We start from the raw sequence: 288358 nt of genomic DNA, 5'->3' as shown, positions 1-288358 counted from the left end.
CAGACAATTGGCTAGTGCAATCAATCATAAGGCAGCCAAATTTTCAGACACCCAAAATTACCCACTCCAGAAAGTCCTATTGAGTGACGACAGTTGCTCCTCAATTATTGCAACAAGTCTGACAGTTGCTAATATGATGGAATTTGAATTTCCTTGCATACATCTCAACCATACTAGGTGACGTTCAAACAGGGACTCGGAGGTAAGATATGCGTCTAAGCAACATTGCCTATGCTTGAAGAAGAAATTGCAGTACATGAAAAGATGTTCCAGAGTTTCGGGCTCAGATGTATTTAGGCAAAATCTGCATCCCTCCCATTTTGCCAAAGCCCTATAACAGTCCCAGTTCCTAATACGAGCACCCGTCTGGATGAGGTCCAGGCGGAAGCGCATATAGGACCTTCTTACTGCTTTGTCTGGGAAGCATAAGATATATGGCAGCCGCGGTGTAACTGCATGCCTAAAAGTGGCATAATTGGAAAAGGAAGAGTAGCCTCCAATCTGATCGGAAACATGAGCCCAGGAATTTTTGAAGAAGCGCCTTTTAACTTTGGCAGGGGTGTTAATCAAATCCTCCTGCGTCATATTCAATGAGGTTAAGATCGCATGTGTCATCTCTTTCACTTTGGTGATCGAAATAGGACAATTTCCAGCAAGCATTTCCTGGAAGTCCTCGTAGAGTGAGTTTGGGGGAGGAGAAATCATTTTAGAGAATGCAATTACAGTCCGCCAAAGATATTTGTCTTTTAGTGGATATAAACCCAATTCATGTATAATGATAGCGTTCGATAGATATCCAGGAAGCCCCAAAATCTTCTTCCAAAGTTTACCTTGTAGGAGATTTAGGAGAGGCCCCAAATTCAGAAGGCACATGTCAACTGCATACAGGAGGAGGGGCTCTATTTTCATGGTATAATATTGTATAAGCGGCAGGAGGGAATAACGACAGCATTTGACAAAAATAATTCTCATTTGGGCCAATAGTGGGTTAAACTTGGCATTCAACACTATGCGCCACTCTCTGATAGACGTCCCATTCCATAGATGATAGCCCAAATACGTATTCTCTTCTTTTCTCAAAATCGGCTGGGCATTTATTGTAAAGTTAAATCTCTGAAGCTTTTTTTTGGCGGTGAAGACCAATATGTGTGTTTTGGCTGAATTAATGGTCATGTTATTCAGTGAACAATATTCACAAAACAGATTTAATTTATTTTGGAGTCCGAACGGCACTCTATCGAATATTATGACGTCATCAGCAAATGCTAGCGAGTTGAGACTCATGGAACCCAGTATTGCCGGGAAAGAATTGGAACCGTGCCAGATCTTGTCAATATCGGCGAGGTAAAGATTGAATAGGACCGCAGCCAAATTGCAGCCCTGTTTGACACCTATGTACGTAGGTATATTGTCAGTTAATAACCCTTCCGCATTGATACGGACCCGGTAGGAAGTATTCTGGTGTAATGCTGCAATTAGCGCTACTAATGTGGATGGTATACCATATGCCAGCATCTTTTGCCAAAGCTGAGTGCGAAGTACATTGTCAAATGCAGCCGAAAGATCCAGTGCTGCCATATATATGGTGCCATTTGACTTGGAGTGTGCATTCCGAAGGAGATGGGCTAAAATTGAAGCATTTAGTTGAGTACCCATTGCTCTCCGAAAGCCGACCTGGGCTTTTGAGAGAATTTTTAGGTCGTGTATATGGACTTCCAATTCTGACAGGATCAATCGTGCAAAGATTTTCCCAGCTGTATCTATAAGGGCAATAGGCCTAAAATTTAAAGGATTGCTTAAGGCACCCTTTTTGTGTATTGGAATAATTATGGCTGTCAGCCAAGATTTCGGAATATTGCCACTTTTATAGATCAGCTGGTAGCAAGGAAGGAGGTACCTGGCCCAGAAATGAGGATCATCTTTTAGGACGCAAGGGGGCAACCCATCTGGACCAGCGGCTTTGGACAACTTCAATTGGGAGATTGCCCATATAATATCTTTTATGTCCCAGGGACAAACCCGAGGAAAGGACAATTGCATATTACTACTTTCTATTTTGGAATGCATAGTTGGCAGAGCATATTTTTGAGAAAAAAACTTCTCCCATTCCGGTCCCGAGATGGTCGCCACAGAGCGGATATCCGCCTTACCTGACGGGTTTCTTAAAATTGCCCATATCTCTTGGATTTTTTTTTTTACAGAGCAGGTTAATCATGCGTTGGTTGGCAAAGGTGTAGACAGCCTGCCGAAGAAGCTTTATTTGGTGCTTAAATCGCCCAGTGATGTAATTTTTTTCACGATGAAAGATAAGAGGGCTGAGTGACTTTTTTCTTAGGTTAACCAATTCACGATTTTTTTGCTTTTTTAAGATTGAAATCTGATTAAGGTTTAGATGGGCATCCGGGGGGATACCTTTACACAAGGCATCCTTCACTAAAGATAAGAGGTGTGTCTGAATCATATTGAAATTTATTTAATTAATTTTTTCGATATTTGCCAGCGATATGGAGTCATCGTGACATAGGATGAGATCTCTATTCACCAGGAACACCAGTTTCCTACACACAATAGTATTCCAATTGACCGAGATGGTATTTCTGTCAGGGACCGCCAAACAGGCAGGAGCTGAAGGCATATAGGCGTCACACCCCATCTGGAGTCGCGAGCACAGCATGTGATGGTCGCTCAGACCCAGGTCTAGAATTAAGACTGGTTCAAGCAGCCCAGAACACACTTTGGATGCAAGGACATAGTCGATGAGGGATGAGGCATTGCCCCGAGACCATGAAGTATGTAGAGAATGAGGTGCCAAGTGAATTGGGTAAATACCCCATTTTTCAAAGAAACTTATCAGTTGTTGCCCTCTATAAGAGGCTTGTTGTGCGTAAGACGAGGAAGAAGTAGAAGAACATAGTGTGTTAGAAAACTGGAGATATGAGTTGAGGTCGCCTCCGATCACAATTTCATGATTGGGGCACGAGACAGAAGCATGGCCCAAAATCCTGTCCAGATCCTCCAGAAGAAGAGTAAGAGAAACTGACTTAGGATTCCAATACAGCGACATTAGAAGCAAGGGCGAAGAGTTAGAGTGTTCAAACGACAACTCCACTAAGATGCATGATATCGAGGTATCCAGTATAGAGGCCACTGCTTTTAGACCATTTTTAATAAGAACGGCAATACCCCCGGAAGGTCGGCCTGCAAGTATGCGGCTTGCTGGAACAGAAAAGCTAGAATAACCATCGAGAGCAATCTCGTTTAGGGTCATAGTTTCCTGAAGGAATAAGATATCTGGTTTCTTATCAGGGACAGCGCGCTTGTGCCATCCTACCAGGTTGCCCAGGCCACAACAATTCCAGGATGAAATAGTCAAACTGGCCAATTATGAGCCCGGAGTAGGCCCTTTGATGGCTGCAGCTGTTTTTATCAAGGGTTCCAGCCAAGCCAGCCCACACAGTGCTTGGGTTAGCGATGCTAGTTGGAGTGAGAGTTGAGTAACCTGGGAGTCGGACAAATCTAAACCTGGACCCACTGGACATACTGGCAAAGTGGGAGGCGCCCAGTCAAGAAAAGCCCATGCGCTATCCATATCTGAAAATAGGCATGGGGTGAGTCCAATAGAGTGAAAGTCCTCAGCAAACTCCAATAGCATTTTAGTTATAATCTGCGATTGGACTCTGCAGAGGGCTCTATGGTTGTTATGCGTTGCCAATTTGACCCAGTCGAGGTCCTTAGATGAAAGATTCCTAAGAGCTGGAATCTGGAAAAACGAATTCATCAAAAATGACCTATTTATGCGAGCAGGGCCATTTATCTCTGAATTACTAGTCCAACCAAGAATTAGTTTCATGTCCTTTGGTGTATGCGTGAAGGACAAGGCGTCAGGAATGGATTTTCCAACAAATGTTTGCGGGAGGTGCACAACCTCCACATTAGGAGGCCGTACCGGAGACGCCAAAGACTCGGGCGCTTCTGGTTGGAGAGTAGGACGAACGCAATCTTCAACTACCCCAGAGGGAGGTGCTGAAGGAACAGCAGCTACTGCCGTACCATCCAAAGTCCCTTCCAACTGTAAGGGGGCGCTACTTGGGCTCACACCAGGTATCACTAAAGCGTCAGCTGGGATCGTAGTGCTTGCCTTTCTAGGTTGGATGTTGGGAAAGAAGGAATGAAGCTGAGATTGCAGCTTGACCGTGGGAATTCCTTGGGGGCCACGAGGGGCGATCAGAGTGTTACCATTTTTCAAAGCTGCAATCTGTAGGTGTCTCCTACTTTCCTCATCAAGATCGCATAGAACCAAGCCAAGGTCGTCATGGCTAGTCCCAATACCCGAGTTTGCTTTAGCTTCAGAAAGGAGTTGGGCACAAACGGGAGTTGGTGTTTTAAAGATAGATTTCTTCTGGCTAGCCTTGGTAAGGTTTAAGCGTTTTTGAGCTCTTAGGAAGGACTTCCTTGCTTTACGCGAGACAAAATGTCTACCTTCGTGCACCACAGGTCCTTCCTCCAAGTCCGGGAAAAAGTCCGCCATCGTCGATATAGGACTAGGCAGGGCCTCAATAATATCAGTCAGGGGAGAGGGGCTGTCCGGAGGAGCAACAACCCCTTGAGTAACTTGGGGTCCCTCACTTGGAGAATCTATAGGAGCCAAGTGATTCTGGGTTATGGCCAGCTTGTAAAGAAGCTGCTCCACCTGTAATAGACGTTCGTGCTGGAGTTTGAGAATCTCCACCGTGTCTATGGCCTCCGATTTTGCATGCTCCAACATGACCGGCTTTTCCCCTGTCACAACCTGAAAATGAGAACTCTGTGGAGAAATTATAGGACAAAGTCCCAGATCAGTTTGGGAACCTTGGGTGGAAGTCAAAGTGGTAGTAGGGAGGTGGATTGCTCTAGCTGGGACATTCTCCAGCATTTTTTCAAAGTGGGCCAGGTAGAAGGATCTGGAGTGTTCTTCTGCTAGAATAAAGCCTTCCAGTCTGGCCATCTTGTCTTTCATAAAAGATAATGAAGACTGCATCTCCCTTATGGAGTAGTGTGTGAGCTCGTGCCCCTTATCCAGCAAATTGAGAATGCGTGAGATGACGGGAAAGTTGAACGGTTCATTGTGCTGAGTGTGTGAACAGAAATCCTCTGGGGTAGAAGCCGATCCAACTTCTCCCTTTAGGGCTGCAAGATCTGCCTCTTCGTTCGCCAAAGAAAAAGGGTCCTCACCTCTTGAAAGAAAAGGCCCTATCGGCAACTCTTCACCAGCCTGAATGTTGTCGTAAGGAGAGGGGGCTCCCCCTTCCAAGCCCCTATTAAGGGAGGTCAATGGGACAGTCTCGTGGCCGCCATCTTTTTCATTGGTAGATTCTGAGGGGAGATGAAAGTGAACTTGTTCACGAAAGGGAAAGGCAGACGACGCAGGAGACGAGGGGCCCAGAGAAAGCCGCACTCTTTTGCTTAATTCGCTTACAATGGTAGGTGCCAGAATAGATGTGTCGGCAATACACAGAAGGCCTCAAAGGCCTTGCCTAGGAGAACAATCTGATTCATAACCATAACTAATCACGTCACCCTCGTCCCCAACATACTCATTGGCTTCTTGGACTGAGAAGGTTGACACAGCCAGAGACGGGGGCAGACCATGTGGAGATAAGGGGGTGACCAATGGTGGTATGGCCATTGTAACAGTCTCATGATACCCCTCTTTGCCCAGCCCAACCCCCCTCTCTATTGGTAAGCTAGACATAGGTAGTAAAGGTTCATATGGTGCCGAAGACTGAGGGAGGGGAGTGAATTGGCTGTTAGTAACAGACTCTTGAGCGGGTTCCTGCGGAGGAGAGCCGGTTTTACAGCCACTTCTTAGAATCGGGCTCATGCTCAACAGCTGTACACACCCCAAAGCCAAACAGTGAAAGCCACCCCTTTTTTATCCAAGGACAAGGGTAGTAACAAAACAGCAATGGGCCAGATAATGCAATAACACAAGCCCACACTCCTAGAAATACCCTCCGTTAATTCACTAAAAGATTTACCAAAGGGTATGCATAAACGCTAAACACATGAGAAGAGCATATTAGAATTATGCCAGGGAAGGTACACCTATATCTAGCCTTGGACGCAATGAAAAAGGCGCCCCACTCAAGGAGATTCCCAAGGACCTGACCCCCCGGTTCACAGACTGGAGGGCCGCCAACTCCCAATGCAAGAATTAACAACAAAAATATCAGATGGATTGCACTTTGACTGTGGTAAGGGAATACCTGAGCACTCGCAGTCCTAAACCATGCGGGACGCAACAGGAAGCCCGAAGTCCGCCTCCGCACTCCACGCAAACCGCGAACAGCCAACAGTACTTAGACGGTACTTGGCAGGTGCGCGGCGCGGGTGCGCAAGGAGGCTGGACTTTAAAGAGGCTTCCTGGGCGTCACACGGCACAAGGGGACGGGGCCTCCTCTGAGAAGGAAACCTAGGGGGAAGGAACAACAGAGGAAAAAAACGTTAGCCACACCTCCAAGGTAACGCTATCAAAGTACACAATTGGAGCAGTAGGGCAGCAAGAGATAGTATGACGAATCAGGTTCCCTTCCCGGGGAACAAATCAAGTGGGCAGGAGTAAGTCAAATGATAGAGAACAGTCACCTCCTTTCCTCGTTCGAGGGCCAGGCAAACTGTGTGTCACACAGTGAGACGTCCTCCCAGCTTTCAGGGAGTCCAAGCCGTACACACGGCAACAAGAAAAAGAAGCGCGGTGCAGCGCAGGACAAAAATGGCGCTGCTGAAATGATCCAAGAGACAGGGCAGTCCAATCCACAGCCAACAGTACTTAGATGGTACTTGGCAGGTGCGCGGCGCGGGTGCGCAAGGAGGCTGGACTTTAAAGAGGCTTCCTGGGCGTCACACGGCACAAGGGGGCGGGGCCTCCTCTGAGAAGGAAACCTCCTTTCCTCGTTCGAGGGCCAGGCAAACTGTGTGTCACACAGTGAGACGTCCTCCCAGCTTTCAGGGAGTCCAAGCCATACACACGGCAGCAAGAAAAAGAAGCGCGGTGCAGCGCAGGACAAAGACGGCGCTGCTGAAATGATCCAAGAGACAGGGCAGTCCAATCCACAGCCAACAGTACTTAGATGGTACTTTTACAGGCATTACCTGCTGCAGAATCCCTCTCTTTCTGCTCTTTCCTGCTCCCGATGCCTTTTTATGTTCTTTCCCTATCCGTGTCCCGTGTCCCACAGCTGCCACGTCCATAATAATCCTCCCCATCTCCATCAACGACACAGCTTCTGATGTTCTGTCTACCTTCAGCACATTTTTCAGCTCTCTGCAGAGATCTCGGCCCATGTGCGCCATGCGGCCCCGCCCCTAATTACCAGTACTCCTTGAGGGTCAGGTGCTTCTCCAAGTAACGAGTTGGGGGAAGATCCCTCTCTTGGGCTGGCGCTTCCTTCTGTAACAAGCTCCCTGCCTTTCTGAAACTTGAACAGAACCATCTCCGGTTCCGGAAGCATCTCAAGACGTTTCTCTTTGCTTCTGCCTTCTCTCTTCCTCTTCCCTGCTAATCTGCTGTCTAGTACTGCACTGGTCACCTGGCTACCCTCTGAAATTCGGGCCCAGGTCCCTGCCCGCCCAGTTGCACACCTGCACTGCCTCCTGGCAACCCTTTCACTTGGGTCTGTATCTGCAACCCTACATTCCCCTTACCTGCACTTATTAGACACTTGTCTGCACTTAACACTTGCACTGCCACCTGCTGGCAGCACTACTTTGTTTTGATATTGTGTCCTGCACTTGCCCTTCCTCCCCTTCCCCTGGCAATTTTCGCTTCCCCTCTCACATTCCAGCAGCTACGTTTGTCAGTCTAAGTATGACATTTGCTTCTGGAGCACTTCAATAGTCACTAAAATATTTCAGTGAGAGGGGAGGTTGATGACGGGTGATGTTTGACTGCTGGATCATTTGACTTAGGGGTTGTAGGCATTGATGTTAGGAGTAATTGAAGGCACTACCGAGCACATGCAATTATATTTATTGTTATATTTGGAAGCATCTTTAACATGAATTAACCCTACTTCGTAGTAAGGCTGGCTAGGCAAGCCATGGTAGCACTTTGGATTTTGTTTGAGATAGATTTTCCTTTTTCGGATGGAGTGGCTTCATTCAACGTCTGCTCACATACTAAGTGTTGCACTTTGAGGGAAGGAGAACATGGTGTATGGTAGGAATAACACGTTGGCAGGGTCCTGCTGATCTCTCAAGCAATGTCATTGTTGGGAGTAGGAGTGTGTTTTAGCCACCCATAAGGAGCCTCTGGGAGATATGTTGGGCGCCATGGGCATCTTAATCTACCACTGTGCTGTTGACAAAGTGGTGGACGGAGTGTCCTTTATGATGGGTGCTATTCCTCCTGCCTCATATCACCTGCCTGCGGTATTGTCTCATGGTATTGATGTTACATCATTCCTGAAAACACTGCCCAGCACTCACAGTGGTGATACCCCCCAACTCAAAATTCCAAGGTTGAAGCACACTGCCTTTTCTCAATAAGTTTTATCAGCATCAGCCCTTCACACAGGAATGCTCTTCTAGTTCCCATTAAATGTACGAAAATGAACTTACCCATCGGCATACTTTGAAAACGTATTATATTCAGAGCATCATACTCGCAGTGTAGTCATATAAATCTCATATTAAGTGTTGGTTTTGTTTTTACCGTTTAAAACTTTGTTTTACAATTCTCTTTTGTGAAATGTCCTCTGTGTCTCCTCACACTGCCTTGTAACTCTTCAAGGTAAATGTAGCAAATGAAAATGAAATAATAAAAATCATGTTGCATAAAAACGCATGTGTCTGCCAAATTCATGTTTATGAACCGAAATATCAGCACGCAGCAAAGTGCAATTTATAAAAGAAGTACATAACACATGCTGGCTAGTGGCTCTGAAAGCAGTGGGATAGGAGGAAAGGTGCTGCTGATGATGGTGAGAAGTGGTTGTGTGAGTCTAGAAATTACCCTCCCATAGCATAGGCGATGTATTTTGTTGTTGGAAAACCAACCACATCATGTATTCAGCATCAGTAGTACAGACTCATGAGCATGACCAAAGTGCGTCCATTTTGATGGAATAGAATTCGCCATTTTGTCAAATTTTCGCTTCTTACTTCATGCTTTCTGTTCAAAATGCTTTGCTGTAAGCTAATTCTATTCCGCTATTTCATTGTTGCTCATGCATAGAGCAAGGCCACAAGATACATGTTGAAACACAACGCAGGCAATCCAGACAGCAATGCCCGGTCTCCTCCCTCACAAGTCCTTGGAAGTAAGCAATAAGGCATTTAATCACTACGCAGGTGCCAGCTAGTCTCACTGATGTGGTAGAAATGGTAGGAACGAACAATTAATGTCTTGAATTATGCTCTCTTTTATGACCCCCCTTCACTGAGCCCTGTAGAGCGAGTTGACCCCTAGCACACAAATAGAAACTAGAAGATAGAAAGGCCAGGAATGTGTCTCTCCCCTGCACACAGCTTGCTTGAAAGAACAAGAGCAGTGTGTTCCCTAAAACAAAGAATCATGTCTGCAAGTCCGCAGATTGCAAACTGTTGCTAAATGAATGTCTGAAGGTGTCATATTTGTCACAAATGTCAATCATCAAATCCATTTCAAAGAAAATACATTATGGGCTGTATTGAACATGTCATTACTGATAGTGAGATGTTTGTTTTGTATATATGTAACTGTTATATAATGCTCGCTCTCTTGCGGCCCTCTGGGTCTGGAGACACATGTTGTGGGACGTGAGACCCAGTTGGCCATCTGAGACTATTACCTTTGCAATAAACCCTAGCTTTTGGGAAGTGAACCTTGTGTCTGGTGTATCAGTTCGTGTGTGGTGATTGTGCCTTGTTTCCATACTCGAGAGTCCCCTAGGGGCCCCATCAGTTGTGAGCTCCCTGGTGACTATTTGTGTGCAAGTGCTTCTTAACTCCACTGAACTGAGGGGGGTGCTGTTGAGCAGCCCGAAAATGACTGCCTAACCTCTGAGCTCCGTGAGGCATAGACACAAATCGGGCCACATCAGCGGACCGCGTTGTTCCCATCTCTTCAAACTGGCCCAGATTGCTGCGAATATCCTGCTCTCTGCCCCGATCTAATTTAGTCAAGAACCGAGCCTTGGGAGACCAGCTATTGTGCACTGCTGTTCGGGACCTGACTGCGTGGGCGGACCCCAGCATTGCCTGCGACCTGGCTGAGGGCCTCCTCCGTGACTGCGGCGGGAGACTCGCCTGTCACTGCCGGCGCACTTGGACCCTGCCTACCCGCGCCCTACTGTGGACTTTTGTGTGCGTCTGAGACTGTGCCCCCCCCAGTGCCGCGGGGGCCCCACCAGCTGGCCGCGTTGTGCTGGGGGATTAAGGCCATGCTTGGACCTATATTCGTGGCCGCCCCTCCCTCCCATCCTGCAGCGCTGCAGCCCGGCCCTGCCGCATGTGTGGTGGCGGACGATTGCGGGGCGGAGGACTGCCTGTGAGGCTGGCGTGCCTGCTGGGCCCTCACTCTTTGAACGCCGTCTGCACATACGCTCTGCGGCAGTGGCTGGATCAGGAAATTACACACCGTGGGCTAGAGCTCGCGCTTGTAGGGCAAGTAAAGAGTGGGGGGATTGCCCCCTGTGGGAGTCTCCCACACTGGCCCTTCACGCGCCATTACTCCCCCACTGGTGCTTTCACTGGTGCAGCTGCGGCTATGCTGCTGAGAGGTGCGTGGGCTGTGGGGGGACTGGGCCTACCCTGTTGACTTTTCCCCTCACCAGCTGGACTGGGTCGTGGGGAACCCCACGCCTTGCCCCCGGGTCCCGGCGGTGACTGAGGCCTGACTAGGTCCACGGGCCTGCGGGCCCGATTTGCTCCATTTACCGTATCACTGGGCTGCCTGGGGGCCTACAACAACACCGCCTCACTTTTGCTATACTCCTGACCTGCCGGATGTCACGCCTCTCCCCCTGCCAACTGGACTGGGCCATGGGGTCCTGCTGCATCTGGCCCCAGGGGCCCAATAACATTTGAAGTCTCACTGTGATTGCAGGGCCACAGGCCCCATCTACCTTCTCATTACCAGCCTGGGGGCCCAAAATAATGGTGCCCCACTAATACTGTGGTGCTGGCCTGCAGGCACCACACCTCTGTCACCACACCCATTATCACTCCAGCAGCACGGCAACGCAACTCATCATTGGCTTGGCATCTCCAATGCTGGAGGGCTGAATGAGCTACTGGCCCCACTGTGTCCTCACTGCAGTCTAACTATTACATAAACTCCAGGTACGTCCGCTGCTGCCACTGGCTGCCCCCCTGCTGCTTTTCTATCGAGTCCGGTGGCCACTGGACACTGTGACATGGTGTTGCACCCCTGCTTTCCACGTTGCGCCAGGGTGCACCTGCTGGGACATCCAGGCACCCCTTACTACACTTGTAATGTCTAACAGAGCCAGAGGGGCCAATAAGGTGGATGCCATAGACAATTTCCCGAAGGCAAACCCGCGGGCGGAGCTGGGGGCAGTGTCGTCTGCCCAGGAGGAACCTGAATCCGAACCTCACCCCAGTGCACTGACCCCCGATCTCACTGCGATGATGGAATCAATGGCCAAGAATATTGCCTCTTTCCATGAGAAATTAGACGATATTAACGCCACCGTTGCATCACTCAAATCACGGGTTGATCAAGCCGGGACCAGGATCACTGAAGCAGAAAGTAGAATTGGTGCAAATGAGGATGGGCTGCACGCCCTGCAGGACACAGTGGCCACTCTATCCCGAGACATGAAAACCGTGAAGGCGAAGTGCGATGACCTAGAGTCCCGCTCGCGAAGGAATAACCTATGCATCATTGGGGTCCGGAAAAATGCCCTTAAGGAGTGCATGGAGATGACAGTCGAGAACTTGCTTAAAGATCTTCTGGGCAAGCCTACCTTGTCCCCATACTGCACAGTCGAGCAAGCTCACCGGGCCCTGTCTCCGCGCCCCAAACCAGGAGGCTTCCCCCGGCCTATCATCGCCAGAATTCTCAACTACAGAGATAGGGACCTCATCCTTCGCCTGTCACGCGAGAAGGGTGACCTGTGCCTCGACTCACACACCATCTGTATATTCCCTGACTTCTCTGTTGGCGTGCAGCAGGAGAGGCGTCAGTTCCCAGGCGTCAAGAAACTGTTACGAGAGCACAATGTCCCTTTACGCAATTTTGTTCCCGGCCCGGCTTATGATCACCTTGAAGGAAAACTGTACTTTTTCAATGTCCCGGAGGAAGCAGTGAAGTTTATAGAGTCCCATATACCACTTCACAATCCAATAGAGGACCCCATGGACAATGATTGACCTCCAAGCTATCTAGAGGATATGTAATCTGGTCACTACTTTTTGCTTTCCAATGTGCTGATGGTAACAACGACTTATTGATCCAACTATTCATACGCATTTTTCACTTGAGACGGTCGCACTTGGGCGGCTCCCTACCAGAGGCTATTAACTGTAGTGCACCATATGCTGCCTATTTTTGACACTGGCCTATACTTGTTTTACCCAATTGTTCTCATGTGCCCGGGCGCTGACCACTCATGGTTGGGGTGCTCCACCCCCTGACCATGCTTGTCCCTTCATGCTCATGGTGTGGTGGAAAATGCGATCACTATGCCTTCCACTGCTTTAAGTAGGTACTTTATGTTTCTTGCATTAGTTTAGGTCTCAACCACACAGCAACAGCGCACCCTGCTGCGATTGCAATGTTCACTCCTGTAAGGTTATTGTTGGATGTTGGCCCCGGTCGGGCCAGTAGCGTGGTGGATTCATGTTGGGAGTCACCCGCTAATCCCAGTTTCGTGGGGAGTTTTGGTTCTGTAAGGAGGGGGGAGGTCGGGAACACTACCTATCAGGAAGAGGTGGTGGGGGAGGGGGGCGGGTATGGGTTGAGAAGTTATATTGGAAATGGCAGAGGCAGACTGGTGGACCACATTGCATCGGGGTGCCTACAGAGTGGCGGACACCGTGGTAAACACATTCTACGACAATGGATTTGGGATGCACCTTAGTGGAATGCACCTGGAATGCCTACTACGGTGATGTCCTGGAATATCCGGGGCTTGAGTAATTATACTAAGGCCCGTAAAATCATGGCCTACGTTCACAAACATGAGTGCAAAATATTATTCTTACAGGAACACACTCCACAGGCCCTCTGACAAAATGTATGGCGCCATCATGGGGTCCCAACAGGTATTATACCTCCTATTCACTCGGGCCAGAGGGGTGTTGACAATGATTCACAAATCACTCAAATTTGTACTTCACAGGAGCTACATTGACCCGGAGGGCAGGCATATTATATTACACTGCACAATTACTAACAGAGAATATCTCCTAGTGGACACTTATGGTCCTAACGTAGACTCCCCGACCTTGTGGACTTGGTGGCATTTATATTGCTGGGCTATGTGGGGGTGCAGATCATTTGGGGAGGGGATATGAACTTCATATTGGATACTATGTTGGACAGGACAGGAACAGCTCCCAGACTACTGTTGGGTGCAGCACGCAGACTGCTGGCGCATAGCGCAGCGCTTGACATCCGTGATGTATGGAGGTCACTACATCCGCAAACACGGGAATATACCCATTACTCATCAGTGCATGATAGTTCCTCTAGAATTGCCCTGTTCCTGTTGTGAAGCGGAATGTTGGGCAGAGTGGTGGAAACACAGATACTCGCTCGTACTTTGTCGGATCATGCCCCAGTTACTTTATCCCTGGAACTGGGAGTGCCTGCCCCGAGCATTAACACATGGCGATTCAAGTCCACCACCCTGCGAGATATTGTCTTTAAGGCAGGCATCCTAGCGGACATCCATCGTATTTTGAACATAACACACCCCAATCCACTACCATTGGAGTCCGGTGGGACGCCTTCAAAGACTTCATCAGGGGAATGTCCATATCTAGGGAGGCGGGAGTACTCAAGACAATAAGAGCAGCCCTCGACTGCTCCGAGTCCAAACTAAACAAACTGGAGCGGGCACACCCAACATCAGTTGACCCTGCTACCCTCGCCCTAATCAGCAAAGAACTTCAAACATTCAATGAACACGCCACTAGGGAAGTCCAATATTTTAGCCACCCACAAGCTGCGCGGAAATATGGAGAGGGTGATAGACTCAGCAGAACATTGGCTGCCCTGACCAGGAGAGAGTGGGGTCAGACTCAGATTACTTATGTCAAGGATGGCTAGGGCGCTGTACAGTGGTCCGACAAGCAGATTTTGGAAGTCACAGACTTTTACACGGAATTGTATTCCCAACCCCCCAGAACATATTGAGCCCCATATGAGGCATCTCATTGAACAGATACCTACGACTTGCATTTCTCTCGCAACCAGAAACCAGCTAGATTCCCCAGTCCTGTTGGGTGAAATAGTTGAGGCCATATCCAGTCTGCCTAAGGGTAAGGCGCCGGGCCCCGATGGGCTTATGGCAGAATTCTATCAGGAGCACATAGCCATACTGGCCCCTAAACTACTTGAGGTATGGGACGAGTCACTCCGGTTAGCTACCCTCACCCAAACACTACGCGAGGCCGTCATAACAGTGCTAATTAAACCCGGCAAACCCAGTGATGAGTGCGGCTCCTACAGGCCCCTCTTGCTAATGAATCTAGACACTAAGATCTTCGTCAAAGTAATAGCGATCCGCTTCCTCCCAGTCATGACATAGATGGTCCATGATGATCAGTCAGGATTTGTACCCGAGAGGTCCACCTCCCACAATATCAGGAGGCTGCTGAACGTCATGGCGCGGATCGATCAGGGTGCGAATGCGGGTGCGGTCACACTTGACGCACAGAAAGCATTTGATATGGTGTCTTGGAAGTACATGTGGCTGGTACTGGAGGCTATGGGCATTGGGCCTAACATGATTAGATACATTAAGTTACTGTATACCTCACCAGTGGCCAGTGTCCGAGTTAACTCCCTGACGTCAGCTCTGATCCCACACCACAGAGGCACCCGACAGGGCTGCCCATTCTCTCCGATTCTCTTCGCTCTAGCAATAGAGCCGATGGCTGATCATATCAGAGCACGCCACTCGCACAGGGGGATATGACTGAAAGATACTCCTGAGATTATATCCCTTTATGTGGATGATGTGTTGTTGTTTATCAGAGACCCCACCATCCACCTTGACCCAATTCTACGTGACATCACTCGTATAGGTACACACTCCGGATTGACCATCAACTACACCAAGCCTCAGCTTTTTCCCCTCACTAGTTCCTTTCAACAACCTACCACCGAGTATCTACCCCGCTGTTCGCCTGATGGGATTAAGTACCTGGGGGTCCAAGTGTCCCTGGCCAAAGACACATTGCTAGCAGACAACTACCTGGCAGTGGCACAGCAGGCTGAGGCCAAAATGATGCGATGGTGCTCCCTTCCACTGTCACTTGCTTGGAAACTCTCACTTATTAAGATGGTACTGCTCCCCAAGCTGTTGTACATATTTAGTAATGTGCCCGTCTGGCCAGGGGGCGAATACTTCACAAGATTGCACAAATTTTGCGCACAGTTCTTATGGCATTCTGGCGCTGTGTGCAAAAAATGGTCTGACATGACGCTCCTCTATGATAGAGGGGGGGTTTACCGCCCCTGACCTGATGCTGTACTGGCTTGCGGCACAAGCGCAATTCACTTCCTATTGGTATCCTGGGCCCCATCCTCGCCCCCATGTTAAGCTGGAAATTCTGGCGGCAGCAGGCACTAATGTAATATCACTAATACTACACCAGCAGTATGTACTGGACTCGCCTATCGACCCGGTCGGAACCACTGTGCATGCCTGGAGTCGAATATTTGAAGTTGGTGCAGAACAGCAGCCTTACTACAAGTGGCTCCCTGCCTGGAGATTTCCCGGGCTGGAACCCACACATGACATATCCTTGGCGCGGCACTGGGAGTCCCTGGGGTACCTCGCTCTAATGGACTTCTATCCTGGTGGGCAGTTTATAACTCCACAGACATGGAGGCCGGGCCATTCAGGTTCGGCATTGGAATATCTTCAGTTCTATAGGCTCTGTGCAGCCTTCCGGACTGCTTGGCATGGTTTCCCTAACAAACCCCCGGAATACCCAGGGATTACAAACATTGCTAACTCGGGTGGTGCCTGTGGGGTGGTATCTTCACTTCCGACCGTCCAGGGCCCATGATGACTGGGCGACCAAGCTGGGTGTGGAGCTCACCGACCATCTATGGGGGAAAATGTGCTCACACACTAACAGAGTCTCCCTCAACTTTCGCTATCGAACCATACAATACAAACTGTTACATAGGCTGTACTATACTCCGCACAGGATCTCTAAGTTTGCTCAAACCACCCTGCAATCCTGCCCTCGCTGTGGAGCAGAGGGCGCTGATCATCAACACATGTTCTGGAATTGCCCAAGGCTGGTGGAATTCTGGGTAAGATCCTAGGGACACTATCTGCTATCAGTGACACTGTTATTGATCTAGACCCGATGGGAGTCATGTTTGGGATGTGGCAGGCTGAGGGGGCTAAACATATGGCCAAATTCCTGAACGTGGGCTGTGTAGTGGCCAAGAAGTGCGTTCTGCTGAACTGGAAGAGCTCTTCTCCCCCCTCATTTCAGAAGTGGTTAAATCTACTCACTTGGTCTCGTAATTGTGAAGAGGAGTACCTTAGTATGATCCCAACCCGCTCCCACCCTAAAAACATTTGGACTGCTTTTAATAGTTACCTTCATAGCCTAGATGGGACCTCTTCCGTAAGTGGTTCCCCCCAGACCTCTCCTTAATATGCTGACACATTGTGGTACATCGTGATGTCTTAATCCCCACCTTGTGTTGTTTCATTGTCTTTTCCTGCTACTGTACTCATTTACGCATGTATTGAACCCACTGGTTGCTCTGATGTATGTGTATGCTATATGTCTCTGCCAAAAAAAAAAAAACTCCACTGAACTGAGTATTAACGACATTTTAAAATCGCCCTAATTGATGTGTCTTGTGAATGGGGGAAAATGCAGGTGCAGCTGGATCCACAGAACGTCTCTGCTGGGATTTTGGCAGAGATCTGGGAGACTTTTCTACAAGATGGATGGCAAATATAATGATGCGGGCATCATCAGCTATGGGTGGGTAGCAGTTTCCCTGCAACAAATCGCTCAATGGGAGAGTATGAAACCTCACCTGTGCAGTACAGCAGCGATATAATCATCTGTGAGACTGCACTGTACTCTACATTTTACATAAGCAGGTTGTGGACGAGCAATTCCAACCAAAGAACCAACAGCCTTCCAAAGTGTTCTTTGAGACAGCACACAATACAAGTAAAGCAGCATGGCAGTTAGTGGGCACATTGAGCAAGGATGTGAGAAGTCAGTGACGAATAATTGGGACAAATGAATTTCAGAAACAAAAACAAATAAACAAAACCTCTTGTTTTTTCAAACGGTCCTTCCGGGAAGTTAGGGGGCAGATGGCAAATGGAAACAATGCACAGTAAATACACGAACGTGAAATGATCAGTGAACACAATTAAATGAAACTGCAATCTATCGTAACACTCCCACACATATTTATGTTTAAAACATTTCCAATTGGATTTCTTCTTTCCACTTTGCACAATACATTTTAATACATTCAGCAGAAGTGTGGACAATCAATGGTATCTTTGTGCTTTCGAACACTGATCTCTATATAGCTTAATGACCTTACATTTAAACGGATAAAATGAGTTTCTTAATAGATGAATTTAATCTGTTAAATATTTCAGTAACATAAATATTAATTTGGACATAACGTTAGAAAGTGCTCTGTAGAATCGTTTTCTGACTTTAGATGTCCTCCAGTGTTAAAACGAACATTCATTTTACAGGGAAACCCACCCTTAAAACTATATCTGATTCAAATAGCCTAAAATGGGTCATTGATGTACATTGCTTAAAAGATTGTTTACATCCTGTGCTTTTATTTTTTATCTCCTTTCCACCAGGGTTGTTTATGAGATCTCAGTAATCAGAGTGTTCATTTTTGTCAGAGTAACACATCATTTACTGTTTCATCCTCACTTCCATTTTGATGAAGAAAGGAGTCTACAAGTCAGTCTTAACAGCCACATTCATTCCATGTTTTTAGACACTACACATACAATACATCTGTGTTCATTACATCTAAAAGAGAATTGCTCTCATAGTAGCTGTCTTTAAATGTGGTAATGCTGTGGTTGTGGGGTTGGACACCACTGTGTTGCTGGATTCGTACGTAGTTGATACATTGTGCCTCATTGCAAGTTGGGCCGTGACATGAAATAGGCAGCATTTCAATTTAATGGCAGTGTTTACCAACTACAGCATTGTGAGTGTGGAGTGGGTGTGTGGACAAAAGTCCGGTTGTTGGGTGGTTCACAACAGGGCATGCAGTGTACTTGCCAATTTGTATCCGATTATTACTTGGTGCAGATAATGAGAACATATACAAGCAGCAAGTTCTGTTTCATTATGAGTTAAAAAATGACACAATACCATTACAAATACCTGCAGCATTTATCTCCAGATAAAGGAATGCAGTAATCACCCTTAGGGAATTCCAAATGATACACAGATGTGACACATTAACACACACAAGATAAAAAGACCCACTCAAACTTCAATCACATTGCTGAGATTGTGTTTCCATTTGGGGAAAGATACAAGGCAGAACTTGTCTGAGAGATGTTTTTTTTTACAAGAAGAAGGAAGTGATGTGGAGGCCACCCTGCCCCATGGTCAGAACACCAACATGGGCACTGAAAGACCAACCATTTATCACCCTGTGCGAACTTGACATGAAACAAAAAACATTTTATATAGTGCAGCTGTAAGAGGTGCCCGACAGAGTCAAGTCAACATCTGCAGACACATGCCCTCTACTCAATGAGGTGTCTGTACTACATATCTGTGCCTTTGACACTTTCCAGCACTCAATCCATGTATGTTGGAGCTCACTTTCGCTTGTGTACTGGCGCAGGCCTTACAGGCCCTACTTAATGCATCTGACAATATGTACTACCTACCATGCTCGATGTCATTAATGCCGAAGATTATAAGACATAGCTACCTTCTTGAACATGAAAGGTGTTCTGGGTGGCACACATGTCCCAATGGTAAAAGCTCATGCATCAGAGTAGTTGTACAAAAGATGGAAGTAGTCATGACCCTCTGGAGAAGCACGCGGCCAGCCTGCACAGCCACCACAGGGCCCAACATATGTGATAACTAGGTACACAATTAACCCATTTGTTGCAGTTTCAGGGCTAACTATTGAAGAAGCAGGGAATGGGTAAAGTGTTGGAGTATGGTGAGCGGAAGGATTGTGTAAGATAAATGGAACCCAAAGTATTCAACTAAAGTATGAGATGCTAAATAGCTGCATTGCTTCCTTGGAATGTGATGCATATGGTTCAACCGTAAGGAGAAATGGTGTGCTAACAAAGCAAGCTGATGTTGACGCCTCATGTAATGGACAGCACCCAACAAGAAACATGGCGATTGCCTCAATTTAAAATGAAGAGGTGGCAGAATAATGCCTTACTTCATTTGCATATGTGCATACTTTTTTCAATTACCACAAATAGGGCATACCTACAGGATGCAGTTAGTTAATTGCTTCTATGAGAAGCAGCACCCAACAAATGGCACAAAATTTTAAACACCAGGAACATTTTTAACTTAATACTAAATCCTCAATCAGAACATCTGAAAACCTTGGTAAAGTTAAATTGTCTCAAATTATTTAAAGGGGTGCCTTGTCACAAGGGAACAAGGTACTCAACACTAGAAGAAAGAGACGCTTGTCTTTAGGAGAGCCTTCTTTATGAAATACCGGAACAAGAGGTTTCCATGGGATGCTATGTCCGTTGAGTTATGAGAGCCTAATGTCGTTTGTATTCAGCTAACATGTGGGCTCTGGGAGGGGCTAGAGAGAGTCATGCAGTATAAGCCAGATTCCATTCAATCTCATTTGCTGGCTCCTGCCAATCAGCCAGGTCTGAAGTGAATATGTAGGAAAGCTGATGGGCTGTTTAGATTGTGGGGAGGTGGGATGCTGAGAATGTGTAGGGTGGAAGGGTTCATGAGTGGGATGTTTGTCATGTTGGGCAAGTGGCTCAGATTAAGTATGTGTGGGTGCAGGAAGGAAGATTGATGTGTAGGGATGCGTGGGCTGCATGAAAGCGAGAGGTATGGGGTGCTGAGAATTCAAAGGGTGAATGAAGCTGGTGAGAGGGTTCTTGAGGATTTGGGTAAATAGAACAGGATTATGTATGCAAGAGTGCAGAGGGGAAGAGTCAAGTTTTGAGTGTTTTCCGGAAGGCCAAGGTGTCCTTTATGCAACAGCTGGTTACTGGGAGAGGGTTCCAGATTGTGGGTGCTTGTACTGAGAATAACACCAGTATGTGTATTCACCTGTAATTTCATAAAGCTAAATGGAGGTATTTGTTGAAAATAAAGTATCACAGTGTACAATCATTCGATTGTATTGGCAGTGTTTAAATGGAAATATGATTCTAGTTTTGGATATAAAAAGAGGTCAGGGAGCCCCCTCTGCAAGAAAGAAAATGCATGATCAACTGTTCTGTGGGAATGTGCCCACTTAGAATCCACAGCCACATGCTTTAGCTCACTGTACCTTTCACAAAGGAGGAATATACATTTGCATATCAGTCTTTGTCCTGCCCACTTGAGTGGTCCAGCACCAAAATGATATGGCAATCCTCCTTTAAACAAGCGTACCAACATCAACCCCAGAAACAAGTTTCCGCCTAGTCGGGCCTCATCAGTGAGGTGGAGCTGTGCCTCTCTGAGAACAGTGAGCAAGGGGTCCACGTCTGGATAATCCTAAGTAATTTAGGGTGACCAACCCCAAGTTCCTTTTTACATACAAAGAGAAGTCAGGGTGCCCCTCTGCAGTTTTGGCAATGTTGAACACAAATGAGTGAAGTAATTGAAATGTTTTTGATATTAAAGTCTTATAGAAGGCAATGGGCCTTCCAAGCATACACAAAAATATGATGTTCTGTGTTGGCTTCGCCACTTCTTGCATTGCTGTTCACTGGCTGAATTGACCATTCCACTTCATCCATGCATACATAGCCAATTGTGGGATAGGTTAAGTGTCAGAGGAGATCCCATCTGCAATGAATAAGGGTTGCTTCCTTGTATTCATGAATCCCAGAACAAATGGACATCTGCAAGAGGAGTTAATGAGCAGTCCCCTCCCTTCTGAGACCCTTTCAAGGAAATATTTGTAGAAAAAGTATTTGAAATTCAGGGCTGAAATGTGGTATCCTAAGTGATAGAAATCTGAGATGACCTCATGGTCAGAGCTCTGTTCTAGCTTCAAAGAAATATTAATGCACTTTAAGTGTCAATTTTGTCATCAATTAAGGCAATAAAGCTGACCAAATTGTCAGCCTAATGGAAACTAAACCAAAAGAAGGAATTTTCAGCAGATAAAGGAAAATGATTAACTGAAAGGTCTTCAAGCATCAGGGTTTTACAATCCAATGAATCAAAACTCAAAGCTAAAGTCTTGCCTTGGAAATAATTGGCCTTTCAATCAGCATTATTTATGCATTAAAATTGAGTTTTGCTTATAAAATTGCAACCACATAATTAGATTTGTTTACATTCCTCTTAGCCCCTGGAATACAAACGGCCACAAATGCGAAATGGTTCCAGATAGTCTGCTGGAACTTGATGGAACTGTCAAACATCACTGAACAAGAACCTAATGCATTCCATGAAGACTGTGTGCACTACGACCTATGACGCTCCAAAATCAAATGGTACTAGATTTACTAACAGCGATGGAAGGAAAATTGGCAGCACATGCTGGCCAACTTGCCTTCAAATGATGCAGATAACGTCACACTAACAATCACAATTTAACCAATGGGGGAACTTAAAATGGGTATGGAAGAACCTGGAGGAATCGATAAAGATGAGAGTTGGTTGTCAGTCATTACCTCACTTTCTTGATAATAATCTGGAGTGTTTACCAAATAGCCATAACATGATGTGTGTCATGTGGAAATAAAGTTCACCTCCTTTCAGTTATGGTAGGTGGTGGTACTCCTCCTTGGAAAGATGAAAGCTGTCAAACTGATAAAAGGAGGGGAAATAGGCATGGTTTCAATAGACCACCCCATAGGTGCAGAAGGTACCCTCTGGTTACCACTCCCTGATCCAGGAAATTATCTGGAATGCTATGTAGACCCAACTACAGACACATACTGCAATGTTGTAGGATGAAACCCATAGGATTATGCCAAGGGGGTAGGGAACCTCAGGAATTTATGCAAGATATGGGTGGTCAAAACTATATATGACTGGCAACAAAAAGAGGACAGAAAAGATAAAGAATATATAGAAAGATTTGTCCCTAGTGGGACGAAAGGGGAGAATGTTGGGGAGTACATCCAACGCCCCGACGTGCACGGAAATACAAGTTTCAGAAGTCTCTTTGAAGAAAAAGAATGTTATATGGAAAGCAGGCCCATTCATTTAGAAGTCCCTTTGAAGGCCCAACATGTGCTAGTAACCATGCTTGAGCAAGCAGTGTACCTGAGAGACAAGTAAGCTATACGTTGTAGACCATATTCATTAGTATAACCATATATCCCTAACAAATATAGTAGCATTTAATATTGGTCAAGGAACACGTAGGGTCACCCATAATCATAGCATATGAAGGGGAGTTTTTACACCAATTGAATAGATGACACATAAGTATGCCTCAAGACAAACTCTGCCATCCCTGAAGCTTAACTATCCTCATGAAGTAGTAGACACTATCAGCCAGGCTCTTGCAAAGAAGCACACATATACTAAGCTGTAACTTCCCACAGCAAGACTGAATGCTGCACAGTGATTGGTCAAGGCAGGAAGGCAAGCACATTCTTAAGCCTGTATTTCAGTAGTGAGGTCAAGCAAAAGCAACAAAGAAGTAACAGGCCATAGAGTTAATGGACAAACACTGCACACGGATTGGGTGAGACACATCAGTTTAGCTGAGTTCCCAATCCTGAGTTCAAAATATACATACCAAATTATATTCCTAGCCAGTGAAGGTCACACTTTGGTAAGGACAGATAATGTGCAGTAAACAGCATGCATGTTAAAGAAGAACAACCAAGGAGCAACACTGCCCTCTCTAGTTAAAATCTCACTGAAAGAGATTCAATCACAATGATAGAAACTATCAGACGCTAATCTAAGCAGAGACTGAGGGGGTAGATCTTTCCCCTCAGCAGGAGCCTCCCTCTGGAATGATCTCCCTGCTCCTCTCAGGCTTGAGCCAGATTTCCTTAAGTCCTGGAAGCTCCCCAAGACCCTCCATTTCTCTTCTCTCTCTCTCCCCCTCCCCTGCTAACACCCTGTTCTGCCTCAGTGACTGGCTTCCTGGTTCCCTCTGAGTTCTACAGGGCACCAGGACCCCCTGACCCCCTCCTTGCGCTGAGCATGTGGACCCTCACCCCTTGCACCCTATGCATTTCCTGGCACATGCCCTCCTGGCCTCCCTGTAGTACTTGCCTAGACTCTGTAGCCCTCTCCCCACCTCCTGCTCTCCCTTTTTACTGCACTCTCCCCTCTTCACCCTGCACTTCCCTTCCCAACCTAGCACTTCACATTTGTGCAGTCTGGCAGTCCCACCTCTTCCGCACATTTCTTGTTACTGCACTTGCCCAATGCAAATGTCACAAGGCCTAGTACCATTATTTTTGTCATTCTCCATTGTTCCCACCCCACTTTTTTGTCTTGTTACACCTTGAAACACCATTTGTTGTGTAGGAGCCTTACACACATCATAAAAATAAGTAAATAAAATACTTGCCACCATTACTAAGAGAATAGAATCAATTAGGTATTCATGATTTCTTTTAAGGAAAATTGTGAACACATCTAAAACACATGTTGTTCTTCTCACATCTCGTGCATCTTTTCGATGGATTTTTATTATTGGATTTGGGACTTGCCATACAATCCCATTTATTAAAGCTGTATCATGTGTCTTAAAACTTCCATTTCCCATAAACAAATTATTTATGTTTTCTACTTCCCCTCTGTCTTCCTCTTCTTCTTCCCATTCATCTTCTATCATATTCCCAATCTCCATAGTTTCTTTTTTTTTTATTGGAGGGACAGTGGCTGGTTAAATGACCTGGCTGTTCACATGAAAAGCACAATACAATAGGTGATTTTTGACCTCAGGTTTCCTCGAGATTTTGTACACCCCTTTCTTTAGAGAAAACCGTTCTCCTATCTGTGCCAGTATTTTCTTTAGTTATTAATTTGGGCAAATTTCCATAATTCTTGGACTTAATATATCACATGAGGAGAATGATAGACTCTCTCTTTATCTCTTCACGTTTTTGTAGATTTCTCACATATTGGTTAGGCTCCATAAAGTTCCGGGTGGTCTCTACTAAAAAGGCTAGATTAGGTTTGTTTAGTTGAAATATAGCTGTTTCTAAATAAGGGGGGACCGAATTAATACATTGTTCTATGGTTAAAATTCCAGACTTTTTCTAAGGGTATTTTCACTAGCCATGAAATAAACAGTTTTGAATTCTGACAGATAATTATACTGGTGTTTCTTCAGAGTACAATGTAATATTTCTAAGTTTTTGCTAACAGACGTTTTCCATTTAACCACATTTTTCAATAGTCTTTCTTGGAAAAAAACGTGTTATGTTTGCAGGGTTTAGAAGATGATGTGAAGTCTGAAGTTCTCCTTTTAGCAGCGTAGCCAAACAACAGGTTTTTAGTTCTAGCTGCAGTTTAATTGATGGGCTAACCGTTCAAAGTTAAGAAAAACATGTCCCAGATCCTCCACTCCTTATAAGGATGAAATATTACCTGAAGTATTATAGGTGTTTGAGTGGTAGCAGCTATCCTATCCAACCCTTCTTGAAATAAAAGGAATCTGTCACTCACACTTATACATACAACAAACTTAAATAGGGAATATTTGGCAATTCAAATAAAACTGAAATAACAGAAAAAAAACAGTTATATTCAACGTAAACCTTGTAACTTTCTCCTTGCAAACTGAGTTCCATTCTACAACAATGTTCAGGTGATGAGATTCTTCTTGCTGCAAAAGTCTCTCACTTGGACTTTCCAACAGATACAAATAAATGAGAACTCTTTGTTTCTCCACTTGTATTACAGAGTTCCACACAAATTCTTCTTAGGAAACAAAACACATATATCTACAGTTCATCTGTAACAACAATGCTTTGACAAGATGAATTCACAGCAGTTTAAAAGAAATAACAATTCTTTGTCTCTTCACTTGTAACAACAAGTTCAACACAACTTCTTCAACAACAATGTTTTGTCCGGATGAATTCACAGTAGTTCAATAGAAGTAGCAACTCATTGTCTCTCCATGTGTAATAAAGAGTTCAAGACAACTTCTTCATAGCATTTAACCACACCAAAGTAAGTCAATGGCCCTCATTACGACCCTGGCGGAAATCGAAAAACGATGGCGGAAATGCAATACCGCCATCGAATAGCGCTCGGTGCGATTATGACCCGTCACCGTAAAGTACGATGCCATTAGCGACACCGTAGTGAACGCCAACGCTAACTGCACCAAGTACGCGCGCCATGCCAAACCGTAATTACCACCATGGCGCAACGGTACGCGAATTCTGACCCTAGCGGACATGCACCTAACGCCATCAAGCATGGCGGAAAGTACCATTCCGCCATGGTGAGAAGTACGGCATCGCGAATCAACCGTAAACGGCCCTACTGAGTGCCTGCACACCACTCCCTGGCCACATTGCACAACTCCTCGTAGGTGCAATGAAGTCACACAATGCAACCAGTGAAATGTACATCTCACCCATGCCTGCCAACGAACAAATGAACCTCAAGAGGGGCCAACGGGAGCTGCAGGGCACAGATGGCACGAATACAGAAGCTACACAAATGGACATGACCTCAGTCTCCCTCCAAGAAACGCACGCAAACACAGGCACCTGTGACCAGCCATATTCTGATAATCACATCATTCCACCAATCCACCTGGCTGACCGGCATCTGTCACACAAAAGCTAATCCCCCGCCCCTGAGCATGACATCATTAAAACAGTCATAATGGCAGCCCTAATCCCTGACCTCACTGGGCTCCGTAGGCAAACGCGCCCAGCACAGTACCACGCAACTATACTCCGAAGCTGGAACCCAATGCAGATCTCCTCACAATACATCGCTCCCCAAATAGGAATATGCCACATCACTTGCAAAGAAGAACGCTACACGGTTCATATCAGAATAGAAATTTAATGCACAACAAATTCACCAAGACCATACAGCCATTAGGCCATGAACCCCAAAATATAATTCACCATTGTGGGCTGCATCCGCAATAAATGACCAGCTACTTCTTGTGTGACGCCCTGTTCCCTCATGGTACACAGGGCCTACATTCTCGTACGAAAAGGCAACATGGAAGCGCCTCGAACCGCAGGGCCGTCCCATTAGGGAGGCACTAGTCAAGCTGAAAGGCTGAAATGTTGCTCCTAGCCACTAGTACTGCGTAAGGGCATGTGGCCCATTGGCGATCGTCCCATAAGATCGTAATGGTGCTCCACTGATTAACACGAAGCAGCAGGTGTCGGGAGTAAAATCCATCTGCAGGAGTGGCATACAGATGGCAGTGGCAAAAGGGGAGGAGATACCTGTCACCCAAATGAAATGAAAAAGAATAGTATGGGCATCAGAACTGCATTTGAATTACTCACTTCAATGATCACACAAAATCCACAGCCATATGCATGCTAGCCCACTCCAAGGGATCATCACCACCCAAAAACCACTTGCGAATCATAACTACCTATATCGAGGTGAAAACACTATTACAAACGAGTGTTACTGTGCATGCGTCTGTCAAAACAGAATCCATCAGATGGGATTAGTAACGTGCATTGACACAAGTGTCTGAAGGCGCGTCGAGACAGGGAGGGTTCAACAAGGCCAGATAGACGATGGTCCCACTATGGCAGCCCTGCATCACATAGCGCAGGGGAGGTGGATAGATTCCAAGAAGCCCCGTACATGGCAAACTCTGTATGAAATCATCTGTCCATGCATCCATACATCATTCCCTCATCCCGTAATGAAAACGCCTGATTTCATACTCACATAACATGTGAAATTTCCATTGAGTCTGTGCGTTATGCAGCCTGCAAAATCCACTGTGCTCCAGCCCGTAATTCCAGTGTTGTGAAGTAACATGTATTTGGGAACGTCCGGCCTCATCGTCCACTACGCTATTGCGCATCCCATACCATTCATATCAATCATTGCATTCTCGCCATGGCCCCTGTCCCAAGGACATTGAACAATAGAACGTTATATTTGCAGTCAGACCTGTGGGCGTCTCCTCGCCGCTAGCTGAAAACCGAAAGCGCTGTCCTTCGAATTCCTCATTTGCAACATCACGTCGAAAAGGCATCTGTGGCCGCTTGAAATCACAAATTAATCCATCTAGTGCGGCTGTGTGTGAAAATGGCAACTGGCTTCACTCACAAATGGGACGCCCCGACCGTCGGTGAACCTCGGTACAGTGTTGCATGAGGGTCCACCGTAACTCGAGTACTACGTTCCACTGACCCTTCACAAGTCTGTTCGCGACTGCAAAGATAGTATGTGAACCAATGGGACCATAGCAGAATGAACATATCAACCAATATTACACTGCCATCGGGAACAAATACATGATTGTAATAGCAAGATGCCATTCGTCGAATTGCAGCGTTGTGTGCGGGACGTGCTCGCCCAAAGGGGATTGCAGCTTGCACAGGTGGAATGAATCACCACAGGTGGAGGCTATACAGCCTGAAAACACATAAATTGCACACCCAACCCCCTCACACAACCACACCCACTCCGAAATGCTACCGGCAGGACTAGCGATGTTGGCCCTGGGGGACCTGATAGCACTGCAAGTACTCCAACTTCAAGAAGAAGACAAACCCCAACTACTACAACAACCGGCCGCACGGAGGAGACGCAGGAGGAGGAGGAGGGCAAGGCAGGGCCAGCAAGGGCCGCCAGCACAGCCACTACCACCACGCAGGCAGCCCGCAATCCCACGCCTCCGAGCACATCCGTTCGACCTCACTGATGAGCAGATCCACACCCTCTACCGTTTGGACCGGGACACCATAACCGCCATTGTGGACATGACACAGGCTGACCTTGCCAGCATGATAGATAGCCCAACCGCCATCCCACCCCTACTGAAGGTGGTGTCTGTACTCCACTTCCTGGCCACAGGCACCTACCAGCACACAGTCGGACAGTTGCATGGCATTTCACAGCCACTGTTCTCACGGACACTATTGCAAGTGCTCGATGCCCTACTGAAGCACGCAGACGACTACATCTCTCTACCGCGCTCGGAGCAGGAAATTACGAACACAAAAGTGGGATTCCATGCACTTGGCGGCATACCGGGTTGCATTGGTGCCATCGACTGCACCCATGTGGAATTGGTCGTCCCACATGCCATGGAGGCCCAGTACCGCAACCGAAAACAATTTCATTCTCTGAATGTACAAATGGTGTGTGACTCCAACAGGATCATTACACATTGTTGTGCCCGATTCCCTGGATCAACCCATGATTCCATGGTCTTGAGGAACTCTACAATACCACGCTACATGGAGCGACATGCAGGGAACAGATCCTGGCTACTCGGTGAGTCTCATTTCAAGCATGATAATGTGGTGTATGTGATGCGCCAATGACCTAGCAGGAAGGGGGGGGGGGTGCGTACGTAGCAATGGCATTCCTCAAACATCCTTTATTGTCCACATACAGGTGATGCCGGGTATCCACTGAAGAGATGGCTCCTTACACCACTCCGGAACCCACGGGACCTGCATGAGGAGGACTACAACCATGCCCACTCACGTACCCGTGTAGTCATAGAACAGGCATTCGGCCTACTGAAGACTCGTTTCCGCTGCCTCAGCAGGTCTGGCGGGGCACTCCTGTACCGCCATGAGAAGGTTGCAAAGATGGTCATGGCATGTGTCATGCTACACAACATGTGCGTACGTAGAAATGTGCCCATGCCCCCTGACGCAGAACTGCAAGCACCTGAAGATGGCCATGATGAGGGTGGGGATGTGGCAGCACCTCAAGGAGTCTGCGAGGCACAGGAGGGCCGTGACATTCGTCAGCATATCATAGATGCATGCTTCTAGCACTCACGCCTGGTGGCTGATACATGGACACGGGACTTATGGCACTGTGTGTGTCCGGAACATGCACAATATGGACCGTACGCCTATAATGGCCTCGTACACAAAGATCAATGTCCACACATCTCATTGGATAATCGTGCATTGTTTATGGCATATGTGAAATCATGTTACACACCCCATCGACCCGCCACCCAAGTGAGCCCAACACACCCCCTCCACCCTCCTACCTCCCCCCCGAACACCAGTGTCCAGAGATGCTCATTGTCAGTGGGCAGTCGCTATTGCAAGCCCCCTCTCCGGGTATCAGGGGCACCCCTGCCTGTGGAGCGCAGGTTCCTCCCTGATCTACGTTGGGGGCTGCCCTGGACGGAACTTGCAACGGATGATGTCTCTGCCTGCTCACGTCCATGCATGTCCCTAAGGGTTTGTGAGAGCTCAGTGAGCTCACGGCGCACAGCGGCAAGTTCGGCACATACGTCTTTGGACGTCGCATGCAGTTCCCCCCTCAGGCTCTCGGTGCTTCTCTCCATTTGTACTCTCAGGCTCTCGGTGCTTCTCTCCATTTCTACTCTCAGGCTCTCGGTGCTACTCTCCATTTGTGCCCTTAGTGTCTCTGTACTTCGCTCCATTTCTGCCCTAAGTGTGTCAGTTGATGTTTCTATGGCTGCCTTAGTGCCCCCACATTCATCGGCATGGTCCTTGAGGAGCGTGGCCAGTTGCTGCTGTTGCACGATTACCTGGTCGAGGGACTGTTGCCTCTGCTGTGCCATGGCCATTTGCAGTGGTGTCACAGAGGGGCTGGTCACCTCATGTTGCCTTGCCACAGGGCTTGTGGGGGATGGCCAGTCGTCGTCTTGTGGGTGCCCCTGCGTGGTATCCTCATGGTGTACGGGATGGAACAGACAGGGGGATTGAGACAGGTCATGGATGGATCTGACTTCGACATCCCCGTTTTCTGTGTCGGAGCATGCTGCCATTAATGCAGTGTCACCTATGGTGCTGCTGCCACCAGAAGCAGTGCCTACTGTGGCATCCATTGGGGGGACCTGTGGTGGTGCTGTTGTGGGCATGCTGGGTGCTGGGGTGCCTGTTGGAGTTCCCTCCTGTGTGCTGCCACTTGATTTGTCCTGCTGCCGTGTCTTGATGCGTGCAGCTGAGGTGGAGGGTCTTTGGCCGTTGGTCTTGGCCCTCTTTGCAGGTGTGCTGGTAGGGGTGTCCTGGAGCTCGTCGTTTGAATCGGACCCTGTGGTGGAGTAGAAGAGGGCGAGCGTTATTGATGGGTCTGTGGGAATTGGAATGGCAATGTATCACATGCATTGGGGTGGTACCTGAGGGTGATTTGGGTTGGGGCCTTGGAGGTGGGTTCTTTTTTGTGTGGAGTGAGGGTGCAGTTGTTTTGCAGCCTGCAGTTAGGGTGTGCCTGCTGCAGGTGTAGAGGGTGTTTTTAGGATTTTTAATTATTTATGTATTTAATGTGAGTTTTAAAGTGTGCTATCGGGCCTATGTATGTGGACGTTCTCCTGGACATGTGTTACTGTTGCACTATGTGGACACGTGGTACTTCACATGATTGGACATTGTGGTTTTAGCATTGTTTTATTTGGGACACCTACCTGATTCTTCGGATGTCTGCACTCCTTTCTCCATCCCTCCGACTCCCTCTATGCTCTCCATTCCAATAGTGGAGGCACAGATTTCTTCCCAGGGGGTCAGCTTGATGGGTGATTCCGATCCTCCCCCGGTAGCTGTGGCAATGTTGCGGTTGGCAGAAAGTATGCTACGGACGCGGATCCGCAGGTCGTCCCATCGCTTTCGGCATTGCTGTGGGTTGCGGGGTGCGGTCCCCACCGCACTTACCCGCTGTGCCACCAGGGCCCATATGGCCTTCTTGTTCGCAAGTGCCGTCCTGGTCATTTGCGTGGAGAAGACGACGGCAGCATTCTCCTGGAGGGTCTCTTTGAGCACGGTGAGTTCCTCACGGGAGAAGTGGACCTGCCGCTTGCGGTCGCACGCTTTCTTCGCTACTTTTCCCATTTCTCTTGGTTTCACTAGGGTGGATGTCGGGTTGGGATGTGACTCAGGGTAGTATTTTTGATGGTTGTGTGGAAATAGTGTTTTTATAGGTGTACGGCGTGATGTTTCCCATTCCGGGACCATGTTTTTACTTCCGTTTCCGTATATTTACGGTCACCGTACTTTCCGATTGCCGCTCATTGCGGTGACCGCTAAGAGGGGTGGCGGAATTGCACCTAGGGCGCCGTACGGCGGCGGTGTGGGCCGTTTTGGGGTCATTTCCGCCATCGCGGACTTTGCACTTTCCCCATGGCGTGGTGCTCGTGCCCGATGGGTCGGAATGAGCCGCACTTTGCTCCGTCGTGCAATGGCGGAAACGCTATTTACGCTATGGCGGTCCGGTCGGTTGCTTTCCGCCAGGGTCGTAATGAGGGCCAATGTCTTTTACCTGTTCCACTCATCTGACAGGTCTACCACTACAAGGCTGCTGCCCTAGTATACTCACCTGCCAGGACTAAATAAACCCCTAACACTACTACATGTACTTCTGTGGTTAAATTGGCTTCAAACAACTTTGTAAAGCCTGTTAACGTCCAACTACTTCAGTATTGACTGTTTCTTTTGGGAAGAAAAGAAACACACTGGCGCTGTTTCTTCCACATTTGTGATTGCCATATGCAATGCTGGTTGTGCTCCTCTCTGTCTGAGTGTTTTCTATCAGAAGGGCGGTTCTCCAGCCACTCTTGAATTCCCACTCTTACATCAACCAAATGCTGAAAATGGCTTTTTCTCAAACTTGCTCATCTTGGGCTTAGCCAATGCTTGTTTGGTTCTTTTTGAATTATTGCCCCTTTCCATTTTGGCCACAATGTTCGCAATCAGCTTGCTTATTTACTGCCATCTCTTGACTTTGGTAATGATGATTCTTATCAGCTTGTTTTAGTATGGCCCTCTTTTGGCTTTGGCAATATGGGTTATTGTTAACTGGCATTAGTATTGCCCCTTCATGGCTTTGCAAATGACTCAGCCCTTTATTAGTATAATTGAAATCTTCTTGCCTGCCCCCAGAGTTTTTAATCTGCCACTTTAGCTTCTTTGTATCAGTTTGGAATGTAAAGTGAGTATGATTCTGCCCCTTTTACTTCTTATCTTCAGTTCAGTATTCAAAACAGTTGTTTTTGGCTAGTGGGTGATTACAGAGCGTTCCTGGGTCACATAACAACATTGAACTCACTGGGTGCTGCATAAGCCTCTGCATGCTCTGCAGCCACTGTGCCTACTGCTTCTTCTGCCTTCCTCTAGATGGTAAACTGCTTGTCTTCAGCTCCTGTGGTCTACACCGGTTCGGATAGGAGCTTCCCTCAGTCCATGTAAGTGATTTCAACCCAGCACTTCACCTAAGTCAATGCCTAGCATGGGATGCACAATTGAAACCCTTCATTATTTATTTATGTCTATAAGTTCTTTTATTTCTGAATGATGTACCCTTATATCACACCCCTCTCTTTGAATCCCCCCCCGGTCACACTGAAACAGGAAGCAGGGTTTTTTGCAAAGTTAAAAATATTTATTTTATGTATTGCACACTATATATATCAGACTATTTTAATGGTTATTCAATGATCACCAATGGGGTGATGTCACCATAAATCTCTTTAATCAAGCGGAGTAATGATAGGAAAAACAATGCAGCATAGAATAATACTTTGGTGTGGTTCAATCAAAATGCAATGTGATTACTCTTTCCCCCTGCACACTGCTCAATCCCCCCAATAGGCAAGATAAAGAGATGGAAGGGGAGAAACCAGGTTTCAGGAATACAGAATTCAACACAGGAGTATCAATCCCAATTTCCCCCGAGAAAAACAAAGAGAAAAATAGGAATGATTGCAAACTTGTCAAAAATGGTTTAAAGTTGGCTTTGCATGAATGGTAAAAACACTGAAAATTGATATAATTCATTAAATGGTTTCAATACTAGTGGGAGCCGCTTTGTATAGTTTCAGAAAAACACTAGCAATGATTATTGACTAACTAGCAAATTGAAAACTTAATTCTGAGGTCGGATGCAATGAACTGCTGTTTCACACGTGATAGATATGAGCCAAATGAAACATTTGCGGCAAACGTTTCCATGCGCAGTAAGCGCAATTGTGGAAAACTATAAGGTTGTGGGTTCTCTGGAAAGCTGAAGATGTTAGCTTCAAGTAGACACTTGAATTTTGTTTCTAGCAAACACAGTGAAGAATTTAAGAAGGTTTTTGTGGAGGTTGTCTTTTTCAGAAAGAGTTAAAATAGCAAAACAAAAATGCGCTTTTTAAAATCACAAACAAGGTTTCTTTACACTAGGGGAGACTATGAAGATGCAAACTACACGACAGTGCAGCCACCAGCCCCCGATATCACTGGTTGGTTTGGCCTGCCGAGACGCTCGCCTTTCTTCATAAGATATATCAGCACAAAGATGATTTTAACACCACTAGTACAAAGGACTATAGGGTGAGAGAAAGAGTTCAGGCAAGACAAAAGATTCTAACAATGCAGTTCTGGATATAAGAGGATGGGTTTGGATAGGGATGACTTATGAACAATACATATGCTAGTGACAATGCTATGCTATGGATACTCACTACCAATGTTGGAATGGACCCGTCAGGGATCTGGTCAGGGATCTTTCTGGACAGGAATTCAGCTAGCACACCGGACTGGACTCAAGGCGCTCTGGTTCTGTAATCAGCAAGGCACTCTGGACACCGCACGGTGGTACTGGACTGGATATGATGGGTTCTGGTTCTGGTTCGCAGCTATCTGGTCACAGCTTTGCGCTACTGGGTTGGATCTTTGGATTCTGGCAGGAATTCTTAGCAAGAAAGCAGCTACAGCACAGCCAGGATATTCTTTGGTTCCCCTTAGAGGTCTGGGGTAAAATCTGGTTTCTGGATTTTTAAAGGCCAAGCTGAGAATGGTTCAGCTTTGGAAATGGGCCTTTCTGCTTTCAAAGTTCTGGAGTCTGGACTCTGGATTATGGATTTCTCTTGCAATGTGCTCCGCCAGCAATCGGTTGGTGGGTGAATGTGTGTGTCTTTTTCTAGGTCCTAAGCTGTCTCTATTTATGTATTTCCTAAAGGGTGGGTATGATGAATTCTACTAGGCACACCCCTAGGTATTCTATTGGTTAGGGTCTTTCCTCTCCCTTGATTTGAGAAGAAAACAGAGTGTCATCATGACAATGTGTTTTATGATCCAGGGAAACCCTCCCCTTTTTCTTTGCACATGAAATCTACGTTTACTATAATGCATATTTACAATTTTACAAACTTGATAGCAATAGCATATCTATATTACAGATTTTGTGGAGCAATTATTCATCCAAGCCCCGCCGCGGTGAGAGCTTGGGTCTAGATTTGGCAATTCTTCGCACTTTTGGTCTGGTACCCAATGTCAGAATTGTCCACAATTTTACACATATGTGCGCATGATATCTGGGCATAATCATATGAAGTTTAATGTTTCTGGCATCAAGACAATTGCTACAAAACCACAATTTCTGCAGTCACGTCCCTGAACATAGCACAGAGTTCTGAGTACTTTTAAAACGTGACAAAACATTTCAACTTAACAATACTGTAATTATCCAATTTTTACAAAGTCGCACAGTCCTGCGTCAGTCCTTTAAACAAATATGCTTTTCTGTGCTTTAAGAATAAACAGAACTATCTGCTAACCCCCCCAAAGTTTCGGTGGTTCAAGAGCACTCCCCACCTCTTTCCTCTGGCAGGGGCTTCTTTTGACACTTGCATCTGCATATCTTTTCAATGAAGGAAGTCCTTTGTCTCTCCCCGGAGCAGCAGCGCAAATCCCCTCCCCTCTTCATTAACACTTGAATGTGAGTTCCTGTGACACAGAGCAGAAGGGAGGTACCTTTTGTTGGGGCAAGCTGTGGAATTTGCTTTGTAGTTTTGGCTGGCATCAGTTACTTTAAAAATCACTTTATTTAAATTGTTCTTTGATTAAAATAAACTTATAATTTCAAAACAGGCAAACAGAACTCTAATTCCAGTCTTTTAAAACATAGAGATTAAATAGTTGCAACCTATAATTCCCTGTATTACCTATATTACTTTTGTTGGCAAGTCACTTAATTCCAACCATTTGATTTTAACTGCACAAGTTTAAGCTTCTAATACAATTAAATGACAGCTGTCAAACAGGCAGCCAGTGGTACTGCGCCCATATTTTGACAGATTTTCCCAGGCAAGCACATTTTTTTAATGTGGATATTCTGCTGATAGCTTCTGTTTTTCCTGACATTGTGTGCTCATGTGGATTCCTTAAATAAGGTGACGGGTAACACCCAGCAAGGATGTTGGATATTTTCTGATGTTTGGAACCATTATTTCAGCAACCAAGGAAAAAAAAGGGATTCCAGAGCACTTCTGGGTTTCCTTGCAATAAAGCACTGCATTTCATGTAGTTTCCATTTTCACTCTGTGGGCAGCCCAGTGACAGGTTTCAGCAGAGTGGTCTTCTGTTCCAGCATTGACACAGGCAAAGAAGATTGGCAGCCATCTTTTCCGGTTTCACAGCGCATTTTTCATAAGTTTAGTGTGCATAGGGTTTTTTCGGTTATTTTGCTGTTTCTGGTGCCACCAGCACACAGTGATGTCGCAGGGCAGAGCCTAGTAGGTCAGTACATCCCACATCCACAAACACTCCGGTGCTCCCCTGCCACTGAAGCACAAATTACACAGGGAAAACTTTTTAAATTCAAGCTGTGCAACCTCTGCATCAGGGCCCTCAAAAGTGAGACAGCTTTCCACAGCAAAGTTTCCCACTGCGCAACCTCTGCATACCAAGTTTCTAAGTTTGGAGACACTCTCAGGACACTGCTCTGACAATAGCAGTGGCTCCAGCATCTCTGCTTTTTACCTTCCCCTGCTGTCACTGCAATGCGGAGTCAATGAAGACACTCCACCTTCTACAACTCATAATGGCCTGCACCTGAGGGAGCCCTTTATACTTACCAGACCCTCTCAGGTGTGGGTCATTAGAATCACTATTCTGCACCTTGCAGTCTCATGCCTCCACAACCCTATTCCTGGTCCCATTAATCTGGGAATTGTGGGACTTGAAGCCCAATGTGAAAATTACTTTTTTTTTCTTTCTGCACCTTGTTTTTCTTTTTGTGTAAATTGAAGTTCATTGATTTTGAACACAGTCAAGCATTGAATAAAACATAACCGCATGAGGAACGCATCCTCTACAAACCATCCAGATGACTCGACTTGCCCCCATTCTCTCCCCACCCCCCTTCTTTATTACAATTAACCTCTCCTTTCGGGAATTAAATATAACAAACTGTGCACTTATTGTTTGATCAGTGTCAAGTGGTCCTTAAACACCGAGGTCACATCATATTGTAGCCTGTGGTGTACCCCTAGAGTTTAATGTCTCTTCGGGCTTGGCTGGAACTCTCTCTGAAAACTCTCTGCCCTCTTCCACCTCACCCAAATGCATTGCAAAATTGCAGCCATTGCATTTTTATGGATGGACTTCCCCCATGAATCACCGCCGTGATATTTTCCATTGAGTATATGTCTTTTGCTGTGTTGGACCACTCATTAACTGTGGGAAGAGTCATCCTTTTCAAGTATCTAGCAGGCCAAGCCTGCCTCACCAGAAGGAGAAAATGCACCAGCTGTGAGTGTGCATGCCACTGATTTCCAAGGCTCTCCAACCCAAAAAATACAATATAGGATCAAGCTTGCATCCCCTCCGCCTTAATCCAGCCCAGGACCTGCATCCAGTACATCTGTATCCTGGGTCAGCCCCAACACATGTGCCAGTAATCGTCCCTGGCTCTGCAAGCATGCCAACAATGAGGGTCAACCATGGTGAATATTTTAGACAAGCGCATTGGATTGTATTGCTAGAGATGTAACAACTTCATGGTTTGCAACTTGTACTGGCACGCTACAGAGGTTTTGAAGGCCCTCCTATATATCAGCTGCCAAAGGTACTCTCCCACCTCCATCCCCAGGTCCCTTTTCCACCTTGCTGGGAGCCCCTGTATGGCACCCTCCTTTGGTTCCAGGAGGGACCCGTAGAGACGTGAGATGAGGCCCTTCATTTCTGTATGCCCATCAAGAACCTTTTTGACAGGTGTTAGCTCCCTCTGGATATGCCCCTTCCACTTTTCTGCAGTGAATATACCTTTTAGCCTGAGGTACTGTAGTACTGACAGTTTGCCTACCTGCAACGCCTCTTCCATGTCCTGGATACTTATGAAGTCCCCTCCCTTCCATAACTGACCTACCCTGGCAAGCCCTCCTTCAAACCATGACTGATACCTTTCGACCTCTGGTATAACTTCTCTTACCGGTGAGGCCAAAATATGGCTCTTCGGGGAAGGCCAAGTAATAATCCTTTCCCTATTTCCTCCCATGCTCAGCACCTCTCATTGGACTCCCAGGATTGAATGATCACGGATTTGCTTCGGAAGTCTACCTCTCGGAACCCAGAGCCATTCCTCCACCATTAATGGAGCATGTGCTGGTTCTCCAAGAATACCCATTGCATCCCTGGGTCTTCCCTCAAGTGTGGGACCAATGCCCTAAGTTTCGCTGTCCTCTAATATGTTAACAGGTCCGGGTGCCCACTGCATCCCCTGTCCTTTTGCAATATTAATATCCCATATCATACGCTTTGTGTCTGACGCTGCCAGAGGAACTTCAAAATGCTCAGCTTAGCTTCTTTCAGGAGTGCTTCCGGGGCACAAATTGGTAACATTTGTAACAAATGTAGTACCCTCGAGAGGAGGTTCATTTTTATTGCGTTGAGCCTCCCAATCCAGGAGAGCTGTTTTTCACAGTTGAGCTCAATAAAATAAAAGAAAAATAGAACTACAGCGGGCAGGCAGAAGGAAAAAAAATGCACGAGAAAATGGATAAATACAAAAATAAAAGAATACAAAAAGAACCCAGGGACAACCAAGCGGACCAATCGCATCATGGCAATGCTCTTTCTGGGGGCAAATTGTTTCCTTTTATGATAGAAAAGAGCATTTTTCCATGACTTCTACTATTGTTGCTGTCAACATGGTCTCCTGGCCGACAATAAGCCTGTCCCAGAAAAAAGCTGATGTTAGACTCTCTTCCTTAGCCACAAATCTGCTATGCAACAGCAGTCTTGTTTCCCAAGTTCCTTCGCAGTCTAATAGAAGGTGTCTTAGGGATTGTTGGCTTGGAGAGTCGCATTGTCTACAGAGTTTTTTTGATTGGTCCCCCAAGTTTCTCCTAGCCAAAATTTCTGCAGTGTGGGCTAGGTTTAGAGTGAGTCTTAAGAAGTTATTTCTTATTCCCTTATTTGGAAACATTTGAACGTAGCGAGGAAGAGAACCACGTTTTGCATCCACCTTTAAAAAATGGTTAGGGGGATTGAGATTCCTCACTCTGTCAATGGTGTCGATCCAATCACTTATTTCTAGGGTCTTTTTCACTTTCAAGGGATTGGATATTAAAGTTTCTAATGCCATGTTGAGCCTAAGCAGGATGCCTCTGACTATCTTCTCTAAATCAAGAAGTAACTGGGATCTTGAATTTTTGAGATGTTCATTCATGCCGGAGTAGAGAGAGGTCTTGCTTGCGATCGTTATTTCACAGAATAATGAAATAGTTTTCCAGTCTGCTCGACATCCAAGAGAAGCTAGACCAAGTTCGAATCGTAGGCTCACTAGAAGGGTGCACATTGGAAGAGCCAAATATTTTTTCCATAAAAGACCCTCTAATTTGTTCCAATTAGTGTGCCATAGCAAGGGTTTAGCTTCCAGGCCATAGAGAAGGACTGGAACTGCTTTGGCCACGTAGAACTTAATAAGTGGGAGAATAGAAAATTTACAAAATTTTACATTCAGTTTTTTCATTTGAGGAATGATCTTTTTGGCTTTTTCCAAGATTGCCTTGTTCAACTTGTAGATATCGGGAGAGGCAAAGATTTCGTAGCCCAGATAGGTGAGTCTTCGACGCTGGGGACTGCTTTACCCTCCAAAACCCAGTTTCAGTAACCTATTTTCTTATTTGGATATTTAAATATGAGTATCTTGGATTTCAGAGGGTTGATTGAAAGCACGTTTAGGGTGGCATAGTCCCCAAGTTTATTTAAAAGGCGCTGAAGACCAATCGCCGATCTATCCATTAGGACTAAATCTACATCCTTGCCTCACCCCTTTGAAGACCTGTATTAGATCTGACAGGTGACCCTGGTCGTCCAGCCTCAGTCTTATGGTGGTATTTTTATGACGTTCAATAAGCATTGCTAACAGAGAGGCTGGAATCCCCCAACTATGTAGTTTGCACCAGCGTAGAGATCTCTCCACGTGATCGAATGCCTTGGAAAGGTCTACCCATGCCCCATAGAGGGGGCTGCCCCCTTTCTCATTTGTCTTTTCACTAGGAACGTTCAAAATGAGCCCATTGAGACTTGTGAAGAGACCTTTTCTAAAGCCTGTTTGATGGTCTGAGAGTATCTGACTGAGTACACCCAATATGAAAGTTCTCTTAATAGAAGCTGCATAAAAAGTTTACTATCTATATTGAGGAGGGCGATTGGGCGATAGTTTGCCAGGCATAGCCAATCGCCCCGTTGAAAAATGGGATGACTAAAGTGTTCTTCCATGATGGAGGAAAAACCCTGGTCTTTATGATTTCTTGGAAGAGATGGTTTAGAAACTTGGCCCAAAGTTTTGGGTTGTCTTTTAGGACCTGATAAGTGAGGCCATTTGGGCCTGCAGCTTTTGATGAAGAAGAATTAGATATTAGTTCCAAGATGTCATGTTCATCAAACGTGAGAGACCAGGGGGAATCCATAGGCATGTTGAAATCTGTGGACCCTGCTGTGGACCCTGCTGGTCTGACATTTTTACCCATTTTTGTTCAGGGACTAGGTTACACAGGGAGCTGTTAAACCCAGTCTCTAGTTGACCTAGCACTGCCCAGAAATGTCTGGAATTATTTGCATTTAATAAATAGAGCATTTGCTCACCATCTTCTTGTAGTCTTTGATGTTTTTGACTTTTAGAACAATTACTTTAGGTCTGTTTAGCTTTTTTTAGTTCATGCAGAAGAGTGATGGGGTCATAGTGCCTATTTTTTATATGGCGCAGAGTTTGTCGGAGATTTCTCTTTTTCCTTTGTGTTTCTTCGTCGAAGGAATGAAGATGTTGTTGTTTGCCAAAGGCACCTATTTCACTTGGTGGGTGTATGGACCAAATGAAGTTTCCGAATGTTTACGGATTGGATTCATTGCTCCAAGTTGAGGACGGAACTTCTTCTAGTCGTTTGTTCAACCTATTTCTCCCTTGCTTGTATTTTATGACTCTCAATTTTCCCTTGAGACCCTCGATTTCTTGGGTAGTCTTGATGTGCCGATATTTATGCAAATCAGAAAACGAGAGTTCCAGGCTTGCATGGTCGCTACCCCCCTCCCAATTTATTATTAGGCTGGAGCAGAGACCAAGAAGTCCAGAGGAAACAAAGATATAATCTAAGGTGGACACTAGGTTCCCTTTATGCCAAGTTACTCCTGCCTTTTCAGTTGAAGCAGGCTTTTCTTTTAACATCTTGAGATCCCAAGAGGTCAGGAAGTCCCTCCACAATTTTCTTTTTTGCAATGAACTCCTTTTTATTTGCTTGGTCTTATCACAGCAGGTAGTGATATCTGCATTAAGGTCCCCTGCTAGTAGGATATTTGCTCCATCATGCTCTGTCGTCACCACTGTTAAAAAGGAATCCAAAGCTTCTAAGAAGTGCTAATGTTTTGAGCGGCCCGGATTTCAGTATATAATGATAATAACCATGATGGAATGTGGACAATCCATTTTCATTTCTAATTTGCAAGCTTGAATTCCCAAATCGTTGTTACATAGTGGTGAGATCGTTTTGATAATAGAGTTTTTCAGGAAAATTAACAACCCTCACGCTGGTCTCCCTTTGGCTTTCTGGGAGGCCCGAAGATTTTGAATTGTGAAGCCCTCTATCTCAATTGGGTTGACTAGCCACGCTTCCTGGAATAACAGAATGTCATTTTGCCCTAGAAGAACTTCTTTCAATCCTTTCTTTTTCAGAAAACTGGGACCACGGGTATTCCAGGATACTAGTTTCAGGCTCCTTTGCCTAAATACAGTTTTCCTCCACTCCTAATTTTAGGATGATTTGGGAGATGATCTCTGGAAGCTTTGCTATAAGATTACCACTTATACTTGAACCTGAAGCCAGGCTTGTGTCTGTCACTTTTGGTTCTTCAGCTTTGCCATCTTTCTTAGAGCCTTCTCCTGCCCCGGAGCGTTTCGTATTAGAGAGGACTTTAGGCCTGCCCTCCTCTCCAGTGTTGTAAACCATGAGTCCGCCTCGAACCAGATCATTTTTGTTGTTGAGTAATGCCTGCTGCGCTCTCCGCGATTGAAGTCCAATTTCCATGAAGAACTTATCCCCTTTAAGAGGGAATTTCACATAGTCGATGTCCTCTGAAGCAAAAAGAAACAGGTTTTGGATTTTTTTAACCTGGGACAATATCACTGATCTACAAAGTGAATTGTTGTTGTTGTGTCTGACAAGCCTTAGCCATACTTTTCGGATTATGTAATCAGACACTTACAGGTCTTTTTTTTCTGCTGGCGTTCTTGGTGCATTTTCATCTTGCTCCTACGAAAGAAAACATTATTGACTTCTCTCTATTAACCCTGAAACCAGAAAACCTCCCATACTCCTCAATTATTGCCAGGGCTGCGGGGACATATCCCCTGGGATTCACCAAGTGCAGCTGTAGAGGAGGTCCCAAATAATGCCTGCACTCCAATCACCCATTTTGAAGTACCAGGAACGTTCAGACCAAAATATGTGATGTATGATGAGCAAATAAACCAGCAGAGAGCCTCAATAGGGCTCTGCCCAGTACCCATAAGAAGGGCAACACCTATTGAAGTACCAATACGCAGACAACCATGGACAGTAAGGTATCCATTGAGAAAACCCTACCAACAAATAAGACGAAATGAAGATTGCCTAAGTACCGTCCCAGAAGAAATCAAATAGGCCTTAATGGAAGATGAATGGTGACATCACAAGAGCCCGGACAGACTCACAGATAGAAGAAATGACAACCAAAAAATGACACACAGAGACAAAAACCATGAATAAAGATATTGTGAACCCAAAGGAAGAGAACAATGTTGAAACACAAAGAAGCTTAAGCTGTAAGCAGGATGAAGATATTTAACTAGCTAATGCCTGTACATATGCTTGGAACCACAAGAAAGCTAAGAAAACAGTGCAGTTTGCTATGCTAAGTAGAAGAATAGCACGGCAAGCGCTATTATCCATAATCTACCTCAAAACGAAGCACATTATTATAAGTGTGATTCCACTTTGCACGAAAAGCAGAATCAACTCAGGTTACTAGAGACCAAACAAGACAAGATTCATATTCTAGCAAAATGAGAAGAGACGGCTGAATCAAAACTCAGCAGATGCAACTCATGCCAGGAGAGCCAAGGTCATACCAATAGAAGGAACGAACAGTAGCAACATCTAATTGAAACTTAAGAACAGAATATCCTTTCTTTGAAAGGTCAAGATAAGGAAGCGTAGGCAGGCGGCAAGCCGAATAAGAATTAAATGCACAAATTGAGAGAAACTAGGCAAATTCACGGTGTCTGTATCACATGACCATCCGAGCGAGGAGAAGCACGATTTCACACCTACGCTTGGCATCCGCCCAGGAAGAGATATTGGAACTTTCCCAGACAGAAGATTCAGTTTTGAGGCCAACCACAGTAACATAATTGACACATAGTTATTGAAGTGATGATTGATTGTAACCTTAATTGGAGGAAGGCCGGGTAGCTGAGGGGGCACCCTGCACCTGACTGACCATTCTGCGTGCTGCTAAGTAAAGTGGAAATTTATGCATGGGGTTGGTGCCAACCCAATCACAATGGACCAAATAATCTAGGGTTCTATAGTTAGAAGAACCAATGCGATGTCGTACTTTTAGTGACGTCTAAAATAGTCATTTTTGAAGGAAGGGCTTAGACGCCCACCTGACAGTATTTACCCAATCCCCTCACTTGTTACCATTTACAGATATAGTACCTATACTAAAGTTACCTTTTCCTAGCCAATAGAATTGTATGTTAACTTTTAAGTGTAACACATCAATTATGACAAGTTTTGAGCATAAATGTCACTGTTTGTATGAAGTTTGTTGGAGTTGAAGCGAGACAAACTATTGCATCACTGCTGATTGCCATGACTCCCCGTTTTTTGTACTTGCCATTAAACGGACTCCCTTTGCCAAACCATTGAGTTGTCCTTATCGATTGGTGTTAGAGTAATACATCTGCACCCCCATCCATCTCAAGGTGCAGCTATCTCGTCTTAAAGTACTTTGGAGCAAACATTGGCTCAATGGACCAGCCGGGGATCTCCTGAGTACACTTGGTAGCAGAGATTTGATGGTTATCGATAATCGATTATTGATTTGAATAAGACACCTATTGACCATCTGCATAAAGTAATTCTAGGTCTTCAGCAATATCACAAGTCCTTTGCCATTCGGCTGAGTAGACCGTGAAGCTCCCCATAGACAGTGGTAGTGTAAAGAGACTGCAGATAGGGCCTGAAGGAACCGGAGTTCCCCACTCATCCCTTCCCATTCCTATGGGCAACTGAACGGGTGAAAAACCGAAGAAGGCGGTAAGAAAGGTGGTGATCCCGAGGGTCCAGAGAGGAACCATGCGAACTGTGAGTGAAGAAGACTAATATTCTGGCAAAAGTGCATGCTCTATAAAAAGTAACGGGAAAAGGTAACGGAGAGATGCAGTAAAAGACTAAAAATAGTTAGAAGTTAGAAGTAGAGAAGACTGAATATATATAAGGGGATAAAGACTCAGGAATAATTAAATAAATAACGGTTACCGGGAAGGACACCCGAGAAGAGAAAGGTTACCAGGGCAGACAACCGAGAAGTGAGAGGATTCGCCTTATTCATACGCTTTTAATACAAGCGGCTAGAAGAAATGTGTACCCAGAGTCCCAGCTAAATGGGGAACGATTATACTACCATGACGGTTAAAAACGTCATGAAAGAGGTACGTTTAGACTCTATGAAGGGGTAATGATTAGAGGCATAGATAACTGTGACCAGATGGTGTCCGTCTAGTCTGTCAAGCGTCTGTCTTACATGTTTTTTGTTGTGACGTGATATGTAAAAAGAATTCTTAGAGAAGACTGATTTAAATTTTATGCGATTTAATAGCTGAGATTAAATCGCATATGAATTGATGTTTTTGAGTAAATCAGAAGGTATAACATTTTGTGAAAATTTGGATTGGAGCTTGCAGTGTTTGGTGCTCGCTCATATTGTTGGAACTGTTTAAGACATACAAAAGTGTTGACCAGTGTTATATAAGGGGAAAGGGAACAGATTTAAAGAATGAAGGATATACCTCCATTGACACACTAATGCAAACAGTTGCTGAAACAGGCACCTTAAAGGGACTGCCCACAATATGTTTATGCCATGGCCACAGGGTGGGTCCTTATCTAAAGCGTCTTACAACATATGACGACATATTTGCATGCCACATACACAATCAAAAAGCTAAAAAAATGCCTTGCTTCCCTGGAGCTTTGGAAAATGTATGAGCAGGGAAAGGAGGAAGAGTCGCCAACAGATTGGATACTTAATGTATGCACAGAGATGGATGAGACGCCTACCGCGCCACCTTCCCCATTCGAAACGAAAGTTGAAGAAAGTAAGAATGAGGAATTATACCCACTAAGAGAACTCAAAGCAGCCACGGGGTATAGCAACCCTGCATATGAGTCACCTACGCAAAGTAGTGATGAAAATCAAGGGAAGATAAGGATATTACCTCTATAGTCCCACGGGACAAGGGTACATGCGATATTGAAAGAAGAGATCAGGCACAGACAAGTGCATCTCTCAACAAAGAGAGAGAAGGGAAGAGATGGAAGGGAAACGAAGATAGAACTGATGAGATAGCATTTGTAAAAGACAAATGGATGGGAGGGCAAATTTTATTGGAACTTGATGGAAAAGGCATTGATGATGCAAAACCAACGGAAAGGATAGAGGATGTACAGGGAAAGGGAAAAGAGAAGAGGTTAAGAGTTAAAAGAATAAGAAAGAAAGACAGTCAAAGGTGAGAACAGCTATATCGTAATGAGCAAGAGAGACAGCTCAATCGCAACCCAAGGGCAGCCAATGATCAAGACAGACAGAAAAAGCAGAGGTTAGAGGAAGAGCAAAGGATACGTAAGAAAAGAATAAAGAGACAAATAGATGAGGAAATTCGAAGGGCAGATGAACGTAAAAATGAAAAGAGAAAGGAAGAAAATAGGGTCAGAGAAGAGACGAGGAAACGCAAATAATTTGATGACAATATAGAACGGAAGCGAAAACAGAGATCACGCAATCTTGGATATCTGGGGAGAGATGTTAAAAAACCTGATCCAGTAGTAGATTGGGAAGATATAGAAGAATTATTTCCTGCGCACGATTCAGTACCAGGCATGTCTAAGGCAAATATGGAAGATGACTTCGACACCAGAAGCATTGAAGAAACGATTGATAGAATATATGATGAGATGGGGTTACAACAAACACCCCAAGGGGTGGGGGAAGACGAGCGACTAGAGAGCACTCAGCTGTACGACACTGAGGATGTCTCCCAAAGTAGTGGGAATAGATACCTATCCCTGGATAGATTAGAAATAAGTAGGATTAAGGAGGAAACAAGGAGAGACACTAGTTGGGAACAGACAATGTCCGACTCAGAAAGGGAAGAGCATGAGAAAAATGAGGAAGAGAGACAGAGCGTAAGATGAATCCCAAGGGAAAAAGGAATAGGATGGTCAGACACTAGCGGGTCTGCACCGAGCGTATCAGAGTCAGCAACAGAGTCTGACCGACATGAAGAAGTATCTCATGGTCAGAGGTGGGTGTCATCAGCGCCCTATGTAGACAGGCTCAGGACATTGCCAGGCAGACGGCGATGCAGGAATATTACCCCTGCAATAGACAGAAGAACTATGAGAGAAGAGAGAGAGGGCTATGCATCCCAATTTCCGTTGCTCGAGAAGGGGGAGTAAGACCGCAATATATTCCATGGCCACACATGGATCCAGAAAATTTGAAAAACAAGCTGCCCATGCTGACATCGGGAGCCAGAAAGTGGATACATGAGTTAGAAAAAATAACAGGAAGAAACATGTTAGCTGTAGGGGACATTAAGGGTCTCTTAATCACCATACTTGGTGAGAGAGCAGACAATGTGTGGGCACGAGCAGGCTACCCTGGCATAACCACAATTAATACCACGCATGATGGAGCTCCATTTAACAACTGTAGAGCTGCAGTATGGAAAGCGCTACGAGTACTATACCCAGATACTTCAGATATGGGCGCTATAATGATGCGAAAAATGAAGGAGTCTGAAGATCCGTTAATTTACATGCAGAATTTTGAAGACGCATGCGTGCTCGAGACTCATGAATCTTGGACGTAATCTATACCTGTGTTTGACCATATATTGTGCCAACGGCTGCCCGAGCCGGCGCAGAAACAACTCAAGAAATTGGTGGGAATTGAAGCCAACCCTTGGGCTGAAATACAGTTGACCATTGCACATTATTGTAGACTGCAGCAGGAAAAGAATCACAAAAAAGAAGCTGCTCGAAAGGGTGAGGAAGCGAAATAGGTGCAAAAGAAATTGTCAAAATATGCTCTTGAGGGAGCCATGATAACTAGCACAGCTGAATCAAGCATGCAGCAGATGACTAATTCACAGCAGAATAATCAGGGCAATATGTGTTTTTACGCAAGGGGAAGAGGATTTAGGGGAAGAGGATGGCAGAGTAATCAGGGAGGTTTTCTAAAATAACCAAGAAGGTTTTCAAAATATGCAAAATGCTAATCAAGATATGTCAAACAGGCAAATTATCTGACCACAGCCAGTATGTTGGCTGTGTGGAATGACAGGGCATTTGGCACGCACATGCAGAAATCAAGGCATGATTTAGAACGGCCAAGGAACAGGAGCAGGCATGGCAAATCCACCTGCAGTTTTACAGCAGGGTGGTACACAGAATCACACGATGCAACAACAAGTGCCAGGAGCGCAACAAGGGGTGCAACCGCAAAGCATGGGGAATTTTTCACAAGGACAATCCCAACAGGCACCACTGCAACTATCGCAGACGATGAGCACAGGGCAGACCATGAACCCTGGAATGGGAAGTAACAAAGGGAATGGGGGAAATTCACCAGCACACAGTGGGCCAAATTGTTATATAAACTAGAACAGCTCACTGGGAACCCTGATGTGTTCTATCCTATCAGTGACACCAGACCCTCACAGGGAACCTAGGGTGGATGTCGTTATAGGGGATAAGGAATATTCCTTCTTAGTTGACATGGGTGCAACAGGCTCGTGCATACGTGAAGGCAAGTTTTCCTTGTCCGGCGAGGCCATAGATACTCAGAGTTTTATAGGAGCTACCAGTCATGTTCCCTTCACAAATGCACTTCCAGTCTCCATAGGAGAATGTGAAATGAATGCGCCTTTACTATATTCTCGCCAGACCCCAGTAAACATTTTGGGTCGAGATTTAATGACAAAATTAAACATGACAATCTCGTTCACGGTGGAGGGCATAGTATGTTCCACTCCAGGAATGCACTGCTCAAATATATGCAAAATGATTAGAGCATACTCAGGACAAATAGCCATGAGGGCCATACCAATAGAGCCAGAAATGTTTGCATATGGTATGCGTGTGTTTATGGCAGGATTGCCAGGCCTTGCAGGCAAAGTCATGAGGACCCCTGATAAGTTCTTATTCAGACCCAGAATACCGATGCATGAGGAGAAGGGACAAGTATTTCCCTTGATGATATACACAGCTGCAGTGCGAGGGAGAGTGGCCTTTTTTGATGGTTATGATGACGAGAGCCGACAATGGTGCGCAGTAATCACCATTGAAGAAGGATATCGAGTGACCGACATCACCGATGATGATCTGTTTGAAGAGCAAACAGATATGGGAGAGACAATGGTGGAAGTGAATCTCACCTTTTGGGTAAAAATGATTAAAAGAGAAATACCTCAGAGAATGATGATGGCACTAAATCATCCTGAATATTTTGATGGCGACATAGCCAAGGTGCTTGTCTCAGTATGGACTACCGGCCCCTATGACGTAGGCCTCTTGAAGGGGGTTGAAGAAGTGAAGATTAAACTGAAAACAGGAGCAATTCTACCAAAAGCCCAAAAATATCACATGTCCAGAGAGGCAGATGAGGGGATTTCTAAGACAATTTCTGCTATGATAGAGGAAGGCATCTTAGTGACGTCAGAGTCGTCATGTAATACGTCAGTTTACCCTGTGAAAAAAAGTAAAGGGGGGTCGTGGAGGATAATTCAAGACCTAAGGCCAATAAATGATATTTTTGAGGCTGAGTTCCCTTTAGTCCCTAACCTGGCTACAATTCTGTGTAATATACCTGTTGAGGCAAAATATTTCACGGTGATTGACCTGAAAAATGCATTTTTCTAAATCCTGTTGCATCATGACTCACAAGATCTGACGTCATTCACGTTCAGACAAATGCGTATGAAAAGCACGAGGCTGCCACAGGAGTACTGTGAGTCTCCTTCTATTTTAAACAGAATCCTGCAGATGGATTTCAGCAATATCGCACTAGAAAGTGTCGTCCGGCAATACGTGGATGACATCTTAATTTGTAGCACAACAGAAGAAAAATGCAGGCACAATTCTGTTCAGCTATTGACTATACTGGCTGAGAAAGTATATAAGGTTGACAAAGAAAAGTTACAATATTGTCAACAAGAAGTGCTGTACATAGGCTTGCTGTTCTCGCATGAGGGAAAGCAAGTGACCCAGGAAAGGCCTGAAGCCATACTGAACACAGCTAAATAAAACAGATGCAGAGCTTTCTAGGCCTATGCAACTACATCAGGGCATGGGTCTTCGACTATAGCTCTTACACTAAGCCTTTATTTCAGGCTCTAAAGAAGGCCCAAGTGACAAGAGAAAAGATTGAATGGTCTGAGACCATGGATAAAGGATTTGCTGAACTCAAAAGAGCCATTTGCACAGCACCAGTTCTAGGGATCCCCAATTATGCAGAGGAATTGTATCTGTTTTCACACACAAATGGCAGCATTATGACGGCAGTACTCACACAGAGAACAACGTTGGGGTACAAGCCCCTGGCATAATACAGTGGGAATTTGGACCCAGTGATGAGGGGTCATTTCCTGTGTGAACAAAGTTTAGCTGCCGCAGCGTTCGCCATAGAGAAGGCTACAACCATTGTGATGGGTTGCTCCATGACGTTGTACGTTGAACACTCACTATTTGCCATTCTAAATAAACCAAAGGGCACATTGACATCTCAGAAAGCTTCTGCTTTTGAAGTGATCATATAAAATCCATCGATTAAAATAGTCTGATGTAAGATGGTAAACCCAGCTATGTTCATAGCAGAGCCAGTCACTGAAGGAGAGCCCATACATGACTGTGCAAATTATGAAGAATTCTATGAAGAGATCCCCAGGGTGAAAGAAAATGCCTTGGCAGAAGGAGAGGTTGTCTTTATTGACGCTTCATTGAGGATCGACCAAAATGATGGGCAAAGATACACAGGCGTTGTTGTGATGAAGCACACAATGACTGGAGAGTTTCGAGTACCTCTTAGTGCACGAATACCATCTCATTATTCATCACAGTCTGCAGAATTATTGGCGTTAATACTCGACATTGAGAATCACGCAGACCAGCAAGTAACGGTGTACAGTGACTCCGCCTATGTGAAGTCAACAGTACATGCAGGCTTAGCACGCTGGATAAGGAGGGGCTACCTACGAGCAGAAGGCACGCCAGTGCAGCACGCAGCCTTATTGGACAGGCTGATCAAGGCACTACAGCTCCCAGTGGGCATAGCAGTCATGAAATGCGCCGCCCACACGAAGGGGACAGATTTTTTCTCACATGGGAATCAAGCAGCAGACACGGAAGCCAAGCGTATGGCATCCAAAAGCGAAACAATCATGGAAGTGGAAGTTATCCATGCCAATGAGCGAAAAGGTTACACGAACTGCACCTGAAAGTTACAGTAATTTGGAGCAAACACAGCTAATGCAACTCCAAGGGGAGGTGCCACGGGAAGAGATGAACCTGTGGAAACGTCAAGGGTGTTCTTTACACCCCACTGACAGCTTGTGGCAACAATAAGGCACTGGTAAATCAGTAATGCCTGTAGCCCTATTAAAAATAGCACTGGAGCAGTTACATTACCCGGCGCACATGACAAAAGAGAACCTAGCAGCAACACTCTCAGAAGACTGGTTCATACCGAATTTAGTGGAGCACACTGCATTCTTTATGGGAATCTGTATAATTTGTCAGCAAATCACGGCTGGGCACACATTAAAAGTAATGATAGCAGTCATCCCAAGGAGAAATGGGTCTTTTCAACACTTGCATGTCGATTACGTCAACATGATTCAAGTATGTAACGGGTACAGATAATTAATTGTTGTGGTGTGTCCATTCTCTGGATGGATTGAGGCAGGTCCATGTACACACCCAGACTCTACCTGTGCGGCCACATTTTTTGTGAGAGAAGTGTTCCCCAGGTGGGGTGTGTGCAAGGTCATGAGGTCAGATAATGGCCCTCACTTTGTCAATGCAGTGTTCGAGCAGATTAGCTTACTGGTTGGTATAAAGCACAAGTTCACGTCGGCGTAACGCCCACAAGGTAATGGAATCTGTGAGAAGCTCAACGGCTTGTTAAAGGAAAGGATAGACAAGTTGAAGCTTACACTAAAGAAGGGATGGTTGCACTGCCTTCCACTGGCAATGTACGCACTTCGGAACCAACCCGGGTCCAGATATCATCTTACACCACATGAGATAGCCACAGGAAGAAGATGAAAACTCCTCTGACACCCCAAGACAGAGCTAGATGTGATGCCCATTCAACAGGAAGGGTTTTTGGGTCTGAAATGCAAAACTATCTGAACTGCATGACATCTTGCCTTACTTTAATTTCAGACCAGCTGCAGCGACCACGAAAAGGGTTCAGAGTTTTACAGAACACATAAGGAGATACTACAACAGACCAAGTTCAAGGTTTATGTGTTCCATCCATCTTCCCTGTAGACGCCGTCTTTGTGAAGAATCATACAAGGAAAAAGTGGGACGAGCCAAGATTCAACGGTCCTTTTACAGTGGAGGACTGCACTCCATCTGCAGTGAAATTACAAGGCAGGAGAGCTTGGATTTTTCTCGGCGATATAATTCCCTACATCGGAGAAGGCCCCCTGCCTGCATCCCCACGAGAGGAATCGATGAGCGACGGGGAAGAACCACAGAACGTGCAGACGAGATCCATGACGCAGAAGAAGGACGCATGACCAGCCAGACAAAGACAAAGAACTTTTGCAAATTGTGGCTTAAATTGGACACTTCCTCTAAACAAAAATGGGGATAAGGACATAAAAAACAGACTCTGTGCATCCTAGTTGCACAGTGAAGAAGAAAAGTGCACGTGTAAGTCACAACACAGGCTGATGACTATTGAACCTTGGAATGAGGCACACTTAAGCTTTGATGAGAAAAGAATATGCCAAATTTTGACCGAGGACACTTACATTGGAAGCAAACACAGTATCCCAACTCGTTCCACACTGAGACCCTATTTGGAATCACTTAGGGTGTCCCGCAGTATCGACATCACCACGGATGTAGTCACCTATTTTGATCTAGTGCTAAGATCATATCCGTAGGGAGGCTCACCAGTGTCACTGACTTTCTACAAGATCCTGAAAACAAAAATACAATAAGACAACTCCTCACTGTCATTGCCGAACAATTTATCCTATTCCTTGAGTACAGTGAGAAAGAATCAAATGTTCCCAACACAGGCGGAAATAGATGAGCTCATCAACACACTGTTCTTTCGCATAATCAAAGACGGTCCAGCTCTTATCGGGAGAACAACAGATACACTAACATTCCTTCGAGACCCAGCAAATACAGAACATTTAAGCCATCTTTTAAAGAAAATCATAAATCTAGTTGCACTCCACGTGACCGGACAGTGCAGACATTGTTCACATTTAGGAGAAAACATATAATCCCGAACCTCAGCAAGACAGGACAAATGTCCCTGTCACCAGAAGACACCAGGTTGGCCCATAATGTCCTCTTTCGCCTAGTCACTGACTTTCCAGAGCTAGTGGGTAGACCAATCGATTTTGACGTCCTCACTTTCATCAGAGACCCAGCTAATATTGCACAGATGGGAATGCTCCTACACAGAATTGTGCTCCAAGTGGAAGTATCTAACCATCATCAGAGCTATCTGAGGAGATTCTAAAAGCCTTCCACCGAGACACAGATCAAGGAAGCAGTGTCAAGAACTCCCTGTGTCCTATTTGTTGCTATTTTTTCCCTAGTCCTCTGCACTGATCAACATACACTATGTCCTCAGGACTGAAGAAAATCCTAAGAGTGGATTGGGAGCTTACCCATTTTGAACATGCACAGTAAAGGGACTCACTAAAGTGTTATTTTGTTTTGATTTTTCCCATAGTCTAGCAAAGGACTGTATCCTGACATAAGAGACAATTTGTCAAGAAGGGGGACACTTTTGGAACACCTGACACTCTTAAACTCAGAACGCAGAAGACAATAGTGGTTAAAGGGCTAATAACATTGACATTTGGCGAATGATCGAGATGGGGGTCCAGAGCAGCAATCTGGTCCTCCCACAAGAAAAGAGGCAGCCCCGCTTCTCTGGAAGAAAATGCTCCCGCCTGACTTACAGGGGCATAATGTACCTATGCATCATATTCATTATTGTTTTACTGTCATTAACATCAGAACTGGATTCTTTATTGGTGCACAAGCACTCCAATTTCAGTGCATTCACCTAATGATGCACACATAAAACCTGCAAAAGTACCCAAACCTTATATAGTCATTCCAGTCCCTAGAAGATCTGACAATGGAGTGAATGAACTTGAAATGGATGTGATTAGCAATGATACACACACACTTGTGTCACAAACAGACAAAAAGGCCAGAGACAGGGTCGGCAAGGAATGAATTAAGTAATATCACTGACAACTACACGCATGCAAACACTGAATGCACACAAAACAGGCCTAGTGTCAATGACTGCAGAACCACAAACCAAAGCAGTAGAGAAGAAGAGACTGCCTGCCATAAGAAACTCCACAGCAGATGTTGTGAGAAAACAAGAAGAGTTAAACCAAAAACCAAGAGAGGCAGTTATATCAGAAACTCTTAAGAAAACAAGAGCCAACTCTGAGAATCTCTCTGCACGGACACAACTTATAGTAGACTCATTAGTTCCGTACATAGCCAGAGCAAGGGAACTGCAAGAGGAACTGAAGAACAAAACTGCAGAGACTGTATTACCAAACAAATATGTTGCAAAGCAAGGGACAACTACCAGTTCTACAATACAACCATACACTGGACCAGTGTCATTTGTAACCAGCAGGAGAAAGATGTATGAGGAGAGGGAGAGAGCTGCCAGACTCTTGTCCACTCAAATAGTGCAGATGAGGAGGCCTGCACCATGGACCAGGATACCTGAGAATCCTCCAGCAAGAAAAAGCCATACAGATGCATTCAGGGATGTAGTCATAGCCAACTACAGGAAAACATCAAGAATAAAGAGAATATGCATGGAGATGACAATGAAGTGAACGACTACCTGGACAGCACAGTACATCTGGGAAACAACATTTGGTACCAGCACATGAAAGAAGTTGGAAGACGAAATTCAGAAGGGGAATGCTTTGTTTATGCAATCCTACCATACAGCATGGGGAAGTCCAAGATTTTTGTAGCTGGAGAAATTGATGTCCAGACAGCACATTGTCTGTCACACGTAGCAATGTTCAAGACCAGAGGCCAGTTCATGAGTAGTGATGCCTCATTAATATGGGCAACTGAAACAGCTTGTCCTGACAAAGATTATTATGTTCAAGACATTAAGACAAGAAACAGAGCACAGACTAGGAATCATGTGATCAGGTACGAGAAGCCTGGAGTTAAAGGAGCAGGAATAAGATGGGAAGTGACCCTGATACTAAATATCCAAGGAAAAAATCCAGAGGAAGCTCAAACGTGGAAGAATAGAGCCCAAATGCAGATTTGGGGAACAGTGCTTTCACCGGATGGGTGGGAAAAAGGAGTGGTGATTTGCAGAGCCTGGGTGATCACTGGACTCTACAAAGAAACTTTTGACATCGTGCAGAATGGCTGGAAGACATTATGGCTGAAACCTGCAAAACTATTGACATAGGTCAAAGACAGAGGAGGACCTTTGCAGATAGTGCCACTAGAAAGCCCAAAATTCTGCTTCAAGAATAATGCCACAAGAAAGATGGGAGAGAATCAGAACTGTGGACAAGCTTTTGACGCTCCAGGAATGGTGCATGGAACTGCTGTAATTATGGATCATTATTAGGCATCGAGATCCAAGGCATACATCAGACTGCCAAGAGACTGGGTAGGTATATGAACAATAGTGAATGTCCATGTTCCAGCATTGGTGATCCCGAAAGTGACCTGAATATTGACAGTATCCCGAAAGCAGATGCTCACCTGAGGAAGAAGAGATCTGTGGAACTGATAACTCGGATGACGAGAGAGAATTAATTATCTGCTAAATCAGAAGAAGCTTTTCATGCAATCCCATATGAACACAGGCTGTTCAGCCTCACCACATCAGTGTTCACAACGATTTTTATGCCAAGAATCCAAGTTGGAGTAAATACTAAATGGTTGCAGATAAACAGATGGGAGTTACTACAGACCATCAACACGACCATAAAAGGATTCAATGCAATCAAGGAAGAGCTAAGAGCCATCCGACTGATGACTCTCCAGAACAGATATGTCCTTGACATGATCACAGCTATGGGTGGAGTAGTTTGTGCAAAAATAGGAGAATCATGTTGCACATTTTATACCTTCTCACGACGAGGAAAATTGAACTTTAACAGAAGCCATATGTATGCTGATGAAGCTACAAAACCAGATGATTGACGAAACTGACAAAGTTGATGATGACAGTTGGTTTGGATCACTATTCTCTTGGATCCCACAATGGATGGCAGACATATTCAAGTTCCTAGTAGCCCTGCTAGTGATGATATTACTAGGATTTTGTGTTATCAAGATGGTAATCTCACAATGCCAGAAAATTGCGAAGAAAGCCATAGGGATGAAGATCATGAATGAAATCAAGCCAGGATGGAAGCCCAAAGACCTGACTGATCAAGAAATAAGAGACTTTATGAAGGCCAGCAGGCACGCGTCAGAAGGTACAAAGTTTCTCTATCCCAGGAAGCACAGAAACTATGTGCGAAGATGGGTTTACTGTAGCCCAAATGGACAATGTCAATTCATGACATGGAATGAAGATGAACATGTAAGAACAGCAGGAAGCCGGAAGGGAGTCATAAAGATATGATGGACTCCAAAGAGACACTTTTTCAAACCATCTTGTATAGATCCAGAAGATGATGAAGGAATGAACCCAGGCGATGGAGTGAAGATAAATATAGAAGAATTGAGTGAATTGAATCCAAGGAAGGAGGTGAAAGTGGTCGATGAATTGCCCAGAGGGGGGAGTGTAGAGGAGGTCCCAAATAACTCCTGAACTCCAATCGCCCCTTTTGAAGTACCAGGAACGTTCACACCAAAATATGTGACACTTCATGAGCAAATAAACCAGCAGAGAGCCGCAGTAGGGCTCTGCCCAGTACCCATCAGAAGAGCAACACCAATTGAAGTATCAATACCCATACAACCATGGACAGTAAGGTATCCATTGAGAAAACCCTACCAACAAATAAGACGAAATGAAGATTGCCTAAGTACCGTCCCGGAAGAAACCAAAAAGGCCTTAATGGAAGACGAATAGTGACGTCACAAGAGCCCGGACAGACTCACCAATAGAGGAAATGACAACAAACAATGACACACAGTGACGAAACACCATGAATAAAGATATTGTGAACCCAAAGGAAGAGAACAATGTCAAAACACAATGAAGATTAAGCTGTAAGCAGGATGGAGATATTTAACCAGCTAACGCCTGTGCATATGCTTGGAACTGCAAGAAAGCTAAGAAAACAGTGCAGCTTGCTACGCTAAGTAGAAAAATAGCGTGGCAAGCCCCATTATACATAATTTACCTCAAAACGAAGCACATTATTATAAGTGCGATTCCACTTTGCACGAAAAGCGAATCAACTCAGGTTACTAGAGGCCAAACAAGACAAGATTCATATTCTAGCAAAATGAGAAGAGACGGCTGAATCGAAACTCAGCAGATGCAACTCGTGCCAGGAGAGCCAAGGTTATACCAATAGAAGGAACGAACAGTAGCTACATCTAATTGAAACTTAAGAACAGAATATCCTGTCTTTGAAAGGTCAAGATATGGAAGCTTAGGCAGGCAACAGGCCGAATTAGAATTAAATGCACAAATTGAGAGAAAATAGGCAAATTCACAGTGTCTGCATCACAAGACCATCCGAGTGAGGAGAAGCACGAGTTCACACCTACGCTTGGCATCCGCCCAGGATGAGATATTGGAACTTTCCCATACAGAAGATGCAGCTTCGAGGCCAACCACAGTAACATAATTGACACATAGTTGTTGAAGTGATGATTGATTGTAACTTTAATTGGAGGAAGGCCGGGTAGCTGAGGGGGCACCCTGCACCTGACTGACCATTCTGCATGCTGCTAAGTAAAGTGGAAATGTATGCATGGGGTTGGTGCCAACCCAATCACAATGGACCAAATAATCTAGGGTCCTATAGTTAGTAGAACCAATGGGACGTCATACTTTTAGTGATGTCTACAGTAGTCATTTTTGAAGAAAAGGCTTAGATGCCCACTTGATAGTATTTACCCAATCGCCTCACTCCGTAACCATATGCAGATATAGTACCTATATTAACGTTTCATTTTCCTAGCCAATAGAATTGCATGTTAACTTTTAAGTGTAACACGTAAATTATGATGAATTTTGAGTATAAATGTCACTGCTTCTACGAAGTTCGTTGGAGTTCAAGCGAGACGAACTATCGCATCACTGCTGATTGCCATGACTCCCTGTTTTTTTGTACTTGTCATTAAACGGACTCCCTTTGCCAAACCATTGAGTTTTCCTTATTGATTGGTGATGGAGTAATACATCTGCACCCCATCCATCTCAAGGTGCAGCTATCTCGTCTTAAAGTACTTGGGTTCAAATCTCGGCTCTATGGGCCGGCCGGGGGTCTCCTAAGTACACAGTATTATGTCATCCACATAAAGTCCCAGTTTGAACTCTCTACCGCCCAACTTGATGCCCTCAACCTGTGGAGCCAGTATCAGGTACTCTGCCAATACCTCCATCCTTAACTCGTACAGGAGGGGGGACAGGGGCAACCCTGCCTCGTTCCCCTTCGAGTGCGTTGGACTGTGAGCCGGGCCAACAGGGCTGCATAGAGTGCCCGTATACTCCTCTGGATCCCTTCACCAAACCCACATTTTTTCAATACCCCATAAAGAAAGTTCCAGTCCACAAGGTTGGTTCCCTTCCTTCCTCACTGCAGCCCCCATTAAGTGTAGCGTTTTGCGTAGGGTGTCAGCTGCCTGCCTAACTTGGATGAATTCCACTTGGTCTGAGTAAATTAATTTAGGCATGAGGCCCTCCATGCACGTGGTGAGGACTCTGGTGAAAAAATCTTTGCGTCAACATTGAGTAAGGAGATGGGGCGGTCTGACATACAGCTCCACGGGACTCTGCCTGCTTTCGATATGACAGTGATCAATGCCTTCCCAAAAGATGGGGGAGCCCTGCCTGTAGCTATGTTATTAAGTAGGCCAGCTAGATTCCTTGAAAGTGGCCCAGCAAAGGTCTTGTAAAACCCAACTGTGTACCCGTCCTCGCCCGGAGCCTTCCCCAGCGTAAGCCCACCAATTGCTTTCAGCACTTCCTCTTGAGTCATTTACTTTTCCAATTCGCTGCTCTCACTGCTTTGAAGGCTCAGCAGGGGTACCCCTGCAAGGTATTTATCTAATTCCTCTTCACCTGCCCCTCCCTCTTCCCCATAGAGATGCACATTGAACATGGTAAATTCTTGGGTCAACTCTCCCGCTTAAGTGCAAAGTTGTCCATCCCCGTCTCTGACTCCCTTCACCAATCTCTCAGCCCTCTGGCCCAAAAGTCTGGCCACCAACAATGCATTTACCTTGTCCCATTCTCGTAATATCTTTGTTTCGGGTACTGCAAACTAGCCAGCAACTTGCCCATCTCAAAATCTCTCAATTCTCTGTGCTTCTCCCTTGTCAACTTAAAGTCTTCTTCGTTCTCTCTTTCCCCCTACCCTCTGTCAACTCTAAGTGGCATATTTCCCACCTGAGTTTTCTGGCTAACAGGGTCCTAACTCTCTTTTTGGAGGCACCCTCTCGAATGAGGAGGCTCCTCCATATCGCCTTTTCTGCGTCCCACACCATCCCCTTTCTCTACCTCCACTGTATCATTAAGTTGGAAGAGTTCCTCAATCGCTGTGTTCATCTGTTCTGCAAACACAGTGTCCTTCAAAAGGTTATCATTACACCACCATAGGGTTACCCAGGGCCTCAATCCTGCAAAAGTTAGGCCAATATCAACGATATCATGGTATGACCAGCTAATCGGGACATGGTCACATGTAATGACCCTACTGACATGCTGCTGGTGTGTGAACCAGTAATCAATCCTCATATAGGATCCATGAGCGGGGGAGAAAAAAGTAAAGCCCCTCTCTGTCGGGTGACATTCCTGCCACATATCCACCAACCCCCAATCCGACATTTAATCCATAAATCTGCTCTCCGGCTGCCTTTCCCCACTTCCAGTAGGTAGCTGCCCACTACCATGATCCATTCCCCTATTTGCCCACATGTTGAAGTCTGCCCCTACCAGGAATATGCCCTCCACTCTATCAAGTATCTCCCCCATGGCTTCTCGCAGGAATTGTATTTTGTCCATGTTTGGGCAATACATAGATGTAAAGGTCAACCTCGAGCCCTCAACAGACCCCGAAACCACCAGAGCCCTCCCGTCTGCTCTTTTCCAGACCACTGGTTCCACCACTCCCATTCCTGATTGAAAATAATACCTACCCCTCCTTTCTTGGAGGGCCCTGAGGCCCAAAAGCTCTGCCCATCGTGGGCCTCTGAGATGCGTCTTTCTTCCCCTTGGATCATTTCCGTCTCCTGCACCAGCAGTATATCAAGATCTCGATTTTGCATTTCCCTTCCCAGCAGTGAATGTTTGGTGGGTGAGTTCAGGCGCTTAATATTCAAAGACCCCATCTTGAGAACATCCGCCCGGCCCCCTTTCTCAGATTGCACCATCTAGGGACATGAATCTCCTTTCTGACCACTTGACTTCACCTGGTACTGAACTCTCTATGTGAGCTTTGGTTTTCAGTTGTACTTCTTTACCTCCCTCCAGGGCAAACAGCTGGTTGATCAGCCCTTGTACTTTCCATCCCACCTCTGCCACCGACTCATCCTTCCTCTCTCTGACTCTGAAGACCAGCAAATTGTTACGTCACTCTCTCTACTCCAAGTCATCCAATTTCAGGAGCGTCTCCTCTTCCCGCATTTCCAGGTCTGCCAAGTGTGCCTCATATTTAATGTTGAGGATATCCACCTATAGATGATTGTTCTCCATCTCTTCCATCTTGTCCTCGAGTTTATCCATCATGCTTCAGATGGTCGCAGATGGATGTCTGGATATCTGTTCTGATTGCTTTGATCTCTTAGAAAATGTCTCGAAGGTCCTCGCTGGTCAGGACTGGTGGGGGCGTTGCCTCCCCAGCCACCATTCTGCCCTGCTCGGGGTAGGTTCCCTCCTGCTCGCTTTGCGATCCTCTGCGAAAGTGTTGAAGGGACAAGACTCCTGTGCGGGCCTGTCCAGACTGTCCAGATCGTACTCGGGGCCCCTCCAGGGTGGCCGCTAGATCAGTCAGATGGGTGTGGCCCACCACTGGTCTTCGTGGGTGCCACGCACCTACACCTCGAGTTTGGGAGTGAGGTGGTCTCTCCGTGCCTCCTCACCATCCTCTGGTTATCAGTTCCTCAATTTGCTTCTCTACTCACTCCAGCCGTGTCAGGTCAGCCCACCCTCCACTCACGGTGTCACTCTGCTTCTGGGGTTGACCCTTGCACCGGGTTAAATATCCCCCCTTCGTTGACGCTGCTTAGCAAGCTCCAGTGGCCCCTCAGGCCTCAGTTCAGGGGCTCTGGGGTCCCTGGGTGTCAGTGGGGTCTCTTCCTTTTTCTGGTCGGGGGAGGCCTGTCCTGCTCTCCCAAACTGGTGTGGTCCTGGTTCTGAACAATGTCCCTACACTTCCCATGCAGGTCAAAATTGCACTCGGTGGGAAGTTTCAGCTCTATGGCCCAGGTTGCAATAGTTTTGGCTCCTTCTTTCGTCCGCCCCGGCCTGGGGCCTTTATATGCAGCTTAATGGTCCTGGTGTAGTCCCACTGGGTGGAAAGACCCATAGGAATGTGCCTCAATACATTCCCAGGCAGGGGTTTCACCTCCGAGGCGCGGGTTGTGACAAGGGAGCAGCCTATCTTCAACCGGGGACTCTGTTTGCCTTTACTTGATCCCGGGGGTCCCTCACCTTCTGGTGCCATGTGGGGTGGCACGCGGATCGCTCCTGTCCAAGTGCTCTGCCTCTCCACCCAGATTCCTCAGTCTCCTGCCTCCTCACTCCTCCTCGGACCTTGGAGCTATCCGGGGTGGCTTTCAGCTGCTCCCGGTCCTCCACACCTCTGGATCTTGATGACGGGTCTGGATGCGGTCTCTCTGCCTCCTGGACTCCCACCGGCTTGTGGGAATTCACACCTGTCCCAGTGGGCTAGCACGGCCGGGCCACACAAGTCCATCGGCCAGGGCAAGCACATCCCAGCCCGTATCCTCGTCTCCCTCAGCAGGCCACCTGAAGTTCCGGAAGCTGCTCGAGACCCTCATATTCTCCTCTGCCTTCTCTCTCTTGCTCCCTTGCTACCATACCTGTCTGCTGCACCGACTGTTTGCCTGGTTCCCTTAGAGTCTCACTGGGTATCCGGCTCCTCCACAATCAGTCTTCCCTTGCTCTGCCTCTTGGCCTACTGCACACTTAAGGGCTGTAACTGTAACCGGTACAGCCCCCCTGCCTCCTGGTACTTACCCAGACCCACACTGCCCTGGCTACACTCATTCAGAGCAATGCTTCCCTCATTGCACTTCCCGATTTCCTCTCACTTGTACTTCCCCCTTTGCTTCCCCTTTTACTTCTATAGTCACACTTGCACGATCAAAATGACACAACCCCTAGTAGGATCGCTTGTCTTGTCCTTCCTATCTCTTCCCTCCCTTATCTTGTGGCACCCAGAAACACTTGTGCATAGGCACATTATGTATGCCATGTCATATCATTTTATTTATTTATTTATTTATTTATTTATTTATTTGTTTGTTTTTGCATTCATAAGGCATCAAGGAGCTGGTTACATACCTTGGTTAGCTTGATGAATTTTGTAATAGCATCATGTCAAAGCATTGGTTATGTTAGATGAGCGGGAAGTGTCTCACACTAAGTTTCTTGGGATAAGAGTAGTGTGTTGAGCTGCTTGCGGAAGGCTGAGTGGGAGTGTTCCCGTCTCAAGACTGGTGGTAGTGTGTTCCAATTCTTGGCAGCGATTGCTGGGAAGCTGGCCCCACCTGCTCTTTTTAGTCGAAATCTCAGGGTGATGAGGCGATTTGTGTGGGATGATCGAGTGAGTCTGGTGGCAGATTATTTGGTGAATTTGTCCACAAGGTATCTTGAAGCAGAGTTTGAGATGTGGGTTATGGTCAGTGTTTTTAAGCAAATACGCTCTTCGATAGGCAGCCAATGTGCATCTCTTCTGGCTTGGGAGATTTGCTTTTTTTGCTATGTTGAGGGCACCACTTAGAGCATTGTTTTGCATAATTTGAAGTTTGTTGATATTGCCAGCAGAGGTGCCTGCAAATAGGATATTGCAATAGTCCAACCTGGAGCCTATCAAGGCTCTTGCAATAGCGAGACAGCTTTCTCTGGAGAGGAAAGGTCTGCAAATATAGATGAGTTATTTGTGGTGTATGCTGCTGAAGAGGCAATGGCGTTGACTTGCTTGGACAGTGAGAGGCTGGAGTCGAGATACACTCCAAATATTTTGACATTGCTGGAGACTTGGATTGTGATGCTATCAATCTTGAAGGATTTGTATTCTGTGTCTAGGTCGTTTAGAAGGGTTTGAGAGGCAACAAAGAGCAGCTCAGTTTTCTTATTGTTGAGGCAAAGCATGTGAATCGCCATCCAAGCTTGGATAGTTTGGTGCACTGATGTCAATGAATCAGCTTCAGTGGGTTAGGCGCCTGTTATGGGAAGGAGTAGCTGAGTATCATCAGCAAAGTTTGTGTAGGAGTTTCCTTGCTGGTTGAGTAGGTCAAAAAGAGGTTGGGTAAAAATGTTGTATAATATGGGAGACATGCATTATCCTTGGGGGGCGCCTCAAGTGATATGGGTAGAAGAAGCAGAGGCGGAAGTGGAAAAAACTCTCATAGTTCTGTTGGAGAAGAAGGAGGAGATCCAGGTAGTAGTCACGGGGGAGAAGTGGGCTGCTGAGTGAAGGTGCTGGCAGAGTTTTTGGTAGTCCACCAATTCAAAGGCGGCTGAGAGATCCAGTAGTATGAGGAGGGCTAATTTGCCAGTGTCTTTGGATTTGTCAAGTTGATTTTTTAAATCGAGGAGGTCTAATTCCATTCCATGACCTGGTCTGAAGCCAGATTGACATAGGCCTAGAAGGTTGTGGAATTCAAGGTGCTGTTGGATTTGGAGATATGCTGCTCTGTCCAGTATTTTCAGCAGGAGAGGTACTGTTGTGAAAGGATAGTAATTGATAGGGATATCAGGATCTAGTGTGGGCTTTTTTAGAAGCAGTAGTACTCAGGCATCATTTAGATTAGTTGGCACAATCTCTGATGAAAAGGAGGCATTGATAAGGGAGGATATGAATGGTGCTAGGGCTTCATCACAGTCTTTGAGGATTGGTGCAGGGTAGATGTCACCTTGACATCTTGATGACTTGAGACTCTTTATTATTGTGATGACATTACATTTGGAGAAAGGCTTAAACTCAAAGAGAAGGATGTTGAACCACTTGATTGGGGGGTGGTGATTCCATTGTAGGTGGGTAGTTTATTTTTCTTTTGCAGGATCTTTTCATGGAGCATGGATATTTTGCTCACAATGTATGTTGTATCGTAGTGCACCAAGTGATATCTTTGGTGCAGTTGGAATTGGGGATGGGGATTCTAGTTCCCGTAATATGGAGAAGAGCTCACGTGTGCTGGAGTTAGCTTTAGAACATTTTATTGTTGTAGGTGGTACTTTTAGCTTGGCGGATAGCCTGTTTGTTTGCCTTTGTTGTGGCAAAGAATTGGATTTTGTTCAGCTGAGTGGGATTGTTTTTCCATGATGTTTTTGCTGTGCATTCTGAGGTGCAGCATATTTTCAGATCTAGGGAAAACCAGCTGTTGATGTGTGTGATGGGTTTGTATTTGTGATTAGTAAGTGGGGATACTGTGTCCAAGGCTAGTGTGAGGGTTTGATTGTAGTTTTTTCTGGTGTGGCAGGCAGCATGGGAGGCTTGGTGTGCTGTGCTTGTGGTCTAGGTAGCTGGAAGGTGACAATGTTGTTGTCTGACCATAGGCAGGGCATGTTGGATAGGATTGAGATGCCACAGTTAAGGTTGGCAAGGCAGTCTAGGGTCCGGCCTTTGTTATGGGTGGGAGTTGTAATGCGTTGTGTGAAGACTGCAATAACAAGGGCATTTGCTAAGGTGGAGGCGTTGGCCTCAGTGTGATCGTTGAAGCCTAGAGGTAGGTCGTCAAGGATTATGATTTTTGAAGTGGGCTTAGTGTAAAGACTAGGGAGGTGTCTGAACACCAATACATTGTATATGGTAGAGGAGAGGCACAGAGGACCCCAGCCAAGAATCTCTATTACGGTAGCTACGGTCGAGCAATCCAGGCCTAGCTTCTGAGGAGGTGATGCAGGCTGGTTATAAGTACAGTGTAGTCTCCAAGCACCCACAAAGGATGTCCACACACTATGTCAGTTAAAACACAGCTCTTTATATACATAAGGTTCATGTTATATACACAATCACAATAACACACTTTGTGCTCCAACAATTTGAAAATGGTAAATATATACAGTTCTAGGTGGTACCACTATTACTCTGATTCCATTAAAATGCATCAACTGTGCTCAGTTCAAATAGCATACAAATCATCACAGCAAAACACTATCAACCATAGACTTAGGAGGAAGTAGAGTTGGTTAGACAATTGGCAGAATACTAGCCCGATGCCTAGACACAGTTCTGTATGATGAGCCACCCACCTGGGCAACATGTAAATGAAGATGCACTACAAGCCCAGTCCATATATTGTCTATTAGAGTCTTATCTTATCTCTTCTATAAAAGTTCTAGTGCCCCAAATACCTGGTTTCGTAGATTGCAACGTCGGGTCATCGACGTATCCTTCTTGAGCAGCTCCCTTTAATGCAGGAGCCACGGATCGTCGATATCGCTCGAGGAAAAAGGGTGAACACTGTCCTTGTGGCATTTCTTGCGGTGCTCGTTGCCGATCGGTCGAAACGTCCTGCAAGCTGAGTCATGTGGTGCACCTCAATGATGAGTGTTTGTTGCTGCAAAGAATTAATGAAGAACTTTCACCCAGCAAGGGCGTCGAGTCATTCGGCGTCTCTACGTTCTTTGGGTGGCAGGACACCCACTGGCGGATTCTCCTTGGTCATCAATGGCCTTGACTTTCACCGGCAGGACGAAAGCGGTCGATGATGGTGAACAAGGGAGTCCTTGGATCAATATGTTCTTAGGGAAAGGGAGCACTGGGCTCCTGTCAGCGATGGTGGTTGTCGACGGTGATAGACTTCAATGTCCAGGCACTTCTCTTCATTCTCCTCGGTTGTTCCCTTCTCCGGTCGGCAGTCTTTCATAGGTCTGTCTACTAGGGAGCTTTGGAAAAGATCAGCTGGTGCACAATGGTCCCTCATAGCTCAGAAAGAGGTCTCCTAGCCAGGTCCTCTCTTGGATCAGTTCGTTGAAGGCACAGCAGCTTTCAGATTAGTGAAGGACAGCAGCAACAGTTCTTCTTCTTCCAGTGGGCTTCAAAGTTAAGCATCAGTTTTAACTTCAGCTTCGGAACGATTTCTAGCAGTAAGAGGCCCCCAAATATACTGTTGATCTCCCATTCACTCTGCTGGGACACACTCAGGCAACCAATCATTCAGAAGGGCATTCAGGCAGTCAAGCAGCCAATCAGGCGCAAGGTACATTCAGGCCATTCTTCTCCATCCAGACACTCACAACACAGAATGTGAATTCGGACAAGCACTCTGACATTCAGCACTACACACTGCATTCATACCAGTTTCGGGCAGGGCTGTCTCAGTCATTGTGTCAAACACCAGATACTAGACACCCATAACACAGAATGCATATTTGTCACGCACTCCATTCACCCAGGTCCCATCCCACAGGCGTACCCACAACACACAGTCATTGGGAAGGCTCCAGCCAATCTGGCCTGGACTTCCCCACAACACTGTATATGGAACTTCCACCTAACAGCAAGTCAGGGGGAAGGGACAGAGTCAGGACTTCCCGGGAATTCAGGAAAAGTAAGGTAACAGGCGATAGAAAACAAGAGGCCATGGCGGCCAACTTGTCTCCATCAGGAATCCACCGATTCCAATGACAGCGCCTGGGCATCCCAAAATGGAAGATGCTCAGGGCACCTTGTCAATTCAGCACGGAGCAGCCACCAGCCCGTACCCTGCTTGTGGGCCACACACAGGTGCCCAAAAACATAGACTAGGAGTACAGGGTCATACTCTCACCCATGGGTGCCATAAGGGTATCTCAAGGGTCTATTCACCAAACCAAATACAGGAAGAGCCACACTGCCAGGAGTCCCATGTGAACTCCTGCACAGAAAACAAGTCAGAACACATGATGAAAAGCAGTAAAGGACAAGGATTCGGAGGCCTTGTCCCTCTGATGCATTTCCAGCATCACACTTAGAATTAGCAGAGAGGACAGGTGCAATGTCGTCCTCGAAGGAGTGGTGGAGGTGTGGGGGTCAGTAAATGAGTTGGATATTTGCTGTGGCTGTAGGAGTACATTTGATTGTTAATATTTCTTCTGAGGGGATGGTGCGGGATGGTGCAGGTGTTAGTTTCTCTGATGATAAGGGTGTCTTTGGCTGTGATGGCAACTCCACCCCCATTTCTATCAGATCTATCTTTGCAGAAGATAGAGTAGTCTTGGGGCAATGCTAGCCAAAGGGTTGGGCCTGAGGCTGCGAGCAGCCAGGTTTTGGAAATTGCTAGAAGATCTAGGTTGTTGGCTGCGAGCAGATCTGCAATGTTAAGAGTGTGGGCTACCACTGATATGGCATTGATAAGTGCTCCTCTTATGCTGTGTAGGTCTGGGTTTGGTGTTCAAGTTGAGGATTGGTAGTGGTGGTCTGCGTTTGAAAGAAGGTGGGCCAACCCTTATAGGGTGGGCCAGGCCTAGTAGTAGGTGTGGGGAGGTTGTGTGGGATGTGGGTTTCTTGTGGGGTTATTGGGGTACTGGCTGGTGGCGAGGTGTACTGTGGGTGAAGCATTTTTGTGGAACTGTGCTGGCAGGGCACCAATGGTAAAAGGTAAGTGGGTACACCAGGACAAGTGACTTGCTTCAGATGAGCTTTGCGATGGTAATGGTGGTGGGGAGGTGGAATCTACCGTTCTAATTGTGTAAACAGGTTTGCGCTGAGGTGAACCTCTGACAGGAGTGCGGATATGCTTGGGCATTTTGTGGCCATGGCGCAGTCTAATAGTATGAATGTGTTTCTGAGTGAGATTTTCTTTTTCTGCAGTCACTTAAAAAGCAGGAGAGTGGTGGGTGCAAGCAAGCAGCTGCGCTTTTGAGGATCTGTGTGTTGTGGGGTGGAGTTACGTATGGTAGCTGGGTCAGTACACAAGGAGGGTAGGCTGTTGTATTTGGACTGAATGGAGCATGGTATGTCTGTGTAGATAGATGGAGGTGCCTGTTATTTCCCATACATGGGGCAGTCAGCATATAAAGGGTGTGTGCCTGCTTTCAGGCATCTTGGCTTGTTTTTTGGGATAGGGGGCTGCCAGTAGGTTGAAGCCTTGATCTGTAGAGCAAAGGTGTTTACCTTTACGTTGGTCTGAGTGGGCAGAGGGGGTCTCGGTGCATGGCAGGCAGAGCGTGCCTTGATGTTAGTGTCTGGAGACCGAGGTGTGAGGTGATGGCTGTTTGTAGGTGTGGGTTTGGTCCCTTGACTGGTTGGGTCATGAACCTTGTGGTATTCATGTATTTTTCAGGGTGTTTCGGGTGTGCGGCTCTCGGCCTTGGGTTGGCATTGAGGGGGTGGTGTTTTCGATAGGGAGGGTTGAAAAATCACCAGCTGTGTGGCGGTTTGAATCAGAGGGTCCGGTGCTTCCACATTTTAAACTCCAAATAAACAACTCCCAATCACTAACCATCCATCTAATTTACAGACCACCTGGCCCACTTGGGACGTTTGAGGAGGATCTGCACAATTTACTTTCCAATAATGCCAAAACTACCTCACAACTGCTGGTACTAGGGGACTTTAACCTAGGATTCAATGACCAAGCAGACGTGAACGCCTTGACCATTGCCAACCCGCTTAACTCATTAGGACTGTCCCAAAAAGTTAACACCCCTACTCATCTGAAGGGCATAATATTAGATTGGGTCGCTGATTCCAACTGCACAGCTGCTATCTCGTCTATCTCTCCAGTACCCTGGACCGACCACTAATTGGTGTCCTTCAACCTCCTAACCACCCGTCCATCTACCATAGCCTCACCCACGGCACCACCCTGCCCTACCAGAAACTAAAAGTGTATGACAGATGGAAAGTGCCATGAACACAGCCTAACATCCATAATCTAACTTCCACCATGTTCAATATGGAACGCTCCAATGGATCCATTTGGTAACATGTGACTATGGGAGGAATCTGAGATGAATGTCCTAAGCTCTAGCTGCAACACGGCATCCAGCACGTTATCTTCCTCTGAGCTCCGTTAACCATTTTCTCTTCTGTATTTTCCTGAATGGCTCTGTTAATGCACCTCTACCAGCAATGACTGGTATTCTAGGAAATTGACAGTGAACTCTGGGGAATACGTCAATGCCTTACGTTATCTGGACTCTAGCTGCCTTTCATGTACTGTGCAGACTCAAGCTCCTCCCGCTCATATGGACCAACAAATCCAACATGTATTCAACAGTCCCCTTTCTACCAGCCACAGTCTGACATGTTTTGCGCCAGGTAAAACACACGGGGCTACACTAGTGATACTTTGCTTGGGTTCAGTTTCATTTTGGGCTGCATTACAAGTGAGGCAAACATTTTCTTGGTGCAGAAATGAATTGAACAAATCCATAAATTTTATTTCCCCGTGTGCAATCTGCAAAATGAACTTGCATCGGTACAAAGTTTCTGTAATGTGGCCCCCGAGATGAACAAAAAAATATATTGAGCTCGCCTAAAAAAGCGAACACATATCTTTTTTTTAAATTTATTTATATGGTTAATAAAATCAACCTTTCAAATATCACGAGATATCACAATATCAAAACACTACAATTCATAAAAGCAAATTTGCAGTTTGTTCATTCACCACAGTTAAGAATTCAAAATGAGTTTAACTCAATTACGCTAATTATGAGTATACACTAAATATTTAATCCAAAAATCGTACAATTGCTATTTTGGTCCTTAAGGCAGTTGATGAAAAGATACAATGCCACAAGTTCTTATTAATATGTGCAATTTGGTCTTCAAAAAAATTTCCAAAGCATTTTTGTCGAATAGTGGTTAAATTTGTAAAAAACACTAAACAATGCTCCAACGTTTCTTTTTTGTCAACATTCTTACAAAAGCGACATACATTTTCTGATTGCATAATTTGATTTCTGCGAGCCTGAACATCTAATGTCGGCCAAAGGTTCAACCGAAAACGGAGAAACTTCTGACGAGTCTTTGAACAAGGAAATTTGGCCAAATAATCAGACATTGTTCTACATTGCTTGTGCCCAAATAGCGCTCGATCAAAATCCTTGTAATTGAGACATTTATTTTGGGTCAGAATCCAATCGTGTTGCTGGACTTTCATTTTGGCACGAGCTTCATGGTTCAAAAGTAACTCTAAATCAACTGAGGCATCAGACATTGCATTCATAGTAAAAATACACCATTGTTTTGAAAAAGCCTGATTTTGCTCTAAAAGATGACAGGTCACCTTTCCCAAAATGTCTGATCGCTCTAAAGACAATAGACATTTACGGAAAAAGGCACAATATTTCCAAATTACAAATGAGAACATTGAGAGTGAACCCAATTCAAATCGAATCAATGGTAAAGGTGTGCAAGCGGGCAAATGTAGTACTTGTTTCCAAAACAAGGATTCAATTCTATCCCACCACTCCACAGGTTTAGGCCTGCGAGCCTCAGACCCATAGGTCAAGATTGGCATCACCTTCTGAAGAAAGAAGGTGAGAATATGTTTACACGTAAATTTGCCAAATTTGGCCATACGTATCTTTGCTTGCGCAATTAAGGACCGTAATTTGCCCTGGATCTCTATGTCAGGGTCAATGCTTGGTAAAGTATCCACTATAAGAGTGCCCAAATACTTATAGTTGGCTACCTGTTCTAATGGAACATTGTGTAATCGCCAACAAAAAGTTTTAACTTTACAACTTTCATTCCTCTTACAAACCATTATTTGGGTTTTATTAATATTAATTGTCAAATGGTTCGTATCTACGTATGTTTCAAGGCCATGCAAAAGTTTCTGAAGACCAGTATAGGTTTTTGAAAAAAGAATCAAATCTTTGGCATAAAACAAATAAGGCCTAATCGAGGAGAGTCACTCACAATTTGACTCAGAGTTACGCCCAAGTCGTAAATGAAAAAATTAAAAATGGAAGACGCCAAGATACAACCTTGTTTCAGCCCTCTAAATGTTTGAAATTTCGAGGGAAGATCACCACTCAAATTAAGTCGAACCTGCATGGTAGTATTGGAGTGTAGTAGAATGATTAAGGATACTAGAGAGGATGGACAATTATGTTTGATCAACTTATGCTGTAACAGTGATCGATCAATTGAGTCAAACGCGACCTGGAAATCTACAAATGCTAGATACATGGTCTGCCTTTGGGCTGCGTGATCAGAAAGGAGCATTTGTAGCGTGATGATGTTAGGGATGATACCTAGTCCAGTCACAAAGCCTGATTGAAATGGGTCATTAAGGTGGACCTGCGAAGTCCACTTCTTGAAGTCTCTTAAAATCAGTCGAGAAAAGATCTTTCCTGGCGCATCTAATAGTGCAATAGGTCGATAACTGCACGGCTCTTTCCTATCTCCTTTTTTATAAATAGGAACAATAATAGAATGAGTCCAGGACGACGGTAATTTTTGAGACTTCAAGATGAGTCTAAAGATGGTGAACAGAATACGGCTCCACACTTGTGGATAGGCTTTGAACATCTTGTTGGACAAACCATCTGGACCACACGCGCCTGAATTGCTCGCTTTCTTGATATACAAAAGAATGTCTTCAAGATCAAATTCTAAATGGAATCTAGGCAAAGAATGAGAACTGTCTAGAAATGCGTCATTAACAGGCAGTTTGTAAAGATTAGAGAAATAAGCAATCCAGGCATGCTCTGAGACTTCATTTGCTTGGATTATTGCTTGAGAGCCAGTAGTTACTTGGTTAAGATAAGACCAGGTTTTAGAGATATTCTTACATTGGACAGCAGCCAAACGTAGCTGACTATCAGTGTGGTAAAGCTTCGCACGCCTTGCCTTCACCCAATTTCTATACTTTGCTTTAAGGTTGGAAAGATGTTAATGTCGAATATTAGCTGGAAGCTTCAGTACATTTGTCTTCTGTTGTCGGAACAGGCGCTTGCTATCTCTAATTTCTAAATCAAAGACGTGCGAAAATTGAACACAGATAGAATCCGAAACACTTGTAGCATATCAGAGTAGCAATCATTTGGGGAGTCAGCAGTGAGGGCTGTAGCAGCTACTGCCTGTGTCAAATAGAAATGAAAAACCTCAACTGACTTCTCAGTCCATCGCAGTCTATTACCAGCATTGTTAACACAAAATTGACTTTGAAAAATTCTGTCTCTATGCATATTACAACTGCTACTATACTGCCAGACAGCTGTAAGTTGTTTGTGATCACTCAGCTCTGAATGCACAATTTTGAAATCCACAACATCATGGAACAGGGACACATTCGTATACATATAATCAATGATAGATGCCGATGAGCCCCGGGACCATGTTGAGGATGGAGGGATGTCGGAATGGAAAGCTCCGTTCAGCCTTGTGAGATTGTGATGATTACTAAATTGTTCCCATTGTTTTATACAAATGGAATTACTTTGTTTAGTTGAATTAATGCAATCCAGATTAAAGTCTCCTGCAATAAAAAGTTTTTGAGCCGATCCATCCAATAGGATTACGTTCAGCATATCATTTAAGGCCTTCAAGAAGCATTCAACCGTAATCCCCACTGGATTCCAGTAAAGGTTAATAATGGCATATAATGTCGTGGATAATTTAAGTCTTGTCATTTGAATAAAGGCATTAGGTGAGGCCCACGGATAGATACTAGCATTATTATCTGCCTGTATTGCAGTTAGAAGCCCAACAAATGGTCTGCCACTCAAACCTTTATTGGCTGCTAGAGAGATCACATCATGAGCGTCCCAAATGGGATCAGTGGTCAACCAAGTTTCCTGAAGTAAAACTAGCTTATAGTTAGCTAGAGAACTGAGATCATTATTCAAGAGCTTAGAGTGACCCCTCGTATTCCAACTAATAATAGAAAAATTACATAGCTCAGCAGCTTGACCTAGCTAATACTGTTTTAGAGGAATCTGACAAGATCTTTCACCTCGCAGCTCATAAACATGATTTTTATGGGACTAATTGCTGCTGATTTGGAGCGCCTAGGTCAGTAACTTCCAATGAGACCTCAAATCCTAGATCATGCAATTGTTTTTGAGCCGCCCAAATAGCGTTCTGGACGATACGTGAATCCATCCAAATTCGCACAACATTCGTTTTCGAAGTGGTACAAAAGTCAACCAGAGCCAAGTCGTAAGAGCTAATGGGGGTCATTACGACCCAGGCGGTAAGTACACCAACTTTACCACCATGGTGTAAACTATGTTTACACCATGGTGGATGGCGGATTTACCGCCCCATTCCAAGGTGAGTGGGGCGGTAAATCCCCATTTCCCATTTACCCTTCCCCATTCCCATTTTTGCCCCATAGGGCATAATGGGAGTGAGGAAGGCGCTAATTACGGCACCGTAAATTACGGTGCCGTAATTAGCACCAAGGCGGTTTAGCGCCATGGATTTTAACAGCTGCTAAAAGCAGCCGTTCAAATTGGAATCAGGCGTTAAGGGTTAACGACGGCGTTGACCCTTAATGCCTGAGTTGTAATGAGGCCCAATGTCTTCTAAAGATGGCACATCGGAAAAAATCCTCAGAATGGAATTACGATTTAGGACATATTGAGGGTTCGGATATGGCCTACAACTGAGCAATAAGCTAAAATTAGCAGGACGCTTGGCCATAGGCTTAGTTGCAGGCTTGTGGGCCGCAGGCTCTGAGCCCCTATTTATTAGAGCCATTGCAGGCGCCACACTGGACTTGGACTCTTTTTGGCAAACATCCTGTAGCAATTCAAGAAGTTCAGGGGCAATTTCAGCCAGGAGTGACCGTCCAACAGCACTGGTAGTACCCCGTAATTCAGTTTGAGGCATCAGTTTTGCACCTGACACCAATGGGCAAACTATGGGGGTAACTGCTTTAGTTAAACTCAAACCAGTATTAGGTACAGATGGGTTGTTTACACTTAGGGGATGCTTAGATGACAGAGCCTCAGTTGGAGTGGCGATTTTTTGGGCCATACCAACCTGGCCAGACATATACGCATCAACAGCACAACGAATCTCCTGTCGATGGAAATCCAAAGGCAGGCTCGCAGCTAAACCGCTTGAGGCATCATCAGCTCTAGGCATGGGTGTGGGCATGAGTGTGGCAGCCTCGGCTTGACAGTCCAAGCCTTCTGCCAGTTCAGCCAATGCATCAAGTGGAGCGTACGGAGGCATGGTATTTAATTCTTGTAATGTGGAGGCGGGAGTGCGTATCAAGGCCATTTGATGGTACTTTTTTGCAACTGCAGATGATGCAATGAGCGCACTTTTTTTGGGTAGAGCAACCCGGCGGAGAAAGCTCTTTGTTTGGGCTGTGCCATTTTTCTTAGCAGCTGGAAGATTTTTGTATTTTTTGCACTGGGGAGTTTGAATGGATTTCACACCAGTGATAAGTATTTTAGGGGTAAAGATGGTATAAGGCACACTTGGGGCTCCTTTAGCACTGTTACAGGGTATGGAAACCATTGGTTCAGCTGGACTCAAATTTGCCTGAACCATGGAATCCACAATAATACCTGCAATACAAGGCACTGCTGACGATGTAGGTAAATTTGCCACAGACGTGGCAACATTATTTACCCGAGGTACTGAAAGTGCTTCAAAAGAGGTTTGAGTACCTAAAGATACTTTAGTGACTACCGGCTTATCACTAATGTCAGTTGAGGCAAAGGTTGAGTTTTTTTTTGCTGTAAAAGCATGGAAGCACTCTCTTGCGATGTTAGAATTTGACGTAGTTTACACGAATGATCACCCATCTTTGAGATTACTGAATCAAAGAGTCTGGACAGAGATTGTAGGGAAACATGCATTGCCGATAGTGTAAGTGCCACCAAATTTCACGGATCCACTACCGCCTCCACTTTACCAGTTGCTACTGCTGGCATAGGAATTCGACGTGGAGTCGGTGCATGATACGAGTCTTCAATTTCTGAACACTCGGAATTATGATCAGATAACATAACAGGAGACTGCGACAAGTTCATCATGGCTCTCTCAGGTAGCAATTGTTGAGAGAGTCTCGAGGGATCCATATCTAAATTGACCACTACAGCATCATTGGTCACACAGGTAGGCGAAACAGCCTTTGCTACAACAGGAGCTGTTAGTGGTAGGTTATGAAGTATCATACTGTCGGATAAAGATACTCGAGATGAAGAGCTTTCACAGGGTGTGTTACTAGTGTACACTAAGCAAGTGCCATCTGTGGAAGTCACTTTTTTTGAGGCAGGCGGGCGAAGCACACCCTTTAGGTCGTGACCAGGAGTAGAGCACACTTGTAAATTGGCGGGAGCTCTCATATCAATAGGTGCAGAAATTGCAAGTTTTTCTTTACAGAATAACCTAATATCAGGCAGTGGAGGCCTTCTAGAACCAGCTTTCATGCTGTTTCGACCACGAGCAACGACTGGAGTCGAACAGCGAAAAGGGACAATTTTATTATTTGAATGTTGTTTGGGCTTAGTTAGCAAGGTGTTAAGAGGACCCTTATGACATCCAAGATGCATAACTGGAGGCATCCCCATTGTCAACGTAGGGAATCTCGCTTGCATATTCCAACCACCTGTAATTACTGATATATACAAAATAGTCTACAACCGAACAATAACTTCAATAAAAGGCGCAATTGCGCTAAAACCAATATTCCTTGAATGACTTTTTACACTAAGTCCATGAACCCAAAGACAGGCTTACTAAATAACTGCAGTCCGTATTGTATTCATAGGGATCTTCACTGACAGACCCGATCTTACCAAATCCAACACTTGCGCCTCAGCGCCAAACAGCCGCACAACAGCACAGCTAGCGGCCTTGCCACCGCCAGGCTTAACAGCGCAAGGGTGACTCGAGCCGGAGTTTATTCAGGGTCCATGTCACGTGATGAGTCACATGATGCAGAAGGATCCGCCTCCACCAGGAAGCCGTCGAGTTAACAGCAAGAGCTACGACCAGCTCGCAGTGCTGTTAAAAAACCACAATGAATTCTGTTCAGGATAAGCGCGCAATCCACAGCAAGGACCTTTTCCTTGTAACAATGCACGCCGCTCGGGCGACTCGAGCCGGAGTTTACTCAGGCCCAAGTCACGTGATGAGTCACGTGATGTGGAAGGATCCGCCTCCACCAGGAAGCCGTCGAGTTAACAGCAAGAGCTACGACCAGCTCGTAGTGCTGTTACAAATCCACAATCGAACACATATCCATTTTTTTGCGTCATGTTTCTTAGGCTTTTGGTAATGAAGACAGCTGCCTTGCCTTCAAAGATGTCTACCACTGCAGAGAGATAGCAGCATTCCAATTCAAGGGAACCTATTTGAAATCCGTGTTTATTCATTTGGTTGGTTTATGCTTATGTATGGAACTACCATTCTCCTCCCCAGGCTCACGGTTCTGGTCGTTTTGTGTCGTGTCCTTCCTTTGGTGATGAGATGACAATAATAATTGTAATGATATATTATTCACCTCCATCTCTTTTCTCCATTCAAGAACAGTAATGTCTCCAGTCATGATCTGTATCGCCATCATTAACATGTCTATTGTTAGCCCAGTGGTGACAAATCCTATCCTGCACCTTAAAATAAACAACTAAAATGTTCTTAAATGTTGTACTTTCCCTTACATGATCAAAGCTCTGGGAGCTGTTCTTGCCTGAACAAGTTGCTGACAGAGAATTACTGACAGGGCAGATATCAGTTAATCTTTCCTGTTGGGTTTATTGTGCAAATGATTTTAGGAGAATGATGGATTATTGGCCCTGCACACAAGATAAGGGCAATGTATCAATGCGGACACAACGGGATTTAAAGCTGTGCCGGAAACGACTGATCAACACGTGTGTGGGCCCTATTATAAAATGAACAAAGGGTTTAAATGGCACAAGACTGAATTGGCTTATTTCAACACAGCTAGAGAGACAACAAATGGCAGTCATGGGAAATTGTACATGGGAAATAAACTGCACACCATGCAAATTACCGCGGAGATCAATGGTCTCCCCTAACGCCTAGACAACCATTTGTAGCCGTTCGGGCATTTTATAAGGAGACATGACAGATTGCTTCAGCATCATGTCGATGATGCAGACTTACACCGCACTGTTATTTCCGAGAAAAGGAGTGAAAACTCAATTTTCATTTGTCCGGCAGTAAAAAGGAAACTTGAGAACAATCACTGCCTGACACTGTACTGCGTGACACATACACTGTGTGAGACTAGGAAGAAAAATGCAATCCTGAGATTCATTTTTCATAAATTCCATTATTAGCTCAAAATATTTTTTTTTAAATAGGGATATTGTGCACATTGTGTCTACTCTTTTCAGTTTGATTGCACCGAATAAAAGATTGCACAGACATCTATTAAAATGTGTATTCGAAAATCATAATTAACATCATACATACATTAATAGCAAGCTAATTTTACTCGTAATCGTTAAATGACCTAAGTGTAAAAAAATCAAAAGATTTAATGTAAAATTAAATACTAATGACGAGTTTAAATCTCTGAAAAGGCATCAGCTTTTTCTCTAAAGGACCTTTATATCATTGATCATACTCTTATGAAAGATGACTGCCCAGAAAACACATTTTAACATCACTTAACATTATTGGTGAAATATATTGGTTTAACACCTTCAAACATACACGCTCAAAATGTCAGAGAGCAATGTCTAAAAACCAAACATCTGGGAAACTAATTTCCAATAATCAGCTTTTAATGCAGTCTTTCTTCTTTTGAAATGTGTACCTTTCAAGTTAAGCGTATCAAAGATGTGTTGTTTCAAAAAACGAAGTGCCCCTGGCTTGCTAGTAATTCCACATCGTTATTATTCCTGTGGCCTTCAAGTATTTTGGTTTCTCTATCCACAACCTGGGCAAGCCTAGAATGAAATGTGTGCCAGTTTCCAGGGAGCATTCGTGACATACACAGGCAAACGACAGCATGAACCCCTTCTGCACCTATCAATGTGCTAGGCCAACAGGCACTTGGCAAATTTCCCCCAGAAATATCACCTGCAGTATGTACCATGACTGCTGGTATAAATCCGAGTAGCCTGACTGAATAATAGCATTATCAGAAGAAGACTGGTAGTGGCAATTTGGTTACAGCGGTGAACGTAAAGTAATACCTCTAAAAATACAGGTACGCACGTTGGGCTTCTGAAAAAACATTACTGAAGCCACATGGACTGCACCCATGTCTTCCACTCTCAGTTGCCATTTTGAAAATACAGATTTGAACCAAATAAGAAACTATTTGGGCATAAAAAGGCTTAATTTCCTTGACTGGTTTGAGGTAAATTCAGCCAGTATTTTTTAAAATAGTTGACAGAGAACAAGGTGCCCCCTGCTCAATAAAGCCTTTATATCGTCTCGGTGCTTTGCAGCAACAGAGAGGCTGATAACTTTTGACTTGCTGGATGGATTTGGATGACATTTTCCAGAGAAAAGGTTTGTCAATGCTGCCCCTCCACCCAATCTGTTACCAAAAGAAAAAGTGATTAAGAAAACATACAGACGCAGTTAAGGCTTTTAAACAGCCATAGCGCAAAAACCTCTTGGCAGATTGGGACCAAATAAGAAAACATTTGGGAACAAAGCAATGACTTAATTTCCTTGACTGGACTGGGGTAAATCCATCCACTAGTTTTTAAATTATTCAACAGAGACATGCAGGGGGGCTGTTCCTTAAAACCTTGATTTATAATGGTCTTGGTGCTTTGCAGAAATAAAAAGCAACCATTTGTTTTTTTGCTCGATGTGAGTGATTCCCGCAATATTACTATTTGGAGGAGGGAAAAGGATTCCATCAAACTTTGGAATGAACTCCCCTATGACCTTACAGTTCTCAACATCAGAAAGAGACTTAAAATTCTTCTGTTATGTAGTCACTCCAAGGAGAACACTGATTGTTTTGAAAAACAGCGCTTAAAAGGCCTGGCCGTAGGTGCTATATAAAAAAACAGTACTGATAGATAGCAATAGCAATAGCAATGACATCAGGCTAGAGGTGAGTAGTTGGATAGATGACAACATGTGAAGTTTGGAATTTTGGGTGGGTTGGGGAGCCAGTTACGGGTAGATCATTTTTGGGCTATCAGGGGAAGACTGCATGAATCTCACGAGATTACAGCGGCAACACCACAAGACACATTCAGAAAAAAATGTCAGTCACTCAAAGTGATAATTTATCGCCGGTAATAGGGGAGAGTTGGGGGAAAAGCCATTGATTGTAGTGAGGGGACCTGTAAAAAAGAAGGGGGGACACATGTTGAGTGCCAGTGCAGGCATGAAAGACTTTTTTAAATCAAAGTAGATTTTCCCGTTATCACGGGAATCGGCAAACCACCACTCTACTACAGGTATTTCGGGTATTGGAAATGATTACTGTGAATTAATTGAGGGAATAAGGAGTTAGAAAAAAGGTTTTACCATCAGCAGTGGCTGACTTTACTGGGCAGGAAGCAATGGGTGTTTGGTAATAAATTAATGGTGTGACATGGGTAGTGGCCATGGCTTTGGGACCCAAAATAAAGATATTGGTGCAACACGTACAGAGGCCACAGCCAAAGGCCATAGCTAGTGAGACCTCAAGAAACTGTGCCACATGTTCTGCTGTGGCGACTGGTTATGGCTGAAAGTCATGGCAAGTGGGCCCAAAAGAGAACAATTGGTACAATATGTACAGTGGCAACGGCAGGAGGCCATGGCTATTGGGCCCTGAGGAAACTATGGTATAGCAAAACCCTTGAAATTCAGTGAAAAAAACATTTGTTAAATGAGAGTTAAGGTGATCAGATTTAATGCAACAAAACCCTTGAAATTAGGCACTCGTGTAGAGGAGGTGACAAATAAAACCTGCACTCCAGTAGCCCATTTTGAAGTACCAGGAACGCTCACACCAAAATATGTGATGTATGATGAGCAAATAAACCAGCAGAGAGCCGTAGTAGGGCTCTGCCCAGTACCTATGAGAAGAGCAGCACCTATTGAAGTACCAATACCAAGAAAACCATGGACAGTTAGGTATCCATTAAGAAAACCCTACCAACAAATGAAACTAAATGAAGATTGCCTGAGTACAGTCCCGGAAGAAACCAAAAAGGTCTTGATGGAAGACGAATGGTGATGTCACAAGGACCCAGATAGACTCACAGATAGAAGAAATGATGACCTGAGGAATGACACACAGAGATGAAACGACAGGAGAAAAGAGATTGTGAACTTCAAGTGAAAGAATGATATCAAAACGTAAGAGAATTAAGCTGTAAGCAAAATTAAGATAGTCCAACAGTTTACACCTGTAATTATGCTTGGAACCGCAAGAAAGCTAAAAAAAACGTGTGGATTGCTATGCTTTGTAGAAGAATAGCGCGGCAAGCAACATTAAACATAATCTACCTCAAAATGAAGCACAGTATTATAAGTATATTTCTACTTTGCACAAGAAGCAGAATCAACCCAGGTTACTAGAGGGCAAATGAGAAAAGATTCATATTCTAGCAAAACGAGAAGAGACGGCTGAATCGAAACTCGGCAGAGGCAACTCATGCCAGGAAGGCCAAGGTCATACCAATAGAAGAGGCAAACAGTAGCTACATTTAATTTAAACTAAGAACTGAATATCCTGCCTCTGAAAGGTTGAGATAAAAAGACGTAGGCAGGTGGCGGGCTAAATAAGAATCAAATACACAAATTGAGAGAAACAAGACAAATTCACTGTGTAGGAAGCACATGACCAGCTGAGCGAGAAGAAGTGATAGTTCACACCTTTGCTTGCCGCCTGACCAGGCAGAGATATCAGAACTTTTCCAGACGGAAGATGGAGCCCCGAGGCCAACCACATTGAACTAATTGACACAAGGCAACTAAAGTTATGATTGCTTGTAACTATAATTGGAGGAAGCCTGGGTAACTAAGGGGCACCTGAGACCTGGCCGAACATTGCGCATGCTGCTAAGCAAAGTGGAAAAGTATGCATGGGGTTGGTGCCAAACCAATTACAATGGACCAAATAATCTAGGGTCCTATAGTTAGTAGAACCAATGCGTCGTACTTTTAGTGACGTCTACAGTAGTCATTTTCAAGGAAGGGCTTAGACGCCCACCTTACAGTGTTTACCCAATCCCCTCACTCCGTTTCCATATACAGATATAGTACCTATAGTAAAGTTACCTTTTCCTAACCAATAGAATTGCATGTTAACATTTGGGTGTTACACGTCAATGATATTGAGTTTTAAGTATAAATGTTACAACTTGTATGAAGTTTGTTGGAGTTGAAGCGAGAAGGACAATCGCATCACTGCTGATATCCATAACTCCTCGTTTTTTGTACTTGTCATTAAACTGACTCCATTTATCAAACCATTGAGTTGTCCTTATTGATTGGTGTTGGAGTAATGAATCTGCACCCCCATCCATCTCAAGGGTGCAGCTATCTTGTCCTAAAGTACTTCTGAGCAAACCTTGGGTCCATGGGCTGGCTGGGGGTCTCGGAGTACACTTGGTAGGAGAGGATGGTTATCGATTATCGATTAGAATAAGACCCTCGTTGACCGTCGACATAAAGTAACTCTAGGGACCTCATTACACGGACGGCGGTAAGGGTTATGGTCACCGTTAATGGTACCGGTGACCGTTAACCCTTACCGCCTTACTAAGAGGAACCCTTTGCGGGTTGGAGAATTTAACGCCTTCTTTTTGCAGTCGTTAAAAACCAACCCGCAAAGGGACCAGGGAGCTAATTATGGTACCGCAATTTGCGGTGCTGTAATTAGCACCTTCCACATTCCCATTATGCCCTATGGGGCAAAAATGGGAATGGGGAAGGGCAATGGGGGAAGGGGGAATTACTGCCCCACCAACCTTGGAATGGGGCGGTAATTCCCCTTTCCACCAAGGCGGTGCCGGTATTTTACCAGCATGGACCAAGGTGCTAATAGCACCTTGGTCCACCGCCGTCCGTGTAATGAGGCCCTAGGTCTTCGGCAATATCACAAGTCCTTTGCCATTCAGCCGAGTAGACCGTGAAGCTCCCCGTAGACAGTGGTAGTGTAAGAAAACAAAACCTGCAGGACAAGGAATGATGGGACCTGTGTTTCCCCACGTAAACCCTTCCCATGCCTACGGGCAGCTGAGCGGGAGAAAAGCCAAAGAAGGCGGTGACAAAGGCGGAAATCCTGAGGGTCCAGAGAGGAAACATGTGAACGGTGAGTGAAAAAGACTGACAGGGTAATTCATAGAATTTCGCACAAAAGTGGCGCACGCGGCTGGTGCACAGTGTGCGCGTGCGAATGTCTGCGCCAGCCGCGTGCGCTAAAATCGATATCCGCGCACAGCGTATTCATGGATTTTAGCCACCAAAACCAGCCATGGCGCAGAGTGGCGCAGCGACCCTGCGGCAGCGCCAGTTACGCCACCAAGAACGCCCTTGCGCAAGGAAAAGCCATCAAAATTCCCAATTCAGCGCAAAGGGCTGCACTGACCCTAGACTAGTATACAGGGCTGCCAAACAGCAAACGCCGAGCGGGGAACGTGTATTACTGGGGTGCGCGGGAAGTGCCACATGCGATTTCAGCAGGGTACGTGTATTACTGGGGTGCGGGTAAGTTTAACACGCGATTTCAGCAGGGTGTGTGTATTACAGATGTGCGCGGGAAGTGCCACATGCGATTTCAGCAGGGTACGTGTATTACTGGGGTGCAGGGAAGTTTAACATGCGATTACAGCAGGGTACGTGTATTACTGGGGTGTGCGGGAAGTGCCACACGCGATTTCAGCAGGGTACGTGTATTACTGGGTGCGCGGGAAGTTCCACACACGATTTCAGCAGGGTACGTGTATTTCTGGGGTGCGGGTAAGTTTAACACGCAATTTCAGCAGGGTATGTGTATTACTGGGGTGCGCGGGAAGTTCCACACACAATTTCAGCATAGTACGTGAATTACTGGGGTACAGGGAAGTTTAACATGCGATTTCAGCAGGGTATGTGTATTACTGGGGTGCGTGGGAAGTTCCACACGCGATTTCAGCAGGGTACGTGTATTACTGGGGTGCGGGGAAGTTTAACATGCGATTTCAGTAGGGTACGTGTATTACTTGGGTGCGCGGGAAGTTCCACACGCGATTTCAGCAGGGTACGTCTATTTCTGGGGTGCGGGCAAGTTTAACACGCGATTATAGCAGGGTATGTGTATTACAGGTGTGCGTGGGAAGTGCCACACGCGATTTCAGCAGTGTACATGTAGTTCTGGGGTGCGGGGAAGTTTAACATGCGATTACAGCAGGGTACGTGTATCACAGGGGTGCGCGGGAATTTCCGCACGCGGTATCAGCAGGGTACGTGTATTACTGGGGTGCGCAGGAAGTTCCACATGCAATTTCAGCAGGGTATGTGTATTTCCGGGGTGCAGGGAAGTTTAACACGCGATTTCAGCAGGGTACGTGTATTACTGGAGTGCGCGGGAAGTGCCACACGCGATTTCAGCAGGGTACGTGTATTTCTGTGGTGCGGGGAAGTTTAACACGCAATTTCAGCAGGGTACGTGTATTACTGGGGTGCACGGGAAGTTCCACATGCGATTTCAGCAGGGTGCGTGTATTACTGGGGTGCGCGAGAAGTTCCACACGTGATTTCAGCAGGGTACGTGTATTTCTGGGGTGCAGGCAAGTTTAACACGCGATTTCAGCAGGGTACGTGTATTACTGGAGTGCGTGGGAAATTTCACACGCGATAGGCCCTGTGCGAGTGGGGTACGTGTATTTCGGGGGTGCAGGGTAGTCCTACATGTGAATTGGCAGTGTGGGTCCCCCCAGATGTTCCCTCTACACCCTTCACGGCCCCTGCAGGCAGACCACACCACAGGGGACTACCCTGCACCCCTGGTCATATCCCGCAGGCAGCCCATCCACCATGGTCATGCCCCCCCAGCCAAGCCACATGTAACCTTGCACTAGTGATCACCAACGCATTACCCCCTTGCACCCCCACCCCCCAGCAGTGCAGGGCACCTGCTAGCAGGCCCCCACTCATGTCCCCCAGCACCGCCAAACAGTGCAGGGCACCTGCCAGCAGGCCCTGACTCATGTCCCCCTGCACCCCCACCCCTCAAGCAGTGCAGGGCACCTGCCAGCAGGCCCCCACTCATGTCCCCCAGAACCCCCACCCCCCAGCAGTGCAGGGCACCTGCCTGCAGGCCCCAACTCATGTCCCCCAGCACCCCCATCCCCCCAGCAGTCAGGGGCACCTGCCAGCAGGCACCCACTCATGTCCCACTCATGTCCCCTTGGACCCACACCCCCCAGCACTGCGGGGCACCTGCCAGCAGGCCCCCACTCATGTCCCCATGCACCCCCAGCAGTGCAGGGCACCTGCCAGCAGGCCCCCACTCATGTCCCACTCATGTCCCCTTGCACCCCCACCCCCCAGCAGTGCATCGCACATGCCAGCAGGCCCCCACTCATGTCCCCTTGTACACCCCCCCAAGCAGTGCAGGGCACCTGCCAGCAGGCCCCCAATCATGTCCCACTAATGTCCCCTTGCTCCCCCACCCCCCAGCACTGAGGGGCACCTGCCATCAGGCCCCCACTCATGTCCCCTTGCACCCCCACTCCCCAGAAGTGCAGGGCACCTGCCAGCAGGCCCCCACTCATGTGCCACTCATGTCCCCTTGCACCACCACCCCCCAGCAGTGCAGGGCAGCTGCGAGCAGGCCCCCACTCATGTCCCCTTGCACACCCACCCCCCAAGCAGTGCAGGGCACCTGCCAGCAGGCCCCCACTCATGTCCCCCAGCACCCCCACCCCCCAGCAGTGCAGGGCACTTGCCAGCAGGCCCCCACTCATGTCCCCCAGCACCCCCACCCCCCAGAAGTGTAGGGCACCTGCCTGCAGGCCCCACTCATGTCCACTTGCACCCCCACCCCCCAGCAGTGCAGGACACCTGCCAGCAGGCCCCCACACATGTCCCCTGCACCCCCAACCCCCAGCAGTGCGGGGCACCTGCCATCAGGCCCCCACACATGTCCCCTGCACCCCCACCCCCAGAAGTGCAGGGCACCTGTCAGCAGGTCCCCACACATGTCCCCTTGCACCCCCACCCCCCCAAGCAGTGCAGTGTACCTGCCAGCAGGCCCCCACTCATGTCCCCAGCACCCCCACACCCCAACAGTGCAGGGCACCTGCCTGCAGGCCCCCACTCATGTCCCACTCATGTCCCCTTGCACCCCCACCCCCCAGCACTGAGGGGCACCTGCTAGCAGGCCCCCACTCATGTCCCCTTGCACCCCCACCCCCCAGCAGTGCAGGGCACCTGCCAGCAGGTCCCCCACTCATGTCCCACTCATGTCCTCTTGCATCCCCACCCCCCAGCAGTGCAGGACACCTGCCAGCAGGCCCCCACTCATATCCCACTCATGTCCCCTTGCAAGACCACCCCCCAGCAGTGCAGGGCACCTGCCAGCAGGCCCCCACTCATGTCCCCTTGCACACCCACCCCCCCAAGCAGAGCAGGGAACCTGCCAGCAGGCCCCCACTCATGTCCCACTCATGTCCCCTTGCACCCCCACCCCCCAGCACTGAGGGGCACTGGCCATCAGGCCCCCACTCATGTCCCCTTGTACCCCCAACCCCCAGCAGTACAGGGCAGCTGCGAGCAGGCCCCCACTCATGTCCCCTTGCACACCCACCCCCCAAGCAGTGCAGGGCACCTGCCAGCAGGCCCCCACTCATGTCCCCCAGCACCCCCACCCCCCAGCAGTGCAGGGCACCTGCCAGCAGGCCCCCACTCATGTCCCCTTGCACACCCACCCCCCAGCAGTCAGGGGCCCCTGCCAGCAGGCCCCCACTCATGTCCCCTTGCACCACCACCCCCCAGCAGTGCAGGGCAGCTGCGAGCAGGCCCCCACTCATGTCCCCTTGCACACCCAACCCCCAAGCAGTGCAGGGCACCTGCCAGCAGGCCCCCACTCATGTCCCCCAGCACCCCCACCCCCCAGCAGTCAGGGGCACCTGCCAACAGGCCCCCAGTCATGTCCCACTCATGTCCCCTTGCACCCCCACCCCCAGCACTAAGGGGCACCTGCCAGCAGGCCCCACTCATGTCCCCTTGCACCCCCACCCCCCAGCAGTGCAGGGCACCTGCCAGCAGGCCCCCACTCATGTCCCACTCATGTCCCATTGGACCCCCACCCCCCAGCAGTGCAGGACACCTGCCAGCTGGCCCCCACACATGTCCCCTGCACCCCCACCCCCCAGCAGTGCGGGGCACCTGCCAGCAGGCCCGCCCACATGTCCTCTGCACCCCCACCCCCAGAAGTGCAGGGCACCTGCCAGCAGGCCCCACACATGTACCCTTGCACCCTCACCCCCCAAGCAGTGCAGGGCACCTGCCAGCAGGCCCCCATTTATGTCCCACTCATGTCCCCTTGCACCCCCACCCCCCAGAAGTGCAGGGCACCTGCCAGCAGGCCCCACACATGTCCCCTTGCATCCTCACCCCCCAAGCAGTGCATGGCACCTGCCAGCAGGCCCCCACTCATGTCCACAGCACCCCTACCCCCCAGCAGTGCAGGGCACCTGCCAGCAGGCCCACACTCATGTCCCCTTTCACCCCCAGCAGTGCAGGGCACCTGCCAGCAGGCCCCCACTCATGTCCCACTCATGTCCCCTTGCACCCCCACCCCCCATCAGTGCATGGCACCTGCCAGCAGGCCCCCACTCATGTCCTCTTGCACACCCACCCCCCAAGCAGTGCAGGGCACCTGCCAGCAGGCCCCCACTCATGTCCCACTCATGTCCCCTTGCTCCCCCACCCCCCAGCACTGAGGGACACCTGCCATCAGGCCCCCACTCATGTCCCCTTGCACCCCCACTCCCCAGCAGTGCAGGGCACCTGCCAGCAGGCCCCCACTCATGTGCCACTCATGTCCCCTTGCACCACCACCCCCAGCAGTGCAGGGCAGCTGCGAGCAGGCCCCCACTCATGTCCCCTTGCACACCCACCCCCCAAGCAGTGCAGGGCACCTGCCAGCAGGCCCCCACTCATGTCCTCTTGCACACCCACCCCCCCAAGCAGTGCAGGGCAACTGCCTGCAGGCCCCACTCATGTCCCACTCATGTCCCCTTGCGCCCCCACCCCCCAGCAGTGCGGGTCACCTGCCAGCAGGCCCCCACACATGTCCCCTGCACCCCCACCCCCAGAAATGCAGGGCACCTGCCAGCAGGCCCCCACACATGTCCCCTTGTACCCCCACCCCCCAAGCAGTGCAGTGCACCTGCCAGCAGGCCCCCACTCATGTCCTCAGCACCCCCACGCCCCAGCAGTGCAGGGTACCTGCCTGCAGGCCCCCACTCATGTCCCCCAACACCCCCACCCCCCAGCAGTGCAGGACACCTGCCAGCAGGCCCCCACACAAGTCCCTGCACCCCCACCCCCCAGCAGTGCGGGGCACCTGCCAGCAGGCCCCCACACATGTCCCCTGCACCCCCACCCCCAGAAGTGCAGGGCACCTGCCAGCAGGCCCCCACACATGTCCCCTTGCACCCTCACCCCCAAAGCAGTGCATGGCACCTGCCAGCAGGCCCCCACTCATGTCCCCCAGCACGCCCACCCCCCAGCAGTGCAGGACACCTGCCAGCAGGCCCCCACACATGTCCCCTGCACCCCCACCCCCCAGCAGTGCGGGGCACCTGCCAGCAGGCCCCCACACATGTCCCCTGCACCCCCACCCCCAGAAGTGCAGGGCACCTGCCAGCAGGCCCCCACACATGTCCCCTTGAACCCCCACCCCCCAAGCAGTGCAGTGCATCTGCCAGCAGGCCCCCACTCATGTCCCCAGCACCCCCACGCCCCAGCAGTGCAGGGCACCGGTCTGCAGGCCCCCACTCATGTCCCCCAGCACCCCCACACCCCCAGCAGTCAGGGGCAACTGCCAGCAGGCCCCCACTCATGTTCGACTCATGTCCCCTTGCAACCCCACCCTACAGCACTAAGGGGCACCTGTTAGCAGGCCCCCACTCATGTCCCCTTGCACCCCCACACCCCAGCAGTGCAGGGCACCTGCCAGCAGGCCCCCACTCATGTCCCACTCATGTCCCCTTGCACCCCCACCCCCCAGCAGTGCAGGACACCTGCCAGCAGGCCCCCACACATGTCCCCTGCACCCTCACCCCCAGCAGTGCGGGGCATCTGCCAGCAGGCCCCCACACATGTCCCCTGCACCCCCACCCCCAGAAGTGCAGGGCACCTGCCAGCCGGCCCCCACACATGTCCCCTTGCACCCTCATCCCCCAAGCAGTGCATGGCACCTGCCAGCAGGCCCCCACTCATGTCCCCCAGCAGTGCAGGACACCTGCCTGCAGGCCCCCACTCATGTACCCCAGCACCCCCACCCCCCCAGCAGTCAGGGGCACCTGCCAGCAGGCCCCCACTCATGTCCCACTCATGTCCCCTTGCACCCTCACCCCCCAGCACTGAGGGGCACCTGCCAGCAGGCCCCCACTCATGTCCCCTTGCACCGCCACCCCCCAGCAGTGCAGGGCACCTGCCAGCAGGCCCCCACTCATGTCCCACTCATGTCCCCTTGCACCCCCATCCCCCAGCAGTGCAGGTACCTGCCAGCAGGCCCCCACTCATGTCCCATTCATGTCCCCTTGCACCACCACCCCCCAGCAGTGCAGGGCACCTGCCAGCAGGCCCCCACTCATGTCCCCCAGCACCCCCACCCCCAAACAGTGCAGGGCACCTGCCAGCAGGCCCTGACTCATGTCCCCTTGCACCCCCACCCCCCAAGCAGTACGGGGCACCTGCCAGCAGGCCCCCACTCATGTCCCCCAGCACCCCCACCCCCCAGCAGTGCAGGGCACCTGCATGCAGGCCCCCACTCATGTCCCCCAGCACCCCTACCCCCCAGCAGTCAGGGGCACCTGCCAGCAGGCCCCCACTCATGTCCCACTCATGTCCCCTTGCACCCCCATCCCCCAGCACTGAGGGGCACCTGCCAGCAGGCCCCCATTCATGTCCCCTTGCACCCCCAGCAGTGCAGGGCACCAGCCAGCAGGCCCCCACTCATATCCCACTCATGTCCCCTTGCAAGACCACCCCCAGCAGTGCAGGGCACCTGCCAGCAGGCCCCCACTCATGTCCCCTTGCACACCCACCCCCCCAAGCAGTTCAAGGCACCTGACAGCAGGCCCCCACTCATGTCCCACTCATGTCCCCTTGCACCCCACCCCCCAGCAGTGCAGGACACCTGCCAGCAGGTCTCCACTCATGTCCCACGCATGTCCCATTGCACCCCCACCCACCAGCAGTGCAGGGCACCTGCCAGCAGGCCCCCACTCATGTCCCACTCATGTCCCCTTGCACCACCACCCCCCAGCAGTGCAGGGCAGCTGTGAGCAGGCCCCCACTCATGTCCCCTTGCACACCCACCCCCCAAGCAGTGCAGGGCACCTGCCAGCAGGCCCCCACTCATGTCCCCCAGCACCCCCACTGCCCAGCAGTGCAGGGCACCTGCCAGCAGGCCCCCACTAATGTCCCCTTGCACACCCACCCCCAGCAGTGCAGGGCACCTGCCAGCAGGCCCCCACTCATGTCCCCCAGCACCCCCACCCCCCCAGCAGTCAGGGGCACCTGCCAGAAGGCCCCCAGTCATGTCCCACTCATGTCCCCTTGCACCCCCACCCCCCAGCACTGAGGGGCACCTGCCAGCAGGCCCCCACTCATGTCCCCTTGCACTCCCACCCCCCAGCAGTGCAGGGCACCTGCCAGCAGGCCCCTACTCATGTCCCACTCATGTCCCCTTGCACCCCCACCCCCCAGCAGTGCAGGACACCTGCCAGCAGGCCCCCACACATGTCCCCTGCACCCCCACCCCCCAGCAGTGCGGGGCACCTGCCAGCAGGCCCCCACACATGTCCTCTGCACCCCACCCCCAGAAGTGCAGGGCACCTGCCAGCAGGCCCCACACATGTCCCCTTGCACCCCACCCCCCAAGCAGTGCATGGCACCTGCCAGCAGGCCCCCACTCATGCCCCCAGCACCCCCACCCCCCAGCAGTGCAGGGCACCTGCCTGCAGGCCCCCACTCATGTCCCCCAGCACCCCCACACCCCCAGCAGTCAGGGGCACCTGCCAGCAGGCCCCCACTCATGTCCCCTTGCACCCCCACCCCCCAGCAGTGCAGGGCACCTGCCAGCAGGCCCCCACTCATGTCCCCCAGCACCCCCACCCCCCAAACAGTGCAGGGCACCTGCCAGCAGGCCCCGACTCATGTCGCCTTGCACCCCCACCCCCCAAGCAGTGCAGGGCACCTGCCAGCAGGCCCCCACTCATGTCCCCCAGCACCCCCACCCCCCAGCAGTGCAGGGTACCTGCCTGCAGGCCCCCACTCATGTCCCCAGCACCCCCACCCCCCCAGCAGTCAGGGGCACCTGCCAGCAGGCCCCCACTCATGTCCCACTCATGTCCCCTTGCACCCCCACCCCCCAGCACTGAGGGGCACCTGCCAGCAGGCCCCCACTCATGTCCCCTTGCACCCCCAGCAGTGCAGGGCACCTGCCAGCAGGCCCCCACTCATATCCCACTCATATCCCCTTGCACGACCACCCCCCAGCAGGGCACCTGCCAGCAGGCCCACACTCATGTCCCCTTGCACACACACCCCCCAAGCAGTGCAGGGCACCTGCCAGCAGGCCCCCACTCATGTCCCACTCATGTCCCCTTGCACCCCCACCCCGCAGCACTGAGGGGCACCTGCCATCAGGCCCCCACTCATGTTCCCTTGCACCTCCACCCCCCAGCAGTGCAGGGCACCTGCCAGCAGGCCCCCACTCATGTCCCACTCATGTCCCCTTGCACCACCACCCCCCCCAGCAGTGCAGGGCAGCTGCGAGCAGGCCCCCACTCATGTCCCCTTGCACACCCACCCCCCAAGCAGTGCAGGGCACCTGCCAGCAGGCCCCCACTCATGTCCCCCAGCACCCCCACCCCCCAGCAGTGCAGGGCACCTGCCAGCAGGTCCCCACTCATGTCCCCTTGCACACCCACCCCCCAAGCAGTGGAGGGCACCTGCCAGCAGGCCCCCACTCATGTCCCCCAGCACCCCCACGCCCCAGAAGTGTAGGGCACCTGCCTGCAGGCCCCCACTCATGTCCCACTCATGTCCCCTTGCACCCCCACCCCCCAGCAGTGCAGGACACCTGCCAGCAGGCCCCCACACATTTCCCCTGCACCCCCACCCCTAGCAGTGTGGGGCACCTGCCAGCAGGCCCCCACACATGTCCCCTGCACCCCCACCCCCAGAAGTGCAGGGCACCTGCCAGCAGGCCCCCACACATGTCCCCTTGCACCCCCACCCCCCAAGCAGTGCAGGGCACCTGCCAGCAGGCCCTCACTCATGTCCCCCAGCACCCCACCCCCCAGCAGTGCAGGGTACCTGCCTGCAGGCCCCCACTCATGTCCCCCAGCACCCCCACCCCCCAGCAGTCAGGGGCACCTGCCAGCAGGCCCCCACTCATGTCCCCTTGCACCCCCACCCCCCAGCAGTGAGGGGCACCTGCCAGCAGGCCCCCACTCATGTCCCCTTGCACCCCCACTCCCCAGCAGTGCAGGGCACCTGCCAGCAGGCCCCCACTCATGTCCCACTCATGTCCCCTTGTACCCCCACCCCCCAGCAGTGCAGGGCACCTGCCAGCAGGCCCCCACTCATGTCCCCTTGCACCCCCACCCCCCAGCAGTGCAGGGCACCTGCCAGCAGGCCCCCACTCATGTCCCACTCATGTCCCCTTGCACCCCCACCGCCCAGCAGTGCAGGGCAGCTGCAAGCAGGCCCCCACTCATGTCCCCTTGCACACCCACCCCCCAAGCAGTGCAGGGCACCTGCCAGCAGGCCTCCACTCATGTCCCCCAGCACCTCCACCCCCCAGCAGTGCAGGGCACCTGCCAGCAGGCCCCCACTCATGTCCCCTTGCACCCCCACCCCCAGAAGTGCAGGGCACCTGCCTGCCGGCCCCCACTCATGTCCCACTTATGTCCCCTTGCACCCCCACCCCCCAGCAGTGCGGGGCACCTGCCAGCAGGCCCCCACACATGTCCCCTGCACCCCCACACCCCAGCAGTGCAGGGCACCTGCTAGCAGGCCCCAACACATGTCCCCCAGCCAACATGTCATCACAATCTAGATCCCTGGCCCTTATGGCCAGCATCCACATGCCAAAGACCCACCCAAGTATTGCATCCAACCACATAGAAATTCCAATTACATGATACAACCCCAATGGCAAGTATGTAAATGAACACATGTCCGTCACACACACACAATGGGTGCAAGTGAATGTCAAAACCCATATCATGACATGCATGAAACCAATGAGATGATACCACAAAAGGAAGTATAAAAAAATATATATTAAAGATAACATGAACGTAAATCAAATTAAACACATAACAATGGGAATAACAAAAGAAATGGTCCATGTCCGATAAATTATGAAAATCAAGAAAACATAAGCAAAAGAAATCCAAAATGAAATGTTGGTCAAAGTCACAGTTCAAAAAATCAAATCCAAGGGAAAAACCATTGCTCCATGGTGAACACAAAAAATGTATTAAAAGAGATGAATCCAATGTAGAACTATGTACAATTGAAGAATCCAGGGTCTATGAGCCCAACTTAAGAAATGAAACCTACCAAAAACTACTACCTAATAAAAAAAATATATACAAAAATGTGGTCCATTGTCCAAGCGGTCCAAAATAAAGAAAAAACGAAAGGAAACCTAATACTAACTAACTATGTACAAGGGCAGTGGGCAAGTCCAACGGCTCACTTGTTGATGTCCCGGGCCAGGGCATCATCGAACTCCTGCTCGATGTCCCGGTGGCCGTCCTCTTCCATGGCCCCGAGGGTTCGCAGGGACGATGACATCTGGAACTCCAGGTCCCTGCGAATGGCCTCGAGGCACTCGGCCCGCCTCAGGGCCCTACGCATGGAGTTCTCCGCCCTGACCATCGTGAGCCGTGCCTCTTCCGCCCGCTGCCGCTCTGCATCTATCGCATGGCCCAACCGCTGCCACATGGAAGACACTTCCCGTCCAGGGTCCTCCTGCCCTCCGGCCGATGCCTGCCCCTCCGATGATGAAGGCCCCGAGCCATCATGGCTCCCACCTTGTTGCTGCTGCTGCTGTGCCGCTGCCTGTGCCCTGGCTCCTGCTGCCTGCACATCCTCCTCCAGTTGGGGTGCAGTTGTTGAGGTGGCCACCCCTGCTGGACGTCCGACTCCCGACTGTGGCAGGGATGTGTCCTCCACCAGCCTGGCCGCATGGTCAGAGGCAGCTACACAGGGCACCCAGGTGACACATGGGTGGGAAGATGGCACGGAGGACGACTGGCGCATAGGGGGTTCAGTTGAGGAGGGGGTCGGAACAAGGTCCAGAAAACGGAGTAATCCGGCCCTTGTGAGCTGTCCCAGTGGGTCAACGCAGTCAACGAGCCATGCAAGAAGACGTGCAGTCTCCTCATGAAAAGACTGCAGGTCAGCTCGCATGGCACGTTGACGCAACGCCACCCCACCCAGGACAGGCTCAACCCGGTGCCGGATATCCACATCCGCAGGGAGAGGAAGGCCAGTTGGTGTAAGCCAATCCCCTCAATGAGAACGGGTCTGGACGTAGGTATCCCTGCTGGTACAAGATGATGCAGTCACAGGATCGGGGACAGGATTACACACAGGCACCTCCACGGCGGCCTGTGCTTCCTCCTGTCCCTGCCCCTGCACTGCACCACTAGCACCAGTGGAATCCCCACCTCCAGAGCCCATCTCTGTCCCTTGCACGGCCTCCTCCTCCACCAAACCCCCCACCAACCTGGATGACTCCATGCCATCTTCCTCCGTCGGGCCCTGTGGCTGCCGAGGAGTCCAACTCCAACCTCCGCCTCTTGGATTTCCCCTCGGCAGCTGCGACCTGGGACGCGGCTCCGGACTCCTCACTCCCCGATGAGATGACACCTGGGAGGGGAGCCGGGCCTTGCGTCTTCGGCTGGAGGTGCGATCCCTGCCGCTGTGCTCCACAGCACCTTCTCCACCCTCTTCATCAGTTGACGCTGCAGACAGGGAGAGTTAGGAGACAGGCATCAGGGCACTGTACAATGGACTCATACACACATGACAGTTGTACATGAGTGGCATTGTCAAACTTCAGGCATGGCATCACAATCCCCAACACACATGTCATTGCAACTCACACACATGAGCTATTCCACAGCCATATTGCAACAGCCATCACCATCCATACACATACGACAGCATTAGCAGCCAAAGGTGAGCCAGACATCACATGAAACACAGGGTGTGCACTAGACATGCACACACGCCACCACACTTACATGCATGTGTACACCTCCGCCAACTGTCGCAGTGATGAGATTGGCATCCATGTCACATCTGGCAATCAGTCTTCTACATATCAGTCTCACATGCATCCATGTTGCATCACTGTTGCACCCTTGTCAAATACACACACATGCACATGTACACGGAGCTGATACATGCAGCTGGAACCAGCATCCATGTGTGACACCACAACCATGCCAACGTACATACACAGTAATCAAAACATGTGTGCTCACACATCTGCATTTGGCCTGCATGCTTACCCACACATACACCATCCATGTGTCTCACACATGAAAGTACTTGCATGTGTCAGCCTCACAGCCCTGTATATACACATCCATACATGGCCCTACAAAACCACATGTACAACCTGCACACTACTGGCACACCACCACACGCACAGCTTCCAATCAGTATACATGCACACTTACCGCTCGACTCCAGACGGGTCTGCCTCTAAAGGACCTGGACGTGGAGCGCTGGGCATATGCGTTCCAGGACCCTCATCTGATGTTCAGACAGGTGGCCCCGGCACCCATTAGCATCCGCTGCCTTCAGGAGGCGCCGGGCCTTGTTGAGGGTCCTGGACCTGAAGTCCTCTCAGCGCTTCTTGACATGTTGGAAGTCGCGGATTGCCACCCCCTCCGCATTGATGGCAGTCACGATGTCCGTCCAGATCCGAGTCCGTCCTTCCTTGTCGGCGCGCAAACTTCCAAAGAGGGCATCATACTGCCCCAGGACTTTCTCCACCAGGACACCAACTTCGGTGGCAGTGAAGCTGGTGCCCCACTGCCTCTCTGGCTGGGGGTTGCCAGTGGTGCCAGATGTTGTAGTGCCCGACATGGCAACCCCAGAGGCAGGTGTGGGTGGGAAACTGGGTCCTGGGGCTGGGCTGTGGAGCGATGGAATAGCAGTCGGGAGTCTTCGGTTCCAGCAGGGGTGGTCACATCAACAGCACCCCTGGCTGACGTGCAGGCAGCAAATGGCAGGGCACGTGGGCAGCAGGCAATCATGCAGCAGCAGATGGCAGGTGGGAGCGTACTCGGGGCTCTGGGGGGCAGTAATTCGGCCTTCTGGGCAGGAGCGTGGTCTTCCGTGTGTGAATGTGTGGCCAGCTTGATACGGAGTGATTTGGCACATGAAAATCTTGCACGTCAGCGTGTAATTCGAGGAAAGGCCATTAGCGCGTAAGCGCGTCAGCGCACGTACGAGATTTCATTGGACCAAAGGCCCTTAGCGCGTAAACGTGTCTGTGATGTGACACGCGCGGGTGTTTCCCTCATAGCATGTGATGACAGAGCACACGTGGAAAAGCTGCACATCCAAGTGTCAGCGCGTGTAATTGGAGGAAAGGATGCGTACATGCATAAGTGATGTGTACGTGTGGGCCGGTTTAAAAGGTACGTGTAGAACGCCATTTTCTTGTACGTGCTTTTCGTGGAGAGCGAGTGGGTGAATTCTGTACTTCTTGTCGGTTCACACGTGATTACTTCACAGCGTTTCAAGTTTGTACTCCCTGTTACCTCTGACAGCTTTCATTTTTCTACTTTTTTTGGGCCTGTTTCCTCAAACAGTGTTCACTTCTCCTTTTGTCCTGTCTCCTCAGACAGCGTACAATTCTTCTTTTGACGTGGGTGTTGCGAACGCGCACACGTGCATATTTTTCACGTTCTTATTCCAGGCAGACGGTGAGTTCCGCAGTTACTTAGCAACTGTGCTTGCCCCGTGTGTCGCACTCCCCTTCAGAGGTCATTGTAGGCTGCTTGTATTACGCGTATGCTCATTTTTGTGTTTCTGGGTGCCACAGCGTAGTGCGGGTTAATTTTTCCATGCATGTGGTCTACGAGGGGTTGCATGCACGTTTATTTTTGTTTTTGGGCTGCCTGTGCGTTGCGTGACCCGTCATCTTCCCCCAGGGGTCACAGACAGCCTTGTTAGAGCACTAGGGTACGAATTCCATCTAGTACCCTACCCCTTTGACCCCCAATTGCCCAGGACAATAGTTTACTGCTCCTCCCATACGCACAACAACATTAGTGCCATGGTTGGGAGGCGACCAAGCGGTAAGGGAGGCAAAGGTGGCCGACCTTCAAAGGTGGACATGGTGGGCGCGGTAGGCGACGTGGCCAGGATTTGCAGGGTGCCCCTAGACCCCCATGCGTGGAGGACCAATCAGGGACACCCATGCTCCCCCCCTGGGTTGAAGGAAACGTGGCTGAGACCATCCCAGCTCAGCTCCTGTTGGACCAGCCCATTGTGGCACCTGACCTGGCACAGGATGACTCCCTGGCTGACTTCCAGGTCAGCAAGTCTAGGCCACGTGTGGCGGTGCAAGTTGTCACCAAGGCACGTGTATCTGGGGCAGCTATGTCATCTGCTGCCTAAAGTATGCAGGGTGGTGAGGCTGCAGGGGCAGCTGCAGCTCCATCCACCCCAGCTCTGACTCTCCCAACCAGGACAGTGTCGGTCCTGTTCCATCATACTGATGTTCCCCCTGCCAACATCACACTTCAGACAATGCCTGCACCAAGTCCTATGGTCAATGTGCATTCGCACACTCCAACTACCCAGTCCACCGGTGATTCTGCCCCTACTGACCAGAGCGGCATTAGCCACTCTGGCTCCGCTCCACCTTCTAAAAAGAGGAAGAAGGGTGCTCTGGCACGACATGCTGAGACCCCAGGCACGGCTACACACTCCGGCATGTCAAGGAAGCCTTGCTTTAATGACGCGGAGCTTAATGCACTTGTGAGCTATGTGTCACAACATAGCCACAAAATGGGGTGACTGCAGGGTCCAAGACCACACCTGGTCAACGTAAGGCACACTGGCAGACCATCGCCAACCACATACGTGCCCTTGGATTTGTGAGGCGCTCAGCTGATGATTGCTACAAGCGGTGGAACAACCTGAAACGCAGAGCAAAGGACAAGCTGGCCTCAAATCATGCCGCTACTCTGGTGACTGGCAGTGGGTCTCCACAAGAGGACAACGAACTCACTGAACATGAGTCTGTTGCTGGGACCTTCGTCACAGAGGAACAGATCCGAGGTGTGGGAGAACTAGCTGATTATGAAGCATTGTCCGGTGAGTGCCCATGCGTGTGTGTGTAGTGCATGTGTATGTATTTTGGGTGACGGGTTCTGATTGAGTGCCAGGTGAGGGTGTGTACTCCAGAGTGTTATGGGTCACCCATTTCCTTCCTCACATGGGATCACGTGCCTTGTATTTGGCTATGACTGCATCCCTTCTGCCCACAGTATCCTATTAGGTCCACAATTGTGCAGTTGACCTTGTACTGCCATCTTGCAACTACATTGGTCAGAATTTGTAAGTGTGCCTTCAGGATAATATTTTCCACTCTCCCCTTTTTTGCTAGACATTTATCAACCATATTGTGACATATGTGATATGCTTCGGTCATTGTTTACTGGCCACACTGGGGCAATGCTTTACCTGGTTATGTACACAATGAGACCATTCAGGCTGATGGAGTATTGGCCAGCACAAATGTTTAGATTAGTGCCTGTTTGCATGTGGAAAATGACAGATGTTTCCTGTGATGTCAATGTGACGGAAAATAGATCAGCCAACTATTACTGTATTCTTGTACCCTGCATGTGTTGCAGTGAGCGGCACATGTGTACTTAGTCACAGTATGCAGCATTTTTCATGTCATCATGTCCATCTCACATGGATGGGTGACAGTACTCAATCACTGACATATGGCTGTGTGCTATGGTGCTAATGCCTGTTTCCATTTTTTCTCTTTCATGTTTTTGCAGGAGATGACGCACTTGATGCTGTTGAGGTTGAGGAGATGGTGCAGACCCAGGAGGAATCCCAGGCACGACCGGGCACCAGCGGGGGACGTGGTGTGGTGGTGGGTGAGAACCCAATCCTCCTGCAGACCATACTTTCCAGGGGTGCCTCTGGGTGCACCTCCCCAGACCTCTATTCAGGTGCTGATTCGGATGATGAGACCCATGTGCCGTCACAGGAAAGTGTTTCTGGCAGGGATTCTGTTCTGTCCAACCCACCTGCACCAGTGGTAGATCCCTCTATGGGGATGTCAGTGTTGGTAGAGGCGCCTTTTGCGGTTACGGATGCAGGGTCACACTCCACAGCATCTGATCCTGTTAATGGGCTAGCAGATCAGAGGGGGAATGCAGTCCGGCAGCCTCAGGCGGTGCCAGCACAGCAAGGTGCACATCGCCTTGCCCCAAACAGGCGTGGTGCCCGTCGACGCGGTGGCCGTACGCCACCAGGCAATAGCTTATGGGAGAACTCCATGTACGCTATGGCAACCCAACAGGCAGCATCAGTTGAAATGATGGCTCAGGCAATGGAGAGGGTGGCCACTTCCATTATCCCCCCTGAAAGGCAGATGGAGAAACTACATCAGGCAACAGACTCCATTTGCCAATCACACAGGGAAGACATGTTGGCGCCCAACAGGGACCGACGGGCGGCACTGGAGACTCTGCGCCAATCCATCTCAATAGAGTCCCAGGCCCACAGGGAAGCCCTGAGTGAAGAACTCCATAACCTCAGTCAGACTCTTCTTGAGCTTCAGACTTCCGCTAATTTTAAGGCAGAACAGCGGCTGGAGCACCTCACAAGTACGCTCTCAGCTGAGATGCGGGTAACTCCGGAGGGGATCCGGGCCTCACGTCAGGTGTTGCATGGGGATCTCCGCACTATAATCCTCCAGATCGAGACCTTCCACACCCGCATGCTTGCTGCCGTGGAGGACCACACCAGGGCTTTGCGTGGGCTGCCTCCCATAGCACCAACACCTCCTGATGCAGCAGCAGAGGGTCATGAGAGCGACGGCAGCAGTTCTCCCACATTGGCATAGCCATGCAGGCCATGAGCCCATGGAGGTGTTTTATTTTCCCAACATCCACACAGGTGGCTGTTGGTGTGCGCACCCTGTCCTCGTACCTCCTGGGTGCAACCCCCCCCCGGCCCCCACATGGCCATTTTTGATTTTTTGTTTTGATTTTTGATTTTTGATTTTTTATATTTTAATTTTGATTTTTTTAAAAAATAATTAGACAGTGTGTTGTCTTGTGTGGCTCCCGTGGGCATCCACTGTATTCCGGCTGAGCACATGCAGGCTTGTCCTGAGTTTGCGTTAGATGCTTGATTTCATGAGACACCCACCCCTCCTGCTTCCCGTTTCCATGGGCTTGAAAAGGGTGTGACCAAGTGACAGTGATGTACACAGTGACGTTGGGCTCCCATGAGCTGTGTGGGCAGTCAGTAGTCAATACTGTGTAGACATTCCTTGTGTATATTGTTGTTGTATTGTACACTGCATGGTGTATTAATGTATGATTTTGCTTCCATGTCTCCCTCTGAATTTGCAAGTTCTTTCCTCATGTCTTCACAAGGCCGTCTACTTTGGAGATGGAGTTCATGTTGTATGCAGAACACAGAGCAAGCTTTAAAGGCAGCAAGACTACAGTTTGAAGGGGGCGATGTGGTGGCATATTCAGGTTGTATGACTACGACTACTTTAACTTAGTACTGTCATGTTTTAGAAATGTTTGAACTTGTCTAGATGCATTGTTTAGTTGGTAAGTATTTGGTCATGTGTGTTGTTAGTTCAACATTACTAGGAGAATATTGTGTGTGGCCAGTTTCCATTAGGGACACTGCACTTTGTGACACTTGTGTCAGGTTTCTTGGATTGCTTTGTTTTCTCTCACATAGCATGACATGCCATGGTGTGTTGGGTGAAGGTGCTGGGGAGGGGTTGGGTGACATGGCACTGTTCTCATTTTGTATTTTGCAAGGGGGTCATGCATTTAGCAGCATATGTGTCTTTTGATGACACAGCATTGGTGGTGTTTCTGTAGGTAGGGATGCACACATTGTGACACTTCCAGGTGACCGATCTCAGGATGGTATGGTTGTGACAGTTGACTGTCCCTCATGGCATCATCATTGATTGTCAGCTGGTATGTGGCAGGGCTGTGTGCACTCCACAGGGGTGTGATTCTAAGTGAAGTAATTAGCCACCAGCTGTGTTCGGGCTGCCTCACCCGTGCCCTTGCCCTTCCCATGCGCAGCAGGCGTGCATGTGGTTGGGGATGTGGGGGCACCACCATGTCCAACGGCAGGCCCCGGCGCGTTGCAACGTTGTGCAGGACACATGCTGCCATTATGATCCTGCACACTACTGGGGGAGCGTATAACAGCTGCCCACCAGAACGGTCAAGGGAGCGAAAGCGTGACTTGAGCACTCCGAATGTGCGCTCCACTATGCCCCGGGTTGCAATATGGGCTGTGTTGTATCTTACCTCGGGTGGCGTGGTGGGGTTACAAATTGGCGTCATCATGTGGGTGCTCAGAGGGTAGGCACTGTCCCCTGGGGAGGTGGTGATGGGTATCGTTAGTGGGGTTGTGACATTACTCAGTATCTGGCATGCATGCATGTGCTGTGGCATTTATACTCACCAAGCAGCCATGTATCGCCATGCCGCCCAGCTTCTAGGTCCCGGTTTAGGGTTGACATTCTGTAAATGAAACTGTTGTGGGTGGACCCTGGATAGTTGGCATATACGGAGGTGATGATTCCCTTGACATTACATACTACCTGCATGTTGATGGAATGCCAGAGTTTGCGGTTTCTATAGATGTGCTCTGATGCCCTGGGGGGACGTAGGGCCACATGGGTGCAATCAATGGCACCTAGGACTTTGGGGAATTGTGCCACCCCGTAGAAATCCTGGACAACAGCCTGCCCTTCTGCAGGTGTTCTGGGCAGGTATATGTGCCTGCGCACTGATGGGCGTGCAGTCATGAGGGCCAAGACCTGGTGTAGGCAGCGTGACTGTGTGGCCGTGACAACCCCCCACTATGGCACTTGTCCGCTGAAATGATCCAGTGGCCAAAAAGTGCAGTACATTGAGGACCTTCTCCAGGGGGCTGAGTGCTTGGGAGCAGAGGGTGGGTGATGTGAGGTCATCCTCCCACTCACTGACCGGGTCGAGTATTATGTGAGGTGGAAACCTGTACCTCCCATACACCTGGTCATCAGGCATGCCAAAAAGGCTGGTTCTGGGTGTGGAAATTCTGGGCCTGACTATCCTCCTCCTCCTCCTGCGGTATCCCACAACCACTGCTGCTAGGAACGGTATGTTCATCCTGGCGTCTGAGCTTGCTTGTTTTTTGCGCACACTTTTATGCTGCGCGGTTCCATGTACGCCTGCTTCCTGCTGGCGTACGTGTTTCCGGATTAGCGTGTCTTTTTTCGTGCGTGCGTGTGGGTGTTCCGTGCATTTGCCTCCTGTACTTCCCCGCCCACCCCAGATTTACACGTACCCTGCTCGCACAGCCCCAATCACGTGTAAAACTTCACGCGAGCAGAACTTCCTACGAGCCCAACTTCCCGTGAGCCCCTGAAGTACACGTACCCCGCTCGCCCAGGCACAATCGCGTGTGAAACTTCCCGCGCCCCCACGAAATACACGCTATTGTTGACACAGCAGGTGGCCGTGTTTGTCACGTACCCCTTTGCACGTCATTTGTCCTAGAGGGCCACAGTATGGGAAATTCATCAGAGCTGTATATACATGCTTTTTGATAGTGCACATTTTCTTAATGCGCAGGGACGCTACCGCCTGCCTTCGTGTGGCGGACATCTGTTGATGTACATAGTTGACTTTTGGTTTGTGTCATGGAATCGCCATTTCACTGCTGGGGGTGGAGGTGCAGGGGGGCATGAGTGGGGGCCTGCTGGCAGGTGCCCCTGACTGCTGGGGGGTGGGGGTGCAGGGGGACATGAGTGGGACATGAGTGGGGGCCTGCTGGCAGGGGCCCCTGACTGCTGGGGGGTGGGGGTGCAAGGGGACATGAGTGGGGGCCTGCTGGCAGGCGCCCCTGACTGCTGGGGGGTGGGGGTGCAGGGGGATATGAGTGGGACATGAGTGGGGGACTGCTGGGGGGTGAGGGTTCAGGGGGACATGAGTGGGGGCCTGCTGGCAGGTGCCCCTGACTGCTGGGGGGTGGGGGTGCAGGGGGATATGAGTGGGACATGAGTGGGGGCCTGCTGGCAGGTGCCCCTGACTGCTGGGGGTGGGGGTACAGGGGGACATGAGTGGGACATGAGTGGGGACCTGCGGCACGTGCCCCTGACTGCTGGGGGGTGGGGGTGCAGGGGGACATGAGTGGGACATGAGTGGGGGCCTGCTGGCAGGGGCCCTTGACTGCTGGGGGGTGGGGGTACAGGGGGACATGAGTGGGACATGAGTGGGGGCCTGCGGCAGGTGCCCCTGACAGCTGGGGGGTGGGGGTACAGGGAGACATGAGTGGGACATGAGTGTGGACCTGCTGGCAGGGCCCCCTGACTGCTGGGGGGTGGGGGTGCAGGGGGACATGAGTGGGACATGAGTGGGGGCCTGCTGGCAGGTGCCCCTGACTGCTGGGGGGTGGGGGTGGTGGGGGACATGAGTGGGGGCCTGCTGGCAGGTGCCCCTGACTGCTGGGGTGTGGGGGTGCAGGGGGACATGAGTGGGACATGAGTGGGGGCCTGCTGGCAGGGGCCCCTGACTGCTGGGGCGTGGGGGGGCAAGGGGGCATGAGTGGGGGCCTGCTGGCAGGTGCCCCTGACTGCTGGGGGGTGGGGGTGCAGGGGGATATGAGTGGGACATGAGTGGGGGACTGCTGGGGGGTGGGGGTTCAGGGGGACATGAGTGGGGGCCTGCTGGCAGGTGCCCCTGACTGCTGGGGGGTGGGGGTGCAGGGGGATATGAGTGGGACATGAGTGGGGGCCTGCTGGCAGGTGCCCCTGACTGCTGGGGGGTGGGGCTACAGGGGGACATGAGTGGGACATGAGTGGGGACCTGCGGCACGTGCCCCTGACTGCTGGGGGGTGGGGGTGCAGGGGGACATGAGTGGGACATGAGTGGGGGCCTGCTGGCAGGGGCCCCTGACTGCTGGGGGGTGGGGGTACAGGGGGACATGAGTGGGACATGAGTGGGGGCCTGCGGCAGGTGCCCCTGACAGCTGGGGGGTGGGGGTACAGGGAGACATGAGTGGGACATGAGTGGGGGCATGCTGGCAGGGCCTCCTGACTGCTGGGGGGTGGGGGTGCAGGGGGACATGAGTGGGACATAAGTGGGGGCCTGCTGGCAGGTGCCCCTGACTGCTGGGGGGTGGGGGTGCTGGGGGACATGAGTGGGGGCCTGCTGGCAGGTGCCCCTGACTGCTGGGGGTGGGGGTGCCAGGGGACATGAGTGGGACATGAGTGGGGGCCTGCTGCCAGGGGCCCCTGACTTCTGGGGGGTGGGAGTGCAAGGGGACATGAGTGCGGGCCTGCTGGCAGGTGCCTTGCACTGCTGGGGGGTGGGGGTGCAGGGGGACATGAGTGGGACATGAGTGGGTATTAGGCGGAAACCTGTGCAGATCCCTCTGAGACCACTGCAAAAGATTTAGGACTACAGGTGTTTGGCAGTAAACCCACTTGGTAGCAGTCTGTACCACACAGATTCACTTGGTAGCTGTGGCTGAGCAGTCAGACTTCCCTCAAGGAGAGTTAGGCAGTATGTGGAGTATACAACATAGGGCAATCTACACAGTAGAACAAGCAAACACGGAACAGAGCTTCGGTGTAAAGATATATAGTTATTTATTTATAAAAACACATCTATGAAAAACACACTGGCACTAATACGGCAAACAACTTCAATCACAATTACTATAAGTATCTCAATCCTCTAACAATAGTTCGACAAGTTTAGGTTCAACGGCACCACTTATTTGCAGACAGAGGTGAATGCTTTAACCTAGATGGCACTCTAGTATTCGTTAGGAGGGGAGAGAAAAATGCAGGGCATGAAATCTACTCGGTACCGACACTTTTACGAACAAATGCAAGGCAAGTAAGGCAGGGTCTACTGTAGATCGCAAAGTTCAGAGGCCAGGCCCACTTGGAGAGAGGCACAGCGATATGTCCCAACAGCATCACAGTGGAAATGCAATTCAAGTCTTTGTTGCAAATTGTCCCAAAAAGATTGTACCAGTTCAGAACAGAAAGTTACGAAGGCTTGGAGGCGACCCTATGGAGAGGCAAGGATTAAGACACCTCGCTCTAACCGTCACAAGGGAAGCCAGGCAGACACGGTAACTTGTATGTGGAGAGACAGCTCCGGCGGGGGCATTTGTTCCTGGTGGTGGATGCAAGTCGGGGGTTTGCCAAGAGAAGAGATGATCTCGTTGTCGAGGGAAAGTTGAAGATCGTTTCACCACCAGGGAAGAGACCAGCCGCAGAGTGCTCCGTCACAATGCACCACCTTTTGGTCGTGGTACGGGCTAGTGGCTATCCGGTCGCCGGGGTGCTCAGCACGGGCAATTCAACCACTAGGCCCTGGAAGCGAAGAAAAAGCAAAGGGGACTGGTTGTGCCCACCAGTCAGGGGAAGAAGACTCTCCGGCGGGGAGATCTCCTCTGTCGTTGGGAAGTGGTGAGTCGGTTCAGCAGGGCTCCACCGGAGGTGTTGTCATTGCAGGTCGGCTCAGCTTTACCCTCGTCTGATTCTTAGGTCCTGTGGCGACTTCTGAAGATCCAGTCCCAAAAGCCCTGCTTTTATGCAGAAAACCCCCATTCATTCAGCCTAGCTGTCAATCAAAACACGCTAAGTGGTGAGCGGAGCGGCTCACCACTTGGGCCAATCACACCAGAGTGCGACTTGAGTTGGCAAGGCAACTCAGTCCAGGGTGCCTAAACCTCCTCCCACACCCCGTGTGGTACCCGGACAGAATGGCACCACTTTGGAGGGCTTCTGTGTAGAAGCCTGCCAAAAGTGGAACAAAGGGCTCAACCTTTGGTTCGGAGTTACAGAGACGAACACAGAGGCCATTTTAAAAACCGAGTTCTGGCAGAAAATACCAACCGGTAGATTTATTTAAGACAAATAAACCGGCGGTATGTTAGAGACTAACGAGAAACAGTATTAGCCTCCAACAAGGGGAAGAATCCCATAGAGTTATATTCGAGGTCGAATATAACAAGTAGTTTCCACTTCCAAAACTCGACGAGGGGGGACGGGACAGTGCCCCCTCGAACAACAGACCCAGGGGTAATCGAATTATTCCTACCAGTACGTCCACAATAGGATGGTTTGTACTAGTTCTGTTAGTAAATTTAGGTCTAGTAAAGCCAATGGTGACTTTACATGCCCTGGGAGACAGTAGTCAGTCCCAGGGTATGGAGTCTATGGTGGGGATCCTCTAGGACGCCCGAGTGTTACAGCATGGAGGGTGCGGTGTAACACACATAGTAAAACATATGAGACCCTATGGAGTAAAAGACCCCATAGCCCATAGAACACATTGACATTCAGAGGAATGAACCACATTCATGTCCAAGAGTGGAGAAAAAGAGTCTCACTCTTGGCAGGATGGAAAAAAACAAACTCCAGAAATCCAGCAAAGCTGCTGGGGGACTTACTAGGTTAGGAAATTCAGCCTAAACAGAGAATTCTCCCTAACACTCGCACCCCCACCCCCCCAGACTAAGGGACAGGAGGATTTAATCCACTCCTGGATGAATCTCATACCTCTAGCCGATGACATACATCCTAGAGAGACCATCAGCATTTTGGTGGTAACACCCTGACCTGTGCTGAATGGTGAAATCAAACCCTTGCAGGCAGATAGACCATCTCAGTAGTTTTGGGTTTTCCCCTTTCATTTGCATTCACCATCTCAAGGGTTGGTGTTCAGTCTGAATGACAAAAGTAGAACCATACAAGTATGGCCTAAACTTCTTCAGAGCCCACACGATAGCAAAGCACTCTCTTTTGATTGTTGCCCTCCTGTTTCAGGATCCTTCAGCTTGCGGCTGATGAAGCAAACGGGGTGCTCCCTACCTTTCCCATCCAGTTGACTGAGTACGGCACCTATTCCTACATTCAAAGCATCTGTCTGCACAATGAAAGTTTGGTGGTAATCAGGAGCTCTGAGTACTGGGGCTTGGCAAAGAGCCTTTTTCAGGTTTTCAAAAGCCTGATTGCACTCCTCGTTCCATCTAACCTTTTTAGGAAATTTGGGAGAGGAGATGATATTCAGAGGAGAAGCTATGGTCCCATAGTTCTCAATGCAATTCCTGTAATACCCAGTGAGACCTAAGAAGGCTCTCACCTGGGTCTGAGTAGTAGGTGTTGTCCAATTTTGCACAGCTTCAATCTTACTGAGCAAAGGCCTTATTTCTCCACCTCCTACCTCATGTCCAAGATAGACTACCTTACTCTGTCCAATTTGGCATTTACTCGCCTTTATGGTCAGATTGGCTCGTCCAAGAGCCTGCAAAACATCTCTTAGGTGGGTTACATGTTCTTCCCAGGAATTGCTGAACACTGCTATGTCACCCAAGTATGCCATGCAGAAGTCCTCCATCCCATTCAGAACCTGGTTTACCATCCGTTGAAATGTAGCAGGTGCATTTTTCACTCCGAAAGGCATTACCTTAAACTGGTATAAGCCAACGGGGTAGAAAATGCAGTTTTCTCCTTGGCATGGTCTGTCAGGGCTATTTGCCAATAGCCTGACGTCAAGTCAAATGTGCTGAGGAACTTGGCTGCACCAAGTTTATCCACCAACTCATCTGTTCTTGGCAAAGGGTGGGCATCAGTCTTGGTGACTGCATTAAGAGCTCTATAATCCACGCAGAATCTAAGTTCTTTAGATACGGCCTTTGGTACTAACACAGCTAGGCTAGACCATGGACTAGTAGAGGGCTCTATTACCCCGAGACCAAGCATCTTGCTGACCTTACCTTTGATGTGGGTTCATACGTTTTCTGACATTCGATATCCTCTGCTTTTGACTGGCAGACAGTCACCAGTGAGTATGTCATGCTGGCCCCAAGGGGTCAAGCCTGGTGAAAGTGAGAACAGAGAGGCAAACTGATTTAACATAGATTTGCACTCTTCTTGTTGCTCAGGTGTCAGATTTGAAAAGAGATTGACTCCTTCAATTTTTTCGTCTAAAGGTAAGCCTCTGAGGAGATCAGGAAGAGCTTCACTCTCTTCTTCTTCCTCTGAGGATGCTAGAAGCAATGCTCCTACATCAGGTCGTGAGACATACGGTTTGAGTCGGTTGGTGTGGAAGACTGTCGGAGCCTCCTTGGGATTGCCCAAGTCCACCAGATAGTGGACCTCTCCAAGTTTACCCACAACTTTGAAGGGTCCCATCCATTTGTCTTGCAAGGCCCTCTGCCTTGTTATGATCATAACGAGAACGAGCTGGTCTTGAGTGAACTCAACCATGTTAGCCTTTTGATCATGCCAGTGCTTGACCAATGCTTGTCCAGCTTTCAAGTTATCGCTTGCTTCCGTCATCATGTGCGACATCCTCCTCCGGAGACCTATCACATAGTCAGTCACTCTGACTGGCTTGGGGGAAAGAGCACTCTCCAAACCCTCCTTAATCAGGGCCAATGGACCTCTGACGGGATGACCATAGAGAAGCTCAAAGGGAGAATGACCTACTCCCTCCTGAGGGACTTCTCTATAAGCAAAGAGAATAGAAGGTCCCACTTTTGTTTAAGGGGTTCTTCTAAAGCACCTATCATGCTCTTCATGGTTCGGTTGAACCGTTCTACCAACCCATTGGTTTGTGGGTGGTAAGCTTTTGAGAACTTGTAAGTAACTCCACAGGTTTTCCACATGGCTTTCATGTAGTGGGACATAAAGTTTGACCCCCTGTCAGAGATTACTTCCTTAGGAAAACCAACCCTGGTAAAAATACCAAGGAGGGCCTTAGCCACAGCCGGAACTGTAACAGTCTCAGGATACCTAGTAGCATGGTCTACTACAAGTATAAACCTGTTGCCTGAGGAGGTTGGAGGATCAAGGGGACCAACAATGTCAATCCCTACTCTCTCAAATGTGACTTCCACAACGGGGAGGGGCACTTAAGGTGCCACATTCTTGGTGCCAACCTTACCAGAGGTCTGGCAGGTGTGGCAGCTCCTGCAGTGTTTTTCTACTTCGGCACCCATCTTTGGCCAATAAAAGTAGAGAGAGAGCCTTTCCTTAGTCTTCTTGAAACTCAAGTGACCAGCCAAAGGAATCTCGTGGGCTAACTGCAAGAACTGTGGTCTGTTCTCCTGGGGTACTACAAGTCGTTTGTAGTCTCCAGGTGCAGACTCGGTTGGTTCGCTGTAGAAGAGGCCATCTTCCCAGTGCAACCTGTATTTCCCAGGCTCTTGCCCTTCAGCCTGAGCTTCTGCCTGGTGGCGAAGACCTTCCAGAGTTGGACATTCTCTTTTTCCCTTACTGAAGTCTGCCCTGCTGGGTCCACCTTCTGCCAGTAAAGACTGCAGCTCAGGATGGTCAACAGGATCCAGATCTCCAATGAGTTCCTGGCCTTCCATTAGCTCTTCTTCAGAGTCTAATTCTACCACACAGGGTTGTACCTCCCTCTCAGCCTCAGCTGGAGGGGGAGTTACGGGTGTAACTTTGGACAACCGCGGGGAAGTCCTTGTTGGCTGCACTGAAATGCTGGCTGCTGGTTTCGGTATAGAAGTCTTAGGTTTCCTTTTCGCTTCTAATTTCTTTGAGACAGCAGCTGATAATTCCAGTGGAGCAGGAGTGATATCTTTCTTCATCATCTCCTGGAGAGTACCTCTCATGGTTCTCTCCCTTGCAGGTCTGGTTAGCTCCTGTAACCGTTTACTAGGAGGTCTGGGGGTGTGCGACACAACTCCAAGAGTTTTCAAATTGTTACCAAACAGAACACGTCCTGGTACCTCACTCTGTATGCTGACAGGTATCTTCACAGTCATGTCGTTACACTGGATGAGAACTGGTAATTGGGGAAGCATCTGCACCAGCCCTCTGGCTAACTTGGTGAGGCGTTTGGGTGCCTTAGCAACATCCTCAGCCTGAAAAAAAGATTTATCCACCACAGTTATGCTGGCCCCAGTGTCCCTAATGGCAGGAGTCTCCTGACCATTCACCTGGACACTATCCTTATAATACTCTTTAGTATTATCTGGGATAGAATTATAGACATCTAAATTCTGTTGTTCCCACAAACCCAGAGACACTAAAGAAACGCTGGCTGAGACTCCAATGGGTTCATCAGCCAGCAGTAGAAAGTTTCCACTTGCCATTTGGACTTCCTCCTCTGGAGCGAAGGCTAAGGAGACAAGTTGGACACCCTGAAGGTTTACCCTTACATCTGGGATCTCCTTTCACATGGCCAGTCGAGCCACAAACAAAGCATTTTCTGAATGCTTTTTGGAATGGTGGCTTGTTCTGGCCTCCTTCCGGTTTGGCACCAGAAGGCACACTATTCTGCTGCGGTTTTCCTTGTGGCTTACCCTTATGGTTTTGTTTGGGGACCTCTTTGGAATTTGAGTTATTAGAATTCTCTTTTGAGTCTTTTTTAGGCTGCTTTCCCTCATCCTTTTTCTGGTTTGCAGCAGAATCCTTATGAGTAGCCCTGTTGGCAACCCACAAGTCAGCAGCCTTAGCTAGCTTCCTGGAATCCAATTCCTTCGAATCAGCCAAGTGCTGTCTGAGCTCAGGAGAACAGGCATCATAAATAGACTCCAACATAAAAAGATTCTTCATACCCTCATAAGTGTTCACTTTGTAACCCTTTATCCATCCCTCTAAGTTTTTCAACCCTTCACTAACCCAGGTAGCCCAAGGGGTACCATCATGCTTTTTGAGGGTTCTAAACCTCTTAAGATACTGGGAAGCGGTCTTCCCAAATCTAGCTATCAAAGCTAGTTTCACACTTTCGTACTCTTTCCTATCCTCCTCCCCCAACTCCATTACCACATCAGTTGCAACAGGGGGGAGCCTAGAGAACAACCAGGTAAGTAGCTCATTACCTGTGATGTTCTGGAGCCCATGATTGTACTCAAACAAACTCAGCCAATCCAACACATCCAACTTTGGTTCATACATACCAATTAATTCCTTCGGCATCCGGGTTCTTTTGGGACTGGAACTTCTAGAGGAGCCAGAGACAGAAGCAGTTTCGACAGACAACTTTTTAATTTCTAACTCATGCTTGAGCTCCATTTCTCTGAGCCTAAGAATTTGTTGCATTTCTTGGTGTTTCTGTTCAATTTGAGCAGTAATCCTTCTGAATTCCAAGTCTATTTTCATTTTTTCTAGTTCAAGGACTTGAGGACTTAGTGTGGGACCTGCTATAGGCCCAGTAGGTACAGCTGGTAAGGCAGACAGAGGAGCTGGGGAGACAGTTACGTTAGCCTCTCCTTCCTCTTCAGCCTCTTCATCACTATCATCAGAACTTTGATTTAGATCAACACCATTACTGTTATCTACATTTGCTGGAGGAGTTGGTTCCTCTGAACCAGTACCCTGACTTTGGTTTTCCAGCAATCTCGCTATCAGTTCTACTTTCTTGCCTCTTACAGAAAGATTCTCTTGTCTACAGAGAGCTCTCAAACTGTCAGTATTTTCGCCCGACAAGGACTCTTGACTGTAAACTTCCATAGTAGACATGTTTTTGAAAGTTGCTTTTTAGTGCTAAGCTTTGTGGTTAGTTATTCTAAAGTGTCAAAGAGCACTCTAAACTGTATACTCGATACAAATCCCACCGCTGCCACCAGTGTTAGGCGGAAACCTGTGCAGTTCCCTCTGGGACCACTGCAAAAGATTTAGGCCTACAGGTGTTTGGCAGTAAACCCACTTGATAGCAGTCTGTACCACACAGATTCACTTGGTAGCTGTGGCTGAGCAGTCAGACTTCCCTCAAGAAGAGTTAGGCAGTATGTGGAGTATACAACAAAGGGCAATCTACACAGTAGAACAAGCAAACACGGAACAGAGCTTCGGTGTAAAGATATATAGTTATTTATTTATAAAAACACATCTATGAAAAACACACTGGCACTAATACGGCAAACAACTTCAATCACAATTACTATAAGTATCTCAATCCTCTAACAATAGTTTGACAAGTCTATGTTCAACGGCACCACTTATTTGCAGACAGAGGTGAATGCTTTAACCTAGATGGCACTCTAGTATTCGTTAGGAGGGGAGAGAAAAAGGCAGGGTATGAAATCAACTCGGTACCAACACTTTTACGAACAAATGCAAGGCAAGTAAGGCAGGGTCTACTGTAGATCGCAAAGTTCAGAGGCCAGGCCCACTCGGAGAGAGGCAAGGTGATATGTCCCAACATTATCACAGTGGAAATGCAATTCGAGTCTTTGTTGCAAAATGTCCCAGAAAGATAGAACCAGTTCAGAACAGAAAGTTACGAAGGATTGGAGTCGACCCAATGGAGAGGCAAGGATTAAGACACTTCGCTCTAACCATCACAAGGGAAGCCAGGCGGACACGGTACCTTGTATGTGGAGAGTCGTCGAAGGAAAGTTGAAGATCGTTGCACCACCAGGGAAGAGACCACCCACGGTGTGCTCCGTCACAAGGCACCACCTTTTGGTCACGGTACGGGCTAGTGGCTATCCGTAGTTTCCACTGCCACCAGCCAAAACTCGACGAGGGGGGACGGGACAGTGCCTGCTCGAATAACAGACCAAGGGGCAATCGAATTACCCCTACTAGTACGTCCACAATAGGATGGTTTGTACTAGTTCTGTTAGTAAATTTAGGTCTAGTAAAGCCAATGGTGACTTTACATGCCCTGGGAGACAGTAGACAGTCCCAAGGTATGGAGTCTATGGTGGGGATCCTCTAGGACGCCCCAGTGTTACGGCACGGAGGGTGTGGTGTAACACACATAGTAAAACATATGAGACCCTATGGAGTAAAAGACCCCATAGCCCATAGAACACATTGACATTCAAAGGAATTAACCACATTCATGTCCAAGAGTGGGAGAAAAAGAGTCTCACTCTTGGCAAGATGAAAAAAAACAAACTCCAGAAATCCAGCAAAGCTGCTGGGGGACTCACTAGGTTAGGAAATTCAGCCTAAACAGAGAATTCTCCCTAACACTCGCCCCACCCAGACTAAGGGAAAGGAGGATTTAATCCACTCCTGGATGAATCTCATACCTCTAGTCGATGACATACATCCTAGAGAGACCATCAGCATTTTGGTGGTGACATCCTGACCTGTGCTCAATGGTGAAATCAAACCCTTGCAGGCAGATCTACCATCTCAATAGATTTGGGTTTTCCCCTTTCATTTGCATTAACCATCTCAAGGGTTGGTGGTCAGTCTGAATGACAAAAGTAGGACCATACAAGTACGGCCTAAACTTCTTCAGCGCCCACACGATAGCAAAGCACTCTCTTTCGATTGTTGCCCACCTTGTTTCAGGATCCTTCAGCTTGAGGCTGATGAAGCAAACGGGTTTCTCCCTACCTTTCCCATCCAGTTGACTGAGTACGGCACCTATTCCTACATTCGAAGCATCTGTCTGCACAATGAAAGTTTGGTGGTAATCAGGAGCTCTGAGTACTGGGGCTTGGCAAAGAGCCTTTTTCAGGTTTTCAAAAGCCTGATTGCACTCCTCGTTCCATCTAACCTTTTTAGGAAATTTGGGAGAGGAGATGACATTCAGAGGAGAAGCTATGGTCCCATAGTTCTCAATGAAATTCCTGTAATACCCAGTGAGACCTAAGAAGGCTCTCACCTGGGTCTGAGTAGTAGGTGTTGTCCAATTTTGCACAGCTTCAATCTTACTGAGCAAAGGCCTTATTTCTCCACCTCCTACCTCATGTCCAAGATAGACTACCTTACTATGTCCAATTTGGCGTTTACTCGCCTTTATGGTCAGATTGGCTCGTCCAAGAGCCTGCAAAACATCTCTTAGGTGGGTTACATGTCCTTCCCAGGAATTGCTGAACACTGCTATGTCACCCAAGTATGCCATGCAGAAGTCCTCCATCCCATTCAGAACCTGGTTTACCATCCGTTGAAATGTAGCAGGTGCATTTTTCAATCCGAAAGGCATTACCTTAAACTGGTATAAGCCAACGGGGGTAGAAAATGCAGTTTTCTCCTTGCCATGGTCTGTCAGGGCTATTTGCCAATAGCCTGACGTCAAGTCAAATGTGCTGAGGAACTTGGCTGCACCAAGTTTATCCACCAACTCATCTGTTCTTGGCAAAGGGTGGGCATCAGTCTTGGTGACTGCATTAAGAGCTCTATAATCCACGCAGAATCTAAGTTCTTTAGATCCGGCCTTTGGTACTAACACAGCTGGGCTAGACCATGGACTAGTAGAGGGCTCTATTACGCCGAGATCAAGCATCTTGCTGACCTCACCTTTGATGTGGGTTTGTACGTTTTCTGACATTCGATATCCTCTGCTTTTGACTGGCAGACAGTCACCAGTGAGTATGTCATGCTGGCCCCAAGGGGTCAAGCCTGGTGAAAGTGAGAACAGAGAGGCAAACTGATTTAACATAGATTTGCACTCTTCTTGTTGCTCAGGTGTCAGATTTGAAGAGAGATTGATTCCTTCAATTTTTTCGTCTAAAGGTAAGCCTCTGAGGAGATCAGGAAGAGCTTCACTCTCTTCTTCTTCCTCTGAGGATGCTAGAAGCAATGCTCCTACACCAGGTCGTGAGACATACGCTTTGAGTCGGTTGGTGTGGAAGACTGTCGGAGCCTCCTTGGGATTGCCCAAGTCCACCAGATAGTTGACCTCTTCAAGTTTACCCACAACTTTGAAGGGACCCATCCATTTGTCTTGCAAGGCCCTCTGCCTTGTTGGGATCATAATGAGAACGAGCTGGTCTTGAGTGAACTCAACCATGTTAGCCTTTTGATCATGCCAGTGCTTGACCAATGCTTGTCCAGCTTTCAAGTTATCGCTTGCTTCCGTCATCATGTGCGACATTCTCCTCCAGAGACCTATCACATAGACAGTCACTCTGACTGGCTTGGGGGAATGAGCACTCTCCAACCCCTCCATAATCAGGGCCAATGGACCTCTGACGGGATGACCATAGAGAAGCTCAAAGGGAGAATAACCTACTCCCTCCTGAGGGACTTCTCTATAAGCAAAGAGAATGCATGGCAGTAGAAGGTCCCACTTTCGTTTAAGGGGTTCTCCTAAAGCACCTATCATGCTCTTCATGGTTCGGTTGAACCGTTCTACCAACCCATCGGTTTGTGGGTGGTAAGCTGTTGAGAACTTGGAAGTAACTCCACAGGTTTTCCACATGGCTTTCATGTAGTGGGACAAAAAGTTTGACCCCCTGTCAGAGATGACTTCCTTAGGAAACCCGACCCTGGTAAAAATACCAAGGAGGGCCTTAGCCACAGCCGGAGCTGTAACAGTCCTCATAGGAATTGCCTCAGGATACCTAGTAGCATAGTCTACTACAACAAGTATAAACCTGTTGCCTGAGGAGGTTGGAGGATCAAGGGGACCAAAAATGTCAATCCCTACTCCCAAATGGGACCCCCACAACGGGGAGGGGCACTAAAGGTGCCACATTCTTGGCGCCAACCTTACCAGAGGTCTGGCAGGTGTGGCAGCTCCTGCAGTGTTTTTCTACTTCGGCCCCCATCTTTGGCCAATAAAAGTAGAGAGAGAGCCTTTCCTTAGTCTTCTTGAAACTCAAGTGACCAGCCAAAGGAATCTCGTGGGCTAACTGCAAGAACTGTGGTCTGTTCTCCTGGGGTACTACAAGTCGTTTGTAGTCTCCAGGTGCAGACTCGGTAGGTTCGCTGTAGAAGAGGCCATCTTCCCAGTGCAACCTGTATTTCCCAGGCTCTTGCCCTTCAGCCTGAGCTTTTGCCTGGTGGCGGAGACCTTCCAGAGTTGGACATTCTCTCTGTCCCTTACTGAAGTCTGCCCTGCTGGGTCCACCTTCTGCCAGTAAAGACTGCAGCTCAGGATGGTCAACAGGATCCAGATCTCCAATGAGTTCCTGGCCTTCCATTAGCTCTTCTTCAGAGTCTAATTCTACCACACAGGGTTGTACCTCCCTCTCAGCCTCAGCTGTAGGGGGAGGTATGGGTGTAACTTTGGACAACCGCGGGGAAGTCCTTGTTGGCTGCACTGAAATGCTGGCTGCTGGTTTCGGTATAGAAGTCTTAGGTTTCCCTTTCGCTTCTAATTTATTTGAGACAGCAGCTGATAATTCCAGTGGAGCAGGAGTGATATCTTTCTTCATCATCTCCTGGAGAGTACCTCTCATGGTTCTCTCCCTTGCAGGTCTGGTTAGCTCCTGTAACCGTTTACTAGGAGGTCTGGGGGTGTGCGACACAACTCCGACAGTTTTCAAATCGTTACCAAACAGAACACATCCTGGTACCTCACTCTGTATGCTGACAGGTATCTTCACAGTCATGTCGTTACACTGGATGAGAACTGGTAATTGGGGAAGCATCTGCACAGGCCCTCCAGCTAACTTGGTGAGTCGTTTGGGTGCCTTAGCAACATCCTCAGCCTGAAAAAAAGATTTACCACCACAGTTATGCTGGCCCCAGTGTCCCTAATGGCAGGAGTCTCCTGACCATTCACCTGGACACTGTCCTTATAATAATCTTTAGTATTATCTGGGATAGAATTATAGACATCTAAATTCTGTTGTTCCCACAAACCCAGAGACACTAAAGAAACACTGGCTGAGACTCCAATGGGTTCATCAGCCAGCAGTAGAAAGTTTCCACTTGCAATTTGGACTTCCTCCTCTGGAGCGAAGGCTAAGGATACAAGTTGGACCCCTGAAGGTTTACCCTTACATCTGGGATCTCCTTTCACATGGTCTGTCGAGCCACAAACAAAGCATTTTCTGAATGCTTTTTGGAATGGTGGCTTGTTCTGGCCTCCTTCCGGTTTGGCACCAGAAGGCACATTATTCTGCTGCGGTTTTCCTTTTGGCTTACCCTTATGGTTTTGTTTGGGGCCCTCTTTGGAATTTGAGTTATTAGAATTCTCTTTTGAGTCTTTTTTAGGCTGCTTTCCCTCATCCTTTTTCTGAGTTGCCCCAGAATCCTTATGAGTAGCCCTGTTGGAAACCCACATGACAGCAGCCTTAGCTAGCTTCCTGGAATCCAATTCCTTTGAATCAGCCAAGTGCTGTCTGAGCTCAGGAGAACAGGCATCATAAATAGACTCCAACATAAAAAGATTCTTCATACCCTCATAAGTGTTCACTTTGTAACCCTTAATCCATCCCTCTAAGTTTTTCAACCCTTCACTCACCCAGGTAGCCCAAGGGGTACCATCATGCTTTTTGAGGGTTCTAAACCTCTTAAGATACTGCGAAGGGGTCTTCCCAAATCTAGCTATCAAAGCTAGTTTCACACTTTCGTACTCTTTCCTAACCTCCTCCCCCAACTCCATTAACACATCAGTTGCAACAGGGGGGAGCCTAGAGAACAACCAGGTAGGTAGCTCATTACCTGTGATGTTCTGGAGCCCATGATTGTACTCAAACAAACTCAGCCAATCCAACACATCCAAATTTGGTTCATACATAGCAATTAATTCCTTCGGCTTCCGGGTTCTTTTGGGACTGGAACTTCTAGAGGAGCCAGAGACAGAAGCAGTTTCGACAGACAACTTTTTCATTTCTAACTCATGCTTGAGCTCCATTTCTCTGAGCCTAAGAATTTGTTGCATTTCTTGGTGTTTCTGTTCAGTTTGAGCAGTAATCCTTCTGAATTCCAAGTCTATTTTCATTTTTTCTAGTTCAAGGACTTGAGGACTTAGTGTGGGACCTGCTATAGGCCCAGTAGGTACAGCTTTTAAGGCAGACAGAGGAGCAGGGGAGACAGTTACGTTAGCCTCTCCTTCCTCTTCAGCCTCTTCATCACTATCATCAGAACTTTGATTTAGATCAACACCATTGCTGTTATCTACATTTGCTGGAAGAGTTGGTTCCTCTGAACCAGTAAACAGATTTTGGTTTTACAGCAATATCGCTATCAGTTCTACTTTCTTGCCTCTTACAGAAAGTGTTCTCTTGTCTACAGAGAGCTCTCAAACTGTCAGTATTTTCGCCCCACAAGGACTCTTGACTGTAAACTTCCATAGTAGACATGTTTTTGAAAGTTGCTTTTTAGTGCTAAGCTTTGTGGTTAGTTATCCTAAAGTGTTAAAAAGCACTCTAAACTGTATACTCGATACAAATCCCACCACTGCCACCAGTGTTAGGCGGAAACCTGTGCAGTTCCCTCTGGGACCACTGCAAAAGATTTAGGACTACAGGTGTTTGGCAGTAAACCCACTTGGTAGCAGTCTGTACCACACAGATTCACTTGGTAGCTGTGGCTGAGCAGTCAGACTTCCCTCAAGAAGAGTGAGGCAGTATGTAGAGTATACAACATAGGGCAATCTACACAGTAGAACAAGCAAACACGGAACAGAGCTTCGGTGTAAAGATATATAGTTATTTATTTATAAAAACACATCTATGAAAAACACACTGGCACTAATACGGCAAACAACTTCAATCACAATTACTATAAGTATCTCAATCCTCTAACAATAGTCTAGGTTCAACGGCACCACTTATTTGCAGACAGAGGCGAATGCTTAAACCTAGATGGCACTCTAGTATTCGTTAGGAGGGGAGAGAAATAGGCAGGGTATGAAATCAACTCGGTACCAACACTTTTACGAACAAATGCAAGGCAAGTAAGGCAGGGTCTACTGTAGATCGCAAAGTTCAGAGGCCAGGCCCACTCGGAGAGAGGCAAGGCGATATGTCCCAACAGTATCACAGTGGAAATGCAATTTGAGTCTTTGTTGCAAATTGTCCCAGAAAGATTTTACCAGTTAAGAACAGAAAGTTACAAAGGCTTGGAGGAGATACAATGGAGAGGCAAGGATTAAGACACCTCGCTCTAACCGTCACAAAGGAAGCCAAGCGGACACGGTACCTTGTATCTGGCGAGACAGCTCCGGCGGGGGCAGTTGTTCCTGGTGGTGGATGCAAGTCGGGGCTTTGCCAAGAGAAGAGATGATCTCGTCGTCGAAGGAAAGTTGAAGATCGTTGCACCACCAGGGAAGAGACCAGCCGCGGAGTGCTCCGTCACAAGGCACCACCTTTTGGTCGTGGTAAGGGCTAGTGGCTATCTGGTCGCCGGGGTGCTCAGCACAGGCAATTCAACCACTATGCCCTGGAAGCGAAGAAAAAGCAAAGGGGACTGGTTGTGCCCACCAGTCAGGTGAAGAAGACTCTCCAGCGGGGAGATCTCCTCTGTCGTTGGGAAGTGGTGAGTCGGTTCAGCAGGGCTCCACCGGAGGTGTCGTCGTTGCAGGTCGGCTCAGCTTTACCCTCGTCGGATTCTTAGGTCCTGTGGCGACTTCTGAAGATCCAGTCCCAAAAGCCCTGCTTTTATGCAGAAAACCCCCATTAATTCAGCCTAGCTGTCAATCAAAACACGCTAAGTGGTGAGCGGGGTGGCTCACCACTTGGGCCAATCACATCAGAGTGCGACTTAAGTTGGCAAGGCAACTCAGTCCAGGGTGCCTAAACCCCCTCCCACACCCCCTGTGGTACCCAGACAGAATGGCACCACTTTGGAGGGCTTCTGTGTAGAAGCCCGCCAAAAGTGGAACAAAGGGCTCAACCTTTGGTTCGGAGTTACAGAGACGAACACAGACACCATTTTAAAAACTGAGTTCTGGCAGAATATACCAACCAGTAGATTTATGTAAGACAAATAAACTGGTGGTATGTTATAGACTAACAAGTATTAGCCTCCAACAACGGGAAGAATCCCATAGAGTTATATTCGGGGTCGAATATAACAAGTAGTTTCCACTGCCACCAGCCAAAACTCGACGAGGGGGGACGGGACAGTGCCCCCTCTAATAACAAACCCAGGGGCAATCGAATGACTCCTACTAGTGCGTCCACAATAGGATGGTTTGTACTAGTTCTGCTAGTATATTTAGGTCTAGTAAAGCCAATGGTGACTTTACATGCCCTGGGAGATAGTAGTCAGTCCCAGGGTATGGAGTCTATGGTGGGGATCCTCTAGGACACCCCAGTGTTACGGCACGGAGGGTGCGGTGTAACACACATAGTAAAACACATGAGACCCTATGGAGTAAAAGACCCCATAGCCCATAGAACACATTGGCATTCAAAGGAATTAACCACATTCATGTCCAAGAGTGGGAGAAAAAGAGTCTCACTCTTGGCAGGATGGAAAACAACAAACTCCAGAAATCCAGCAAAGCTGCTGGGTGATTCACTAGGTTAGGAAATTCAGCCTAAACAGAGAATTCTTCCTAACAGTGGGGGCCTGCTGGCAGGTGCCCCTGACTGCTTGGGTGTGGGGGTGCTGGGGGAAACGAGTGGGGGCCTGCTGCCAGATGCCTTGCACTGCTGGGGGTTGGGGGTGCAGGGGGACATGAGTGGGACATGAGTGGGGTCTGCTGGCAGGTGCCCCTGACTGCTGGGGGGTGGGGGTGCAGGGGTACACGAGTGGGACATGAGTGGGGGCCTGCTGGCAGGTGCCCCTGACTGCTGGGGGGTGGGAGTGCAGGGGGACATGAGTGGGACATGAGTGGGGGCCTGCTGGCAGGTGCCCCTGACTGCTGGGGGTGGGGGTGCAGGGGGACATGAGTGGGGCATGAGTGGGGGCCTGCTGGCAGGGGCCCCTGACTGCTGGGGGTGGGAGTGCAAGGGGACATGAGTGGGGGCCTGCTGGCAGGTGCCCCTGCACTGCTGGGGGTGGGGGTGCTGGGGGACATGAGTGGGGGCCTGCTAGCAGGTGCCCTGCACTGCTGGGGGGTGGGGGTGCAGGGGGACATGAGTGGGACATGAGTGGAGGCCTGCTGGCAGGTGCTCCTGACTGCTGGGGGGTGGAGGTGCAGGGAGACATGGGTGGGGGCCTGCTGCCAGGGGCCCCTGACTGCTGGGGCGTGTGCAAGGGGGCATGAGTGGGGGCCTGCTGGCAGGTGGCCCTGACTGCTGGGAGGGGTGGGGTGCAGGGGGACATGAGTGGGACATGAGTGGGGGCCTGCTGCCAGTGGCCCCTGACTGCTGGGCGGTGGGGGTACAAGGGGACATGAGTGGGGGCCTGCTGGCAGGTGCCCCTGACTGCTGGGGGGTGGGGGTGCTGGGGGACATGAGTGGGGGCCTGCTGGCAGGTGCCCTCCACTGCCGGGGGGTGGGGTGCAGGGCGACATGAGTGGGACATGAGTGGGGGCCTGCTGGCAGGTGCCCCTGACTGCTGGGGGGTGGGGGTGCAGGGGGACATGAGTGGGACATGAGTGGGGGCCTGCTGGCAGGTGCCCCTGACTGCTGGGGGGTGGGAGAGCAGGGGGACATGAGTGGGACATGAGTGGAGGCCTGCTGGCAGGTGCCCCTGACTACTGGGGGGTGGGGGTGCAGGGGGACATGAGTGGGACATGAGTGGGGGCCTGCTGCCAGGTGCCCCTGACTGCTGGGGGTGCAGGGGGACATGAGTGGGACATGAGTGAGGGCCTGCTGGAAAGTGCCCCTGACTGCTGGGGGGTGGGGGTGCAAGAAGACATGAGTGGGGGCCTGCTGGCAGGTGCCCCTGACTGCTGGGGGGTGGGGGTGCTGGGGGACAGGAGTAGGGGCCTGCTGGCAGGTGCACTGCACTGCTGGGGGCTGGGGGTGCTGGGGGACATGAGTGGGGGCATGCTGGCAGGTGCCCTGCACTGCTGGGGGGTGGGGGTGCAGGGGGACATGAGTGGGACATGAGTGGGGCCAGCCACTGACTGCTGGGGGGTGGGGGTGCAGGGGGACATGAGTGGGACATGAGTGGGGGCCTGCTGGCAGGGGCCCCTGACTGTTGGGGGGGTGGGGGTGCAAGGGGACATGAGTGGGGGCCTTCTGGCAGGTGCCCCTGACTGCTGGGTGGTGGGGGTGCAGGGTGACATGAGTGGGACATGAGTGGGGGCCTGCTGCCAGGGGCCCCTGACTGCTGGGGGGTGGGGGTGCTAGGGGACATGAGTGGGGGCCTGCTGGCAGGTGCCCCTGACTGCTGGGGGATGGGAGTGCAGGGGGACATGAATGGGGCAGGAGTGGAGGCCTGCTGGCAGGTGCCCCTGACTGCTGGGGGGTGGGGGTGCAGGGGGACATGAGTGGGGGCCTGCTGCCAGGTGCCCCTGACTGCTTGGGGGTGGGGGTGCAGGGGGACATGAGTGGGACATGAGTGAGGGCCTGCTGGCAAGTGCCCTGACTGCTGGGGGGTGGGGGTGCAGGGGGACATGAGTGGGACATGAGTGGGGGCCTGCTGTCAGGGGCCCCTGACTGTTGGGGGGTGGGGGTGCAAGTGGACATGAGTGGGGGCCTGCTGGCAGGTGCCCCTGACTGCTGGGGGGTGGGGGTGCAGGGTGACATGAGTGGGACATGAGTGGGGGCCTGCTGCCAGAGGCCCCTGACTGCTGGGGGGTGGGGGTGCAAGGGGACATGAGTGGGGGCCTGCTGGCAGGTGCCCCTGACTGCTGGGGGGTGGGGGTGTAGGGGGACATGAGTGGGACATGAGTGGGGGCCTGCTGGAAGGTGCCCCTGACTGCTGGGGGGTGGGGGTGCAAGGGGACATGAGTGGGGGCCTGCTGGCAGGTGCCCCTGACTGCTGGGGGCTGGGGGTGCAGGGGGACATGAGTTGTTGATCATATTGCAAGGTAACATGTGCCTTGGCTGGGGGGCATGCCCATAGTGGATGGGCTGCCTGCGGGACATGACCAGGGGTGCAGCGTAGTCCTCTTTGGTGTGGACTGCCTGCAGGGGTCGTGGAGGGGGTAGAAAGGACACCTGGGGGGACCCACACTGCCAATTCACGTGTAGGACTCCCCGCACACCCCCGAAATACACGTTACCCTCTCTAACAGCAAAATCGCGTGTGAAACTTCCCGCCACCCCTGAAATACACGTACCCAGGCCAATCGTGTGTGAAACTTCCCGCGCACCCCAGATTTACACGTACCCCGCTCGCCCAAGGCCAATCGCGTGTTAAACTTCCCACGCACCCCCGAAATACACGCACACGCTATTTTTCACACAGCGGGTGTCAGTGTTTGTCGCGTATCCCTTTGCACGTCATTTGTCCTAGAGGGCCACAGTATGGGACATTCATCATGGCTGTATATACGTCCTTTTTGTTAGCGCACATTTTGGTGCACATTTCTTTCATGTGCAGGGACGCTACCGCCTGCCTTTGTGTGGAGGACGTGTTTAGGCCTGTGCGCATCTTTCCCCGTGCGCTGGTTTGCCCTATTCGATTCCATGAATACGTGTTGTAGGTGAGCGTGTGGGCGTTCCGCGCACTTGCCTCCTGTACTTCCCCCGTGACGCCCACATTTTTACGCGTTGTTCCCCATTCCGCGTGTCACGCCCCGTGTTACGCCTACTTTTGTTGTGTGCGCTGCGCTATGTGCACTTTCGCTGTGCGCTTAGCGCACGCGGTTTGAAGACGTGTGCGCCAGTGTGCGCCACGCAGTATTTTGGCGCACATCCTGGAATTTCCTCACGCACGGACTTCCATGAATCGCTCTGCGCGGGTTTTGCTTTCCCACGCTTGCGCTGAAAATGTCAGCGCACATTATTTCCATGAATTGACTCGTGAGTGTTTTGGCAAAAGTGCATGCTTTAGAACAAGTAAAGGGAAAAGGTAACGGAGAGAGACGGGAAAAACAAAATATAGTTAGAAGTAGAGAAGAATGTATACATCTAAGGGGAAGGGAATAATGACTCGGGAATAATTAAGTAAATAGAGGAAAGATACCGGGAGCACACCCAAGAAGAGAGAGGTTACTGGGGAGGACACCCACGAAGTGAGAGGATTCGCCTTATTCCTACGCTAGAAGAAACGTGTATCCAGAGTCCCAAATAAAGGGGAACAAATAGACTACCACAGCGATTAAAGACACCGTGAAAGGGATACGTTTAAACTCCATGTCGGGGCAATTTTTAGAGCCAGAGATACATATGACCAGCTGGTGTTCGTCTAGTCTGTTAAACGTCTGTTTTACATGTTGTTTGTTGTGATGTCATACGTCAAAAAAGTTCAGTAGAAAACTGATTTAAATTTTACGCAATTGATTAGCTGAGATAATATAGTATACGAATTGATGTTTTTTGAGTAAAATAGAAGATATAAAATGTTGTGAAAAATTGGATTTGAGCTTGCAGTGTTTGCGCTCGCTCATATTGTTGAAACTGTTTAAGTCACGTGAAGCTTTGACAAGTGTTATGTAAGGAGAAAGGAAACAGATTTAAACATGGAAGACATAACTCCATTGGCACACCTATGCAAGCAATTGCCGAAACATGCACCTAAACTGAAGAAATAAAGTACAGAATGGGTTAAAGGAACCGCCCACAAAATGTTTATGCCGTGGCCAGAGGGCAGGTCCTTATTTAAAGCTGTTTCACAACACATGATGACATATTTGCACGCCACACACATGGGCAAAAAGATAGACAAACGCCTATCTATTCCAGAGCTTTGGAAGATGTATGAACAAGAGAAAGGAGAGGAGCCGCCAATAGATTGGATACTAAATGTATGCACAGAGGGGGGTGAGGCACCTACCGCGCCACCCACCCCATCTCAAACAAAGCTTGAAGAAAACAAAAATGAAGACAAGGGATTATACCCGCTGAGAGAGCTTAAAGCAGCCACAGGGTATAGCAACCCTGCATAAGAGTCACCTACGCAAAGTAGTGACAAAAATCAAGGCAAAGAAAAAGATAAGGATATCACCTCCACAGTCCCAAGGGTCAAGAAGAGATGCGATGATGAAAAAAGGAACCAGACACAGACAAGTGCATCTGTCAACAAGGAGAGAGAGGGCAAAAGATGGAAAGGAAGCAAAGATAGAAAAGATGAGATAGCATTCGCAAAAGATGAATGTATGGGAGGGCAAATTCTATTGAAACTCGATGGTAAAGGCATTGACAATGCAAAATAAAAGGAGAGGCTAGATGATGTACAGAGAAAGGAGAAAGAGAAAGAAGTAAGAGACGAAAGAATAAGAAAGAAAGATAGACAAAGGCGAGAACAGCTATATCGCGAAGAGCAAGAAAGACAGCTCAATCGCAAACAGACAGCAGCCAATGATCAAGATAGACAGAAGCAGCAAAGGTCAGAGGAAGAGCAAATAGTATGAGAGAAGAGAATAAAGAGACAAAGGGATGAGGAAATCCAAAGGGCAGATGAACGTTGAAATGAAAAGAAAACGGAAGAAGATAGGGTCAAAGAAGAGACGAGGAAGTGCAGAGAATTCGATGACGATGTAGAACGCAAGCAAAGACAGAGATCACGCGATCTTGAATATGTGGAGAGCAAGGTTAAAAAACCCGCTCCTGTAGTAAATTGGGAAAACATAGAGGAATTCTTCCCTGCATACGATTCAATACCAGGCACGTCTAGGGCGAATATCGAGGATGACTTCGACACCAGAAGCATCGGAGAAACGATCAATAGAATATATGATGAAATGGAGCTAGAACAAACACCCCGAGGGGACGGGGAAGATGAGCGCCTGGAAAGCATTCAGCTTTACGACACTGAGGATGTCTCCCGAAGTAGTGGGCATAGAAAACTATCCCTGGATAGACTAGAAATCGGTAGGAACAAAGAAGACACAAGAAGTGGCATGAGTTGGGCACAGACAATGTCTGACTCAGAAAGGTAGGAGCGCGAGGAAAAGGAGGAAGAGAGAAGGTGCGAAAGACGACTCCCAAGGGAGAACGGGATAAGGTTGTCAGACACTAGCGAGTCTGCACCGAGGGCATCAAAGTCAGCCACACAGTCAGACCGACACAAAGAAGTAGCTCACAGTCAAAGGGGGGTGTCTCCACCGCCCTGTGTGAGCAAGCTCAGGTCATTGCCAGGCAGGTGGCGATGCAGGAATATCACCCCTGCAATAGACAGGAGGACAATGAGAGAAGAGAGAGAGAGAGCTATACATCCCAATTTCCTTTACTCGAGAAAGGGAGGGCAAGACCACAATATATTCCATGGCCACGCATGGATTGGGAAAATTTGAAAAACAAGCTTCCAATGCTGACATCCAGAGCCGGAAAGTGGATACATGAGTTAGAAAAAATGACATGAGGGAATTCGTTAGCTATAGTGGATATCAAGGGTCTCCTAATCGCCATACTTGGTGAGAGAGCAGACGATGTGTGGACACGGGCAGGCTACCCAGGTGTGACCACAATTAACACTGCACATGATGGAGCTCCATTTAACAATTGCAGAGCATGGTATGGAAGGCATTGCGAATGCTTTACTCAGACACTTCTGATATGGGAGCCATAATGACACGAAAAATGAAGGAGTCTGAGGATCTGTTGCTTTATATACAGAATTTCCAAGATGCTTGGGTGCTCCAGACTCATGAATCTTGGGGGAAATCTATACTTGTGTTCTACCACATATTGTGCCAAGGGCTGCCAGAGCCAGTACAGAAACAGCTCAAGAAATTGAATCCAAGCCATGGTCAGAAATAGAGCTGACCATCGCACACTATTGCAGGCTACTGCAAGAAAAGAATCACAAAAAGGAAGCTGCACGAAAGGGCGAGGAAGCAAAATTGGTGCAGATGCAACTGTCAAAATATGCTCTTGAGGGAGCCATGATAACTAGCACAGCTGTATCGAGCATGCAACAGGTGACTAACCCACAGCAGAGCAATCAGGGAAATACTGGGTTTTACCCCAGAGGAAGAGTATTTAGAGGAAGAGGATGGCAGAGTAATCAGGGAGGTTTCCAGAATAATCAAGGAGGTTTCCAAAACATCCATATTGGCAATCAAAATATGTCAAATGGGCAAATGATCCGACCACCGCCAGTATGTTTGTTGTGTGGGATGACAGGGCATTTAGCGTGCACATGCAGAAACCAAGGCATGGTGCAGAACGGCCAAGGGACAGGAGCAGGCACGGCGAATCCGCCTGCATTTTTACAGCAAGGTGCTGCACAAAATCACACGGTGCAACAAACGCCAGGAGCACAACAAGGCTTGCAACCTCAGAATATAGTGAGTTTTCCACAAGGACAATCCCAACAGGCACCACTGCAACTTTCACAGACAGTGAGCACAGGACAGACCATGAACCCTGGAATGGGAGGTAACAATGGGGGAAATCCACCAGCACACAGTGGGCTAACATTGTATATGGACTAGGACAGCTCACTGGGAACCCTAATCTGTTCTATCCTATCAGTGACACCAGACCCTCACTGGAAACCTAGGGCAGATGTCATTATAGGGATAAAGAATATTCCTTCTTAGTTGATACGGGTGCAACACGCATGTGTATACGTGAAGGCAAGTTTTCCTTGTCCGGCGAGGCCATTGATACTCAGAGTTTCACAGGAGCTACAAGTCATGTACCCTTCACAAAGGCACTTCCAGTCTCTATAGGATAATGTGTCATGAACGTGCCTTTCTTATATTCACGACAGACCCCAGTAAACATTTTGGGTCGAGAATTAATGACAAAGTTAAATATGACGATCTCGTTCACGGAGGAGGGCATAGTATGGTCAACTCCAGGAATGCACTACTCAAACGTATGCAAAATGATTAGAGCATACACAGGACACACAGCCATGAGGGCTGTACCATTAGAGCCAGAAGTATTCATGTATGCTATGCGCATACTATTGGTGGGGCTGCCAGGCCTTGCAGACAGAAGCATGAGAACCACAGATGAGTTTCTATTTAGACCAGGAATACCGATGCACGAGGAGAAGGGACAATTATTTCCCTTGATGATACACACAGCTGCAGTACGAGGGAGAATGGCCTTAACTGATGGTTATGATGACAAAGGCCAACAATGGTGCACAGTAATCGCCATTGAAGAAGGATATCGATTGACTGACGTCACCGATGATGATCTGTTTGAAGAACAAACAGATATGGTAGAGACAATTGTGGAAATGAGTCTCACCTTTTGGATGAGAATGATCAAAAGAGAAGTGCCTCAGAGAATGATATTGGCACAAAACCGTCCTGAATATTTTGACGATTACATGGCCCAGGTGCCTGTCTTAGTCTGGACCACAGGACCCTATGACGTAGGCCTTTTGAAAGGGGTTAGAGAAGTGAAAATTAAACTAAAACCAGGAGCGATTCTATCAAGAGCCTGAAAATATCCCATGTCCAGAGAATCAGATGAAGGGATTTTTAAGACAATTTCAGCTATGATGTATAAGGCATATTAGTGATATCAGAATTGTCATGCAATACTGCGGTTTATCCGATCAAAAAATCAAATTGAGGGTCTTGGCGTTTAATCCAAGATCTGATGCCGATAAATTATATGGTTGATGCCGAATTCCCTTTAGTCATTAACCCGGCTACAAACCTATGTAATATACCTGTTGAGGCAAAATATTTCACAGTGATTGATTTGAAAAATGCATTTTTCTCAATCCCGTTGCACCATGACTCACAAGTCTGACATCATTTGCATTCCGACAAATTCGTCTGAAAAGCACGAGGCTATCCCAGGGGTACTGTGAGTCTCTTTCTATTTTTTTACACGGTCCTGCAGATGGACCTAAGCAATATTGCATTGGAAAGTGTTGTCCTGCAATATGTGGATGACATCTTAATTTGCAGCACAACAGAAGAGCAATGCAGCCACGATTCTGTTCAGCTATTGACTATACTGGTTGAGAAAGGATATAAGGTTGACAAGGAAAAGCTACAATATTGTCAACAAGAAGTGCTGTACATAGGCCAGTTGATCTCACATGAGGGAAAAAGATTGACCCCAGAAAGGGATGAAGCCATACTTAATACGACTAAGCCACACATGATAAAACAGATGCAGAGCTTTTTAAGCCTGTGCAACTATGTCAGGGCATGGGTCTTTGACAATAGCTCTTACACTAAACCTTTATTTCAGGCCCTAAAAAAGGCCTACGTGACCAAAAAAAAAGATTGACTGGTCTGAGACCATGGAGGAAGAATTTGCTGAACTCAAAAAAGCTATTTGCACAGCAGCAGTTCTAGGGATTCCCAATTATGCAGAGGAAATTTACCTGTTTTCACACACAAATTACAGCATTATGACGGCCGTGTCACACAGAGAACCACATTGGGGTATAAGCCCCAGGCATACTATAGTGGAAATTTGGACCCCGTAATGAGAGTTCATTTCCCATGCGAACAGAGTTTATCTGCCACAGCGTTCACCATAGAGAAGGCTACAACGATTGTGATTGGATGCTCAATGACGTTGTACGTTGAGCACTCACTGTTTGCTATTCTAGAGAAACCAAAGGGCACATTGACATCTCAGAGAGCTTCTGCTTATGAAGTGATCATATTGAAACCATCAATTAAAGTAGTCCAATGTAAAATAGTGAACCCAGCTATGTTTATAGCAGAACCAGTCACTGAAGGAAAGCCAATACATGACTGTGCAAACTATGAAGAATTCTATGATGAGATTCCCAGAGTGAAGGAGAATGCTTTGGCAGAAGGAGAAAGTGTCTTTATTGACGGGTCTTTGAGAATCAATCAAAATGATGGGCAAAGATATACAGGCGTCGCTGTGATGAAACATACAGCAAATGGAGAATTTCGAGTACTTATTAGTGCGCGAATAACATCTCATTATTCAGCACAGGATGCTGAATTATTGGCGTTGATACTCGCTATTGAGAATCACACAAACCAGGAAGTAACGGTGCACAGTGACTCCGCCTACGTGATGTCGACAGTGCATGCAGGCTTAGCGTGCTAGAAAAGGAGGGGCTACCTCCGAGCAGACGGCACGCCAGTGCAGCAAGCAGCCTTATTGGACAGGCTGATAAAGGCATTACAGCTCCCAGTGGACATAGCGGTCATGAAATGCGCCACCCACATGAAAGGGACAGATTTTATCTCACGCCGAAATCAAGAAGCAGACACGGAGGCCACACGTATGGCATCCAAAAGTGAGATGATCATGGAAGTGGAAGTCACCCATACCAATGAGTGAATGATGATTGCACGAACTACTCCTGAAAGCTATAACAACCTAGGGCAAACTCAGTTAATGGAGCTCCAGGGGAGGCACCACAGGAAGAGAAAAATCTGTGGAAATGACGAGGGTGTTCTTTAAACCCCTCTGACTTTTGGCGACAAGACAGCACTGGTAAACCAGTAATGCATATAGCCCTTTTAAAAATAGCGCTGGAGCAGTTACATTATCCAGCACACATGACCAAAGAGAATCTAGCGGCAACGCTTGCAGAAGACTGGTTCATATCGAACTTAACCGAGCACATTGCATTCTTTATAGTGAACTGTATAATCTGTCAACATTTCACAGCTGAGCACACATTAAAAGTAATGAGAGGAGTTATCGCAAGGCCAAATGGGCCTTTTCAGCACTTGCATGTCGATTACGTCAACATGATTCAAGTATGTAACGGGTACAGATACTTAATTGTTGTGGTGTGTCCTTTCTCTAGAAGGATAGAAGCAGGTCCATATACACACCCAGACTCTACCTGTGCGGCCAAGTTTTTAGTGAGAGAAGTGTTCCCCAGGTGGGGGGTGTGTGAAGTCATGAGATCAGATAATGGAGCTCACTTTGTAAATGAGACATTCGAATAAATTAGCTTGTTGCTTTGTATAAAGCACACGTTTTCGTCGGCGTATCATCCACAAGGTAACAGGATCTGTGAGAAGCTCAATGGCTTATTAAAGGAAAGGATAGCCAAGTTGAAGCTTACTCTAAGAAAGGGATGGTTGCACTGCCTTCCTTTGGCATTGTGTGCACTCCGGAACTAACCCGGTTCAGACCATCATCTTACGCCTCACGAGATAGCCACAGGAAGAAGAATACGTACTTCCCTGACACCCAGGGATAGAGCTAGATGTGATGCCCAGTCAACAAGAGAAATCATAGGGTCTGGAATGCAAAATTAACTGAATTGCATGACATCTTGCCTTACTGTAATTTCAGACCAGCTGCAGCGACGACGGAAAGGGTGCAGGGCAGCACAACACAGCAGGGGATACTACTACAGACAGAGCTCAAGGACTTTGTGTACCACCCATTTTCCCTTGAGATACCATCCTTGTAAGGAACCATACTAGGAAAAGGTGGGACGAGCAAAGATTTAACGGTCTGTCATGATTCCTGCCCCTCATGTCCCCAGCCCTCCAAGATGTCAGGCTGGAGCCAGGCCACAATCACCTACATGGCCCTCAAGGGCCTCGCCATCCCTCCAAAGACCCACTTAGAGTCAGACTTGGTGCTTGTGGCACCAGACTCACTCACTCCCATAGGATAACATTGGGGATTGGACTTGTAGTGCATTGAAGGGGACAAGATCGATGTCCCCACATATTTCAGTTCCCAGAACTGCATGTGCGGTCTAGTCTTTTGGGTGTGGTTCAGTCCAGAGTCACCTGGGATACCTAGAGCCTATTTAAGCCACACCCAGGCTGAGAAACATGCTTTGCGTTTTCTGCACCTGCAAAATGACACTCACCATGTTCGGATCGGTCTCCAGTAGGCCTCCATCTTTCTTCTGCGCTCAGCTCCTGCAAGAACAAGAACACCGTTAGGAACAGCCTTACCTTGCGGCACTTATGCCCATCAGTCATCGCTCCTTCTGTTCTGCGGGCATCTTCAGCGGTGTCATTCCCATCCCGGCACGCCGCTTCCTAAGGAAAAGGGAAAAGAACAGAAAAAAGGCATTAGTAAGCATTCTGCAAATCTTTGCTTATTTTTAAATACTGTACGAGCTTCAAAAGCTTACCTGAATTCCAGCCGCTCTGGGGGAACTCTGTCTCCGGAACTTCTCATCCATCTGCAAGAGGGAAAAGACACTCCAGGTTAATGGGGAAACATCTAGAGGCGCTGCATACCGCACTTACCCACCGTATTTGTTCTTCATAACCGGCATCCAAGCTGAAAACATTGCGGCACCGACTCAGAAAAAGAACTCAGTTCAATGCAAATACGAAAGGGGTGCATCGCGCATCACGCTCTCACTCACCTTCAGCGCTACTCATCTCAGCAGCACGCCACCATCCCCGGATGCCGACCATCATCTAAGGAAGAAAAGAAACAAAGTTAGAGAACTGTTCAAAAGACTCATTATACTTACCTGTCAGACTCTTGGCAGTGAAGTAACTAGGTAGCAACGAGCCTGCATCAATCAACACATCCCTGCGCTGAAGGCAGGACGGAGAGCACACTATCCAAGAAAACAAGGTGAGCTGTGGATCAAGGGAAGGGTTGGACCCCGGGGAAGAAGGGGTTCAAGCACACAGAGACAATAGGGAGTTAAACTCTACCAATTCTGTGTTTCAGGCCCAGTCTCCAGTTGAATAGCCTCCAGGGAAGGGTTTGAGGTTGTAAGAGGTCAGAACAGGCTGAGTGACGTCCCCGTGGATACCAGGTGAGCGTTACTGAATGCAAAGCCTCACATCAAAATCTACATGGTGCGTCATGGAAACGTCAGAAACCGACCAGTTAGCCCACATGTTGGGGCAGCTACGTTCTGAAGTACATGCAACCAGGCAGGAGACCAACACCCTGAGGAGAAAGCTGATAGTAGCCAAAGAACGCACTGATGATTTAAGCTGGCAACTTCTCCAGTCACAAGCAGGGCATGCACCATTGCCGGGAAGCGTGCCCTCGATGCCAGCGCCATCAGCCAATCCTGTTCAGATAACCCTTCCTGGGGCAGTTCCCTTGGCCCGGCCCGAATGATTTACGGGTGATCCCAAGAGTTTTGCAACGTTCATGAACCAGTGCCACCTGCACTTCCTTTGTAGTCCAGGGGCCTTTCCAAATGACCAATCACGGGTCACTTTTGTGCTATCGTACCTGAGTGGTAGCACCGGGGACTGATCTGTACCCTTTGTGGCCCAAGACAATCCTTTGCTGCATGACTTCACTTCAGGTGCTTTCAGCAGGAGATGGAAAAGCTGTTCGCCCGTCGTACTCATGGGCAGGCATTAGACAACGCACTTCTGTCCATACGCCAAGGGAATCAAGACCTATTAACATACATAGCCCCGTTCAATAGATTTGTAGTTGAAGCAGAATGGCCAGTGGAGAAGAGAACCACGTTATTTCATCAGGGATTGAGGGGGAGCTCAAGGATGTTCTCACACAAGTAGTGAACCCCCCAAAGACTGCTCAGAATTCATTGACCTTGTTGTTCAACTGGATTATAGGTTGCAAGACCGAAGAGCAGATCGAACCAGACCGGACCCTCACCCTATGTATGTGCGTTCAAAGGACAATACTGCCCGAACCGAACAACGGATGGTTCAGGAGAACCAATGCAAATCGGGGGGTCAGATCCCCCTTGACTAAAGCGGAAAGGGATAAAAAGAGACAGCAGCAGTTATGTCTGTACTGCGGAAAGTCAGGTCATTTCCTTAAAGAGTGCCCTGTGAAGCCACCGAGGAGGACGGTAGGGGCCACGGACAAGGAAGATACCATCAAGGAATGGGAGAACTCCCCAGCCCGGCAAGTGTAGGGGTCCACTTGTCGAGCGAAGAAAGTGAACTACAGACCTCCCATTTTGCACTATCTGTGGTCTTGATCAATCACCAACAGCCATCTTGGATGCACGCAGTAAGAGCATACATAGACAGTGGAGCCATTGGGAATTACATCGACAAAGATCTTGCGGCAAAGATGGAGCTTCCGTTACGCCCTAAATCAACCACCGACACTGTTACAACAGTCAACGGCACGGAAATAGCTTCTGGTCCAGTATCCCAATGCACTGCAGCTTTAACCCTCTGTGCCAGGATGGACACCAAGAATCTATCATTTTCGACCACATTAAGGCACCACAGTTCCGGTTGATTTTGGGAATGCCATGGTTGGTAGCTCACAATCCTCGAATTGATTGGCGAGCAAAAGAATTGGCCTTTCCCGAGACTTGCGCCCACACATGTTATCGCCAAGAGAAAGAACCAATAGACACCAGAACCCCCATGATTGCGACTGTGGCAATCGGCACCCTACCAAGTGAATACCAGGACTTTCAAGATGTCTTTCAGAAAGAACAGGCTAATACCTTGCCACCGCATAGACCATACGATTGCCAAATTGACCTGATACCCGGTGCACAACTCCCTTGTGGGCGAATTTACGCACTCACGGAACCAGAAAACCAGCACCTGAAGGCCTATCTTGATCAATATCTGGCCAACGGGTTCATCCGTCCCTCGAAGTCTCCAGCAGCCAGTCCTCTATTCTTCGTACCGAAAAAGGAGGGGGACTTGAGAACGTGCATCGACTATTGCGCACTGAACCAGATTACTAAAAAATCGCTACCCCCTGCCACTGATCCCTGAATTGCTTGATGAAGTCAAAGATGCCCAAATCTACACAAAACTAGACCTGAGGGGGGCATACCAACTTGTTCGCGTAAAACAGGGGGACGAATGGAAAACCGCTTTTTGCACTAAATACGGCTTGTACGAATATCAAGTAATGCCCTTTGGCCTTTGCAACGTGCCTGCTGCATTTCAATAGTTCATGAACGATGTTCTACGGGAATTGATTGATGTCTGTGCTCTAGTGTACATCGACGATATCCTAGTATATTCCGCATCAAAGCAGGACCACGATAAACACATCCGATACGTATTGGAGAAACTCCGTCAACACCAGCTCTACGCCAAGCTCGAAAAGTGCTCATTCCACGTTTCCGAGGTGGAATTCCTGGGCTTTATTCTCAGCCCAAATAGAATCCGAATGGATGTACTCAAGGTAGATGCTATGCTGAACTGGCCATCCCCAAATTCGTTCAAGGGGGTTCAAAGTATGCTGGGTTTTGCAAACTTCTACCGCCGGTTCATCCCAGGATTTTCGCAAATCGTCCATCCCATCACGTCATTACTAAGGAAAAGCAACAAAAAGTTCCAGTGGACAACAGAAGCCGAGGATGCTTTCCAGGAACTCAAAGCAAGATTCACATCTGCCCCAATCTTATGCCACCCGCACCCTGATCTCCCGTACCTGGTGGAAACGGACACCTCAAGCATGGCTATGGTAGCCATCCTCTCACAAAAGGACCCTGAAACGGGCCAGTTACACCCTGTTGCCTTCTGGTCGCGTAAATTCACACCCCCTGAACTCAATTACGCTATCACAGACAAAGAACTCCTGGCCATTAAGTCAACCTTTAAGGCATGGCGACACTACCTCTTGGGCGCCAGACACACAATCACTGTAATAACTGACTACCGGAACCTCCAGTACCTAAAAACGGCAAAGGCCTAATCCTCACGACAACTACGTTGGGCTCTTTTCTTTGCTGAATATGACTACGTGATTACATTTCGACCAGGGGTGAAAAACGGGAAGGCCGATGCCCTTTCCCGTATGGGGGTGGAAGAGTAAGGGTATCAGACCCCTGACCCAATAGCAATCATCCCGAGTGACAAGCTCCTAGGAATCACAGCAACCATAACTCAGAAAGAATTACATGAATAAATCCAAAACCTGATGAGTCCGGAGCAATTACAAGCGTGGAGTGCACAGGGAGAACATTACACGATAAAAGATCAGCTGCCCTACTTCAGGAATCATTTATTCTTACCAAACCAAGAACTATGAGAACAAGTCTTGTCCGGTTATCATGATTCCTTGATCGAGGGCCACCCCGGAATCGCTAAAACCCTAGCCAAGGTAAAACGAAATTATTGGTGGCCCACGTGGCGTAAAGACATTATCCAATTCATCCTATCTTGCAGAGTGTGTGCTCAAAACAAGTCATCCAAGCAGAAACCGGCTGGGCTATTACAACCATTGGAAATCCCACCAGCACCCTGGCACACGTTGTCCCTCTATTTTATTATTGACTTACCACCCAGTCAAGGGTTTAACACTATTCTTGTGGTTGTGGACCTATTTTCAAAAATATGACATTTTTCATTCCTCTTAAGGGGCTCCCAAATGCTTCCACACTGGCAAAGGTATTTCTTGAATGCATCGTACGGCTCCATGGGTTTCCTTCAGTTTTGGTCTCAGACCGAGGTACTCAATTCGTATGTAACTTCTGGAGAAAATGCTGCTCTATGGCCCAGATCGACATCCGGCAATCCACCAGTCACCATCCCCAAACGGATGGTCAAACTGAGAGGACAAATCAGACACTCGAGCACTATCTGCGTTGCATGTTACACCAAGCTGAAGGAAGTTGGTTCGACCTACCATGGATAGCTGAATATGCTTATAATAATTCCCTACACACCAGCACTTGGCAGACACCCTTTTATACCATGTATGGCAGGCACCCACATACTTCTGAGTTGGACGTTCCTATAACCCTGGAAATGCCAGCAGTCAAAACCTTGCACACAACCATTTCTCAAACCTTTAAAAGGGCATCTGAACACCTACTTCAAGCTGAGAATCGCCAAAAGAAGTTTGCTGATCAACACCGAGCAAAAGCCCCCAACTACCAAGTGGGAGACAAAGTCTGACTGACATCTAAACGCGTATCCATTAAAGGAGCCCGAACTTTCCGTCCAAGATACCTGGGTCCATTCACCGTCACTTCTGTGATAAATCCTGTGGCGGTCAGACTAGCTTTGCCATCAAACATGCAAATTCATCCTGTGATCACTTGTGTCTCTCCTTAAACCTGTTCAACCTGGGACCCGGGTAGCAACGCCACCGCAGCCAGTAGTAGTCACCGGGGAGCCAGAATTCGAAGTAAAGGACAACCTAGATTCAAAGTACGTCAGATCCAAATTATACTACTTAGTAGACTGGAAGGGGTATGGTCCACACCAGGACATGGGAGCCTTGTGAGTACATCCATGCACCTCGCTTGCTTAGACGATTTCATCAAAACCATCCAACTAAACCAGGACCAGACAGAAGAGCCACCTTGAGAGGGGCCTTGGGGGAGAGTGCTGTCATGATTCCTGCCCCTCATTTCACCAGCCCTCCAAGATGTCAGGCTGGAGCCAGGCCACAATCACCTACATGGCCCTCAAGGGCCTCTCCATCCCTCCAAAGACCCACTTGGAGTCAGACTTGGCACTTGTGGCACCAGACTCACTCACTCCCATAGGATAACATTGGGGATTGGAATTGTAGTGCATTGATGGGGACAAGATGGATACCCCCACATATTTTGGTTCCCAGAACTGTATGTGCGGTCTAGTCTTTTGGGTGTAGTTCAGCCCAGAGGCACCTGGGATACCCAGAGACTATTTAAGCCACACCAAGGCTGAGAAACATGCTTTGCGTTTTCTGCACCTGCAGCATGACACGCTTTTGGATCGGTATCCAGTAGGCCTGCATCTTTCTTATATGCTCAGCTCCTGCAAGAACAAGAACACCGTTAGGAACAGCCTTACCTTGCGGCGCTTCTGCCCATCAGTCATCGCTCCTTCTGTTCTGCGGGCATCTTCAGCGGTGTCATTCCCATCCTGGCCCGCCGCTTCATAAGGAAAAGGGAAAAGAACAGAAAAAAGGCATTAGTAAGCATTCTGCAAATCTTCGCTTATTTTTAAATACTGTACGAGCTTCAAACGATTACCTGAATTCCAGCTGCTCTGGGGGAACTCTGTCTCCAGAACTTCTCATCCATCTGCAAGAGGGAAAAGACACTCCAGGTTAGCGTGAAAACATCTAGAGGCTCTGCATACCGCGCTTACCCACCGCATTTGTTCTTCATAAATGGCATCCACACTGAAAACGTTGCAGCACCTAAAAGACACAGAAAAAGAACTCATTTCAATGCAAATACGAAAGGGGTGCATCGCACATCGCGCTCTCACTCACCTTCAACGCTACTCATCTCAGCAGCAGGCCGCCATCCCCGGATGCCGGCCATCATCTAAGGAAGAAAAGGAACGAAGTTATAGAACTGTTCAAAAGACTCATTATACTTACCTGTCGGACTCTTGCCAGTGAAGTAACTAGGCAGCAACGATCCTGCATCAATCAACGCACCCCTGCGGTGAAGGCAGGATGAAGAGCACACTATCCAAGAAAACAAGGAGAGCTGTGGATCAAAGGGAAGGTTTGGATCCCGGGGAAGAAGTGGTTCAAGCACACAGTTACAATCAGGAGTTAAACTCTACCAATCCTGTGTTTCAGGCCCAGTCTCCAGTCGAATAGCCTCCAGGGAAGGGTTTGAGGTTTGTAAGAGGTCAGAACAGGCTGAATGACGTCCCTGTGGATACCAGGTGAGCGTTACACGGTCCCTTTACAGTGGAGGACTGTACTCCTTCCGCAGTGAAGCTACAAGGCAGGACAGCGTGGATTTATTTGGGCAATATAAAACCCTACATCGGAGAAGGCCATCTGCCTGGACACCAACGCGAGGAGACTACGAGCGACGGGGGAAGAACCACAGCACGTGCAGACGAGATCCATGATGAGGAAGAAGGACGCATGATCAGCCAGACAAAGACAAGGAACTTTTTGCAAATAATGGCTTAAAATTGGGCACTTCCTCGGAGCAAAAAATGGGATAAGGACATAAACAAAGGACACTCTGTGCATCCTAGTTGCAGGGTGAAGAAGAAAATTGCACGTATAATCCACAACATCGTCTGTTGACTTTGAACTTTGAACTGAGGCACACTGATGCCTTGATAAGAAAAGGATATGCCAAATTTTGATCAAGGACACAAAAATTGGAAGAAGATACAGTATCTAGACTCATTCCACACCGAGACCCTATTCGGAATCACTTATGGTGTCCCACAGTAGTGACATCACCAAAGATGTGGTAACATATCTTAATCTAGTGCTAAAATGGTACCCGTCATTGGTGGGGAGACTCACCAGTGTCACTGACTTTCTTCAAGATCCTGAAAACGAAAAGATAATAAGAAGATTGCTTACTGCAATAATTTCTCCTACTTCCTGACTACAGTGAGGAGAAACCAAATGTCCCAAGCATAGAAGGAAGTAAATGAGCTTGGCAACACATTGTTCTTTCAAATAATTGAAAACTGTCCAAATATTGTCGAAAGAATGACAGACACACTCACGTTTCTTCGAGACCCAGCAAATACAGAACATCTAAGCCAACTCCAAAATAAAATTGTGATCGTAGTTGCACTCCACACGAATGGACAGTGCAGACATTGTTTACATTGAAAAGAAAGCATAAAGTCCTGAACATCCGCAAAACGGGACAAATGTCCCTGTCACCAGAAGACAACAGATTGGCCCACAACGTTCTCTTTTGTTTAGTCACTGATTTTCCAGAGCTAGTGGGGAGACTGATCGATGTTGACGTCCTCACATTCATCAGAGATCCAGCTAATATTGCACAAATGGGCATGCTCTTACATGGAATATTATTGCAAGTGGAACTCTCTAAACATCAACAGAACTATCTGAGAAGATTCTAAAAGCTTTCCACCGAGGGACAGATCGAGGGAGCAGGGCCAAGGGTTTTATTTGATTCTATTTGTTGTTATTCTGTCTCTATTTTTCATACTGACCAGAATACAACATGTCTTCGGGACTGAAGCAGATCAGGAGCACGGACTGGGAGTTGACATATTTTGAACATGCACAGAAAAGAGACTTGCTGAAGTGTTACTTGATGTTGATTTTCCCCTTAGTTTAGTAAAGGAACTGTATCCTGAGACAAGAGACGATTCACCGCTCTCAAGAGGGGGAAACAATTCTGTAACAACTGAAAACACACAACAAAGAAACCGAAAGACAATAGTGTTTAAAGGAGTATAGTGAAAGTTAAACATTTGGCGACTGATCGCGTTGGGGATCCAGAGCGCAACCTTATCCTCCCGCAGGAGGAAAGAAGTCCATGTTTCTCTGGAAGTAAATGCTGCCGCCTGACCTACAGGGGCATAATGTATTTGTGTATTATATTCATCATTGTTTTACTGTCATTAACGATCAGAACTGCATTTTTTATTGGTGCACAAAGCCTTCCATTTTCAGTGCACCCACCTAATGATGCACACATGAAGCCTACAAAGGCACCCAGACCTTACATAGTAATTCCCGTCCCTAGAAGATCTGATCGTGGAATGAATGAACTTGAAATGGATGTGATTAGCAATGACACACACAAACTTGTGGTAACAAACAAAAAGGAAAGCCGGAGACAGGGTCGGCAAAGCATGAATGTGACAAGATTACAGACAACCACACGCATGCAAACATGGAATCACGCAACAGGCATAGTGTCAATGACTGCAGAACCACAATCCAAAACATCAGAGAAGAAAAGACTGTAGGCTATGAGAAACTCCTCAACAGACATTGTGGAAAGACAAGAGGAATTGGAAAAGAAACCAACAGAAATGATAAAAATGAACACCCCTGAGACGACACTGATCGAGACAAAGACAAACTCAAAGAAGACCTCACAAGCACAGCTGATAGCATAATCCATCTGGCCATCATTAGCCAGAGCCAGGAAAAGACTAGAGGAGATGAAGAATAAACCCACAGAGACAGCACTCACCAACATATATGTTCCAGCGAAAGGGACTAGTACAAGTTCCACAGTACAGCTATATGCCAGGCAGATGCCAGTATGGATACGAACATTTCTAGCCAGAAAGAAAGAGATATATTAGGACCAAGAAAGAGCAGCCAGACTCTTGTCCACTCAAATGGCGCAGATGAGGAGGTCTGCAGCATGGAGCGGGATATCTGAGAATCCTCCAGCAAGAAAGAGCCATACAGATTCATTCAGGGATGTAGTTATAGCAAACTACATGAAAACCTTAAGAATTAAGAGAAGTATGCACAAAGACAACAATAAACAAAACGATTACCTGGATAGCACAGCACATCTGGGAAACAACATATGGTACCAGCACATGAAGGAAGTTGGAAGACAGTGTTCAGAAGGGGAATGCTTTGTTTGTGCACTCCTACCATACAGCATAGGGAAGTCCAAGATCTTCGTAGCTGTAGAAATTGATGTCCAAACAGCACACTGTCTTTCACACGTAGCCATGTGCAAAACTAGAGGCCAGTTTATGGGAATTGATGCTTCCCTAATATGAGCTACTGAATCAGCCTATCCTGATGAAGATGATTATGTTCAAGACATTAAGGGGCCAATTCATGGAATAAATGTGTGCCGTGCAAGCGTGCGAAAGCGTGCGAATTGCAGCGCAAGCGCGAAAATCGCAGCGCAAGCGTGCAAAAGCCACGTACATCGATTCATGGAAGTCCGTGCGCATGTAAATCTTGGGATGTGCGCTAAAATCCTGCGTGGTGCACGCAGGCACACATATCATCAAACGGCATGCGCTACACGCACAGTCAAAAGCGCACATAGCGTGGCACACACAGCAAAAGTGGGCGGAACACGGGGCGTAACACACGGAATGGGGAACAAGGCCTGAAAAAGAAGGCATAACGGGGAAAGTACTGCAGGGAACTACACGGAACGCCCACACGCACGCGAACAACCCGTATTCATGGATTCGAATACGGGAAACCCGCGCACGGCAAAAGACGCGCATAGGCGTCAACGCGTCCGCCACACGAAGGCAGGCAGAAGCGTCCCCACGCACAGTATAAAAGTGCACGCAAACAACAAACACGTATTTACAGCTACGATGAATGCCCCATTTGTCGCAGCACTGATCGTGGGACACCGCAGGAGGAGGAGAATAGCCAGGGCCGCATTTCTTCACCCCGGACAAGCCTTTTTGGGATGCCTGACGACCAGGTCTACGGCAGGTATAGGTTTCCACCTCGTATCATCCTAGACCTGGTCAGGGAGTGGGAAGAGGACCTTACATCCCCCACCCTCTGCTCCCAAGCATTGAGCCCCTTGGAGAAGGTTCTCAATTTCCTGCATTTTTTGGCCACTGGGTCATTTCAGCGGACTACTGCAATAGTGCGGGGGGGTCTCAGAGGCCACGCAGTCACGCTGCCTACACCAGGTCTTGGCAATCATGACAGCGCGCCCCACAGTCCACAGGCACATATACATGCCCAGAACACCTGCAGAAAGGCAGGCCGTTGTCCAGGACTTTTACAGGGTGGCACACTTCCCCAAAGTGCTCGGTGCCATAGATTGCACCCATGTGGCCCTACGTTCACCTAGGGCCACTGAGCACATCTACCAAAACCGCAAGCACTGGCATTCCATCAACGCGCAGGTGGTATGCGATGCAAAGGGAATCATCACCTTTGTCTATGCAAAGTACACTGGGTTCAGCCATGACAGTTTCATATACAGAATGTCCGCCCTGAGCCGGGCCCTGGAAGCTGGGCAGCATGGTGAAACATGGCTCCTAGGTGAGTACAAATGCCCGTGCACATGCATGCATGTCACACACACACAAATACACAAACCCCAATAATCACAACCATCATCACCTCTTCAGGGGACAGTGCCTACCCTCTGAGCAACCACATGATGACGCCAATCCGGAACCCCACCACACCACCCCAGGTAAAATACAACGCGGCCCATATTGCAACCAGGGCCATAGTGGAGCGCACATTCGGAGTGCTCAAGTCACGCTTCCGCTCCCTTGACCGCTCTGGTGGGCAGCTACACTATGCACCCCCAGTAGTGTGCAGGATCATTGTGGCAGCATGTGTCCTGCACAATGGGCGTACCGGTGGACATGGTGGTGACCTCACATCCCCAACCACAGGCACAGGCGCTGCCCAGCTTGTGGCCACATTTTTCACCTAAACTCCCACCCTTGAGGAGTGCACACAGGCCTGGCACATACCAGGTGACAATCGATGATGACAAAGAGACAGTCAACTGTCACAACCTTACCACCGTGAGAATGTTGCCATGGAAGTGCCACATTGTGTGCATCCCTAGCTACTTAAACATAAGCAATCCTGTGTGACCAAAAGGCACACATGCAAGGTGTGAATCACACAGACCTGCAAAACAGGCCATGACTACCACTGGTATGTCACCCAAACCCTCCCAAACCACAACATGACATGGAAAGCAATAGCTATACACCAACACAGTACCAATAAGGTACACATTGACATGTGAAAAATGTAAAGTGGCATCAGACAATGATGCCTGACATGGAATCAGATGAAATGACTGACCAACAACCTCCCAGCCAAAATAATTCACACCCAAATGCATTCCAACAGTTATAGTTGAAACATAACAATGCATGCCTGTCTACACGCACATTGTGCATTGCAAAATCAACACTGCAGCTTCTGTGTGCCCTGTCCACCTCCTGCAACACACTACCCAGCGCACAGCATAGTGAACAGCCATTGTGTGTGACGCACACCCTGAGTATCACATCTAAGCGACAAACTACATCAAAAAGCAAATTACGCATGTACAGGATCCACAATTGGCCATAGATCATGTGCTGCAGGGACACAGTGGGCACCAGAAAGCAAACAAAGTGTACATGTGGACATGGAAGTGTGGTTGTACAAGTAGTGGATCATAGTGCGAGTGTGTGGGTAAGTAGGGACATGCACTCAATATATGCATGTGCAATCAAGTGACCATCAGTGTCCTCTACACATCACAAGTGAACATTGACCATGTGTACACCCCAGCATGTCAAGCCACATCTATTCCCTCACACCTGAAAGGTAAACAGAACACATGAACAGGCATTGATCAGCAGAATACTTCATGTACATAGGATACCACAATTACAATGTCAGGGTGTGCATAACACTGTAGGGCAAGGCAGCTGTCAACAACAAAACACCCCCCCCCCCCTCCCTCACAAATCACCATGACCCACTGAACAACTGCACCTGGGTTGTGTAGCCTTCATCCTTGAAGTTCACCTGGCCACAGGATCACCCTTCCCCTTTGTCACCATCTTCCACTTTGTGTGCAAAAAGTGTCCAGCACCCTCAGAGGCCACCTTGACTTGCAAAAACACCAAATCAAAGAGAACTCAAAGCAGGCCAACACGGAAGCCAAGCAAAAAGCCTGCAGGCAGCAAAACAAACCACAAGAGCCTCCAGTAGATGACTTGAAGTAGCAGTACGTCACAAAGCCCAAGTACTACAACAATGACATAACAACCAAGGTAGCACAGTAAAACAATGTCACAACTGGATGTGTACCATGTGTGGTACATAACACAGAATGATGCACCATGAACTGATGTGTACTGTCACAGCTCCTGTGTACAGGCACAGGAGTGGCACGAATCAACCACCCCCTCCGTGGTCTGGGTGCCTGCCAGGTCAAACTCACACAGGCCTATGAGACCCTGGTGTGGAAGGAGGGTCAGGGATATGCAGTCGGGACAGGCATTGCTATACTGGATAACCGGAATGAGGGGCAGGAGAGGGGAGTAGGATTGACACGGGAAAGTAGGAAATGCACAAAACTGTACTACTCACATTAACACATACACAATTACACCAAACTTGACCATCATGCACATAGTAACAAATTACTCAAATGGAAGACAAAGAGAAACTTATCTCTGGGGTGAGTGCTGGCCTCCTGCCGGCACACTCTCAGGTCCGGTAACAGGAGCAGTTCAATGCTGCAAAGAGAGCCACAGTTACTAATCTGTGCATGCCCATAACACACAAACACACCACCATATATGTCCCAAAGTAACAAACTACTCTACAAACAAACAATCTGGTTTGGATGCTTCATACCCATGCGTAACATTACCCCTGTGATGGTTCATACACAGTCAATGCAGTAAGTCAGGCGCCGGTGGGTGCATGCCAAATGGAAGACCAATGTTTTATGATTCACACAACATGCAATGTTCACTGGGTAAGCAGCCAGACGCATATAGCAAGGTATGACTTCAGAACAAGTCATGTTCCACCATGACCGAAATAAAGTAGGTAGTGCATGTGTCAAATTCTTCATGGGAATGAAATGCACTGCACACAAGTCTGTCCCTTGCTGTCTGTCCCTGTGAGCTGCTTCTTTCCATGTCTTGGAATGCTACATGGCTAATACAAGTGCCTCAATGGACTATGGTGGACCAGAGGGTATGTGCCACTGCCCCTACAGGTTCCCCAGACAACTTTCCACTCAACTAGCCATTAGTCCACCAACGCATCTCAGCTGTATTGTGCGCTTCAACACCAATATTTGTCCAAGCTCACCCTCAGTGCTGCTACTATGCATGCATGGGCAACTAGCCTGGTGAAAGGTTTGCTGCGTTGTGGCCCCCCTGTGCTGCTCATCTTGCCTGATTCCCTTGAAACACGTCAGCTGTTTTTGGATGTATGAGTGCAATCCCTGTGCCTCTGCTTGCGCACACATGCGCATTTCGGCACCACCAAACGTGTCCAGCTTCCAGACGTCCAATGGGCCATTTCTGCTGGCAAAGGTGGCCTGGAGGCTCATCCCCTGCAGAAAGGGCATGAAACACATGATTAATGCTTTAAAATCATCTGTGTGTGTCTCTTCAGGCATTTCATGACTGGACCATGTCAGAGACGTACATCAGAAATCACACCATCAGTGCGTCTTTCACAGGCAAAGTGTGCTACACACTATCTACGGCATGAATTGCAACAAGCACATGTACAGTAAAGATAAGAAACATACTACAAATGCATAGAAATTAATGTACACATGAATCATGAAACCCCCATCTAGCGAAAGAAGAACAGTGGTCAATAACATCCCTATCATCCCCACTAGGGGTGTTAACACAAGTTGGACAGCAGCAGACATGCCACAGATATGACAGTCCAAAGCCCTTGTGTGATAGGCTGTTACACCGAACCATCCTTGCGAGTCCATGGATAAGGGAAGCAGGAGTGGCATATGTGAGTCAGGACCCCAAACTGCAAACACATACACAAGACAAGCTTGAAGGGCCCAGCTGGAACAGACAGTGGATGCTTTCAAAAACCACAAAGCACCACACGTCACATGAAAGCACAATAGACAAGCAATTTTAAACTATATTAACTAATTACACTAACTATGAAAAACTTACATTGGCCCTCATTACGACCCTTGCGGAAATCGAAAAATGATGGCGGAAATGCAATACCGCCATCGAATAGCGCTCGGTGCGATCATGACCCGTCACCGTAAAGTACGATGCCATTAGCGACACCGTAGTGAACGCCAACGCTAACTGCACAAAGTACGCGCTCGCGCGCCATGCCAAACCGTAATTACCACCATGGCGCAACGGTACGCGAATTCTGACCCTAGCGGACATGCACCTAACGCCACCAAGCACGGCGGAAAGTACCATTCCGCCATGGTGAGAAGTACGGCATCGCGAACCAACCGTAAACGGCCCTACTGAGTGCCTGCACACCACTCCCTGGCCACATTGCACAACTCCTCGTAGGTGCAATGAAGTCACACAATGCAACCAGTGAAATGTACATGTCACCCATGCCTGCCAACGAACAAATGAACCTCAAGGGCACAGATGGCACGAATACAGAAGCTACACAAATGGACATGACCTCAGTCTCCCTCCAAGAAACGCACGCAAACACAGGCACCTGTGACCAGCCATATTCTGATAATCACATCATTCCACCAATCCACCTGGCTGACCGGCATCTGTTACACAAAAGCTAATCCCCCGCCCCTGAGCATGACATCATTAAAACAGTCATAATGGCAGCCCCCATCCCTGACCTCACTGGGCTCCGTAGGCAAACGCGCCCAGCACAGTACCACGCAACTATACTCCGAAGCTGGAACCCAATGCAGATCTCCTCACAATACATCGCTCCCCAAATAGGAATATGCCACATCACTTGCAAAGAAGAACGCTACACGGTTCATATCAGAATAGAAATTTAATGCACAACAAATTCACCAAGCCCATACAGCCATTAGGCCATGAACCCCAAAATATAATTCACCATTGTGGGCTGCATCCGCAATAAATGACCAGCTACTTCTTGTGTGACGCCCTGTTCCCTCATGGTACACAGGGCCTACATTCTCGTACGAAAAGGCAACATGGAAGCGCCTCGAACCGCAGGGCCGTCCCATTAGGGAGGCACTAGTCCAGCTGAAAGGCCGAAATGTTGCTCCTAGCCACTAGTACTGCGTAAGGGCATGTGGCCCATTGGCGATCGTCCCATAAGATCGTAATGGTGCTCCACTGATTAACACGAAGCAGCAGGTGTCGGGAGTAAAATCCATCTGCAGGAGTGGCATACAAATGGCAGTGGCAAAAGGGGAGGAGATACCTGTCACCCAAATGAAATGAAAAAGAATAGTATGGGCATCAGAACTGCATTTGAATTACTCACTTCAATGATCACACAAAATCCACAGCCATATGCATGCTAGCCCACTCCAAGGGATCATCACCACCCAAAAACCACTTGCGAATCATAACTATCTATATCGAGGTGAAAACACTATTACAAACGAGTGTTACTGTGCATGCGTCTGTCAAAACAGAATCCATCAGATGGGATTAGTAACGTGCATAGACACAAGTGTCTGAAGGCGCGTCGAGACAGGGAGGGTTCAACAAGGCCAGATAGACGATGGTCCCACTATGGCAGCCCTGCATCACATAGCGCAGGGGAGGTGGATAGATTCCAAGAAGCCCCGTACATGGCAAACTCTGTATGAAATCATCTGTCCATGCATCCATACATCATTCCCTCATCCCGTAATGAAAACGCCTGATTTCATACTCACATAACATGTGAAATTTCCATTGAGTCTGTGCGTTATGCAGCCTGCAAAATCCACTGTGCTCCAGCCCGTAATTCCAGTGTTGTGAAGTAACATGTATTTGGGAACGTCCGGCCTCATCGTCCACTACGCTATTGCACATCCCATACCATTCATATCAATCATTGCATTCTCGCCATGGCCCCTGTCCCAAGGACATTGAACAATAGAACGTTATATTTGCAGTCAGACCTGTGGGCGTCTCCTCGCCGCTAGCTGAAAACCGAAAGCGCTGTCCTTCGAATTCCTCATGTGCAACATCACGTCGAAAAGGCATCTGTGGCCGCTTGAAATCACAAATTAATCCATCTAGTGCGGCTGTGTGTGAAAATGGCAACTGGCTTCACTCACAAATGGGACGCCCCGCCCGTCGGTGAACCTCGGTACAGTGTTGCATGAGGGTCCACCGTAACTCGAGTACTACGTTCCACTGACCCTTCACAAGTCTGTTCGCGACTGCAAAGATAGTATGTGAACCAATGGGACCATAGCAGAATGAACATATCAACCAATATTACACTGCCATCGGGAACAAATACATGATTGTAATAGCAAGATGCCATTCGTCGAATTGCAGCGTTGTGTGCGGGACGTGCTCGCCCAAAGGGGATTGCAGCTTGCACAGGTGGAATGAATCACCACAGGTGGAGGCTATACAGCCTGAAAACACATAAATTGCACACCCAACCCCCTCACACAACCACACCCACTCCGAAATGCTACCGGCAGGACTAGCGATGTTGGCCCTGGGGGACCTGATAGCACTGCAAGTACTCCAACTTCAAGAAGAAGACGAACCCCAACTACTACAACAACCGGCCGCACGGAGGAGACGCAGGAGGAGGAGGAGGGCAAGGCAGGGCCAGCAAGGGCCGCCAGCACAGCCACTACCACCACGCAGGCAGCCCGCAATCCCACGCCTCCGAGCACATCCGTTCGACCTCACTGATGAGCAGATCCACACCCTCTACCGTTTGGACCGGGACACCATAACCGCCATTGTGGACATGACACAGGCTGACCTTGCCAGCATGATAGATAGCCCAACCGCCATCCCACCCCTACTGAAGGTGGTGTCTGTACTCCACTTCCTGGCCACAGGCACCTACCAGCACACAGTCGGACAGTTGCATGGCATTTCACAGCCACTGTTCTCACGGACACTATTGCAAGTGCTCGATGCCCTCCTGAGGCACGCAGACGACTACATCTCTCTACCACGCTCGGAGCAGGAAATTACGAACGCAAAAGTGGGATTCCATGCACTTGCCGGCATACCGGGTTGCATTGGTGCCATCGACTGCACCCATGTGGAATTGGTCGTCCCACATGCCATGGAGGCCCAGTACCGCAACCGAAAACAATTTCATTCTCTGAATGTACAAATGGTGTGTGACTCCAACAGGATCATTACACATTGTTGTGCCCGATTCCCTGGATCAACCCATGATTCTATGGTCTTGAGGAACTCTACAATACCACGCTACATGGAGCGACACGCAGGGAACAGATCCTGGCTACTCAGTGAGTCTCATTTCAAGCATGATAATGTGGGGTATGTGATGCGCCAATGACCTAGCAGGAAGGGGGGGGTGCGTACGTAGCAATGGCATTCCTCAAACATCCTTTATTGTCCACATACAGGTGATGCCGGGTATCCACTGAAGAGATGGCTCCTTACACCACTCCGGAACCCACTTGACCAGCATGAGGAGGACTACAACCATGCCCACTCACGTACCTGTGTAGTCATAGAACAGGCATTCGGCCTACTGAAGACTTGTTTCCGCTGCCTCAGCAGGTCTGGCGGGGCACTCCTGTACCGCCATGAGAAGGTTGCAAAGATGGTCATGGCATGTGTCATGCTGCACAACATGGGCGTACGTAGAAATGTGCCCATGCCCCCTGACGCAGAACTGCAAGCACCTGAAGATGGTCATGATGAGGGTGGGGATGTGGCAGCACCTCAAGGAGTCTGCGAGGCACAGGAGGGCCGTGACATTCGTCAGCATATCATAGATGCATGCTTCTAGCACTCACGCCTGGTGGCTGATACATGGACACGGAACTTGTGGCACTGTGTGTGTCCGGAACATGCACAATAGGGACTGTACGCCTATAATGGCCTCGTACACAAAGATCAATGTCCACACATCTCATTGGATAATCGTGCATTGTTTATGGCATATGTGAAATCATGTTACACACCCCATCGACCCGCCACCCAAGTGAGCCCAACACACCCCCTCCACCCTCCTACCTCCCCCCCGAACACCAGTGTCCAGAGATGCTCATTGTCAGTGGGCAGTCGCTATTGCAAGCCCCCTCTCCGGGTATCAGGGGCACCCCTGCCTGTGGAGCGCAGGTTCCTCCCTGATCTACGTTGGGGGCTGCCCTGGACGGAACTTGCAACGGATGATGTCTCTGCCTGCTCACGTCCATGCATGTCCCTAAGGGTTTGTGAGAGCTCAGTGAGCACACGGCGCACAGCGGCAAGTTCGGCACATACGTCTTTGGACGTCGCATGCAGTTCCCCCCTCAGGCTCTCGGTGCTTCTCTCCATTTGTACTCTCAGGCTCTCTGTGCTTCTCTCCATTTCTACTCTCAGGCTCTCGGTGCTACTCTCCATTTGTGCCCTTAGTGTCTGTGTACTTCTCTCCATTTCTGCCCTAAGTGTCTCAGTTGATGTTTCTATGTCTGCCTTAGTGCCCCCACATTCATCGGCATGGTCCTTGAGGAGCGTGGCCAGTTGCTGCTGTTGCACGATTACCTGGTCGAGGGACTGTTGCCTCTGCTGTGCCATGGCCATTTGCGGTGGTGTCACAGAGGGGCTGGTCATCTCATGTTGCCTTGCCACAGGGCTTGTGGGGGATGGCCAGTCGTCGTCTTGTGGGTGCCCCTGCGTGGTATCCTCATGGTGTACGGGATGGAACAGACAGGGGGATTGAGACAGGTCATGGATGGATCTGACTTCGACATCCCCGTTTTCTGTGTCGGAGCATGCTGCCATTAATGCAGTGTCACCTATGGTGCTGCTGCCACCAGAAGCAGTGCCTACTGTGGCATCCATTGGGGGGACCTGTGGTGGTGCTGTTGTGGGCATGCTGGGTGCTGGGGTGCCTGTTGGAGTTCCCTCCTGTGTGCTGCCACTTGATTTGTCCTGCTGCCGTGTCTTGATGCGTGCAGCTGAGGTGAAGGGTCTTTGGCCGTTGGTCTTGGCCCTCTTTGCAGGTGTGCTGGTAGGGGTGTCCTGGAGCTCGTCGTTTGAATCGGACCCTGTGGTGGAGTAGAAGAGGGCGAGCGTTATTGATGGGTCTGTGGGAATTGGAATGGCAATGTATCACATGCATTGGGGTGGTACCTGAGGGTGATTTGGGTTGGGGCCTTGGAGGTGGTTTCTTTTTTGTGTGGAGTGAGGGTGCAGTTGTTTTGCAGCCTGCAGTTAGGGTGTGCCTGCTGCACGTGTAGAGGGTGTTTTTAGGATTTTTAATTATTATGTATTTAATGTGAGTTTTAAAGTGTGCTATCGGGCCTATGTATGTGGACGTTCTCCTGGACATGTGTTACTGTTGCACTATGTGGACACGTGGTACTTCACATGATTGGATATTGTGGTTTTAGCATTGTTTTATTTGGGACACCTACCTGATTCTTCGGATGTCTGCACTCCTTTCTCCATCCCTCCGACTCCCTCTATACTCTCCATTCCAATGGTGGAGGCACAGATTTCTTCCCAGGGGGTCAGCTTGATGGGTGATTCCGATCCTCCCCCGGTAGCTGTGGCAATGTTGCGGTTGGCAGAAAGTATGCTACGGACGCGGATCCGCAGGTCGTCCCATCGCTTTCTGCATTGCTGTGGGTTGCGGGGTGCGGTCCCCACCGCACTTACCCGCTGTGCCACCAGGGCCCATATGGCCTTCTTGTTCGCAAGTGCCGTCCTGGTCATTTGCGTGGAGAAGACGACGGCAGCATTCTCCTGGAGGGTCTCTGTGAGCACGGTGAGTTCCTCACGGGAGAAGTGGACCTGCCGCTTGCGGTCGCACGCTTTCTTCGCTACTTTTCCCATTTATCTTGGTTTCACTAGGGTGGATGTCGGGTTGGGATGTGTCTCAGGGTAGTATTTTTAATGGTTGTGTGGAAATAGTGTTTTTATAGGTGTACGGCGTGATGTTTCCCGTTCCGGGACCATGTTTTTACTTCCGTTTCCGTATATTTACGGTCACCGTACTTTCCGATTGCCGCTCATTGCGGTGACCGCTAAGAGGGGTGGCGGAATTGCACCTAGGGCGCCGTACGGCGGCGGTGTGGGCCGTTTTGGGGTCATTTCCGCCATCGCGGACTTTGCACTTCCGCCATGGCGTGGTGCTCGTGCCCGATGGGTCGGAATGAGCCGCACTTTGCTCCGTCGTGCAATGGCGGAAACGCTATTTACGCTATGGCGGTCCGGTCGGTTGCTTTCCGCCAGGGTCGTAATAAGGGCCATTACCTAATTAAACTAACTATCAAATTGAAACTAAACTAACTAAACTAAAAGAAAAATAAAAAATGGCCACATATGACTCGGGGGTGGGGGCATCCAGGAGGGGGGAGGTACAGGGTGCTGCTCAACACCCACATGCGATGATGTTGAGGAAAATAAAAAAACTCCATGGGCTCAACGCCTGCACAGTCCGACCTACATGGGAGATACATTGTCGTCCGAGTCTGGCCCTTCCTGGAAAGGAGGACGTGACACAGGAGCCTGACCACGCCTAGCCGCAGCTTGCCCCTCATTGGCAGCAAGTCTGCTGGACGGGTGAGCCTGGTTCTGTGTGGCGATGACACGTAGGTCTGCATGCAGAACCTCCCATGATACACGTGCTTCCTCTTGCAACGTAGCACGTGTAACACAGAGTTCCTCCTACAAGGCCTGGCTGGAGAACTGCACCTCCCGGCAAGCATGTAGCTCAGCCGAGATGGTACGCTCAAGCTGCGCAAACCTCTCCTCTGCCCGCTCTCTCTGGGGCATCATAAGGACCCCCAGAGTGGATCTGAGGGAAGCATACTCCTGCCTCAGGGCCTCCATGTGTGCCTCTGCGTGAGCAGCAATTGCTTTACACAGAGTCAACATTTCACCCTGGCGTGCCCTGTCTGAGGCCACCATGCCCAGCCTGAGCGAGCGGGCCGTGGACCGTGCCGCCTGCTGCTGGAGAAGCACCTGCCTAGCAGGGGGGGAGCACGGATTGGGCCACACGCTCCATGCTCTCAGTGATGTTCTCCATTGCTGCCCCCTGCCGTTCAGAATTGGCAGTCATGTCTTGCTCCCACTCAGTATACTGCGGTTGCGCGCAGCGACCGCATTGCTGGGCTTGACCCCTGCGGGACCCAAGGACTGGGTGTCCTCGTTGTGTTGGCACCGCCCACGGCTGCACGACTACATGCCTCCGTTGACGTGATGTCCCAGGCACATCAGTGACTGGTGTGGAGGGTGACCCTGTGTCCCGATCCACCACAGGCGGAGGTTCCAACACTGTATGACCCCTAAGTGCAGGTTTCGCGGACAAAGGAGTGCCCACATCAGAATCACTCACCCCTGACATATGGACCTGATGCACATCCAAATCGACATGGACATCAGAGTGTTCATCAGGGCTGGACTCATTGCCAGCCAGAGACAAGATGGACTGTAGCACAAGTGGGTTTTCCTGGCCTACCACCCCACTACCCCCACTTGTGCCGGGTTGCTGTAGTGATAACAACCCTGTGCCTGGCATGACAACACCATCCTCTGGCTCCATTGCGTCATCATCTAAAAAGTAGAAAGAAAAAAGGTCACTACACATGTTAGAAGCACACAACACACACACACACAGACATCACACAGACACCAAACACATCAAGCAGACAGGTCACACACAAAATAGAGCCTGCCATGCATGCTGGGTCAACTTGACATTGCTTCTGTGATTAGGCATGTAGAATGGTGTCAGTTTGCACAGAAGTGGGTCGATGCAGTGCAGCAAATTTGTACGTTACTCACTATCTACATGTACAAGCACTTCATGATGTGTGTCAGAAAATGTGAAGGCAGCGCAAGGTCAACTTCAGGCATCACGTGCAATGTGCATTCAATGGGTAGCATGGCTACAAGCAAACCACCCTCCCCCCAAGTGCAAATGCAGGGATGCCTAGCATTTTATCAAAAGGCTGACCATAGACCTGTGTATTGACAGACAGTGTTGACTAGCATCAACTGCATCATGGGAGTCAAGTGACAACACAGCAAATGATGATGGGACAGTTAGCAGGACACATGATGAAACCTCTGGAGTACACCCAAATGTGAAGAAGACACTACACCAGTTGGACAGAGTCATTGGCCATTGAACAGGCTGAGGCCTGTGACCCACACAGACTGTCACACCCTAAACATGTGTGCGACGCAGGACTGAGCCACAGTGGACATGGGAAGGATGATGAAATGCCATGCAATGTAGGTCACCCTGGACTCGTACTACAATGATCATCCAGTCAAGGACACATAGGGGCATGCGTGGAATACACATGGAGCATGAATGGGCACTCAAGTCCCTGCAGGGCAGATGACCTCTGCACAGTCCAAGTGAGACACCCTGCATCAAGTACAAAGGATGGCCACACAGCATATGTCTGGCAGATTGGCTGCTGGAAGTTAGCATGTACACAGGACGCATGAACAGGGAAGTACTCAATGGCAAAATTGAAGCAGACCAGTGCAAAGGTGGAATTGGGGTGCAGAGTAGGGGCGGAGGGGCAAGGGAGCATGCCTACATGGAGTACCCGCATGCAGGAAGAGGACACATGCATGTCAGTCATGCTATGACATAGTCCCTGGGTTTGAGAGGAAGGTCACCCCACGCTACATGCAGAAGGGTCAGTGAGCTGGAACATGGACTGGAGGGGCATCCTGGTGACCAGCATTTGAGTAGGATGCAGTAGTGGTGATGCGGACAGTCCCCGTCCGCTCCACATGTCCACCATCCAGCAGAGCAGCCATGCATCAGGGAAGCATTGTATTACTTGCACATCAGAACCATGTACACGTGACATGTAGTGGCAGTCATGCACAACACATCACACAAGTAAAATACACATGTCCTCAACCGACATGCAGCAACACTCACAGGTCTGGGCATCAAAGTTTGGCATCTCTCCAACTCCTTCGACCGATTCAGATGGTATGAACTCCGCAACGATTGACTCATGAGGAGTGAGGTCTTCCTCCTCAGGTGCAAGCCCACTGCCAGTCACCAGAGTCAAGTTGTAATTTGAGGCACGCTTAGCCTTAGCACTGCATTTGAGGTCATTCCAAGGCTTTTCGGGGCAGCAGATGACAAAGTTTGGCATCTCTCCAACTCCTTCGACCGATTCAGATGGTATGAACTCCGCAACGATTGACTCATGAGGAGTGAGGTCTTCCTCCTCAGGTGCAAGCCCACTGCCAGTCACCAGAGTCAAGTTGTAATTTGAGGCACGCTTAGCCTTAGCACTGCATTTGAGGTCATTCCAAGGCTTTTTGTACTCTTGCGCCATGCGCAACTCATGGCCGAATGCACTCACATGTTCCGCAACTTGCTTCCAGTGGGTATCACAGTGGGCAGCTGTAGTCTGACAATTAGGACCCACTAGCATGTCACGGCTGTGGTCCCGCACGTAGTCCATGAGGAATTCGAGTTCCTGGTTGCAGAAAGGCTTCTTCCTCGACATGCAGGAGGTCGTGGCTGTGTGTGGGGTCCCAGCTTGTGCTGCAGGTGCAACCTTCCTCCTCTTGGATTATGGCGCAGGCCCTGGCTGGCAAATGCCACCCTTATCAGTATGGCCAGTGGCACCGGTGGATTGAGCCAAGGGAGTGGCAGGGGGAGGGAAGAGCAAAGGCCTGACTTGCGTCAGTGGCAGCTGTGTGCCCTCTAATGGACCCTGCATCTGCCCCTGCACTTGCCAACACCCGGCTGTTCGGGGCAGCAGATGACATTACTGCCCCAGGGACACGTGTCTTGGTCAGGGCAGCCCTGCGTGCACCTACGGTTTCCCTCCTGGCCTGTTGGAAATCTTCCAAGGACTCTTCAAGTACCAACGCAGCCTGTGCTGGCAGACCCTTAGCAGACCCTTAGCCTGGGCGGTGGTGTCCACAGCTGCACCTGCAGCTACCACTACCCTTGGGCCCATGGCAGTCGATGAAATGGACTGCCGGGTCACACGGGCACCAGTGCCAGATGCAGAAGCTGCATCTGCCGAAACCACAGGGGGTGGTGGCATGATTGTATCGACACATGGCACAACATCGTGCTCAAGTGGCACACCCCTGCCTCTTCCCCCTCTGTGGCCACCCTGGACATCCTGGAGTCCCCCTACTCCCTGGTCACCCCGCCACGTCCCTGACTACGCCCGCCATGAGGAGGAAGCCCAGCTGAGGCACCCCTCACCTTTGGTGGCCTCCCAACCATTTGTATTTGTATTTTGTATTTTATTTATTTATATAGCACAAACCAGGCCCAGAGGCTAACCGGCGCATATCTTAGAAGCAGTGGTTACATAATATTACGGCATTTCAGATAACATTTAGAATGACATAGTAATCAAACACATTGGTAATTATACAGAAATACATAGGTCATCAAGTTTTCAGAATGCAGCTTGGTCATCTGATGTGACTAACCAAAGTTTGGCTTTGTGTTTGAAAAGATTCAGGGAGGGAAGGTTTCTGATAGTAAGGGGGACAGAATTCCACAGTTTGGCTGCCAGAACTGGGAAGCTGGACCCGCCAGCAGTTTGGAGCTTGTATCTGGGGATCAGTAGGCTCTGGTTGAGGGAGGATCTTAGCGATCGAGATGGGGTATACTGTGTGAAGCGCAAGGAAAGATAGATGGGGACCAGGTTGTTCAAGCATTTGTAGGTCAGGGCAAGCGATTTTAGTGAGATCCTTTGGGTGACTGAGAACCAATGAAGGTTCTTCCTGGTTTCCGAGATGTGGGCTGATCTAGGGATATTGAGGGCTGCCCTGATGGCGTTGTTGTGTATGACCTGGAGTTTGTCTAGGTTGCTTTGGTTAGTACCTTGGTACAGTGCATTGCAATAGTCCAGTTTGGACATGACCAAGGTCCTATCAAGGATGGTACAGTTCTGAGTGGAAAGAAAAGGGTGGCATGCTGTGATCAGCTTGCAGGTGTAAGCAGCGGTGGCAGCAACTGCATTCGTTTGTCTATGGAGGGAAAGTTTGGCGTCAAGGTAGATTCCGAGAGTTTTTGTATCTTTAGAGACTTTTATGGAGTTTCCATCGATATTAAAGGAGCTGAACATGGGGTTCAGCTTGTTAAGTCTTTGCTGAGAGCCTAGGATGAGGAGCTCTGTCTTGTCGTCATTGAGACAGAGCTCATGTTGGGCCATCCATGTTTGAATGAAGAGGTATATGTCATTTAGAGATTTCGAGTCTACCGTGTAATCGCCCGTGATGGGGATGAGTATCTGGGTGTCATCAGCATAATTAGTGTAGGTGACACCCAGATAGTCCAACACATCGAACAGGGGTTTAGTGAAAACATTGTAGAGGGTGGGGGATACGCACGATCCTTGGGGGACCCCACAAAGGACTGGCGCCGGGTCAGCAGAGGAGGTTGGGGAGAATACCCTCATCTGTCTATTATCCAGGAAGGATTGAATCCAGTTAGTGGCCTTGTCAGAGAAGTGGGCTGCCATTTTCAGGTGGTGACAGAGGATTTGGTGGTTGACCAAATCGAAGGCAGCAGATAAGTCTAATAGTAATAGCAGGGCTAGTTTACCTTTATCTTTAAGGTCCTCGATTTGGGTTTTAAGATCAAGGAGGGCTGTCTCCGTACCGTGCTTGGGTCTGAAGCCGGATTGTCTCGTGCCTAGTAGATTATTAGTTTCCAGGTAGTTCTGTATCTGAAGATACGCTGCTCTATCCAGGATTGTTAGCAAAAAGGGGACCGTCGTGATGGCCCTGTAGTTGGTTGGGACCTCCGGATCTAAAGTAGGTTTTTTTAGTAGAGGGATGACCCAAGCATCCTTCAGGTTTTTGGGGACCACTCCTGATTGAAAGAGGCATTAATAAAAGTGGTAATAAAAGGAGCGAGGTCATGAGCCGATTCGTTCATGATCGGGGCTGGACATGCGTCCCCTTGGCAATTGGAGGGTTTTAAGTTGCATATGATTTTTTCAACCACCAGAACGGTGAGCGGTGTGAAGCTGAATGGCACTGGGGAATCTGGGGAGGTTGTTTTGGGTGGCAGGGTATTGCTAAATGAAGGAGTGTGGCGGGAGTTTTGTTTGGCATTGATTTTAGATTGCAGGGAGGTTATTTTGTTGAGCAGAGCTTTTTGTATATTATTGCACCAAGTGCTATCTTTGGAGCACACGTCAGGGGCAGGTGCGGGGGATTCTAATTCTTTGAGGATTTTAAATAATTCTCTTGTATTGGATTCTGCTTGGGATATGCTTGAGTTATATGTCTCTTTTTTAGTTTGAAGGATGGCTTCCTTATAGTTGAGAGAGGTGATTAGGAGGGAGGCTTTGTTAGCCGAGCTAGGATGACTTTTCCAAAGGGCTTCGGCCTTGCACTTTTCTTTGCGCAGAGTGTTAAGCTGCGGGGTGAACCAAGAGTTCAGGTGGAACTGTTGTTTGGCTTTGCGGATTTTTAGTGGGGCTATGCTCTCAATGGCTTTGCTCATTAAGCTGTTGAAGGCATCTACTAAGACGGTAGGGTCTTTGTCCTTATGCTGCGAAGCGAGAGTGTTCAAACAAGGGAGGATGAGAGGCAGTAGTTTCTCCCTAGTGATATCCTTTTTATTTCTGGTGGGTATAGCGGGGGCTATGGTAGCTGTTGGCTGGGGGTTGGTGGCTGGCAAGAGGAAGGTAATAACATGGTGGTCAGACCATGCGCAGGCGTCGTTAGAAATTACATTGGTGTTGCAGTTTAACCAGTCAAGCGTTCTACCTTTGTTGTGTGTAGGATCACGAATGCGCTGCTGGAAGCGTAGGTTGGAAAGGGTGGCGTCAACTTCAGAGGCCATGTAGTCCTTGGGGTAGGAAAGGCCGAGTTTGAGGTCGCCTAATAGCAATATCTGGGAATTAGGCTTGGTGTTAGTCGACAAGGTGGAAGCAACATCATTAATAAATGAGCCTAGTGGACCTGGAGGTCTGTATACAAGGTGGAGTGTTGCTGTGTTGGTGGGAGAGAGAGATAGTTTCACTGATAGAGATTCTTCAGAGCTGAATTGTGTGTTGGCGGCGGTTCTCATAGTGATCTTGTCGCTATGTATGAAAGCGACTCCTCCTCCTTTAGACAAGTTGGAATGATGGTCATTTCTGATAATGTTATAACCCTTGGGTAGGGATAGGGCGAGGAGTGGACCAGAGGCATCATGTAGCCAGGTTTCGGTGATGGCTAGGAAGTCGAGGTTATGGACAGTGATGAGGTCTGCGATGTCAAGGGCATGGGCCGTGAGGGATCTGGCATTACTAAGGGCTCCCTTAAGCGCTGAGGTGGGTGGGGTAGACAGGGGGGGCTAGATGCTACGGGTAGGTTGGACTGTGGCTGGGCGGTGTGAGTGTGCTGAATACAAGGTGGTCTGGGCAGTCTAGATCTAAGTCTGATATTCCTATGTTGTAGTGTACAAGGGAGATTTGGTGTAGGTTTAGTTGCAAAGTGCTTGAGCCATAGAGCCGGGTCGTTGAGGTAGGGATTCGATGCAGAGTCTGAGCAGTGGAGCATGGTGGAAGGACAAGTGAGTTGAGGGTCGTGGTGTATTTTAAGGAGGCTGGCAGGGAAACTGCCTGCAGTGAGGGGTAGAGAACCCAAGATGACTATGTGTGTGAGGTAGAGGCAAGCCGTGTGCGTCGACTGCATGCCGTGGCTTGTTAGTTCTTGAGAAGCTTGAGGTGTGGTGCCAGGTGAAAGGGTTACAGTTAATGTGGCAATGTCTATGTACTATACACTGTTGGCAACGAGGCAGTGGTGGTAGCAACTCTGTTCGCAGTAATGCAGTTAGGCTACAGTCAGCAGTTCTACCAAATCATTTGAGCACAGTGCAAATGGGGCATCAAGATTCAAAATAATGCAGTTAGGCTACAATCATCAGTTCTACCAAATCATTTGGGCACAGTGCAAATGGGGAATCTAGATTCACAATAATGCAGTTAGGCTACAATCACCAGTTCTACCAAATCATTTGGGCACAGTGCAAATGGGGAATCTAGATTCACAATAATGCAGTTAGGCTACAATCACCAGTTCTACCAAATCATTTGGGCGCAGTGCAGAGATGCATCTAGATTTACAATAGTGCAGTTAGGCTATCATCAACAGTCCTAAGGATTAAATGGGCTCAGTGCAAAAAGGCATCTAGATTTAAAATAATTCAGTTAGGCTACAAGCACTGGCTAGGATCATGTGGGCACGTTAGTGGTCAGGGATATGTCGCAATGAGCAGGTTAAGCTTGCAAGTATGCAAAATATACTGGTGCAAATCGTAGTGGGTAGATTTGATTTGGCTGAAATGCCTAGAGACACAGTATACAGGTGAGCAAGATATACTAAGGAAAATCGTAGTGGGTCGATACTGCTTTGGCTAAGTAAACCTGAAAGCACCAAATGCCGAAGTGTAGAATCTCAATGGGCAGTGTTTATCTTTACTTGCGTAAGCTATGATATCGGAAGGAGGTGCAGAGAAGGAAGGCAAAGTGCTCAAGGCAAGTTTGGCTTCGGGCGAGTAGTCACAGTGTACATAAAGCTCTAGAGTAAATCACGTTAGACATGGGTTTAGCTTTAGCTAATGGGGCGTGTGACAGTATACGGGTGCATCAAAAGCTCTAAGGCAAGTTACAGGCAGCATCAACAAAAGCGTAGGCAGCAATGGACTGTTTGTAAACAAATCGAGAGGCGACAAAGGCAATGTCAGCGCATGCTGTAAGAGGCAGGCAGAGGTGAGTCAGTGGCGAGCTGGGGTAGGCTGGTAAGATGCCCACATTCAGTAGATAATAGGCAATGGTGGTATAGTGGTTGGGCATGTAACATGAGATCACAATTAGCAATGCCAGTCAAGCAATGTTTGTACTGGCCTCGTGGTAATATACGGGAGCCAGTCTGAGAGTCGGTATCCACTATAGACAGGGTGTCAATTACATAAGGTAAAGGTGCAGGGTTTTCCGTGACAGTACCTTTGAAGTTGGTGCAGCCGAGAAGTGTGATCCTCTGTTTGGAGATGCAGCATTTCTGGCAGGCGGCAGGGGTTCGGCTGGGACAGGCTCAGGGACAGGGCAGCCTTAGTAGGCGGGCGGGCGTTCGCCTGCCGGCGAATGTGATTGGCTAAAGTAGATGCAGAGAGCCAATCACTGGAAGAGCAGCCTACCGAAGGCTGTAATTGCACACAAGAAGTTACGAGCGGCCATCATGGAAAGGGAAGTGCCTCGTGGAGGCTAATGGAGTCAGGATGCCAAAATCAGTTTTCACAGGCATCGGAGGAATGCATGGCAAAGATGGAGTAGTGCCGGCACAGATGGAGGAGTGCCAATGGGAGGTGTACACCACAATTGTCCTGGTCAATTGGGGAGAGGGGGGGTGGGATGCATCGGATGAATATTTTGTAGAACGCTGTCTTCATGCAGCGTGCAGCGAATTCTGGAGGGCAATGCAGATTTCAAATCTGCTCAGGACGAAAAGTGTCCATGAAGGTGCGGCGGCCTTAGTAAAGTGGGAATGCATCCCTGGCCTCACCTGATGAGTAGCACTGCTCCAGCAGTGATGAGAGGCCCAGTGCCTCCGAAGTCCAGGAGAGGGGAATAGAGGGGCTCAGGGACAGGGCAGCCTTGTTAGGCAGCTTTAGTAGGCGGGCCGGCGTTCGCCGGCCGGCAAATGTTATTGGCTAAAGTAGATGCAGAGAGCCAATCACTGGAAGAGCAGCCTACCGAAGGCTGTAATTACACACAAGAAGTTACGAGCGGCCATCATGGAAAGGGAAGTGCCTCGTGGAGGCTAATGGAGTCAGGATGCCAAAAGCAGTTTTCACAGGCATCGGATGAATGCATGGCAAAGATGAAGTAGTGCCGGCACAGATGGAGGAGTGCCAATGGGAGGTGTACACCACAATTGTCCTGGTCAATTGGGGAGAGGGGGGGTGGGATGCAAGATGTTAACAGCCCCCCTGCACCTGCAAGGCTGTATGTGACACCAGTGATGTAGTGACGGGTCATGCAATGCTCAGGCACCCCAAAAATGCAGTAAAACCGGACACGCAACCCTGCAGCCTACGTGCATGGAATTAACCTCCCGCAGTATGCGGTGGCACCCAGTAACACAAAAAATGCGTACGCGTGGGACACACAGGCTACTATGACCTCGAAAACGGGTGCGATATACAGGGGCACCCGCAGTGGGAAAAATAGTGTGCTCCGACTCACCGTCTGACTAGCGTGACAATAAAAAAAACACGCGTAACCAATACCCCCGCCAGAAGAAGAGATACGTCCTTGATCTGCTGTGAAGTTGTGATGGCGCACGAAACAACACGAACTAGCAACACATGTCGGTCTCCACGAAAGGCACGTACAGCGAACTGCTGGCCCAGCTCACCTTTAACCCGTGCTGAGGGAAACATGCCCGCGCGCGTCGCGTCACTTATGAGCGTAGCCCCTTTCCTCGGATTACACGCATTCACAGGCGGACGTGCAGTTTTTTCACACGCGCGCTGAACCCCTATGCCCACATCATGAGGGAAACGCCCGAGCACGCTACGTCAAAGATGCACTTACGCGCTAAGGGCCTTTCCTTGAATTAAACGCTGACGTGCAATTTTTCACGTGCCAAATCACTCCCGCGAAAACACATGGAAGACCACGCTCCTGCCCAGAAGGCCATTTTCTTGCCCCCAAGAGCCCTGAGCACACTCCCACCAGCCATTTGCTGCTCCTGCCTGCTGCCCACGTGCCCTGCTATTTGGTGCCTGCACGTCAGCCATCTGCAGGGGTCCAGTTGCTGTGTCCACCCCTGCTGGAACAGAAGACCCCCAATTGGGATACCATCGCTCCACAGCCCAGCCCCAGGACCCAGTTACCCACCCACGCCTGCCTCGGGGGTCGCCATGTCGGGGCAAACACCATCTGAGACCACTGGCAACCCCAAGCCAGAGAGGCAGAGGGCCACCAGCTTCAGTGAGAAGGAAGTTGGTGTCCTGGTGGAGCATGTCCTGAGGCATTATGATGCCCTCTTCGGAACATCAGCGCCAACAAGGAAGGACAGGAGAGGATCTGGGAGGATGCAGTGGTTGCCATCAACGCGTAGCGTGTGGCAACCCGCGACATCAAGCACGTCTGGAAGCACTGGGAGGACTTCAGGTCCAGGACCCTCTACAAGGCCCGGTGCCTCACGTAGGGGGGCCGGGTCAGCATGAGCAACATCCAGATGAGGGTCCTGGAACGTGTAGGCCCAGCGCTCCACGCCCATATCCATCGCAGGCAGACCCGTCTGGAGTTGAGCGGTAAGTGGCCAAGCATTGCTGTGTGAGACAGGGCATGTTGCAGTGTGCTGGTAGTCTGATATTTGCCTGTATGTGTGACATAGGCCATGTATGGATGTGTGTGTGCAGGGACATCATGGTCATGCATGTGAGACCAGTAATGAGTGAACCACATGGATGGTGCATGTGTTCCAATGCAACATGGGGAGCTGTATTCGGAATGCACACATAAATGCATGCCAGTCTCTGTTCTTGGACATGGAGGGGGGGTGAGGGATGGGTGCTGCTCTCATGTACATGTATGGTGCACATGTGTGTGTGTCTGAGAGGTGTGTGTGTGACTTTGAAACGCCATGGATGTATGACACATGTCCATGATGATGTGTAGATTCACTCATGCAGTGCGGTCACCGTTGTATCCACTGTGTCTATCCACTGTGTCTGTGGTGTACAAGCCATGATGCATGACTCTCCCGTCATTTGTGTGCATGATATCAGTGTGAGCCATGATCCATGTGAGTTTGAAGGCAACAATTTGGTTAAAAGAGGCCCTTGTACATGGATGCTGATGTTGATTGGAGGCGCCGTGCCTGTTTCTGCATGTGTGTTGCGTGCATTCACCTATGTATTGTGAAGGGACAGGATGGAAGTGACATCTGACAGAGCCACTCATGTGTTATTGCTTCCTGTCTAGGAGAATATTGTACTGTACCCTGATGCTTGTGTTCTATGTCTCCCTCTATGCAGCGTCAAGTGAAGAAGAGGGCGGAGACGGCGCTGTGGAGCCAAGCGGCGGGGATGCCTCCACAGGGCGGCGACGCAAGGCCCAGCCACCCTCCCAGGAATTGCCATCATCCAGGAGTGAGGGGAAGGGTGCCGCGTCTGTCACTACGGCTGTTGCAGAAGGGCCCCCACAGGGGCTTGCAATGGCAGAAGACGGTGTGGAGACATCCAGGTTGGTGGTCACCACAGAGGAGGAGGAGCCTGTTACTGAGCCACACATGGGGCCTGGTGGGGGTAGTACCACTGGTGCAAGTGGTGCAGTCCAGGGCCAGGGTCAGGAAGCAGCACAGATCACCGCGGAGGGGCCTGTGCATGTCGCTGTCCTTGACCTTGTGACTGTACACCATGCACCAGCAGGGATGCCCCGTCCCAGGCCCGTCCACAGGTAGGGGGAAGTGCCACGTCATCTGCCTCTCCACTACCTGCGGACGAGGGGTCCCACGACCGTATGGGCTCCGTCCTGGTTGGTGTCACATTGCGCATGCGTGACATTTGTGATGATGTGCATGCTTCCTGGGCGGAGCACGCACGCCATCACGAAGAGCAGCGTCGCGATGTGAAACCGTTGGGATGGGCCCTGGTCGGTGGGTTCTTACATGTATCGCGCACTCTGGCGGACCTCTCCTCCTCTGTGGAGACTATGCGCCAGTCATTCTCCCTGCCGTCTTCCGGCCCAGATTCCACCAGGGCCCCCTGTGGACCTGGCCTGACCAAGATAGCCAGCTTGGTGGAGATCCCATCCCTGCCACAGTCGGGAGTCGGCGGTCCAGCAGGGGTGGACACAACAACAACTGGAGACCAGCTGATGGAGGATGTGCAGGCATCATCGGACAGGGCACATGGACAGCAGCAGCAGGAGCAGGCTCTAGGTGGGAGCAATGATGGCTCGGGCCATTGACATCAGAGGGGCAGGCATCGGCCAGAGGGCAGGAGAACCCGGGAATGGGTGTGTCTTCCGTGTGGCTGCAGTTGGGCTGGCGTATAGATGCGGAGCGGCAGGGGGCACAAGAGGCACGGCTCACGATGGTCAGGGCGGAGAACTCCATGCAGAGGACACTGAGGCGGCCCGAGTGCCTCGAGGCCATTCGCAGGGAGTTGGAGTCCAACATGGCATCGTCCCTGCGAACCCTCGGGCCATTGAAGATGACCACCTCCAGGACATCGAGCAGGAGTTCGATGATGCCCTGGCCCGGGAAATCGGGAAGTGAGCCGTCGGACTAGCCCGCCACCATTGTATATAGTTTGTAGTTTTAGGTTTCCTTTATCTTTTTCATTCATTTGGGGCGCTTGGACTGTGCCCCGCCTTTTTGCATATAGTTCTTTATTAGGTAGTTTTTTTGCTAGGTTTCATTTCATTCGTTGGGCTCATGGACCCTGGATTACTTCTTTGTACATAGTTGAACAGTGGATTTATCTATTATTATTTTTCTCATGGAGCAATGGATTTTACTGTTTCCGTTTCCTTTGGATTTGATTTGGTTGCCGGAGACTTTGGACACATTTTCATTTCGTTTTATTTGGATTCAGATTTCATGTTTTTCTTTTTGTGTTTGGACATGCTGCATTTCATCTTTTTTTCAAACATTTTTTTCATGTTTTCATTTCATTACATTATTTTTGTGTTCAATACATTTTGGTTTATTACTTTGATGTGTGGTATTCTCTCATTGGTTTCATGCGTGTCACAGTGTAGGTTTTCACAATCACCAGCACTCATTTTGTGTGTGTGACAGACATGTGTTGATGTACATTCTTGCCATTTGGGTTGTATCATGTAATGGGCATTTCAATGTGGGGTGGATGGAATACTTGGTTGGGTCTTTGCACAGGGGTGGAGTGCAGTGGGATTTGGGTGGCCATGAGGCCCATGATTGTGGATCATGATGCCGTGTTGGGGGGACATGAGTCAGGGCTTGCTGGCAGGTGCCCGTCAATCCTGGGTGGGTGGGGGTTCTGGGGGACATGAGTCGGGGCCTGCTGGCAGATGCCCGTCAATGCTGGGTGGGTGGGGGTGCTGGGGGACATGAGTCAGGGCCTGAGCCTCACTGTTGGGTGGGTGGGGGTGCTGGGGGACATGAGTCGGGGCCTGCTGGCAGGTGCCCGTCAATGCTGGGTGGGTGGGGGTGCTGGGGGACATGAGTCAGGGCCTGAGCCTCACTGCTGGGGGGGTGGGGGTGCTGGGGACATGAGTCAGGGCCTGATCCTCACTGCTGGGTGGGTGGGGGTGCTGGGGGACATGAGTCGGGACCTGCTGGCAGGTTCCCCTCACTGCTGGGTGGGTGGGGGTGCTGGGGGACATGAGTCGGGGCCTGCTTGCAGGTGCCCCTCACTGCTGGGTGGGTGGGGATGCTGGGGGACATGAGTGAGGGCCTGCTGGCAGGTGCCCGTCAATGGTGGGTGGGTGGGGGTGCTGGGGGACATGAGTCAGGGCCTGAGCCTCACTGCTGGGGGGTGGGGGTGCTGGGGACATGAGTCAGGGCCTGATCCTCACTGCTGGGTGGGTGGGGGTGCTGGGGGACATGAGTCGGGACCTGCTGGCAGGTGCCCCTCACTGCTGGGTGGGTGGGGGTGCTGGGGGACATGAGTCGGGGCCTGCTTGCAGGTGCCCCTCACTGCTGGGTGGGTGGGGATGCTGGGGGACATGAGTGAGGGCCTGCTGGCAGGTGCCCGTCAATGCTGGGTGGGTGGGGGTGCTGGGGGACATGAGTCGGGGCCTGAGCCTCACTACTGGGGGGTGGGGGCGCTGGGGGACATGAGTCAGGGCCTGAGCCTCAATGCTGGGTGGGTGGGGGTGCTGGGGGACATGAGTCGGGGCCTGCTGGCAGGTGCCCGTCAATGCTGGGTGGGTGGGGGTACTGGGGGACATGATTCGGGGCCTGCTGGCAGGTGCCCATCAATGCTGAGTGGGTGGGGGTGCTGGGGGACATGAGTCAGGGCCTGAGCCTCACTGCTGGGGGGTGGGGGTGCTGGGGAACATGAGTCAGGGCCTGAGACTCACTGCTGGGTGGGTGGGGGTGCTGGGGGACATGAGTCAGGGCCTGAGCCTCACTGCTGGGTGGGTGGAGGTGCTGGGGGACATGAGTCGGGGCCTGCTTGCAGATGCCACTCACTGCTGGGTGGGTGGGGGTGCTGGGGGATATGATTCGGGGCCTGCTGGCAGGTGCCCGTCAATGCTGGGTGGGTGGGGGTGCTGGGGGACATGAGTCAGGGCCTGAGCCTCACTGTTGGGTGGGTAGGGGTCCTGGGGGACATGAGTCAGGGCCTGCTGGCAGGTGCCTGTCAATGCTGGGTGGGTGGGGGTGCTGGGGGACATGAGTCAGGGCCTGAGCCTCACTGCTGGGGGGTGGGGGTGCTGGGGGACATGATTCAGGGCCTGATCCTCACTGCTGGGTGGGTGGGGGTGCTGGGGGACATGAGTCGGGACCTGCTGGCAGGTGCCCCTCACTGCTGGGTGGGTGGGGGTGCTGGGGGACATGAGTCGGGGCCTGCTTGCAGGTGCCCCTCACTGCTGGGTGGGTGGGGATGCTGGGGGACATGAGTGAGGGCCTGCTGGCAGGTGCCCGTCAATGCTGGGTGGGTGGGGGTGCTGGGGGACATGAGTCGGGGCCTGAGCCTCACTACTGGGGGGTGGGGGCGCTGGGGGACATGAGTCAGGGCCTGAGCCTCAATGCTGGGTGGGTGGGGGTGCTGGGGGACATGAGTCGGGGCCTGCTGGCAGGTGCCCGTCAATGCTGGGTGGGTGGGGGTACTGGGGGACATGATTCGGGGCCTGCTGGCAGGTGCCCATCAATGCTGAGTGGGTGGGGGTGCTGGGGGACATGAGTCAGGGCCTGAGCCTCACTGCTGGGGGGTGGGGGTGCTGGGGAACATGAGTCAGGGCCTGAGACTCACTGCTGGGTGGGTGGGGGTGCTGGGGGACATGAGTCAGGGCCTGAGCCTCACTGCTGGGTGGGTGGAGGTGCTGGGGGACATGAGTCGGGGCCTGCTTGCAGATGCCACTCACTGCTGGGTGGGTGGGGGTGCTGGGGGACATGATTCGGGCCTGCTGGCAGGTGCCCGTCAATGCTGGGTGGGTGGGGGTGCTGGGGGACATGAGTCAGGGCCTGAGCCTCACTGTTGGGTGGGTAGGGGTGCTGGGGGACATGAGTCAGGGCCTGCTGGCAGGTGCCCGTCAATGCTGGGTGGGTGGGGGTGCTGTGGGACATGAGTCAGGGCCTGAGCCTCACTGCTGGGGGGTGGGGGTGCTGGGGGACATGATTCAGGGCCTGATCCTCACTGCTGGGTGGGTGGGGGTGCTGGGGGACATGAGTCGGGACCTGCTGGCAGGTGCCCCTCACTGCTGGGTGGGTGGGAGTGCTTGGGGACATGAGTCGGGGCCTGCTTGCAGGTGCCCCTCACTGCTGGGTGGGTGGGGATGCTGGGGGACATGAGTCAGGGCCTGCTGGCAGGTGCCTGTCAATGCTGGGTGGGTGGGGGTGCTGGGGGACATGAGTCGGGGCCCGAGCCTCACTACTGGGGGGTGGGGGTGCTGGGGGACATGAGTCAGGGCCTGAGCCTCAATGCTGGGTGGGTGGGGGTGCTGGGGGACATGAGTCGGGGCCTGCTGGCAGGTGCCCGTCAATGCTGGGTGGGTGGGGGTACTGGGGGACATGATTCGGGGCCTGCTGGCAGGTGCCCGTCAATGCTGGGTGGGTAGGGGTTCTGGGGGACATGAGTCAGGGCCTGAGCCTCACTGCTTGGGGGTGGGGGTGCTGGGGGACATGAGTCAGGGCCTGAGACTCACTGCTGGGTGGGTGGGGGTGCTGGGGGACATGAGTCGGGACCTGCTGGCAGGTGCCCCTCACTGCTGGGTGGGTGGGGGTGCTGGGAGACATGAGTCAGGGCCTGAGCCTCACTGCTGGGTGGGTGGAGGTGCTGGGGGACATGAGTCAGGGCCTGCTTGCAGATGCCCCTCACTGCTGGGTGGGTGGGGGTGCTGGGGGACATGAGTCAGGGCCTGAGCCTCACTGCTGGGTGGGTGGGGGTGCTGGGGGACATGAGTCGGGCCTGCTGGCAGGTGCCCGTCAATGCTGGGTGGGTGGGGGTCCTGGGGGACATGAGTCGGGGACTGCTGGCAGGTGCCGTCAATGCTGAGTGGGAGGGGGTGCTGGGGGACATGAGTCAGGGCCTGAGCTTCACTGCCGGGGGGATGTGGGTGCTGGGGGACATGAGTCAGGGCCTGAGCCTCACTGCTGGGTGGGTGGGGGTCCTGGTGGACATGAGTTGGGGCCTGCTTGCAGGTGTCCCTCAATGCTGGGTGGGTGGGGGTGCTGGGGGACATGAGTCGGGGCCTGAGCCTCACTGCTGGGGGGTGGGGGTGCTGAGGGACATGAGTCAGGGCCTGAGACTCACTGCTGGGTGGGTGGGGATGCTGGGGGACATGAGTAGGGGCCTGCTTGCAGGTGCCCTTCTTTGCTGGGTGGGTCGGGGTGCTGGGGGACATGAGTCGGAGCCCGAGCCTCACTGCTGGGGGGTGGGGGTGCTGGGGGACATGAGTTGGTGATCACTAGTGCAAGGGGACATGTGGGCTGGCTGGAGGGCATGCCCATGGTGGATGGGCTGCGTGTGGGACATGACCAGGGGTGCTGGGTAGTCCCCTGTGGTGTGGGCCGCCTTCAGGGGCTGTGGAGGGGGTAGAGGGCACACCTGGGTGGACCCACACTGCCAATTCACGTGTGGGACTCCCCGCGCACTCCACTGGATACACATACACCGCTCTGACAGCGAAATCGCATGTGAAACTCCCCGCAAACCCCCGAAATACACGTACCCCGCTTTCACAGGGCCAATCGCATGTGAAACTCACTGCGAAACCATGAAATACACGTATTCCGCTCGCACAGGGCCATTCGCGTGTGAAACTTCCCGCGCACCCCCGAAATACACGTACCCCGCTTTCACAGGGCCAGTCACGTGTGAAACTTCCTGCGCACGCCCGAAATACACGTACCACACTCGCACAGGGCCATTCGTGTGTGAAACTTCCCGCGAACCCCCGTAATACATGTACCCCGCTCGCACAGGGCCAATCGCGTGTGAAACTCCCCGCGAACCGCAGTAATACACGTACCCCACTCGCACAGGGCCAATCATGTGTGAAACTTCCCGCGCATCCCCGAAATACACATACCCCGCTCGCACAGGGCAAATTGCGTGTGAAACGTCCCGCGCACCCCCCAAATACACGTACCCCGCTCGCACAGGGCCAATCGCGTGTGAAACTCCCTGCGAACCCCAGTAATACACGTACCCCGCTCGCACAGGGCCAATCGCGTGACAAACACCCCACAAACCCCAGTAATACATGTACCCCGCTCGCACAGGGCCAATCGCGTGTAAACTTCCCGTGTACCCCCGAAATATACGTACCCCGCTCGCACAGGGCCAATTACGTAAGAAACTCCCCGCGAACCCCAGTAATACACGTACCCTGCTCGCACAGGGCCAATCACGTGTGATACTCCCCGCGAACCCCAGTAATACAGTAATACACGTACCCCGCTCGCACAGGGCCAATCACGTGTGACACTTCCCGCGCACCGCCGAAATACATGTACCCCGCTCGCACAGGGCCAATCGCGTGTGAAACTCCCAGCGAACCCCAGTAATACACGTACCCCGCTCGCGCTCGCACAGGGCCAATCGCATGTGAAACTCCTGCTACCCCCGGTAATACACGTACCCCCCCTCGCACAAGGCCAATCGCGTGTGATACTCCCCGCGAAATCCAGTAATACACGTACCCCGCTCGCACAGGCCCAATCGCGTTTGAACCTCTCCGCGCACCCCTGAAATACACGTACCCCGCTCGCACAGGGCCAATCGCGTGTGAAACTCCCTGCGGACCCCAGTAATACACGTACCCTGCTCGCACAGGGCCAATCACGTGTGGAACTCACCGCAAACCCCAGTAATAGATGTATCCCGCTCGCACAGGCCCAAACCCGTGTGAAACTTCCCGCGCACCCCCGAAATACACGTACCCCGCTTGCACATGGCCAATTGCGTGTGAAACTCCCTGCGGACCCCAGTAATACACGTACCCTGCTCGCACAGGGCCAATCGCGTGTGAAACTCCCTGCGAACCCCAGTAATACACGTACCCCGCTCGCACAGGGCCAATCGCGTGTGAAACTCCCTGTGACCCCCAGTAATACACGTACCCCGCTCGCACTGGCCCAATCGCGTGTGAAACTTCCCGCGCACCCCCGAAATACACGTACCCTAATCGTACAGGGCCAATCGCGTGTGAAACTCCCAGCAAACCCCAGTAATACACGTACCCAACTCGCACAGGGCCAATCGCGTGTGAAACTCCCAGCAAACCTCAGTAATACACATACCACACTCGCACAGGGCCAATCGCATGTGAAACTCCCAGCAAACCCCGGTAATACACGTACCCAACTCGCACAGGGCCAATCGTATGTGAAACTCCCCGCGAACCCCAGTAATACACGTACCCCGCTCGCACAGGCCCAATCGCATGTGAAACTCCCCGCGCACCCCCGAAATACACGTACCCCGGTCGCACAGGGCCAATTGCGTGTGATTCTCCCCGCACAGCGGGGTACGTGTATTCGGAGGGGTGCACGGGGAGTTTTATAGGCATTTTTGTGGTTGGGGGCTGTAAGTTTGTCCACTGGCCTGTGCGCCATGTACGGGATTTGTGCGCTGTAAATGGTGCACGGGGAGGGGTTGGGGGCGTAACTGGCGCTGCTGCAGGGTCGCTGCGCCACTCTGCGCCACAGCTGGTATTGGATGTTAAAATCCATGAATACGCTGTGCGCAGAAATGGATTTTGGCGCACGTGGCTGATGCAGACTGTCGCACGTGCAAACTGTACGCCAGCCGCGTGCGCCACTTTTGCACTGGATTCTATGAATTTTCCCCTCAGACAAAAACAGAGCTCATACTAGAAACCATGTAATCCGGTATGAGAAGCCTGGAGTTAAAGGAGCAGGAATGAGATGCGAAGTGAACCCAACACTAAATGTCCAAGGAAAAACTCCAGAAGAAGCTCAAAGTTGGAAGAACATAGGCCAAATGCAGATTTGGGGAACAGTGCTTTCACCAGATGGATGGGAGAAAGGAGTAGTAATATGCGGAGCCTGGATGGTCACTGGTCCTTACCAAGGCACCATCGACATCGGACCGAATGGATGCAAACCATTGTGGCCAAAACTTGCAAAACTGCTGACAAGGGTCGAAGACAGAGGAGGACCTTTGCAGATAGTGCCACTGGAAAGCCCAAAATTATGCTTCAGGAATAATGGCACAAGAAAAATGGGAGAGAATCAGAACTGTGGACGAGTGTTTGATGCTCCAGGAATGGTGCACGGAACTGCAGTAATTGTGGATCATTACTGGGCATGTGGATCCAAAGCATACATCAGACTGCTGAAATACTGGAGAGGTATATGCACAATAGTGAACGTCCACATTCCAACATTGGTGATCCCTAAAAGTGACCTGAACATTGTCAGTTTCCTGAAAGCAGATGCTCACCTGAGGAAGAAGAGATCTGAGGAACTGCTGACTCGAATGAAGAGATAGAATTACTTCTCTGCCAAATCAGAAGAAGCCTTTCATGCAATTCTGTATGAACATAGGCCGTTTAGCCTCACCTCATTAGTGTTTGCGACAATTTTCATGCCAACATTCCAAGTTGGAGCAAATACTAATTGGTTGCAGATAACCAGATGGGAGTTAATGCAGACCAGCAACACGACAATGAAAGGATTCAATGCGATTAAGGAAGAGTTAAGAGCCATCCGACTGATGACTCTCCAGAACAGATATGTGCTTGAAATGATCACAGCTATGGATGGAGGAGTTTGTGCAAAAATCGGAGAACCATGTTGCACATTTTATACCTTCTCACAATGAGGAAAATGGAACTCTAGCGGAAGCCATAGGTATGCTGACAAAACTGCAGAACCAGATGATTGATGAAACTGACGAAGTTGATGATGACAGCTGGTTCTGATCACTATTCTCATGGGTTCCACAATGGATGGCAGATGCTTTCAAGCTCCTGGGAGCCCTTCTAGTGATGATATTGCTAGGGTTTTGTGTTATCAAGATAATAATCTCTCAGTGCCAGAAAACTGCGAAAAAAGCCATAGGGATGAAGATCATGATTGATGTCAAGCCAGGATGGAAGCCCAAAGATCTGACTGATGAAGAAATAAGAGACTTTGTGAAGGTCAGCATTCATGCACCAGAAGGAACAAAGTTTCTCTATACCAGGAAACACAGAAATTATGTGGGAAGATGGGTTTACTGCAGCCCAAATGGACAATGTCAACTAATGACATGGAATAAAGACAAACATGTAAGGACCACAGGAAGCCTGAAAGGAGTAATAAAAATATGGACTCCAAAGAGACACTTCTTCAAACCATCATGTATAGATCCAAAAGATGAAGAAGGAATTAACCCAGGTGATGGAGTGAATCGAAAGACGGAAGTGAAAGTGGTTGATGAATCGCCCAGAGGAGGGAGTGTAGAGGAGATCCCAAATAAAACCTGCACTCCAGTCTCCCATTTTGAAGTACCAGGAACGTTTACACCAAAATATGTGATGTATGACGAGCAAATAAACCAGCAGAGAGCCGAAGTAGGGCTCTGCCCAGTACCTATCAGTAGAGCAGCACCTGTTGAAGTACCAGGTCCAAGAAAACCATGGACAGTAAGGTATCCATTCAGAAAACCCTACCAACAAATGAAACGAAATGAAGATTGCCTAAGTACAATCCCGGAAGAAACCAAAAAGGTCTTGATGGAAGACGAATGGTGACATCACGGTGACCCGGACAGACTCACAGATAGAAGAAATGATGACCCAAGGAATGTCACACAGAGACGAAATGACACAAGAAAAGAGATTGTGAACTTCAAGTGAAAGAATTACATCAAAACGTAAGAAAATTAAGCTGTAAGTTAAATGAAGATAGTCGACCAGTTTACACCTGTAAATATGCTTGGAACCACAAGAAAGCTAAGAAAATAGTGTGGCTTACTATGCTTAGTAGAAGAATAGCGCGGCAAGCACCATTATACATAATCTACCTCAAAACAAAGCACAGTATTATAAGTATATTTCTACTTTGCACAAGAAGCAGAATCAACCCAGGTTACTAGAGGCCAAACGAGAAAAGATTCATATTCTAGCAAAACGAGAAGAGACGGCTGAATAGAAACTCGACAGAGGCAACTCATGCAAGGAAGGCCAAGGTCATACCAATAGAAGAGGTGAACAGTAGCTACATTTAATTGAAACTAAGAACAGAATATCCTGCCTCTGAAAGTTTGAGATAAGAAGACATAGGCAGGTGGCGGGCTAAATAAGAATCAAATACAAAAATTGAGAGAAACAGGACAAATTCACTGTGCAGGAAGCACGTGACCAGCCGAGCGAGAAGAAGCAAGGGTTCACACCTACGCTTGGCACCTGACCAAGCAGAGATATCAGAACTTTTCCAGACCGAAGATGCAGTCCTGAAGCCAACCACATTGAACTAATTGACACATGGCTACTAAAGTGATGATTGATTGTAGCTATAATCGGAAGAAGGCCGGGTAACTAAGCGGCACCCCGCTCCTGGCCGACCATTCTGCGTGCTGCTAAGCGAAGTGGAAAAGTATACATGGGGTTGGTGCCAACCCAAGCACAATGGACCAAATAATCTAGGGTCCTATTGTTAGTAGAACCAATGAGACGTTGTACTTTTAGTGACGTCTACAGTAGTCATTTTGAAGGAAGGGCTTAGACTCCCACCTGATTCTGTTTACCCAATCCCCTCACTCCGTTACCGTATACATATACAGTACCTATAGTAAAGTTACCTTTTCCTAACCAATAGAATTGCATGTTAACTTTTGAGTGTTACACGTCAATGATGACGGTTTTAAGTATAAATGTTACAACTTGTATGATGTTCGTTGGAGTTGAAGCGAGAAGGATGATCGCATTACTGCTGATATCCATAACTCCTCGTTTTTTGTACTTGTCATTAAATGGACTCCCTTTGCCAAACCATTGAGTTTTCCTTATTGATTGGTGTTGGAGTAATGAATCTGCACCCCGATCCATCTCAAGGGTGCAGCTATGTTGTCTTAAAGTATTTCTGAGCAAACCTCGGCTCTATGGGCTGGCCGGGGGTCTCGGAGTACACTTGCATTTCATTCAAGTCCACCTCGAAGAAGAAAATGCGTCACACGAAAACAGTGATAAGGGGTAATGGCCAGGAGAGGGGGTTTAGGGGAACTATGGAAAAAGGAGGGGGGCACTCGGTGAGTACCTGTGAGGATTTTCAAGCCTTATTGGGGTAATATCGGGGGAATCCCACAGGCATTGATTCATCAATGCTTCTGTATGTGTAGTTTGTTGCCATTATCAGGGGAGTATCAAGGGAATCCACAGGAATGGGGAGAGAGTGAAATCAAATGTAATTTTACACCTGCAGTAATCACATCTCCTAGGTAGGGGGGAATAGGTCTCTGTGCCGAATGTCATGGCTAGTGGGCCCCAAAGAAACCTATTGGTGCAACATGGACAGAGGCCACAACCAAAGGCCATGGCTAGTAGGCCACTATGAAACCTATAAGTGCAACATGTACAGTGGCCATCGCCAAAGGCTGTGGCCACTGGTCATGGCCAAAGGCCATGGCTAGTGGCCCACAAAAAACGGTATTGGTACAAAATGTACAGTGTCCATGGCTGAAGATCACAGCTAGGGTGCTCAGAATACACCTATTGTTGTAACAAGTACAGTGTCCACACCTGAAGGCCATGGGTAGTGGGCCCCAAAGAAACCTATCAGTGCAACATATACAGTGGCCATGGCTTAGAACCATGGTTAGAGTGCCAGAAGAAACATGATTGGTGCAACATGTACAGTTGCCATGGCCGAAAGACATGGCTAGTGGGCCCCAAAGAAACCTATTGGTGCAACATGTAAAATGTCCAAAGCCAAAGTAATGGGTTACTGTTACGCTCACCTGGTTTCCACAGGGGTGCCAAACGAACTGGACGGTGGGATGCTGAATGGCTCCATGTGCCCCCTCTGTTTGCCCCTTCCATCACGAAAAGCAGATTTGCCTAAAATGTTAAAACAAAATGTTACCGAACCGTAAGGAGGAGGAATGACTCCCACCTCCCATGGCCTCCTTGTGCACCCCTCTGCTATGTCTCACCTTAATGTTTTGAATGGCGGACTCTCCATCCTGCGACTGTATGCAGGGGTGCATAGCAGTTGAAGGATCTAGTTACTTCACTGATCCTGAAGAGTTCCAGACAACTATGACTCAATGGGGTAAATCTTTATACCAATGGTATGGCTTGCTTTAGAGGTCAAGTTGTAAAAAGTTCACTCTTGTGCCTCTTCTTTGCAGGTTTCCCCTTGGTGCATAAAATGAAGCGGACTCTTCCTCAGAAATGTTGAGCTGAATTCCAAGGTAAGTTTCCACGCCAGCATTATGTGATAATGTCGTAACATATGGTATTGTTCTTCTGCGCAACTGACCTGCTGTTCTTTTTCTATTCTGCAGGTGCGGTATCTCCGGGGCGGAGATCGCGTGATGATGTCTTGAGGGACCGCAAGGAAATGCAGCCTTTAGGTGAGTAGTAGCGCTGCGAGAGATTTAAATGTCTTTAATGAGGCCCTTACCCATTGCGCAGCTAACCTGATGCCTTCTTTGTGTTCGACAGGTGCGGCAGCTCCAGAGCGGTGATTGAGTGATGGTGCTTCGATGGATCGCAAGGGTGAGCTGCCTTCTGGTAAGTATTAGCATTGCGCAGCGTTGTAATGTCTTTAATGTGGTCTATGCAGCTAACCTGGTGTCTTCCGATCGAGATGGAGCATCAGGTAAGAGTCTTGTTCAGTTTCTCCCCTCTCTTCTTTCCTTGCAGTTAGCTTTGAAAATCTGGACGGGCGTGGCTGAAGACTGGCCTGAAGCTAGCAGACATGGTGAGCGTTACGCTGCAGAAGTGCAGAATAACGCGAAGCGCGTTCTGTTCTGAGGGCGTGGTTTAAATAGCCTTCCAGAAGTAGTCCCCAGGTAAAGTAGTCCCTCAAACCACACCATATCAAATAGTTCCCAGGTAAAGTAGTCCCTTCAGCTTGCCTCAGACTGGTCTGCACTCGGTTCTCTTATTATGTAACCTGCCTTGCCTGAAAGGGCAGTATGAGCCTGGCGCCAACGGCACCAGGACCGAGTCCAGGAAGCCCCAAGGCAATCCTTTGGGGCCTTAAAGGTCCCCATGGGTGCCAGTACCCTGGGAAGGCTGGTCTGATCCTGATGTCTGGGGGCAAGCACCGTGACAGTTACATCACTAATTACTTCATGCATGACATCACTGATGTCACTGGTTTGATTAATTAAATTTTGAAATATGACAACTCTGTTTTTAACATAACATATGGGTCTGATTTACTAAGCTAAATAAGTAGCTCACGTAAGTGCCTACATTATTTTTTCTACTTACACCTTTGTTTTTGAGTTGGTATATTTTGTTTTACTTACAATATTTTTTAAGCTGTACTTATTTATTTATTTGTTTATCGGATATCTCTAAGGCGCCTATACAACAAATGATGTTTCAAAACCGCCACAAGACAAAAAAAGGGGGGGCAAGGGAGAAAGATAACAATAACGGGCCTACTAGTCTGTGTGTCATTCAGATCGTGCAAGTGCAGTAAAAGAAGTGCGAGGGAGAGGAAAGCAAAGTGATAGAGTGGAAAAGGACGTGCAGGGCAAAGGGGAGAGAGTGCAAGAGAAAGGGGGTGTGGAGGAGGTGGGGGGGAAGAAGGCCACAGGGTCTAAGCGAGTGCTAGGTGGAGGCCAGGAGGGCAGGTGCCAGGGATTTGCACGGGGTGCAGGGAGTGAGGGTCCACATGCTAAATGTGAGGAGGGGTTGACTGGGGGGGGGGGCCTGGTGCCCTGTAGAACTCAGAGGGAACCAGGCAGTCAGCCACTTTGGCAGATGGGGGTGTTAGCAGGGGAGGGGGAGAGGGAAGGAAGATGAGAAAAGCAGGGTCTTGAGAAGATTCCAGAATTTAAGGAGATCTGGCTCCAGCCTGAGAGGGGCAGGGAGACCATTCCAGAAGGAGGCTCCTATGGAGGAGAGAGATCTACCTCCCACTCTCTGCTTAGAGAAGCCTCTGATCTGAAGAGTTGGAGCTAGAAGACCAAAGGGCTATATCAGGGAAGTATTTAGGAAGAGAAATGTGGATATAGCAAGGTCCCAGGCCCCCGGAAGCCTTGTAGATGATACAGAGGGTCTTGAGCCTGATCCTATCAACAACCAGGAGCCAATGGAGAGAATTTAGTTCTTCAGAGATGTGGTCCCTGAGCTTGAGGGAGATTCTGGATTAGTCAAAGGGGCAAAGGGAGGATACAGGAACATTGAAGAACATTGAGGAGGAGGCAGTTGCAGTAGGCCATTATAGAGAGGACAAGAGCTCTGGAGACATTGAGTTTCTGGGGGAAGGTGAGGAAAGGGAGAATGCCTCTGAGGAGGTGCAGTTGATACTGGGCATTCTTGGCAAGGTCTGCAATGTGAGGGGAGAAGAAGAGAGAGGAGTCAAAGATGACACCAAGGACTTTTGCCTCACCAGAGGGTGAGGGGGTGGGGACCCATAGAGGACGGCCAGAGGGTAGGAGGGAAGAAGGGAGCTGGGGTCCCAATGAGAAGGATCTCAGTCTTACTGACATTAAGGCAGAGATCAATGGCATCACACCATGCCTGAATAGCAGTCAGACAGTCAGGGATGAGAGTGGAGGAAGAGGAGGCAGTAGAGGGAAGCTTGAAGGAGAACGGCATGTCATCCACATACCACTGGTAGTGAGGTGAGAAGGAGTAGATTAGGTGTGCCAGAGGGGCAAGGTAGATGTTGAAAAGGCATGGTGGGAGGATAGAGCCTTGAGGGATGCCAAAAGTGGAGAGTGTGATAGGGGAGAGACACAGAACTAGTTTAACCTGGGAAGGTTAGTCAGAGAGGAAGGAGGCCAACAAGTCCAGTGTCAGACCTGTAATGCCAAGGGTGTCTTGGAGCCAATTTGTCAGGTTGGCATGATTGACCATGTTGAAGGCAGAAGAAAGATCCAGAAGGATAAGAACAGATGGAGAGTTGGAATTAGGATTTGAGAGCAAGTCTTCACGGGTGTTCAGTAGAGCAGATTCTGCAGCCAGACTGGTGGTGGTGGAGACAATCAACAGATTCAGTGTGTTAGATCAGTCCAGAGATGACCAGCCTCTCCAGGAGTTTGCCCAATTAGAGGGTAATGTAGATAGGCTGGTAGTGAGCCGGGCAGGAGGTGTCGGCAAAGGGCTTTTTGAGGAGAGGATGTACAAGGGAGTCCTTGAGGGGTAGCGGGAAGGAGCCAGTGGGAAAGGAGTGATTACAGAAATTGCCAAGGCTGGCGCAAGGGAGGCAATGTTGTCCCTGATGGTTCTGGAGGAGCAAGGGAGAACATGTTTGGTGGAGACTTTCACAGAGGGGACTTGACTAAAGACCTCATCCAGTGCTATGGGTGAGAATGTGAGAGCAGTTGTGAAGGGAAGAGGGTGGGAATGATAATAGCAGGGGCCCATTCAGGGAAGATCAGGGCTACTCCGCCTCCAATTTGTTAAGCCTGGGTTTAGAGAGGATATTTTAGCCCTCAGGGAGGGGTGTGTCAAAAGCAGTGACAAATCTGGCAATTGACCATGTCTCAATGAGAGCGAGAACGTCAAGGTCAAAGTCTTCAAGAAGTAGAAAGATATCAGAGGAGTGCTTAACAGCAAAGCTAGAGTTGAGGGAAGCTAGGTGAAGCTGGTTGCCAACTTTGAAGGTCTTCCGAAGAGGGTTACAGAGATGTGATATACCTGTTGGTGGTGGAGAAGGGGCAAGAGCAGTGGCAGATGGAGGAATTCCGGAAAAGGGGAGGAAGTTGATGATCGACAGAAAACACCTATCAAGAAGGTGGATGTTGGGCTGAGAGCCGTGGGCCATGACAGTGTCATTCTGATATACATTAATGATGCACCTAGAGGATGAGAAGCCAGCCAAGAGTACTTTCCATCTGGTGCCACCATTAATGGACGACAAAGGGAAAGGGGAGAGGACAGAGACCATGTGGGAAGTCCATAGGTCCAGAGAGGGAGTGATACATAGGATGCCTGTGACATTCTGCCTGGAAGAAGCATTGATGTAGGATTCAGTGATGGGCAGGCCTGGATTGGTGACCAGTAGATTGTTTTTCAATGTTTTCCTTGCAGGCTTTGAGAGAAAGGTAGGATAGGTGATAGAGTAGCAGTTAGAGTAAATAGGAGCGATGGAGAGCACCATGGAGGGAGAGAGCAGAGAAATGGAAAAGGGCAGAATTAGAGACAGAGAAACTGCGATGCACAGAGAAACACCAGGCAGCCTAGCAGCAAGACAATAGCAGTCAGGTGCATAAGACGTCCCAGGTCGCTGAAAACAGTGTCGGTAGCTTGATGCATGGAGATGCTCCACTTATTAGATGCTTGGGGTAGCAGGATCTCCCAGGCTTTCCAAATGTGGTGTGCACTTTCAGGAGTTCTCCACCAATGGGTCCACTTTGCATGCTCAATGTTGAGCTCTTATATTTACCATTAAATGTTAATCACATCATATGAATGAGGAAAATGTAGCATATAATGTGTGGGGCTGATTTGCTAAGCTAAATAGGTTGCTTAGGTAAGTTCCTAAGTCATTTTCTTTGCTTACACTTTTGCTTAGTACATTTAATTTTACCTACACTATCTTTTTGAGCTTAGTAAATCAGCCCAATAAAAATATATATATATTAATATTCAGTGAAAAAACTTTGTTAAAGCGACGTTATGGTTCCAAGTAAAACCGAAAAACCCTTGAAATTCACCAGTTATGGTAAGCTAAGCAACCATAACTCGTGAAACCACCGTGCACTGCTAAGACTAACACCCACGACATCAAAGATGACATCACAAATATGTAACCCATATATACAACACACTAACCATTCATTTAAATGCACTATGTTCTAAAATGGAATATACCACAAGAAAATAAATTGGCTTCCAACATAATTACCTAACAAACATGACAGAACTGAGAACAAGAGCAGACCCACTGAGTACATAGGACATATCTTACCTGAAATAGTAAGTGTACTTAATTTTATTCATATATTTATAAACTTTTTGTATTAGATAGAAAAATATATTATCTTTTTTTTTTTTCTCTCAAAGAAATGTCTAGTACTCTGAAACGGCTAGAGGAACATTTCCCATATGAAGAAATGTCACAAGATAGTGAAACTAATGGTAAAAACTTTATAATATAAACCATTTAATTATTATTATTTTGTATACATTTAACATATATTTTTTTTTGTTTTTTGTACAGAGCATACCAAAATAGAAAATACTACAGAAAAACCTGTTATGGATAACACTTTTCACAGTATAGAAGAAAAAATGGATTTATTGTTGACTAATTTAAAAAATTTGAAAACATTTGTGGAAGATCATTTTAAACCAAAAACCTTGTACCATTGCCCCACATGTACTTGTCCCTCCTCACCATATCTCAGTCAATTATCCCCAAACCCTCTCCATAACCAAAAACGTTTTGATAAGACTTCCATCCCTTCTTCACCTAATAACAATCATGATGAAACCCCTAATTCTCCTGTTTTTGTTTCTGATTCTGCCTCACCTTCTCTGTCATAAATTATTAATATATGTTAAACAAAGTGTAATTTTTATATTGTGTTGTAAATAGTTTCATTTTTTTTTTAAACAATGTAGGTGTCCGCGGACAGTGCAGGTGTTCTGAAATGTTCGTAAATAAACGAAAATGGAGGTGTCCTGAAGAACACTATACCTGTTCGTACTGTTCGCTAGCAAGATGAAACTATTCTAAGAACACACGCGGTGTCCTGAAATGTTCGTAAAAAAAAAAAATTAAAGTGTCCTAAAGAACACTATATCTGTCCGTAGTGTTCGCTAGCAAGTTCAAACTGTTCTAAGAACACACGTGGTGTCCTGAATTGTTCGTAATTAAACGAAAATGGAGGTGTCTTAAAGAACACTATACCTGTCCGTACTGTTCGCTAGCAAGTTGAAAATGTTCTAAGAACACAATTGGTGTCCTGAAATGTTCGTACATAAACGAAATTGAACGTGTCTTGAAGAACACTATATCTGTCCTTACTGTTCGCTAGCAAATTTAAACTGTTCTAAGAACACACGTAGTGTCCTGAAATGTTCGTTTCATGTGTGACGCAATTTTAATTAGTTCAGGACCCGAACACTGTCCGTAGAACATCAACGCGCATGGCTAGCCAATCTCCGTGCATTTGGTGTCCTGCGGACATGCGCTTCCTTCGCGGACTTGTTCGCGAACGGATCATATGACCGAGCCCACGCTGATCGCATGTTCTGAATGCAGACACTAAGTACATTTTCAATTAATCCATAATATTTTTCAATAAAATCTTACCATGGCACAAGTCCCACATAGTAATCCTGAGTTTCTACATACCTTTTGAAACTTTTCAAATTTTTTTTGTGTTCGATCTGTCCGCGGACAGCACGCATGTCCGCGGAACTTGCACAAGCACCCCTATAAAAGACCACGCCCTAGAGCTTATTCTCATTGTGTTTCTGGCTATTCTTCGAAACACAGCGATTTTTGCTGCCAACTGCAGATTTCCATTGCATCTTTGATGGCATCCCTGGCTGCTGAACTGCCACCTGGTGCTGCACCTACTTCAGCACCACCCCCACCCCCTCCACCACCACTACCTCCCCAAGGGCCTGAAGAGGGGAACAGGAGTGAGGATGCGGAGGAGGAAGAAGAGGATGATGAGAATGAGGTAGAGGAAAACCCTACTACCCGCACTAGGCGTGAGTCTTGGGTGTGTCGGTTATTTACCATTCATGGGAATGTTCCTAAGGCTCGTGTGAACTGTGTTACCTGCAATGAGTGCAAAATGATACTCAGTCGCGGTAAGCACGGTAAGTACAGCTTTGGGACCACTACTATGAAGCGACACCTGAGGTAATTTCACTCTGGGGCTATTCGCAGGGTTGTACCTTGCTTCATCCTCTGTTTCTGATCCTGTCACCACAAGGATCACCTCTGTGTGACAGCTTCTTCCTCAAGCTGCCTCACAGGCCATACAGAATGCTGATGACCCTTACCTTTCGAGGGTCACAGTTGTATATATGTACTGTGACACAGTACTCTGCAGGGGGGAGTGACTTCATAGTGCTTTTGAGACTATCGTCTCAGAGCACGAGAAGATCTGCTCATTACCCAAATAAAACCCACTCTACATCTTCCTCTCTCAGCTCGCCCTTTCTTATCCCTGTGTTTGGTGTCCCCCCTTTACCTTCCTTTCCCCTCCTCTCCTAGTGTGTCGTGTATAAAAAACCCCAAAAAAAAACTAAATATCAAAAATCAAAAAAAATAAGGCTCTTTTCAGAGCCGCCTTTCACATTTAAAAAATAGAAGTGAAAATAAATGAAGCAGGGCCCTTTGTATTTTTTAGAAGTCCGTGGACAGTAGTTCGCGAACATTTAAAAAAATTGGGTTGCTACCCCATCACAAACATTGCAATTTTCTCTGGCAGGAATTGGTGGCTCTGAAAAGAGCCTTTGGGAGGTGTTTGTAAATCAAAAATTATAAATGCTTAACACCTACTTCAAAATGAATGTTGTAATTCCAAAAAAGGTCGCAATGCATTTTGTACAATTCTCAGAAAAATCTGATTGCCACCATAAGTAAGATGGACTCCATCTTTGCGAAAAATGTTTGTACTACGAAACAGAATATTTTCATTGTGAAAAGAAGACATGCCAAAATCTTTTAGAAAGGCACAAACAGCTTTATTAACATTGCGCCTTGCTTTTTCCATTTGTGGACCAAATGAAGAAGAACAAAGCCACATTTGTCTCTGCGCAATCCGTGAAAATATCACTTGAGAATTAGGAAACATGTCCATAACCTTCCCAAGTCCTTCTTTCATAGCAAATTGCAAAAAAATTCCAGTCACATGTCCTAAACTTTTCCCTCCACAATGAATTACAATTATGTCTGGATGTTGCTCTGTCTCCAAAGTAGCACAGAGAGGTAGCAAGTCCAACCACTTTATTCCACGTACTCCATGCCAGTGTACTTCCACATGTGGGAATCCAAGATCTACAGCTAGTCCACAGCTTTCTGCATGCACCTTCAACCAATATATCTATGAATCTTCCAAGATCCATACAATCTTTTTCCTAAAATACAGAGACATAGCTATCTGTTGTTCTCTCAGCAAAAACAGTATATGAGAAACTCTCTTCTGGCACAACACACCCAGTAAACCTTCCTGACCAATCCCTTTTAGTACTCATTCTCATTTGCATGACTTCTGAACCCAAAAATCCCTGTATGTAAATCCCAATGTCCGCGAACTACCGCCATGTCCGTGGACAGATCGTAACATGAACAGCCCTTCTACCATTTCTACTTCACTCTCTCTGCCATTCCCTCATTGGATGTAGCTAAGAAATCACATGACCATGCACCAATCACATTCAAGAACTCTACATCTAACTGCATCATCATAGATCAGCAGTGCAAATGTACTGTGAATCTCTCTGAGTACACGTGTCATATCATTTGCAAGCACCATCTACCAGAAATACTGTCAAAACTCCAAGATTTCTACTTGCAGCTCCATGCATATCCATATGCATGAACACAAACTTCAGGTATGCATATGTTCTGTACAGTAGATGAACACATTTTCAAACAGACTTTTAGCTTGTGTAATCTGTAAAATGAATTTACTGTATTTTTTTCAATTTCCTAAAATCAACTATCACTTATAAACCTTTATACTATTTACTTTCTTTATACACACACACTCAAATCATGTTAAACTAACATTTTTTAAATGAAATATATAGACTACATATATTCAAACAAAATTGCATGCAAGCACAATCTATGTTTAAATCTTTAAAAAAATACTTATACAATTTCATATTTTTTGTTTTTATTTATTTATTTACTTAATTACTTTAATTTAGACATGACATTGAGGCGCTATTACCTAGAACAGCTTCATTACAGAAATAGTGGTATTCACTGGTATATTATAAATTTCACAAGACATAGTAAATATATATTTTTTTGCTACAGTTAGTCATTCAATACAATTTGTTCATTAAGAACATATCATATGTACTGAACTGATGCAATGTATCTTATGTAAATAAATTAGTTTAATGGTTCTAAAGAAGGCACTGAGGATTTCAATTAAAAAAATCAATATCTAAATTAAAAACAGTGCTATATACAAACAAAGTTACTAATTTGAAGCTTTTACAATTGCAGTGAGGACCAGTCTACTGAAAAGAAGCAGCCGAATTCGAAGAACAAAGAAGAACTAAGAAGTTACCTGTTTATTTAAGAAAAAAAGTAAATAGAAAATCACCATAATATTTGTATTATTAATCAAACATACTATAACGTTAATACAAGCTTTTTCTGTGCCTAAAAATAGAGATTGTGTACCATTTTGTCCAAAAATCTCCATGTCTTAAACATCGATTTACAGCCAGAATGGCCCACAAATTCCTATTTTTGGACACACAAATTACCCAACTGAACCCCTACAATTTTCATATTATAGAACAAACAACTGTTTTAATTGTATACATTAGATTTACTATTTGTACTTTTCCACACCACTAGCTTACTTTTTTTTTGTCATCTGAACCCCAGTTTAGTAACACATAAATTCAAGAATACCTATCCCTACTAGTTGTAGTTCCCAATGCACAATCACACACCATTCCATACTTCTATATCATCTTACTCAAACACTCATGCACACAGCGCACATACATTCCAGAACACCTGAACCCATATCTCCTTTATTTTTTTCAACAGACCCTAAAGAATGCCTAACAAAATTCAAGTCCGTAGAAAGCAACGCGAAAGTAGAGCAAATGAAAATAAAAGTGTCCAACATAAGCATCCATCTCTAGCAGAATTTGTAAAAAAAAGTTGAAACAAAACAGCTAGTACAGTCATTTAGTGAAACAAAAGAAGTTTCAAGTACAAAAACTTTGCCTCCTCTATCAAAATGTAAAACAAACCAAAAAACAATTAACAGAAAATCAGCTATCACTACAGATAAAACTACTTCTTCAAATTTTAATATAGAGCAAAGTAAGCATTCCAAGAAAAGTATTTTAGCCAAAATGTACCGTCACAAAGTCCTTCAAAATCTTATAAAAACAGGAGAGAAATCAGGTTCAATGCTTAAAACCTATCGTAGGAAATTAATCTTAGAAGCATTGATGGACAGTGCAATTCTTCTCAAAGGAAAGTTATTTATTTTACAGTTAAACAAAATGAAACCACTAACAAAACTAAGAACTAAATTACAAAAAAGACTTCTGAATAAGCGAAATGTCAACAGAAAGAACTTCTTAAGTCTCTGCGGAGGTGAATGGAATCACACTACGAGCACAGAACCATATTTTAATGAAGAGGCGTACAAACAAAAGCAAACAAATACAATTGCCATACATAGCAGTGGTCGAGGTTATGAAAAAGTGAATAATACCATAATGGAACAAGAAGTACTCCTTACAAAAATATGCCCTGAAAACTTAGAATTACCCCTCCATTCAACTGAATCAGAACGTCTAGTGTACAAATGACCATGCACGTCAATGTGTAACATTCCCAAACAATGTTTCAAATCTTTACGCCAATTCCTCAATAAATGTGTAAAAACCAAAGACAAAATCAAAATTAAATTACTGCAAAATATAGATACCTGTCCAGTGCGCAAGTACACAGGACTACAAGGACATTCATTGGCCTGCATTACAGGACCTACTTGTAAAACCACTTTCCATGATATCAAAAGGATATCAACACATCATTCAACTATAAGAAATCTAGTCTATAAACTGTACTATGCTAAAAGTCCTGCTTTAGCACTAGAAAAGTTAAATAACATCCTTCTACATGGTACAGCAAAAGACCTACTTGAAGAAATTCACTATATACAGAAAAAATATTTTGAAAGTGAAAGCCATTTACAGAATGAAATAGCTTTAAACCAATTAAGCAACAATTCTACACATGGCAACCTTTTGCTAAACACATACAAAAAAGAAATACTAAAATTTAAAAGTACATCAGCTGAAGTACCAAACCATGTATGTGTATGTTGCCGTAGAACTTTTTATAAAAATAACACAAAAACTGTAGACCTATCATACAAAATAGAAGACAATGAAGATTCTAAATGGTTTTGATTAGCTCTCTACCTTGTAGCAGAATACAAATACAAAATAACTGAGCCCTTAATACTTTGCAGTTACTGCACTACAAAACTTGTCAACAACCAAACTCCTTTACGTGCTATCACAAATAATTTGGAATTATACCCAGTACCAAAACCCCTACAACAACTTAATTTATGTGAGACCATCATAATTCAAACAGTACACCCATTTCAAGCAATAATACGCCTTCAACCAAAAACAGCAAAATTACCTCCCTCTGAATTGGTAAAAGATATTCGTGGAAAAGTAGTTTATTTACCATTAGATCTAAAAGAAAAAGTGCATACTCTAGGAGTGCAACGTCCAATGCAGCAGTCTTTAATTATCTTAGTAAATGGAATACCTACAAAAGACAAAAAAATATGGCAACAGCTGGTAGATTTATATAAAGTTAGACAAGCCTTCCAATATCTTAAAGAGAATAATGAGTATTACAAAGAAATTAATATTGAAGAAAACTTGAAAGATACAACTGAAATAATTCAAGAAACACAAGAAGCTGGTCAATTTGAGCTACTAGATTCTGCTACAATATCAAATACTTTAGACCATTATACAATTCATCCTTTGCACTGTAATGACGCCGTAGAAGATGTACTGGAAACTTACCAAATGCGTCAAACAAAAGGATTGCCAATCAGCATATGGGAAAAAGGTATAGAAGCATGTGCTTTTCCGCTACTCTTTCCTACTGGCAAAGGTGGAAGGTATGATGATAGACCTATTCAAATATCAGCTTCAGAATACCGCTCATTATGGATGTATTCTGAAGATCCCAGATTTAGACAAAATGTGGAATACATATTCCACCTACTCTTTGAAAGTGAACTAGCAACTTTATGTTACGGAGTTGCACACATATTAAAATCAGGATCACACTTTCAAAATATGACAGCTACACAATTATTAGAAAAAGTGCAACAAAAGGATGAGGTTTTACAATCAAATATTACAAATCTATTAGCAAATATGCGTGGTACTAAAGAGTACTGGTTTCGACGTCATGGAGATGTACGTTGTATGATCAGCAACCTTGGCCCACCCACTTGGTTTGTTACATTAAGTTGTGCAGAATATGCATGGGAAGATTTACATGATTTCCTACGCATATCAAATAAAAACAAAACAAACATATATATTCTAACACCTGGAGAACTTTGTTCTTTGGATCCTGTTAATGTTTCAAGATATTTTCACCATCGCTTCATTGCTATGCTATATTTTATTTGTAATAACACTGTTCCTCCTTTTGGAGAAAAGAATACCAAGCCAGAGGAGCACCACATATCCACATGCTTTTATGGATTAAAGATGCTCCTAAATTTGGTCAAGACAGTGATGCCACTGTTTTACAGTTTATTGAAAAATATGTCACTTGTGAAATTCCATCAGAAGCCATGAATAGTGATCTTCATGCACACATTTTACAATTTCAAAGACACAAATGTGGAAAATATTGTCGTCGCAAATACAAAAACAAAGGGAAATACTACACCAAATGCCGATTTGGTTTCCCTAGACCAGTTACAAATACAGGTCAAGTGAACAACCTCATGTCTTCAGTTAGACATAGTGTTAAAGGTTAGTCACCTAAAAATACATATTACATAAAAAGAAAAGAAGAAGACAAATATATCAATGATTATAATGCAATCATTGCCCACTTATGGAATGCAAACATAGATGTGCAGTACATTGCAGACAATTCTACTGCAGTTGCACGATATGTCACAGCATACTTAACTAAAGCAGAAAAGACAGAGCTCCAAGACCTCTGGAGTGACCTGTCATCAGATAAAACAGTATCTCAGAAATTATACAGCTTGGGCATAAAAATGCTCACCCATAGAGAATGTGGATCATATGAAGCAGATGATCGTTTAACTGGTACTGCATTGTATGGTAAATCTGAAAATATAGTATGGCTAAGTGTTGGTCCAGCTAAATCTAGAAAAAGAGTTCTAAAATCATATGAAGATATAGAAACAATAGCCAAACATGATCCCAACAGCCAAGACATTTTAAAAAAAAACAATTTATTGGACACATACTACCCAAACAGAAGTAATACTTTGGAAAACATGTGTCTATACCAAATAGCCCAAAACTGCACATACAAAAATAATATGAAACCTGATGAAAAAAAAGGTAAACATAAAATGACAAACTGTGAAGGCAGCTTAGTTAAACTCACTAAACCAAATTTAATTAATCATATCAAATTGTCATTAAAGACTCCTCAACATAAAGAAGTATATTACATGTCCCTGCTACAACTCTTCAAACCATGGAGAAAAGAAGAACAATTACTAGATAACTATGACTCATATGAGGATGCTTTCAAAGCAAATGAAAGCACTATAACTGATGTAAACTTTACACAGTACAAAACAATGTTACACAATGAACAGCAACACGAAGAAGAACTCCAAGCCCAACTAGATAAGGACACTCCTGACAGTAGTCAACCTTCTGTAATAGGAAGCCAAGAACCACTGAGGGAACCACTAATAATAAATGAGGCAGAATTAGCTATGATAGAAGTAGAAAACACAATGTGTCAGTATGAAGATAAGGAAGACTTAACTATACTACAATCAAAACTAAACAATGAGCAAAGTAGCATTTTACAAGAAGTAACAAAACAAATTGCACAGGTTTAGCTGCCTACAACATAGGTGGTGTTACATTACACCGATTACTACTATTACCAGTAGAACACCAGAACAAATTAGACTATTACAAACTGTCTGCAGAAGCTGCAATGGAATTACGCAGAGTATTGAAACAAATGAAAATGCTACTAATAGATGAAGTGAGCATGGTCTCCAACCTGATGTTAGCTTTGATTCACCTCAGGTTACAAGAAGTACTCAAAACAGACTATGAAGAGCTCTTTGCAGGAAAACACATTATTGTTTTTGGAGATCTGCTTCAATTAACACCAGTAAAAGGTGAGCCTATTTTTAAAACATTAGGACACAAACTCTGCCGTAAAACTGTTGGCAGCATTGGAAATGTCAACCTTTGGCAACATTTCCAATACAGAGAATTAACAAAAAACATGCAGCAATCTGCAGATCTCACTTATGCCAACATTTTAAAAAGTATCAGAGTTGGTATACTTTCTAAAGAAGCAGAAGCAATATTGAAAAGCAATATTGAAAACCCGCACATTAATGCACTTAATGGTGATAATGCATGTGCTACAGATGTTATGGAACAATTAGCCCACACAAATGTCAATTGAATGGCCTTAATGACAACTCTTGCAAGCTGTTTCAAATTCAATGAAATCATGCTAAGTAAAGAAATGCAACCAATCATGGAAATTAGCGCCACAGACAAACTAGATGTGCATGGTATGACACTCCCCATGTGTGACCAAGCCACAACAAGACTAAATAGTTTAGAAAAATCAATCTCAAACACAGCAGGCTTAGAAAAGATATTAAAATTATCCTTAAATTGCAGAGTAATGCTTAAATGTAACCTTGATATGGACCAAGGACTAGTTAATGGAGGTACAGTTATTGGCTTTCAAACATACCCACGCGACAACAAACTTTCAGAAGTAAAAAGGATTGGTCGCTCAACAGCTAGATTCCTTCTCTTCAAAGATATGTATGTATGCAGAGAACAATTTTCTCTAACTCTTGCATACGCAGTCACGATTCATAAATCACAAGGTCTTACCCTAAACAAAGCAATAATAGATATTGGTAACACAGTCTTTAAAGAAGGCATGAGCTATGTAGCACTATCACGCTTACGTACACTTGACGGTCTATTTCTAATCAACTTTGATGCAAGTAAAATAAACGCTGATATTCCTTACATTTTAGAATACAATAGACTTCGCTCACTATACACCCCCCACCTAAACACATATTCTGTTCCACAAAAAGTAAAACGTTATAAAAGAAAAATAAATCAAACAGAAATGCAACAGGATGTCACTGCAAATCCTCCAAAGAGAGTAAAAGAAACTAATACTTCATCAAGTAGCACAAGCAAAATAGAATCAATTAGGGAAAGTAAACCAGGTACTTCTTTAAAGAAGGAAGACAAACTCCAAAAAAAAGCAGTTAGATACAGAACTACCTGGACCATTTAAATTCTCAAATATAGTTGGTGTAAGTTGCTACGCAAATGTAGCAATGAATATTCTATTTCAATTACCACCAATTGTTGACAACATTTACTTACACAGTACAGACCCATTGTGTTTGCAAATGTTAGTACTTCACAGAAATGCAGCAAACAATCCTGACAACACATATAGTGTTTATGGAATAAGACAACAATTGGACTACTGTGCTGGAATGGTGAAATTCACTATAAACTAACAGGAAGATCCACAAGAATTTCTAATGTACTTACTACAAGTACTGGAAAACAAAAACATACCTATAGATGAAATCTTTCAGATTTCATACATGTGGAAACATACATGCACTCTCTGCAACAATGTGACACAAGAAGAAATCCCCAATGAACGCTTCATATATATATATCAATACCAAATTGTGAATCCATTCCATTTCAGCGACTTGTACAAAATGTAAACATGGTAGATTATGCTCTACCTGCAATTCAGATAATCGCTCCACGTTAGTAATACAAACACATAGTAAATACATAATACTATTGCTTCTACGTTACAATGCAGATGGTACCAAAAACAACTGCAATCTGACTGGATTCACACATGGTCAAATATCACTTGGTAAGAAAACCTTCACAACAATAGGTATAATCTACCACGCAGGAGCCACAACCAATTCAGGGCACTACACTGCATATATTTTTTTTTAAAACCTTTATTTTTGGTTTTTGTAATTTTCTGTTAAAACATAGAAACAAATACTCACCCACATTAGGGTGGACTTAACTCTGCGCCGTGTTCCTCCCATCCCTCGTCCCCCCTTTCCTCCCCGCCAGTCCCCCCCGCTCGGCCCAAAGTTCAACTGTTTGTGATGTCTTGGTTCCAGGTTGATGTAGCATGGAGATGGTGCCGCTCGTTCCGAGCCCTCATCGAGACTCCTCTCCCATGTTTGAGGCAATTGGTTGGCTGGTGGAGGCCTCCTCTGATTCTTTAAGCAGGAATATTATCAGCGGACCCCAGATGTCTGGAGGGCGGGCATGAAGGGGAAGTTGCTTGACAAAGTCTGTATCCACGTCCTGGCAATAGAGGATGTCCCTGCGCCAAGCGCTGAATGTTGGGGGGGGGCCTCGACCCCAGGACATGGCCACTCTCCTCCTGGCCAGTGTTAGCAGAAGTCCCGCCAGCTTTCTGGTCGGGGCGGGGAGCAGCCTCGTCATGCCCAGTAAGGCAGTTGTGTGGCTTGGTTGTATTGCCTCTCCCACTATTGCTGCTGTTGTCTCTAGGACTTGATTCCAGAACGGAGTTATTTCGGGGCAGTCCCATGCCAAGTGGACGAAGTCTGCTGAGTGTACTCCACATCTCTCACATTTTGCCTCTGCTTCAGGGTGATGTTTATTAGCTTTCGCAGGGGTGTAGTAGGTCTGGTGTAGAAAGTTAAAATGGATTAATTTAAGTCGCGAATTGAGAGCGATTTTTGAAGTCTGCTTCAGGATGTAGGACCAGTCTTCCTCTGATATTGTACTATGCAGGGACCTTTCCCATCTGGTCTTTGCTTGGTGGAGTCTCGGAGACGTATCAGAAATAATAGCTTTATAGATTTGTGACACCAACTTGCCTTCCCCTTGTGCTTGAATGACGTTGTGTAACAGTTGCCAGGTCTGAGGCTGACGTGGGAAGTCCGGCAGGAGCGCTTGAAACGTGTATCGGGTCCTGAAATAGAGGAATATATCCAATGCGGAGTTGCCGCCCTTCGATTTTGCTTGTTGCGGGGTTATAAAGCCGTCTTCAGTGAAGAGATCTCCCAAGGTCTCAATTTTCAGTTTATCGGCCCATTGGTGGAATACTTTTTCCGACGTTAGTGGTACTCCTGGGATGAATTTCACCGGCAACAGGGGAGAGTATCTCGTTTTTACCCCGTATCTATGGGCTAATCTGAGCCAGGCTCTGTATGTTGACAGCATTGCGTTCATGTTGGCGTTGGGGATGGGAATTTGACTGATGATGACTGCGGTTAGCAGGTTTGGTGTTGCTAGTGCTCGTTCCACCTGAACGTGAGGCCTGATTGTGTGGGTAGCATACCAGTGACTGAGAAATTGCGCTTGTGCTGCCCAAAAGTATTTCTCCAGGTCTGGGAGTGCGAGGCCACCGCTCGCCACTGGAAGTGTTAGTGTTGTGTATGCTACTCTGGCTGGTTTGTCTGCCCATAGTAGTTCGAGGACCATGCTTTTTATTCTTTTTAGATAAGTTTGGGGAAGGAATATTGGAATGTTGGTAAACAGGTAGAGTAGTTTTGGTAGAATCACCATCTTGACTAGAGAAACTCTTCCCCAGAGCGTTAGTGGTAGGGTCTTCCATCTTGTCACTTTTTCCTGGAGGGACTTAGTCACCACTTCGTAGTTGTCGCGGAATACCTCGTGGTAGCTTAGGGACACTTGAATTCCCAGGTATCGGACGTTGGATGTTTTCCATGTGAGTTGAAAGTCATCTTCGAAGGGTTTGGTGGCTGGGGTCAGCGGGAATATTATGGTCTTTGATTGATTGATTTTCAGGCCGGAGGCTGTTCCGAATTTGATGACCTCCCTCATGACTGGGTTCAGGTTCTCTTCGGGATCGCGGACGAACAGGACCACGTCGTCCGCATAGAGAGATATGATAAGCTTGTGCGGTCCAATGACGATTCCTCTCCGTTGTCGATGTTCTCTTAGGATGGAGGCCAGTGGTTCCATCACCAGGGCGAAGATCAAAGCAGAGAGTGGACAGCCTTGTCTGGTGCCCCGCTGGATTACCACTGGAGCCGATTTTGCCGTACCTACGATGATGTTGGAGCGTGGTTCGTTGTACAGTAGCGATACCAGTTTGATGAAGCGGGCGCCCAGGCCCATTCTGGTGAGTATGGCAAACATAAATGGCCATCCCACCGAATCGAATGCCTTTTCGGCGTCGAGGAGGACCGCTATTGCTTGAGTTGAGGGGTCTAGTGCCTCAATGACGCTGAAAAGCCTCCTGACGCCGAAGGTCGTGTTGCGGCCTGGGACGAAGCCTGCCTGGTCCGCCAGGACGAGGGTGGGCATCAATGGTAGTAGCCTTTTGGCCAGCACCTTTGCAAGTATCTTGTTGTCGAGATTGAGGAGGGAGATGGGCCTGTACGATGCGCAGTCCTCTGGAGGCTTGCCCCGCTTGTGCAGGAGAATGACGTTGGCTTCGCGGGAGGAGTCGGGAAGAGTCGCTTTTTCTAGTGCCTCGGTGTATACTGTCGCTAGAAGGGGAGCGAGGGTGGTGGCGAAGGCTTTATAAAATTCTCCTGTTAGGCCGTCTGGGCCTGGAGCTTTTGAGCTAGGGAGGGTTTTGATAGCTTCTATGATCTCCTCTTGTGTGATGAGGTCGTTCAGTGGTTCCCGCAGGGAGTGCTCAACCCAGTATAACTCTGCATTTTCGAGGTACTCCAACGAGACTTGTGGGTCACTGTCGTGACTGTTGCTGTAAAGGTCCTGATAGAAAAGCCTGAATTCCTCCGCTATGTCTTCATCGGAGTGGACGAATTGCCCCTGCCTGGTCCGAATCCTTTCTATAGGTGAAAGTTTGTTGTGTGCTTTGATCAGGTTTGCTAGGAGGGCTCCCGGTTTTTGTCCTTCGCCATATTGTCTGACTAGACTGTTGCGATTTAGAAATTTCACTTCTCGATCCGCTGCGTTGTTGAATTTTTGTAGCTCTACCTTCAGAGCGACTGGAATGTTTGGGTTGGTTGTGCTGGTGCGCTGGAGTTCAAGTTGTTTTAGCTTCACTTCACAGGAAGTCAGCTCCCGCCGAATGAGTTTCAGTATGCCATTCTCTTTGGCGTGGCAGACCCCTCTGACGAAACACTTTAAAGTTTCCCACAGTGTACTTGGCGAGGTCACAGATCCTGTATTGACTTCGAGGAACAGCGCGATCTCTTCTCTTAGTTCGGCAGCGAAAACCTCATCCCGCATTGAGCCGGTTTTGAAACGCCATCGTTGTAGGGGGGGCTTGGGGTGAGTCGAGTTTAGAACGAGGGTTACAGGGGAGTGGTCTGAGAGAGTTCTTGGATGGATCTCGCATGGGCCGTTGGTCCACGGGCCGTTCACCGAGGTAAAAAGATAGTCGATCCGGGAGCTTGAGTTGTGTACAGCGGAATAGAAGGTGTATTCCCGCAGCTCTCCTTTAGAAGTTCTCCATGCATCCCTCAGATTGAATGCCTTGCAGATTTCTTTTATTTGAAGGCAGGCCTTGGATGGAGGTTGTGTGGATGTTCTGGACCTGTCTCTCACCGGGTCCATTACTGTATTCATGTCTCCGCCCCAGATTATGGTCGCAGGTTCTTGGTGGGATAGATGGGATATTACCCAGCTGAAGTTGTCTGGCCCGTCTATATTTGGTGCGTAAGAGTTAACAAAGGTGATTTTCTGGCCTGCTAAGATGCCGCTGACGAGGAGAGTCCTTCCTTCGTTGTCTTTTGCAGTGTGGACAAGCCGGAAGCTGATCTTTTTATGTATTAAGATCGCGACTCCTCTGGAGTAGGATGAGTACGAGGAGAAGTATCTGTGACAGCCCCAGCTTTTAGCCCACTGATGATACTTCCCCGGAAGTAAGTGAGTTTCTTGAAGCATAGCAACGTCAACTTCATGCCTTCTAAGATACTGGAGTATTTTCCTAGTTTTTGACGGGATGTTACCTCCTCTTATGTTCCAGGTTATGACTCTGAATAGCACGGGTCAGGGTCTGTATTGAGTCGTTTTTTGTTCCCTCTGATCTTGCCCGGAAGCTCGGTGGCTGGGCGATGAACCAGCAGTGGTGGCGAGCGAAGGGGACGTGGGGCCGGAGGACGGCGTGGAACTGGTGGCGCAAAACTTGGACGCTCCTCGTGTCTAAACAAAGGTGAGGATGCGCACCTCAACTGGAGGTGGTGTGGTAACTGTGACTTCCCTCCCGCGCGCGGGTAACCCCCAACTGACCCGCGAGGTTCCCTCATCATAACTAAACTATAAGGGATGCTGTGCTTGGGGCGCTTGTGCCTCCTGAGAGGGGAGGGTGGCTCTCCAACGTACTAGGAGTGAGTCTCTGCGGTCTTAGGTTTTGTGCATTGGTGTCATGGGTATGAAACCTGTCCCTTAGAGCGCCTGGGACGACCGTTATGGCGGATCTCTGCGTCTTCTGTTTTCACGCTGCTGCAAGGGGTTATTAGGGGCGGTTCTGCAGCCAGCCCGATCAAGGTAATCGCTGGCTTCCTCAGGTGTGTGGAAGAAGAGTGCTTTCCCATCATGTTGAATGCGAAGTTTTGCTGGATAAAGCATTGAGTAGAGTATCTGGTTGTCTTTCAGCCTCCTCTTAACTGTCGTGAAGGAGCGCCTCAGTGTTTGAACGGTAGGAGAAAAATCTGGGAAGAACTGGATTGAGTCTCCGTCATATTGAAGGTTCCCCTTTTCTCTGGCTGCATTGAGTATCGCATCTCTATCTTTATAGTTTAATAGTTTTGCAATAATTGGCCGTGGATTTGCGCCTGGGACTGGTCTGGTGTTCGGAATTCTGTGAGCTCGTTCAACTACAAACAGTTTGGAGAGCTGCTCTTTCCCGAAGAGGTCAATGCAGATCTGTTCGACATGGTCTTCTATTTTCGTCAGGAGTCGTTGTTCTCTGATGCCGATGATTCTGATGTTGTTCCTCCTTGAGCGTCCCTCTAAGTCTTCGTTTTTAGCGCAGACTGCTTTCATCTGGGATTCGAGGGTGGTGACTCGAGTGGTAAGGCTCGCTGTGCCATCATCCAGGTCGGATACCCGTTGCTCTACTGTATCTAACCTATCGGCGTGCTTGTCGAGGCGATGTTGCAGCACGTCGACTTTGGACGACAGGTTGTCGAGTTTGCTGCCCAAGTTGCCAATTCCAGCTTTAAGGTCCATCAAAATTTCTCTGATATCGAAGCTTGGCAAGGGCTCTTCAGGCAGGGACCTAGTGGGTGTTGGTGATGCCGCTCTGCTAGCTTCGGGATGTGGTTTGCTGGTGGATCCCGTCTCAAAAGTCAGTTTCTTTTGGGCTTTGTCAACTTTCCCCATTTCGAGCTACCGTCTGCTTCCGCACAATCGGGAGTGGAACAGGCGGATCGACCTCTGAGGTACTCAGGAGGGTTCGCTGTGCTCCTCCGGCTACCGGTATTCTGGTTGTAAGCTGCCAGACTTTCCCTGGGCCTCGATGCGAGGGGTAGAGTCGTCGCTCGGTGGGGCCTTTTTGGGTAGGTGTCGTAGCCCAACCTCTAGGGGTGAGGTTGTTAGTCGGAGTCTCCACTGCCTGCCGTTATGCTGTGAGTTAAGGGTTATTGAGGATCTTCGATCTGGGCTCTTTATCTTGGCGGTTGTGGGGATCGACAGTGCTAGCCCTGGCCCAATGGGCTGATCGCTGCGACTTGTGTTGTGGTGGGAATGGTGGTGGTATCCCTCGGTCGCTTCGCTTCTGAGGGGGGGGGTGGCCCCCGATAATTTCGCACTTCTAGGAAGCCAGGTGTGGGTCGGATGTGGCCCTCACATCGAGGGGAGGCAGTTGGCTGGGCGCCAGGGACGGTTGCTGGCGAGGCGTATCTTGCTGTGCCTCCCGTATTCACAATGGATCCCGACGGCAGTTTCGGGCTTCAGCCGTCAGGCTATCAAGCGGATCGGGGAGGCAGCCGGCGCTGGGCGGGGGGGATCTCCTACCTGGGTGCACGGTGAGGATGTTGTTGCCCGCCGCCCCTCCTCTTGAGCCTCGACCGGGCCGCAGCAGGGACGGAGACTGTGTGTCTCTTGGCGCTGCTGGCGCACACGTCTACCCGCTACTTGAAGCGGCCCGGTTCGACGCCCCGACGGGTCTCGGCAGGCTCCGGTTGTCAGGTGTTGCACTGATGCCGCTTCTCGCGCTTTAATGGGAAGCTCCTGCCCCCCACACCCGATTTCTTCTTCCGTCCCTGGCGTTCCACTGGCGTGTACCGTAGGCCTTGCTGGTCAGGCCGGAACACGGCTGTCGCTCTGCCGCCGGAGACGAGTTTCGTATCAAAATGTTCGTCTGCGTTTCCTAAATGCACCCGGCTGTGTTTGTGGGTGAAACGGACACCGTAGAGAAGAGGATGTCGCAGGATTAATGGAGAGCCACACGGAGCTCTCTAGGAGGCAGCCATCTTGGATGGCTCTCTAGCGCCCTCTGTACTACACTGCATATATAAAAAAGAAATGTGGATGGTTTGAATGTAATGATAGTACCATTACTCTAAAGCAGAGATTACCAGGAAATCTTACAAACGCTTATCTGATGTTCTTGAAACCAAAATTTGATAACTAAACTGTATTTAAACCCTAAGTAAACTTGTGTTAAAAAAATATAAACTGTTAGAATACTCCAAAAGCTATCTAACTGCTCAAAGATTCTACAACAACTAATCAGATAAATGAATATCACTAAATTAGACCAAAAAATACACAGTTAGAATACGCCAATTGGTATTTAACTGTCCCAAAATGTAACAATATCCAAATAGATAAATCAATACCACTAAAATATATCAAAAAAGAGACAGAATACACCAATTGGTAACTAACTGTTCCAAAATTGTATAATATCAAAACAAATAAATAATATGTTACTGCTCCAAAAAAATACAACAAGCCAAAGTATGAAGCATTAGCCAAAAACAAGTGCACACTGAAAATAAACAAACAAATAAACTGTAGCATAACAGAAAAAGGTTTTTTTATCCAACATGGATTTTTTTCTCCCACAGACCCAATGATTTTAGCAAAAAATACAGAAACTGAGCAAATTGCACAGTACTCTGATTTGTAATCTACTAAATATGAGGGTCCAAAAAAAAAAGTATATTGATTATACAATGTAATAAGTCATTACAAAATACTGATACTAACATGCTATTTTCTTTTATCACAGAAATTAACAAGAAATACATGTACTCCGGTTACTAGACCAAACAGTAAGTATACAATAATAAGGAGAACCATAGCAGCATTTCACATCCATAGTATCTAATACCTTTGTTCCTTATACATTTGTTTTTCACCCAAAGTTATAAGCAAATATGAATGTGATATGCTGTGGTGGTTTTTGCCAGGGCATATAGTCTCGGGTGCCTGGCCAAATGGCCATGCACCCAAGACTCTATGCCCTGGCAACAACCACTGCAGCATATCACATCCATAGAGTCAAACATTTCAACTATGGTCTATGGAAACATTTAATGTCCGCGGACATTATAAGTGTTCTTAGAACACTTTCAACTTGCCAGCGAACAATACGGACAGCGTTTTCAGGACACCCCCTACGAACATTTCAGAACAACGCGATAGTTCTTAGAACACTTTCAACTTGACAACGAACAATACGGACAGTGTCCTCAGGACACCCCCATTTTGTTTATTTGCGAACATTTCAGGACACTGCAAGTGTTCTTAGAACACATTCAACTTGCCAGCGAACAATACGGACTACGCCTTCAGGACACCCCCTACGAACATTCCAGGACACTGCGAGTGTTCTTAGAAATGTCTTCAGAACACCCCCATTTTGTTTATTTGCGAACATTTCAGGACACCGCGAGTGTTCTTAGAACACATTCAAGTTGACAGAGAACAATACGGACAGCGTCCTCAGGACACCCCCTACGAACATTCCCCGGACACCGTGAGTGTTCTTAGAAGCGTCTTCCGAACACCACCATCTTGTTTATTTGCGAAAATTTCAGGACACCGCGAGTGTTCTCAGAACACATTCAACTTGACAACGAACAATACGGACAGTGTCCTCAGAACACCCCCATTTCGTTTATTTGCGAACATTTCAGGACACCATGAGTGTTCTAAGAACACATTCAACTTGACAGAGAACAATACGAACAGCATCTTCAGGACACCCCCTACGAACATTTCAGAACAACGCGAGAGTTCTTAGAACACATTCAACTTGACAGAGAACAATACGTACATGGTCCTCAGGACACCCCCATTTTGTTTATTTGCGAACATTTCAGGACACTGCGAGTGTTCTTAGAACACATTCAACTTGCCAGCGAACAATACGTACTACGCCTTCAGGACACCCCCTACGAACATTCCCCGGACACCGCAAGTGTTCTTAGAAGCGTCTTCAGAACACCACCAACTTGTTTATTTGCGAACATTTCAGGACACCGCGAGTGTTCTTAGAACACATTCAACTTGACAGAGAACAATACGGACAGCCTCCTCAGGACACCCCCATTTTGTTTATTTGCGAACATTTCAGGACACTGCGAGTGTTCTTAGAACACATTCAACTTGTCAGCCACAACCCCCATTCATATTTGCGAACATTTCAGGACACAGCGAGTGTTCGACAACGTCTTCAGAACACACCCATTTTGTGTATTTGCGCACATTTCAGGACACCGCGAGTGTTCTTAGAACATATTCAACTTGACAACGAACAATAAGGACAGCGTCCTCAGGACACCCCCATTTTGTTTATTTGCGAACATTTCAGGACACTGCGAGTGTTCTTAGAACAGTTTCAGTTTGCTTGCAAACAAAAGGGACACATATTGAGTCCTCAGAACACCCACCATTCAGTTTATTTAGAACATTTCAGAACACCTGTGATGTCCGCAGACAAATCGAACAAAAAAAGAATATCTAACACATAAAAAACACAACTTTCACCCTATCTCATACAATCCCACCCTCCCCAAACACTCCTACACACCAACACACTCTACTAAATACACATTTTGAACAAAGTTTCACCGCTCTATCCGCGGATGACCGCGAATCCAAGATGGCGGGCGCTACCGAAAATCTGACGCGCTTCACGCTCCACACCGTCCAATCAGCGAACACGTTGCATGTCCGCGAACATCACGCAAGCCGATTGGCCAATCAGGACACTGTCCACGGAGTCAACTGGGAAGTGTGTCCGCGGACCGAACACAGATATCACACATTTTTTTTTGCCTACTTTTTGGTCATTTTAAAAAAAACTACTGGATGGATTTTCACCAAATTTGCAAAAGCACGCTTTCGGGACTAAGCTGCTGCTCCTGGTCCAAATTTGGTGAAAATCCGTCCATCGGTTTGGGCTGTAGACGCGAGCAACATTTTTTTCCCATTCTATGGGAAAAAAAAGTTTTGGGAACCCCCTATAACTTTGCCCCCCCAGACGAATCCTCACCACACTTTGCAAAAAAAATTCAGAGTGAACCAAATACTTTTTTTGCAAAGTTTGGTGAGGATTCATCCAGGGAGAGCGAAGTTATAAGCTGCCCAAAAAGTGCTTTTCCTATGGAAACACCAACTTAACCATAACTACATGGTCACTACCGTGGCCATGTAATATATATATATATATATATATATATATATATATATATATATATATATATATATATATATATATATATATATATACATATATATATATATATATATATTATATATATTCACTAAAAACAACTTTATTAAGGGGACGTTATGGTTAAGTTGTGCAATTCACTAAAAAACCTTTACAAACGTGACACAATACAAACGTGACATTATGGTTCAAAGTAAAATCGGAAAACCCCTGAAATTCGCCAGTTATGGTAAGCTAAGCAACCATAACTCGCGCCCCCACCGTGCACTGCTAAGACTAACACCCAGGACATCAAAGATGACATCACAAATATCATTGATGACATCCGTCTCATTCCACATAATGATTATGGACAGGCAACTGCTCACCAGCAGTTGCATTTGCCGTCCGAAGAAGCCCTCACTCAGAATTTGGAAACCATGGCACGCACAGTATGGCAATATATACCTAGGTGGGAAAGGTTACAGAAAGTACGTGTCAATAGCCAACCGCTACCAATTTTTTTAAAAAAAGACACATAAAATGTGAAAAGAAGCATACAAATGTACGTGTTCAAACATGACATTTTAGTAAAATGGTACAAATGTCGATGTGTACCTATAGTAGCAAGCTACAAACGCTGAGATTTTGCATGTACCTTAAGAGAAAAAAATATACCAACTACACAGGAAGAGGATGAATCGGTTATTAAATGAAAATGAAAGGACAATTAAAAAAAAATACGTCTCGAGATTTCAAAGAAGACCAAAAAACGTGCAAAGTTCCACACAAAGCTATGTGGACAAAGGTACCGTTTCAAATAAGAAATATTAATGCTAAAAAAGGATATGTGCAATCATACGCTACAAATGTACAACCTGGGCACTCTGGAATATTACAGGAAAAATTTAACAGTGCTGAAAGATAATATGGCAATTATATTGGCACAATTAGCTGTGCGGTAATGCAACAATAAAGCGCGGTTCACTGTAGAGTGGGCAAAAGTAAACTTACATAATATTTTCTGCGTGCATTCTGTTTGTGCAAGTCAGACACCAATGTGTTCGCTTCGAAGAATCTTTGTATACTGATATTGCATGTCCCTTACAAACTTTTTAAAACATAACGTTATCAATTGCTATTTCTTTCGACCCTTTCATTCAGTGAATTGCTAGTAAGTTTTCCTTTCGTTCAAGGTCAAAAAACAATTGCCCCTTATACACTCACTCAGATGCTGGGGCGTATTGAGCGTTCAAGTGAAAAAGCAACTTTTTTAAAAATGTTTTGTTTGATTATACAAACTTTTCATTTTATCCTTTACAAGATACAAAAGAACAGGAGCAGAAAAAAAAAACAAGAAAAAATTGAATAAATAAAAACGAAAGAAAAAACTAAAAGGTGAAAGAATTGGATTGACATACATGTTTGTGTTTCTTACAACAGTCAATCGTTCAAAATCGCACTCCAAAATTTGATTACTGTAAAAATTAAGTTCTTGTCGTGTCCTTTCAGAAGATGTGCCCATCGTTCCTCTGTACTCATCTGCTTCTGAGAGATTTTAAAAAAGTCTTTGAACAAGTTTCTTTTGTCCATCAAAGCATCACAAACCATAATTACATGAAATAGAGTCTCTCTGGTGTTGTCAATTTTACAAAATCGGCAGTCTGTGGTCGTCGTTGTTGGATGTTTTATGTTAAATAGATAATCACTAGTTGGAAGTATATTCAAGCGGAAGCGTAGAAAAAGGTCTCTTATTGATTGGTCTGGAAAACATACTAAATATGGAAGTAACTCATTGAGGGCTCTTACTTCTATTGAACAGATCATTGTTCGTTTATATTTAGATTGTTCCTCTATTGTTTTGATCCAGTCATTTTGTTGTACTCTTCTTTTGGCATATTGTGGTCTGTTTATAAGCATATATTCACTGATGTCTTCAGTCTTCATTTTATTTTTTATCTCATTAGACCAGTAATGCACGGCTGTTACACATACAGTGTTCTTTTTTTTCTTTGAGTATCTCTAGAGATGGAATTTTGTCCTGGCAAATTATTTTTCTGTAGAGGTCCATTTTTTTCCAGGTAATGATTGATTCAGGGGATTGTAAGGCCAGTTCAAACCGAATTCTTGAGATTGGAAATGAGTTGGATAGGCTGAGAGTTTTTCTCCAGAATATTGCCTCGTATTGTTGCCATATAATTGTGTGTTGATTAATTATTGTTTCTCCGGCGTATGTTAAGATAGGTACCACTTTTTGTCTATATAATAGAATTATTGCTTTTAGTGAATAGGTTCTGAATTTGCAGTGAAAATAGCGTCCCAATCGAGCTAGGGATCTTCCCTTTCCCTCAATGTGATTTTTCCTTTCTTGCTGAGTTGATGTTGGATTTATCAATGCACCAAGATATTTGAACGTTTTGGTTTCTTCAATCTCTTTTTCATCTAGTTGTAGTTTGACACTTTTTCGTCCGGTGCTATGTAAGGATGTTAGTCTCATTAACCTGGTTTTAGAAATGTTGATTTGAAGGTCATGATCTTTCATGAAGGAGCTCACTTTGTTTAATGTTTTTTGTAGACCAGATTGTGTTTTTTCCATGACAATAATGTCATCTGCATATATTAAGGTCTTTAGTGGTTCATTATTGATATTCGGTGGATTCGCAAGTGGATCATCAATTGCTTGTACAAAGCCAAAGGTGTATAGGTTGTATAAACATGCAGCAAGGGGGCACCCTTGTTTGAGACCATTCCAGGTAGTGATTTTGTCTGTTACTGCACCATCTTTTGCCAGTCTTACTCTGATCGATGTATTAGAGTAGAGTTGTTTAATCGGATTTAGAATGGCGGGAGGGCAGCCCCAAGCCGTTAGTTTCAGCCACAATTTTTCTCTATTCACCGAGTCAAATGCTGTTTTAAGATCTATAAAAACTGCATAGACTTGTTGTTTCTTTGCTATCGCTTCATACTTAGTCATATTCAATAGTAGCAGGTTGACATTTGTACCAATTTTGTTTGCAAAGCCAGTCTGCCTCTTTTCTAAGAAACCATTTTCTAATGCCCATAGGTTGATTTTTTTCATTAGAAATCCAGCAAAGAGTTTTCCCAATGGATCCAGGAGGGCTATAGGTCTATAATTTGGTGGCTTTTTCCTGTCGCCAGCTTTAAAGATTGGGATCAGTATCGCCAAGGTTCAACTGTGGGGGATTTGTTTTGTGTTCTCTATTAGTTTAAGAAGTTTTGAAAAAAAGATTGCCCATGCTTCTGGGGCAGATTTTAAATTGGCGTTAGATAACCCATCCGGGCCAGGTGCTCGTGATGGATTCAAGGAGATGATAGTTTTTCTAATCTCGTCTTTTTCCCATTGTAGGTTCCAAGAGTGTTTGTTATTCCAACTGCTTGTTGGTGGTCGATCAGTATTTGCATTGTAAATGATTTTAAAGTGTTTAGACCATTCCTCAGCTTCTACCTCTTGTATCATAGTTGGTTTGTTAGATTTACCATTTAGGAGGGACCACAGCTGTCAGGTGGTTTTCTGTTTTAAAGCCGCCAGAATGGCTTCCGCATCCGATTGTTTCATTATGGCTTCATGTGATTTTATGAAATTTGAATATTTTTGTTTTTCTTTTTTTATTTCGAGCGCAGAGGCTATTGTCTTCTGTTTTTTGAGTTGGCGGACTTTTGTGTATAGAGTCTTTTTCATTGTTTTAATCTCGTGGTTAAATTGATGTTTGCGTTCGTTTTGACAACTTCCACACATTTTTTTTGGTTGTTGGTATTTATGCAGAATCCACTCATAGTTGAGTTTTGAATGATCCGGTAAATTTGCATTCGCAAATTTTGTCAGTAGTTCGGACATTTGATGTTGTTTTATTCAAATTTTATTTAAGCCATTGTTTATTTCCAGCTCAGGGAGTGTTAATCGTAAAGTTTGGGTTTGAGCGACGGTCCATGTTATTGAATTTGGTGATGATCGCTGTTTATTTGAGGCTGGTTAGCAGTTGTTATCAGGTTTTTTTAAGATCTTTTCTGAAATGAAGATATAATCTATAATTGAATTGGATTTATCTCGAGTCCATGTTGGAGGAGGTTTGTCTTGGTCATTTTTTGGTTGCTCAGTCAGTGTTAAGTTTCTGATACAAGTTTCTTCAGACCATTTTTTGGCTCTTGAGGATAAATTTGCAGAAGTTAATCTCAATCCTTCAGGACTGTAGAGATGAATATTCAGGTCACCAGCAATTATAAAATAAATTCTACAAATTGAGTCAAATTCATCAAAAATTGAATAAAAAAAAATGTTCTCATTAATTGCTGATGGGTTCCAATAAATGTTGATGATTGTTAGGTAGCAGGGTTCCACTTTTTCAGTTTGAATACAAATAATGATATATTGGTCCCATGAATGTAGATTTTGTTTTGACACAATTGACAAGGATGGGTTAATTTTTGTCATAATCAGCATGCCTGCTGACGGTCTACCTTGATGTGCGGTGAAAGTCAAAAAGCCTTCGCATATTACCTCATCGGTCAGCCAAGTTTCTTGGAGACAGATTATCATAGCATTTTTTAAATTTGGAGAACCTTCTTCAAAGAGATGATTTGAACCTCTGGTATTCCAGCAGCATAAACTGATCTCTTCTGTCTTAATTTCTTTAGCTTTTGGTTGTTATAGATAGGTTTTAATTCTTGCTTTTTGAGAGTCTGCTCATAATGTTAGTTTTTGTTTAATTTGAGCACTGTAAGACATGTCGAGATGTGGTTGTTCAGTCCTGCGAATCGTGTGATCATTGTAATAGGGTAGCCAAGTGGTGTTTTGCTTTTTTTCGTTGATATTCTGTTTGTTTTGGTTTGAATACTCTCGGTTCAAATTTATTTTTGATTTTTTTGTGATCATTGATTTAGATACAAGGACTTCTTCAGTTATAAATCCCAGTTTCATTAGGTGTTTTTTTTTTTTTGGTAGCACCTGCATCATCGTCTTTTGATTGTAAAAGTCAATATGGACTTGATCCATCTGCTTCTTGTTTGGAAAGTGTAGGACAACAATGTCTCCTGAGGTAATTTGAGTCAGTTGTGGAATAACCGTGAATAGTCGCAGAATGTTTGATCTATTCATAATTAGTAATTCAATAGGATATAGATTGGTTGCGACTAGTGATAGCCGGAAGATGTTATTTACTTTCCTTGGATCCACAAAAGTTGGTCGAATGAGTGAACATTTGCCCTGTCTCGTACTTGGTTCCTCGCTTTTATAGGAGTTTTCGGTGTCTACTGAGCTCCAACTTTCCTCAATCGATATTGTAGAATATTTAAAGGATATATTAGTGGATGTGTTGATTGAAATTGAATTGGCGGTAGAGTTCTCCGAATATTCATCCAAGACAATTAATGGCTGATTAATGGCTGGTTTTGCGGATCAAGCAGGGTTTCATGCAGTTCAATCGGAGTAATAGACTCTGTTGGATTATCAAGGCAGTTCCTTGTCAAGTCGGTTGTTGGGACTTGGTCAATAACAGCTAGTAGAGCGTCGAGTGGTTCATCCTCTAGTTGTATCGATTTTTGTCCTGAACCAGACGTTGCTTCTTTGAAATTTGTTTTTGCTGTTGTTGAGGCTTTTATCATGTCTGTTCGTATTTGTTCTTTCATAATTCTAGGATTTTTTTGATTTAGGTTTGTAGGTGTTACTTGTTGTTTTCCAGACAAGTTGAGTTTCCTTAGGAAAGCTCTGGAGCCAGTCTGATGTTTTTTTGTCAAAAGGAGTACATGATGATGGTTCAGTGTTTACCGTACTCGTAGAAGGGTTTATAGAGTATACCTGAGTTTCGTATTGAGTAGCTTGGTTTATTTTGGCATCAAATATAACTTTTCCTTGTTTTGCGGATTCATCTGATTTGAAGTCTGGCCCAGGGTGTTTTTTTACTTTGTCATCCAGCATTTTCTTTGTGATCATAGTTAAGGTGTCTGTAAGATTTTGTTTGTCAACCCGGTCAATTCTTGCGATTTCTGCTAATCGATTTTGCCATTTCCTGGAAGTTTCTGCCTCAAATCTGAGGCGTTCTTGTATCGTGCTTATGAATGCTTCCATGTTGATTTGTTTTGTTAAGATCATAGCCAGTAGGGTCGCTTGATCTTTTGTCGCATCAACCATTGCTTCTTTAATCTCCAAGAAGAGTATCATGGCTAGTGAGAGAACGGCCACTAGCGTGTTTTGGAGGTCCAGCATTGTGGTTGGGATTCTTTCTGGAATCTCCATAGGGGTATTCGTTGTAATTTCGTCTGTTGCAGATTGGTTGTTATCCATTAGTGAAACTTTTGCTTGAAAGGTTTGAGGGAAAGAAGTTTTAAATTGCTTCAATTTGATTTTATTGTCAATTGGAGTGGATGTGTTGTTTGTAGCCAGTGCAATCTTGGACTTTGGGTCTCCAAATATTTCTTACAACAAGCCAAAGTATAAAGCATTAGCCAGAAACAACAAGTGAACACTGAAAACAAACAAACAAATAAACTGTAGCATAACAGAAAAAGGTTTTTTTTAATCCACATGGATTTTTTTTCTCCCACAGACCCAATGATTTTAGCAAAAAATACAGAAACTGAGCAAATTGCACAGTACTCTGATTTGTAATCTACTAAATATGAGGGTCCAAAAAAAAAAGTATATTGATTATACAATGTAATAAGTCATTACAAAATACTGATACTAACATGCTATTTTCTTTTATCACAGAAATTAACAAGAAATACATGTACTCCCGTTACTAGACCAAACAGTAAGTATACAATAATAAGGAGAACCATAGCAGCATATCACATCCATAGTATCTAATACCTTTGTTCCTTATACATTTGTTTTCCACCCAAAGTTATAAGCAAATATGAATGTGATATGCTGCAGTGGTTTTTGCCAGGGCATAGAGTCTTGGGTGCATGGCCAAATGGCCATGCACCCAAGACTCTATGCCCTGGCAACAACCACTGCAGCATATCAAATCCATAGAGCCAAACATTTCAACTATGGTCTATGGAAACTTTTAATGTCTGCGGACATTATGAGTGTTCTTAGAACACTTTCAACTTGCCAGTGAACAATACGGACAGTGTTTTCAGGACACCCCCTATGAACATTTCAGAACAACGCGATAGTTCTTAGAACACTTTCAACTTGACAACGAACAATACGGACAGTGTCCTCAGGACACCCCCATTTTGCTTATTTGCGAACATTTCAGGACACTGCAAGTGTTCTTAGAACACATTCAACTTGCCAGCGAACAATACGGACTACGCCTTCAGGACACCCCCTACGAACATTCCAGGACACTGCGAGTGTTCTTAGAAATGTCTTCAGAACACCCCCATTTTGTTTATTTGCGAACATTTCAGGACACCGCGAGTGTTCTTAGAACACATTCAAGTTGACAGAGAACAATACGGACAGCGTCCTCAGGACACCCCCTACGAACATTCCCCGGACACCGTGAGTGTTCTTAGAAGCGTCTTCAGAACACCACCATCTTGTTTATTTGCGAACATTTCAGGACACCGCGAGTGTTCTTAGAACACATTCAACTTGACAATGAACAATACGAACAGTGTCCTCAGAACACCCCCATTTTGTTTATTTGCGAACATTTCAGGACACCATGAGTTTTCTAAGAACACATTCAACTTGACAGAGAACAATACGAACAGCATCTTCAGGACACCCCCTACGAACATTTCAGAACAACGCGAGAGTTCTTAGAACACATTCAACTTGACAGAGAACAATACGGACATGGTCCTCAGGACACCCCCATTTTGTTTATTTGCGAACATTTCAGGACACTGCGAGTGTTCTTAGAACACATTCAATTTTCCAGCGAACAATATGGACTACGCCTTCAGGACACCCCCTACGAACATTCCCCGGACACCGCGAGTGTTCTTAGAAGGGTCTTCAGAACACCACCAACTTGTTTATTTGCGAACATTTCAGGACACCGCAAGTGTTCTTAGAACACATTCAACTTGACAGAGAACAATACGGACAGCGTCCTCAGGACACTCCCATTTTGTTTATTTGCAAACATTTCAGGACACTGCGAGTGTTCTTAGAACACATTCAACTTGTCAAGCACAACCCCCATTCATATTTGCGAACATTTCAGGACACAGCGAGTGTTCGACAACGTCTTCAGAACACCCCCATTTTGTGTATTTGCGAACATTTCAGGACACTGCGAGTGTTCTTAGAACAGTTTCAGTTTGCAAACAAAACGGACACATATTGAGTCCTCAGAACACCCCCCATTCAGTTTATTCAGAACATTTCAGAACACCCGTGATGTCCGCAGACAAATCGAACACAAAAAGAATGTCTAACACATAAAAACACAACTTTCATCCTATCTCATACAATCCCACCCTCCCCAAACACACCTACACACCAACACACTCTACTAAATTACAAATTTTGAACAAAGTTTCACCGCTCTGTCCGCGGATGACCGCGAATCCAAGATGGCGGGCGCTACCGAAAATCTGACGCGCTTCACGCTCCACGCCGTCCAATCAGCGAACACGTTGCATGTCCGCGAACATCACGCAAGCCGATTGGCCAATCAGGACACTTTCCACGGAGCGAACAGGGAAGTGTGTCCGCGGACCGAACACAGATATCACACATTTTTTTTTACCTACTTTTTGTTCATTTTAAAAAAAAAACTACTGGATGGATTTTCACCAAATTTGCAAAAGCACGCTTTCGGGACCAAGCTGCTGCTCCTTGTCCAAATTTGGTGAAAATCCATCCAGCGGTTTGGGCTGTAGACGCGAGCAACATTTTTTTCCCATTCAATCTATGGGAAAAAAAAGTTTTGGGACCCCGCTATAACTTTGCCCCCCCGGACGAATCCTCACCAAACTTTGCAAAAAAATTCAGAGTGACCCAAATACTTTTTTTGCAAAGTTTGGTGAGGATTCGTCCAGGGAGAGCGAAGTTATAAGCCGCCCAAAAAGTGCTCTTCCTATGGAAACACCAACTTAACCATAACTACATGGTCACTACCGTGGCCATGTAAGATATATATCTACATATGTTCACTAAAAAAACTTTGTTAAGGGGACGTTATGGTTAAGTTGTGCAATTCACTAAAATACCTTTACAAACGTGACACAATACAAACGTGACATTATGGTTCAAAGTAAAATCGAAAAACCCCTGAAATTCGCCAGTTATGGTAAGCTAAGCAACCATAACTCGCGCCACCACCGTGCACTGCTAAGACTAACACCCAGGACCTCAAAGATGACATCACAAATATCATTGATGACATCAGTCTCATTCCACATAATAATTATGGACAGGCAACTGCTCACCAGCAGTTGCATTTGCCGTCCGAAGAAGCCCTCACTCAGAATTTGGAAACCATGGCACGCACAGTATGGCAATATATACCTAGGTGGGAAAGGTTACAGAAAGTACGTGTCAATAACCAACCGCTACCAATTTTTTTAAAAAAAGAAACATAAAATGTGCAAAGAAGCATACAAATGTACGTGTTCAAACATGACATTTTAGTAAAATGGTACAAATGTCCATGTGTACCCATAGTAGCAAGCTACAAACGCTGAGATTTTGCATGTACCTTAAGAGAAAAAAATATACCAACTACACAGGAAGAGGGTAAATCAGTTATTAAATGAAAATGAAAGGACAATTAAAAAAAAATATGTCTCGTGATTTCAAAGAAGACCAAAAAAACGTGCAAAGTTACACACAAAGCTATGTGGACAAAGGTACCGTTTCAAATAAGAAATATTAATCCTAAAAAACGATATGTGCAGTCATACGCTACAAATGTACAACCTGGGCACTCTGGAATATTACAGGAAAAATTTAACAGTGCTGAAAGATAATATGGCAATTATATTGGCACAATTAGCTGTGCGGTAATGCAACAATAAAGCGCGGTTCACTGTAGAGTGGGCAAAAGTAAACTTACATAATATTTACTGAGTGCATTCTGTTTGTGCAAGTCAGACACCAATGTGTTCGCTTCGAAGAATCTTTGTATACTGATATTGCATGTCCCTTACAAACTTTTTAAAACATAACATTATCAATTGCTATTTCTTTCGACCCATTCATTCAGTGAATTGCTAGTAAGTTTTCCTTTTGTTCAAGGTCAAAAAACAATTGCCCCTTATACACTCACTCAGATGCTGGGGCGTATTGAGCGTTCAACTGAAAAAGCAACTTTTTAAAAAAATGTTTTGTTTGATTATACAAACTTTTCATTTTATCCTTTACAAGATACAAAAGAACAGGAACAGAAAAAAAACCAAGAAAAAATTGAATAAATAAAAACGAAAGAAAAAACTAAAAGGTGAAAGAATTGGATTGACATACATGTTTGTGTTTCTTACAACAGTCAATCGTTCAAAATCACACTCCAAAATTTGATTACTGTAAAAATTAAGTTCTTGTCGTGTTCTTTCAGAAGATGTGCCCATCGTTCCTCTGTACTCATCTGCTTCTGAGAGATTTTAAAGAAGTCTTTGAACAAGTTTCATTTGTCCATCAAAGCATCACAAACCATAATTACATGAAATAGAGTCTCTCTGGTGTTGTCAATTTTACAAAATCGGCAGTCTGTGGTTGTCGTTGTTGGATGTTTTATGTTAAATAGATAATCACTAGTTGGAAGTCTATTCAAGCGGAAGCATAGAAAAAGGTCTCTTATTGATTGGTCTGGAAAACATACTAAATATGGAAGTAACTCATTGAGGGCTCTTACTTCTATTGAACAGATCATTGTTCGTTTATATTTAGATTTTTCCTCTATTGTTTTGATCCAGTCATTTTGTTGTACTCTTCTTTTGGCATATTGTGGTCTGTTTATAAGCATATATTCACTGATGTCTTCAGTCTTCATTTTATTTTTTATCTCATTAGACCAGTAATGCACGGCTGTTACACATACAGGGTTCTTTTTTTCTTTGAGTATCTCTAGAGATGGAATTTTGTCCTGGCAAATTATTTTTCTGTAGAGGTCCATTTTTTTCCAGGTAATGATTGATTCAAGGGATTGTAAGGCCAGTTCAAACCAAATTCTTGAGATTGGAAATAAGTTGGATAGGCCAAGAGTTTTTCTCCAGAATATTGCCTCGTATTGTTGCCATATCATTGTGTGTTGATTAATTATTGTTTCTCCGGCGTATGTTAAGATAGGTACCACTTTTTGTCTATATAATAGAATTATTGCTTTTAGTGAATAGGTTCCAAATTTGCAGTGAAAATAGCGTCCCAATCGAGCTAGGGATCTTGCCTTTCCCTCAATGTGATTTTTCCATTCTTGCTGAGTTGATGTTGGATTTATCAATGTACCAAGATATTTGAACGTTTTGGTTTCGTCAATCTCTTTTTCATCTAGTTGCAGTTTCACACTTTTTCATCCGGTGCTATGTAAGGATGTTAGTCTCATTAACCTGGTTTTAGAAATGTTGATTTGAAGGTCATGATCTTTCATGAAGGAGCTCACTTTGTTTAATGTTTTTTGTAGACCAGATTGTGTTTTTTCCATGACAATAATGTCATCTGCATATATTAAGGTCTTTAGTGGTTCATTATTGATATTCGGTGGATTCGCAAGTGGATCATCAATTGCTTGTACAAAGCCAAAGGTGTATAGGTTGTATAAATATGCAGCAAGGGGGCACCCTTTTTTCAGACCATTCCAGGTAGTGATTTTGTCTGTTACTGCACCATCTTTTGCCAGTCTTACTCTGATCGATGTATTAGAGTAGAGGTGTTTAATCGGATTTAGAATGGCGGGAGGGCAGCCCCAAGCTGTTAGTTTCAGCCACAGTTTTTCTCTATTCACCGAGTCAAATGCTGTTTTAAGATCTATAAAAACTGCATAGACTTGTTGTTTCTTTGCTATCGCTTCATACTTAATCATATTCAGTAGCAGGTTGACATTTGTACCAATTTTGTTTGCAAAGCCAGTCTGCCTCTTTTCTAAGAAACCATTTTCTAATGCCCATAGTTTGATTTTTTTCATTAGAAATCCAGCAAAGAGTTTTCCCAATGGATCCAGGAGGGCTATAGGTCTATAATTTGTTGGCTTTTTCCTGTCACCAGCTTTAAAGATTGGGATCAGTATCGCCAAGGTTCAACTGTGGGGGATTTGTTTTGTGTTCTCTATTAGTTTAAGAAGTTTTGAAAAAAAGATTGCCCATGCTTCCGGGGCAGATTTTAAATTGGCGTTAGATAACCCATCCGGGCCAGGTGCTCGTGATGGATTCAAGGAGATGATAGTTTTTCTAATCTCGTCTTTGTCCCATTGTAGGTTCCAAGAGTGTTTGTTATTCCAACTGCTTGTTGGTGGTCGATCAGTATTTGCATTGTAAAGGATTTTGAAGTGTTTAGACCATTTCTCAGCTTCTACCTCTTGTATCATAGTTGGTTTGTTAGATTTACCATTTAGGAGGGACCACAGCTGTCTGGTGTTTTTCTGTTTTAAAGCCGCCAGAATGGCTTCCGCATCTGATTGTTTCATTATGGCTTCATGTGATTTATGAAATTCAAATATTTTTGTTTTTCTATTTTTATTTTGAGCACAGAGGCTATTGTCTTCTGTTTTTTGAGATGGCGGACTTTTGTGTATAGAGTCTTTTTCATTGTTTTAATCTCGTGGTTAAATTGATGTTTGCGTTCGTTTTGACAACTTCCACACATTTTTTTTGGTTGTTGGTATTTATGCAGAATCCACTCATAGTTGAGTTTTGAATGATCCGGTAAATTTGCATTCGCGAATTTTGTCAGTAGTTCGGACATTTGATGTTGTTTTATTCGAATTTTATTTAAGCCATTGTTTATTTCCAGCTCAGGGAGTGTTAATTGTAAAGTTTGGGTTTGAGCGACGGTCCATGTTATTGAGATTTGGTGATGGTCGCTGTTTATTTGAGGCTGGTTAGCAGTTGTTATCAGGTTTTTTAAGATCTTTTCTGAAATGAAGATATAATCTATAATTGAATTGGATTTATCTCGAGTCCATGTTGGAGGAGGATTGTCTTGGTCATTTTTTGGTTGCTCAGTCAGTGTTAAGTTTCTGATACAAGTTTCTTCAGACCATTTTTTGGCTCTTGAGGATAAATTTGCAGAAGTTAATCTCAATCCTTCAGGACTGTAGAGATGAATATTCAGGTCACCAGCAATTATAAAATAAATTCTACAAATTGAGTCAAATTCATCAAAAATTGAATCAAGAAAAATGTTCTCATTAATTTCTGATGGGTTCCAATAAATGTTGAAGATTGTTAGGTAGCTCGGTTCCACTTTTTCAGTTTGAATACAAATAATGATATATTGGGCCCATGAATGTAGATTTTGTTTTGATACAATTGACGAGGATGGGTTAATTTTTGTCATAATCAGCATGCCTGCTGACGGTCTACCTTGATGTGTGGTGAAAGTCGAAAAGCCTTCGCATATTACCTCATCGGTCAGCCAAGTTTCTTGGAGACAGATTATCATAGCATTTTTTAAATTTGGAGAACCTTCTTCAAAGAGATGATTTGAACCTCTGGTACTCCAGGAGCATAAACTGATCTCTTCTGTCTTAATTTCTTTAGCTTTTGGTTGTTATAGATAGGTTTTAATTCTTGCGTTTTGAGAGTCGGCTCATAATGTTAGTTTTTGTTTAATTTGAGCGCTGTAAGACATGTCGAGATATGGTTGTTCAGTCCTGCGAATCGTGTGATCATTGTAAGAGGGTAGCCAAGTGGTGTTTTGCTTTTTTTCGTTGATATTCTGTTTGTTTTGGTTCGAATACTCTCGGTTCGAATTTATTTTTGATTTTTTTGTGATCATTGATTTAGATACAAGGACTTCTTCAGTTATAAATCCCAGTTTCATTAGGTGTTTTTTTTTTGTTTGGTAGCACCTGCATCATCGTCTTTTGATTGTAAAAGTCAATATGGACTTGATCCATCTGCTTCTTGTTTGGAAAGTGTAGGACATCAATGTCTCCCGAGGTAATTTGAGTCAGTTGTGGAATAACCGTGAATAGTCGCAGAATGTTTGATCTATTCATAATTAGTAATTCAATAGGATTTAGATTGGTTGCGACTAGTGATAGCCGGAAGATGTTATTTACTTTCCTTGGATCCACAAAAGTTGGTCGAATGAGTGAACATTTGCCCTGTCTCGTACTTGGTTCCTCGCTTTTATAGGAGTTTTCGGTGTCTACTGAGCTCCAACTTTCCTCAATCGATATTGTAGAATATTTAAAGGATATATTAGTGGATGTGTTGATTGAAATTGAATTGGCGGTAGAGTTCTCCGAATATTCATCCAAGACAATTAATGGCTGATTAATGGCTGGTCTTGCGGATCAAGCAGGGTTTCCTGCAGTTCAATCGGAGTAATAGACTCTGTTTGATTATCAAGGCAATTCCTTGTCAAGTCGGTTGTTGGGACTTGGTCAATAACAGCTAGTAGAGCGTCGAGTGGTTCATCCTCTAGTTGTATCGATTTTTGTCCTGAACCAGACGTTGCTTCTTTAAAATTTGTTTTTGCTGTTGTTGAGGCTTTTATCATGTCTGTTCGTATTTGTTCTTTCATAATTCTAGGATTTTTTTGATTTAGGTTTGTAGGTGTTACTTGTTGTTTTCCAGACAAGTTGAGTTTCCTTAGGAAAGCTCTGGAGCCAGTCTGATGTTTTTTTGTCAAAAGGAGTACATGATGATGGTTCAGTGTTTACTGTACTCGTAGAAGGGTTTATAGAGTATACCTGAGTTTCGTATTGAGTAGCTTGGTTTATTTTGGCATCAAATATAACTTTTCCTTGTTTTGCGGATTCATCTGATTTGAAGTCTGGCCCAGGATGTTTTTTTACTTTGTCATCCAGCATTTTCTTTGTGATCATAGTTAAGGTGTCTGTAAGATTTTGTTTGTCAACCCGGTCAATTCTTGCGATTTCTGCTAATAGATTTTGCCATTTCCTGGAAGTTTCTGCCTCAAATCTGAGGCGTTCTTGTATCGTGCTTATGAATGCTTCCATGTTGATTTGTTTTGTTAAGATCATAGCCAGTAGGGTCGCTTGATCTTTTGTCGCATCAACCATTGCTTCTTTAATCTTCAAGAAGGGTATCATGGCTAGTGAGAGAACGGCCACTAGCGTGTTTTGGAGGTCCAGCATTGTGGTTGGGATTCTTTCTGGAATCTCCATAGGGGTATTCGTTGTAATTTCGTCTGTTGCAGATTGGTTGTTATCCATTAGTGAAACTTTTGCTTGAAAGGTTTGAGGGAAAGAAGTTTTAAATTGCTTCAATTTGATTTTATTATCAATTGAAGTGGATGTGTTGTTTGTAGCCAGTGTAATCTTGGACTTTGGGTCTCCGAATATTTCTTTTCTTCGTTCTTGTGATTCCAGAATTGCATCAATTTCAGTGATGTCAAGAGAGAGGCGGGCCGCTTGGTTTTCTAATTGTTTATTTGTGTTTCTTTGAGAGAATCTAGCAAATAATAGGACGATTGCCATTGTTGTTTTGCATTTCGTGCTCTTTGCTGTAAGTAAGGCGTGCTGGATAAGTATGGATGTGTTTTTGTACAATTTTTTCCCGCTTTAGTAAATAGCTCGGTATTTGAAAGAGACTCACTGTTTGAGGGTGTTGAAACAGTCTGTATAATTTTATTTTTTTCCTGCTTTATTGAAGGATTTGAGTCATGTTGTTCTTCCTTTCTTGCAGAGGTGTGTGTGGATGCTGAGGGTACCTTATCTTCTGTCTTGGGCTCTACCCTGGGCAATTGCAGAGGCTTGTTTGTTGTATTAGCAAAAGTGCTAAGTTGATCTTGGGTAGAGCTTACAACTGAGTCGATCAGAATAGGTATTTTTGGGGCATTGGCTAATGTATCTTCTAATTTTTCCTGTAATCTAGTGCGAGGTTTGGTGGAGTCCATGATCTCTACTGTGCGGTAAAAGTAAATATTATACAAATAAATGTAAAAAAAAGTTGTTGAGCTTACCGCATCACCAGCAGCAAACAGCGACAGCAGATGCCCTTTACACCGACAGGCTTAACGCTGCAAGGGCAGTCGGGTCTTCTTTTTGTCCGTGCTTCCGGGGGGTGTGGCTTGCTGGGACCACGTGACCCATGAGACACGGCAGTTGCTATGGGCGCTGTAGACGCTCCCTTCAAACTGCTACGGCTCCAGCCGTAGTCTTACGTGAGTCGGTGCGTGTCAGGCAGGGAGTGATTGGAGTTAAAAGTCATGGCAGGGGCTCAGCAAGAGCAAAACTGGAGCAGCAAACAGCGACAGCAGATGCCCTTTACACTGACGGGCTTAACGCCACAAGGGCAGTCGGGTCTTCTTTTTGTATGTGCTTCCGGGGGGCGTGGCTTGCTGGGACCTTGTGACCCGTGACACACAGCAGTTGCTATGGGCACTGTAGACGCTCACTTCAAACTGCTACGGCTCCAGCCGTAGTCTTACGCGAATCGGAGCGTGTCAGGCAGGGAGTGATTAGAGTTCAAAGGCACGGCAGGGGCTCAGCAAGAGCCAAACTGGAGCAGCAAACAGCGACAGCATATGCCCTTTACACCGACGGGCTTGAATATTGAATAGATCAATTGACGAATCTGGAAGAGGTGCCTGGGGTGTCTGTCGCGTGGGTCAAAGGAAGACCTGCAGTCCCCGCACGGCAGGGTGTAGAGTTGCGCAGAAGAGAATGGTTAGCTGATTTGTTCAAACACAATGTTTACCTGGATTACCTGTGAGAGGGACACGCTGTGTCTTGGTCGTGCAGCGATGCTTTCGTAAGTGCAGGCAAGCAAGCTCCGAGCTCCCAGCAAACAGCAAAACAGCAGGTATCCTTATCGCCCTTCACTTGCACGGGCTTAACCTAGTAGGTTTAGTGGACACACTGCCGAGCCACCCGTCGGCAATTTCATTTCAAAAATATTTTAACCCCCACGCAGTAATTGGTCGTGGTACAGTGACCAGAAACTTCCATTTAAACGTATCACTTTGGTGACAAGAAAACTGCACTTTATCAGTTTGTGATTTCACATCCCATTCCGCCCCCCTCAAAGGTCACCTTCTGAAATACTATTACATGAGTGTGACAAGTCCAATGCTGTCTTGTTTTGGATGTGTTTTTGGCAATATCCCGTACCCTAAAACATGAATAAAAGATAGGGGGGGCACCGAAGAAAGCTGACTTACTTCACGCTGTTCTACAACCAATCAGGGAAAGAGTCACAGGTTTGCGGGCACAAACTTTTTCCCCCCTTCAATGTAAGGGAAAAAGAGACGTTTTGAGAACCCCTGCCCCTTATAACTTTTGCCCTCCTGCACCAAACATCACCAAACTTTCCAAAGTAAGTCAAAGTGCTAGATATTTTTTTTTGTGCAAACTTTGGTGACTAATCATCCAAAGGTAGCACAGGTATAAGGCTGCCAAAAAGTGTTCTTCCTATGGAACCAGCAACTGTACCACAACAATACAGCTGCTAAAGTGCCTGTGTAATGTGCTGCAGTGGGTGTGGGCTAGACCTAGAGATTTGGATGTATGTCCACAGATATTTGAATGTATACGTGTACATTGGCTTATAACTCCACTGCTTATAAGGTTGTTTCTGGGTGCATGGCCTTCGGCCATGCATTCAAGACTGTAAACCCTCCCCAGAACCATCTGACATGCTAACCTATACTACTGGTATATGTATTCGTGCAATATGATGTGGTGGTTCTGGCAAAGGCCTAGGGTTTTAGAAGTATATTGTATGGGCTACAGCCTGCAGCCATGCAACCAAAACTCTACATCCTGCCCATAACCACCTCAGTGATGTGCAGTGGTACGGGTGTATTCATAGGTGTGGTATACTTCACTTGTTCTCACCAGAGACTGCACGCCTAGCTGTATGTCCATAGATATTACAATATGTGGGTGTGCACCGGCTTATACCTCCAGGCCTTAGAAGTTAGTTTGATTTTGGGAGCATGGCCTTCGGCCAAGCACCCAACACTGCACACACTCCCCACAACCATGTAATCAATAAACAATACTACAGGGGTACCTATGGTAGTGATATGCTGCCATGGTTGTGGCCAGGGCCTACAGTCTTGGAAGTATGGCTTTCGGCCTACGGCCTACGGCCATGCATCCAAGACTCTAGGCCCTGGCCACAACCACTGCAGCATGTCACCACCATGGTGGCGTACTAATCAATAATAGAGCCTTTGGAAAATGTAATGTAATAATGACATATACTCAATTTCAATGGTCACTGACACCACACATGTCCTTCGAACATTTTCAAGGTGCCTGCAAACAGCACGGACTGAAATAGTACCCTTATTACACCCCTCATTTTCTGCACGTACAAATATCCTGAACAAGGCAGCAATGGAGAATACATCATTAGCAGTTGCTGCCCAAGCAAACACAGTACTTCGTCCATCTCTTACTCTCTGAACCTCCCCAAGCACTATAGGAGATCAAAATAATGTCCCATACACCATTTTGCATGGCGAATACATCATTAACACCTGCCGGCCAAACAAGTACAGCATTTAACCCATCTCTTACTCTGTGATCCTCCCCACACACTGTAGGAGAGCAAAACGTTTTCCGAAACAGCATTTCACCTCTGGTAGCGACCGCCCTGTCTTCAGATCCAAGATGTTGGGCGCATCCACACATTCTGACGCACATCGTAGCCCGCTGTAGCCAATCAGCGAAGATGTTGCGTGTCCGCGGTCATGACGCCACCCCCCCTGGCCAATCGGTATCTTGTCCGTGGAGCGAACAGGGACGTGTGACCGCGGAGTGGACATAGATATGACTAATTTTTTTAGACATTGGGCCTCATCACGAGTTTGGCGGTAACGCAGTGGTATTACCGCCGGTGGTATTAGCCCTACCGCCAAACCCCCCGGCGCTATTAGCGCTGGATCACGGGTTTGGCGGTAATGGAATTCCCCATTCCCAACTGAGCCCATTTGGGAATGCCCCATTCCCCATTGGGCTCAATGGGGAATTTTCACACTCTTATCGCCGGCGGATTTCCCCCCGGCGGTAATAGCTCGAATTTTCAGCAGATTTCCCCCCAGCTCAGAGCTGGGGGGAAATATGCCGAAGCCCTGATTTGGCAGACCCTTAAATCCGGCGGTAATAGAGCGACTGCCGGATTTAAGGGTTACCGCCAAACTCGTGATGAGGCCTATATTCTTTGGTCATTTTGAAGGAAACTACTGGACGGATTGGCACCAAATTTACAAAAGCACGCTTTCGGGACCAAGCCCCTGCCCCTGTGGCAAATCTGGTGCCAATCCGTCCAACGGTTTCACCTGTAGGCTTGCGCAAAGTTTTTCCCCATTCAGTCTATGGGAAAAAAAGACATTTTGGGACCCCCCCTATACTACTTTGCAAAAAAATTCAGAGTGGCCCATAAACTCTTTTTGCAAAGTTTGGTGAGGATTTGTCCAGGGGGAGCAGAGATATATGCCGCCCAAAAAGTGTTCTTCCTATGGAAACAGCAAATTAAGTTATTTTATACTTTTTTTAGTTTAGTAAATCAGCACCATATATGTAACATGTCATACTTACACAGTACAATGTATTCTGCCCTTGTTTCTTTAAATGTAATACACAGTATACACTTGTAAGTACATGCAGACATTATAACAAAGACAAATAGTATGTAAGCAGTTATGTACTTTGGACGGTAATCTGTTATATTGGAAAATTCATAATTTATTTTTAAAAGAAATTACTAAATATATTTGCAATACCATTGATATTGCTGTAATTAAATATTTACTTTCTAATCTTCATTTATTTTCTATTAATGTAATTATGTAGCCTAAGTAACTGTTTTTTGTGCATAATAACCACACTTCGAATTCTTAGATTATATATTATCACAATTCACACATTCGGGCACAAAATTGTTGTTTAGAAAATAAATGTGTTCATGTAATGTTATTAAGTAAGGTGAATTGTAAATTTAAATGCAAACATGTGCTATTTCATAACACATACTATTAAACATGTGTCTATGTCTATTTTTTTTCTTTACTACTACATATACTTATTATATTATTTTTGAAATACCTGAAATAGATTTACCAGAATCAGGCACCTTCCCTGTAGTTAGATATTGTAATGGTTTACTAATACATGAAATTAAAATAATTTGTATAACATTACATAGTTTCTTTTAAAGTTTATTAGTTGATAAGTTGCTCCACATGTAATCATATCATATTTCTGTTTCAGTGTATTGTTCCATATCATGTGTTTATTGTTAAGTGTAAACAATTATAATATATATCTAAAGAGGTAAACACAAATATTCATATTCTAACGTATTTAATCAGTAATATGACATTTCATGTAATTATTATTCTCATTGGTGATGTCAAGTATAATGTAATTAGTGATGTAACCTCTGATGTCATCAGTGATGTGATCTGTGATATCATCATTGTGGTCATACCCTGTACAACAGGAGACACACAGTTAAGGTGGACTTGCTCGAAAAGATGATTGCTGAATTTCACGTTTTTTATTGCGTTAAATCTGATCACCTTAACTCTCTCTTAACCAATTTTTTTTCACGCAGCATAGATATATATGTATATTCAAGGAAAAAAGTTTAGTTGCAGGGATGTTAAGGTGAGAACTAAAGAAACCTTAACTTTGTGTCCCCTAATGCGCACCCTATGACCACAATTATGACATCACAGATCGCAACAGTGAAGTGATGACATCATTAATTACATGTTGTAGAAGAACACTCATAACATCACAAGTTGCATCGCTGATGACATCACTGGCGACAACACTAATTACATTGTATATAACTGATTACCTCAACAATGGCATTAGACATAATATCATTTATAAGTTAGCTCATGAAAACCTTGATTAGCTTAATAACAGTTTGAGTTTAGGCTGTCATAGCTAATAGTCAGTTTGTGTTCCAAAAATACTAATGTGCATTGTTAAAAGCCATGCCTAGTAGCCCATCACTGTTTTAAAATATACAGTGGGCAACATTGAAAGATGTAGACAGTGGCCATGGCTAAAGGTCCTAGATAGTGCCCATTTACATGTTAGAATATACAGTCGGCACAGCCCAAAGCCATGGCCACTGGCCAGTATTGTGTTGCGGACCATGGCTAGTGGCTGGTTAGTTTATATAATTTAGTGGGCATGACCGAAGGTCATAGCTAATAGCATATTAGTATGCTACTATATACAATATACAGTGGACAAAACCAAACAATGTACAAACTGCTCATGGTCAAAGGCCATGACTAGTGGCCCATTTATATGTTAGAGTGTATAGTGCACACAACAAAGGTTGTGGCCTCTAGCCCGTATTGTGCTAAAGCCCATGGCTAGTGGCTGAATAGTGTATATAATATATAGAGGACATAGTTGAAAGCTGTAGTCACTGCTGAAGGCCAACATCTATGGTTGGGGCATGTTAGTGTTTTCAAATATACAGTGTACATGGGAGAAGGTTGTGACCATTGTCCATAACTGAAGGCCATGATTAGTACCCATTCATGTGTTAAAATATATTTGGCCATGCACAGTGACCATGGATGAAGGCCATGTGTAATGCTAGTTACTGTTATAATGTAATTAGTGATTTCATCAGTGATGTGATCTGTGATGTTATCATTGTGGTTACAGGCTGAACAACATGGGTATGAAGTTAAGGTTGGTGAAGCTGAATTTCAGGAGTTTTGTTGCATCAAGTTCTCACCTTAACGTCCCTGCAACTAACGTGTTTCCTTGAATTTGAAGTTGTTTTTGTTTTACAATGTATTACTCACCTTAACATCCATACAACAAAAAATGTTCCTGGGATTTCAATGGTTTTGTTATTCCATAGATTTTCAGCAAGCCACTAGCCGGAGCCTGCAGCCAGCCCCACATTATATTTTAGAACACTGCCACTACATTAGTACAGTACTACTGAAATATTCTAATACATAAAAGAAGATATTATACATGCAATGTATTACCTAATATCTTTCTTGGATCTCTCATCTTCTGAGTTCAGTTACTGCAACATTCTAAAACAGAATGAAATGTATGTTATAATAGATATAAAAAGAGGATTGCTGACTTTTCATTTTCATAAAGGTACTATGTGAATACTGAGGGCCTGATTCATGGAACTTTTTCCTATGGGATTGCCCCATTATAAAACACTTCCATGAATCAGGCCCTGAATGTATTCATATTACTCAGCCAATTAAGGTGGTACCTATTAATCAATAATTCAGAGGAAACAAACTTCTTATTGGAGAGAAAAAACACATCTACTCACGTATCTAAAATATTTAAAAGTATACACATATTGTACTGTATCTCTTTTTCTATAAGCATCTTTATATGACAAGTTTACTGAGTATCTTAACATTCCAATAAATGAACATTATATAAAAAAAAGATGAAAAGAATCACACTTTCAAAGGGAAGGATTGTCTAGTGTGTACTTTAGATAGAAGAACGACTGCATGGTTACCTCAACTACACTAAGCCTTTAGGTAACTACTAACTTAGTTTTGCATCAGAAATCTCTAAATAGAATTTCCTGCAAGGTCAATAGTTTGTGCACCTCTAAAGGAGTTTCAGTACATTATTTTTCCAAAAAGAATTGCAATAATAATATGAAAAAAATAACTATATATAAAATGAAGCTGAGTTTCAATTCTCTACACAGATTGTAGTTTATGCAACCTTAGTCAGGAAACCAAGACATATAACCTAACTATGTCTTCAGTTTTCAAATAAAAGTATAAAGAAATTGTAGCATTAGTTTGAGTGTAAATCCTTTTGAACCCTAGTGGTACCATTATTTAAAATAATAGGTAGACATTAAGGGGCCGATTCATGGAACAAACGTGCGCCGAAAATCTTTGCGCAAGCAGGCGCAAGCAGGCGCAAGCGCAAAAAAACAGGAGCACGCGCACGCGTGCGATTCATGGAAGTCCCTGCAAGTGTTTTCCTTAGGATGTGCGCCAAACCCGTGCATGGCGCACACGTCACTGCAACATCCCGAAAGACGTGCGCGACGCGCACAGTGAAAGCGCACAACCTCGGCACATACACTAGAAAGTGGGCAGAACACGGGGCGTAACGCGCGGAATGGGGAACAACTCACGAAAATAAGGGCGTAACTGGGGATGTACTGCAGGGAAGCAGACGGAACGCCCACACGCACCCGAACCACACGTATTCGTGGAATCGAATAGGGCAAAGCCACGCACAGCGAAAGACAAGCACAAGCCGAAACACGTCCCCCACACGAAGGCAGGCGGTAGCGTCCCTGCGCATTACAAAAGTGGCAACATACAGCAATTGTGCCTGTGCGAGCGGGGCACGTGTATTTCGGGGTTGCGCGGGAAGTTACACACGCGATTGAGCGGGGTACGTGTATTCCGGGGGTGCGCGGGAAGTCACACACGCAATCTGGCCTGGGGGAGCGGGCTACGTGTATTTCAGGGGTTCGCGTGAACTTTTTCACGCAATCGGGCCTGGGGGAGTGGGCTACGTGTATCTCAGGGGTTTGCGTGAACTATTTCACGCGATCGGGCCTGGGGGAGCGGGCTACGTGTATCTCAGGGGTTCGCGTGAACTTTTTCACGCAATCTGGCCTGGGGGAGCGGGCTACGTGTATCTCAGGGGTTCGCGTGAACTTTTTCACGTGATCGGGCCTGGGGGAGCGGGCTACGTGTATCTCAGGGGTTCGCGTGAACTTTTTCACGCGATCGGGCCTGGGGGAGCGGGGTACCACTCACCGTCTGCCTTGCGTGTAGAAGAACGCGTAGCCAACACCCGCTGTGAAGTAATAGCGTGTGAACCCCAACGGATGGAAAACACACGCACCGCACGAAAAGCACGTACAGAACAGTGTAAAGGCACGCAGGATCTCCAAGCCCTGCCAGGGCAACGCCCGTGCCGAAAACGTCACAGACGCGCTTACGCTGTAAGGGCCTTTGGTCCAATGAAATCGCGTACGCGTGCTGACGCGCTTACGCGCTAAGGGCCTTTCCTCGATTTTCACGCTGACGTGCAGGATTTTCACGTGCCAAATCACTCCGTATCAAGCTGGCCACGCAAAAACACACGGAAGACCACGCTCCTGCCCAGAAGGCCGAATTACTGCCCCCCAGTGCCCCGAGCAGCCTCCCACGTGCCATCTGCTGCTGCCTGCCTGCATGCCTGCTGCCACCGTGCCCTGCCATTTGGTGCCTGCACATCAGCCATCTGCAGGGGTCCAGTTGCTGTGTCCACCCCTGCTGGAACAGAAGACTCCCGACTCAGATAACATCGCTCCACAGCCCGTCCCAGGACCCACTTGCCCACCCATTCCTGCCCCTGGGGTTGCCATGTCGGGCACATCCACATCTGGCACCAGTGGCAACCCCCGGCCAGAGGGGCAGAGGGGCACCAGCTTCACTGCCACCGAAGTTGGTGTCCTGGTGGAGCAAGTCCTGGGGCAGTATGATGCCCTCTTCGGATCGTCCCGCGCCAACAAGGAAGGACGGGAGAGGATCTGGGCCGACTGTGTGGTTGCCATCAATGCGGAGGGGGTTGCAACCCGCACCGTCCAGAAGGTCAAGACGCGCTGGGAAGACTTGAGGTCCAGGACCCTCATAAAGGCCCAGCGCCTCGTGGAGGGGGGCTGGGGCCGCATGAGTTCCATCCAGATGAGGGTCCTGGAACGCGTACACCCAGCGCTCCACGCCCAGGTCCTTGAGAGGGAGGCCCATCTGGAGTTGAGCGGTAAGTGGCCAAGCATTGCTGTGTGAGACAGGGAATGTTGCAGTGTGCTGGTTGTCTGATTCTTGCCTGTATGTGTGACATAGGCCATGTACGCATGTATGTGTGCAGGGACATCATGGTAATGCATGTGCGACCAGTAATGTGTGAACCGCACGGTTGTTGCATGTGTTTAAATGCGACATGGGGAGCCCTATGCAGATTGTACACATGAGAGCATGGCAGTCTCTGTTCCTGGACATGGGTGGGGGTGAGGGATGGGTGCTGATGCCAGGTACATATATGGTATCCATGTCTGTGTGCCTGACCTGCGTGTCTGTGACTTGTGAATGCCATGGATGCATGACACATGTCTGTGACAATGTACAGATTCACTGATGCAGCCTAGTCATCCTTGTATCCACTGTGATTGGGGTGTACGGGGCCAGATGGATGTGACTGAGGTGAAGTGTGTGCATGTGATAGGCATGACCCATGATGCATGTGAGTTCCATTACATTGTATGTTTCGAGAGTCCATTGGACATGTATGGAAATGTCCATGGCATGCACCATGACTGTCACTGTGTGTGTTTTGCCTGGACTGACACATGTGTTGTGGAGGGACATGATGGAAGTGTACTTTGACCGTGGCACTCATCTGCTATTGCTTCCTGTCTAGGGGACCATTGTACAGTACCCTGATGCTTGTGTTCTATGTCTCCCTCTACGCAGCGGCTAGTGAAGAAGAGGGCGGAGACGGCGCTGTGGAGCAAGGCGGCGGGGATGCCCCCACAGCTGCAGCGGAAGGGGTGGGTGAGCCCCCACAGGGGCCTGCTACGGCGGAAGACGGTGAGGAGCCATCCAGGTTGGTGGTTTCGACAGAGGAGGAGGAGGCCGCCACTGAGGCGCACATGGGGCCTGGTGGGGGCATCCCTGCTGGTGCAAGTGGTGCAGTCCAGGGGCAGGGGCAGGAGGCAGCACAGGTCACTGTGGAGGGGCCTGTGCATGTCGCTGTCCCTGACCCTGTGGGTGCACCACCATGCACCAGCAGGGATGCCCCGTCCCAGGCCCGTCCGCAGGTAGAGGGGATGTCCATGTCATCTGACTCCCCTCCACCTGCGGACGAGGGGACCCCTGGCCGTATGGAGAAGGTCCTGATTGGGGTCGCGATGCGCACGGCTGTGATTCGTGATGCCGTGCGTGCTTCCCAGGAGGAGCACGCACGTCATCATGAAGAGCACCGTGCCGACATGGCCCAATTGGGATCGTCCATGTTCGGGGGTTTCCTGCATGTGTCGGCCAATCTGGCGGCCCTCTCCTCCTCTGTGGAGACTATACGCCAGTCGTTCTCCTTGCCGTCTTCCGGCCCAGATGCCACCAGGGCCCCCTGTGGAACTGCCCTGACCAATGCAGCCAGCTCGGTGGGGATCCCATCCCTGCCACAGTCGGGAGTCAGAGGTCCAGCAGGGGTGGACACCACAGCAACTGTACCCCAGCAGATGGAGGATGTGCCGGCATCATCAGGCAGGGCACGTGCACGACGGCGTCGGTTGTTTCCATCAGCCTGGATGCCGTCGTGCTGGCAGAGGCAGTGGCGTCGGAGGCAGCAGCGGAGTCAACGTGGGAGGCATCATGGCTCGGGGCCATCAACATCGGAGGGGCAGGCATCGGCCGGAGGGCAGGAGGACCCAGGAAGGGAAGTGTCTTCCGTGTGACAGCGGTTGGGCCAGCAGATAGGTGCGGAGCGGCGGCGGGCGGAAGAGGCACGGCTCACAATGGTCAGGGCGGAGAACTCCACGCGGAGGCCCTGAGGCAGACAGAGTGCCTCGAAGCAATCCGCAGGGGGTTGGAGGAGGAGACGGCGTCGTCCCTGCGGACCCCCGGGCCATGGAACAGGACCGCCTCCGGGACATCGAACAGGAGTTCGATGATGCCCTGGCCCGGAACACCACGGAGTGAGCCGCTGGACTTGCCCGCCGCCTTTGTATATAGTTATATAGTTAGTGTTAGGTTTCCTTTCTTTATTTTTTTTATTTGGTTGCGATTGGACAATGCGCCACATTTTTGTATGTAGTTCAGTTTTTAGTTAGTTGTCATAGTTAGGTTTCATTTGGTTGGGCTCATGGACCCGGGATTATCTTGTAAATAGTTCTTCAATGGATTTTTCTATTTTTTGGATTTTTTTCATCGCCATGGAGCAATGGCTTTTGTTTATCATTTACACTTGGGTTACTTTTCTGACTGTGACTTTGGACACCATTTTTTGGATTGTGCTGTGTGTTTTTGATTCTTTTCATGGACATTCTTCTTCTTTTGGTTGTTTTGCTTTGTGGTTTTTCTCATTTCATTTCCATTCAAGTTGATTTTAAATACATTTTTATTTTCATCCTTCAATGTGTCGTATCATCTCATTGCTTTTATGCATGTCATGTTGGGTGTTTAACATTCACTTGCAGCCATTGTGTGTGACAGGCATGTGTTCATTTGCATTATTTACATTGGGTGTGTAACATGTCATTGCCTTTGATATGTGGGTGGATGTGATAGTTGGTTGGGCCTTTTGGCAGGGGAGGATGGCCATTACGGACATGATTGGGTATTGGTGGGACCCAGGTGCATGGGGGCATGGATGGGACATGGGTGGGGGCATGGTGGTGGGTGCCCCACAGTGCTGGGGGGTGGGGGTGGTGGGAGACATGAGTTGGACATGGGTGGGGGCCTGCTGACAGGTGCCCCACAGTGCTGGGGGGTGGGGGTGGTGGGAGACATGGGTGGGGGCCTGGTGGTGGGTGCCCCTGCACTGCTGGGGGGTGGGGGTGCTGGGAGACATGGGTGGGGGCCTGGTGGAGGCTGCCCCTGGTGGCTGGGGGTGGGGGTGGTGGGAGACATGGGTGGGGGCCTGGTGGTGGGTGCCCCTGCACTGCTGGGGGGTGGGGGTGCTGGGAGACATGGGTGGGGGCCTGGTGGAGGCTGCCCCTGGTGGCTGGGGGTGGGGGTGGTGGGAGACATGGGTGGGGGCCTGGTCGTGGGTGCCCCTGCACTGCTGGGGGGTGGGGGTGCTGGTAGACATGGGTGGGGGCCTGGTGGAGGCTACCTCTGGTGGCTGGGGGGTGGGGGTGGTGGGAGACATGGGTGGGGGCCTGGTGGTGGGTGCCCCTGCACTGCTGGGGGGTGGGGGTGCTGGGAGACATGGGTGGGGGCCTGGTGGAGGCTGCCCCTGGTGGCTGGGGGTGGGGGTGGTGGGAGACATGGGTGGGGGCCTGGTGGTGGGTGCCCCTGCACTGCTGGGGGGTGGGGGTGCTGGGAGACATGGGTGGGGGCCTGGTGGAGGCTGCCCCTGGTGGCTGGGGGGTGGGGGTGGTGGGAGACATGGGTGGGGGCCTGGTGGAGGCTGCCCCTGGGGGGTGGGGGTGGTGGGAGACATGGGTGGGGGCCTGGTGGTGGGTGCCCCTGCACTGCTGGGGGGTGGGGGTGCTGGGAGACATGGGTGGGGGCCTGGTGGAGGCTGCCCCTGGTGGCTGGGGGGGTGGGGGTGGTGGGAGACATGGGTGGGGGCCTGGTGGTGGGTGCCCCTGCACTGCTGGGGGGTGGGGGTGCTGGGAGACATGGGTGGGGGCCTGGTGGAGGCTGCCCCTGGTGGCTGGGAGTGGGGGTGGTGGGAGACATGGGTGGGGGCCTGGTGGTGGGTGCCCCTGCACTGCTGGGGGGTGGCGGTGCTGGGAGACATGGGATGGGGGCCTGGTGGAGGCTGCCCCTGGTGGCTGGGGGTGGGGGTGGTGGGAGACATGGGTGGGGGCCTGGTGGTGGGTGCCCCTGCACTGCTGGGGGGTGGGGGTGCTGGGAGACATGGGTGGGGGCCTGGTGGAGGCTGCCCCTGGTGGCAGGGGGGTGGGGGTGGTGGGAGACATGGGTGGGGGCCTGGTGGTGGGTGCCCCTGCACTGCTGGGGGGTGGGGGTGCTGGGAGACATGGGTGGGGGCCTGGTGGAGGCTGCCCCTGGTGGCTGGGGGGTGGGGGTGGTGGGAGACATGGGTGGGGGCCTGGTGGTGGGTGCCCTGCACTGCTGGGGGGTGGGGGTGCTGGGAGACATGGGTGGGGGCCTGGTGGAGGCTGCCCCTGGTGGCTGGGGGGTGGGGCTGGTGGGAGACATGGGTGGGGGCCTGGTGGAGGGTGCCCCTGCACTGCTGGGGGGTGGTGGGAGACATGGGTGGGGGCCTGTGGAGGGTGCCCCTGGTGGCTGGGGGTGCAGGGGGACATGCGTTGGTGGGCAGTAGTGCAAGTTGACATGTGGGTTGGCTGGGGTCATGGCCATGGTGGATGGGGTGCCTGCAGGACATGTGCAGGGTAGGCCCCTGTGGTGTGAGCCACCTGCAGGGGCCGTTGAGGGTGTAGAGGGAACACCTGGGAGGACCCACACGTGCAATTCACGTGTGGTGCTCCCCGCGCACCCCTATAATACACGTACCCTGATGGAATCGCGTGTCGAACTTCCCGCGCACCCCTGGAATACATGTACTCTGCTGATTTTGCGTGTGAAACTTCCCCCGCACCCTGAAATACACGTACCCTGATGGAATCACATGTGGAACTTCCCGTGCACCCCTGAGATACGCGTACCCTGCTTGCACGGGCCAAATCGCGTGTGGAAATTCCTGCGCACCCCTGAAATACACGTACCCTGCTGAAATCGCGTGTGTAACTTCCCCTGCACCCTGAAATACATGTACCCTGATGGAATCGCGTGTGGAACTTCCCGCGCACCCCTGGAATACACGTACCCTGCTGATTTCGCGTGTGAAACTTCCCCCGCACCCTGAAATACACGTACCCTGATGGAATCGCGTGTGGAACTTCCCGCGCACCCCTGAGATACGCGTACCCTGCTCGCACGGGCCCAATCGCGTGTGAAAATTCCCGCCCACCCCTGAAATACACGTACCATGATGAAATCGCGTGTGGAACTTCCCGCGCACCCCTGAAATACGCGTACCCTGCTCGCACGGGGCCAATCGCGTGAGGTACTTCCCGCACACCCCAGTGATACTCGTAGCCTGCTTGCTGTGCTGGTACAGGGTTAGCGCAGCCCTTTGCGCTGGATTGGGTATATTGATGGCTTTTCCCTGCGCGAGAGGCGTTCTTGGGGGCGTAACTGGCGCTGCTGCAGGGTCGCAGCGCCACTGTGCGCCACGGCTGGTTTTGGTGGCTGGAATCCATGAATACGCTGTGTGCGGAAATGGATTTTAGCGCACGCTGCTGGCGCAGGGATTCGCACGCGCTCACTGTGCGCCAGCCGCGTGCGCCACTTGTGCGCTGAATTCTATGAATTACCCCCTAAATACGCAGCATTTAAACTCTTTGGCAATTTAGCTTGGTGTGTGACCATAATGTGATTTTAGACAAACCAATCTACTTCTGTATGTACCCATGTTGTGAAATGTCCACAGTGAATGGATGCACCCCCATGAAAAATAATTGTACAGGTTTTAAATGTCTTCTTACCAAAAGAAACTTGACTATTTACAAAATGCAATAGTGGCATTATCCTACCATTTACACTGTATCTTTGAAACATGATTAATGGATACTTATTAACAATAGATTTTGCAGTATAGACTGTACATTCCAACCATGCACACTTTTCTGATCAGGGATAGGATCATATAAAACATATTTTTGACATATCCTCAGTAGTATGATCTTTGCTACATTTTATGGTTCTACATTTTATATCTAATTCCTAGATATCTATCTACACAAAATGTTTCCTGCAGTAATAAATTGAAGATAGTCATACACATTCTTGACTATCTTCCTATGCATTTGTCCACTTGCAACAGCAACTACATGGCAGATTGACATTACCGAATGTGTACTTTGTGGTCTTTCATCTACAGATATTTTAAGAAATTAAAGTTCTTCACATAGCTTATAGTCTACTGTTGAAGTTATTTCTTGCATCAGTGGGGTCATTTGAAACAACATACACAAAGCTGCACTGCAATAGAATTCAGCTACTGTTTCATTACAAGATCTGCAATGAGACTATGGGGTCATTCCGAGTATGGCAGTAGGGGGTTAAACAGCACCGGTATGGATGCCGGTGCCAATAACCCCCTACCGCCGCATTCCGAGGTCCCTTAGCGTGTCCCACTAGGGCTGGCTGGTTTTACCAGTCGCCCTTAGCGGGCCTCATTTAGGGACCATGGAGCTAATAACGAGCCTGCAAATTGCGGGCCCATTATTAGCTCCTTCCCCATTCCCATTGAGTCCTATGGGGGCTCAAATGGGAATGGGGAATGGTTTTTGAAATGGGGACTTACCGGGTCCGAATAGGTCAGAATGTCCAAGTAAGTCCCCATTCCGACTACCCGGACCCGAGTTTGGAGGCAGCCATGGTGCTAAAAGCACCATGGCTGCCTCCAAACTCGGAATGACCCCCTATGTCATATTTGAAGGACTTTCCAACTCTGGTAGATTCTCTTGTTGTTTAGTCTTAAGAGATTGTTTTTAATCTTAGGAGGATTCACTTTATTGGAATGTAGTTTTAACCAGTTCCGAATGTTTTTTTGCTAAGTGCTTTGCAGGTACAGGTATAAGGTCCAGGTGAGGAGCATACAGTACACATAATCAATTATATTCTTCAATGCAAGAAACAGAATATGTCACATTTGTTTCATAATAGTTTATTAAAAATAAACCTTCAGTATTTTTCACATGTGATAGAGCTTCCAATGACATTTCTTCTTTGAACACTGTATGACCAATGTCAATAAGTGCTGCTTCTAAAGTCCACCCTTGTGATTTATGAATAGATTTTGCAATGCAAAGTACAATGGAAATTGGGCTCTTTTCACAAAGGTATCCTTAAAAAGCATGAAGTGTGCAGAGGTCAGAGAAATGAAATGAGTTTCTTCTACACAATCAAACTTTGCTTCAATATGTTCAATATTTGTACTTTGAGGAAACGTGTGAAATGCAATCACTCTTCATATCGCTCCATTGACTAGACCAATTTCTACATTCAAGTTCCTCTTTAACATACCTTGTGCATTGATGCATAGATTTAAAACTGTTTCTTGACCTGCTGTTGTTTAGAAATTGAATTTTCTAATTGAATTAATCAAGATTGTGCTCTTTTTTCTAACTCTAATGGAATAAGCTGGCCAACTAAAACATCATACAATGTTATCTTTATACTATTTGGCTTCTCAGAGAGCAGCATTGTAGAGTTAAACTTGTTGCTCTCGGCAAGTGTAGACATCAAAGCAACACAAGACTTTTTTTCTCGAAGAGTCAATATGACATCAGAAACAGTGCAATTTGCATGAAACATGTTAGAAATCATTATTCCTTTTTAAGACGCTTTTACATTCTCCTCAAGAATACATATATGAATGTTATTAAGCATTTCTGCATACTCTAAATTTGCAGATTGCCTCATATTAATGGTATGTTTCTGGAATTCAAAACAATTGCAAAGATTAATATTACTTATAGTCGTTTGAACATCCTTAGATTATAGCATCTTGAAAGTTGGTTTAACTTTTACAGGAGTTAATTTTAACAAGTCTCCAAAAACAAGGACATGTTTACTTCCATACAAAACATCATAATCAGTCTTCAAAACCTCTTGCATTTGCAAGTGAATGCAAGCTAGCATCAAGTTTGACATCATGCTTACTTCATCTACAATCTGGTTATTTCATTTTCTTAGAACTTTTGCTGCTTCTTATGCTGCACTGATAGACATTTTTGATACTCTGGTTTGTCATCATGTTCAACTGGTAGCATGAAAAATCAATATAAAGTACCACCTCCTACATTGATTTCTGCTAGGCCTGTTGGAGCATCTACAATACACGACAAAGAGCAATGAGTTACATTTTGTATCACAGCTATTAATACATAAATTAAAAAGATATCCATGTTCCTGCATGTCCACAAACATACATCAATAGAGGTTTGTATTGGACATAAGAACATTCCTGCTTGTCATGTTGTAAATTGTGTAAGAACCTATCTTTGATTTTACAATAAACTGCCTTCTCTACATTTAGTTTAGTTACTCTGTATCATAATTTGCATATGCAAATTCAGTTTGTTGCATTGCACTTTCTACTTCTTTCATGGGGAGCTCAACATCAGTTTGAATAATTGGCTCACCTAGCACATTTTGACTTCCTGGTGTAGAAGCTTGACTGCCCTCATGAGCATATTTTTCCAATTTAGCTGCCAAAGGTTCTTCCTGACATTCATTCTTTTTCCAGTAACTCCAAGTACTGTTCACATTTTGGATATCTAATTAAGCTTTTTTTTAGCAAAACAAGATTGTTCAAAAGTTTCAAAACGTCCAAGCAAATCACTCTCTGCACACCACGGGAAGAACAACTGCAAAAACCAAAATTAAAGAATTTTTTTTCTTCTGCTATTTGGCAAGACAGTTTAATATGTGTGATGAGACTTGGCTTCTCATGTCTCACAAGATAACTAGTACATCCATGTACTTTAAACTGTACTCTGTTACTGTTGTAAGAAGATTCAATTCAACACTACAGCTAAGTCAATGCCTAGTCTGGGATACTGAATGGAAACCCTTATTGATATATCTTTATGTCCAGTTCATGAGTTCTGGACGACTACCCCTATATAACACCCCTCTCTTAGAATCCCCCTGACCCCACTGAGCCAAGAAGTAGTTCTGTTTTGCAAGTTTAAAAGGTTTATTTGAGAAATATAACGGTATATCTATCACACTCTTATAATAAATTAATATTTAATATCACACTTAAGAATATGAGCAGTAATCAACAATGAATAATGTTCTACTAGTAAACTGATTTGGTTACTCAGGAGTAGTATAGAGGATGAGGTAGCACACTTGTGAATAGGAACAGAAGAATAAAGGGGTAGAGAATGCTTTATACGGTTCAAGGAAATGCAATGTGGAATAAATGCAGTACAGAAATAACTTGATATGACTTCAACAAAACAAGTAATCACTTTTCTTTGACCATTCACCCCCCCCCCCCTTTATGCAATGTAAGGAGATGAAGAGGAGAGCACACAGTTCTTAGAAATGCAATCAAATATAATTCAGTTCAATTCCCCCCCCAGCAATTTATAGAAATCTGGTATGAGTTTTAAAACACCGGACCAAGTGCTTTGAATGTGGTGGCAAGGAAGTGAAAAATATGCTGAAAATGGTTTTAATTCCCTTTAGGAGGTTCAGGGTGAGTGAGAGATACTTGGGATGAGTTCAGGCTCGCTTTAGCAATGATTCAGAGATGGTGAATAAAAGGCAAACACATTTTTAGCAAGGAAAGAAATGACTGCTGATGGTTATACGTGGCTGGATTTTTAACCAAATCGCAAATCGCGGTAAATTTCGCGAGTGCGTGAATCGGGATTATGGCAAAAGTATAAGGTGTAGCAAGTGAGTTCCAGGTTCGTTGGAGAGCCGAGATTCTATGCTTTCAGATGAAAGTTGAATTACGTTCCTAGCCCAAACGGTTCCAGAGATACGGACGATTAAATAAAGGTAGTTTTTCAGATTTAAAGTAAACTCAAAATGACAGGTGACAGCTATGCAGCTGCAGAATTGACAAGTGACAGTTGTGCAGCTTTACAAATGACAGATGACACAATTTCAAGGAGGCTGTTCTACTTAGGTTAAAATAGTTTGGATTAGATTATTTTAACTAAGAGATTGGTTCTGCACAGTTCTGCTAGGTACTCACAATATAAATTTGAAATAGGCCTCGCCACGGATCTGATCAGGTTTTGGACTGGACTCCGGTTCTGGTCTCGGCACTTCACAGTGATCTGGGTCAGCTCTCTGGTTCTGCTCACAGCGGTCTGGGTCACTCTGGATCTCTGGTCTGGTCTGTCCGGATACAGCGGTTTCTGCACGGCTCGTGGATCTCTGCACTGGTCCTGGCAAAAGTTCTTGGCAAGGCATTCAAGCAGCTCGCCCGGCTGTGAGTAGCTTGCAATGATTTGAGGCCTGCTGTATCTCATCTCATCAGGCCTCTGATTTAGGTTCTAAAGTATAAGTTCTAGGTTCTGGAGTATGTAGCTGGTGTCAGTGTGGAACTGGTATCTTCTGGATGTTGTGTGGTCCGGCAAAACGCTCCGCAGCAACTGGATTTGAATCTCTCCTCCTGTCCCAGCAGTCTCTTTTTATGTGTTTTGAAAATGGGTGTGTGCCTGGGCCTAGCTAAGCCTGCCCCTCTCTACTTGTCATTGGCCCAATTCTCCCCTCTCCCATGATTGGGGGAAGGAAATGTGAGTCAGAGTGATGCTGTAGGTTTTATGGGTCAGAGGATCCTCCCCTGGTCAGTTTGCCCACAAATCTATATTTGATTCAAATACATCCTTCCCAGATATACAATTTGTTGAAATTACATGTGCACATTATATATTCCTTATGGTCCATGCTTGTCCGCCTCTGATCTTCCTGGGGGCTTGCATTCAAAAATAACAACATTTTGCGCTTTTTAACTGGTTTTGCAATATCGGACATTTACCCAAATTTACACACATGTGCGCAAGGAGTATGGACATTAATTGATGAAGTGTCAGATTTTTAACATGCAGACATTTGGAGTGAGACCCTATTTTCCGCTAGCAACCCCCCAGAATACACCACAGGGTCCTAACGCATCTCAAAATGTTCACAGAAAAATCACAAACATAATGATATTACTTATATAATTCTGACAAGTCCGCACTTTGAGTTATCTATCTTTTTAAAATTATGCCCTGGTGAAAAAGGGGTGTGGCTTCCCACATCACAGGGTGAAATAACTGGTTTATCCACTTCCCCCAAGCTCAGCTGCTAGCAGAGGCACTGCCCCTCCCAGTTTCCCCTAAGAGGAAGCCACTTTACGGCCCCCCAATATAACATTTGCCTGAGTCCAGGACAGGCCTTTGTTCAACTCCCTGTAGTCCCCAGCTGCTCCACCCCTAATCTAATCAGAGAGGTGACACCTCCTTTTGGCAAGGGGGAGAGTGGCTGAGCAGGTTTCAACTCCTGCCGGGGGTAGTTGTCAGGCAGAATCCAGTTTCATTAAGCCAGGTTTCAGCTAAATGTCACTTTTTGTTCCCAGTTTAAATCACTTACAATTTTTACATATACATTAAATGATTACTTCCTTCAAGTCATTTCAGAATATAGTTTTACATTGTATCCACCTCTTAGCAAGTAAGTCTTTCCTTGGTCTGGTTTTGTTTCATTTGTTCAGTTTTACACAAAAGTCTGGTGGTTTTAAAACGCCGGCTTTCTGATAGTGGTGAGTACTGGTAATGCAACCATTTTTGGGATTAAGAAAATGAATTCCCCACAGTTCTGGGTTGCTTTTGGCAATCAGCATTGCCATTCCCAATGGTTTCAGGCTACTGTGTGTGTAGCCCAATGGTAGTTAGGCAGTGCCCTCCTGTGCTCACAACATAGGCAAAAATGGTTGGCAGCCTATTCTTCATGTTTTCCCTGTGCACTCTCTGTGGAGTTCTGGCCATCATGATGTTTTCCATGCCAGTACTGCACAGTTTTATGGTAGGGCTTGGATGCATGGGTAAAAACATCCCACAAGCCCCCCCTCTTGCGATGGCCTTTCTGTCCTTTCACTGATGGAACTCGCAAGATCTGGGTTGTTCGCCTCCTCTTCTTCAACTTCAATGGAGGGCACAGTTCAGCATCTTTTCCTCCCTCCAGTCGATCAATCAGTTCTTCCTGCTGGTCCTGATGGGAGGATTGGGCGGTACCCCGGGCCCCTTGGGTCTCTGCTCCCGGTCTTCGGATCGTCCTCCTTGGCCAGTCTCCAGGTTTTCTTTCTACTAGGACGACAAAGGAAAAGTGGAAATACCTATTCGTAGAGATTTTTCCATCACTACTAATGGTGTGGCAGACATATACATTTTATACTTTAACATATCTAACATTTTACTTTTGAGATACAAGTTATCATTAAAGACAGTGGCTTACAAGAGTATAATATTTTAGAGACTATATGTGGGATATTTTAGGGTTGGAACTGAATTAATCTGGAGCGGTCCCCTCTGGTATTGCAGAGGACTCCTCCAGTTGCTGCAAAGTGTGCCTGGGATGGCAACACTTTAGCTGGTTAATATGGACCCACTTGTCTTCCCCTTCCGCCAGACTGCCTTTGGGGATGCAGATCTTATAGGCAACAGGGGAGATCTTGTCTATAATTTCAAACGGTCCCTTCCATGTAGGCAAGAATTTTCGCTGTTTGGCCTGGTTCCTTTGGAAATTGTATAGATAGACCCGATCACCCACCTTATATTCCTTTCGGGTAGTTTTTAAATCATAGTGGGTCTTCATGCGTTTGGCTGATCTTTCTAGATTCCGCTGAGCATAGGCAAAAGCATGCTGAAGGTGTTTCCTTAAATTCTCCACATACTCATGAGTTGTGGAGGCATTTATCAATGTTTGCTCTTGGGTTCTGTAGAGCAAATGCTGGGGAAGCACCATCTTGCGTCCAGTCATCAACTCAAATGGTGACATTTTGGTTGCAGATGAAGGGGTAGATCTGATGGCCATTAGGACCAGAGGTAATCGGATATCCCAACTTGGCCCAGAATCTGCCACAAACCTTTTTAAGATGCTCACAATGGTTCGGTTGTATCTCTCTACTGCCCCAGAAGAAGTTGGCCGGTAAGCAATATGTAGCTTTCTTTTGACCCCCAGTATCTCCCACATCTTTGTCATTACTTCACTGGTGAAGTGGCTACCTCTGTCTGAATCAATCCTTTGAGGTAGACCAAAACGGGAAAAGATGTGGTTAATCATCAGGGCAGCTGCTGTTTCTGCCTTGCAGTTTGGTGCCGGGAGACATTCCACCCACTTGGTAAACAAGCATGTAACGGTCAACATGTACTTGTTTCCTCTAGACGAGCGGATTACAGGGCCTACAAAGTCGATTTGCAAATCTGACCATGGCAGTGTCATCCCCCTCTTTTGGAGAGGCGCACAGTGTGTGAGGGATGATGGCTGAAATTGTGCACACACAAGACACCCCTTCAAGTATTGGTCGAGGTCCTGCCCCATGTGTGGCCAGTATGCAATCTCTCTTAAGATTTCCAGTGTTGTGTGAAACCCCCTATGACCGGCGGTGGCCGCATCATGGGCGTGACTTAACATCAGGCTTCAGAATGAGGTAGGAACCACCCACTGATATTGGGCAGCTTTGGATTTCTTTACCAGCAAACCGTCTTGGATTCGGAACATTTTTGGACATTTCATCAACACTCTTAGGTCCTCTTTCCCAATGTAATCGGTATCCGTCAGGGGAAAGTTCTCAGGGTCCTCAAGGTGTTGGTAAAACTTACCAATAATTGGATCCCCCTTCTGAGCTGTAATAAATCAGCATCAGGGGTCTCCTTACTCCATTGTGCAGTTGAAAGATCATTGTGAGCATTTGTCTGGGACCTAGTGATAGCAGTGACCTGGATTTCACCCAACAGGGACTCTATTTCTATTAGATCCCCTTGGATGGCCCTGGTTTTGGCCAGCTGATCAGCTAAGTCATTTCCAGTTTTGTCTGGTCCCTCTACTTTGGAATGGCCCTTGATCTTTTTCCAGTAGATGGTCATCCCATTTGATGTGACCAGATCATCAATGTTTTGGATTAACTTCCCATGTTTCAAGGGTTTGTTATTAGCACATAACATGCCTCTGGTTTTCCAATTAACCAGGTGCTCCACGAACCCGTTCCGTACATAATCCGAATCTGTGATTATGACAAGTTCGTGGAGTCGATGTTGGACAGCAGTGAGGATGGCCTGATGCACAGACATCAATTCTGCCACCTGACTACTTCGGGGACCAATTTTGTATCCAACGGAGGGTTCTGGGAACTCCTTCACCCATGCATTCCCTACGCCAGCCTCCAGTTCTTTCTCCCCGTCGTTGTCAACATGGTAAGAGCATCCATCCACATAGACAGTGGGCATTCCCTCACACTTGTCTTCTGCAAAGACTTTGTGTGGTGAATTAAGGTATGCCTCCATGTTGTCCTTGATTTTTAGACTTTCGTCCTCGAGACAGTTTTCTCTGGCACAATCATGCAAGTCAGCCAGGCCTTGCGCGAGGGGACTCTTCTTGTTTTGGCCATATCTGACCTCCACAGGAAAGCCTTGCATTGACAGAATCCAGGAAGTAATGTCACTTTGGAGATATTGCAGAGGCTGGTGTGGAGTCTCTACTATGATGTGTTCCCCCTGGATAAACGGGCGGTAATTCTTCAATGCCCACACCGTTGCCAGGAGTGCCTTCTCACAATCGTTGAATTTTTCGTCCACAGAGGATAAAGTTTTGCTCGCATAGGAGATTACTTTATTGACCTTGTCATGCTTTTGGTATAATACTGCCGTCAAGCACGTATTAGAGAACCCCGTCTCCAGGAAGAACTCCTTGTTTCTGACAGGGTAAGCTAGGCAAGGCGCTTGTGAGAGGCTTTTTTTGAGTTGTCTTACCGCCTCGGATTGTTCTGGACCCCATTCCCACTTGACCACCCCTTCAGGAGATGAATCAGGGGTCTAGTGATCTCTGCGTAGCCCTCAATGAACTTTCTGCTGTAATTAGTCAGTCCAAGGAGGCTCCTTAGTTCCCGCAGAGTTGTGGGGTCTTTCAGTTTCTGAAGTGCTTCCACTTTCTTTTCCTGGGGACAGAGACCCTGAGGAGTAATCTCATGCCCCAAAAAATTAACACGGGTTCTACACCACTGTGCTTTCTGGAAGGAAAGTTTTGCTCCGGCGGCCCTCAACTGCGTCAGAACATAACGGATCTCTGCTATGTGTTCTTCCACAGATTAACTTTTGATGAGGACATCATCTACATAAGCCAGGTTACCCCTCGCACCCAGGTTGGACATGGCCTTATGTAGGAAAATGTTGAATTAATTGCCGGAGTTGAGGTATCCGAAGGGAGTCTGGGTCCATGTGTACTACTGGCCCCCAAAGGTAAAAGCCAGTTTGTATTGGTCCTCCCTACTGACAGGCACGGTCCGTATCCATTGGTCAGGTCTATTGCTGTGAATACCTGTGACCCCTGGATCTGGGCCAGCCCTTGGTCAATGTAGGGCAGAGGCCATCGGGAAGTATGGACCCGTTTGTTGAGCTCCCCAAGGTCGGTGCAGAGTCTCCACTGGCCGTTTGGCTTCAATATTCCCAGCACCAGATTATTGAAAGTGCTGTGGACTGGACGGATTATTCCCCGGGACTCAAGGTTCTTAATTATTTCAGTAAGGGACTCCATGGATGCGAGAGGCAAGCGATATTGCTTCACAAACACTGGAGTCATTCCAGGGTCCGTGGGAATTGTTGTGGTGTGGATGTCGGTGCGACCACAGTCATATGAGTCTACCGCAAAGAGATCTTGGAAATCCAAGAAAACTTGTTTCAACTTTTGCTTCTGTTCCAGAGTCACACAGGCATCAGCTAGGTTGACTCTCTCTTCCACCATCTGCCTGAAGCCTGGAAAGACTTCTGGTTTGGCTATCTCAGCGGCCTCCTCCAGCTGGGTGGAGAAGTACCTGGTCAGAGTGCTGATTTGGACTGGAGGCTTCAGGTGGGAAAGGCAGCCCTCATGGACCTGGAAAATCACCTCATCCCTCCTGAAGTCACAAGTCACATCTTTCTTACCATAAGGGCAAGAAGTGTACACCAGGAAGTTCCCCCCATGCCGGGTGAAAATCCTGTCTGGTTGTGTTGTCATCACTGTCACCGTCAAAACAGTCCTTGGGGATTGGTCCTAACAGTTCATTTCCTAGATCAATGGAAAAATGTCGGTCATCAACCGCCATTCCAATAATGGTGCCTGCGGCTAGAGTAATACTCTTTAAGTCGCTGTTATCCACCTCTATTGGAATGGTGTCATGTTCTATGTTGACTAATGGTGTTGGGTTTACCCCTAACCCTTGCTGTTGGAGAGAAGCATTTAGATGTATATAAGCATCAGGGTTTTGCAATTTTTGTCCTCTTTTAACTTTCACTTCCAGGGAGAATTGTCAGGTCCTTTCTGGGATGGTGACTTCCTCTTTGATCTGATTTTCAACTGCATAAGGTAGCAATTGAGCTGACCTAAGTGCTTTTTCTGGATCATCAAAGCCCATGGGATTATCCGCTAATCGGGACCAAGCTTTGAAGTTTATTAGGTCCAAACTAATGGCAAAGCGATTGAGAATGTCACTGTCTAAGTAAAAGGTGGCAGTGACGTCTCGCACGACCCAACAATTATGGACTATGCTCTTGTTGCCAATGGAGATTTTGAGCATACACCTGCTTGGCAGGAGATGTTTGGAATTAGGTGCTTCCAGGTCCATTTCCCATTTGTCTATCAGTTTGAATGTGGGAATGGCTGGATCTTTTGGGAGTTTGCGGAACATGGCTTCGCTGATGAAGCTCTTACCGTTGTTCACACACACTCGAGCGAGAACAGAGTCCTTCCCATCATTTAACTGAACAGGGATGAACAACTGCTCTCCAATTTGCTGAATATCAGCCAGGCTCGGAGCTGATTTCACATCTTTCTGGACTATAGGAGTGGGAGTTTCTGATTGTGGATTAGTAAAGAATTTCAGGGTGTTTCCTTCCAGTGTGGAATACCACCTTAAACTGGAAGGAAGGTTGATTTTCAGAAATAGAGAGGACCCCCCATCACCAGTCTGTTGTCCTACTGCTATTACTGTCACGTCTGGAATTTGGTTGTTCTGGAAGTGAAATTCTACTTGGTCAGATTTTTGTTCAACCATGTGGCAGGTGCCGTTTAAACTAACATGGTTGACACTCTGTTTTAATTTTATTGGTCGGCTAGTCTGGGTCCAGAGGACCTTGTTTACACAATCTATTAGGGGTGACAACCTTCTCAGGAGGTCATTCCCTAGTAAACAAGGGGTGCCTTCTGGAGTCACTACTATGACCGGGTGTTTCACCTTGTGTTGTCCAAGTCTGCAGTCCCCTCAACGGGAATTTCCTTCCCGTCAAAGTTCTGCAGTTGTCCAGGAAGAGAGGTGAGAGGAATTCGGTAATTCTCCCCCCTTCCTACATTTAGTTCCTCAAAGGCCCTTTTGGACAGAAGGGTAGCTTGGGATCCAGTGTCCACCAGTGCCAAAATTGTACCCTGTCCCTGTACTTGTACCGGGGCATAGTATCTTCCCTCCTTCTCCTCAAGGGGGCACAGATAATGCACATTTTTGGACAACTGGTGGGCTAACTTTCTGGTTTTGGACATTGCTAGAGAAGAGAATTGGGCAGAATTCTGTGGAGAGTCTTGGGAATCTGAAAGAAAAAGTTGGCAACTGGAGATCAGAGCCATTGTGGGTTCCCCTGGTTCCGGTTCTGGGCCACCCCCCCTTTTTGGAGGCAGTCACCAGGATGGGTTTGAACCAGGGGATTTCGGTATTGTGGGTTCTGGGATGAGATGATGGGCGGCGGTAGCTCAGTCTCCATATCTCCCCAGTCTGGATTGGAATCCCTTGGGACCCATTTTTCTTTGGGAGGAGTTCCCCCATCTCTGAAGGAGAACATCCTTTTCCCAGGATCTTCTGAGGATCCCTCTCCCTCAAATTGGAAGACCTGTACCTCTTCCACAAAGTGGGTCTGTTTGGGTCCTTTGTTTCTCCTACCCCCCCTCTGCTCCTTGGGAGGCAGGCTTTCAGGGGCAGGATATTTTGTTTCCAGTTCCTGGTTTTCCAGGGGCTTTTTACAAGTTGGGAAGGAAGCTTCCTCCAAGGCTTTACACCCCCCTTCCCCTTGTGCCTCCTCCCTGGGAACCGGTGGGTTATCGGGGTGCTGCCCCCGTCATTGTTCTGGAGCACCAGGTCCAGAGTTTGGGGCATTCTGCGGTGGCATGCTCATCTGAGGGTTCTGTTGAGCCCTCAGTATGTGACCCAGATCTTGTGCCATATTTTGGACCTGGCGCTCAAGTTGTGAAACCCGCTCAGGCTGATACGGGGCTCTATTTTCTCCCCTGGGTTGATCCCAGGAAGGGTAGCTATCCCTTCTCTGGTAGTACCCCTGGTTGGGAAGATTTTGGTACCCCTCCACCCTTGGCCTCCCCTTTCCCGGATTAGGTTGTCTGGGCTCAGGGAATTGGGGAAAGAAGGATGGATGGTTTTGGGGTTGGGAATTGGGTGGATACCTGGGGAAAAAGTTCTGCCAAGGATTTGGAGAATTTCTGCCCTCCTGTGGGAAGTTGGGAGGGAAGTTCCCTGGGTTAGGTGCCTTAATGGGCCTACTCTCCTGGAGTTCCCCACTAAATTGCACTGTGCTTGGGTGCCCATACCCGGATGCCTGCCCCTCCATTCCTGGGAGGTACTGGCCTATGAGCCCCATACTTCTGGTTGGATAGTAATCTGCCATCCCTGTGGCCCGGTGCTCATGTGCGCCAGGGGACATGGGGTTGGCAGAGTCCAGGGACTGAGAGATATGAAGGCCTCTGGTACTAGGGCTCCTGAGGTTATGCTCAGGAGTCTCCCTCTCCCAGCGAACCTGGTCTCTATCCGCCCCTGCTCCCTGTTGCAATGCAAGAGCCTGCTCTTTCTGTTCCTCAGTTAAGACCTTACTAGACTCTATCAGTCTCTCCTGCATCGCTACCTGTTGCTGGAGCCTATCATTGTGCTGACAGAGAGCCTCATTTTCTCTCTGTGCCTCCTGATTGGTCCTGGAGTACTGGGCCAGTCTCTGCTGCAGGAGGGTTACCTCCTGAGCTGTGTCCCTATTGGCCTGCTCCTTTCTTGCCAGAGCATCCTCCACCCTCCTGGTGTGCTCTAACAAGTTCTGGTGTTCTTTTTGGAGGTCACCCAGTCCCTGGAGGGCCAGGTGATTTTCTTCCATTTTCCTTTTTAAGTGGCAGACTTCCTGGCCTAAGGTATCCCTTTCCTGACTAAGAGTCTGCATCTGTGCCGCCAGGTCGTCCCTTTGCCTTTGGAAGGCACAAGCTTTCTGGTGTGCTTCATCAAACTCTGCCTGGGTATCCAGGTCTTTCAAAATCAATGTATTGCTTTCCTCCTTCTCTCTGTCTAGTTGGATTTGCAGGGTGGCTACCTGCTCTGTGCATGCTCTGTTGAAATTGATCTGTTGCTCCAGCTTTTTCTGGCTCTGCAGTAAGGAGTCCAGACTGTCTTGGTGCTCCTTCTGCAAAGCCAGAATTCTGGTATCCTCGTCCGTCTTTTCCTGTTACAGTCTATCCATTTCCTCTTTTATTTTAATGATATACTGCCTACTATCATTTTCTGACTCATGGCTCCTCTCCAGCCTCTGCTCAGAAGAGACCAGGTCAGATTGGGCCTTTTCTAATGCCATCTGTTGCCTACTTGCCAGATCTTGGCCTTCAGCACATTTGTCCTGCATGGCTCCCATATATAGGTACAAATATGCCGCTATCCTGGCAATCTTATTATGTTCATCTTTGGCTTTAGGGGCCATATAGAGTTCACTCAGGGCCACATGTAGGGGACCCTGATCTCCCCATTTATCTGACCCTGTTTCAGTGACCTGTTGCGCGATTGCCTGCAACCAGACCGTTTGGTCCTGATGAGTCCACTCACCTCTCACAAATAGCTTATGTAAGAAGTGCTCTCTGGCTATTTTGATGTCTACCAGTGTCGTCATTCTGGAATTTGAGTTCCTTCCTGACTTACAGAAGTTTGTATTTTATTTTTGCAAAACAGACCGTTTCCTTATAGCGTTCCTTTGAGGAGTGCTTTACAGCATAACACAGCGTGGTGATCCGACCGGATGTATGTATCTTGTCAGTTAGCACACTGTATTAATCTGCACAAGTGATAGATCTAATCCGGAATCCCCGGCTACAAGCCCCCAATTTGTAAGAAGATTCAATTCAACACTACAGCTAAGCCAATGCCTAGTCTGGGATACTGAATGGAAACCCTTATTGATATATCTTTATGTCCAGTTCATGAGTTCTGGACGACTACCCCTATATAACACCCCTCTCTTAGAATCCCCCTGACCCCACTGAGCCAAGAAGTAGTTCTGTTTTGCAAGTTTAAAAGGTTTATTTGAGAAATATAACAGTATATCTATCACACTCTTATAATAAATTAATATTTAATATAACACTTAAGAATATGAGCAGTAATCAACAATGAATAATGTTCTACTAGTAAACTGATTTGGTTACTCAGGAGTAGGATGGAGGATGAGGTAGCACACTTGTGAATAGGAACAGAAGAATAAAGGGGTAGAGAATGCTTTATACGGTTGAATGAAATGCAAGGTGGAATAAATGCAGTACAGTAATAACTTGATATGACTTCAACAAAACAAGCAATCACTTTTCTTTGACAACTCACCCCCCTTTATGCAATGTAAGGAGATGAAGAGGAGAGCACACAGTTCTTAGAAATGCAATCAAATATAATTCAGTTCAATTCCCCCCCCAGCAACTTAGAGAAATCAGATATGAGTTTTGAAACACTGGCCCAAGTGCTTTGAATGTGGTGGCAAGGAAGTGTAAAATATGACGAAAATGGTTTTAATTCCCTTTAGGAGGCTCAGGGTGAGTGAGAGATACTTGGGATGAGTTCAGGCTCACTTTAGCAATGTTTCAGAGATGGTGATTAAGAGGCAAACAAATTTTTAGCAAGGAAAGAAATGACTGCTGATGGTTACACGTGGCTGGATTTTTAACCAAATCGCAAATCGCTGTAAAATTTGCGAGTGCGTGAATCGTGAATTTCGTTCCTAGCCCAAACGGTTCCAGAGATACGGACGATTAAATAAAGGTAGTTTTTCGGATTTAAAGTAAACTCAAAATGACAGGTGACAGCTATGCAGCTGCAGAATTGACAAGTGACAGTTGTGCAGCTTTACAAATGACAGATGACACGATTTCTAGAAGGCTGTTCTACTTAGGTTAAAATAGTTTGGATTAGATTATTTTAACTAAGAGATTGGTTCTGCACAGTTCTGCTAGGTACTCACAATATAAATTTGAAATAGGCCTCGCCACGGATCTGGTCAGGTTTTGGACTGGACTCCGGTTCTGGTCTTGGCACTTCACAGTGACCTGGGTCAGCTCTCTGGTTCTGCTCACAGCGGTCTGGGTCACTCTGGATCTCTGGTCTGGTCTGTCCAGATACAGCGGTCTCTGCACGGCTCGTGGATCTCTGCACTGGTCCTGGCAAAAGGTCTTGGCAAGGGATTCAAGCAGCTCGCCCGGCTGTGAGTAGCTTGCAATGATTTGAGGCCTGCTGCAGAGAACTCAGCTTGTGGTTTTAGGCCTCTGATTTAGGTTCTAAAGTATAAGTTCTAGGTTCTGGAGTATGTAGCTGGTGTCAATCTGGAACTGGTATCTTCTGGATGTTGTGTGGTCCGGCAAAACGCTCCGCAGCAACTGGATTTGAATCTCTCCTCCTGTCCCAGCAGTCTCTTTTTATGTGTTTTGAAAATGGGTGTTTGCCTGGGCCTAGCTAAGCCTGTCCCTCTCTACTTGTCATTGGCCCAATTCTCCCCTCTCCCATGATTGGGGGAAGGAAATGTGAGTCAGAGTGATGCTGTAGGTTTTATGGGTCAGAGGATCCTCCCCTGGTCAGTTTGCCCACAAATCTATATTTGATTCAAATACATCCTTCCCAGATATACAATTTGTTGAAATTACATGTGCACATTATATATTCCTTATGGTCCATGCTTGTCCGCCTCTGATCTTCCTGGGGGCTTGCATTCAAAAATGACAACATTTTGCGCTTTTTAACTGGTTTTGCAATATCGGACATTTACCCAAATTTACACACATGTGCGCAAGGAGTATGGACATTAATTGATGAAGTGTCAGATTTTTAACATGCAGACATTTGAAGTGAGACCCTATTTTCCGCTAGCAACCCCCCAGAATACACCACAGGGTCCTAACGCATCTCAAAATGTTCACAGAAAAATCACAAAAATAATGATATTACTTATATAATTCTGACAAGTCCGCACTTTGAGTTATCTATCTTTTAAAATTATGCCCTGGTCAAAAAGGGGTGTGGCTTCCCACATCACAGGGTGAAATAACTGGTTTATCCACTTCCCCCAAGCTCAGCTGCTAGCAGAGGCACTGCCCCTCCCAGTTTCCCCTAAGAGGAAGCCACTTTACGGCCCCCCAATATAACATTTGCCTGAGTCCAGGACAGGCCTTTATTCAACTCCCTGTAGTCCCCAGCTGCTCCACCCCTAATCTAATCAGAGAGGTGACAACTCCTTTTGGCAAGGGGGGAGTGGCTGAGCAGGTTTCAACTCCTGCCGGGGGTAGTTGTCAGGCAGAATCCAGTTTCATTAAGCCAGGTTTCAGCTAAATGTCACTTTTTGTTCCCAGTTTAAATCACTCACAATTTTTACATATACATTAAATGATTACTTCCTTCAAGTCATTTCAGAATATAGTTTTACATTGTATCCACCTCTTAGCAAGTAAGTCTTTCCTTGGTCTGGTTTTGTTTCATTTGTTCAGTTTTACACAAAAGTCTGGTGGTTTTAAAACGCCGGCTTTCTGATAGTGGTGAGTACTGGTAATGCAACCATTTTTGGGATTAAGAAAATGAATTCCCCACAGTTCTGGGTTGCTTTTGGCAATCAGCATTGCCATTCTCAATGGTTTCAGGCTACTGTGTGTGTAGCCCAATGGTGGTTAGGCAGTGCCCTCCTGTGCTCACAACATAGGCAAAAATGGGTGGCAGCCTATTCTTCATGTTTTCCCTGTGCACTCTCTGGGGAGTTCTGGCCATCATGATGGATGTTTTCCATGCCAGTACTGCACAGTTTTATGGTAGGGCTTGGATGCATGGGTAAAAACATCCCACACTGTTTACTTCAATATTTCGATATGGATAGTGTTCTCCTACTTCATAAAAACAAAGATTTTCCAACTCCAACAGATTGATTTGGATGCTAGGTTTTCAGAATCTCTGTACTATCGCATACTCTTTCAGCTAACTGCTGAATTTCACTCAAATGCTTCAGTATCCAATTTCTGGTAGTAGCTGGACCAAGACTTAACCAAAGTACATTTATGCTACATCCATAGAGGGAAAAACTAGTTAGCCGATCTGCAGATTCATAGCTTCCACAAACTCTATGCAAAAGCATATTTAGACCAAAGCTTAGAATTTTCTGACTTAGACTTTTATGGGCTGATAAGTCTGACCATACTTCAGCTGCATTGCACTTCTCAGCTGTTATCATGTATTCTGTAACATAATGAGCAACAGCTGTTGTTTCATCAGCAATGTTATGTACATCAGTGTTTGCATTCCAAAGCTGAGCAATGACAGGTTTGCAATCAATAATGAATTAGAATTCCTTATCTCTTTTTAAATGATACATATTCTTCAGTGACTTACCAGAAACATTATCGGGGTAATTCATGGAATAAATGTGTGCCGAAAAGGGGAGTGCAAGCATGAAAATCACAGCGCACGCAGCCGTTGATTGATTCATGGAATGTGCTGCACTAGTAAAAGCTGGGATGTGCGACAAATCCGTGGGTGGCGCACGCGGGCGCACCCGTCACTAAGTGGCCTGTGCTACACGCACAGGGAAAGCGCACATAGCGTAGCGCACACAAGAAAACTAGGCATAACACGGGGCGTAACACACGGAATGGGGAACAACGCGTGAAAATGTGGGCGTTATGGAGGAAGTACAGGAGGTAAATGCTCGCAACGCCCACATGCGCGCTAACAACACGTATTCATGGAATCGAACAGGGGAAAGGCATGCGCCAAAAAAGACACGCTAATCCGGAAACACGTAAGCCAGCAGGAAGCAGGCGTAAGCGGCCCCGCACAGCATAAAAGTGCGCGCAAACAACAAACAAGCTCAGACGCTACGATAAATATACCGTTTCTCACAGCAGTGGTCGTGGGACACCGTAGGAGAAAGAGGATAGCCAGGCCCAGCATTTTTTTACCCAGGACCAGCCTTTTTGGGATGCCTGATGACCAGGTGTATGGGAGGTACAGGTTTCCACCACACATAATCCTAGACATGGTGAGGGAATGGGACGATGACCTCATATCACCCACCCTGTGCTCACAAGCACTGAGCCCCTTGTAAAAGGTGCTCAATGTACTGCACTTCTTGGTTACTGGTTCATTTCAGTGCACAAGTGCCATAGTGGGGGGTGTGTCAGAGGCCACGCAGTCACGCTGCCTACACAAGGTGTTGGCCATCATGACTGCACACCCCTCAGTCCGAAGGCACATATATATGCCCAGAACACCTGCAGAAAGGCAGGCTGTTGTCCAGCAATTTTACGGGGTGGCACACTTCCCCAAAGTCCTAGGTGCCATTGATTGCACCATGTGGCTCTACGTCCACCCAGGGCCACTGAGCATATCTATCGGAACTGCAAGCGCTGGCATTCCATCAACATGCAGGTTGTATGTGATGCCAAAGGAATCATCACCTCAGTATATGCCAACTATCCAGGGTCCAGCCATGATAGTTTCATATTCAGAATGTCACCCCTAAACCGGGACTGGAAGCTGGCTGACATGGCGACACATGGCTAATTGGTGAGTATAAATGCCTCTGCACATCCATGCATGTCAGAAACTGAGAAATGGGAAAACCCCACTAATGACAACCATTATCACCTCCCCAGGGGACAGTGCCTACCCTCTGAGGACCTAAATGATGACGCCAATTCGGAACCCCACCACACCACCTGAGGTAAGATACAACACAGCCCATATTGCAACCCAGGGCATAGTGGAGCACACATTCAGAGTGCTCATGTCACGCTTTCGCTCCTGTGACCGCTCAGGTGGGCAGCTGCCATATGCGCCCCCAGAAGTGTGCAGGATCATATTGGCAGCATGTGTCCTGCACAATTTTGCAACCCGGCGGGGCGTGCCAGTGGACATGGTGGTGCCCTCACATCCCCAACCACATGCACGGCTGCTGCGCATGGGAGGTGAAAGGGCACATGGTGAGGCAGCCCGGACCCAGCTTGTGGCAAATTACTTCACCTAAAATCCCACCCCTGCGGAGTGCACACAGGCCTGGCACATACCAGCTCACAATCAATGATGATGACAAAAGGGACAGTCAACTGTCACAACCATACCAGCCTGAGGTTGTTCACCTGGAAGTGCTACATTGTGGGCATCCCTAGCTACTCAAAGACACCCAATGCTGTGTCACAAAAAGGTAAAAATTCATGCAGCACGAAGGACTACCTCCTTGCAAAATACCACATCAAAATAGTGGCATGTCACCCAACACCTCCCCAACACACCATGGCATGGCATGCAATGTGAAAGCAACCAAATGAATGCACAACACATGACACACGTGTTACAAAGTGCACTGTCCTAAATGGAAACAGGCCACAGACAATTTGCTCTCAATAATGAATAAAAAACAACACACATGAACAAATACTTACCAGCAAGAGAAAACATCAGTAAATGATGAAACAGTGGCAATATATTACAATAAAAAATAAAAGTAGTGCAAGTGTCACAACCTGACTAAGGCAGCACATCGACCCCTTCCAACTGCAGATTGTTGCTGGAAGGCAAATGTTTCAGTGAACTGCATACAACATGAACTGCATCTGCAAAGTAGATGGGCTTGTTAAGACATGAAGAAGGTACATATATATAAGGAAAAAGTCAGGCATGTAGAACCATACATAAATGCACCATGCCGTGGGTGGATATTTGTACAACAATACCCACTAGGGATGTATACACAGTTTTGACTACAGACTGTCCACACAATTTATGGGAGCCCAATGTCACTGTGTAAGTTACTGTCACTTGGTCACACGAATTTGCAAGCCCATGGAAATGGGAAGCAGGAGGGGTGTGTGTGTCAGGAACCCAAGCATCTAACCCAAAGACAGGACAAGCCTGCATGTGCCCAGCTGGAATACACAGTGGATGCCTACAGTAGCCACACAAAGCAACACACTGTAAAAAAAAAAAGAATATAAAAAAATATATATTATCAAAAATTGCCATGTGTGGACCATGGGGGGCACCCAGGAGACATGAGGTATAGGGTGCACTCCAACACCCACATGTGTGGATGTTGAGAAAAAACTAAAATACCTCCATGGGCTCATGGCCTGCATGGCTACACTACAGTGGGAGAACTGCTGTCGCTGTCATCACCCTGTGGTGGTACATCAGAAGGTGGCTGTGATATGGGAGGCAGACCACGCAAAGCCCTGTCATGCTCCTCCATGGCAACAAGCATGCGGGTCTTGAAGGTTTGGTTCTGCAGGATGATGGTACAGAGATCCCCATGCAGCACCTCATGGGTAGCACGCATTTCTGCCTGCATGGCCTTGCGTGATGCCCAGATCTCCTGACGGGTTGCCTGGAGCTCCGCTGAGAGTGTACGTGTCAGCTGCTCCAGCTGCTGTTCTGCCCTTGTACTCCGGGACACCTCAAGTTCACCCAGAGTATCTCTGAGGGACCTGTGTTCTAACCTGAGGGCTTCCCTGTGGGCCTGTGACTCTACAGATATGGCTGTGCGCTGAGTCTCCAGTCCAGCCCGTCAGTCCCTGTCGAACGCCAACATGTCCTCTCTGTGTGAGTGGCAAATGGAGTCTGTTGCCTGCTGCAGGAGCTCCACATGCCTTTCAGGGGGGAGAATGGAAGTGGCCACCCTATCCATTGCCTGAGCCATCATTTCACACAATGCCCCCTGTTGTGCTGCTATAGTGTAGATGGAGTTCTCCCACATACTATTGCCTGGTGGCGCACAGCCACCGCATTGGCGGGCACCCCACCAGGTTGGGGCAGGTGATGTGCTCCTTGCTGTGCTGGCACTGCCTGAGGCTGCAGGACTGCATTCCTCCTTTGATCTGCTGGCCCAGGAACAGGAGCAAATATTGTGGAGTGTGACCCTGCATCCATAACCGCCACAGGCTGACTTTCAAACACTGAAATCCCCATAGAGGGGTCTACCCCGGTGCAGGTGGGTTGGACAGAACGGCATCCCAGCCAGAAACACTCACCTGCGATGGCACATATGTCTCAATGACCGATTCAGCACCTGATTCATAGAGGTCTCCGGAGGTGTACCCAGAGACACCCATGGACAGTACGGTCTGTAGGAGTAATGGGTTTTCACCCACCACCACCCCACGTCCTCCACTGGTGCCCGGTTGTGGCTGTGAGTCCTCCTGGGTCTGCCCCATCTCCTCCTCCTCAACAGCATCAAGTGCCTCATCATCTGCAAAAACATGAAAGATAACAAATGGAAACAGGCATGAGCACCATAGCACACACACATAGGCATGACGAGGTAGAGATCTAGTACATAAATGACACATGTCCCACATGACAATAACTCTGGTATGCATGCACTGTCAATGAGTTGGAAGGGGAGGCAAAAAGCACACACTGATGACTGCAAGATGGAAAACCAACACATGTGCTGCATGCTGGATAGCAGTGGCATCAAACATTAGCCTGCGAGTGGCATGGACAATCCACATACATGACACATGCCAGCACACAGCCGGCACGTACCATAGCCATGGCAGATTTGACAAGGACACCCAGATGGTAGCAAATCAATACTGTCACCCATCCATGTGAGATGGACATCATGAAATAAAACATGTAAAAAAAGAGTGAGAAAACACGCATGTGCCACACGCTGCAACAATGCCAGTGTTCACTGATGCAGTGATGGCAGGCACATGGATACATCATTGGCTGGTCACTTCGACATGATAGGATACAATTGTCTTGTTCAACATTCAAACAGGGCCCCAAAATGATAGTGTGCAGGCCATGCGTAGGTGCACATTACTCAATCAGCCTGATTGTACAAATCTTTCCCCTAATAAGTCAATAAATGTGGGCCATTGTATAGAGTAATCTATGACAGAAGTATGTCACATTTGGGACAGTAGGCCACAAAAATGTCTGGTAAATATGCTAATCATTTCATCAATCAGGCTGAATGAAGAAGAAAACAGTATGAACAATGTTGTGGCAAGAGGACAGCTGAAGGCCAAGTGGATTAATCATGTGCAAAAAGTGAACTGTGGTCAGAAGGGATACTGTGAAATGGAAACACAAGGCAGGGGAATGGTTTGAGGGACCCCATGGGTGACCCATAGCAGTCATGACTAGACAGTATCACCTGGCACTCAATCAGAACACATCACCCAAGCAACATAGACATGGATTGCACACACACGCATGGTCACTCACCGGACATTGCTTCAAGATCTGGTAGGTCTCCCACGCCTTGGATCTGATCCTCTGTGATGAATGTTCAGTGAGTTGTTCCTCCTCTACCAACCGCCAGTCACCAGAGTAGAGGCATGATTTGAAGCCAGCTTGTTCTTTGCTCTGCGTTTCAGGTAATTCCAGCGCTTAGAGCAATCATCGCTGTGTGCTTCACAAATCCAATGGAACGAATGCGGTCCGCGATGGTCTGCCAGTGGGCCCTTCGTTGAGCAGTCCTAGTCTTGCACCCTGCAGTCACCACCATTTTGCGGCCATGGGCCGACACACAGCCCACAAGTGCATCTAGTTCTGCATCATTGAAACTAGGCTTCCTTGACGTGCCGGAGTGGGTAGCCGTCTGGGGTCCCAGCCTGTACTGTAAGAGCACCCTTCTTCCTCTTGGAAGGTGGTGCGGACCCTGAGTGGTTTCCGCCGCTCTGATTGGTAGGGGCAGAAGCACAGGTGGACTGGGCACTGGAAGTTGTCAAAGGCACAATGACCAAAGGTCTCACTGCAGGCATTGGCTGCTGGGTGATGTTGGCAGGACCAACCTTGGTGTGATGGACTTGGACCAACACTGTCCTGGCTGGGAGACTCGGAGCTGGGTGGATTGAGATGCAGCTGCCCCTGCAGCCCCCTCAACCTGGCTACTTGGGGCAGCAGATGACATTGCTGCCACAGATCCATGTGGCCTGGTGACAGCAACTTTCACCGCCACACGTGGCTTAGACTTGGTGACACGGAAGTCAGCCTGGGAGTCATCCTGTACCGGTTCTGTTGACAATATGGGCCGGTTTAACAAGGGCTGAGCTTGGATGGTGTCAGCTACATCTCCCCAAACAATTGGGGGGGGGGCATAGGTGTCCATGATTGGTCCTCCACACACTGGCCTCTTGTGCCACCCTGCACATCCTGGCCACGTCCCCTACCGCACGCCCACCTCTTTTAGGTCGGCCACCTTTGCCTCCCTTACTACTTGGTCGCCTCCCAACCATGGCACAGATGTTGTTGTGCGTATATGGGAGTTGCAGTAAACAATTGTCCTGGGCAATTGGGGTGAAAGGGGTAGATGGTATTCGTACCCTAGTGCTCTAGCAAGGCTGTCTGTGACCCCTGGGGGAAGATGACGGGTCACGCAATGCACAAAACCCCCCCCGAAAACAATATTTAACGTCAACGCAACCCCTGGTAGACCACGTGCATGGAAAAATGAACCTGCACTACGCTGTGGCACCCAGAAACACAAAAATAAGCGTACGTGTGGTACACACAGCCTACAATGACCTCTGAATGGGTACACAACACACGGGGCCAACCACAGTTGGAAAATATGTGCCCGACTCACCGTCTGCCTGGAAAAAGAACGTGAAACATCAGCCATCTGCAGGGGTCCAGTTGCTGTGACCACCCCTGCTGGAACAGAAGACTCCCGACTGGTATACCATCGCTCCACAACCCAGCCCCAGGACCCAGTTGCTCACCTACACCTGCCTCTGGGGTTGCCATGTCGGACACAACACCATCTGGCACCACTGGCAACCCCCAACCAGAAAGGCAGAGGGCTACAAGCTTCAGTGCCAGTTAAGTTGGTATCCTGGTGGAGCGAGTCCTGGAGCAGTATGATGCCATCTTTGGAGGTTTGCATGCCTACAAGGAAGGATGGAAGAGGATCTGGATGGACATGGTGACTACCATCAATGTGGAGGGGGTGGCAGTCCGCGACATTCAGCACATCCAGAAGCGCTGGGAGGACTTCAGGTCCAGGACCCTCAACAAGGCCCGGCGCCTCTTGAAGGCAGCGGATGCCAAGGGGTGCCGGGTCCGCCTAACCAACAACCAGATGAGGGTCCTGGAACGTATTCGCCCAGCGCTCCACCTCCAGGTCCTTGAGAGGCAGACCCATCTGGAATCGAGCTGTAAGTGTACATGCGTACTGATTAGATGCTGTGCATGTTGAGGTGTGGCAGGAGTGTGCAGGTTTTACATATGTCTGTGTAGGGCCATGTATGCATGTGTATGTACAGGGAAATGAGCCTGCTGCATGTGAGTCCTCGAATGTGTGAGACAAATTGATGGTGTGTGTGCTGGTAAGCATGCTGGCCAAATGCAGGTGTGGGTGCACACATTTTTACATTTCTGTGTATGTACAGTGGCATGGTTGTGGTGTCACACATGGATGGTGGTTCCACCTGAATGTATCTGCACTATGTACATGTGCATGTGTGTTTATTTTACAAGTGTGCAACTGTGATACACCATGGATGCATGTGACAGTGACATTTAGGAGGCTGATTATCAGATGTGACATGGATGGCGATCTTATCACTGCAACAATTGGTGGAGATGTACAGATGCATGTATGTCTGGTGGCGTGTGTGCATGTGTTCTGCACTCCCCGTGTTGCATGTGAGGTGAGGCTCACCTTCGGTTGCTCATGCTGTTGGTTGTGTATGGATGGTGCTGCCTGGTGCGACATTCCTGTGGATGTGCTCATGTGTGTGAGTACAAATGACATGTGTGTTGGGGGGTGTGATGCCATGTCTGAAATTTGACACTGCCACTCATGTACAACTGTCATGTGTTTATCAGACCATTGTACAGTGCCATGATGCCTGTATTCTATCTCTCCCTATCTGCAGCGTCAACTGATGAAGAGGGCGGAGACGGTGCTGTGGAGCAAAGTGGCAGGGATCGCATCACCAGCTGGAGACACAAGGCCCAGCCCTCCTCCCATGTTGTCATCTCGTCGGGGAGTGAGGAGTCTGGTGCCGCGTCTGTGGCCGCAGCTGCTGAGGGTAGGTCCAAGAGACGGAGGTTGGAGGTGGACTCCTTGGCAGCAGAAGGGAAAGCTGAGACCCCACAGGGTCTGATGGAGGAAGATGGCACAGAGTCATCCAGGTTGGTGGGGGGTTTGGTTGAGGAGGAGGCCGTGGATGGGACACACACGGGGTCTGGAGGGGGGATTCCACTGGTGCTGGTGGTGCAGTCCAGGGGCAGGGACAGGAGGAAGCACAGGCCTCCGCGGAGGTGCCTGTGTGTAATTCTGTCCCTGATCCTGTGACTGCATCATCCCGCACCAGCAGGGATGCCTACGTCCAGACCCGTTTTCAGGGAGGGGATGAGCGCGAAACAACTGGCCTTCCTCTCCCTGCGTACGTGGCAATCCGGGACCGTGTTGAGCCTGTCCTGGCTGGGATGGTGTTGCGTCAACGGGGCATGCGGGATGACCTGCAGTGTTTTTGTGAAGACACTGCACGTTATCTCGGATGCCTCTTTGACCCCGTCGACCTACTAGGACGGGTCACCGGTGCTGGATTCCTCCATGTGCTGACCTTGTACCGACCCCCTCTTCACCTGAACCCCCTATGCACCAGTCGTCCTCCGTACCATCTTCCAGCCCATGTATCACCTGGGCACCTTGTGGAGCTGCCCCTGACCCAGCGGCCAGGCTGGTGGAGGACACATCCCTGCCACAGTCAGGAGTCAGAGGTCCAGCAGGGTTGGCCACACCAACAACTGCACCCCAGCAGAAGGAGGACATTCAGGCATCAAGAGGCAGGGCACAGGCACAGCAGCAGCAGCTCAAAGTGGGAGCGATAATGGCTCGGGGCCATCAACATAAGAGGGGCAGGCATCGGCCGGAGGGCAGGAGGACCCTGGATTGGGAGTGTCTTCCATGTGTCAGCAGTTGGGCCAGCACATATATGCAGAGCGGCGGCGGGTGGAAGAGGCACGGCTCACTATGGTCAGGGCGGAGAACTCCATGTGCAGGGAGTTGCAGTTGGACATGGTATTATCCCTGCGAAACCTCGGGGCCATGGAACAGGCCCGCCTCCAGGACATATAACAGGAGTTCGATGATGCCCTGGCCTGGGAATTCTGTAAGTGAGCCGTAGGACTTGCCCGCCGCCATTGTTAGTTAGTGTTAGGTTTCATTTATGTTTTTCTTTCATTTGGGGTGCTTGGACTATGCCCCACCTTTTTGTAGATAGTTCTTTATTAGGTATTTTTTTTTGTAGGTTTGATTTCAATGGTTGGGCTCATGGACCCTGGATGTGTTATTTGTATATAGTTGGACAGTGGATTGATCATCATTCATTTATTTTTTCACCATGGAGCAATGGATTTTACTTATTTCTTTCCTTTTGGATTTGCTTTGTTGGACGGAGACTTTGGACACATCTTCATTTGAATTTATTTTGATTCTGATTTCATATATATTTTATTAATTTTGGGACATGCTGAATTTTATTTCTTATTTCCATTATTGTGTGTTTTCATTTAATTACCTTCATTTTGTGTTCAATACATTTTTGTTTGGTACTTCAATTTGTAGTATTCTCTCATTTGTTTCATGCATGTCACAATGTGGGTTTTCACATTCACTGGCACTCATTGTGTGTGTGTGTGAGACGGACATGTGTTGATGTACATACTTGCCATTTGGGTTGTGTCATGTAATGGGCATTTCAATGTTGGGTGGATGGAATACTTGGTTGGCTCTTTGGACAGTGGTGGCATGCAGTGGGCTTTGGGTGGCCATAAGGCCCATGATTGTGGATCATGATTGTGTTGGGGGGGGAACATGTGTCGGGGCCTGCTGGCAATTGGTCGTCTCTGCTGGGTGGGTGGGGGTGCAGGGGAACATGTGTCGGGCCTGCTGGCAGGTGCCCGTCACTGCTGGGTGGGTGGGGGTGCAGGAAAACATGTGTCCGGCCTGCTGGCAGGTGCTCGTCACTGCTGGGTGGGTGGGGTGCAGGGGAACATGTGTCGGGGCCTGCTGGCAGGTGCCTGTCACTGCCGGGTGGGTGGGGGTGCAGGGAGACATGAGTCAGTGCTCACTGGTGCATGGTGACATTTGGGCTGGCTGGGGGGCATGCCCAGGGTGGATGGGCTATGTGCGGGGCATGCCCAAGGTGGATGGGCTGCCTGCGGGGCATGGGCTGGGGTGCAGGGTAGTCCCCTGTGGTGTGGGCTGCCTGCAGGGCCTGGGTGGGGTGTGAAGGCACACCTGGGAGGACCCACACTGCCAATTTGTGTGTGAAACTTCCTGCGCACCCCCAAGATACACGTACCATGGTCGCACAATGCCTATCGCGTGTGATACTCCCCACGCACCACAGTAATACACATACCCCACTCGCCCAAGGCCGGTCGCGTGTGATACTCCTGACCACCCCTAAGATACACGTACCCTGGTCGCACATGGCCTATCGCGTGTGATACTCCCCGTGCACCCCCAAAATACACGTACCCCGCTCGCCCAAGGCCTATCGCGTGTGAAACTTCCTGCGCACTCCCAAGATACACGAACCCCGCTCGCACAAGGCATATCATGTGTGATACTCCCCGCGCACCCCCAGTAATACACGTACCCCGCTCAACCAGCGAAATCACGTGTGAAACTGCATGTGCACCCCAAAATACACGTACCCCGCTCGCCCAAGGCCTATCGCATGTGATACTTCCCGCGCACCCCCAAGATACACGTACCCTGCTCGAACAAGGCCTATCACGTGTGATACTCCCCATGGACTCCTCAGAATACACGTACCCCGCTCGCACAAGGCTTATCGTGTGTGATACTCCCCACGCATACCTCAGAATACACGTACCCCGCTCGCCCAAGGCCTATCACGTGTGATACTCCCTGCGCACCCCTAAGAATACACGCACCCCGCTCGCCCAAGGCCTATCACGTGTGAAACTTCCCACGCACACCCCAAATGCACTGTACCGGCCCTGTGAACTGGTGCAGGGTTAGCGCGGCCCTTTGCGCTGCATTGAAAAACTTGTGTATAGTCGCGTTACAAATGCCATATCATATCATATCATATCATATCATTGGGGATTTCAATGCGTAAGGGGCGTTCTTGGGGGCGTAACTGGCTCTGCGGGATGTTCTCTGCGCCAGCACTCAAAATGGCTTTGATATTCCATGAATACGTGGTGCGCCAGAATGCTTTTTAGCGCACATGGCTGGCACACGCTGGCGCACGCTACCTCTATGTACTGCTCGCGTGCGCTACCTCTGCGCTGAAATATATGAATTTACCTGTGTATCGAAAAGATGACATCAAACTATGTACTCGACCATCTGATGTCACAGGCCTTGGAAAGCCAGATCTGCACTGTGTGGTACTTGTCTTTACTTTTATATTTTCTCTGACAGTACTCATTACATGTGAGCCTTGGAAATCATTCGACCTTGGTCCATAGATCAGCATTCACATGCTGAGTAGGGATGGAACAACATAGTTTTCTGTAAACTTCATCACACAGTCATCACTTTCTTTACCAAACTGAGGAAACCACAACAGCATATGTATGTGTGGAGCCCCACGTGCCTGGCACTCTTTCCTCCAAAAGAAATGCTCCACAATGCCTAGTGGACCATTTCCTTTATTAAATCTAAAGTTGAACATGTCTAAAAATCATTGATGAAAGAACTGCATTGCAGTTACATGGTCCATGGAACACAATTTTCCTGGTGTCCTTTGTTCTGTCTTCTTTCTTTGGATTACTTTCAGAAAATCCACTCTGCAAAATCATCCCAACCATACTCAATGCCACTTAAAGTCACAAACCAAGTTTTAGAGCCCAAATTTCTGATCATGCATGTGACCTCTGAGTGCCTTCAATACCAATATTCCTTGGTTCCTCTCATTGTGGCAAGAATATTGGTAAGTTTTCCTTCTAATATTTATTTTTTTCTTTTGCCTGTTGCATCATCTCACATGCAGAAAGATTTTGATGTGTAGTTCCGGTTTGACGTGTATGTGCAACAGTATAACATAATGTTGAAAATCCACTTTTTGTTTTTTTGTTTTTATTTGAAAGACACTACAGTTTAAACACAAGGCAAAAACTTGTGTTTCAAAAAGAAAGACAGAAAAAAAAATCCTTACATCATCTAATAATAATGATAACATCCAAAATATACAAGAGACAAGTGCAAGGACAATACAGAAAAGAGATAAGAAGAAAGAAAAAAGAAAAAGCAAAGTTCTCAGCATTTGCTTTCAAGTATCCCAACATAATGATACCCATCCCACTCTGTTCTAACATGTCGCAATCTTTCAATCGAGCACAAATTAGAAGTTGATTAGACATCTACTTTTAAGATCATGTCCATATAGATTACAGTTGCATATACAAGTTTGATATTTTTCCCTGAGATGCATCTGGCCCACCACCCATTCATGTCGTCATCTAATGGAGCACTTTCATAGAATAAGTTAAAAATGTATTCAATATTGGTGCGGAATCAGGAATCTTCAGAATACATTTGTGTGCAACGATATTCTGAAAAAGAAATTGCAACCTTTCGATCATCCAATATGCCTCCTGCTCCAGTAGGAAAAAGCATAATTATATATTTTTTTTATGATGCGCTAAATACAGAAAAGGTTTCTAAGCGTGCATCCAGGATTCAAATCTGTGTTGCCCTGAGTCATCTTACCTCAAAGAGGAGTGCACTGCCACTGAGCTACACTACCAGTGTCTGAGAGAAACAACACGCTTTGAAAGTGTTTTCCCTGACACTGTTTGGTGCACCTCTCTTTTCCTTTATTTGGTACAATTCTAAACTGTCACCCATTACTTAAGGGTGAAAAGCGTAATGTTCATACAACTATTCCCTTCTTCAACAGATTGACTTTAGTCATGACCTGCACTGCTTTTGTTTGTTGCCTCACCATCAAGCATAAACAAGTCTAGTACAGTCAGACTGCCTTTGTACAAATCATGGTGCTACAATAGAAACCCTAATGCGTGTTTTACCTGTCCAATATCTATAATCTGTTGCCAAATGTTCTTATCTTTTGTGGCATTCACTAAAACAAACAAAGAATCTGCAATATCATGTTTCACTCCTAGAGTGTTCATATATTTGTGCAAATTGAGAGGTAAACACACACATTTGCCTCTCACATCTGGCACCAATGATTTTTTAGGCAGTTTGACATATTTGCTTGCAATCTAGCAATAACTTGGAAAGGATGAACTGTTTGCAATGCAATTACTTCAAACATGTTCCATTTTTCTAAGCACAACCAGGGATATCGGGCACTATCATGTCATTTTATTCCTTGTTGCCTTTAAAATCGAATTTAGCTGTTTTACATCCTGAACTGACCTTGCTTTGCTCTAAAATCGAATTTAGCTGTGTTACATCCTGCATCAACCTTGCTGTGCTCCAAAATCAAATTTACTTGTGTTACATCCTGCATTGAACTTTCTGTGCTCTAAAATCAAATTTTGCTGTGTTACATCCTGCATTGACCTTGCTGTGCTCTAAAATCTAATTTAGCTGTGTTACATCCTGCATTGAACTTGTTGCCTCTAAAATCGAATTTAGCTGTGTTGCATCCTGCTTTGACATTGCTGTGCTCTAAAATCAAATGCAGCTGTTTAACATCCTGCATTGACCTTGTTGTGCTCTAAACTTGTATCTAGCTCTACATCCTTCATACACCTTTTTGCCTCTAAAATCAAATTTATCTGTGTTACATCTTGCATTGACCTTGCTGTGCTCTAAAATCATTTTTAGGATGTGCACTTCCTGTTTCATGGGAATTTGCTGACTGGTTACCCCCACCCCTGTTTCCTCTGTTCTAGTCTGTTATCCTTCACACACCCTCTCATTTCCCATTGTTCCTCCCTATCTAATCTGTGTCTCCCTGTGTGCTTGCTCTCTCCTTGCCTACCTTCTGCCATGCACTGCAACTGCTCTACCTGGTTAAGTGTACTACACTCTGTGCCTCTTACTATGGGGCTTTCTATCTCCCCAATCCTCTCTAACTGCTTCTTCATTTCCTATCCTTCACCTCTAACTAAGTCTGACAGGAAGAAACTCAAGAAGGACATACTGACCTCTAACCCTTTCTATCGCTGACAACTATGTCAGTGCCTCCACCAGAGAGGCTCTCATTGTCATCTTCTTTGTCGTTCCTTCCTCTGACCTATGGACTCTCCATAAGGCTGCTCTGCTCTCTCCTTATTCCTCCTCACACATTAATATGGGGCACCCGCTGGGAGGCCCTTCTTGCCTCCTCTTCCACATCCAGGGCCATTCTAAATGTCTATCGAAAAATGCACCATCTTTGTACAAGGGCCTCAACCCAACCTTTTACTTTTGGATAGACTCATTCCTCACCTTATCAACTGTCCTCTTCCCTCTTCGCGGGCTCCCTTGCCACCTGCCTCTACGGCTGCCCAGGCTTCCTTACCAGCTATGCCCGCCCTGGCTTCCTTGCCTCCTACTAACCTCACCATCTCACTCACAACTCCCCGCTTGTTGTTCCCAACTGTATGGGCTCCCTTGCCTACTCAAAATATACGGGCAAACTTGTCAGCTTCTTGCACCCTGCTGCCCTGGCACTCACAACTAGTGCATTTGGAGTTTCCTTGCCTCCTTTTCCTTTTCCTCCTCCTACCTCAATCTCTCAGGCACTCTTGCCTCTTGTGGGTGTAACCGCTGCCCCCTGCCTCCTCCACGTAAGTGCTTCAAAAGTAGCAACCTGCTCCATGTCGCCACACTAAACTCTCACTCTGATATCAAACACTCCTCTGACATCTACCACCTCCTGAAACTCCTTAATTTTCTTGATCTTACTGAGACATGGTTTAAGGACAGCTCTGTTACAAGTTTTGACACACTCCTCCCTGAAGGCTACAAGATCCTCTCCGCACCCAGGCCAAACAGTTTAGTTGGTGAGAGTAGCCTGATCTTCCCTGAGTGGATCCCTGCCCCCACTATTCCCACTCAGGTCTACTGCGCCTTTGAATGCCTGATCTGCATGCTCTCTCTCTCACCTGTTGCCTCTCTTTCTCTGGCCATCTTCTATCAGCCACCGGGCCATTCCACCCTCTTCCTCTCAGAATGGGCTGACCTGGCTTCTTCTCTGCTATCCTGCTCTTACTAACTAATCCTGCTGCAGGATTCTAACATCCATCTTGACTCTCCTAACTTTTATGGACCTTCTGTGACTCCCTCTCTCTTTCCATTCTACCCTCTGGTTCAACACACTCTGCTGGCCACAGAAAGCCTTATGGATGATGCTGAGGGTCTTGAATTTGATCTTTGCAGCCACCAAGAGCCAGTGGTGAGATTTTCGGGCTGGAGAAATGCAATATGTAGGCTTGAGGCAATGATAAGTCTCCTAGTCCTATTCTGGATTAGTTGGAGAGGGCGGAGGAAAGAAAGAGGCAGATTCAGGAAGAGACTTGCTGTAGTATAGCCTGGAGAGACACTGGGGGTCATTCTGAGGTTGGAGGTAAGGTAAGAACGATGCCGGTAAAGGATTACCAGCATCGCTTACCGCTACGGACCATTCTGACCAACCAGACGGCTAATTACGGCATCGGTCTTTACGATGCCGTAAATAGCGGTCCAGGCGTGTGCGCACCACACAACATGCCGGCATTACCGGCATGCCGTAAACAGGACGTGATCACAAGCCATGCGGACATGCAAATAACGGCCTACTCAAGGCCGAAAAGTACCTTACCGGCATGGAGTAAATACTGGCATCTCTGAGAAGGTGGTAAGAACCCTGAGCAGTGTTTCCAAGAGCCACAGGTGCACACAATCAGCACAGGTGGAGGCAATGGAGTCTGGCACAGCACAAAAGGAGCACACCCACACACCACACCCCCTCCCACACCAAGATGATACCAATAATACTAGCATTACTGGAGCTGGAGGCCCTGCTTGCAAGGCAGCAACAACAATAACAACAGCAACAGAAACAACAACAACCACAGCCCCCACCAGAGAGGATACACAGGAGGAGAAGGAGGGTGAGACAGGTCCAGCATGACCCAACTGTGCAGGCACCATTACCACGCTGGCAGGCCCCAATCCCTCGCATCAGAGCCACCCACTTCAACCTAACACCAGAGCAGATACACACCCTGTACCGGCTTGACCAGGACACCATCACCACCATAGTGGACCTAATGTGAGCCTCTTAGAAATACGCACCGCTATCCCCCCTCTACTGAAGGTAGTATCTGTGCTCCACTTCCTTGCCACAGGCACCTACCAGCACACAGTGGGGCACATGCATGGCATATCACAACCCTTATTTTCCTGGATACTGACCCAAGTGCTGGATACCCTCCTCAAGCACACAAGGGACTACATATCCCAACTACATATCCCAAGATGATACCAATAATACTAGCATTACTGGAGCTGGAGGCCCTGCTTGCAAGGCAGCAACAACAATAACAACAGCAACAGAAACAACAACAACCACAGCCCCCACCAGAGAGGATACACAGGAGGAGAAGGAGGGTGAGACAGGTCCAGCATGACCCAACGGTGCAGGCACCATTACCACGCTGGCAGGCCCCAATCCCTCGCATCAGAGCCACCCATTCAACCTAACACCAGAGCAGATACACACCCTGTACCGGCTTGACCAGGACACCATCACCACCATAGTGGACCTAATGTGAGCCTCTTAGAAATACGCACCGCTATCCCCCCTCTACTGAAGGTAGTATCTGTGCTCCACTTCCTTGCCACAGGCACCTACCAGCACACAGTGGGGCACATGCATGGCATATCACAACCCTTATTTTCCTGGATACTGACCCAAGTGCTGGATACCCTCCTCAAGCACACAAGGGACTACATATCCCAACCACAGACTCCCCAGGAGATATTCAATGCAAAAGTTGCCTTCCATGCACTGGCAGGCATGCCAAATTGCATAGGTGCCCTCGACTTCACCCACGTGGAGTTGGTGGTCCCGCATGCCATGGAGGTGGCGTATCGCAACGGCAAGTAATACCACTCCATCAATGTGCATATGGTATGTAATGCCAGTAAGATCATCACACATTGCTGTGCCCGATATCCAGGATCAACTCATGACTCCTTGGTCCTGCGGAACTCCACGCTACCACGCTATATGGAGCGAAATGCTGGACGATGTGCCTGGCTGCTTGGTGAGTTGCCTGACTGGGCCATGGCAGTGCATCGGGGTTGTGAGGTGGGTGGCTGCATTCTCCACCTGGGTGGGAAGGGTGGGGATGCATACTCCACCTGGGTGGGAAGGGGGAGGAGATGCATACTTCACCTGATTGGGAAGGGGCGGGAGATGCATACTCCACCTGGGTGGGAAGGGGGAGGAGATGCATACTCCACCTGGGTGGGAAGGGTGGGGGAGATGCATACTCCACCTGAGTGGGAAGGGTGGGGGAGATGCATACTCCACCTGAGTGGGAAGGGGCGGGAGATGCATACTCCACCTGGGTGGGAAGGGTGGGGGAGATGCATACTCCACCTGAGTGGGAAGGGGCGGGAGATGCATACTCCACCTGGGTGGGAAGGGGGAGGAGATGCATACTCCACCTAGGTGGGAATGTTGACGCCAGTGCACAATGTGTACCTCACCGGACACTGTGCCCCAAAGCAAGTGATACGGCACATGACTACAAAATCACATAGTGATGAAATAAAGCCGACACCTAAAACTACATGACTAACAGGTAACCAGGCCACATCCCACAACACATGCGCCACTCATCAGCAGTGCTCACACATCGTAAGGGCATCCTGCACTATGCACTGCATATGCACTATGTCGCAGCCTCCTGCATATCACCACACAGGACAGTCATCCCTGGGAGTGCATTGAAGTGAGCCTAACAGGGATACCACAGCGTGTCACTGTTTCCGCACACACATAGGAGTGCTGCAAGTCACCATGGTACGGATCAGTGCAGAATGACGAATATGCTACTGACTACAGCCAACACTCCCTGCCAACAAATCTCACAGAACATCAATGAATTTAGTGCAACACTGCTGCATGCATATGCAATGCATGTGCAACAAGATGTGAGTGCACACCATAACCCATCGTGAAGAAGCTACCTCCTCCATCATTCCATTGCACAGGACACATAGCGGGGCCAGAAATGGGGTCAATGCATCCAGGGACATGTGTGCATGGGCAGAAATCACCTGCTACCATGTTAGACTAGTACAGTTGTCCACCATGAATGTACAAACACTTACCTTCATTCCCCTCTCATGCAGGTGATGGTGGCTATCCCTTGAAGCCGTGGCTCATGACCCATGTCGAAACCCACAGAACAGGCACGCGGAGGACTGCAATCGTTACCATACCCATACATGTATGATGATTGAGCAGACGTTTGGCCTGTTGAAGGCACAATTTCGTTGCCTCAGCCGGTCGGGTGGGGCACTCATCTACGGCCATGAGAAGGTGTCCAATATCACCATGGCATGTGTAATGCTGCACAATATGTGCATCCATCGGAACGTGCCCCTGCCCCCTGACATGGAACTGCTACCACCTGATGATGATTAAGGGGAGGAGGAAGAAGTGGCAGGACAGCATCACAATGCCGATGCACAGGAGGGATGTGCCGTGCGGCAATCATTGATTGGACAATATTTCTGACACACAAGACAGCATAGGGTGTGAGGATGTCAGGACATCGGGCACTGGGTGTGGGGATACATGTACACTATGCACTGTGCAATATTAAATGACACATGCGCAATGATGAATGTCCACTTTGTTTTTTTAGATGAACAACCGGTGTATTAAAATTGAAGGTTTAAATGTGAAAAACAAACCCTCCACCACCCTCCCCCCTCCCTCCCACCACAACTCCCATACACACCCTCACCCCCCCTCCCGCCACAACTCCCATACACACCCTCACCCTCCTCCCACTAGAACTCCCAAACACACCTCCACCCCCCTCGCCCTCCCACCACAATAAGCCCACACCAGTCCCATAATGACCACATAGGCCACATGTGGATGGCAGCATTGTCACTGTGCGCTCCCAGAGCCAGGGGGAGGCATGTCCTGGTGGTGCATGGTACGGAGGGACCGACAGAGCTTGCTGGTCTGGGTGGAGGAGCATGCAGAAGGTGTGTCCTCATGCTGGGGCTGTTGTGCAGGATCTGCAGCCTCCAGAGCACCTGCTATCCGGCCAAGGACCTCACAGAGCCGGTTGGTGCTGTCCGTAATGACCTGTCCCAGTGCCCTCAGTTCATCCTGCCACTCCTCCCTGGCCTAACGATTGTCCTGTATGAAGTCATTGATCAGGCCTGTGAGCTGCTCAGCCCGCTCTGCATCAATAGCTGATGTTGTGGCCCTGCTGAGGATCGGGCTCACATGTGTTTCCGGCGCTTCCAAAAGGGAACTGGCCACAGGACTGGCATGTCCCTGTGTTGCTCCTTGCCCAGTAAGCTCAGGTGTGTCACTCTCACCTGAGTCACTATAGGACACCTGGGGTTTGGTTTGGGCATCAGGGGTGTGGACGAATTCAAATGTGTCCTCCTCAGTCATTCCGCATATGGATATGGGGCTGTCGGCAACATTGAGGGGGGCCGTGGCTGCAACCTCACCAGCCATACTCGACTCCTCAGAGCACGGCGTAGGGCATGAGTCTGCCGGCAGTGCAGGGTGGGTTGGGGGTAGGTGTGGTGCACCCTCCACGGGCCTTGCTGGAGCCGGTGGTGTGCCTCCAGGTGTTCTCTTCCTCGCAGGGAGACGGCGGTCCTTGCCTTGGCCCCTGGAGGTGCTGGGCCAGTTGCTCTCCTGCTCCTCGCTGTCATGCTCACTGCCTGTGGGGGTGGAAGAGAGGGACGGCATGAGTGATGATTTGAGAGCCAGCATTTGGACATGGCTACAATATCACAATCAGATATTAGTGGGTTATCGGCATTTGGGTGGAGAACGTCACATTATTCTATGCTTGGGTGGTAAATGCATGCATATGTCTGTGTCACTCATGTTGGCCGGGTACTGTGCTGGCTCACATGCACACTGTTTCCATTGACTGCTCCGTGTGCTTCACGGAATGGGCCACTTTGTGTGGTATGTGTCATATAGGTTATGGCCTAGCACCTGGCACTAGCCTGGGTCTCACTTGTTTCGGCATGATTTAAAGGTGGGGGTGTGGCCGACCATGCCGTGACTCCTTGGCCAGACCTTAGCAGTGACTTTCGTAACATTGGCAGTATTGACTTTGGACACTCACCTCCATCAGCGGATGACGTTGCCCCGCACTCCATTTCTCCAACCCCTTCGATGGCTTTGAGGCCTATCATGGCCGCACATGTCTTCTCCCACGGCATTAGTTTCATGGGCGAACCTGGGCCTCCTCCTGTCTCCAGGGCCTGGCTTCTATTAGTAGAGAGGTGTGGCCAACCATGCCGTGACTCCTTGGCCAGACCTTAGCAGTGACTTTCATAACATTGACAGTATTGACTTTGGACACTCACCTCCATCAGTGGATGACGTTGCCCCACACTCCATTTCTCCAACCCCTTCGATGGTTTCAGGGCTTATCATGGCCGCACATGTCTCCTCCCACGGCATTAATTTCATGGGTGCACCCGGGCCTCCTCCTGTCTCCAGGGCCTGGCTTCTATTAGCAGAGAGGATGCTCCGCACCCTCAGCCGCAGGTCCTCCCACCTTTTTCTGCAATCCTTTGTTTTGCGGGGGGTGTTGCACACAGCGCTCACATTCAGCACCACTCGAGCCCAGATCTCTTTTTTTTATCACCGCCACCCTCCGCATGTCATTGCTGAAAACAGTGTCTGCATGCTCGCGGAGGATATCCATCAGCATTTGGAGTTCGTCAGGGCTGAACTGCTCCTTTCTGAGGTGGGCAGCTCCCTTTTTTGGCACTTTGGGCATTTCTCCTTGATGATGGTATCTTCCCGGTATGTCGAAAGTGTGCCAGGGGTCCTGTCTGGTGAGGGTAGCAATGGATTGTGTTTTTAAAGATGGACGTCGTGCTCCTTCCAGTTGCTGCGCGATGGCGCTGTTTCCGGTTCCGCAATTTAACGGTGACCGTAAATAACAATGACCGCTATTTACAGTCACCGCTAATGCCGCGTTACTCTAAGGCGGTAGTGTTCGCTATGGTGCGGTCATGCCGGTAGAGGGCTTTCCAGCCGTTTTTGCGGCATGCCGTTAGGGTAATTACCGGCATGGCGCAAAGCTCGTGCCCGTGAACTTGTAATAGTGCACTTTTAGCGGTCTATTGCCAGCTCGGACGCGATATTTGCGCCATGCCGGTAATGGACGGAACTTACCTCCTATCTCGGAATGAGGGCCACTGAGTTTCTTACAAAGGTGAGGAAAAGGAGAATGCCTTTGAAGAGGTAGAGCTGAAAATGGGTCTTCTTGTTAAGGTCTGTAATGTGAGGTGAGAAGGAGAGAGAGGAATCAAAGATGGCTCACAGTTTTTTTCCCTCACAAGACAGTAAAGGGAGAGGGCCCAAGGGGGTGACCAGAGATTAGGAGGTAACGAAGGGGCAGGAGTTCCAAGTAGAAAATTCTCAGTCTTACTGCATTAAGACACTTGTGTGGCTCATGCTTCTAGAAATGGAAGAGTCAGAAAGTTACATTACAACTATACAGGATACAAGGCTTGTTTCCACTTGACAAAATACAATCCAACCTGACATATTTGGGTACATATTTCTCTAGTAAATGCTATGGTAACCTATGCTATTAAAGAAGTTAATAACTTTTTAAAAGTGAATATTACAAGAAACTTTCTTGCATCGCTGCACCTCACAAAGCTCTTTCCAATTTCAGGAAATATCTTAAAGCACATTCTGTATCCTACATGACATGACCTGGCAAAATGAACCCATACTGCAAATGTTAAAGGTGAGCAGACATTGCACAGCTGAGGCCCATAATGGGTATCTTTTCCTTGTGACAATTGACAATGACAAGGTATTGTGTAACTCTTTGACATAATGAGAGATTTCAATACTGAGAGCATTCTCGTGGTATTCATGTGTACCTGTTTAACTGTTGGGCTCAATATTACATATATGTGTTGTTAGTGTAATGTGCATGGCTGAGGTACATAATGCAACCACTCTAGTTGAGGAATACTGTCACTTGTGTGGATCATGCTTCTACAAAGTGAGTAAAGGGATAATTAGGATACACCAATATAGGCTACAGGGTTCTTTTCCACTATATATAATATGTTAATGCTAATGGCAGTAGTGACGTCTTTAATGGCAGGCACCTCCCAATACTACACTCCATAATGACATATATAGTGATGTAAACTTGTATTTCTACTATCCATGTTGTTATGCACTATTTAGACAAACTTGTTCTACTAAGTGCAATTCAGTACCTAATTTGTGGGATAAATATTACTCTAATATAGCCTGTGGTAACATACGCTATTAAAGAAACTAATCTTTTTTTAAAAGTCTATTTTATGAGAAGACTTCTTTCACCACTGTACCTCACAAAGCTCCTTTCAATTTCAGGGAATATCATAAAGCACAGTGCGTATCCTACATGACATGACCAGGCAAAACAAACCGATACTGTAATTATTAAAGGTGAACAAACGTTCCACAGCTGAAGCCCATAATGTGCCTGTTTTCTTGGGACAATGGACACAGACAACTAGTGTGTAACCATTTCATATAATGAGAGATGTCACTATTGAGAGAATTCTAAAGGTTTTCATGTGTACAGGTTTAACTGCTAGGCTCAATATTACTTATATTTTTGTGAGGGAGTGCATGCCTGAGGTACAATTCTCATAATTGTACAAAGTGATTAAAGGGATGGCTATATTGCACCAATATAGGCTACAAGTCTTTTTTCCACTTTACAGAATATTTTAATGCTGACCGCAATAATTACTTCTTCAATTACATATTACTGATGTAAACATTAATTTAAACTACTGATCTTGTTATGCACTATGTATTTAACATTACTCTACTGAGTCCAATTCAGTAGCTAATATATTTGGGTAAATATTGGTCTAATAAAGCCTATAGAAATGTATGCTATCAAAGAAGCTAATGTTATTTTTTTTAAAACGTCCCGCCATACTCAGAAAATACATCCTACTTCTTCAAATTAAAATAAATGTTCTTCCCTGATTAGCAACTTCCAAGAGTTGTGACCACACATTTCTTGAAATTTTTGTCACACATACAATAACATGTACGATGACATGTACTACCACTTGATCACTATCTTGAAAACACTGAAGTAAAATATGAGAAAACCCTACTTTCAAAATAATAGTTATAAAGTTTATTAACTCAAATATATGAAAATACACTCACCTACAGCTGCTCCAAAGAATGAATAGATCTTCCAATTGCCAAACAGTCAACATCTGCACAGTGTGGTTCTGCAATCAAAATAACAATGGTGTACAAAATGGTGGCTGTTATACTTTTCAGAAATTAATAGCACCAAACTGGACGGAGAAAGCAAACAACTAAAATGGACGACACTGTTCTAATGCAAACTATCGCAGCCTAGTAATCACTTGGAAAAGTATCACTAACCAAAGTGACTCAGAGGCAAAAATAGAAGTGGACCATTAGATGAAAACAATTACTAGGATTCATTATAGCCGGGGGTGCACATAAATACATTAAAAAACACAGATTGCAACGGTTTCAAACTTAACTCACTTGTGCCTTCAGTTGAGGACATAAAATCAGAAAGACATGTAAAAATCGGCAATGTACCATCAGTAAAATAATATGATCACTGCACAGAAATATATGCAGGTATACCAACAGGTAGTGCACTGCATTTATAGCTTCAGCACTTGCAGCCCACCCAAAATGTACGACAACCAAATGGATTGTTGTTAGCCATGGGTATGAATGTGCTTGTAGCCGCGGGTACATATGTATTTTTTACATACTCTAAAAGACATATTAACAAAGTTTAAATGTTCAAATAACACAAAGGTACACATGAGGACATAGAATAAGAAACACATGTAAAATTGTGTACTGTAACATCCAAGAAATAATAAGATCACTGCACAGAAATTTGTATTGCTATACCCTTGGTCTTGGCAGCAGTTATAACCCCTTCTGCACAACCCGCCAAAATACATGACGTCTCATTAGCTTGTCGCTACCCATGGCTATTGAACTCTTGACAGGGTACAACGTTTCATTGGCTGGTCCATAACTGCAGCTATGAAAAAAAGCATCAAAAACATGTTACATTTCCATAATACTTAAACACTTTTCTGTCAACCTCTTAAAAGAACCTTTGTGTTTTTTGTGCAAATATATAACCCAAACATATATTTTAATTCAGACAAATACCCTTCTCCTCTATTAAAATCACAAACATCTTGCAAAATGTCTCCATGCTCTTTCCTTAGAAGACTAACTAATTTTCTTTTGCCAACAATGAAATATTGTGTATTCCCAGTCAAAAATATTTGCCCACAACTTGAACACATGTCTACATCTAAAGTAATATTATAGAACAAAACAAACGTTCAAAACCCATGCTTTAAAAACACACCACCTATTTACTCAACATCACTATTGGTCCCATTCTCAAAATTCTCTATTCATCCACAATCTTCTGAACAATGAGATTACTCTCCTTCTGAAATTGGCCCATTTCTGAAATGTTCAGCAAAACATCATATTATTATGAAATATAATCTTTAATTGACACATATAAACAGCACTCAAAAAAAGTACATTGTTTTATAGCTTCAATAGCTGAAGAGAATCTGAGGTATTTGACATCATGTTGGCAGCTGCCCTATAGAAACAACCAACACCCAATGAAAATGTAAATACAAGGTATTCCACCGTCTCTCCTCATGTAATCTTCTTCGATTGTTCATTCTTATATCTGAGGTGACAAACCGTGTTTTTTCTATCAGAGTAAAATGGAGAACTGCATGGAGAAAATTATCCTAAGGAGAGAAGGAGATTAAAAAAGAAGATGCTGAAGAGAAGCAGCCATAAGAAACTACACAACATGCAGGATTGTGTAAATGTATTTCTTTATATTTATCATCATCAATGAAGTTAATTTGGAGAGAAAATCCATAAAGTGAGTTACAAACACATGATGCACAAAAATACAACAAAGTTTGGCATTGATTAAAAACAATCCAATCCATAGGGCATAATTCATACAGATAGATATAAAAAGCATTAAAATAACATGATAAAGAAATGCATCTGCTATCTCATTTTACAATCAAATTGTTCCGCCGATACTAGGCTTTTCTTAAGAATTCTACACAACCTCAAGCCACTGGGGTGGCTTCAGCACGCAAAAGTAAGATCAAACAGGTCTAATCTGGCCAAAACCTGCATTTTTAAGCAAAGGAACAATAGTCCTCTTTCTTATATCCTGATAAGCTGGACAAAACATTACAAAGTGTAAAAGATCTTCCTCTGGCCAATCACAGCACAGGCAAGCTGTGGGCTGCTCCATGCACATCCAGTTCTTTGTTCTCATCCCAAGCCATAAGGAATTAAAACGTGCCCGGGTTAATGCCCAACGATCAGAGGGCTTAAGGTTGTGCAAGAGATATGGCTGAATGCCCTCTGAACCAGAAAAAAGCAAATGCTTTCTATTAGACTCAATCCTGAGACCAAATGTTTCTCTATTTGCCACAATGATTGAGTGAAACAATTGCTTATATTTGGTTACCACAGACGGTAGCAAAAGGACAGAAGGATATTCTGGGCGTTCAACTGAGAAATGCATTTATAAATATAAGACACCCATGGTATTTGAGAACTTAACAGGCCAGTGGTCAAAGCTCTGATAATAATATGTGTTAAAGAGGCTTTTGGGTTCGACCACACTGCCAGCCAATGCAACAGAGGGGCTGCCTGCCACTCATCACCAATATGGGGGGGTTCTGAGTTCAACATGTGTGGCAACTTTAGGTGCTGAACTCGGTAAGCCAAGAAGTTTCTTTAGAAAGATGTTTTCAATGGTTTCAATTGGAGTAACTTTCTCCATGACCCACAAGGCTGCCCCATAATTGGTAGCCACTTTCTGGAAGCGGGACAAACCCCCAAGAGCTTGCCTCATTTTCAAACACTGATTCTCTATGTGACAAAACCCCCACCAGTTTTCACTGAAAGTGACTCCAAGGTATTCAAATCTATCTACCTTGGGATTAATTCACCACAGCTCCATATTTTTCTAATCTTTGGCGATTTACCACCTCTGTCCGAACAGGCCATTACTGCAGATTTTTTGGAGTTCACTGTTAGCTTAAGGCTTGACATGAACAGGGTATAGCCATCTATGAGATGTTGTAGGGCTATAGGGGTCCGGGCGATCAGGACCATGTCATCCGCATAGCCCAGCACCGAGAGCGGGAATCCACCCATCCTCAGGAAATCGGCGTTAGTTTCCACCAGTGCCCGATAGAGTCCATTGATATAGAGAGCAAATAGCACTGGGGCAACCATGCAGCCCTGGCACACTCCCAAAGCCACTTTAAAAAAGCCTGTACATTGACCCTGTTCCCCAATTCTCCTGTATGTTGGACATGTGGAATGACAGGGCACATAGCACACATGTGTGGGAGCCAAGGGTTTGTCCAAATGGGCAGTTCTCAAGAGGAGGGACTATTTATCCACCTGCTTATAGCCAACAAAGTAGGGAGCGGTTTGCCCAAAACCACAGCAGGCACCATTATATCCGCCACAAGGGCAGTCACAGCACGCACCCATGCAAATACAGCAGGGCCCAAACACGGGACAATTGATGACTCCTAGGATTGCAGGTGTCACTGTCGAGAGAGGGAATTCCTTTCACGGGCATGGGAATGAGCATATACCCACAATAGGACAGCTCACTGGGTGACTTGATGTGTTCAGTGCTATCTGTGAATCCCAATACTCAAGAGGAACCGAGGGTTGACATCACTATAGGAGGTACATCTTTTTCTTTTTTGGTAGACACAGGTGCAACATGGTCATGTATACGAGGGGGAATTTTACATTATCTGGGAATGCCATGAATGCCTAAGGTTTCACAGGAGCTACAACTAGAGTTAATTTTACTGAGAGATTGCCAGTCTCTATTAGAGGATAGGAGAATATGACATGTCTGTGCCATTATTGTATTCAAGGCAGACACCAGTTAATATACTAGGTCGAGATGTAATGACAAAAGTTAAATATGACTATTTCATTTACTGATGAAGGCATAGTGTGTTTGACGCCCTGAATGCATTATTTAAACGTGAGTGAATTTATTATGGTGTTTCAGGGCAAATTACCATACGAGGGATACCGTTAGAACCAGAGTTCTTTCACTATGGGGTACGCATTTTGTTAACATGGTTTCCTGGGTTAGTGGGTAAAATGGTGAGAATACCTGATGAGTTTTAATTCAGGCCAAGGATACCTATGGATGAAGAGGGGGGATGAGTCTTTCCCTTAGGGTTATAAGCAGCTATAGTGCGAGTAGAAATAGCTATGCTTGATGGAGTTGATAATGAAGGCAGACGATGGAGCACAGTGATTGCCATTGGAGAGGGTTACAGATTGACTGATGTCACTGACGAGGATTTGTTCAGGGACCACCCATCAGATGACAAAGTAGTATTTGAAATGAGTATTACTTATTGGGTAAGAGCAATAAGACACAAAGTTCCTCAAAAAATGAAGATAGCACGTCAACGTCCTGCATTTTTTGATGAAGACATGGCGAAAGTGCCAGTTTCATTATGGACTTCATGCCCTTATGATGAAGGCCTATTAAAAGGGGCTGGAGAAGTGAAGATTAAACTGAAGCCAGGAGCAATTTTGCCCCGAGCATGACAATATACCATGTCTCGAGAAGCAGACAAGGGTATTTTTATGACGATATCCACCATGATGGATCAAGGCATCTTAGTGACATCAGAGTTACCATGCAATACTGCAGTGTATCCAATAAAAAAATCTAAGGGGTGGTTGTGGTGTTTAATTCAGGACATGCGCCCAATTAATCAGATTGCATAGGCCGAGTTGCCTCTAGTTCCTAATCCAGCGACAATCTATGTAGTATCCCTCTTGAGGTGCGATATTCACTGTGATTGACTTGAAAAATGCATTTTTCTCAATCCCATTGTATAAGAATTCTCAAGATCTGACATCATTTACGTTCAGACAGACTAAGTTAAAAAGTACAATATTACCGAAGGGGTACTGTGTGTCACCATCGTTTTTCAATGCAGAAATGCAGTCCTGCAGATGGACTCAAGCAATATTGATTTGAAACATGCTGTGTTGCAATACGTGGATGACATTAATTGGGTATCCACAGTCAGGTGGGCAACTTATGCCCTCCCTTCGTGCAAGTCATAGTGCAAGTCATCCTCGACTGTGATTAGAAACTCAACAGCGCATTGGCTCTCAAACTATAAGGCACTTTGGTATATGGCCTTCTACAATTGTTTGACACACTTGTATCCCTCTGGAACATTTGATTTTCTAGCAGCACTTAAGCTCGTACCCCAGGTGCTGGTTGGTGGACTTGACCATACCTCCCCACCTGATAAACCCATAATCTCTCATTGTCTGCTATTCAGATTGTCTTTGAACTTGACCTTGTACTAGCTTCTCGTCTCTGGCAATATAAGTGATTGTGAGCACATTCTTATCAAGGTTCAGGCTTGCATACCCATGTCTATTCTCATCTTGGAATCACGTGATAAGAGACAGTGAATTGACACATTTCATAGCATTTACTTGTCTTTAATGAAGAACTTGGCTCCCATGATGTTGTATCTTTGCAACTTAACAAGGGATGCCTCGGCTTTGCACGCTTACTTGTTCTTTGAGGACTGATAACCAGTTGTGGCTGCTCTTAGCCTTTGACACCAAGCCCAGCAGTTCTTCTTTGGTCCATTTTCGAGCCTCGGCTTATTCTTTGCTCTGACACACACACAGCTGTCAATCCTCCTTTCTCCATGGGTTGAGCTTACTAAAAATATAGCATTAAATGTCCAAGTTCTATATACATATAAATATTGGTGGCACCGCCTGCAGTCAATTCACTACATATAGCCAGCCTTATGATACTTGCATTACGGCATCTGTACAGTCATAAAATGACATGCACTTTCTGCAGCGCTTCTTGACACATGCAATCTTCGTTCCACACATGAACGTCTTCTCAATTCTTTACTTCGCCATCAGATTGTATATCATTTACGCATTCTCTTCTCTGGTCATCCTGCTTAGTAAATCACACTCATTTCTCATGACGTCGCCAGCTTCTTCTTTCCATATCTTCACACTTCCTCTGGAATCTCTCCTAGAAGACCATGATCCTTCCGGGGATACATCACATAGGGTTTTCTCAGTGGATACCTTGTCTCAACAGCTTCTTGCGATATAGGTACTCTTACTGGTGCTGCATATGTGCATTTTCTGGTTTCTCTACTTTGCCATTCAATATTGTACATACTGAACATGCTACCATTATATCTTCCTTGAATCTGTTTAATGGTAAGGGGTGAATCGTGATTTGTGTGACATGAGTAGTGTCTGTTGGATGCTTGTGTATGTTCCACAGTACATTCCATACTTTCCCTTGATCCTGTGACCTTCATGTGAATGCGTTCCATGTTGGGTGTGCTGGTTGAGGATGATTTTGGGTGTAGGGTAGCATACTGTTAATTCAGTTTGTCCTTGTGAAGCTTATGCACATTTGTATCATGTTTCGTGTGCTTAATTTTGTTTGGATCACTGCAACACTTGAAAAGTGAATATTTTCAGTTTGCCGGATGCAATTTTCAAAATATGCGGAGCACATACTCCAGCCTGATGCTTTGGTGTGTGTTAACAATCTTGAACATTGAAATAGTAAATGTTTAGACATGTTGGGCTGCAGAGTGCTTTTTCAATTTGCATGGGAAGGTTTTAGAATAGCTGACATTATTGTAACATATATACAATGATGTGGCTTCTTTACCAGTGGATAATGGCACCTTGTAAAGGACTGCGATCTGGAAAGGGTGCAGGAAACCCTTGCTTTTTTGTTTTCATTTATAATGCAATGATGCATGTAATTCTGTCTCAGAAAGGAAGGCCTGCTAACCCGTTCTTCAGAAAACGTAATGATCAAAAACTCAGTGTACACCTATGCCCTGTGGAATCATATCCTGATCTGTAGTGCCTACTATCCAGTGGCACACGCCAGGGTCAGGGGGCACCTCTGTTCCCAAATAACTTATTAATCAATAGAATTTTTTGCACGATTCAAAGTGACTTTGCACAGCTGGAAAGTGACTTTGTACTGCCGACACAAACCATGATTCATGGAATTGTGTGAAGTGTATTTTTGCAGTGCAAAGTCAGTGCAAAGTTCATTGTGTACTGCAAAATCATGACTTTGCACTGCAATAATACACTTTGCAAAATTCCATGAATCAGGGTTTGTGTCCACAGTGTAAACTCATTTTTCAGCACTGCAAAGTCACTTTGAACCATGCAATACATTTCATGAATCAGTTCCTTAGTCGTGAAAGTTAACACCTCTCAACAGCAAGACAACCATCTAGCATGAGCTGTCATGGGAAAAAGGATTAAAGGTCACACCAATCACAAAAGAACTAGCCTCACACGAGGGTGTTGCAAACCAAATGGGATTTTGATTCTATTGACAAGGTACAAAGTTAGTGTGGACAGATAGCTCGGCATAGCTGCATTAGGATTCCACCATCTTATTCTATTCTGTATGCCTCTTTCCTTTGTGTCTCCTTCACTTCCTGTAGCACAAATTATGTTGGGCAAATACCACTTGACTCACAAACAGGGACTGTATCCCTAAAACATTTGCACTTTTCAATCACCTGTGTACTTTAGCGATTAATAGAAGGATTCTCTCACTCCTGTTTGATTCCCACTTGGACAAACACCTAAGGAAGAATTCACTTGGAACTATTATGGGAGAGGTGATCTCTCCAAAGCCCTCCACTACTGATGTGAAAAAGGACCAATCCAAGGCAGAGGCGAACTCTGCTTGTTATCCACTCATGGTGTATATTTGAGTTGACTCTTGCTGAGGATCAGGACTTGCTACTCTGCTCAAAAACTCCTTAGGCTGGGAGAGCAGAACAAGAATGGAGTCATCCTGTCCTAGAGCCCCTGGAGATCAAGCCAAGACAAGATCAGCCAATGCTCCCAATCTTCTGCATAGAACTGCATTGGAACCATGTTTTGTGCTCTTGATCCAAAGGAACTTGACAGTTCTGCTTTTGGCATGCCATCAACATTAAACTACTGCAGCATCGTACCTTTTGAATCTGGTTCACTGCTGCATTATGTCAAGAAGAGCAAGTCACCTGTTCTGCTTGACCAACCTGCTCACCACTGTTATGATATGATATGGCATTTATAACGCGCCTATACACAAGTGTTTCAAGGCGTGACGAAGCAAGGGGGGGGCAAAGGGAGGACAGACAATGATCCCACTAGGCCAGGTGTTATTCAGATCGCGCAAGTGCATGGGAAGGGGGGGAAAGGAAAAGTGCATGGGAAGGGGGAAAGGAAAAGTGCGCAGGGGATGGGATAGGGGAAAGTGCAGTACATGGGAAGTGGAATAATAAGACACATAAAACAGCCAGCTAGTGGCCAGTGCAAGGAAGTGCAGACGTAAGTGCTGGTGGGGGGACTGAAGGGATACAGAAAAACACTCCCCAAGTACATGGTTTGCCAGGGAGGCAGTGCAGGTGGCCTGGGCCAGAGATCAGAAGGGTGGCCAGGTAACCAGTGCAATTTCAGTCAGGAATTCAGCAAAGGAGGGAAGGAGAGAAAGCTGAAGCAAAGAGGAAGGTTTTGAGGTGTTTCCGGAACCGGAGATGGTTCTCCTTAAGTTTCAGGGAGGCAGGAAGGCTGTTCCAGAGAGAGGCCCCTGCCGAAGAGAGTGATCTGCCACCAACTCGTTGCTTGGAGAAGCGACTGACCCTAAGGGAGTTGGAGGCAGATGAGCGAATAGCTCGAGAGGGAAGATATTTAGGAAGAGAGAGTGGAAGGTAGTGTGGCCCCAGACCCCAGAAGGCCTTGTGTACAATGCCGAGGGTTTTGAACTTAATCATCGCAGCAACTGGAAGCCAGTGCAGAGATTTCATCCTGGAGGGATACGATCCCTGGGCTTGAGGCCAAGGACAAGTCTCGCAGTCCTGTTCTGGATAAGTTGCAGAGGGCGGAGAGTGGAGGCAGGCAGATTTAGATAGAGACTGTTGCAGAAGTCCAGCTTGGAGAGGACCAGGGCTCGGGAAACGGTGATCATCTGGGGGAAGGAGAGGAAAGGAAGAATACCTCTAAGGAGGTGCAGCTGGTAGTGTGACTTCTTAAGAGACATCAAAGATGTGAGGGGAGAAGGAGAGTGCAGAGTCAAAGATGACCCCGAGGTTTTTAGCCTTGCAGGTGGGAGTGGTAGGAGGGCCAAGAGAGGCCGGCCAGAGAGCTGCAGGGAAGGAGGGAGTGGGTGTGCCGATGAGTAGAATCTCAGTCCTACTGGCATTAAGGCAGAGGTCATTGGCGGCACACCATTCCTGGATGGAAGACAGACAGTCAGAGATGAGGGAAGGAGAGGAGGATGCCGAGGCTAGCCTGAAAATGAGCTGGGTATCATCCGAATAGCGCTGAAAGTTGGGACAGAGAGCAGCAATGTGGTGGGCAAGGAGTGCCAGGTATTGGTTGAACAACCAGTTGAATAAACTGGAACTGCAGCCACTTTTGAAACCTGCATCGGAGCACCAAGGTAACTGCATCGAACTGATGGACCTTGACTTGAACTTCTGGAGCATTGCGCCACTCTGACCCTGGTGAACCATCCAAACAACATGATGCAAATTGTGCACTTGAACTGCAATTATCTCCCAATTCAAAGCAAGTAGATGATCTCTTGCTGCTTGATCCAGCATGAATCACTGTACCAAACCTGGTTTGGCATGCAATACAGCACGTCTTGAAACCCGGTTTGGCACTGCTGAATTACCTAAGAACAGCAGAAAGGTACTATTGCCATATAATAGCCCTCCTGGTCCATTTTTGATCCCTAGAGACTGGTTATGTCACATTTGCAGTTTCTTTACTGAACAACATATCCTTTTGAAATCATTGGCTGCTTATTCCCTTTTTAGCACTCTTCATTGCAAAGATTGCTGCATCTTTCTATTGATGCATATGCTGTGTTCTATTGCAGAGATGGGTTTTTCATAGTGCTTTTAATAGTTATGTGTACATTGTTGCTATTATTTATAAAATATAAGTCTTTGTTCAGGGGTTGCCTCAAAACTCCCCAGTGAAAAATTACAAAAGTAGTCAAAAAGGAGTGTACGCCAGGCAAGAAGTAATGCAGTTTTTACAAAGCCACAGACACAGCTGGGACAGCAATATTCAAACAGAACACGGAACAGAACTGCATCAAATGGATGCTGTCAAAGAAACACCCCTAAATCAAAAGTTTTATAATAATCTAATCTAATTAACATCAATCACTTTGCAACCCCGTTCGCCCACTCCAGGCAGACGCTCGAGAGGGCAGGAGCCGCCTCACCGTGCACCAGATGCATCTCCTGAGACTGCAGGAGCAGCCGTGCATCCATTGAAGCAGCCTTCGGGAAGCGCTCCATCTGTCCGCTGCAGGTGAGCCTGAAACCCACCGGCGGTGCGCACTACACCGTACCTCCTTTCAGCAGGCACACGGAACCGGGTGCACTTCGACACAATAAGTTCCTGCCTTCTAAGATGGCCGCCACCATCATTGTTTATCGTGTTGCCTAGCAACACCTTACATCTTGCCCAGAAGGCCACCGGCAGGCAGAAGCCGGCCCACTCAAGGAAGGCCCAAGAGAGCAAGGCCCCTTCCTGTTTGCACCTGTTCTCCACTTGCGCCACTAGCCTTAGCAGGGCTAAACACCTGCAAGGCAAGAGGAGCAGAAGCTCCCTACCGGTCTACCGTCGCTGCAGAAACCAATCCCTCTCTCTGCAGGAGCAGTAATCGCCGCCCCATGATGCCGGAGCGGTTCTAGCAAGGCCTTAAGCTTATTGGACACCCCCCTATCGTCTTTTGTTATACCCCACAATTGCATCAGCTAGTGGATCCCGACGTGACAGCCAGAGGAGACGCTACTAAAACGCCCTTCATTAGCCGTTCCCTATTAAGTGCAACTCTTTGCCATTGCACACCACAAGGTCGGCCCCATGCCAAGATGGCCGGAAACATCTCACCAAGTTGCCTTTGAAGTGCAGCTTCTCAGCCGCTGTCGGCGGACAACACCCGTGAGTACATCATTGCTGCTAAGTTCTATTCGCTCAGCAAACAAGTTCCATGGACTGCATATTCATCCAGCACTCCACCCTGTCTTATAACTAACCTGGCATGTGTCCAGTCCTGTATTACCACCTTGCCTGCTATGCTATGCTCTCCACGCTACTTGCATAACTACCACCTAGTCCCATTGCCTGCAGCTGCCTCACCTGAATATGTTACTCTTACCCCATCCATACTTTGATTGCACTGCATCCTAGATACTGTGTCCTGGATTGCTGCCAGCTGTCTGCTCCAATGCTTTAATTGCTGTTTGCCCAACATACAATGGCAGTACCACTAGCAGTGTCCTAAGTTGCCTTATCCAGGATTAGCCAGATTCATATCTGATTTGTTTTGCACCTATGGTCACTAACAGACCACACCTGACCTGTGCTGTGCGCTATGGTCGCTAAACAGACCATATGTGATTTGTGTTGTGCCTTATGGTCACTAACGGACCACTTTTGATTGTGCTGTGCCTTACGGTCGCTAACGGACCACTTTGATTGTGTTGTGCCTTATGGTCGCTAACGGACCACTTTGATTGTGTTGTGCCTTATGGTCGCTAACGGACCACTTTGATTGTGTTGTGCCTTATGGTCACTAACGGACCACTTTGATTGTGTTGTGCCTTATGGTCGCTAACGGACCACTTTGATTGTGTTGTGCCTTATGGTCACTAACGGACCATACTGATCGTGCTATGCCATATTGTCATTAACAGACCATGCATTTTAGTTCATATTGTGATTCTTGAATATCATGCTCCATTTCACGAGGTGAACCCCTGGTTACAACTAGCCATCCGTATTCTACATTGCGTCACCCTAGCCAGACATACTAGCGAAGTAAGGGAAGTAAATTGTACCAGTTAACTACACTAACTACCATGTGCAGTAATCTGACCTCCCTGACCCTCCTAACTATAATCATGGCCTTTGCTACCCACAGTACCAGCCCCCCCAACAGACAGAAACTTGAGACTTAGGGCGAGACTACCTTGTATATACGAACCCAAAAGAAACAGCACAAACAATACTGCTAGATCCCCATCTATACAGACTCACTTGGATAAGCAAACCCAAGCTACGACACCCCTAACACCGACCCTAACGCCTACTCACCTTCACAAAAAGAATTGCCGGAGTCAAAACAAGCACACAGATAAATCTGCAAGCCGGCCTATTCCTAAGAATACTCTATCACTTACTGGATCTCTTATCAATGCCAGATCCATGCTAGCTCATGCAACTGAAATTGCTGACATACTAAACAACAGCAGTATTGACCTCCTTGCCGTAACAGAAACCTGGCTTCACGAGGCAGCAGGACCCTCCTTGATGTTAGCCGTACCTGACAATTACCAAATCCATAGAGTGGACAGACCCAATGCTAAAGGCGGTGGCCTAGCCATCATCGCTAAAACCACTCTGCCTATCAGACTCACCACCTCACCACCCTGTACTTCCTGCAAAGTACTCTCAGCAAAACTGCAACTCTCCAACAACCGCACATTAACTATTCACTTGATCTATAGGCCCCCAGGTCCCTTGAGAACCTTTGAAGATGACCTTACCACCCTCATAGCGAACGACACCCAAAATCACTTGCAAACGCTGTTGCTGGGCGACTTTAACATCGGCTTTAATGAGCCAGACAACAATAATGCCCACTCTATCACAGCTATCCTAAATGACCAAGGCCTTACCCAAAAAGTCCTCTCTCCCACACATGCTAAAGGCAAAACCCTTGACTGGGTATCTGAACTTAACTGCAACATAGTCATTACTGACATCACCCCCCAACCATGGACCGACCACTACCTAATTAACTTCACTGCCACACTTGACATACTCAGCCCTAAAATTAACAAAATGATACCACCACTCCCTACCAGAAGTAAAAAAGACATTACTAAAGAAAAACGTATCCCCCTCCTCCTGCCTACTATCAATGGCCTGAATGACAACACCGACCCAGATACCCTAGTAGACACCTTTACTAAAGCTATGTCTCATGCACTAGATACTATTGCACCTACAAAACTACGCAAAGCTAAGCAAGAAGCCCACCTTAAGGCCTGGTTCACCCCCCAGCTTAAGGACCTTAGAAAGCAGAAACGAAAACTCCAAACTATCTGGCGTAATTCGCCTACCGACGACAACAAAGCTAATTTAACCCAATTGACTAAATATTACAAGTCAGAAATCATGAATACAAAAAAAAACGTATTCAATGACAGAATTACCAATGCCAAATCTAATACCAAGGAACTTTTTTGCTATCCTCCGTGAAATGGAATCGCCTATCCAACCAACTGACACGGTCCCCAAGGACAAGATATGGTGCACTAATATACAGAATGCCCTATCGAATAAAATTTCCACCCTCCAACTTAAAATAATTAATAAAAAGGACACCCTCTCTCCTTCTGATCAACAAGCGCCTCCAGGTCCTGAACCTAATACTATCCCCCCTTTTCTCCATCATCGACACTAAAAAGGTTATCCTCTCATTGAAGCCTTCCAACCGTAAGGGCGACAGCTGCCCAGCTCAAATAATAAAGTATGCTGCCAGAGATTTAGCCCCATTCATCTCGAAGCTCATTAACTCCTCCTTCAAATCTAACACAGTGCCAGCCAACCTAAAAGAATCCTGGGTCCTCCCCCTTCTTAAAAAACAAACCCTTGACCCATCCATCCCGACCAACTATAGGCCTATCACCACGGTACCCTTCCTTCTAAAAATTATCGATGGAGTAGCTTATCTCCAAATTCAAGATTACTTAGAAGCTAATCACCTACTAGGCTCGCGCCAATCAGGCTTCCGCCCTCTCCATGGCACTGAAACAGCCTTGATAGACCTTAAAACTAAAATGGAGGAATTCAAGGATAGTGGGAAAATAGCGTTGCTACTTTTACTGGACTTGTCAGCAGCTTTTGATCTGGTGGATCATGCAGTCTTATGCAACCACCTCAAGCACGCTGCCAATTTCACAGGAGAAGCCATAGCATGGGTCCAATCCTTTCTAGCCAACCAGACCATGAGAGTGTTCTCCGCCTCAACTTGTGCCGATCCCATCCAAATTACATGCGGAGTCCCACAGGGGTCCTGTGTCTCACCCACCATGTACAACATTTTCACCAAGCCATTGTTCGACAAGTTGGATAGACTGGGCGTCGCCTACACTAACTACGCAGATGACACCCAGATCCTCATACCCCTTTCGGGCAACTATGGAGTGGACCTGGCTCTGGTGAATAAAATCTACATCTTCATTCAGGCATGGATGGCCACCCATGGCCTCTGCCTGAACGACGATAAAACTGAAATCCTGCTCCTCGGATCAAACCATCACCAATCTAAACTCACACCGGACTATGCCTCATTTAACATTGATAATAACATTATCAAGGTTATGCGAGAGGTTAAAAACCTAGGTTTTTACCTCGACTCAGCTCTCACCCTCAAAAGCAAGTGAACTCCCTCGCCTCAACCACCATTTACACGTGTAAACTCATCCGTGCTGCCAGACCCTTCCTGTCCAGTACCAGCTGCCTCACCTTGGCCAATGCCCTTGTCATGTCCAGAGTGGACTATTGCAACACCTTATACTCAGGTGCAAATAAGTCGGTTATTGACAAACTCCAGAGATTACAAAATAACGCTCTTAGAGCAGCTTTGAACATCCCACGCAGAGAGCATATCTCCAAACACCGGACCGAGGCCCACTGGCTAAAGATAAAGGACAGAATCTTCCTTAAAACCATTTCCCTCACATCCAAATGCCTCAACAATCAAGCACCCCCCTACCTAGCGGAAAGAATCAACTGGAGACCCTCTAGCCGACGGACATGATCTGCCAACACCTTCTTACTTGAAGTCCCTAGATTCAAACTTACCACGGCGGGTGGATCTAGCTTCCCAGTTAGAGCCGCAAAATCATGGAACATACTCCCATCTGACCTTAGATGCCCTCTACTCTACACTAGATTCAGATCTAACACCCTCAAATGGCTGCACAACAACGACATGTAACAATATTCACCCTCACCTAGTGGAAAACGCTATACATTTGTTAAGACGATAGTCTTCTGCGCTTACCCATCTTGATCCCATATGTACTGTATCACCTGTATCGCTTACCCCTCTTGATCCTGTATGTACTGTATCACCTGTATCGCTTACCCCTCTTGATCCTGTATGTACTGTATCACCTGTATCATTTGTTTTAAGTGACTACTGTTTTGTAATAGCCTGTGTCAGGCACTGTAACTAAGTTTTGAGTCTACTTGTATTGTTGCGCCCAGCTGCCTACGGGCTTGGAGCGCATTACCAAATAAATAAACAAACAAACAAACATTGAATGTAGCCCCACAAGAAGCTGATTGTTAAAATCATATCTTACCGGTATAGTAAGGCATACATTATCTTCTATGATTGGTTACCGCAAACCTTACCACACTACCCCTAGCTACCCGTTGTGACATCACATCATAGTGCCAATTCATTGAAACATTTGAGGTTACCAGCAGATATTCATTGATCTGTCCCAGTCAACTCATCTAATTTCTCATGAGAAAGTGTTCCACAATGACACTGTCAGAGCCTTGAACCAAGAACAAGTGGCTCTATTAATGTTGTACATTAGGAACTCTTCGTCCTTCTTCCCAGGCAGAAATGTACTCCGGGGCAATTTGAAACTGCCACAGGCTTTCTGCACCTATCCGTAGATCAGGCTTCATAAATTAATGTGCTGAATTATAAAATGATTTGCAGTCATTGCATTTCCACAGCACCCATGCACTCTGTTTTATGACCTCAAAAGTAACAAGGATTGTTTGTTTCCTACCGTGCAATCCTGGGATTTGCAATGTACTACCAGCCGCTGTGGCTTCTAAGCAAATTAATGAAATTAACACACGTTTCTCAAAAGCGTGAATTGAGGCTTATTTGAGCACCTAAGACTAATACTAAATCGTATATACTTACCTGTAGCCCATGTTTATTATATATGTTTCTTTAATGTGAAATACTATTATTTTAGGTCATTCTCCACCATAGTTCATATTACAGTGTGGTTATCAGGGAAGCCGCCTCATTGTTCAGAGTGCTACTCCCACAGCTGAGAAGTTTGCACTTTTTTACTGCGCTGAACTTGCATGTTTCTGACATCTTTATAGAATCATGATTGGGCCTTCCTTTAGTTTGCTGTTAGGGTTATGATAGATCGTAGTTCCCATAATTATTTAATCTACATCTGATCTGTATCATACATAGGTGACACTATGAACCCCGGCCAGCCATGTACCGACTGTGTATTCTCCCTGGACTGACTGTTTCTGTTGACCCAGCAGAATAATAACTAGTGGGATCTGCCTCTCTTTTGATCCTTTGTAAGGTCAGCTAAAACTTCTCTCCAGCAAGACAGTCTGTCAGCAGGAGCTTTCCTGGGAAACAGGAATCAAAGCACACATCCTAACAAAAACAATTAGATTCATACCAGGATGCAGCATACCTAATATCTTTTGATACTATGTGTCTGAG

This window comes from Ambystoma mexicanum, chromosome 7p (assembly GCF_040938575.1).
Source record: "Ambystoma mexicanum isolate Mex_15411 chromosome 7p, UKY_AmexF1_1, whole genome shotgun sequence".
NCBI classification, from domain to species: Eukaryota; Metazoa; Chordata; class Amphibia; order Caudata; family Ambystomatidae; genus Ambystoma; species Ambystoma mexicanum.
This window is presented reverse-complemented; position numbering follows the sequence as displayed.